A 287,131-nucleotide genomic window follows, 5' to 3' on the forward strand; every position below is an offset into this window, starting at 1 on the left:
ATGGTCTCTCCCGCCCTCTCTCGTTTGAACAGCAGCAGTGACAGGTGAACACGATCTCTTGGCCTCTGCTCCCACAGCCGAAGAGCCCGGAGTGAAAGCTCCGGCAGGGCATCTTCAGCACGCAGTCAGCTTTGCAACTGTGACACATATATTGCTCTCGCTCCGCACTTTCCTACCTCAAAGTCCAATTGAATCCAAAATCTCTGTGCCCTTTCTCTGCTGGGCAGAAGCAGAGAGAGTAGAGCAGGAACCTTTAGCCAATGCTAAAAGAGCAGAAGAGACAGTCCAGAAAGTTCCCACTGATCATCTTCAGCGCACAGCGAGCTTTGCAACTCTGCAACACACATTGCTGTCACTCCTCCCTTTTTGCCTGAAAGACCAGCTGAATCCACCATCTCTGTGCCCGCTCTCTGCTGAGCAGCAACAGAGAGAGTAGAGCAGGAATTTTTAGACCTGCCTAAAACAGCAGAAGAGCCTTGCAAAAAATCTCCTGCTTGATCATGTTTTGCACACAGTGAGCTTTAAACTGTGACACAAACATTGCTGTCACTCCTCACTTTATCTCCTGAAAGTGCATTTGAATCCAAAGTTTCTGGTGCGCTCTCTCGTTTGGAGAGGAGTTGTGACAGGGGAGGAGCAGCGCTTGGACTCTAATCCCACAGACGAAGGGCCAGCAGGGAAACTCCTGCAGGGCATCTTCAGCACACAGTGAGCTTTGCAATTCTGCAACACACATTGCTGTCACTCCTCCTTTTCTTGCCTGGAAGACCAATTGATTCCAACATCTCTGTGCCCACTCTCTGCTGAGCAGCAACAGAGAGCAGGAATGTTTAGACTGGGCTAAAACAGCAGAAGAGCCTTGCAAAAAAGCTCCTCCTGATCATGTTTAGCACACAGTGAGCTTTAAACTGTGACACAAACATTGCTGTCACTCTTCACTCTTTCTCCTAAAAGACCATTTCAATCCAAGAACTCCGTTGCCAGCACTCTGCTGAGCAGCAGAGTGAGCAGGAATGTCTGCAATCTGTAAGGCAGTGGAAGAGACAGGCCTGAAGGCTGCTCTTGTGCTTCTTCAACACACTGAGCTTTACAACTGTGACACACACACTGTTGTCACTCCTCATTGTAGCTCCTAAAAGTGCATTTGAATCCAGCGTTTCTGGTCTCCACTCTCGTTTCAAGAGCAGCAGAGGAAGGTGAGCACGAGCGCTTGGAATCCGCTCCCAGTTCCGAAGGGCAGGGAGGGAAAGTCCTTGCAGATCATCTTCAGCGCACAGTGAGCTTTGCAACTCTGAAACACACATTGCTGTCACTCCTCACTTCATCTCCTAATAATCCGTTTGAATCCATGGTCTCTCCCGCCCTCTCTCGTTTGAACAGCAGCAGTGACAGGTGAACACGATCTCTTGGCCTCTGCTCCCACAGCCGAAGAGCCCGGAGTGAAAGCTCCGGCAGGGCATCTTCAGCACGCAGTCAGCTTTGCAACTGTGACACATATATTGCTCTCGCTCCGCACTTTCCTACCTCAAAGTCCAATTGAATCCAAAATCTCTGTGCCCTTTCTCTGCTGGGCAGAAGCAGAGTAGAGCAGGAACCTTTAGCCAATGCTAAAAGAGCAGAAGAGACAGTCCAGAAAGTTCCCACTGATCATCTTCAGCGCACAGCGAGCTTTGCAACTCTGCAACACACATTGCTGTCACTCCTCCCTTTTTGCCTGAAAGACCAGCTGAATCCACCATCTCTGTGCCCGCTCTCTGCTGAGCAGCAACAGAGAGAGTAGAGCAGGAATTTTTAGACCTGCCTAAAACAGCAGAAGAGCCTTGAAAAAAATCTCCTGCTTGATCATGTTTTGCACACAGTGAGCTTTAAACTGTGACACAAACATTGCTGTCACTCCTCACTTTATCTCCTAAAAGTGCATTTGAATCCAAAGTTTCTGGTGCGCTCTCTCGTTTCGAGAGGAGTTGTGACAGGGGAGGAGCAGCGCTTGGACTCTAATCCCACAGACGAAGGGCCAGCAGGGAAACTCCTGCAGGGCATCTTCAGCACACAGTGAGCTTTGCAATTCTGCAACACACATTGCTGTAACTCCTCCTTTTCCTGCCTGGAAGACCAATTGATTCCAACATCTCTGTGCCCACTCTCTGCTGAGCAGCAACAGAGAGCAGGAATGTTTAGACTGGGCTAAAACAGCAGAAGAGCCTTGCAAAAAAGCTCCTCCTGATCATGTTTAGCACACAGTGAGCTTTAAACTGTGACACAAACATTGCTGTCACTCTTCACTCTTTCTCCTAAAAGACCATTTCAAACCAAGAACTCCGTTGCCAGCACTCTGCTGAGCAGCAGAGTGAGCAGGAATGTCTGCAATCTGTAAGGCAGTGGAAGAGACAGGCCTGAAGGCTGCTCTTGTGCTTCTTCAACACACTGAGCTTTACAACTGTGACACACACACTGTTGTCACTCCTCATTGTAGCTCCTAAAAGTGCATTTGAATCCAGCGTTTCTGGTCTCCACTCTCGTTTCCAGTGCAGCAGAGGCAGGTGAGCACGAGCGCTTGGAATCCGCTCCCAGTTCCGAAGGGCAGGGAGGGAAAGTCCTTGCAGATCATCTTCAGCGCACAGTGAGCTTTGCAACTCTGAAACACACATTGCTGTCACTCCTCACTTTATCTCCTAAAAGTGCATTTCAAGCCAACGTTTCTGGTGCGCTCTCTCGCTTCGAGAGCAGTTGTGACAGGGGAGGACGAGCGCTTGGATTCTAATTTCACAGCCGAAGGGCCAGCATGGAAACTACTGCTGGGCATCTTCAGCACACATTGAGATTCACAACTCTGAAACACATATTGCTGTCACCTCTCACTTTCCTACCTGAAAGTCCAATTGAATAATACATCTCCTGTGCTTGCTCTTTGTGAGCAGTAGCAGAATATAGCACTTACGTTTGGACTCTGCTGAAACAGCAGAAGAGACAGTCCAGAAAGTTCCCACTGATCATCTTCAGCACACAGTGAGCTTTGCAACTCTGCAACACACATTGCTGTCTCTTCTTTTCCTGCCTGAAAGACCAGCTGAATCCACCATCTCTGTGCCCGCTCTCTGCTGAGCAGCAACAGAGAGAGTAGAGCAGGAATGTTTAGCCTGGGCTAAAACAGCAGAAGAGCCTTGCAAAAAATCTCCTGCTTGATCATGTTTTGCACACAGTGAGCTTTAAACTGTGACACAAACATTGCTGTCACTCCTCACTTTATCTCCTAAAAGTGCATTTGAATCCAAAGTTTCTGGTGCGCTCTCACGTTTCGAGAGGAGTTGTGACAGGGGAGGAGCAGCGCTTGGACTCTAATCCCACAGACGAAGGGCCAGCAGGGAAACTCCTGCAGGGCATCTTCAGCACACAGTGAGCTTTGCAACTCTGCAAAACACATTGCTGTAACTCCTCCTTCTCCTGCCTGGAAGACCAATTGATTCCAACATCTCTGTGCCCACTCTCTGCTGAGCAGCAACAGAGAGAAGGAATGTTTAGACTGGGCTAAAACAGCAGAAGAGCCTAGCAAAAAAGCTCCTCCTGATCATGTTTAGCACACAGTGTGCTTTAAACTGTGACACAAACATTGCTGTCACTCTTCACTCTTTCTCCTAAAAGACCATTTCAATCCAAGAACTCCGTTGCCAGCACTCTGCTGAGCAGCAGAGTGAGCAGGGATGTCTGCAATCTGTAAGGCAGTGGAAGAGACAGGCTGAAGGCTGCTCTTGTGCTTCTTCAAAACACTGAGCTTTACAATTTTGACACACACACTGTTGTCACTCCTCATTGTAGCTCCTAAAAGTGCATTTGAATCCAGCGTTTCTGGTCTCCACTCTCGTTTCCAGTGCAGCAGAGGCAGGTGAGCACGAGCGCTTGGAATCCGCTCCCAGTTCCGAAGGGCAGGGAGGGAAAGTCCTTGCAGATCATCTTCAGCGCACAGTGAGCTTTGCAACTCTGAAACACACATTGCTGTCACTCCTCACTTTATCTCCTAAAAGTGCATTTCAAGCCAACGTTTCTGGTGCGCTCTCTCGCTTCGAGAGCAGTTGTGACAGGGGAGGACGAGCGCTTGGATTCTAATTTCACAGCCGAAGGGCCAGCATGGAAACTACTGCTGGGCATCTTCAGCACACATTGAGATTCGCAACTCTGAAACACATATTGCTGTCACCTCTCACTTTCCTACCTGAAAGTCCAATTGAATAATACATCTCCTGTGCTTGCTCTTTGTGAGCAGTAGCAGAATATAGCACTTACGTTTGGACTCTGCTGAAACAGCAGAAGAGACAGTCCAGAAAGTTCCCACTGATCATCTTCAGCACACAGTGAGCTTTGCAACTCTGCAACACACATTGCTGTCTCTTCTTTTCCTGCCTGAAAGACCAGCTGAATCCACCATCTCTGTGCCCGCTCTCTGCTGAGCAGCAACAGAGAGAGTAGAGCAGGAATGTTTAGCCTGGGCTAAAACAGCAGAAGAGCCTTGCAAAAAATCTCCTGCTTGATCATGTTTTGCACACAGTGAGCTTTAAACTGTGACACAAACATTGCTGTCACTCCTCACTTTATCTCCTAAAAGTGCATTTGAATCCAAAGTTTCTGGTGCGCTCTCACGTTTCGAGAGGAGTTGTGACAGGGAGGAGCAGCGCTTGGACTCTAATCCCACAGACGAAGGGCCAGCAGGGAAACTCCTGCAGGGCATCTTCAGCACACAGTGAGCTTTGCAACTCTGCAAAACACATTGCTGTAACTCCTCCTTCTCCTGCCTGGAAGACCAATTGATTCCAACATCTCTGTGCCCACTCTCTGCTGAGCAGCAACAGAGAGAAGGAATGTTTAGACTGGGCCAAAACAGCAGAAGAGCCTAGCAAAAAAGCTCCTCCTGATCATGTTTAGCACACAGTGTGCTTTAAACTGTGACACAAACATTGCTGTCACTCTTCACTCTTTCTCCTAAAAGACCATTTCAATCCAAGAACTCCATTGCCAGCACTCTGCTGAGCAGCAGAGTGAGCAGGGATGTCTGCAATCTGTAAGGCAGTGGAAGAGACAGGCTGAAGGCTGCTCTTGTGCTTCTTCAACACACTGAGCTTTACAACTTTGACACACACACTGTTGTCACTCCTCATTGTAGCTCCTAAAAGTGCATTTGAATCCAGCGTTTCTGGTCTCCACTCTCGTTTCCAGTGCACCAGAGGCAGGTGAGCACGAGCGCTTGGAATCCGCTCCCAGTTCCGAAGGGCAGGGAGGGAAAGTCCTTGCAGATCATCTTCAGCGCACAGTGAGCTTTGCAACTCTGAAACACACATTGCTGTCACTCCTCACTTTATCTCCTAAAAGTGCATTTCAAGCCAACGTTTCTGGTGCGCTCTCTCGCTTCGAGAGCAGTTGTGACAGGGGAGGACGAGCGCTTGGATTCTAATTTCACAGCCGAAGGGCCAGCATGGAAACTACTGCTGGGCATCTTCAGCACACATTGAGATTCGCAACTCTGAAACACATATTGCTGTCACCTCTCACTTTCCTACCTGAAAGTCCAATTGAATAATACATCTCCTGTGCTTGCTCTTTGTGAGCAGTAGCAGAATATAGCACTTACGTTTGGACTCTGCTGAAACAGCAGAAGAGACAGTCCAGAAAGTTCCCACTGATCATCTTCAGCACACAGTGAGCTTTGCAACTCTGCAACACACATTGCTGTCTCTTCTTTTCCTGCCTGAAAGACCAGCTGAATCCACCATCTCTGTGCCCGCTCTCTGCTGAGCAGCAACAGAGAGAGTAGAGCAGGAATGTTTAGCCTGGGCTAAAACAGCAGAAGAGCCTTGAAAAAAATCTCCTGCTTGATCATGTTTTGCACACAGTGAGCTTTAAACTGTGACACAAACATTGCTGTCACTCCTCACTTTATCTCCTAAAAGTGCATTTGAATCCAAAGTTTCTGGTGCGCTCTCACGTTTCGAGAGGAGTTGTGACAGGGGAGGAGCAGCGCTTGGACTCTAATCCCACAGACGAAGGGCCAGCAGGGAAACTCCTGCAGGGCATCTTCAGCACACAGTGAGCTTTGCAACTCTGCAAAACACATTGCTGTAACTCCTCCTTCTCCTGCCTGGAAGACCAATTGATTCCAACATCTCTGTGCCCACTCTCTGCTGAGCAGCAACAGAGAGAAGGAATGTTTAGACTGGGCTAAAACAGCAGAAGAGCCTAGCAAAAAAGCTCCTCCTGATCATGTTTAGCACACAGTGTGCTTTAAACTGTGACACAAACATTGCTGTCACTCTTCACTCTTTCTCCTAAAAGACCATTTCAATCCAAGAACTCCATTGCCAGCACTCTGCTGAGCAGCAGAGTGAGCAGGGATGTCTGCAATCTGTAAGGCAGTGGAAGAGACAGGCTGAAGGCTGCTCTTGTGCTTCTTCAACACACTGAGCTTTACAACTTTGACACACACACTGTTGTCACTCCTCATTGTAGCTCCTAAAAGTGCATTTGAATCCAGCGTTTCTGGTCTCCACTCTCGTTTCCAGTGCAGCAGAGGCAGGTGAGCACGAGCGCTTGGAATCCGCTCCCAGTTCCGAAGGGCAGGGAGGGAAAGTCCTTGCAGATCATCTTCAGCGCACAGTGAGCTTTGCAACTCTGAAACACACATTGCTGTCACTCCTCACTTTATCTCCTAAAAGTGCATTTCAAGCCAACGTTTCTGGTGCGCTCTCTCGCTTCGAGAGCAGTTGTGACAGGGGAGGACGAGCGCTTGGATTCTAATTTCACAGCCGAAGGGCCAGCATGGAAACTACTGCTGGGCATCTTCAGCACACATTGAGATTCGCAACTCTGAAACACATATTGCTGTCACCTCTCACTTTCCTACCTGAAAGTCCAATTGAATAATACATCTCCTGTGCTTGCTCTTTGTGAGCAGTAGCAGAATATAGCACTTACGTTTGGACTCTGCTGAAACAGCAGAAGAGACAGTCCAGAAAGTTCCCACTGATCATCTTCAGCACACAGTGAGCTTTGCAACTCTGCAACACACATTGCTGTCACTCCTCCCTTTCCTGCCTGAAAGACCAACTGAATTCACCATCTCTGTGCCCGCTCTCTGCTGAGCAACAACAGAGAGAGCAGAGCAGGAATGTTTAGACTGGGCTAAAACAGCAGAAGAGCCTTGCAAAAAATCTCCTGCTTGATAATGTTTTGCACTCAGAGAGCTTCAAACTGTGACACAAACATTGCTGTCACTCCTCACTTTATCTCCTAAAAGTGAATTTGAATGCAAAGTTTATGGTGCGCTCTCTCGTTTCGAGAGCAGATGTCGCAGGGGAGGACGAGCGTTTGGACTCTAATTTCACAGACGAATTGCCAGCATGGAAACTCCTGCAGGGCATCTTCAGCACCCAGTGAGCTTCGCAACTCTGAAACACATATTGCTGTCACCTCTCACTTTCCTACCTGAAAGTCCAATTGAATAATACATCTCCTGTGCTTGCTCTTTGTGAGCAGTAGCAGAATATAGCACTTACGTTTGGACTCTGAAGAAACAGCAGAAGAGACAGTCCAGAAAGTTCCCACTGATCATCTTCAGCGAACAGCGAGCTTTGCAACTCTGCAACACACATTGCTGTCACTTCTTTTCCTGCCTGAAAGACCAATTGATTCCAACATCTCTGTGCCCACTCTCTGCTGAGCAGCAACAGAGAGTTGAGCAGGAATGTTTAGCCTGGGCTAAAACAGCAGAAGAGCCTTGCAAAAAATCTCCTGCTTGATCATGTTTTGCACACAGTGAGCTTTAAACTGTGACACAAACATTGCTGTCACTCCTCACTTTATCTCCTAAAAGTGCATTTGAATCCAAAGTTTCTGGTGCGCTCTCACGTTTCGAGAGGAGTTGTGACAGGGGAGGAGCAGCGCTTGGACTCTAATCCCACAGACGAAGGGCCAGCAGGGAAACTCCTGCAGGGCATCTTCAGCACACAGTGAGCTTTGCAATTCTGCAACACACATTGCTGTAACTCCTTTTCCTGCCTGGAAGACCAATTGATTCCAACATCTCTGTGCCCACTCTCTGCTGAGCAGCAACAGAGAGAGTAGAGCAGGAATGTTTAGACTGGGCTAAAACAGCAGAAGAGCCTTGCAAAAAAGCTCCTCCTGATCATGTTTAGCACACAGTGAGCTTTAAACTGTGACACAAACATTGCTGTCACTCTTCACTCTTTCTCCTAAAAGACCATTTCAATCCAAGAACTCCGTTGCCAGCACTCTGCTGAGCAGCAGAGTGAGCAGGAATGTCTGCAATCTGTAAGGCAGTGGAAGAGACAGGCCTGAAGGCTGCTCTTGTGCTTCTTCAACACACTGAGCTTTACAACTGTGACACACACACTGTTGTCACTCCTCATTGTAGCTCCTAAAAGTGCATTTGAATCCAGCGTTTCTGGTCTCCACTCTCGTTTCCAGTGCAGCAGAGGCAGGTGAGCACGAGCGCTTGGAATCCGCTCCCAGTTCCGAAGGGCAGGGAGGGAAAGTCCTTGCAGATCATCTTCAGCGCACAGTGAGCTTTGCAACTCTGAAACACACATTGCTGTCACTCCTCACTTTATCTCCTAAAAGTGCATTTCAAGCCAACGTTTCTGGTGCGCTCTCTCGCTTCGAGAGCAGTTGTGACAGGGGAGGACGAGCGCTTGGATTCTAATTTCACAGCCGAAGGGCCAGCATGGAAACTACTGCTGGGCATCTTCAGCACACATTGAGATTCACAACTCTGAAACACATATTGCTGTCACCTCTCACTTTCCTACCTGAAAGTCCAATTGAATAATACATCTCCTGTGCTTGCTCTTTGTGAGCAGTAGCAGAATGTAGCACTTACGTTTGGACTCTGCTGAAACAGCAGAAGAGACAGTCCAGAAAGTTCCCACTGATCATCTTCAGCACACAGTGAGCTTTGCAACTCTGCAACACACATTGCTGTCTCATCTTTTCCTGCCTGAAAGACCAGCTGAATCCACCATCTCTGTGCCCGCTCTCTGCTGAGCAGCAACAGAGAGAGTAGAGCAGGAATGTTTAGCCTGGGCTAAAACAGCAGAAGAGCCTTGCAAAAAATCTCCTGCTTGATCATGTTTTGCACACAGTGAGCTTTAAACTGTGACACAAATATTGATGTCACTCCTCACTTTATCTCCTAAAAGTGCATTTGAATCCAAAGTTTCTGGTGCGCTCTCACGTTTCGAGAGGAGTTGTGACAGGGGAGGAGCAGCGCTTGGACTCTAATCCCACAGACGAAGGGCCAGCAGGGAAACTCCTGCAGGGCATCTTCAGCACACAGTGAGCTTTGCAATTCTGCAACACACATTGCTGTAACTCCTTTTCCTGCATGGAAGACCAATTGATTCCAACATCTCAGTGCCCACTCTCTGCTGAGCAGCAACAGAGAGAGTAGAGCAGGAATGTTTAGACTGGGCTAAAACAGCAGAAGAGCCTTGCAAAAAAGCTCCTCCTGATCATGTTTAGCACACAGTGAGCTTTAAACTGTGACACAAACATTGCTGTCACTCTTCACTCTTTCTCCTAAAACACCATTTCAATCCAAGAACTCCGTTGCCAGCACTCTGCTGAGCAGCAGAGTGAGCAGGAATGTCTGCAATCTGTAAGGCAGTGGAAGAGACAGGCCTGAAGGCTGCTCTTGTGCTTCTTCAACACACTGAGCTTTACAACTGTGACACACACACTGTTGGCACTCCTCATTGTAGCTCCTAAAAGTGCATTTGAATCCAGCGTTTCTGGTCTCCACTCTCGTTTCAAGAGCAGCAGAGGAAGGTGAGCACGAGCGCTTGGAATCCGCTCCCAGTTCCGAAGGGCAGGGAGGGAAAGTCCTTGCAGATCATCTTCAGCGCACAGTGAGCTTTGCAACTCTGAAACACACATTGCTGTCACTCCTCACTTCATCTCCTAATAATCCGTTTGAATCCATGGTCTCTCCCGCCCTCTCTCGTTTGAACAGCAGCAGTGACAGGTGAACACGATCTCTTGGCCTCTGCTCCCACAGCCGAAGAGCCCGGAGTGAAAGCTCCGGCAGGGCATCTTCAGCACGCAGTCAGCTTTGCAACTGTGACACATATATTGCTCTCGCTCCGCACTTTCCTACCTCAAAGTCCAATTGAATCCAAAATCTCTGTGCCCTTTCTCTGCTGGGCAGAAGCAGAGAGAGTAGAGCAGGAACCTTTAGCCAATGCTAAAAGAGCAGAAGAGACAGTCCAGAAAGTTCCCACTGATCATCTTCAGCGCACAGCGAGCTTTGCAACTCTGCAACACACATTGCTGTCACTCCTCCCTTTTTGCCTGAAAGACCAGCTGAATCCACCATCTCTGTGCCCGCTCTCTGCTGAGCAGCAACAGAGAGAGTAGAGCAGGAATTTTTAGACCTGCCTAAAACAGCAGAAGAGCCTTGAAAAAAATCTCCTGCTTGATCATGTTTTGCACACAGTGAGCTTTAAACTGTGACACAAACATTGCTGTCACTCCTCACTTTATCTCCTAAAAGTGCATTTGAATCCAAAGTTTCTGGTGCGCTCTCTCGTTTGGAGAGGAGTTGTGACAGGGGAGGAGCAGCGCTTGGACTCTAATCCCACAGACGAAGGGCCAGCAGGGAAACTCCTGCAGGGCATCTTCAGCACACAGTGAGCTTTGCAATTCTGCAACACACATTGCTGTAACTCCTTTTCCTGCATGGAAGACCAATTGATTCCAACATCTCAGTGCCCACTCTCTGCTGAGCAGCAACAGAGAGAGTAGAGCAGGAATGTTTAGACTGGGCTAAAACAGCAGAAGAGCCTTGCAAAAAAGCTCCTCCTGATCATGTTTAGCACACAGTGAGCTTTAAACTGTGACACAAACATTGCTGTCACTCTTCACTCTTTCTCCTAAAACACCATTTCAATCCAAGAACTCCGTTGCCAGCACTCTGCTGAGCAGCAGAGTGAGCAGGAATGTCTGCAATCTGTAAGGCAGTGGAAGAGACAGGCCTGAAGGCTGCTCTTGTGCTTCTTCAACACACTGAGCTTTACAACTGTGACACACACACTGTTGGCACTCCTCATTGTAGCTCCTAAAAGTGCATTTGAATCCAGCGTTTCTGGTCTCCACTCTCGTTTCAAGAGCAGCAGAGGAAGGTGAGCACGAGCGCTTGGAATCCGCTCCCAGTTCCGAAGGGCAGGGAGGGAAAGTCCTTGCAGATCATCTTCAGCGCACAGTGAGCTTTGCAACTCTGAAACACACATTGCTGTCACTCCTCACTTCATCTCCTAATAATCCGTTTGAATCCATGGTCTCTCCCGCCCTCTCTCGTTTGAACAGCAGCAGTGACAGGTGAACACGATCTCTTGGCCTCTGCTCCCACAGCCGAAGAGCCCGGAGTGAAAGCTCCGGCAGGGCATCTTCAGCACGCAGTCAGCTTTGCAACTGTGACACATATATTGCTCTCGCTCCGCACTTTCCTACCTCAAAGTCCAATTGAATCCAAAATCTCTGTGCCCTTTCTCTGCTGGGCAGAAGCAGAGAGAGTAGAGCAGGAACCTTTAGCCAATGCTAAAAGAGCAGAAGAGACAGTCCAGAAAGTTCCCACTGATCATCTTCAGCGCACAGCGAGCTTTGCAACTCTGCAACACACATTGCTGTCACTCCTCCCTTTTTGCCTGAAAGACCAGCTGAATCCACCATCTCTGTGCCCGCTCTCTGCTGAGCAGCAACAGAGAGAGTAGAGCAGGAATTTTTAGACCTGCCTAAAACAGCAGAAGAGCCTTGAAAAAAATCTCCTGCTTGATCATGTTTTGCACACAGTGAGCTTTAAACTGTGACACAAACATTGCTGTCACTCCTCACTTTATCTCCTAAAAGTGCATTTGAATCCAAAGTTTCTGGTGCGCTCTCTCGTTTGGAGAGGAGTTGTGACAGGGGAGGAGCAGCGCTTGGACTCTAATCCCACAGACGAAGGGCCAGCAGGGAAACTCCTGCAGGGCATCTTCAGCACACAGTGAGCTTTACAATTCTGAAACACACATTGCTGTCACTCCTCCTTTTCTTGCCTGAAAGACCAATTGATTCCAACATCTCTGTGCCCACTCTCTGCTGAGCAGCAACAGAGAGAGTAGAGCAGGAATGTTTAGACTGGGCTAAAACAGCAGAAGAGCCTTGCAAAAAAGCTCCTCCTGATCATGTTTAGCACACAGTGAGCTTTAAACTGTGACACAAACATTGCTGTCACTCTTCACTCTTTCTCCTAAAAGACCATTTCAATCCCAGAACTCCGTTGCCAGCACTCTGCTGAGCAGCAGAGTGAGCAGGGATGTCTGCAATCTGTAAGGCAGTGGAAGAGACAGGCCTGAAGGCTGCTCTTGTGCTTCTTCAACACACTGAGCTTTACAACTGTGACACACACACTGTTGTCACTCCTCATTGTAGCTCCTAAAAGTGCATTTGAATCCAGCGTTTCTGGTCTCCACTCTCGTTTCCAGTGCAGCAGAGGCAGGTGAGCACGAGCGCTTGGAATCCGCTCCCAGTTCCGAAGGGCAGGGAGGGAAAGTCCTTGCAGATCATCTTCAGCGCACAGTGAGCTTTGCAACTCTGAAACACACATTGCTGTCACTCCTCACTTTATCTCCTAAAAGTGCATTTCAAGCCAACGTTTCTGGTGCGCTCTCTCGCTTCGAGAGCAGTTGTGACAGGGGAGGACGAGCGCTTGGATTATAATTTCACAGCCGAAGGGCCAGCATGGAAACTACTGCTGGGCATCTTCAGCACACATTGAGATTCACAACTCTGAAACACATATTGCTGTCACCTCTCACTTTCCTACCTGAAAGTCCAATTGAATAATACATCTCCTGTGCTTGCTCTTTGTGAGCAGTAGCAGAATATAGCACTTACGTTTGGACTCTGCTGAAACAGCAGAAGAGACAGTCCAGAAAGTTCCCACTGATCATCTTCAGCACACAGTGAGCTTTGCAACTCTGCAACACACATTGCTGTCTCTTCTTTTCCTGCCTGAAAGACCAATTGATTCCAACACCTCTGTGCCCGCTCTCTGCTGAGCAGCAACAGAGAGAGTAGAGCAGGAATTTTTAGCCTGGGCTAAAACAGCAGAAGAGCCTTGCAAAAAATCTCCTGCTTGATCATGTTTTGCACACAGTGAGCTTTAAACTGTGACACAAACATTGCTGTCACTCCTCACTTTATCTCCTAAAAGTGCATTTGAATCCAAAGTTTCTGGTGCGCTCTCACGTTTCGAGAGGAGTTGTGACAGGGGAGGAGCAGCGCTTGGACTCTAATCCCACAGACGAAGGGCCAGCAGGGAAACTCCTGCAGGGCATCTTCAGCACACAGTGGGCTTTGCAACTCTGCAAAACACATTGCTGTAACTCCTCCTTCTCCTGCCTGGAAGACCAATTGATTCCAACATCTCTGTGCCCACTCTCTGCTGAGCAGCAACAGAGAGAGTAGAGCAGGAATGTTTAGCCTGGGCTAAAACAGCAGAAGAGCCTTGCAAAAAATCTCCTGCTTGATCATGTTTTGCACACAGTGAGCTTTAAACTGTGACACAAACATTGATGTCACTCCTCACTTTATCTCCTAAAAGTGCATTTGAATCCAAAGTTTCTGGTGCGCCCTCACGTTTCGAGAGGAGTTGTGACAGGGGAGGAGCAGCGCTTGGACTCTAATCCCACAGACGAAGGGCCAGCAGGGAAACTCCTGCAGGGCATCTTCAGCACACAGTGAGCTTTGCAATTCTGCAACACACATTGCTGTAACTCCTTTTCCTGCCTGGAAGACCAATTGATTCCAACATCTCTGTGCCCACTCTCTGCTGAGCAGCAACAGAGAGCAGGAATGTTTAGACTGGGCTAAAACAGCAGAAGAGCCTTGCAAAAAAGCTCCTCCTGATCATGTTTAGCACACAGTGAGCTTTAAACTGTGACACAAACATTGCTGTCACTCTTCACTCTTTCTCCTAAAAGACCATTTCAATCCAAGAACTCCGTTGCCAGCACTCTGCTGAGCAGCAGAGTGAGCAGGAATGTCTGCAATCTGTAAGGCAGTGGAAGAGACAGGCCTGAAGGCTGCTCTTGTGCTTCTTCAACACACTGAGCTTTACAACTGTGACACACACACTGTTGTCACTCCTCATTGTAGCTCCTAAAAGTGCATTTGAATCCAGCGTTTCTGGTCTCCACTCTCGTTTCAAGAGCAGCAGAGGAAGGTGAGCACGAGCGCTTGGAATCCGCTCCCAGTTCCGAAGGGCAGGGAGGGAAAGTCCTTGCAGATCATCTTCAGCGCACAGTGAGCTTTGCAACTCTGAAACACACATTGCTGTCACTCCTCACTTCATCTCCTAATAATCCGTTTGAATCCATGGTCTCTCCCGCCCTCTCTCGTTTGAACAGCAGCAGTGACAGGTGAACACGATCTCTTGGCCTCTGCTCCCACAGCCGAAGAGCCCGGAGTGAAAGCTCCGGCAGGGCATCTTCAGCACGCAGTCAGCTTTGCAACTGTGACACATATATTGCTCTCGCTCCGCACTTTCCTACCTCAAAGTCCAATTGAATCCAAAATCTCTGTGCCCTTTCTCTGCTGGGCAGAAGCAGAGAGAGTAGAGCAGGAACCTTTAGCCAATGCTAAAAGAGCAGAAGAGACAGTCCAGAAAGTTCCCACTGATCATCTTCAGCGCACAGCGAGCTTTGCAACTCTGCAACACACATTGCTGTCACTCCTCCCTTTTTGCCTGAAAGACCAGCTGAATCCACCATCTCTGTGCCCGCTCTCTGCTGAGCAGCAACAGAGAGAGTAGAGCAGGAATTTTTAGACCTGCCTAAAACAGCAGAAGAGCCTTGCAAAAAATCTCCTGCTTGATCATGTTTTGCACACAGTGAGCTTTAAACTGTGACACAAACATTGCTGTCACTCCTCACTTTATCTCCTAAAAGTGCATTTGAATCCAAAGTTTCTGGTGCGCTCTCTCGTTTGGAGAGGAGTTGTGACAGGGGAGGAGCAGCGCTTGGACTCTAATCCCACAGACGAAGGGCCAGCAGGGAAACTCCTGCAGGGCATCTTCAGCGCACAGTGAGCTTTACAATTCTGAAACACACATTGCTGTCACTCCTCCTTTTCTTGCCTGAAAGACCAATTGATTCCAACATCTCTGTGCCCACTCTCTGCTGAGCAGCAACAGAGAGAGTAGAGCAGGAATGTTTAGACTGGGCTAAAACAGCAGAAGAGCCTTGCAAAAAAGCTCCTCCTGATCATGTTTAGCACACAGTGAGCTTTAAACTGTGACACAAACATTGCTGTCACTCCTCACTTTATCTCCTAAAAGTGAATTTGAATGCAAAGTTTATGGTGCGCTCTCTCGTTTCGAGAGCAGATGTCGCAGGGGAGGACGAGCTTTTGGACTCTAATTTCACAGACGAATTGCCAGCATGGAAACTCCTGCAGGGCATCTTCAGCACCCAGTGAGCTTCGCAACTCTGAAACACATATTGCTGTCACCTCTCACTTTCCTACCTGAAAGTCCAATTGAATAATACATCTCCTGTGCTTGCTCTTTGTGAGCAGTAGCAGAATATAGCACTTACGTTTGGACTCTGAAGAAACAGCAGAAGAGACAGTCCAGAAAGTTCCCACTGATCATCTTCAGAGAACAGCGAGCTTTGCAACTCTGCAACACACATTGCTGTCACTTCTTTTCCTGCCTGAAAGACCAATTGATTCCAACACCTCTGTGCCCACTCTCTGCTGAGCAGCAACAGAGAGTTGAGCAGGAATGTTTAGCCTGGGCTAAAACAGCAGAAGAGCCTTGCAAAAAATCTCCTCCTGATCATGTTTAGCACACAGTGAGCTTTAAACTGTGACACAAACATTGCTGTCACTCTTCACTCTTTCTCCTAAAAGACCATTTCAATCCCAGAACTCCGTTGCCAGCACTCTGCTGAGCAGCAGAGTGAGCAGGGATGTCTGCAATCTGTAAGGCAGTGGAAGAGACAGGCCTGAAGGCTGCTCTTGTGCTTCTTCAACACACTGAGCTTTACAACTGTGACACACACACTGTTGTCACTCCTCATTGTAGCTCCTAAAAGTGCATTTGAATCCAGCGTTTCTGGTCTCCACTCTCGTTTCCAGTGCAGCAGAGGCAGGTGAGCACGAGCGCTTGGAATCCGCTCCCAGTTCCGAAGGGCAGGGAGGGAAAGTCCTTGCAGATCATCTTCAGCGCACAGTGAGCTTTGCAACTCTGAAACACACATTGCTGTCACTCCTCACTTTATCTCCTAAAAGTGCATTTCAAGCCAACGTTTCTGGTGCGCTCTCTCGCTTCGAGAGCAGTTGTGACAGGGGAGGACGAGCGCTTGGATTCTAATTTCACAGCCGAAGGGCCAGCATGGAAACTACTGCTGGGCATCTTCAGCACACATTGAGATTCACAACTCTGAAACACATATTGCTGTCACCTCTCACTTTCCTACCTGAAAGTCCAATTGAATAATACATCTCCTGTGCTTGCTCTTTGTGAGCAGTAGCAGAATATAGCACTTACGTTTGGACTCTGCTGAAACAGCAGAAGAGACAGTCCAGAAAGTTCCCACTGATCATCTTCAGCACACAGTGAGCTTTGCAACTCTGCAACACACATTGCTGTCTCTTCTTTTCCTGCCTGAAAGACCAATTGATTCCAACACCTCTGTGCCCGCTCTCTGCTGAGCAGCAACAGAGAGAGTAGAGCAGGAATTTTTAGCCTGGGCTAAAACAGCAGAAGAGCCTTGCAAAAAATCTCCTGCTTGATCATGTTTTGCACACAGTGAGCTTTAAACTGTGACACAAACATTGCTGTCACTCCTCACTTTATCTCCTAAAAGTGCATTTGAATCCAAAGTTTCTGGTGCGCTCTCACGTTTCGAGAGGAGTTGTGACAGGGGAGGAGCAGCGCTTGGACTCTAATCCCACAGACGAAGGGCCAGCAGGGAAACTCCTGCAGGGCATCTTCAGCACACAGTGAGCTTTGCAATTCTGCAACACACATTGCTGTAACTCCTTTTCCTGCCTGGAAGACCAATTGATTCCAACATCTCTGTGCCCACTCTCTGCTGAGCAGCAACAGAGAGCAGGAATGTTTAGACTGGGCTAAAACAGCAGAAGAGCCTTGCAAAAAAGCTCCTCCTGATCATGTTTAGCACACAGTGAGCTTTAAACTGTGACACAAACATTGCTGTCACTCTTCACTCTTTCTCCTAAAAGACCATTTCAATCCAAGAACTCCGTTGCCAGCACTCTGCTGAGCAGCAGAGTGAGCAGGAATGTCTGCAATCTGTAAGGCAGTGGAAGAGACAGGCCTGAAGGCTGCTCTTGTGCTTCTTCAACACACTGAGCTTTACAACTGTGACACACACACTGTTGGCACTCCTCATTGTAGCTCCTAAAAGTGCATTTGAATCCAGCGTTTCTGGTCTCCACTCTCGTTTCAAGAGCAGCAGAGGAAGGTGAGCACGAGCGCTTGGAATCCGCTCCCAGTTCCGAAGGGCAGGGAGGGAAAGTCCTTGCAGATCATCTTCAGCGCACAGTGAGCTTTGCAACTCTGAAACACACATTGCTGTCACTCCTCACTTCATCTCCTAATAATCCGTTTGAATCCATGGTCTCTCCCGCCCTCTCTCGTTTGAACAGCAGCAGTGACAGGTGAACACGATCTCTTGGCCTCTGCTCCCACAGCCGAAGAGCCCGGAGTGAAAGCTCCGGCAGGGCATCTTCAGCACGCAGTCAGCTTTGCAACTGTGACACATATATTGCTCTCGCTCCGCACTTTCCTACCTCAAAGTCCAATTGAATCCAAAATCTCTGTGCCCTTTCTCTGCTGGGCAGAAGCAGAGAGAGTAGAGCAGGAACCTTTAGCCAATGCTAAAAGAGCAGAAGAGACAGTCCAGAAAGTTCCCACTGATCATCTTCAGCGCACAGCGAGCTTTGCAACTCTGCAACACACATTGCTGTCACTCCTCCCTTTTTGCCTGAAAGACCAGCTGAATCCACCATCTCTGTGCCCGCTCTCTGCTGAGCAGCAACAGAGAGAGTAGAGCAGGAATTTTTAGACCTGCCTAAAACAGCAGAAGAGCCTTGCAAAAAATCTCCTGCTTGATCATGTTTTGCACACAGTGAGCTTTAAACTGTGACACAAACATTGCTGTCACTCCTCACTTTATCTCCTAAAAGTGCATTTGAATCCAAAGTTTCTGGTGCGCTCTCTCGTTTGGAGAGGAGTTGTGACAGGGGAGGAGCAGCGCTTGGACTCTAATCCCACAGACGAAGGGCCAGCAGGGAAACTCCTGCAGGGCATCTTCAGCGCACAGTGAGCTTTACAATTCTGAAACACACATTGCTGTCACTCCTCCTTTTCTTGCCTGAAAGACCAATTGATTCCAACATCTCTGTGCCCACTCTCTGCTGAGCAGCAACAGAGAGAGTAGAGCAGGAATGTTTAGACTGGGCTAAAACAGCAGAAGAGCCTTGCAAAAAAGCTCCTCCTGATCATGTTTAGCACACAGTGAGCTTTAAACTGTGACACAAACATTGCTGTCACTCCTCACTTTATCTCCTAAAAGTGAATTTGAATGCAAAGTTTATGGTGCGCTCTCTCGTTTCGAGAGCAGATGTCGCAGGGGAGGACGAGCTTTTGGACTCTAATTTCACAGACGAATTGCCAGCATGGAAACTCCTGCAGGGCATCTTCAGCACCCAGTGAGCTTCGCAACTCTGAAACACATATTGCTGTCACCTCTCACTTTCCTACCTGAAAGTCCAATTGAATAATACATCTCCTGTGCTTGCTCTTTGTGAGCAGTAGCAGAATATAGCACTTACGTTTGGACTCTGAAGAAACAGCAGAAGAGACAGTCCAGAAAGTTCCCACTGATCATCTTCAGAGAACAGCGAGCTTTGCAACTCTGCAACACACATTGCTGTCACTTCTTTTCCTGCCTGAAAGACCAATTGATTCCAACACCTCTGTGCCCACTCTCTGCTGAGCAGCAACAGAGAGTTGAGCAGGAATGTTTAGCCTGGGCTAAAACAGCAGAAGAGCCTTGCAAAAAATCTCCTCCTGATCATGTTTAGCACACAGTGAGCTTTAAACTGTGACACAAACATTGCTGTCACTCTTCACTCTTTCTCCTAAAAGACCATTTCAATCCCAGAACTCCGTTGCCAGCACTCTGCTGAGCAGCAGAGTGAGCAGGGATGTCTGCAATCTGTAAGGCAGTGGAAGAGACAGGCCTGAAGGCTGCTCTTGTGCTTCTTCAACACACTGAGCTTTACAACTGTGACACACACACTGTTGTCACTCCTCATTGTAGCTCCTAAAAGTGCATTTGAATCCAGCGTTTCTGGTCTCCACTCTCGTTTCCAGTGCAGCAGAGGCAGGTGAGCACGAGCGCTTGGAATCCGCTCCCAGTTCCGAAGGGCAGGGAGGGAAAGTCCTTGCAGATCATCTTCAGCGCACAGTGAGCTTTGCAACTCTGAAACACACATTGCTGTCACTCCTCACTTTATCTCCTAAAAGTGCATTTCAAGCCAACGTTTCTGGTGCGCTCTCTCGCTTCGAGAGCAGTTGTGACAGGGGAGGACGAGCGCTTGGATTCTAATTTCACAGCCGAAGGGCCAGCATGGAAACTACTGCTGGGCATCTTCAGCACACATTGAGATTCACAACTCTGAAACACATATTGCTGTCACCTCTCACTTTCCTACCTGAAAGTCCAATTGAATAATACATCTCCTGTGCTTGCTCTTTGTGAGCAGTAGCAGAATATAGCACTTACGTTTGGACTCTGCTGAAACAGCAGAAGAGACAGTCCAGAAAGTTCCCACTGATCATCTTCAGCACACAGTGAGCTTTGCAACTCTGCAACACACATTGCTGTCTCTTCTTTTCCTGCCTGAAAGACCAATTGATTCCAACACCTCTGTGCCCGCTCTCTGCTGAGCAGCAACAGAGAGAGTAGAGCAGGAATTTTTAGCCTGGGCTAAAACAGCAGAAGAGCCTTGCAAAAAATCTCCTGCTTGATCATGTTTTGCACACAGTGAGCTTTAAACTGTGACACAAACATTGATGTCACTCCTCACTTTATCTCCTAAAAGTGCATTTGAATCCAAAGTTTCTGGTGCGCCCTCACGTTTCGAGAGGAGTTGTGACAGGGGAGGAGCAGCGCTTGGACTCTAATCCCACAGACGAAGGGCCAGCAGGGAAACTCCTGCAGGGCATCTTCAGCACACAGTGAGCTTTGCAATTCTGCAACACACATTGCTGTAACTCCTTTTCCTGCCTGGAAGACCAATTGATTCCAACATCTCTGTGCCCACTCTCTGCTGAGCAGCAACAGAGAGCAGGAATGTTTAGACTGGGCTAAAACAGCAGAAGAGCCTTGCAAAAAAGCTCCTCCTGATCATGTTTAGCACACAGTGAGCTTTAAACTGTGACACAAACATTGCTGTCACTCTTCACTCTTTCTCCTAAAAGACCATTTCAATCCAAGAACTCCGTTGCCAGCACTCTGCTGAGCAGCAGAGTGAGCAGGAATGTCTGCAATCTGTAAGGCAGTGGAAGAGACAGGCCTGAAGGCTGCTCTTGTGCTTCTTCAACACACTGAGCTTTACAACTGTGACACACACACTGTTGTCACTCCTCATTGTAGCTCCTAAAAGTGCATTTGAATCCAGCGTTTCTGGTCTCCACTCTCGTTTCAAGAGCAGCAGAGGAAGGTGAGCACGAGCGCTTGGAATCCGCTCCCAGTTCCGAAGGGCAGGGAGGGAAAGTCCTTGCAGATCATCTTCAGCGCACAGTGAGCTTTGCAACTCTGAAACACACATTGCTGTCACTCCTCACTTCATCTCCTAATAATCCGTTTGAATCCATGGTCTCTCCCGCCCTCTCTCGTTTGAACAGCAGCAGTGACAGGTGAACACGATCTCTTGGCCTCTGCTCCCACAGCCGAAGAGCCCGGAGTGAAAGCTCCGGCAGGGCATCTTCAGCACGCAGTCAGCTTTGCAACTGTGACACATATATTGCTCTCGCTCCGCACTTTCCTACCTCAAAGTCCAATTGAATCCAAAATCTCTGTGCCCTTTCTCTGCTGGGCAGAAGCAGAGAGAGTAGAGCAGGAACCTTTAGCCAATGCTAAAAGAGCAGAAGAGACAGTCCAGAAAGTTCCCACTGATCATCTTCAGCGCACAGCGAGCTTTGCAACTCTGCAACACACATTGCTGTCACTCCTCCCTTTTTGCCTGAAAGACCAGCTGAATCCACCATCTCTGTGCCCGCTCTCTGCTGAGCAGCAACAGAGAGAGTAGAGCAGGAATTTTTAGACCTGCCTAAAACAGCAGAAGAGCCTTGAAAAAAATCTCCTGCTTGATCATGTTTTGCACACAGTGAGCTTTAAACTGTGACACAAACATTGCTGTCACTCCTCACTTTATCTCCTAAAAGTGCATTTGAATCCAAAGTTTCTGGTGCGCTCTCTCGTTTGGAGAGGAGTTGTGACAGGGGAGGAGCAGCGCTTGGACTCTAATCCCACAGACGAAGGGCCAGCAGGGAAACTCCTGCAGGGCATCTTCAGCGCACAGTGAGCTTTACAATTCTGAAACACACATTGCTGTCACTCCTCCTTTTCTTGCCTGAAAGACCAATTGATTCCAACATCTCTGTGCCCACTCTCTGCTGAGCAGCAACAGAGAGAGTAGAGCAGGAATGTTTAGACTGGGCTAAAACAGCAGAAGAGCCTTGCAAAAAAGCTCCTCCTGATCATGTTTAGCACACAGTGAGCTTTAAACTGTGACACAAACATTGCTGTCACTCCTCACTCTTTCTCCTAAAACACCATTTCAATCCAAGAACTCCGTTGCCAGCACTCTGCTGAGCAGCAGAGTGAGCAGGAATGTCTGCAATCTGTAAGGCAGTGGAAGAGACAGGCCTGAAGGCTGCTCTTGTGCTTCTTCAACACACTGAGCTTTACAACTGTGACACACACACTGTTGTCACTCCTCATTGTAGCTCCTAAAAGTGCATTTGAATCCAGCGTTTCTGGTCTCCACTCTCGTTTCAAGAGCAGCAGAGGAAGGTGAGCACGAGCGCTTGGAATCCGCTCCCAGTTCCGAAGGGCAGGGAGGGAAAGTCCTTGCAGATCATCTTCAGCGCACAGTGAGCTTTGCAACTCTGAAACACACATTGCTGTCACTCCTCACTTCATCTCCTAATAATCCGTTTGAATCCATGGTCTCTCCCGCCCTCTCTCGTTTGAACAGCAGCAGTGACAGGTGAACACGATCTCTTGGCCTCTGCTCCCACAGCCGAAGAGCCCGGAGTGAAAGCTCCGGCAGGGCATCTTCAGCACGCAGTCAGCTTTGCAACTGTGACACATATATTGCTCTCGCTCCGCACTTTCCTACCTCAAAGTCCAATTGAATCCAAAATCTCTGTGCCCTTTCTCTGCTGGGCAGAAGCAGAGAGAGTAGAGCAGGAACCTTTAGCCAATGCTAAAAGAGCAGAAGAGACAGTCCAGAAAGTTCCCACTGATCATCTTCAGCGCACAGCGAGCTTTGCAACTCTGCAACACACATTGCTGTCACTCCTCCCTTTTTGCCTGAAAGACCAGCTGAATCCACCATCTCTGTGCCCGCTCTCTGCTGAGCAGCAACAGAGAGAGTAGAGCAGGAATTTTTAGACCTGCCTAAAACAGCAGAAGAGCCTTGAAAAAAATCTCCTGCTTGATCATGTTTTGCACACAGTGAGCTTTAAACTGTGACACAAACATTGCTGTCACTCCTCACTTTATCTCCTAAAAGTGCATTTCAAGCCAACGTTTCTGGTGCGCTCTCTCGCTTCGAGAGCAGTTGTGACAGGGGAGGACGAGCGCTTGGATTCTAATTTCACAGCCGAAGGGCCAGCATGGAAACTACTGCTGGGCATCTTCAGCACACATTGAGATTCACAACTCTGAAACACATATTGCTGTCACCTCTCACTTTCCTACCTGAAAGTCCAATTGAATCCTACATCTCCTGTGCTTGCTCTTTGTGAGCAGTAGCAGAATATAGCACTTACGTTTGGACTCTGCTGAAACAGCAGAAGAGACAGTCCAGAAAGTTCCCACTGATCATCTTCAGCACACAGTGAGCTTTGCAACTCTGCAACACACATTGCTGTCTCTTCTTTTCCTGCCTGAAAGACCAATTGATTCCAACACCTCTATGCCCGCTCTCTGCTGAGCAGCAACAGAGAGAGTAGAGCAGGAATTTTTAGCCTGGGCTAAAACAGCAGAAGAGCCTTGCAAAAAATCTCCTGCTTGATCATGTTTTGCACACAGTGAGCTTTAAACTGTGACACAAACATTGCTGTCACTCCTCACTTTATCTCCTAAAAGTGCATTTGAATCCAAAGTTTCTGGTGCGCTCTCACGTTTCGAGAGGAGTTGTGACAGGGGAGGAGCAGCGCTTGGACTCTAATCCCACAGACGAAGGGCCAGCAGGGAAACTCCTGCAGGGCATCTTCAGCACACAGTGAGCTTTGCAATTCTGCAACACACATTGCTGTAACTCCTTTTCCTGCCTGGAAGACCAATTGATTCCAACATCTCTGTGCCCACTCTCTGCTGAGCAGCAACAGAGTGAGTAGAGCAGGAATGTTTAGACTGGGCTAAAACAGCAGAAGAGCCTTGCAAAAAAGCTCCTCCTGATCATGTTTAGCACACAGTGAGCTTTAAACTGTGACACAAACATTGCTGTCACTCTTCACTCTTTCTCCTAAAAGACCATTTCAATCCAAGAACTCCGTTGCCAGCACTCTGCTGAGCAGCAGAGTGAGCAGGGATGTCTGCAATCTGTAAGGCAGTGGAAGAGACAGGCCTGAAGGCTGCTCTTGTGCTTCTTCAACACACTGAGCTTTACAACTGTGACACACACACTGTTGTCACTCCTCATTGTAGCTCCTAAAAGTGCATTTGAATCCAGCGTTTCTGGTCTCCACTCTCGTTTCAAGAGCAGCAGAGGAAGGTGAGCACGAGCGCTTGGAATCCGCTCCCAGTTCCGAAGGGCAGGGAGGGAAAGTCCTTGCAGATCATCTTCAGCGCACAGTGAGCTTTGCAACTCTGAAACACACATTGCTGTCACTCCTCACTTCATCTCCTAATAATCCGTTTGAATCCATGGTCTCTCCCGCCCTCTCTCGTTTGAACAGCAGCAGTGACAGGTGAACACGATCTCTTGGCCTCTGCTCCCACAGCCGAAGAGCCCGGAGTGAAAGCTCCGGCAGGGCATCTTCAGCACGCAGTCAGCTTTGCAACTGTGACACATATATTGCTCTCGCTCCGCACTTTCCTACCTCAAAGTCCAATTGAATCCAAAATCTCTGTGCCCTTTCTCTGCTGGGCAGAAGCAGAGAGAGTAGAGCAGGAACCTTTAGCCAATGCTAAAAGAGCAGAAGAGACAGTCCAGAAAGTTCCCACTGATCATCTTCAGCGCACAGCGAGCTTTGCAACTCTGCAACACACATTGCTGTCACTCCTCCCTTTTTGCCTGAAAGACCAGCTGAATCCACCATCTCTGTGCCCGCTCTCTGCTGAGCAGCAACAGAGAGAGTAGAGCAGGAATTTTTAGACCTGCCTAAAACAGCAGAAGAGCCTTGAAAAAAATCTCCTGCTTGATCATGTTTTGCACACAGTGAGCTTTAAACTGTGACACAAACATTGCTGTCACTCCTCACTTTATCTCCTAAAAGTGCATTTGAATCCAAAGTTTCTGGTGCGCTCTCTCGTTTCGAGAGGAGTTGTGACAGGGGAGGAGCAGCGCTTGGACTCTAATCCCACAGATGAAGGGCCAGCAGGGAAACTCCTGCAGGGCATCTTCAGCGCACAGTGAGCTTTACAATTCTGAAACACACATTGCTGTCACTCCTCCTTTTCTTGCCTGAAAGACCAATTGATTCCAACATCTCTGTGCCCACTCTCTGCTGAGCAGCAACAGAGAGAGTAGAGCAGGAATGTTTAGACTGGGCTAAAACAGCAGAAGAGCCTTGCAAAAAAGCTCCTCCTGATCATGTTTAGCACACAGTGAGCTTTAAACTGTGACACAAACATTGCTGTCACTCTTCACTCTTTCTCCTAAAAGACCATTTCAATCCCAGAACTCCGTTGCCAGCACTCTGCTGAGCAGCAGACTGAGCAGGGATGTCTGCAATCTGTAAGGCAGTGGAAGAGACAGGCCTGAAGGCTGCTCTTGTGCTTCTTCAACACACTGAGCTTTACAACTTTGACACACACACTGTTGTCACTCCTCATTGTAGCTCCTAAAAGTGCATTTGAATCCAGCGTTTCTGGTCTCCACTCTCGTTTCCAGTGCAGCAGAGGCAGGTGAGCGCGAGCGCTTGGAATCCGCTCCCAGTTCCGAAGGGCAGGGAGGGAAAGTCCTTGCAGATCATCTTCAGCGCACAGTGAGCTTTGCAACTCTGAAACACACATTGCTGTCACTCCTCACTTTATCTCCTAAAAGTGCATTTCAAGCCAACGTTTCTGGTGCGCTCTCTCGCTTCGAGAGCAGTTGTGACAGGGGAGGACGAGCGCTTGGATTCTAATTTCACAGCCGAAGGGCCAGCATGGAAACTACTGCTGGGCATCTTCAGCACACATTGAGATTCACAACTCTGAAACACATATTGCTGTCACCTCTCACTTTCCTACCTGAAAGTCCAATTGAATAATACATCTCCTGTGCTTGCTCTTTGTGAGCAGTAGCAGAATATAGCACTTACGTTTGGACTCTGCTGAAACAGCAGAAGAGACAGTCCAGAAAGTTCCCACTGATCATCTTCAGCACACAGTGAGCTTTGCAACTCTGCAACACACATTGCTGTCTCTTCTTTTCCTGCCTGAAAGACCAATTGATTCCAACACCTCTATGCCCGCTCTCTGCTGAGCAGCAACAGAGAGAGTAGAGCAGGAATGTTTAGCCTGGGCTAAAACAGCAGAAGAGCCTTGCAAAAAATCTCCTGCTTGATCATGTTTTGCACACAGTGAGCTTTAAACTGTGACACAAACATTGCTGTCACTCCTCACTTTATCTCCTAAAAGTGCATTTGAATCCAAAGTTTCTGGTGCGCTCTCACGTTTCGAGAGGAGTTGTGACAGGGGAGGAGCAGCGCTTGGACTCTAATCCCACAGACGAAGGGCCAGCAGGGAAACTCCTGCAGGGCATCTTCAGCACACAGTGAGCTTTGCAATTCTGCAACACACATTGCTGTAACTCCTTTTCCTGCCTGGAAGACCAATTAATTCCAACATCTCTGTGCCCACTCTCTGCTGAGCAGCAACAGAGAGAAGGAATGTTTAGATTGGGCTAAAACAGCAGAAGAGCCTTGCAAAAAAGCTCCTCCTGATCATGTTTAGCACACAGTGAGCTTTAAACTGTGACACAAACATTGCTGTCACTCTTCACTCTTTCTCCTAAAAGACCATTTCAATCCAGGAACTCCGTTGCCAGCACTCTGCTGAGCAGCAGAGTGAGCAGGAATGTCTGCAATCTGTAAGGCAGTGGAAGAGACAGGCCTGAAGGCTGCTCTTGTGCTTCTTCAACACACTGAGCTTTACAACTGTGACACACACACTGTTGGCACTCCTCATTGTAGCTCCTAAAAGTGCATTTGAATCCAGCGTTTCTGGTCTCCACTCTCGTTTCAAGAGCAGCAGAGGAAGGTGAGCACGAGCGCTTGGAATCCGCTCCCAGTTCCGAAGGGCAGGGAGGGAAAGTCCTTGCAGATCATCTTCAGCGCACAGTGAGCTTTGCAACTCTGAAACACACATTGCTGTCACTCCTCACTTCATCTCCTAATAATCCGTTTGAATCCATGGTCTCTCCCGCCCTCTCTCGTTTGAACAGCAGCAGTGACAGGTGAACACGATCTCTTGGCCTCTGCTCCCACAGCCGAAGAGCCCGGAGTGAAAGCTCCGGCAGGGCATCTTCAGCACGCAGTCAGCTTTGCAACTGTGACACATATATTGCTCTCGCTCCGCACTTTCCTACCTCAAAGTCCAATTGAATCCAAAATCTCTGTGCCCTTTCTCTGCTGGGCAGAAGCAGAGAGAGTAGAGCAGGAACCTTTAGCCAATGCTAAAAGAGCAGAAGAGACAGTCCAGAAAGTTCCCACTGATCATCTTCAGCGCACAGCGAGCTTTGCAACTCTGCAACACACATTGCTGTCACTCCTCCCTTTTTGCCTGAAAGACCAGCTGAATCCACCATCTCTGTGCCCGCTCTCTGCTGAGCAGCAACAGAGAGAGTAGAGCAGGAATTTTTAGACCTGCCTAAAACAGCAGAAGAGCCTTGAAAAAAATCTCCTGCTTGATCATGTTTTGCACACAGTGAGCTTTAAACTGTGACACAAACATTGCTGTCACTCCTCACTTTATCCCCTAAAAGTGCATTTCAAGCCAACGTTTCTGGTGCGCTCTCTCGCTTCGAGAGCAGTTGTGACAGGGGAGGACGAGCGCTTGGATTCTAATTTCACAGCCGAAGGGCCAGCATGGAAACTACTGCTGGGCATCTTCAGCACACATTGAGATTCACAACTCTGAAACACATATTGCTGTCACCTCTCACTTTCCTACCTGAAAGTCCAATTGAATAATACATCTCCTGTGCTTGCTCTTTGTGAGCAGTAGCAGAATATAGCACTTACGTTTGGACTCTGCTGAAACAGCAGAAGAGACAGTCCAGAAAGTTCCCACTGATCATCTTCAGCACACAGTGAGCTTTGCAACTCTGCAACACACATTGCTGTCTCTTCTTTTCCTGCCTGAAAGACCAATTGATTCCAACACCTCTGTGCCCGCTCTCTGCTGAGCAGCAACAGAGAGAGTAGAGCAGGAATGTTTAGCCTGGGCTAAAACAGCAGAAGAGCCTTGCAAAAAATCTCCTGCTTGATCATGTTTTGCACACAGTGAGCTTTAAACTGTGACACAAACATTGCTGTCACTCCTCACTTTATCTCCTAAAAGTGCATTTGAATCCAAAGTTTCTGGTGCGCTCTCACGTTTCGCGAGGAGTTGTGACAGGGGAGGAGCAGCGCTTGGACTCTAATCCCACAGACGAAGGGCCAGCAGGGAAACTCCTGCAGGGCATCTTCAGCACACAGTGAGCTTTGCAATTCTGCAACACACATTGCTGTAACTCCTTTTCCTGCCTGGAAGACCAATTGATTCCAACATCTCTGTGCCCACTCTCTGCTGAGCAGCAACAGAGAGAAGGAATGTTTAGATTGGGCTAAAACAGCAGAAGAGCCTTGCAAAAAAGCTCCTCCTGATCATGTTTAGCACACAGTGAGCTTTAAACTGTGACACAAACATTGCTGTCACTCTTCACTCTTTCTCCTAAAAGACCATTTCAATCCAAGAACTCCGTTGCCAGCACTCTGCTGAGCAGCAGAGTGAGCAGGGATGTCTGCAATCTGTAAGGCAGTGGAAGAGACAGGCCTGAAGGCTGCTCTTGTGCTTCTTCAACACACTGAGCTTTACAACTTTGACACACACACTGTTGTCACTCCTCATTGTAGCACCTAAATGTGCATTTGAATCCAGCGTTTCTGGTCTCCACTCTCGTTTCCAGTGCAGCAGAGGCAGGTGAGCACGAGCGCTTGGAATCCGCTCCCAGTTCCGAAGGGCAGGGAGGGAAAGTCCTTGCAGATCATCTTCAGCGCACAGTGAGCTTTGCAACTCTGAAACACACATTGCTGTCACTCCTCACTTCATCTCCTAATAATCCGTTTGAATCCATGGTCTCTCCCGCCCTCTCTCGTTTGAACAGCAGCAGTGACAGGTGAACACGATCTCTTGGCCTCTGCTCCCACAGCCGAAGAGCCCGGAGTGAAAGCTCCGGCAGGGCATCTTCAGCACGCAGTCAGCTTTGCAACTGTGACACATATATTGCTCTCGCTCCGCACTTTCCTACCTCAAAGTCCAATTGAATCCAAAATCTCTGTGCCCTTTCTCTGCTGGGCAGAAGCAGAGAGAGTAGAGCAGGAACTTTTAGCCAATGCTAAAAGAGCAGAAGAGACAGTCCAGAAAGTTCCCACTGATCATCTTCAGCGCACAGCGAGCTTTGCAACTCTGCAACACACATTGCTGTCACTCCTCCCTTTTTGCCTGAAAGACCAGCTGAATCCACCAACTCTGTGCCCGCTCTCTGCTGAGCAGCAACAGAGAGAGTAGAGCAGGAATTTTTAGACCTGCCTAAAACAGCAGAAGAGCCTTGAAAAAAATCTCCTGCTTGATCATGTTTTGCACACAGTGATCTTTAAACTGTGACACAAACATTGCTGTCACTCCTCACTTTATCTCCTAAAAGTGCATTTCAAGCCAACGTTTCTGGTGCGCTCTCTCGCTTCGAGAGCAGTTGTGACAGGGGAGGACGAGCGCTTGGATTCTAATTTCACAGCCGAAGGGCCAGCATGGAAACTACTGCTGGGCATCTTCAGCACACATTGAGATTCACAACTCTGAAACACATATTGCTGTCACCTCTCACTTTCCTACCTGAAAGTCCAATTGAATAATACATCTCCTGTGCTTGCTCTTTGTGAGCAGTAGCAGAATATAGCACTTACGTTTGGACTCTGCTGAAACAGCAGAAGAGACAGTCCAGAAAGTTCCCACTGATCATCTTCAGCACACAGTGAGCTTTGCAACTCTGCAACACACATTGCTGTCTCTTCTTTTCCTGCCTGAAAGACCAATTGATTCCAACACCTCTGTGCCCGCTCTCTGCTGAGCAGCAACAGAGAGAGTAGAGCAGGAATGTTTAGCCTGGGCTAAAACAGCAGAAGAGCCTTGCAAAAAATCTCCTGCTTGATCATGTTTTGCACACAGTGAGCTTTAAACTGTGACACAAACATTGCTGTCACTCCTCACTTTATCTCCTAAAAGTGCATTTGAATCCAAAGTTTCTGGTGCGCTCTCACGTTTCGAGAGGAGTTGTGACAGGGGAGGAGCAGCGCTTGGACTCTAATCCCACAGACGAAGGGCCAGCAGGGAAACTCCTGCAGGGCATCTTCAGCACACAGTGAGCTTTGCAATTCTGCAACACACATTGCTGTAACTCCTTTTCCTGCCTGGAAGACCAATTGATTCCAACATCTCTGTGCCCACTCTCTGCTGAGCAGCAACAGAGAGAAGGAATGTTTAGATTGGGCTAAAACAGCAGAAGAGCCTTGCAAAAAAGCTCCTCCTGATCATGTTTAGCACACAGTGAGCTTTAAACTGTGACACAAACATTGCTGTCACTCTTCACTCTTTCTCCTAAAAGACCATTTCAATCCAAGAACTCCGTTGCCAGCACTCTGCTGAGCAGCAGAGTGAGCAGGGATGTCTGCAATCTGTAAGGCAGTGGAAGAGACAGGCCTGAAGGCTGCTCTTGTGCTTCTTCAACACACTGAGCTTTACAACTTTGACACACACACTGTTGTCACTCCTCATTGTAGCACCTAAATGTGCATTTGAATCCAGCGTTTCTGGTCTCCACTCTCGTTTCCAGTGCAGCAGAGGCAGGTGAGCACGAGCGCTTGGAATCCGCTCCCAGTTCCGAAGGGCAGGGAGGGAAAGTCCTTGCAGATCATCTTCAGCGCACAGTGAGCTTTGCAACTCTGAAACACACATTGCTGTCACTCCTCACTTCATCTCCTAATAATCCGTTTGAATCCATGGTCTCTCCCGCCCTCTCTCGTTTGAACAGCAGCAGTGACAGGTGAACACGATCTCTTGGCCTCTGCTCCCACAGCCGAAGAGCCCGGAGTGAAAGCTCCGGCAGGGCATCTTCAGCACGCAGTCAGCTTTGCAACTGTGACACATATATTGCTCTCGCTCCGCACTTTCCTACCTCAAAGTCCAATTGAATCCAAAATCTCTGTGCCCTTTCTCTGCTGGGCAGAAGCAGAGAGAGTAGAGCAGGAACTTTTAGCCAATGCTAAAAGAGCAGAAGAGACAGTCCAGAAAGTTCCCACTGATCATCTTCAGCGCACAGCGAGCTTTGCAACTCTGCAACACACATTGCTGTCACTCCTCCCTTTTTGCCTGAAAGACCAGCTGAATCCACCAACTCTGTGCCCGCTCTCTGCTGAGCAGCAACAGAGAGAGTAGAGCAGGAATTTTTAGACCTGCCTAAAACAGCAGAAGAGCCTTGAAAAAAATCTCCTGCTTGATCATGTTTTGCACACAGTGAGCTTTAAACTGTGACACAAACATTGCTGTCACTCCTCACTTTATCTCCTAAAAGTGCATTTCAAGCCAACGTTTCTGGTGCGCTCTCTCGCTTCGAGAGCAGTTGTGACAGGGGAGGACGAGCGCTTGGATTCTAATTTCACAGCCGAAGGGCCAGCATGGAAACTACTGCTGGGCATCTTCAGCACACATTGAGATTCACAACTCTGAAACACATATTGCTGTCACCTCTCACTTTCCTACCTGAAAGTCCAATTGAATAATACATCTCCTGTGCTTGCTCTTTGTGAGCAGTAGCAGAATGTAGCACTTACGTTTGGACTCTGCTGAAACAGCAGAAGAGACAGTCCAGAAAGTTCCCACTGATCATCTTCAGCACACAGTGAGCTTTGCAACTCTGCAACACACATTGCTGTCTCTTCTTTTCCTGCCTGAAAGACCAATTGATTCCAACACCTCTGTGCCCGCTCTCTGCTGAGCAGCAACAGAGAGAGTAGAGCAGGAATGTTTAGCCTGGGCTAAAACAGCAGAAGAGCCTTGCAAAAAATCTCCTGCTTGATCATGTTTTGCACACAGTGAGCTTTAAACTGTGACACAAACATTGCTGTCACTCCTCACTTTATCTCCTAAAAGTGCATTTGAATCCAAAGTTTCTGGTGCGCTCTCACGTTTCGAGAGGAGTTGTGACAGGGGAGGAGCAGCGCTTGGACTCTAATCCCACAGACGAAGGGCCAGCAGGGAAACTCCTGCAGGGCATCTTCAGCACACAGTGAGCTTTGCAATTCTGCAACACACATTGCTGTAACTCCTTTTCCTGCCTGGAAGACCAATTGATTCCAACATCTCTGTGCCCACTCTCTGCTGAGCAGCAACAGAGAGAAGGAATGTTTAGATTGGGCTAAAACAGCAGAAGAGCCTTGCAAAAAAGCTCCTCCTGATCATGTTTAGCACACAGTGAGCTTTAAACTGTGACACAAACATTGCTGTCACTCTTCACTCTTTCTCCTAAAAGACCATTTCAATCCAAGAACTCCGTTGCCAGCACTCTGCTGAGCAGCAGAGTGAGCAGGGATGTCTGCAATCTGTAAGGCAGTGGAAGAGACAGGCCTGAAGGCTGCTCTTGTGCTTCTTCAACACACTGAGCTTTACAACTGTGACACACACACTGTTGTCACTCCTCATTGTAGCTCCTAAAAGTGCATTTGAATCCAGCGTTTCTGGTCTCCACTCTCGTTTCAAGAGCAGCAGAGGAAGGTGAGCACGAGCGCTTGGAATCCGCTCCCAGTTCCGAAGGGCAGGGAGGGAAAGTCCTTGCAGATCATCTTCAGCGCACAGTGAGCTTTGCAACTCTGAAACACACATTGCTGTCACTCCTCACTTCATCTCCTAATAATCCGTTTGAATCCATGGTCTCTCCCGCCCTCTCTCGTTTGAACAGCAGCAGTGACAGGTGAACACGATCTCTTGGCCTCTGCTCCCACAGCCGAAGAGCCCGGAGTGAAAGCTCCGGCAGGGCATCTTCAGCACGCAGTCAGCTTTGCAACTGTGACACATATATTGCTCTCGCTCCGCACTTTCCTACCTCAAAGTCCAATTGAATCCAAAATCTCTGTGCCCTTTCTCTGCTGGGCAGAAGCAGAGAGAGTAGAGCAGGAACTTTTAGCCAATGCTAAAAGAGCAGAAGAGACAGTCCAGAAAGTTCCCACTGATCATCTTCAGCGCACAGCGAGCTTTGCAACTCTGCAACACACATTGCTGTCACTCCTCCCTTTTTGCCTGAAAGACCAGCTGAATCCACCAACTCTGTGCCCGCTCTCTGCTGAGCAGCAACAGAGAGAGTAGAGCAGGAATTTTTAGACCTGCCTAAAACAGCAGAAGAGCCTTGAAAAAAATCTCCTGCTTGATCATGTTTTGCACACAGTGAGCTTTAAACTGTGACACAAACATTGCTGTCACTCCTCACTTTATCTCCTAAAAGTGCATTTCAAGCCAACGTTTCTGGTGCGCTCTCTCGCTTCGAGAGCAGTTGTGACAGGGGAGGACGAGCGCTTGGATTCTAATTTCACAGCCGAAGGGCCAGCATGGAAACTACTGCTGGGCATCTTCAGCACACATTGAGATTCACAACTCTGAAACACATATTGCTGTCACCTCTCACTTTCCTACCTGAAAGTCCAATTGAATAATACATCTCCTGTGCTTGCTCTTTGTGAGCAGTAGCAGAATGTAGCACTTACGTTTGGACTCTGCTGAAACAGCAGAAGAGACAGTCCAGAAAGTTCCCACTGATCATCTTCAGCACACAGTGAGCTTTGCAACTCTGCAACACACATTGCTGTCTCTTCTTTTCCTGCCTGAAAGACCAATTGATTCCAACACCTCTGTGCCCGCTCTCTGCTGAGCAGCAACAGAGAGAGTAGAGCAGGAATGTTTAGCCTGGGCTAAAACAGCAGAAGAGCCTTGCAAAAAATCTCCTGCTTGATCATGTTTTGCACACAGTGAGCTTTAAACTGTGACACAAACATTGCTGTCACTCCTCACTTTATCTCCTAAAAGTGCATTTGAATCCAAAGTTTCTGGTGCGCTCTCACGTTTCGAGAGGAGTTGTGACAGGGGAGGAGCAGCGCTTGGACTCTAATCCCACAGACGAAGGGCCAGCAGGGAAACTCCTGCAGGGCATCTTCAGCACACAGTGAGCTTTGCAATTCTGCAACACACATTGCTGTAACTCCTTTTCCTGCCTGGAAGACCAATTGATTCCAACATCTCTGTGCCCACTCTCTGCTGAGCAGCAACAGAGAGAAGGAATGTTTAGATTGGGCTAAAACAGCAGAAGAGCCTTGCAAAAAAGCTCCTCCTGATCATGTTTAGCACACAGTGAGCTTTAAACTGTGACACAAACATTGCTGTCACTCTTCACTCTTTCTCCTAAAAGACCATTTCAATCCAAGAACTCCGTTGCCAGCACTCTGCTGAGCAGCAGAGTGAGCAGGGATGTCTGCAATCTGTAAGGCAGTGGAAGAGACAGGCCTGAAGGCTGCTCTTGTGCTTCTTCAACACACTGAGCTTTACAACTGTGACACACACACTGTTGTCACTCCTCATTGTAGCTCCTAAAAGTGCATTTGAATCCAGCGTTTCTGGTCTCCACTCTCGTTTCAAGAGCAGCAGAGGAAGGTGAGCACGAGCGCTTGGAATCCGCTCCCAGTTCCGAAGGGCAGGGAGGGAAAGTCCTTGCAGATCATCTTCAGCGCACAGTGAGCTTTGCAACTCTGAAACACACATTGCTGTCACTCCTCACTTCATCTCCTAATAATCCGTTTGAATCCATGGTCTCTCCCGCCCTCTCTCGTTTGAACAGCAGCAGTGACAGGTGAACACGATCTCTTGGCCTCTGCTCCCACAGCCGAAGAGCCCGGAGTGAAAGCTCCGGCAGGGCATCTTCAGCACGCAGTCAGCTTTGCAACTGTGACACATATATTGCTCTCGCTCCGCACTTTCCTACCTCAAAGTCCAATTGAATCCAAAATCTCTGTGCCCTTTCTCTGCTGGGCAGAAGCAGAGAGAGTAGAGCAGGAACCTTTAGCCAATGCTAAAAGAGCAGAAGAGACAGTCCAGAAAGTTCCCACTGATCATCTTCAGCGCACAGCGAGCTTTGCAACTCTGCAACACACATTGCTGTCACTCCTCCCTTTTTGCCTGAAAGACCAGCTGAATCGACCACCTCTGTGCCCGCTCTCTGCTGAGCAGCAACAGAGAGAGTAGAGCAGGAATTTTTAGACCTGCCTAAAACAGCAGAAGAGCCTTGAAAAAAATCTCCTGCTTGATCATGTTTTGCACACAGTGAGCTTTAAACTGTGACACAAACATTGCTGTCACTCCTCACTTTATCTCCTAAAAGTGCATTTCAAGCCAACGTTTCTGGTGCGCTCTCTCGCTTCGAGAGCAGTTGTGACAGGGGAGGACGAGCGCTTGGATTCTAATTTCACAGCCGAAGGGCCAGCATGGAAACTACTGCTGGGCATCTTCAGCACACATTGAGATTCACAACTCTGAAACACATATTGCTGTCACCTCTCACTTTCCTACCTGAAAGTCCAATTGAATAATACATCTCCTGTGCTTGCTCTTTGTGAGCAGTAGCAGAATGTAGCACTTACGTTTGGACTCTGCTGAAACAGCAGAAGAGACAGTCCAGAAAGTTCCCACTGATCATCTTCAGCACACAGTGAGCTTTGCAACTCTGCAACACACATTGCTGTCTCTTCTTTTCCTGCCTGAAAGACCAATTGATTCCAACACCTCTGTGCCCGCTCTCTGCTGAGCAGCAACAGAGAGAGTAGAGCAGGAATGTTTAGCCTGGGCTAAAACAGCAGAAGAGCCTTGCAAAAAATCTCCTGCTTGATCATGTTTTGCACACAGTGAGCTTTAAACTGTGACACAAACATTGCTGTCACTCCTCACTTTATCTCCTAAAAGTGCATTTGAATCCAAAGTTTCTGGTGCGCTCTCACGTTTCGCGAGGAGTTGTGACAGGGGAGGAGCAGCGCTTGGACTCTAATCCCACAGACGAAGGGCCAGCAGGGAAACTCCTGCAGGGCATCTTCAGCACACAGTGAGCTTTGCAATTCTGCAACACACATTGCTGTAACTCCTTTTCCTGCCTGGAAGACCAATTGATTCCAACATCTCTGTGCCCACTCTCTGCTGAGCAGCAACAGAGAGAAGGAATGTTTAGATTGGGCTAAAACAGCAGAAGAGCCTTGCAAAAAAGCTCCTCCTGATCATGTTTAGCACACAGTGAGCTTTAAACTGTGACACAAACATTGCTGTCACTCTTCACTCTTTCTCCTAAAAGACCATTTCAATCCAAGAACTCCGTTGCCAGCACTCTGCTGAGCAGCAGAGTGAGCAGGGATGTCTGCAATCTGTAAGGCAGTGGAAGAGACAGGCCTGAAGGCTGCTCTTGTGCTTCTTCAACACACTGAGCTTTACAACTGTGACACACACACTGTTGTCACTCCTCATTGTAGCTCCTAAAAGTGCATTTGAATCCAGCGTTTCTGGTCTCCACTCTCGTTTCAAGAGCAGCAGAGGAAGGTGAGCACGAGCGCTTGGAATCCGCTCCCAGTTCCGAAGGGCAGGGAGGGAAAGTCCTTGCAGATCATCTTCAGCGCACAGTGAGCTTTGCAACTCTGAAACACACATTGCTGTCACTCCTCACTTCATCTCCTAATAATCCGTTTGAATCCATGGTCTCTCCCGCCCTCTCTCGTTTGAACAGCAGCAGTGACAGGTGAACACGATCTCTTGGCCTCTGCTCCCACAGCCGAAGAGCCCGGAGTGAAAGCTCCGGCAGGGCATCTTCAGCACGCAGTCAGCTTTGCAACTGTGACACATATATTGCTCTCGCTCCGCACTTTCCTACCTCAAAGTCCAATTGAATCCAAAATCTCTGTGCCCTTTCTCTGCTGGGCAGAAGCAGAGAGAGTAGAGCAGGAACTTTTAGCCAATGCTAAAAGAGCAGAAGAGACAGTCCAGAAAGTTCCCACTGATCATCTTCAGCGCACAGCGAGCTTTGCAACTCTGCAACACACATTGCTGTCACTCCTCCCTTTTTGCCTGAAAGACCAGCTGAATCGACCACCTCTGTGCCCGCTCTCTGCTGAGCAGCAACAGAGAGAGTAGAGCAGGAATTTTTAGACCTGCCTAAAACAGCAGAAGAGCCTTGAAAAAAATCTCCTGCTTGATCATGTTTTGCACACAGTGAGCTTTAAACTGTGACACAAACATTGCTGTCACTCCTCACTTTATCTCCTAAAAGTGCATTTCAAGCCAACGTTTCTGGTGCGCTCTCTCGCTTCGAGAGCAGTTGTGACAGGGGAGGACGAGCGCTTGGATTCTAATTTCACAGCCGAAGGGCCAGCATGGAAACTACTGCTGGGCATCTTCAGCACACATTGAGATTCACAACTCTGAAACACATATTGCTGTCACCTCTCACTTTCCTACCTGAAAGTCCAATTGAATAATACATCTCCTGTGCTTGCTCTTTGTGAGCAGTAGCAGAATATAGCACTTACGTTTGGACTCTGCTGAAACAGCAGAAGAGACAGTCCAGAAAGTTCCCACTGATCATCTTCAGCACACAGTGAGCTTTGCAACTCTGCAACACACATTGCTGTCTCTTCTTTTCCTGCCTGAAAGACCAATTGATTCCAACACCTCTGTGCCCGCTCTCTGCTGAGCAGCAACAGAGAGAGTAGAGCAGGAATGTTTAGCCTGGGCTAAAACAGCAGAAGAGCCTTGCAAAAAATCTCCTGCTTGATCATGTTTTGCACACAGTGAGCTTTAAACTGTGACACAAACATTGCTGTCACTCCTCACTTTATCTCCTAAAAGTGCATTTGAATCCAAAGTTTCTGGTGCGCTCTCACGTTTCGAGAGGAGTTGTGACAGGGGAGGAGCAGCGCTTGGACTCTAATCCCACAGACGAAGGGCCAGCAGGGAAACTCCTGCAGGGCATCTTCAGCACACAGTGAGCTTTGCAATTCTGCAACACACATTGCTGTAACTCCTTTTCCTGCCTGGAAGACCAATTGATTCCAACATCTCTGTGCCCACTCTCTGCTGAGCAGCAACAGAGAGAAGGAATGTTTAGATTGGGCTAAAACAGCAGAAGAGCCTTGCAAAAAAGCTCCTCCTGATCATGTTTAGCACACAGTGAGCTTTAAACTGTGACACAAACATTGCTGTCACTCTTCACTCTTTCTCCTAAAAGACCATTTCAATCCAAGAACTCCGTTGCCAGCACTCTGCTGAGCAGCAGAGTGAGCAGGGATGTCTGCAATCTGTAAGGCAGTGGAAGAGACAGGCCTGAAGGCTGCTCTTGTGCTTCTTCAACACACTGAGCTTTACAACTTTGACACACACACTGTTGTCACTCCTCATTGTAGCACCTAAAAGTGCATTTGAATCCAGCGTTTCTGGTCTCCACTCTCGTTTCCAGTGCAGCAGAGGCAGGTGAGCACGAGCGCTTGGAATCCGCTCCCAGTTCCGAAGGGCAGGGAGGGAAAGTCCTTGCAGATCATCTTCAGCGCACAGTGAGCTTTGCAACTCTGAAACACACATTGCTGTCACTCCTCACTTCATCTCCTAATAATCCGTTTGAATCCATGGTCTCTCCCGCCCTCTCTCGTTTGAACAGCAGCAGTGACAGGTGAACACGATCTCTTGGCCTCTGCTCCCACAGCCGAAGAGCCCGGAGTGAAAGCTCCGGCAGGGCATCTTCAGCACGCAGTCAGCTTTGCAACTGTGACACATATATTGCTCTCGCTCCGCACTTTCCTACCTCAAAGTCCAATTGAATCCAAAATCTCTGTGCCCTTTCTCTGCTGGGCAGAAGCAGAGAGAGTAGAGCAGGAACTTTTAGCCAATGCTAAAAGAGCAGAAGAGACAGTCCAGAAAGTTCCCACTGATCATCTTCAGCGCACAGCGAGCTTTGCAACTCTGCAACACACATTGCTGTCACTCCTCCCTTTTTGCCTGAAAGACCAGCTGAATCGACCATCTCTGTGCCCGCTCTCTGCTGAGCAGCAACAGAGAGAGTAGAGCAGGAATTTTTAGACCTGCCTAAAACAGCAGAAGAGCCTTGAAAAAAATCTCCTGCTTGATCATGTTTTGCACACAGTGAGCTTTAAACTGTGACACAAACATTGCTGTCACTCCTCACTTTATCTCCTAAAAGTGCATTTCAAGCCAACGTTTCTGGTGCGCTCTCTCGCTTCGAGAGCAGTTGTGACAGGGGAGGACGAGCGCTTGGATTCTAATTTCACAGCCGAAGGGCCAGCATGGAAACTACTGCTGGGCATCTTCAGCACACATTGAGATTCACAACTCTGAAACACATATTGCTGTCACCTCTCACTTTCCTACCTGAAAGTCCAATTGAATAATACATCTCCTGTGCTTGCTCTTTGTGAGCAGTAGCAGAATATAGCACTTACGTTTGGACTCTGCTGAAACAGCAGAAGAGACAGTCCAGAAAGTTCCCACTGATCATCTTCAGCACACAGTGAGCTTTGCAACTCTGCAACACACATTGCTGTCTCTTCTTTTCCTGCCTGAAAGACCAATTGATTCCAACACCTCTGTGCCCGCTCTCTGCTGAGCAGCAACAGAGAGAGTAGAGCAGGAATGTTTAGCCTGGGCTAAAACAGCAGAAGAGCCTTGCAAAAAATCTCCTGCTTGATCATGTTTTGCACACAGTGAGCTTTAAACTGTGACACAAACATTGCTGTCACTCCTCACTTTATCTCCTAAAAGTGCATTTGAATCCAAAGTTTCTGGTGCGCTCTCACGTTTCGAGAGGAGTTGTGACAGGGGAGGAGCAGCGCTTGGACTCTAATCCCACAGACGAAGGGCCAGCAGGGAAACTCCTGCAGGGCATCTTCAGCACACAGTGAGCTTTGCAATTCTGCAACACACATTGCTGTAACTCCTTTTCCTGCCTGGAAGACCAATTGATTCCAACATCTCTGTGCCCACTCTCTGCTGAGCAGCAACAGAGAGAAGGAATGTTTAGATTGGGCTAAAACAGCAGAAGAGCCTTGCAAAAAAGCTCCTCCTGATCATGTTTAGCACACAGTGAGCTTTAAACTGTGACACAAACATTGCTGTCACTCTTCACTCTTTCTCCTAAAAGACCATTTCAATCCAAGAACTCCGTTGCCAGCACTCTGCTGAGCAGCAGAGTGAGCAGGGATGTCTGCAATCTGTAAGGCAGTGGAAGAGACAGGCCTGAAGGCTGCTCTTGTGCTTCTTCAACACACTGAGCTTTACAACTTTGACACACACACTGTTGTCACTCCTCATTGTAGCACCTAAAAGTGCATTTGAATCCAGCGTTTCTGGTCTCCACTCTCGTTTCCAGTGCAGCAGAGGCAGGTGAGCACGAGCGCTTGGAATCCGCTCCCAGTTCCGAAGGGCAGGGAGGGAAAGTCCTTGCAGATCATCTTCAGCGCACAGTGAGCTTTGCAACTCTGAAACACACATTGCTGTCACTCCTCACTTCATCTCCTAATAATCCGTTTGAATCCATGGTCTCTCCCGCCCTCTCTCGTTTGAACAGCAGCAGTGACAGGTGAACACGATCTCTTGGCCTCTGCTCCCACAGCCGAAGAGCCCGGAGTGAAAGCTCCGGCAGGGCATCTTCAGCACGCAGTCAGCTTTGCAACTGTGACACATATATTGCTCTCGCTCCGCACTTTCCTACCTCAAAGTCCAATTGAATCCAAAATCTCTGTGCCCTTTCTCTGCTGGGCAGAAGCAGAGAGAGTAGAGCAGGAACTTTTAGCCAATGCTAAAAGAGCAGAAGAGACAGTCCAGAAAGTTCCCACTGATCATCTTCAGCGCACAGCGAGCTTTGCAACTCTGCAACACACATTGCTGTCACTCCTCCCTTTTTGCCTGAAAGACCAGCTGAATCGACCATCTCTGTGCCCGCTCTCTGCTGAGCAGCAACAGAGAGAGTAGAGCAGGAATTTTTAGACCTGCCTAAAACAGCAGAAGAGCCTTGAAAAAAATCTCCTGCTTGATCATGTTTTGCACACAGTGAGCTTTAAACTGTGACACAAACATTGCTGTCACTCCTCACTTTATCTCCTAAAAGTGCATTTCAAGCCAACGTTTCTGGTGCGCTCTCTCGCTTCGAGAGCAGTTGTGACAGGGGAGGACGAGCGCTTGGATTCTAATTTCACAGCCGAAGGGCCAGCATGGAAACTACTGCTGGGCATCTTCAGCACACATTGAGATTCACAACTCTGAAACACATATTGCTGTCACCTCTCACTTTCCTACCTGAAAGTCCAATTGAATAATACATCTCCTGTGCTTGCTCTTTGTGAGCAGTAGCAGAATATAGCACTTACGTTTGGACTCTGCTGAAACAGCAGAAGAGACAGTCCAGAAAGTTCCCACTGATCATCTTCAGCACACAGTGAGCTTTGCAACTCTGCAACACACATTGCTGTCTCTTCTTTTCCTGCCTGAAAGACCAATTGATTCCAACACCTCTGTGCCCGCTCTCTGCTGAGCAGCAACAGAGAGAGTAGAGCAGGAATGTTTAGCCTGGGCTAAAACAGCAGAAGAGCCTTGCAAAAAATCTCCTGCTTGATCATGTTTTGCACACAGTGAGCTTTAAACTGTGACACAAACATTGCTGTCACTCCTCACTTTATCTCCTAAAAGTGCATTTGAATCCAAAGTTTCTGGTGCGCTCTCACGTTTCGAGAGGAGTTGTGACAGGGGAGGAGCAGCGCTTGGACTCTAATCCCACAGACGAAGGGCCAGCAGGGAAACTCCTGCAGGGCATCTTCAGCACACAGTGAGCTTTGCAATTCTGCAACACACATTGCTGTAACTCCTTTTCCTGCCTGGAAGACCAATTGATTCCAACATCTCTGTGCCCACTCTCTGCTGAGCAGCAACAGAGAGAAGGAATGTTTAGATTGGGCTAAAACAGCAGAAGAGCCTTGCAAAAAAGCTCCTCCTGATCATGTTTAGCACACAGTGAGCTTTAAACTGTGACACAAACATTGCTGTCACTCTTCACTCTTTCTCCTAAAAGACCATTTCAATCCAAGAACTCCGTTGCCAGCACTGAGTTGCTGAGGTGAGTAGCTTGCGAGAGGACGCCTGCAACACCGGAGCGGAGAGGGGAGAGATCAGCGTCCAGGAGCCTCACCTCAGAGCGACAAGAGCCACTGAGGAGGGAGCCTCAAGTCCTCAACAGGACTTGCCCAGGACTCGGAAGCTCAGCTCCCGCGAGGGGCTGACTCACAGGGGGCGGAGCCAGGAGGCTCGGTGTCAGATTCAAACCGGCCATCAAGGGCCACTCTCGATCAGTTGCTGAGGTGAGTAGCTTGCGAGAGGACGCCTGCAACACCGGAGCGGAGAGGGGAGAGATCAGCGTCCAGGAGCCTCACCTCAGAGCGACAAGAGCCACTGAGGAGGGAGCCTCAAGTCCTCAACAGGACTTGCCCAGGACTCGGAAGCTCAGCTCCCGCGAGGGGCTGACTCACAGGGGGCGGAGCCAGGAGGCTCGGTGTCAGATTCAAACCGGCCATCAAGGGCCACTCTCGATCAGTTGCTGAGGTGAGTAGCTTGCGAGAGGACGCCTGCAACACCGGAGCGGAGAGGGGAGAGATCAGCGTCCAGGAGCCTCACCTCAGAGCGACAAGAGCCACTGAGGAGGGAGCCTCAAGTCCTCAACAGGACTTGCCCAGGACTCGGAAGCTCAGCTCCCGCGAGGGGCTGACTCACAGGGGGCGGAGCCAGGAGGCTCGGTGTCAGATTCAAACCGGCCATCAAGGGCCACTCTCGATCAGTTGCTGAGGTGAGTAGCTTGCGAGAGGACGCCTGCAACACCGGAGCGGAGAGGGGAGAGATCAGCGTCCAGGAGCCTCACCTCAGAGCGACAAGAGCCACTGAGGAGGGAGCCTCAAGTCCTCAACAGGACTTGCCCAGGACTCGGAAGCTCAGCTCCCGCGAGGGGCTGACTCACAGGGGGCGGAGCCAGGAGGCTCGGTGTCAGATTCAAACCGGCCATCAAGGGCCACTCTCGATCAGTTGCTGAGGTGAGTAGCTTGCGAGAGGACGCCTGCAACACCGGAGCGGAGAGGGGAGAGATCAGCGTCCAGGAGCCTCACCTCAGAGCGACAAGAGCCACTGAGGAGGGAGCCTCAAGTCCTCAACAGGACTTGCCCAGGACTCGGAAGCTCAGCTCCCGCGAGGGGCTGACTCACAGGGGGCGGAGCCAGGAGGCTCGGTGTCAGATTCAAACCGGCCATCAAGGGCCACTCTCGATCAGTTGCTGAGGTGAGTAGCTTGCGAGAGGACGCCTGCAACACCGGAGCGGAGAGGGGAGAGATCAGCGTCCAGGAGCCTCACCTCAGAGCGACAAGAGCCACTGAGGAGGGAGCCTCAAGTCCTCAACAGGACTTGCCCAGGACTCGGAAGCTCAGCTCCCGCGAGGGGCTGACTCACAGGGGGCGGAGCCAGGAGGCTCGGTGTCAGATTCAAACCGGCCATCAAGGGCCACTCTCGATCAGTTGCTGAGGTGAGTAGCTTGCGAGAGGACGCCTGCAACACCGGAGCGGAGAGGGGAGAGATCAGCGTCCAGGAGCCTCACCTCAGAGCGACAAGAGCCACTGAGGAGGGAGCCTCAAGTCCTCAACAGGACTTGCCCAGGACTCGGAAGCTCAGCTCCCGCGAGGGGCTGACTCACAGGGGGCGGAGCCAAGAGGAGTGGCACCAGCTGGGAGTGGCTAAAAAACCTTCCCAGGGAGCGCGGCGACCAGGAGCGCGGCGAACAGAGCCGGCAAACAGAGAGCGTCGAGGCAGAGGGTCGAGGCAGTTTGCGCGGCAGTTCGCGCGGGCAGGCGAGCGGGCAGGCGAGCGGGCAGGGAAGCGTTCCATCCGCCTCATCGAGAGGACTCGCCTGGAGTACAGGAGGGGGAAGGAGTGCTGAGAGACGTAGACAGATTGATTGACCAGATAGATCATGGTTACAACACGATCGAAAGCTGTAGTGAGTACTAATGTGGGTATCCAGACTGAGCCTTCCTGCAGACATGCAGCTGTGCAGGTCTCTGGCTGCAGCGAATGCCTGAGCCTGGCACTTGTATTGGAGGGAGCCAGTGACACTGCTTGTGTTCGCTGTGAGCAAATAAATGACCTGCTCAGGCAGGTGGCTGAACTGAGGGAGGAGGTAGAAAGGTTGAGAGCCATTAGAGAGTGTGAAAGTGAAATAGATTGGTGGAACCACACCCTAAGGCAAGGGCAGAGGGAAGTGGTTCAACAAGATATGGATCCCCTTCCCTCCTACCATCAGACAGAAGGAGAGAGCTTAATGGACAAGGATGGATGGAGGGAGGTTCCTCCTCGGAGAGGTAAGCGAAAACCCTCACAATCCCTTCCTCCCTCCCAGTTGCCCTTGAATAACAGGTATGAGGTCTTGGAAATTCAGGGCCAGGTGAATGGAGATGGTGAGGCAAATCTATCTAGTGAGTCACCCAGGGCTAGTCACTCACCCACATGCCTCAGAACTTCCCCAACCAAGAAGAAAAGAAGAGTAATTGTGGTGGGTGACTCCCTTCTGAGGGGAACAGAAGGGCCCATTTGTCGACCGGATCCACCCCACAGGGAGGTCTGCTGCCTGCCTGGGGCTCGGATTAGAGATGTTAAAAAGAAGCTCTCTGAACTGGTGCAGCCGTCTGACTACTACCCACTGCTGGTTTTTCAGGTTGGCAGTGACGAAATTATTACGAGGAACGTAAGGGCAATGAAGAGAGACTACAGGGCCCTGGGACGGCTGGTTAAAGGGTCTGGAGCGCAAGTGGTGTTTGCCTCCATACCTGTTGCAAGCGAGGGTGAAGGGATATATAAGAAGACTCTGCAGGTTAATGTATGGCTACGTGACTGGTGCCAAAGGCAGGGGTTTGGGTTTTTCAGTCACGGGTTGCTGTATGGGACACCTGGTTTGCTGGTGACAGGCGGGATACACCAGTCCCAGAGAAAAAAAAGGGTTTTGGGGCAGGAGTTAGCAGGGCTTATTGACAGGGCTTTAAACTAGTTAGGAAGGGGGGAGGGGATTTAACTGGGCCTGTTGGGGACAAGCCCAAGAGGAACATGCTAGGGATTGAAGGGTGGCGGGCTAAGGAGGACTATCAATCTCTTGTTTCACTTGTGGGAAAGGATAGCTCTTTAGACCCTGTCCCGCAGGGGAAAAAGAGTACTAGGACTGGCTCCCTGAAATGCCTGTACACCAATGCACGCAGCATGGGGAATAAACAGGAGGAGTTAGAAGTCTGTGTGCGGGCTAAAGGTTATGATCTAGTGGCGATTACAGAGACATGGTGGGACAGTTCACATGACTGGAATGTGGTCATGGATGGCTATGTCCTTTTTAGGAAAGATAGGTCAGCGAAGCGAGGTGGTGGAGTTGCTCTTTACGTGAGAGAGCAACTAGAATGTATTGAGTTCTGTCCGGGGTCGGATGAGGAGCAAGTGGAATGTCTGTGGGTACGAATCAAGGGGCTGACTGGCACGGGTGATACAGTTGTGGGGGTCTATTACAGACCTCCTGATCAGCACGAAGGAGTTGATGAGGCTTTCTACAGGCAACTGGAAGTAGCCTCGCGACTACATGCCTTAGTCGTCGTGGGGGACTTTAATTACCCCGATATTTGCTGGAAGACTCACACAGCCAGTCATTCACAGTCTAGGAGGTTCCTCGAGTGCATTGATGATAATTTCTTAATGCAAATGGTGGACGTACCAACTAGGGGAGCAGCGCTGCTAGATTTAGTACTCGCCAACAAGGAGGGTTTGGTCGAAGTGGTGACGGTCAATGGCAGCCTTGGCTGCAGTGACCATGAGATGGTGGAGTTTAGGATCCTGTGTGGGAGGAATAGAATACCTAGCAAAGCCACAGTTCTGGATTTCCGAAGGGCCAACTTTGGCCTCTTCAGTCAACTGCTAAGGGAAGTCTCATGGGAAAGTGTACTAGGCGGTAAAGGGGCTCAAGATAGTTGGTTAGCATTCAAGGACCGCTTCTTCCAAGCTCAGGATCGGAGCGTCCCAATGAGTAGGAAGTCAAGTAAGGGATCTAGGAGACCGGCGTGGTTAAACAAGGAGCTGCTGGGCAAACTCAAGTGGAAAAGGAGAATCTATGGATTATGGAAGGAGGGGCTGGCCGCTTGGGAGGAATATAGGACAGTTGTTAGAGGATGTAGGGAGGCAATTAGGACAGCTAAGGCCTCCTTGGAACTCAATCTTGCTAGTCGGGTTAAAGACAATAGAAAGGGCTTCTTCAAATACATAGCAAATAAAACTAAAACAAGAGGCAATATAGGCCCACTGCTGAACGAAGTGGGTACCCTGGAGACAGAGGATATAAAGAAGGCAGAGGTGCTGAATGCCTTCTTTGCCTCTGTCTTTACTCCTGCAGACTCTCCCCGAGGGCCCCGGATTTCTATAGCCCCAGAAGGAGTCAGGACAAAGGAGGAGTTTGCTTTGGTAGATGAGGATTGGGTTAGGGATCAGCTATGCAAACTGGACATCTGTAAATCGATGGGTCTGGATGGAATGCACCCACGGGTGCTGAGGGAGCTGGCGGAGGTCATTGCTAGGCCACTTTCCATCATCTTTGGTAAGTCGTGGGAAACGGGCGAGGTGCCTGAGGATTGGCGGATGGCAAAGGTCACACCAATCTATAAGAAGGGCAAGAAGGAGGACCCGGGTAATTATAGACCGGTCAGCCTTACCTCCATCCCTGGAAAGATGATGGAACAACTTATTCTTGACTCCATCACTAGGCATATCAAGGATGAGGGGGTCATTAAGAACAGCCAACATGGTTTTATGAGGGGGAAGTCATGTATGACCAACCTTATAGCCTTCTATGAGGAAGTGACTAGGTGGAGGGATGATGGTAGAGCGGTAGATGTAGTTTTTCTTGATTTCAGTAAGGCATTTGATACTGTCTCCCACAGCATCCTCATAGATAAGCTGAGGAAGTGTGGGCTTGACGATCAAGTAGTGAGGTGGATCGAGAACTGGTTGAAAGGAAGAAGGCAGAGAGTTGTGGTCAATGGCGCAGAATCTAGCTGGAGGTCTGTGACTAGTGGAGTTCCTCAGGGGTCGGTGCTGGGACCGGTGCTGTTTAATATTTTCATCAATGACCTGGATGAGGGAACTGAGTGCACCCTCAGCAAGTTTGCTGATGACACAAAACTGGGAGGAGTGGCTGACACACCAGAGGACTGTGCTGCCATTCAGCGAGACCTGGACAGGCTGGAGAGTTGGGCGGGGAGAAACTGGATGAAATTTAACAAGGGCAAGTGTAGAGTCTTGCATCTGGGGAAGAACAACCCCATGTACCAGTACAGGTTGGGGGGTGACCTGCTGGAAAATAGTGAAGGGGAAAGGGACCTGGGGGTCCTGGTGGATAGGAGGATGACCATGAGCCAGCAATGTGCTCTTGTGGCCAAGAAGGCAAATGGCATCTTAGGGTGCATTAGAAAGGGAGTGGTTAGTAGGTCAAGAGAGGTTCTCCTCCCCCTCTACTCAGCCTTGGTGAGGCCGCATCTGGAATATTGCGTCCAGTTCTGGGCCCCTCTGTTCAAGAAGGACAGGGAATTGCTTGAAGGAGTCCAGCGCAGAGCCACAAAGATGATTAAGGGAGTGGAACATCTCCCTTATGAGGAGAGGCTGAGGGAGCTGGGTCTCTTTAGCTTGCAAAAGAGGAGACTGAGGGGTGACCTCATCAATGTTTACAAATATGTGAAGGGTAGGTGTCAGGATGATGGAGCTAGGCTTTTTTCAGTGATATCCAGTGATAGGACAAGGGGCAATGGGTGTAAACTGGAGCATAGGAAGTTCCACGTTAACATCAGGAAGAACTTCTTTACTGTAAGAGTGACAGAGCACTGGAACAGGCTGCCCAGGGGGGTTGTGGAGTCTCCTACACTGGAGATATTCAAGGCCCGCCTGGACAAGTTCCTGTGTGATGTACTGTAGGTTACCCTGCTCTTGCAGAGGGGTTGGACTAGATGATCTTTTTAGGTCCCTTCCAACCCTTGGGATTCTGTGATTCTGTGATTCTGTGAGCAGGGATGTCTGCAATCTGTAAGGCAGTGGAAGAGACAGGCCTGAAGGCTGCTCTTGTGCTTCTTCAACACACTGAGCTTTACAACTGTGACACACACACTGTTGTCACTCCTCATTGTAGCTCCTAAAAGTGCATTTGAATCCAGCGTTTCTGGTCTCCACTCTCGTTTCAAGAGCAGCAGAGGAAGGTGAGCACGAGCGCTTGGAATCCGCTCCCAGTTCCGAAGGGCAGGGAGGGAAAGTCCTTGCAGATCATCTTCAGCGCACAGTGAGCTTTGCAACTCTGAAACACACATTGCTGTCACTCCTCACTTCATCTCCTAATAATCCGTTTGAATCCATGGTCTCTCCCGCCCTCTCTCGTTTGAACAGCAGCAGTGACAGGTGAACACGATCTCTTGGCCTCTGCTCCCACAGCCGAAGAGCCCGGAGTGAAAGCTCCGGCAGGGCATCTTCAGCACGCAGTCAGCTTTGCAACTGTGACACATATATTGCTCTCGCTCCGCACTTTCCTACCTCAAAGTCCAATTGAATCCAAAATCTCTGTGCCCTTTCTCTGCTGGGCAGAAGCAGAGAGAGTAGAGCAGGAACTTTTAGCCAATGCTAAAAGAGCAGAAGAGACAGTCCAGAAAGTTCCCACTGATCATCTTCAGCGCACAGCGAGCTTTGCAACTCTGCAACACACATTGCTGTCACTCCTCCCTTTTTGCCTGAAAGACCAGCTGAATCGACCACCTCTGTGCCCGCTCTCTGCTGAGCAGCAACAGAGAGAGTAGAGCAGGAATTTTTAGACCTGCCTAAAACAGCAGAAGAGCCTTGAAAAAAATCTCCTGCTTGATCATGTTTTGCACACAGTGAGCTTTAAACTGTGACACAAACATTGCTGTCACTCCTCACTTTATCTCCTAAAAGTGCATTTCAAGCCAACGTTTCTGGTGCGCTCTCTCGCTTCGAGAGCAGTTGTGACAGGGGAGGACGAGCGCTTGGATTCTAATTTCACAGCCGAAGGGCCAGCATGGAAACTACTGCTGGGCATCTTCAGCACACATTGAGATTCACAACTCTGAAACACATATTGCTGTCACCTCTCACTTTCCTACCTGAAAGTCCAATTGAATAATACATCTCCTGTGCTTGCTCTTTGTGAGCAGTAGCAGAATATAGCACTTACGTTTGGACTCTGCTGAAACAGCAGAAGAGACAGTCCAGAAAGTTCCCACTGATCATCTTCAGCACACAGTGAGCTTTGCAACTCTGCAACACACATTGCTGTCTCTTCTTTTCCTGCCTGAAAGACCAATTGATTCCAACACCTCTGTGCCCGCTCTCTGCTGAGCAGCAACAGAGAGAGTAGAGCAGGAATGTTTAGCCTGGGCTAAAACAGCAGAAGAGCCTTGCAAAAAATCTCCTGCTTGATCATGTTTTGCACACAGTGAGCTTTAAACTGTGACACAAACATTGCTGTCACTCCTCACTTTATCTCCTAAAAGTGCATTTGAATCCAAAGTTTCTGGTGCGCTCTCACGTTTCGAGAGGAGTTGTGACAGGGGAGGAGCAGCGCTTGGACTCTAATCCCACAGACGAAGGGCCAGCAGGGAAACTCCTGCAGGGCATCTTCAGCACACAGTGAGCTTTGCAATTCTGCAACACACATTGCTGTAACTCCTTTTCCTGCCTGGAAGACCAATTGATTCCAACATCTCTGTGCCCACTCTCTGCTGAGCAGCAACAGAGAGAAGGAATGTTTAGATTGGGCTAAAACAGCAGAAGAGCCTTGCAAAAAAGCTCCTCCTGATCATGTTTAGCACACAGTGAGCTTTAAACTGTGACACAAACATTGCTGTCACTCTTCACTCTTTCTCCTAAAAGACCATTTCAATCCCAGAACTCCTTTGCCAGCACTCTGCTGAGCAGCAGAGTGAGCAGGGATGTCTGCAATCTGTAAGGCAGTGGAAGAGACAGGCCTGAAGGCTGCTCTTGTGCTTCTTCAACACACTGAGCTTTACAACTTTGACACACACACTGTTGTCACTCCTCATTGTAGCTCCTAAAAGTGCATTTGAATCCAGCGTTTCTGGTCTCCACTCTCGTTTCCAGTGCAGCAGAGGCAGGTGAGCACGAGCGCTTGGAATCCGCTCCCAGTTCCGAAGGGCAGGGAGGGAAAGTCCTTGCAGATCATCTTCAGCGCACAGTGAGCTTTGCAACTCTGAAACACACATTGCTGTCACTCCTCACTTTATCTCCTAAAAGTACATTTCTAGCCAACGTTTCTGGTGCGCTCTCTCGCTTCCAGAGCAGTTGTGACAGGGGAGGACGAGCGCTTGGATTCTAATTTCACAGCCGAAGGGCCAGCATGGAAACTACTGCTGGGCATCTTCAGCACACATTGAGATTCACAACTCTGAAACACATATTGCTGTCACCTCTCACTTTCCTACCTGAAAGTCCAATTGAATAATACATCTCCTGTGCTTGCTCTTTGTGAGCAGTAGCAGAATATAGCACTTACGTTTGGACTCTGCTGAAACAGCAGAAGAGACAGTCCAGAAAGTTCCCACTGATCATCTTCAGCACACAGTGAGCTTTGCAACTCTGCAACACACATTGCTGTCTCTTCTTTTCCTGCCTGAAAGACCAATTGATTCCAACACCTCTGTGCCCGCTCTCTGCTGAGCAGCAACAGAGAGAGTAGAGCAGGAATGTTTAGCCTGGGCTAAAACAGCAGAAGAGCCTTGAAAAAAATCTCCTGCTTGATCATGTTTTGCACACAGTGAGCTTTAAACTGGGACACAAACATTGCTGTCACTCCTCACTTTATCTCCTAAAAGTGCATTTGAATCCAAAGTTTCTGGTGCGCTCTCACGTTTCGAGAGGAGTTGTGACAGGGGAGGAGCAGCGCTTGGACTCTAATCCCACAGACGAAGGGCCAGCAGGGAAACTCCTGCAGGGCATCTTCAGCACACAGTGAGCTTTGCAATTCTGCAACACACATTGCTGTAACTCCTTTTCCTGCCTGGAAGACCAATTGATTCCAACATCTCTGTGCCCACTCTCTGCTGAGCAGCAACAGAGAGAAGGAATTTTTAGATTGGGCTAAAACAGCAGAAGAGCCTTGCAAAAAAGCTCCTCCTGATCATGTTTAGCACACAGTGAGCTTTAAACTGTGACACAAACATTGCTGTCACTCTTCACTCTTTCTCCTAAAAGACCATTTCAATCCAAGAACTCCGTTGCCAGCACTCTGCTGAGCAGCAGAGTGAGCAGGAATGTCTGCAATCTGTAAGGCAGTGGAAGAGACAGGCCTGAAGGCTGCTCTTGTGCTTCTTCAACACACTGAGCTTTACAACTGTGACACACACACTGTTGTCACTCCTCATTGTAGCTCCTAAAAGTGCATTTGAATCCAGCGTTTCTGGTCTCCACTCTCGTTTCAAGAGCAGCAGAGGCAGGTGAGCACGAGCGCTTGGAATCCGCTCCCAGTTCCGAAGGGCAGGGAGGGAAAGTCCTTGCAGATCATCTTCAGCGCACAGTGAGCTTTGCAACTCTGAAACACACATTGCTGTCACTCCTCACTTCATCTCCTAATAATCCGTTTGAATCCATGGTCTCTCCCGCCCTCTCTCGTTTGAACAGCAGCAGTGACAGGTGAACACGATCTCTTGGCCTCTGCTCCCACAGCCGAAGAGCCCGGAGTGAAAGCTCCGGCAGGGCATCTTCAGCACGCAGTCAGCTTTGCAACTGTGACACATATATTGCTCTCGCTCCGCACTTTCCTACCTCAAAGTCCAATTGAATCCAAAATCTCTGTGCCCTTTCTCTGCTGGGCAGAAGCAGAGAGAGTAGAGCAGGAACTTTTAGCCAATGCTAAAAGAGCAGAAGAGACAGTCCAGAAAGTTCCCACTGATCATCTTCAGCGCACAGCGAGCTTTGCAACTCTGCAACACACATTGCTGTCACTCCTCCCTTTTTGCCTGAAAGACCAGCTGAATCCACCATCTCTGTGCCCGCTCTCTGCTGAGCAGCAACAGAGAGAGTAGAGCAGGAATTTTTAGACCTGCCTAAAACAGCAGAAGAGCCTTGAAAAAAATCTCCTGCTTGATCATGTTTTGCACACAGTGAGCTTTAAACTGTGACACAAACATTGCTGTCACTCCTCACTTTATCTCCTAAAAGTGCATTTCAAGCCAACGTTTCTGGTGCGCTCTCTCGCTTCGAGAGCAGTTGTGACAGGGGAGGACGAGCGCTTGGATTCTAATTTCACAGCCGAAGGGCCAGCATGGAAACTACTGCTGGGCATCTTCAGCACACATTGAGATTCACAACTCTGAAACACATATTGCTGTCACCTCTCACTTTCCTACCTGAAAGTCCAATTGAATAATACATCTCCTGTGCTTGCTCTTTGTGAGCAGTAGCAGAATATAGCACTTACGTTTGGACTCTGCTGAAACAGCAGAAGAGACAGTCCAGAAAGTTCCCACTGATCATCTTCAGCACACAGTGAGCTTTGCAACTCTGCAACACACATTGCTGTCTCTTCTTTTCCTGCCTGAAAGACCAATTGATTCCAACACCTCTGTGCCCGCTCTCTGCTGAGCAGCAACAGAGAGAGTAGAGCAGGAATGTTTAGCCTGGGCTAAAACAGCAGAAGAGCCTTGCAAAAAATCTCCTGCTTGATCATGTTTTGCACACAGTGAGCTTTAAACTGTGACACAAGCATTGCTGTCACTCCTCACTTTATCTCCTAAAAGTGCATTTGAATCCAAAGTTTCTGGTGCGCTCTCACGTTTCGAGAGGAGTTGTGACAGGGGAGGAGCAGCGCTTGGACTCTAATCCCACAGACGAAGGGCCAGCAGGGAAACTCCTGCAGGGCATCTTCAGCACACAGTGAGCTTTGCAATTCTGCAACACACATTGCTGTAACTCCTTTTCCTGCCTGGAAGACCAATTGATTCCAACATCTCTGTGCCCACTCTCTGCTGAGCAGCAACAGAGAGAGTAGAGCAGGAATGTTTAGACTGGGCTAAAACAGCAGAAGAGCCTTGCAAAAAAGCTCCTCCTGATCATGTTTAGCACACAGTGAGCTTTAAACTGTGACACAAACATTGCTGTCACTCTTCACTCTTTCTCCAAAAAGACCATTTCAATCCAAGAACTCCGTTGCCAGCACTCTGCTGAGCAGCAGAGTGAGCAGGAATGTCTGCAATCTGTAAGGCAGTGGAAGAGACAGGCCTGAAGGCTGCTCTTGTGCTTCTTCAACACACTGAGCTTTACAACTGTGACACACACACTGTTGTCACTCCTCATTGTAGCTCCTAAAAGTGCATTTGAATCCAGCGTTTCTGGTCTCCACTCTCGTTTCAAGAGCAGCAGAGGAAGGTGAGCACGAGCGCTTGGAATCCGCTCCCAGTTCCGAAGGGCAGGGAGGGAAAGTCCTTGCAGATCATCTTCAGCGCACAGTGAGCTTTGCAACTCTGAAACACACATTGCTGTCACTCCTCACTTCATCTCCTAATAATCCGTTTGAATCCATGGTCTCTCCCGCCCTCTCTCGTTTGAACAGCAGCAGTGACAGGTGAACACGATCTCTTGGCCTCTGCTCCCACAGCCGAAGAGCCCGGAGTGAAAGCTCCGGCAGGGCATCTTCAGCACGCAGTCAGCTTTGCAACTGTGACACATATATTGCTCTCGCTCCGCACTTTCCTACCTCAAAGTCCAATTGAATCCAAAATCTCTGTGCCCTTTCTCTGCTGGGCAGAAGCAGAGAGAGTAGAGCAGGAACTTTTAGCCAATGCTAAAAGAGCAGAAGAGACAGTCCAGAAAGTTCCCACTGATCATCTTCAGCGCACAGCGAGCTTTGCAACTCTGCAACACACATTGCTGTCACTCCTCCCTTTTTGCCTGAAAGACCAGCTGAATCCACCATCTCTGTGCCCGCTCTCTGCTGAGCAGCAACAGAGAGAGTAGAGCAGGAATTTTTAGACCTGCCTAAAACAGCAGAAGAGCCTTGAAAAAAATCTCCTGCTTGATCATGTTTTGCACGCAGTGAGCTTTAAACTGTGACACAAACATTGCTGTCACTCCTCACTTTATCTCCTAAAAGTGCATTTCAAGCCAACGTTTCTGGTGCGCTCTCTCGCTTCGAGAGCAGTTGTGACAGGGGAGGACGAGCGCTTGGATTCTAATTTCACAGCCGAAGGGCCAGCATGGAAACTACTGCTGGGCATCTTCAGCACACATTGAGATTCACAACTCTGAAACACATATTGCTGTCACCTCTCACTTTCCTACCTGAAAGTCCAATTGAATAATACATCTCCTGTGCTTGCTCTTTGTGAGCAGTAGCAGAATATAGCACTTACGTTTGGACTCTGCTGAAACAGCAGAAGAGACAGTCCAGAAAGTTCCCACTGATCATCTTCAGCACACAGTGAGCTTTGCAACTCTGCAACACACATTGCTGTCTCTTCTTTTCCTGCCTGAAAGACCAATTGATTCCAACATCTCTGTGCCCACTCTCTGCTGAGCAGCAACAGAGAGAGTAGAGCAGGAATGTTTAGACTGGGCTAAAACAGCAGAAGAGCCTTGCAAAAAAGCTCCTCCTGATCATGTTTAGCACACAGTGAGCTTTAAACTGTGACACAAACATTGCTGTCACTCTTCACTCTTTCCCCTAAAAGACCATTTCAATCCCAGAACTCCGTTGCCAGCACTCTGCTGAGCAGCAGAGTGAGCAGGGATGTCTGCAATCTGTAAGGCAGTGGAAGAGACAGGCCTGAAGGCTGCTCTTGTGCTTCTTCAACACACTGAGCTTTACAACTTTGACACACACACTGTTGTCACTCCTCATTGTAGCTCCTAAAAGTGCATTTGAATCCAGCGTTTCTGGTCTCCACTCTCGTTTCCAGTGCAGCAGAGGCAGGTGAGCACGAGCGCTTGGAATCCGCTCCCAGTTCCGAAGGGCAGGGAGGGAAAGTCCTTGCAGATCATCTTCAGCGCACAGTGAGCTTTGCAACTCTGAAACACACATTGCTGTCACTCCTCACTTCATCTCCTAATAATCCGTTTGAATCCATGGTCTCTCCCGCCCTCTCTCGTTTGAACAGCAGCAGTGACAGGTGAACACGATCTCTTGGCCTCTGCTCCCACAGCCGAAGAGCCCGGAGTGAAAGCTCCGGCAGGGCATCTTCAGCACGCAGTCAGCTTTGCAACTGTGACACATATATTGCTCTCGCTCCGCACTTTCCTACCTCAAAGTCCAATTGAATCCAAAATCTCTGTGCCCTTTCTCTGCTGGGCAGAAGCAGAGAGAGTAGAGCAGGAACCTTTAGCCAATGCTAAAAGAGCAGAAGAGACAGTCCAGAAAGTTCCCACTGATCATCTTCAGCGCACAGCGAGCTTTGCAACTCTGCAACACACATTGCTGTCACTCCTCCCTTTTTGCCTGAAAGACCAGCTGAATCCACCATCTCTGTGCCCGCTCTCTGCTGAGCAGCAACAGAGAGAGTAGAGCAGGAATTTTTAGACCTGCCTAAAACAGCAGAAGAGCCTTGAAAAAAATCTCCTGCTTGATCATGTTTTGCACACAGTGAGCTTTAAACTGTGACACAAACATTGCTGTCACTCCTCACTTTATCTCCTAAAAGTGCATTTCAAGCCAACGTTTCTGGTGCGCTCTCTCGCTTCGAGAGCAGTTGTGACAGGGGAGGACGAGCGCTTGGATTCTAATTTCACAGCCGAAGGGCCAGCATGGAAACTACTGCTGGGCATCTTCAGCACACATTGAGATTCACAACTCTGAAACACATATTGCTGTCACCTCTCACTTTCCTACCTGAAAGTCCAATTGAATAATACATCTCCTGTGCTTGCTCTTTGTGAGCAGTAGCAGAATATAGCACTTACGTTTGGACTCTGCTGAAACAGCAGAAGAGACAGTCCAGAAAGTTCCCACTGATCATCTTCAGCACACAGTGAGCTTTGCAACTCTGCAACACACATTGCTGTCTCTTCTTTTCCTGCCTGAAAGACCAATTGATTCCAACACCTCTGTGCCCGCTCTCTGCTGAGCAGCAACAGAGAGAGTAGAGCAGGAATGTTTAGCCTGGGCTAAAACAGCAGAAGAGCCTTGCAAAAAATCTCCTGCCTGATCATGTTTTGCACACAGTGAGCTTTAAACTGTGACACAAACATTGCTGTCACTCCTCACTTTATCTCCTAAAAGTGCATTTGAATCCAAAGTTTCTGGTGCGCTCTCACGTTTCGAGAGGAGTTGTGACAGGGGAGGAGCAGCGCTTGGACTCTAATCCCACAGACGAAGGGCCAGCAGGGAAACTCCTGCAGGGCATCTTCAGCACACAGTGAGCTTTGCAATTCTGCAACACACATTGCTGTAACTCCTTTTCCTGACTGGAAGACCAATTGATTCCAACATCTCTGTGCCCACTCTCTGCTGAGCAGCAACAGAGAGAAGGAATGTTTAGATTGGGCTAAAACAGCAGAAGAGCCTTGCAAAAAATCTCCTGCTTGATCATGTTTAGCACACAGTGAGCTTTAAACTGTGACACAAACATTGCTGTCACTCTTCACTCTTTCTCCTAAAAGACCATTTCAATCCCAGAACTCCGTTGCCAGCACTCTGCTGAGCAGCAGAGTGAGCAGGGATGTCTGCAATCTGTAAGGCAGTGGAAGAGACAGGCCTGAAGGCTGCTCTTGTGCTTCTTCAACACACTGAGCTTTACAACTTTGACACACACACTGTTGTCACTCCTCATTGTAGCTCCTAAAAGTGCATTTGAATCCAGCGTTTCTGGTCTCCACTCTCGTTTCAAGAGCAGCAGAGGAAGGTGAGCACGAGCGCTTGGAATCCGCTCCCAGTTCCGAAGGGCAGGGAGGGAAAGTCCTTGCAGATCATCTTCAGCGCACAGTGAGCTTTGCAACTCTGAAACACACATTGCTGTCACTCCTCACTTCATCTCCTAATAATCCGTTTGAATCCATGGTCTCTCCCGCCCTCTCTCGTTTGAACAGCAGCAGTGACAGGTGAACACGATCTCTTGGCCTCTGCTCCCACAGCCGAAGAGCCCGGAGTGAAAGCTCCGGCAGGGCATCTTCAGCACGCAGTCAGCTTTGCAACTGTGACACATATATTGCTCTCGCTCCGCACTTTCCTACCTCAAAGTCCAATTGAATCCAAAATCTCTGTGCCCTTTCTCTGCTGGGCAGAAGCAGAGAGAGTAGAGCAGGAACTTTTAGCCAATGCTAAAAGAGCAGAAGAGACAGTCCAGAAAGTTCCCACTGATCATCTTCAGCGCACAGCGAGCTTTGCAACTCTGCAACACACATTGCTGTCACTCCTCCCTTTTTGCCTGAAAGACCAGCTGAATCCACCATCTCTGTGCCCGCTCTCTGCTGAGCAGCAACAGAGAGAGTAGAGCAGGAATTTTTAGACCTGCCTAAAACAGCAGAAGAGCCTTGAAAAAAATCTCCTGCTTGATCATGTTTTGCACACAGTGAGCTTTAAACTGTAACACAAACATTGCTGTCACTCCTCACTTTATCTCCTAAAAGTGCATTGCAAGCCAACGTTTCTGGTGCGCTCTCTCGCTTCGAGAGCAGTTGTGACAGGGGAGGACGAGCGCTTGGATTCTAATTTCACTAGCTGAAGGGCCAGCATGGAAACTACTGCTGGGCATCTTCAGCACACATTGAGATTCACAACTCTGAAACACATATTGCTGTCACCTCTCACTTTCCTACCTGAAAGTCCAATTGAATAATACATCTCCTGTGCTTGCTCTTTGTGAGCAGTAGCAGAATATAGCACTTACGTTTGGACTCTGCTGAAACAGCAGAAGAGACAGTCCAGAAAGTTCCCACTGATCATCTTCAGCACACAGTGAGCTTTGCAACTCTGCAACACACATTGCTGTCTCTTCTTTTCCTGCCTGAAAGACCAATTGATTCCAACACCTCTGTGCCCGCTCTCTGCTGAGCAGCAACAGAGAGAGTAGAGCAGGAATGTTTAGCCTGGGCTAAAACAGCAGAAGAGCCTTGCAAAAAATCTCCTGCTTGATCATGTTTTGCACACAGTGAGCTTTAAACTGTGACACAAACATTGATGTCACTCCTCACTTTATCTCCTAAAAGTGCATTTGAATCCAAAGTTTCTGGTGCGCTCTCACGTTTCGAGAGGAGTTGTGACAGGGGAGGAGCAGCGCTTGGACTCTAATCCCACAGACGAAGGGCCAGCAGGGAAACTCCTGCAGGGCATCTTCAGCACACAGTGAGCTTTGCAATTCTGCAACACACATTGCTGTAACTCCTTTTCCTGCCTGGAAGACCAATTGATTCCAACACCTCTGTGCCCACTCTCTGCTGAGCAGCAACAGAGAGAGTAGAGCAGGAATGTTTAGACTGGGCTAAAACAGCAGAAGAGCCTTGCAAAAAAGCTCCTCCTGATCATGTTTAGCACACAGTGAGCTTTAAACTGTGACACAAACATTGCTGTCACTCTTCACTCTTTCTCCTAAAAGACCATTTCAATCCAAGAACTCCGTTGCCAGCACTCTGCTGAGCAGCAGAGTGAGCAGGAATGTCTGCAATCTGTAAGGCAGTGGAAGAGACAGGCCTGAAGGCTGCTCTTGTGCTTCTTCAACACACTGAGCTTTACAACTGTGACACACACACTGTTGTCACTCCTCATTGTAGCTCCTAAAAGTGCATTTGAATCCAGCGTTTCTGGTCTCCACTCTCGTTTCAAGAGCAGCAGAGGAAGGTGAGCACGAGCGCTTGGAATCCGCTCCCAGTTCCGAAGGGCAGGGAGGGAAAGTCCTTGCAGATCATCTTCAGCGCACAGTGAGCTTTGCAACTCTGAAACACACATTGCTGTCACTCCTCACTTCATCTCCTAATAATCCGTTTGAATCCATGGTCTCTCCCGCCCTCTCTCGTTTGAACAGCAGCAGTGACAGGTGAACACGATCTCTTGGCCTCTGCTCCCACAGCCGAAGAGCCCGGAGTGAAAGCTCCGGCAGGGCATCTTCAGCACGCAGTCAGCTTTGCAACTGTGACACATATATTGCTCTCGCTCCGCACTTTCCTACCTCAAAGTCCAATTGAATCCAAAATCTCTGTGCCCTTTCTCTGCTGGGCAGAAGCAGAGAGAGTAGAGCAGGAACCTTTAGCCAATGCTAAAAGAGCAGAAGAGACAGTCCAGAAAGTTCCCACTGATCATCTTCAGCGCACAGCGAGCTTTGCAACTCTGCAACACACATTGCTGTCACTCCTCCCTTTTTGCCTGAAAGACCAGCTGAATCCACCATCTCTGTGCCCGCTCTCTGCTGAGCAGCAACAGAGAGAGTAGAGCAGGAATTTTTAGACCTGCCTAAAACAGCAGAAGAGCCTAGAAAAAAATCTCCTGCTTGATCATGTTTTGCACACAGTGAGCTTTAAACTGTGACACAAACATTGCTGTCACTCCTCACTTTATCTCCTAAAAGTGCATTTCAAGCCAACGTTTCTGGTGCGCTCTCTCGCTTCGAGAGCAGTTGTGACAGGGGAGGACGAGCGCTTGGATTCTAATTTCACAGCCGAAGGGCCAGCATGGAAACTACTGCTGGGCATCTTCAGCACACATTGAGATTCACAACTCTGAAACACATATTGCTGTCACCTCTCACTTTCCTACCTGAAAGTCCAATTGAATAATACATCTCCTGTGCTTGCTCTTTGTGAGCAGTAGCAGAATATAGCACTTACGTTTGGACTCTGCTGAAACAGCAGAAGAGACAGTCCAGAAAGTTCCCACTGATCATCTTCAGCACACAGTGAGCTTTGCAACTCTGCAACACACATTGCTGTCTCTTCTTTTCCTGCCTGAAAGACCAATTGATTCCAACACCTCTGTGCCCGCTCTCTGCTGAGCAGCAACAGAGAGAGTAGAGCAGGAATGTTTAGCCTGGGCTAAAACAGCAGAAGAGCCTTGCAAAAAATCTCCTGCCTGATCATGTTTTGCACACAGTGAGCTTTAAACTGTGACACAAACATTGCTGTCACTCCTCACTTTATCTCCTAAAAGTGCATTTGAATCCAAAGTTTCTGGTGCGCTCTCACGTTTCGAGAGGAGTTGTGACAGGGGAGGAGCAGCGCTTGGACTCTAATCCCACAGACGAAGGGCCAGCAGGGAAACTCCTGCAGGGCATCTTCAGCACACAGTGAGCTTTGCAATTCTGCAACACACATTGCTGTAACTCCTTTTCCTGACTGGAAGACCAATTGATTCCAACATCTCTGTGCCCACTCTCTGCTGAGCAGCAACAGAGAGAAGGAATGTTTAGATTGGGCTAAAACAGCAGAAGAGCCTTGCAAAAAATCTCCTGCTTGATCATGTTTAGCACACAGTGAGCTTTAAACTGTGACACAAACATTGCTGTCACTCTTCACTCTTTCTCCTAAAAGACCATTTCAATCCCAGAACTCCGTTGCCAGCACTCTGCTGAGCAGCAGAGTGAGCAGGGATGTCTGCAATCTGTAAGGCAGTGGAAGAGACAGGCCTGAAGGCTGCTCTTGTGCTTCTTCAACACACTGAGCTTTACAACTGTGACACACACACTGTTGTCACTCCTCATTGTAGCTCCTAAAAGTGCATTTGAATCCAGCGTTTCTGGTCTCCACTCTCGTTTCAAGAGCAGCAGAGGAAGGTGAGCACGAGCGCTTGGAATCCGCTCCCAGTTCCGAAGGGCAGGGAGGGAAAGTCCTTGCAGATCATCTTCAGCGCACAGTGAGCTTTGCAACTCTGAAACACACATTGCTGTCACTCCTCACTTCATCTCCTAATAATCCGTTTGAATCCATGGTCTCTCCCGCCCTCTCTCGTTTGAACAGCAGCAGTGACAGGTGAACACGATCTCTTGGCCTCTGCTCCCACAGCCGAAGAGCCCGGAGTGAAAGCTCCGGCAGGGCATCTTCAGCACGCAGTCAGCTTTGCAACTGTGACACATATATTGCTCTCGCTCCGCACTTTCCTACCTCAAAGTCCAATTGAATCCAAAATCTCTGTGCCCTTTCTCTGCTGGGCAGAAGCAGAGAGAGTAGAGCAGGAACTTTTAGCCAATGCTAAAAGAGCAGAAGAGACAGTCCAGAAAGTTCCCACTGATCATCTTCAGCGCACAGCGAGCTTTGCAACTCTGCAACACACATTGCTGTCACTCCTCCCTTTTTGCCTGAAAGACCAGCTGAATCCACCATCTCTGTGCCCGCTCTCTGCTGAGCAGCAACAGAGAGAGTAGAGCAGGAATTTTTAGACCTGCCTAAAACAGCAGAAGAGCCTTGAAAAAAATCTCCTGCTTGATCATGTTTTGCACACAGTGAGCTTTAAACTGTAACACAAACATTGCTGTCACTCCTCACTTTATCTCCTAAAAGTGCATTGCAAGCCAACGTTTCTGGTGCGCTCTCTCGCTTCGAGAGCAGTTGTGACAGGGGAGGACGAGCGCTTGGATTCTAATTTCACTAGCTGAAGGGCCAGCATGGAAACTACTGCTGGGCATCTTCAGCACACATTGAGATTCACAACTCTGAAACACATATTGCTGTCACCTCTCACTTTCCTACCTGAAAGTCCAATTGAATAATACATCTCCTGTGCTTGCTCTTTGTGAGCAGTAGCAGAATATAGCACTTACGTTTGGACTCTGCTGAAACAGCAGAAGAGACAGTCCAGAAAGTTCCCACTGATCATCTTCAGCACACAGTGAGCTTTGCAACTCTGCAACACACATTGCTGTCTCTTCTTTTCCTGCCTGAAAGACCAATTGATTCCAACACCTCTGTGCCCGCTCTCTGCTGAGCAGCAACAGAGAGAGTAGAGCAGGAATGTTTAGCCTGGGCTAAAACAGCAGAAGAGCCTTGCAAAAAATCTCCTGCTTGATCATGTTTTGCACACAGTGAGCTTTAAACTGTGACACAAACATTGCTGTCACTCCTCACTTTATCTCCTAAAAGTGCATTTGAATCCAAAGTTTCTGGTGCGCTCTCACGTTTCGAGAGGAGTTGTGACAGGGGAGGAGCAGCGCTTGGACTCTAATCCCACAGACGAAGGGCCAGCAGGGAAACTCCTGCAGGGCATCTTCAGCACACAGTGAGCTTTGCAATTCTGCAACACACATTGCTGTAACTCCTTTTCCTGCCTGGAAGACCAATTGATTCCAACACCTCTGTGCCCACTCTCTGCTGAGCAGCAACAGAGAGAGTAGAGCAGGAATGTTTAGACTGGGCTAAAACAGCAGAAGAGCCTTGCAAAAAAGCTCCTCCTGATCATGTTTAGCACACAGTGAGCTTTAAACTGTGACACAAACATTGCTGTCACTCTTCACTCTTTCTCCTAAAAGACCATTTCAATCCAAGAACTCCGTTGCCAGCACTCTGCTGAGCAGCAGAGTGAGCAGGAATGTCTGCAATCTGTAAGGCAGTGGAAGAGACAGGCCTGAAGGCTGCTCTTGTGCTTCTTCAACACACTGAGCTTTACAACTGTGACACACACACTGTTGTCACTCCTCATTGTAGCTCCTAAAAGTGCATTTGAATCCAGCGTTTCTGGTCTCCACTCTCGTTTCAAGAGCAGCAGAGGAAGGTGAGCACGAGCGCTTGGAATCCGCTCCCAGTTCCGAAGGGCAGGGAGGGAAAGTCCTTGCAGATCATCTTCAGCGCACAGTGAGCTTTGCAACTCTGAAACACACATTGCTGTCACTCCTCACTTCATCTCCTAATAATCCGTTTGAATCCATGGTCTCTCCCGCCCTCTCTCGTTTGAACAGCAGCAGTGACAGGTGAACACGATCTCTTGGCCTCTGCTCCCACAGCCGAAGAGCCCGGAGTGAAAGCTCCGGCAGGGCATCTTCAGCACGCAGTCAGCTTTGCAACTGTGACACATATATTGCTCTCGCTCCGCACTTTCCTACCTCAAAGTCCAATTGAATCCAAAATCTCTGTGCCCTTTCTCTGCTGGGCAGAAGCAGAGAGAGTAGAGCAGGAACTTTTAGCCAATGCTAAAAGAGCAGAAGAGACAGTCCAGAAAGTTCCCACTGATCATCTTCAGCGCACAGCGAGCTTTGCAACTCTGCAACACACATTGCTGTCACTCCTCCCTTTTTGCCTGAAAGACCAGCTGAATCCACCATCTCTGTGCCCGCTCTCTGCTGAGCAGCAACAGAGAGAGTAGAGCAGGAATTTTTAGACCTGCCTAAAACAGCAGAAGAGCCTTGAAAAAAATCTCCTGCTTGATCATGTTTTGCACACAGTGAGCTTTAAACTGTAACACAAACATTGCTGTCACTCCTCACTTTATCTCCTAAAAGTGCATTGCAAGCCAACGTTTCTGGTGCGCTCTCTCGCTTCGAGAGCAGTTGTGACAGGGGAGGACGAGCGCTTGGATTCTAATTTCACTAGCTGAAGGGCCAGCATGGAAACTACTGCTGGGCATCTTCAGCACACATTGAGATTCACAACTCTGAAACACATATTGCTGTCACCTCTCACTTTCCTACCTGAAAGTCCAATTGAATAATACATCTCCTGTGCTTGCTCTTTGTGAGCAGTAGCAGAATATAGCACTTACGTTTGGACTCTGCTGAAACAGCAGAAGAGACAGTCCAGAAAGTTCCCACTGATCATCTTCAGCACACAGTGAGCTTTGCAACTCTGCAACACACATTGCTGTCTCTTCTTTTCCTGCCTGAAAGACCAATTGATTCCAACACCTCTGTGCCCGCTCTCTGCTGAGCAGCAACAGAGAGAGTAGAGCAGGAATGTTTAGCCTGGGCTAAAACAGCAGAAGAGCCTTGCAAAAAATCTCCTGCTTGATCATGTTTTGCACACAGTGAGCTTTAAACTGTGACACAAACATTGCTGTCACTCCTCACTTTATCTCCTAAAAGTGCATTTGAATCCAAAGTTTCTGGTGCGCTCTCACGTTTCGCGAGGAGTTGTGACAGGGGAGGAGCAGCGCTTGGACTCTAATCCCACAGACGAAGGGCCAGCAGGGAAACTCCTGCAGGGCATCTTCAGCACACAGTGAGCTTTGCAATTCTGCAACACACATTGCTGTAACTCCTTTTCCTGCCTGGAAGACCAATTGATTCCAACATCTCTGTGCCCACTCTCTGCTGAGCAGCAACAGAGAGAGTAGAGCAGGAATGTTTAGACTGGGCTAAAACAGCAGAAGAGCCTTGCAAAAAAGCTCCTCCTGATCATGTTTAGCACACAGTGAGCTTTAAACTGTGACACAAACATTGCTGTCACTCTTCACTCTTTCTCCTAAAAGACCATTTCAATCCAAGAACTCCGTTGCCAGCACTCTGCTGAGCAGCAGAGTGAGCAGGAATGTCTGCAATCTGTAAGGCAGTGGAAGAGACAGGCCTGAAGGCTGCTCTTGTGCTTCTTCAACACACTGAGCTTTACAACTGTGACACACACACTGTTGTCACTCCTCATTGTAGCTCCTAAAAGTGCATTTGAATCCAGCGTTTCTGGTCTCCACTCTCGTTTCAAGAGCAGCAGAGGCAGGTGAGCACGAGCGCTTGGAATCCGCTCCCAGTTCCGAAGGGCAGGGAGGGAAAGTCCTTGCAGATCATCTTCAGCGCACAGTGAGCTTTGCAACTCTGAAACACACATTGCTGTCACTCCTCACTTCATCTCCTAATAATCCGTTTGAATCCATGGTCTCTCCCGCCCTCTCTCGTTTGAACAGCAGCAGTGACAGGTGAACACGATCTCTTGGCCTCTGCTCCCACAGCCGAAGAGCCCGGAGTGAAAGCTCCGGCAGGGCATCTTCAGCACGCAGTCAGCTTTGCAACTGTGACACATATATTGTTCTCGCTCCGCACTTTCCTACCTCAAAGTCCAATTGAATCCAAAATCTCTGTGCCCTTTCTCTGCTGGGCAGAAGCAGAGAGAGTAGAGCAGGAACTTTTAGCCAATGCTAAAAGAGCAGAAGAGACAGTCCAGAAAGTTCCCACTGATCATCTTCAGCGCACAGCGAGCTTTGCAACTCTGCAACACACATTGCTGTCACTCCTCCCTTTTTGCCTGAAAGACCAGCTGAATCGACCACCTCTGTGCCCGCTCTCTGCTGAGCAGCAACAGAGAGAGTAGAGCAGGAATTTTTAGACCTGCCTAAAACAGCAGAAGAGCCTTGAAAAAAATCTCCTGCTTGATCATGTTTTGCACACAGTGAGCTTTAAACTGTGACACAAACATTGCTGTCACTCCTCACTTTATCTCCTAAAAGTGCATTTCAAGCCAACGTTTCTGGTGCGCTCTCTCGCTTCGAGAGCAGTTGTGACAGGGGAGGACGAGCGCTTGGATTCTAATTTCACAGCCGAAGGGCCAGCATGGAAACTACTGCTGGGCATCTTCAGCACACATTGAGATTCACAACTCTGAAACAAATATTGCTGTCACCTCTCACTTTCCTACCTGAAAGTCCAATTGAATAATACATCTCCTGTGCTTGCTCTTTGTGAGCAGTAGCAGAATATAGCACTTACGTTTGGACTCTGCTGAAACAGCAGAAGAGACAGTCCAGAAAGTTCCCACTGATCATCTTCAGCACACAGTGAGCTTTGCAACTCTGCAACACACATTGCTGTCTCTTCTTTTCCTGCCTGAAAGACCAATTGATTCCAACACCTCTGTGCCCGCTCTCTGCTGAGCAGCAACAGAGAGAGTAGAGCAGGAATGTTTAGCCTGGGCTAAAACAGCAGAAGAGCCTTGCAAAAAATCTCCTGCTTGATCATGTTTTGCACACAGTGAGCTTTAAACTGTGACACAAACATTGCTGTCACTCCTCACTTTATCTCCTAAAAGTGCATTTGAATCCAAAGTTTCTGGTGCGCTCTCACGTTTCGCGAGGAGTTGTGACAGGGGAGGAGCAGCGCTTGGACTCTAATCCCACAGACGAAGGGCCAGCAGGGAAACTCCTGCAGGGCATCTTCAGCACACAGTGAGCTTTGCAATTCTGCAACACACATTGCTGTAACTCCTTTTCCTGCCTGGAAGACCAATTGATTCCAACACCTCTGTGCCCACTCTCTGCTGAGCAGCAACAGAGAGAGTAGAGCAGGAATGTTTAGACTGGGCTAAAACAGCAGAAGAGCCTTGCAAAAAAGCTCCTCCTGATCATGTTTAGCACACAGTGAGCTTTAAACTGTGACACAAACATTGCTGTCACTCTTCACTCTTTCTCCTAAAAGACCATTTCAATCCAAGAACTCCGTTGCCAGCACTCTGCTGAGCAGCAGAGTGAGCAGGAATGTCTGCAATCTGTAAGGCAGTGGAAGAGACAGGCCTGAAGGCTGCTCTTGTGCTTCTTCAACACACTGAGCTTTACAACTGTGACACACACACTGTTGTCACTCCTCATTGTAGCTCCTAAAAGTGCATTTGAATCCAGCGTTTCTGGTCTCCACTCTCGTTTCAAGAGCAGCAGAGGAAGGTGAGCACGAGCGCTTGGAATCCGCTCCCAGTTCCGAAGGGCAGGGAGGGAAAGTCCTTGCAGATCATCTTCAGCGCACAGTGAGCTTTGCAACTCTGAAACACACATTGCTGTCACTCCTCACTTCATCTCCTAATAATCCGTTTGAATCCATGGTCTCTCCCGCCCTCTCTCGTTTGAACAGCAGCAGTGACAGGTGAACACGATCTCTTGGCCTCTGCTCCCACAGCCGAAGAGCCCGGAGTGAAAGCTCCGGCAGGGCATCTTCAGCACGCAGTCAGCTTTGCAACTGTGACACATATATTGCTCTCGCTCCGCACTTTCCTACCTCAAAGTCCAATTGAATCCAAAATCTCTGTGCCCTTTCTCTGCTGGGCAGAAGCAGAGAGAGTAGAGCAGGAACTTTTAGCCAATGCTAAAAGAGCAGAAGAGACAGTCCAGAAAGTTCCCACTGATCATCTTCAGCGCACAGCGAGCTTTGCAACTCTGCAACACACATTGCTGTCACTCCTCCCTTTTTGCCTGAAAGACCAGCTGAATCCACCATCTCTGTGCCCGCTCTCTGCTGAGCAGCAACAGAGAGAGTAGAGCAGGAATTTTTAGACCTGCCTAAAACAGCAGAAGAGCCTTGAAAAAAATCTCCTGCTTGATCATGTTTTGCACACAGTGAGCTTTAAACTGTGACACAAACATTGCTGTCACTCCTCACTTTATCTCCTAAAAGTGCATTTCAAGCCAACGTTTCTGGTGCGCTCTCTCGCTTCGAGAGCAGTTGTGACAGGGGAGGACGAGCGCTTGGATTCTAATTTCACAGCCGAAGGGCCAGCATGGAAACTACTGCTGGGCATCTTCAGCACACATTGAGATTCACAACTCTGAAACAAATATTGCTGTCACCTCTCACTTTCCTACCTGAAAGTCCAATTGAATAATACATCTCCTGTGCTTGCTCTTTGTGAGCAGTAGCAGAATATAGCACTTACGTTTGGACTCTGCTGAAACAGCAGAAGAGACAGTCCAGAAAGTTCCCACTGATCATCTTCAGCACACAGTGAGCTTTGCAACTCTGCAACACACATTGCTGTCTCTTCTTTTCCTGCCTGAAAGACCAATTGATTCCAACACCTCTGTGCCCGCTCTCTGCTGAGCAGCAACAGAGAGAGTAGAGCAGGAATGTTTAGCCTGGGCTAAAACAGCAGAAGAGCCTTGCAAAAAATCTCCTGCTTGATCATGTTTTGCACACAGTGAGCTTTAAACTGTGACACAAACATTGCTGTCACTCCTCACTTTATCTCCTAAAAGTGCATTTGAATCCAAAGTTTCTGGTGCGCTCTCAAGTTTCGCGAGGAGTTGTGACAGGGGAGGAGCAGCGCTTGGACTCTAATCCCACAGACGAAGGGCCAGCAGGGAAACTCCTGCAGGGCATCTTCAGCACACAGTGAGCTTTGCAATTCTGCAACACACATTGCTGTAACTCCTTTTCCTGCCTGGAAGACCAATTGATTCCAACACCTCTGTGCCCACTCTCTGCTGAGCAGCAACAGAGAGAGTAGAGCAGGAATGTTTAGACTGGGCTAAAACAGCAGAAGAGCCTTGCAAAAAAGCTCCTCCTGATCATGTTTAGCACACAGTGAGCTTTAAACTGTGACACAAACATTGCTGTCACTCTTCACTCTTTCTCCTAAAAGACCATTTCAATCCAAGAACTCCGTTGCCAGCACTCTGCTGAGCAGCAGAGTGAGCAGGAATGTCTGCAATCTGTAAGGCAGTGGAAGAGACAGGCCTGAAGGCTGCTCTTGTGCTTCTTCAACACACTGAGCTTTACAACTGTGACACACACACTGTTGTCACTCCTCATTGTAGCTCCTAAAAGTGCATTTGAATCCAGCGTTTCTGGTCTCCACTCTCGTTTCAAGAGCAGCAGAGGAAGGTGAGCACGAGCGCTTGGAATCCGCTCCCAGTTCCGAAGGGCAGGGAGGGAAAGTCCTTGCAGATCATCTTCAGCGCACAGTGAGCTTTGCAACTCTGAAACACACATTGCTGTCACTCCTCACTTCATCTCCTAATAATCCGTTTGAATCCATGGTCTCTCCCGCCCTCTCTCGTTTGAACAGCAGCAGTGACAGGTGAACACGATCTCTTGGCCTCTGCTCCCACAGCCGAAGAGCCCGGAGTGAAAGCTCCGGCAGGGCATCTTCAGCACGCAGTCAGCTTTGCAACTGTGACACATATATTGCTCTCGCTCCGCACTTTCCTACCTCAAAGTCCAATTGAATCCAAAATCTCTGTGCCCTTTCTCTGCTGGGCAGAAGCAGAGAGAGTAGAGCAGGAACTTTTAGCCAATGCTAAAAGAGCAGAAGAGACAGTCCAGAAAGTTCCCACTGATCATCTTCAGCGCACAGCGAGCTTTGCAACTCTGCAACACACATTGCTGTCACTCCTCCCTTTTTGCCTGAAAGACCAGCTGAATCCACCATCTCTGTGCCCGCTCTCTGCTGAGCAGCAACAGAGAGAGTAGAGCAGGAATTTTTAGACCTGCCTAAAACAGCAGAAGAGCCTTGAAAAAAATCTCCTGCTTGATCATGTTTTGCACACAGTGAGCTTTAAACTGTGACACAAACATTGCTGTCACTCCTCACTTTATCTCCTAAAAGTGCATTTCAAGCCAACGTTTCTGGTGCGCTCTCTCGCTTCGAGAGCAGTTGTGACAGGGGAGGACGAGCGCTTGGATTCTAATTTCACAGCCGAAGGGCCAGCATGGAAACTACTGCTGGGCATCTTCAGCACACATTGAGATTCACAACTCTGAAACAAATATTGCTGTCACCTCTCACTTTCCTACCTGAAAGTCCAATTGAATAATACATCTCCTGTGCTTGCTCTTTGTGAGCAGTAGCAGAATATAGCACTTACGTTTGGACTCTGCTGAAACAGCAGAAGAGACAGTCCAGAAAGTTCCCACTGATCATCTTCAGCACACAGTGAGCTTTGCAACTCTGCAACACACATTGCTGTCTCTTCTTTTCCTGCCTGAAAGACCAATTGATTCCAACACCTCTGTGCCCGCTCTCTGCTGAGCAGCAACAGAGAGAGTAGAGCAGGAATGTTTAGCCTGGGCTAAAACAGCAGAAGAGCCTTGCAAAAAATCTCCTGCTTGATCATGTTTTGCACACAGTGAGCTTTAAACTGTGACACAAACATTGCTGTCACTCCTCACTTTATCTCCTAAAAGTGCATTTGAATCCAAAGTTTCTGGTGCGCTCTCACGTTTCGCGAGGAGTTGTGACAGGGGAGGAGCAGCGCTTGGACTCTAATCCCACAGACGAAGGGCCAGCAGGGAAACTCCTGCAGGGCATCTTCAGCACACAGTGAGCTTTGCAATTCTGCAACACACATTGCTGTAACTCCTTTTCCTGCCTGGAAGACCAATTGATTCCAACACCTCTGTGCCCACTCTCTGCTGAGCAGCAACAGAGAGAGTAGAGCAGGAATGTTTAGACTGGGCTAAAACAGCAGAAGAGCCTTGCAAAAAAGCTCCTCCTGATCATGTTTAGCACACAGTGAGCTTTAAACTGTGACACAAACATTGCTGTCACTCTTCACTCTTTCCCCTAAAAGACCATTTCAATCCAAGAACTCCGTTGCCAGCACTCTGCTGAGCAGCAGAGTGAGCAGGAATGTCTGCAATCTGTAAGGCAGTGGAAGAGACAGGCCTGAAGGCTGCTCTTGTGCTTCTTCAACACACTGAGCTTTACAACTTTGACACACACACTGTTGTCACTCCTCATTGTAGCTCCTAAAAGTGCATTTGAATCCAGCGTTTCTGGTCTCCACTCTCGTTTCAAGAGCAGCAGAGGAAGGTGAGCACGAGCGCTTGGAATCCGCTCCCAGTTCCGAAGGGCAGGGAGGGAAAGTCCTTGCAGATCATCTTCAGCGCACAGTGAGCTTTGCAACTCTGAAACACACATTGCTGTCACTCCTCACTTCATCTCCTAATAATCCGTTTGAATCCATGGTCTCTCCCGCCCTCTCTCGTTTGAACAGCAGCAGTGACAGGTGAACACGATCTCTTGGCCTCTGCTCCCACAGCCGAAGAGCCCGGAGTGAAAGCTCCGGCAGGGCATCTTCAGCACGCAGTCAGCTTTGCAACTGTGACACATATATTGCTCTCGCTCCGCACTTTCCTACCTCAAAGTCCAATTGAATCCAAAATCTCTGTGCCCTTTCTCTGCTGGGCAGAAGCAGAGAGAGTAGAGCAGGAACTTTTAGCCAATGCTAAAAGAGCAGAAGAGACAGTCCAGAAAGTTCCCACTGATCATCTTCAGCGCACAGCGAGCTTTGCAACTCTGCAACACACATTGCTGTCACTCCTCCCTTTTTGCCTGAAAGACCAGCTGAATCCACCATCTCTGTGCCCGCTCTCTGCTGAGCAGCAACAGAGAGAGTAGAGCAGGAATTTTTAGACCTGCCTAAAACAGCAGAAGAGCCTTGAAAAAAATCTCCTGCTTGATCATGTTTTGCACACAGTGAGCTTTAAACTGTGACACAAACATTGCTGTCACTCCTCACTTTATCTCCTAAAAGTGCATTTCAAGCCAACGTTTCTGGTGCGCTCTCTCGCTTCGAGAGCAGTTGTGACAGGGGAGGACGAGCGCTTGGATTCTAATTTCACAGCCGAAGGGCCAGCATGGAAACTACTGCTGGGCATCTTCAGCACACATTGAGATTCACAACTCTGAAACACATATTGCTGTCACCTCTCACTTTCCTACCTAAAAGTCCAATTGAATAATACATCTCCTGTGCTTGCTCTTTGTGAGCAGTAGCAGAATATAGCACTTACGTTTGGACTCTGCTGAAACAGCAGAAGAGACAGTCCAGAAAGTTCCCACTGATCATCTTCAGCACACAGTGAGCTTTGCAACTCTGCAACACACATTGCTGTCTCTTCTTTTCCTGCCTGAAAGACCAATTGATTCCAACACCTCTGTGCCCGCTCTCTGCTGAGCAGCAACAGAGAGAGTAGAGCAGGAATGTTTAGCCTGGGCTAAAACAGCAGAAGAGCCTTGCAAAAAATCTCCTGCTTGATCATGTTTTGCACACAGTGAGCTTTAAACTGTGACACAAACATTGCTGTCACTCCTCACTTTATCTCCTAAAAGTGCATTTGAATCCAAAGTTTCTGGTGCGCTCTCACGTTTCGCGAGGAGTTGTGACAGGGGAGGAGCAGCGCTTGGACTCTAATCCCACAGACGAAGGGCCAGCAGGGAAACTCCTGCAGGGCATCTTCAGCACACAGTGAGCTTTGCAATTCTGCAACACACATTGCTGTAACTCCTTTTCCTGCCTGGAAGACCAATTGATTCCAACACCTCTGTGCCCACTCTCTGCTGAGCAGCAACAGAGAGAGTAGAGCAGGAATGTTTAGACTGGGCTAAAACAGCAGAAGAGCCTTGCAAAAAAGCTCCTCCTGATCATGTTTAGCACACAGTGAGCTTTAAACTGTGACACAAACATTGCTGTCACTCTTCACTCTTTCCCCTAAAAGACCATTTCAATCCAAGAACTCCGTTGCCAGCACTCTGCTGAGCAGCAGAGTGAGCAGGAATGTCTGCAATCTGTAAGGCAGTGGAAGAGACAGGCCTGAAGGCTGCTCTTGTGCTTCTTCAACACACTGAGCTTTACAACTTTGACACACACACTGTTGTCACTCCTCATTGTAGCTCCTAAAAGTGCATTTGAATCCAGCGTTTCTGGTCTCCACTCTCGTTTCAAGAGCAGCAGAGGAAGGTGAGCACGAGCGCTTGGAATCCGCTCCCAGTTCCGAAGGGCAGGGAGGGAAAGTCCTTGCAGATCATCTTCAGCGCACAGTGAGCTTTGCAACTCTGAAACACACATTGCTGTCACTCCTCACTTCATCTCCTAATAATCCGTTTGAATCCATGGTCTCTCCCGCCCTCTCTCGTTTGAACAGCAGCAGTGACAGGTGAACACGATCTCTTGGCCTCTGCTCCCACAGCCGAAGAGCCCGGAGTGAAAGCTCCGGCAGGGCATCTTCAGCACGCAGTCAGCTTTGCAACTGTGACACATATATTGCTCTCGCTCCGCACTTTCCTACCTCAAAGTCCAATTGAATCCAAAATCTCTGTGCCCTTTCTCTGCTGGGCAGAAGCAGAGAGAGTAGAGCAGGAACTTTTAGCCAATGCTAAAAGAGCAGAAGAGACAGTCCAGAAAGTTCCCACTGATCATCTTCAGCGCACAGCGAGCTTTGCAACTCTGCAACACACATTGCTGTCACTCCTCCCTTTTTGCCTGAAAGACCAGCTGAATCCACCATCTCTGTGCCCGCTCTCTGCTGAGCAGCAACAGAGAGAGTAGAGCAGGAATTTTTAGACCTGCCTAAAACAGCAGAAGAGCCTTGAAAAAAATCTCCTGCTTGATCATGTTTTGCACACAGTGAGCTTTAAACTGTGACACAAACATTGCTGTCACTCCTCACTTTATCTCCTAAAAGTGCATTTCAAGCCAACGTTTCTGGTGCGCTCTCTCGCTTCGAGAGCAGTTGTGACAGGGGAGGACGAGCGCTTGGATTCTAATTTCACAGCCGAAGGGCCAGCATGGAAACTACTGCTGGGCATCTTCAGCACACATTGAGATTCACAACTCTGAAACACATATTGCTGTCACCTCTCACTTTCCTACCTGAAAGTCCAATTGAATAATACATCTCCTGTGCTTGCTCTTTGTGAGCAGTAGCAGAATATAGCACTTACGTTTGGACTCTGCTGAAACAGCAGAAGAGACAGTCCAGAAAGTTCCCACTGATCATCTTCAGCACACAGTGAGCTTTGCAACTCTGCAACACACATTGCTGTCTCTTCTTTTCCTGCCTGAAAGACCAATTGATTCCAACACCTCTGTGCCCGCTCTCTGCTGAGCAGCAACAGAGAGAGTAGAGCAGGAATGTTTAGCCTGGGCTAAAACAGCAGAAGAGCCTTGCAAAAAATCTCCTGCTTGATCATGTTTTGCACACAGTGAGCTTTAAACTGTGACACAAACATTGCTGTCACTCCTCACTTTATCTCCTAAAAGTGCATTTGAATCCAAAGTTTCTGGTGCGCTCTCACGTTTCGCGAGGAGTTGTGACAGGGGAGGAGCAGCGCTTGGACTCTAATCCCACAGACGAAGGGCCAGCAGGGAAACTCCTGCAGGGCATCTTCAGCACACAGTGAGCTTTGCAATTCTGCAACACACATTGCTGTAACTCCTTTTCCTGCCTGGAAGACCAATTGATTCCAACACCTCTGTGCCCACTCTCTGCTGAGCAGCAACAGAGAGAGTAGAGCAGGAATGTTTAGACTGGGCTAAAACAGCAGAAGAGCCTTGCAAAAAAGCTCCTCCTGATCATGTTTAGCACACAGTGAGCTTTAAACTGTGACACAAACATTGCTGTCACTCTTCACTCTTTCTCCTAAAAGACCATTTCAATCCAAGAACTCCGTTGCCAGCACTCTGCTGAGCAGCAGAGTGAGCAGGAATGTCTGCAATCTGTAAGGCAGTGGAAGAGACAGGCCTGAAGGCTGCTCTTGTGCTTCTTCAACACACTGAGCTTTACAACTGTGACACACACACTGTTGTCACTCCTCATTGTAGCTCCTAAAAGTGCATTTGAATCCAGCGTTTCTGGTCTCCACTCTCGTTTCAAGAGCAGCAGAGGCAGGTGAGCACGAGCGCTTGGAATCCGCTCCCAGTTCCGAAGGGCAGGGAGGGAAAGTCCTTGCAGATCATCTTCAGCGCACAGTGAGCTTTGCAACTCTGAAACACACATTGCTGTCACTCCTCACTTCATCTCCTAATAATCCGTTTGAATCCATGGTCTCTCCCGCCCTCTCTCGTTTGAACAGCAGCAGTGACAGGTGAACACGATCTCTTGGCCTCTGCTCCCACAGCCGAAGAGCCCGGAGTGAAAGCTCCGGCAGGGCATCTTCAGCACGCAGTCAGCTTTGCAACTGTGACACATATATTGTTCTCGCTCCGCACTTTCCTACCTCAAAGTCCAATTGAATCCAAAATCTCTGTGCCCTTTCTCTGCTGGGCAGAAGCAGAGAGAGTAGAGCAGGAACTTTTAGCCGATGCTAAAAGAGCAGAAGAGACAGTCCAGAAAGTTCCCACTGATCATCTTCAGCGCACAGCGAGCTTTGCAACTCTGCAACACACATTGCTGTCACTCCTCCCTTTTTGCCTGAAAGACCAGCTGAATCCACCATCTCTGTGCCCGCTCTCTGCTGAGCAGCAACAGAGAGAGTAGAGCAGGAATTTTTAGACCTGCCTAAAACAGCAGAAGAGCCTTGAAAAAAATCTCCTGCTTGATCATGTTTTGCACACAGTGAGCTTTAAACTGTGACACAAACATTGCTGTCACTCCTCACTTTATCTCCTAAAAGTGCATTTCAAGCCAACGTTTCTGGTGCGCTCTCTCGCTTCGAGAGCAGTTGTGACAGGGGAGGACGAGCGCTTGGATTCTAATTTCACAGCCGAAGGGCCAGCATGGAAACTACTGCTGGGCATCTTCAGCACACATTGAGATTCACAATTCTGAAACACATATTGCTGTCACCTCTCACTTTCCTACCTAAAAGTCCAATTGAATAATACATCTCCTGTGCTTGCTCTTTGTGAGCAGTAGCAGAATATAGCACTTACGTTTGGACTCTGCTGAAACAGCAGAAGAGACAGTCCAGAAAGTTCCCACTGATCATCTTCAGCACACAGTGAGCTTTGCAACTCTGCAACACACATTGCTGTCTCTTCTTTTCCTGCCTGAAAGACCAATTGATTCCAACACCTCTGTGCCCGCTCTCTGCTGAGCAGCAACAGAGAGAGTAGAGCAGGAATGTTTAGCCTGGGCTAAAACAGCAGAAGAGCCTTGCAAAAAATCTCCTGCTTGATCATGTTTTGCACACAGTGAGCTTTAAACTGTGACACAAACATTGCTGTCACTCCTCACTTTATCTCCTAAAAGTGCATTTGAATCCAAAGTTTCTGGTGCGCTCTCACGTTTCGCGAGGAGTTGTGACAGGGGAGGAGCAGCGCTTGGACTCTAATCCCACAGACGAAGGGCCAGCAGGGAAACTCCTGCAGGGCATCTTCAGCACACAGTGAGCTTTGCAATTCTGCAACACACATTGCTGTAACTCCTTTTCCTGCCTGGAAGACCAATTGATTCCAACATCTCTGTGCCCACTCTCTGCTGAGCAGCAACAGAGAGAAGGAATGTTTAGACTGGGCTAAAACAGCAGAAGAGCCTTGCAAAAAAGCTCCTCCTGATCATGTTTAGCACACAGTGAGCTTTAAACTGTGACACAAACATTGCTGTCACTCTTCACTCTTTCTCCTAAAAGACCATTTCAATCCAAGAACTCCGTTGCCAGCACTCTGCTGAGCAGCAGAGTGAGCAGGAATGTCTGCAATCTGTAAGGCAGTGGAAGAGACAGGCCTGAAGGCTGCTCTTGTGCTTCTTCAACACACTGAGCTTTACAACTTTGACACACACACTGTTGTCACTCCTCATTGTAGCTCCTAAAAGTGCATTTGAATCCAGCGTTTCTGGTCTCCACTCTCGTTTCAAGAGCAGCAGAGGAAGGTGAGCACGAGCGCTTGGAATCCGCTCCCAGTTCCGAAGGGCAGGGAGGGAAAGTCCTTGCAGATCATCTTCAGCGCACAGTGAGCTTTGCAACTCTGAAACACACATTGCTGTCACTCCTCACTTCATCTCCTAATAATCCGTTTGAATCCATGGTCTCTCCCGCCCTCTCTCGTTTGAACAGCAGCAGTGACAGGTGAACACGATCTCTTGGCCTCTGCTCCCACAGCCGAAGAGCCCGGAGTGAAAGCTCCGGCAGGGCATCTTCAGCACGCAGTCAGCTTTGCAACTGTGACACATATATTGCTCTCGCTCCGCACTTTCCTACCTCAAAGTCCAATTGAATCCAAAATCTCTGTGCCCTTTCTCTGCTGGGCAGAAGCAGAGAGAGTAGAGCAGGAACTTTTAGCCAATGCTAAAAGAGCAGAAGAGACAGTCCAGAAAGTTCCCACTGATCATCTTCAGCGCACAGCGAGCTTTGCAACTCTGCAACACACATTGCTGTCACTCCTCCCTTTTTGCCTGAAAGACCAGCTGAATCCACCATCTCTGTGCCCGCTCTCTGCTGAGCAGCAACAGAGAGAGTAGAGCAGGAATTTTTAGACCTGCCTAAAACAGCAGAAGAGCCTTGCAAAAAATCTCCTGCTTGATCATGTTTTGCACACAGTGAGCTTTAAACTGTGACACAAACATTGCTGTCACTCCTCACTTTATCTCCTAAAAGTGCATTTGAATCCAAAGTTTCTGGTGCGCTCTCTCGTTTCGATAGGAGTTGTGACAGGGGAGGAGCAGCGCTTGGACTCTAATCCCACAGACGAAGGGCCAGCAGGGAAACTCCTGCAGGGCATCTTCAGCACACAGTGAGCTTTGCAACTCTGCAACACACATTGCTGTCACTCCTCCCTTTTTGCCTGAAAGACCACCTGAATCCACCATCTCTGTGCCCGCTCTCTGCTGAGCAGCAACAGAGAGAGTAGAGCAGGAATGTTTAGCCTGGGCTAAAACAGCAGAAGAGCCTTGCAAAAAAGCTCCTCCTGATCATGTTTAGCACACAGTGAGCTTTAAACTGTGACACAAACATTGCTGTCACTCTTCACTCTTTCTCCTAAAAGACCATTTCAATCCCAAAACTCCGTTGCCAGCACTCTGCTGAGCAGCAGAGTGAGCAGGAATGTCTGCAATCTGTAAGGCAGTGGAAGAGACAGGCCTGAAGGCTGCTCTTGTGCTTCTTCAACACACTGAGCTTTACAACTGTGACACACACACTGTTGTCACTCCTCATTGTAGCTCCTAAAAGTGCATTTGAATCCAGCGTTTCTGGTCTCCACTCTCGTTTCCAGTGCACCAGAGGCAGGTGAGCACGAGCGCTTGGAATCCGCTCCCAGTTCCGAAGGGCAGGGAGGGAAAGTCCTTGCAGATCATCTTCAGCGCACAGTGAGCTTTGCAACTCTGAAACACACATTGCTGTCACTCCTCACTTTATCTCCTAAAAGTGCATTTCAAGCCAACGTTTCTGGCGCGCTCTCTCGCTTCGAGAGCAGTTGTGACAGGGGAGGACGAGCGCTTGGATTCTAATTTCACAGCCGAAGGGCCAGCATGGAAACTACTGCTGGGCATCTTCAGCACACATTGAGATTCACAACTCTGAAACACATATTGCTGTCACCTCTCACTTTCCTACCTGAAAGTCCAATTGAATAATACATCTCCTGTGCTTGCTCTTTGTGAGCAGTAGCAGAATATAGCACTTACGTTTGGACTCTGCTGAAACAGCAGAAGAGACAGTCCAGAAAGTTCCCACTGATCATCTTCAGCACACAGTGAGCTTTGCAACTCTGCAACACACATTGCTGTCTCTTCTTTTCCTGCCTGAAAGACCAATTGATTCCAACACCTCTGTGCCCGCTCTCTGCTGAGCAGCAACAGAGAGAGTAGAGCAGGAATGTTTAGCCTGGGCTAAAACAGCAGAAGAGCCTTGCAAAAAATCTCCTGCTTGATCATGTTTTGCACACAGTGAGCTTTAAACTGTGACACAAACATTGCTGTCACTCCTCACTTTATCTCCTAAAAGTGCATTTGAATCCAAAGTTTCTGGTGCGCTCTCACGTTTCGAGAGGAGTTGTGACAGGGGAGGAGCAGCGCTTGGACTCTAATCCCACAGACGAAGGGCCAGCAGGGAAACTCCTGCAGGGCATCTTCAGCACACAGTGAGCTTTGCAATTCTGCAACACACATTGCTGTAACTCCTTTTCCTGACTGGAAGACCAATTGATTCCAACATCTCTGTGCCCACTCTCTGCTGAGCAGCAACAGAGAGAAGGAATGTTTAGACTGGGCTAAAACAGCAGAAGAGCCTTGCAAAAAAGCTCCTCCTGATCATGTTTAGCACACAGTGAGCTTTAAACTGTGACACAAACATTGCTGTCACTCTTCACTCTTTCTCCTAAAAGACCATTTCAATCCAAGAACTCCGTTGCCAGCACTCTGCTGAGCAGCAGAGTGAGCAGGAATGTCTGCAATCTGTAAGGCAGTGGAAGAGACAGGCCTGAAGGCTGCTCTTGTGCTTCTTCAACACACTGAGCTTTACAACTGTGACACACACACTGTTGTCACTCCTCATTGTAGCTCCTAAAAGTGCATTTGAATCCAGCGTTTCTGGTCTCCACTCTCGTTTCAAGAGCAGCAGAGGAAGGTGAGCACGAGCGCTTGGAATCCGCTCCCAGTTCCGAAGGGCAGGGAGGGAAAGTCCTTGCAGATCATCTTCAGCGCACAGTGAGCTTTGCAACTCTGAAACACACATTGCTGTCACTCCTCACTTCATCTCCTAATAATCCGTTTGAATCCATGGTCTCTCCCGCCCTCTCTCGTTTGAACAGCAGCAGTGACAGGTGAACACGATCTCTTGGCCTCTGCTCCCACAGCCGAAGAGCCCGGAGTGAAAGCTCCGGCAGGGCATCTTCAGCACGCAGTCAGCTTTGCAACTGTGACACATATATTGCTCTCGCTCCGCACTTTCCTACCTCAAAGTCCAATTGAATCCAAAATCTCTGTGCCCTTTCTCTGCTGGGCAGAAGCAGAGAGAGTAGAGCAGGAACTTTTAGCCAATGCTAAAAGAGCAGAAGAGACAGTCCAGAAAGTTCCCACTGATCATCTTCAGCGCACAGCGAGCTTTGCAACTCTGCAACACACATTGCTGTCACTCCTCCCTTTTTGCCTGAAAGACCAGCTGAATCCACCATCTCTGTGCCCGCTCTCTGCTGAGCAGCAACAGAGAGAGTAGAGCAGGAATTTTTAGACCTGCCTAAAACAGCAGAAGAGCCTTGCAAAAAATCTCCTGCTTGATCATGTTTTGCACACAGTGAGCTTTAAACTGTGACACAAACATTGCTGTCACTCCTCACTTTATCTCCTAAAAGTGCATTTGAATCCAAAGTTTCTGGTGCGCTCTCTCGTTTCGATAGGAGTTGTGACAGGGGAGGAGCAGCGCTTGGACTCTAATCCCACAGACGTAGGGCCAGCAGGGAAACTCCTGCAGGGCATCTTCAGCACACAGTGAGCTTTGCAACTCTGCAACACACATTGCTGTCACTCCTCCCTTTTTGCCTGAAAGACCAGCTGAATCCACCATCTCTGTGCCCGCTCTCTGCTGAGCAGCAACAGAGAGAGTAGAGCAGGAATGTTTAGCCTGGGCTAAAACAGCAGAAGAGCCTTGCAAAAAAGCTCCTCCTGATCATGTTTAGCACACAGTGAGCTTTAAACTGTGACACAAACATTGCTGTCACTCTTCACTCTTTCTCCTAAAAGACCATTTCAATCCCAGAACTCCGTTGCCAGCACTCTGCTGAGCAGCAGAGTGAGCAGGAATGTCTGCAATCTGTAAGGCAGTGGAAGAGACAGGCCTGAAGGCTGCTCTTGTGCTTCTTCAACACACTGAGCTTTACAACTGTGACACACACACTGTTGTCACTCCTCATTGTAGCTCCTAAAAGTGCATTTGAATCCAGCGTTTCGGGTCTCCACTCTCGTTTCCAGTGCACCAGAGGCAGGTGAGCACGAGCGCTTGGAATCCGCTCCCAGTTCCGAAGGGCAGGGAGGGAAAGTCCTTGCAGATCATCTTCAGCGCACAGTGAGCTTTGCAACTCTGAAACACACATTGCTGTCACTCCTCACTTTATCTCCTAAAAGTGCATTTCAAGCCAACGTTTCTGGCGCGCTCTCTCGCTTCGAGAGCAGTTGTGACAGGGGAGGACGAGCGCTTGGATTCTAATTTCACAGCCGAAGGGCCAGCATGGAAACTACTGCTGGGCATCTTCAGCACACATTGAGATTCACAACTCTGAAACACATATTGCTGTCACCTCTCACTTTCCTACCTGAAAGTCCAATTGAATAATACATCTCCTGTGCTTGCTCTTTGTGAGCAGTAGCAGAATATAGCACTTACGTTTGGACTCTGCTGAAACAGCAGAAGAGACAGTCCAGAAAGTTCCCACTGATCATCTTCAGCACACAGTGAGCTTTGCAACTCTGCAACACACATTGCTGTCTCTTCTTTTCCTGCCTGAAAGACCAATTGATTCCAACACCTCTGTGCCCGCTCTCTGCTGAGCAGCAACAGAGAGAGTAGAGCAGGAATGTTTAGCCTGGGCTAAAACAGCAGAAGAGCCTTGCAAAAAATCTCCTGCTTGATCATGTTTTGCACACAGTGAGCTTTAAACTGTGACACAAACATTGCTGTCACTCCTCACTTTATCTCCTAAAAGTGCATTTGAATCCAAAGTTTCTGGTGCGCTCTCACGTTTCGAGAGGAGTTGTGACAGGGGAGGAGCAGCGCTTGGACTCTAATCCCACAGACGAAGGGCCAGCAGGGAAACTCCTGCAGGGCATCTTCAGCACACAGTGAGCTTTGCAATTCTGCAACACACATTGCTGTAACTCCTTTTCCTGACTGGAAGACCAATTGATTCCAACATCTCTGTGCCCACTCTCTGCTGAGCAGCAACAGAGAGAAGGAATGTTTAGACTGGGCTAAAACAGCAGAAGAGCCTTGCAAAAAAGCTCCTCCTGATCATGTTTAGCACACAGTGAGCTTTAAACTGTGACACAAACATTGCTGTCACTCTTCACTCTTTCTCCTAAAAGACCATTTCAATCCAAGAACTCCGTTGCCAGCACTCTGCTGAGCAGCAGAGTGAGCAGGAATGTCTGCAATCTGTAAGGCAGTGGAAGAGACAGGCCTGAAGGCTGCTCTTGTGCTTCTTCAACACACTGAGCTTTACAACTGTGACACACACACTGTTGTCACTCCTCATTGTAGCTCCTAAAAGTGCATTTGAATCCAGCGTTTCTGGTCTCCACTCTCGTTTCAAGAGCAGCAGAGGAAGGTGAGCACGAGCGCTTGGAATCCGCTCCCAGTTCCGAAGGGCAGGGAGGGAAAGTCCTTGCAGATCATCTTCAGCGCACAGTGAGCTTTGCAACTCTGAAACACACATTGCTGTCACTCCTCACTTCATCTCCTAATAATCCGTTTGAATCCATGGTCTCTCCCGCCCTCTCTCGTTTGAACAGCAGCAGTGACAGGTGAACACGATCTCTTGGCCTCTGCTCCCACAGCCGAAGAGCCCGGAGTGAAAGCTCCGGCAGGGCATCTTCAGCACGCAGTCAGCTTTGCAACTGTGACACATATATTGCTCTCGCTCCGCACTTTCCTACCTCAAAGTCCAATTGAATCCAAAATCTCTGTGCCCTTTCTCTGCTGGGCAGAAGCAGAGAGAGTAGAGCAGGAACTTTTAGCCAATGCTAAAAGAGCAGAAGAGACAGTCCAGAAAGTTCCCACTGATCATCTTCAGCGCACAGCGAGCTTTGCAACTCTGCAACACACATTGCTGTCACTCCTCCCTTTTTGCCTGAAAGACCAGCTGAATCCACCATCTCTGTGCCCGCTCTCTGCTGAGCAGCAACAGAGAGAGTAGAGCAGGAATGTTTAGACCTGCCTAAAACAGCAGAAGAGCCTTGAAAAAAATCTCCTGCTTGATCATGTTTTGCACACAGTGAGCTTTAAACAGTGACACAAACATTGCTGTCACTCCTCACTTTATCTCCTAAAAGTGCATTTCAAGCCAACGTTTCTGGTGCGCTCTCTCGCTTCGAGAGCAGTTGTGACAGGGGAGGACGAGCGCTTGGATTCTAATTTCACAGCCGAAGGGCCAGCAGGGAAACTCCAGCAGGGCATCTTCAGCGCACAGTGAGCTTTACAATTCTGAAACACACATTGCTGTCACTCCTCCTTTTCTTGCCTGAAAGACCAATTGATTCCAACATCTCTGTGCCCACTCTCTGCTGAGCAGCAACAGAGAGAGTAGAGCAGGAATGTTTAGACTGGGCTAAAACAGCAGAAGAGCCTTGCAAAAAAGCTCCTCCTGATCATGTTTAGCACACAGTGAGCTTTAAACTGTGACACAAACATTGCTGTCACTCTTCACTCTTTCTCCTAAAAGACCATTTCAATCCCAGAACTCCTTTGCCAGCACTCTGCTGAGCAGCAGAGTGAGCAGGGATGTCTGCAATCTGTAAGGCAGTGGAAGAGACAGGCCTGAAGGCTGCTCTTGTGCTTCTTCAACACACTGAGCTTTACAACTTTGACACACACACTGTTGTCACTCCTCATTGTAGCTCCTAAAAGTGCATTTGAATCCAGCGTTTCTGGTCTCCACTCTCGTTTCCAGTGCACCAGAGACAGGTGAGCACGAGCGCTTGGAATCCGCTCCCAGTTCCGAAGGGCAGGGAGGGAAAGTCCTTGCAGATCATCTTCAGCGCACAGTGAGCTTTGCAACTCTGAAACACACATTGCTGTCACTCCTCACTTTATCTCCTAAAAGTGCATTTCAAGCCAACGTTTCTGGTGCGCTCTCTCGCTTCGAGAGCAGTTGTGACAGGGGAGGACGAGCGCTTGGATTCTAATTTCACAGCCGAAGGGCCAGCATGGAAACTACTGCTGGGCATCTTCAGCACACATTGAGATTCACAACTCTGAAACACATATTGCTGTCACCTCTCACTTTCCTACCTGAAAGTCCAATTGAATAATACATCTCCTGTGCTTGCTCTTTGTGAGCAGTAGCAGAATATAGCACTTACGTTTGGACTCTGCTGAAACAGCAGAAGAGACAGTCCAGAAAGTTCCCACTGATCATCTTCAGCACACAGTGAGCTTTGCAACTCTGCAACACACATTGCTGTCTCTTCTTTTCCTGCCTGAAAGACCAATTGATTCCAACACCTCTGTGCCCGCTCTCTGCTGAGCAGCAACAGAGAGAGTAGAGCAGGAATGTTTAGCCTGGGCTAAAACAGCAGAAGAGCCTTGCAAAAAATCTCCTGCTTGATCATGTTTTGCACACAGTGAGCTTTAAACTGTGACACAAGCATTGCTGTCACTCCTCACTTTATCTCCTAAAAGTGCATTTGAATCCAAAGTTTCTGGTGCGCTCTCACGTTTCGAGAGGAGTTGTGACAGGGGAGGAGCAGCGCTTGGACTCTAATCCCACAGACGAAGGGCCAGCAGGGAAACTCCTGCAGGGCATCTTCAGCACACAGTGAGCTTTGCAATTCTGCAACACACATTGCTGTAACTCCTTTTCCTGCCTGGAAGACCAATTGATTCCAACATCTCTGTGCCCACTCTCTGCTGAGCAGCAACAGAGAGAAGGAATGTTTAGATTGGGCTAAAACAGCAGAAGAGCCTTGCAAAAAAGCTCCTCCTGATCATGTTTAGCACACAGTGAGCTTTAAACTGTGACACAAACATTGCTGTCACTCTTCACTCTTTCTCCTAAAAGACCATTTCAATCCAAGAACTCCGTTGCCAGCACTCTGCTGAGCAGCAGAGTGAGCAGGAATGTCTGCAATCTGTAAGGCAGTGGAAGAGACAGGCCTGAAGGCTGCTCTTGTGCTTCTTCAACACACTGAGCTTTACAACTGTGACACACACACTGTTGTCACTCCTCATTGTAGCTCCTAAAAGTGCATTTGAATCCAGCGTTTCTGGTCTCCACTCTCGTTTCAAGAGCAGCAGAGGCAGGTGAGCACGAGCGCTTGGAATCCGCTCCCAGTTCCGAAGGGCAGGGAGGGAAAGTCCTTGCAGATCATCTTCAGCGCACAGTGAGCTTTGCAACTCTGAAACACACATTGCTGTCACTCCTCACTTCATCTCCTAATAATCCGTTTGAATCCATGGTCTCTCCCGCCCTCTCTCGTTTGAACAGCAGCAGTGACAGGTGAACACGATCTCTTGGCCTCTGCTCCCACAGCCGAAGAGCCCGGAGTGAAAGCTCCGGCAGGGCTTCTTCAGCACGCAGTCAGCTTTGCAACTGTGACACATATATTGCTCTCGCTCCGCACTTTCCTACCTCAAAGTCCAATTGAATCCAAAATCTCTGTGCCCTTTCTCTGCTGGGCAGAAGCAGAGAGAGTAGAGCAGGAACTTTTAGCCAATGCTAAAAGAGCAGAAGAGACAGTCCAGAAAGTTCCCACTGATCATCTTCAGCGCACAGCGAGCTTTGCAACTCTGCAACACACATTGCTGTCACTCCTCCCTTTTTGCCTGAAAGACCAGCTGAATCCACCATCTCTGTGCCCGCTCTCTGCTGAGCAGCAACAGAGAGAGTAGAGCAGGAATTTTTAGACCTGCCTAAAACAGCAGAAGAGCCTTGAAAAAAATCTCCTGCTTGATCATGTTTTGCACACAGTGAGCTTTAAACTGTGACACAAACATTGCTGTCACTCCTCACTTTATCTCCTAAAAGTGCATTTAGAGCCAACGTTTCTGGTGCGCTCTCTCGCTTCGAGAGCAGTTGTGACAGGGGAGGACGAGCGCTTGGATTCTAATTTCACAGCCGAAGGGCCAGCAGGGAAAATCCTGCAGGGCATCTTCAGCGCACAGTGAGCTTTACAATTCTGAAACACACATTGCTGTCACTCCTCCTTTTCTTGCCTGAAAGACCAATTGATTCCAACATCTCTGTGCCCACTCTCTGCTGAGCAGCAACAGAGAGAGTAGAGCAGGAATGTTTAGACTGGGCTAAAACAGCAGAAGAGCCTTGCAAAAAAGCTCCTCCTGATCATGTTTAGCACACAGTGAGCTTTAAACTGTGACACAAACATTGCTGTCACTCTTCACTCTTTCTCCTAAAAGACCATTTCAATCCCAGAACTCCTTTGCCAGCACTCTGCTGAGCAGCAGAGTGAGCAGGGATGTCTGCAATCTGTATTGCAGTGGAAGAGACAGGCCTGAAGGCTGCTCTTGTGCTTCTTCAACACACTGAGCTTTACAACTTTGACACACACACTGTTGTCACTCCTCATTGTAGCTCCTAAAAGTGCATTTGAATCCAGCGTTTCTGGTCTCCACTCTCGTTTCCAGTGCACCAGAGGCAGGTGAGCACGAGCGCTTGGAATCCGCTCCCAGTTCCGAAGGGCAGGGAGGGAAAGTCCTTGCAGATCATCTTCAGCGCACAGTGAGCTTTGCAACTCTGAAACACACATTGCTGTCACTCTTCAGTTTATCTCCTAAAAGTGCATTTCAAGCCAACGTTTCTGGTGCGCTCTCTCGCTTCGAGAGCAGTTGTGACAGGGGAGGACGAGCGCTTGGATTCTAATTTCACAGCCGAAGGGCCAGCATGGAAACTACTGCTGGGCATCTTCAGCACACATTGAGATTCACAACTCTGAAACACATATTGCTGTCACCTCTCACTTTCCTACCTGAAAGTCCAATTGAATAATACATCTCCTGTGCTTGCTCTTTGTGAGCAGTAGCAGAATATAGCACTTACGTTTGGACTCTGCTGAAACAGCTGAAGAGACAGTCCAGAAAGTTCCCACTGATCATCTTCAGCACACAGTGAGCTTTGCAACTCTGCAACACACATTGCTGTCTCTTCTTTTCCTGCCTGAAAGACCAATTGATTCCAACACCTCTGTGCCCGCTCTCTGCTGAGCAGCAACAGAGAGAGTAGAGCAGGAATTTTTAGCCTGGGCTAAAACAGCAGAAGAGCCTTGCAAAAAATCTCCTGCTTGATCATGTTTTGCACACAGTGAGCTTTAAACTGTGACACAAACATTGCTGTCACTCCTCACTTTATCTCCTAAAAGTGCATTTGAATCCAAAGTTTCTGGTGCGCTCTCACGTTTCGAGAGGAGTTGTGACAGGGGAGGAGCAGCGCTTGGACTCTAATCCCACAGACGAAGGGCCAGCAGGGAAACTCCTGCAGGGCATCTTCAGCACACAGTGAGCTTTGCAATTCTGCAACACACATTGCTGTAACTCCTTTTCCTGCCTGGAAGACCAATTGATTCCAACATCTCTGTGCCCACTCTCTGCTGAGCAGCAACAGAGAGAGTAGAGCAGGAATGTTTAGACTGGGCTTAAACAGCAGAAGAGCCTTGCAAAAAAGCTCCTCCTGATCATGTTTAGCACACAGTGAGCTTTAAACTGTGACACAAACATTGCTGTCACTCTTCACTCTTTCTCCTAAAAGACCATTTCAATCCAAGAACTCCGTTGCCAGCACTCTGCTGAGCAGCAGAGTGAGCAGGAATGTCTGCAATCTGTAAGGCAGTGGAAGAGACAGGCCTGAAGGCTGCTCTTGTGCTTCTTCAACACACTGAGCTTTACAACTGTGACACACACACTGTTGTCACTCCTCATTGTAGCTCCTAAAAGTGCATTTGAATCCAGCGTTTCTGGTCTCCACTCTCGTTTCAAGAGCAGCAGAGGAAGGTGAGCACGAGCGCTTGGAATCCGCTCCCAGTTCCGAAGGGCAGGGAGGGAAAGTCCTTGCAGATCATCTTCAGCGCACAGTGAGCTTTGCAACTCTGAAACACACATTGCTGTCACTCCTCACTTCATCTCCTAATAATCCGTTTGAATCCATGGTCTCTCCCGCCCTCTCTCGTTTGAACAGCAGCAGTGACAGGTGAACACGATCTCTTGGCCTCTGCTCCCACAGCCGAAGAGCCCGGAGTGAAAGCTCCGGCAGGGCTTCTTCAGCACGCAGTCAGCTTTGCAACTGTGACACATATATTGCTCTCTCTCCGCACTTTCCTACCTCAAAGTCCAATTGAATCCAAAATCTCTGTGCCCTTTCTCTGCTGGGCAGAAGCAGAGAGAGTAGAGCAGGAACCTTTAGCCAATGCTAAAAGAGCAGAAGAGACAGTCTAGAAAGTTCCCACTGATCATTTTCAGCGCACAGCGAGCTTTGCAACTCTGCAACACACATTGCTGTCACTCCTCCCTTTTTGCCTGAAAGACCAGCTGAATCCACCATCTCTGTGCCCGCTCTCTGCTGAGCAGCAACAGAGAGAGTAGAGCAGGAATTTTTAGACCTGCCTAAAACAGCAGAAGAGCCTTGAAAAAAATCTCCTGCTTGATCATGTTTTGCACACAGTGAGCTTTAAACTGTGACACAAACATTGCTGTCACTCCTCACTTTATCTCCTAAAAGTGCATTTGAATCCAAAGTTTCTGGTGCGCTCTCTCGTTTCGAGAGGAGTTGTGACAGGGGAGGAGCAGCGCTTGGACTCTAATCCCACAGACGAAGGGCCAGCAGGGAAACTCCTGCAGGGCATCTTCAGCGCACAGTGAGCTTTACAATTCTGAAACACACATTGCTGTCACTCCTCCTTTTCTTGCCTGAAAGACCAATTGATTCCAACATCTCTGTGCCCACTCTCTGCTGAGCAGCAACAGAGAGAGTAGAGCAGGAATGTTTAGACTGGGCTAAAACAGCAGAAGAGCCTTGCAAAAAAGCTCCTCCTGATCATGTTTAGCACACAGTGAGCTTTAAACTGTGACACAAACATTGCTGTCACTCTTCACTCTTTCTCCTAAAAGACCATTTCAATCCAAGAACTCCGTTGCCAGCACTCTGCTGAGCAGCAGAGTGAGCAGGAATGTCTGCAATCTGTAAGGCAGTGGAAGAGACAGGCCTGAAGGCTGCTCTTGTGCTTCTTCAACACACTGAGCTTTACAACTTTGACACACACACTGTTGTCACTCCTCATTGTAGCTCCTAAAAGTGCATTTGAATCCAGCGTTTCTGGTCTCCACTCTCGTTTCCAGTGCACCAGAGGCAGGTGAGCACGAGCGCTTGGAATCCGCTCCCAGTTCCGAAGGGCAGGGAGGGAAAGTCCTTGCAGATCATCTTCAGCGCACAGTGAGCTTTGCAACACTGAAACACACATTGCTGTCACTCCTCACAAAAAATCTCACAAAATCTCCTGCTTGATCATGTTTTGCACACAGTGAGCTTTAAACTGTGACACAAACTTTGCTGTCACTCCTCACTTTATCTCCTAAAAGTGCATTTCAAGCCCACGTTTCTGGTGCGCTCTCTCGCTTCGAGAGCAGTTGTGACAGGGGAGGACGAGCGCTTGGATTCTAATTTCACAGCCGAAGGGCCAGCATGGAAACTACTGCTGGGCATCTTCAGCACACATTGAGATTCACAACTCTGAAACACATATTGCTGTCACCTCTCACTTTCCTACCTGAAAGTCCAATTGAATAATACATCTCCTGTGCTTGCTCTTTGTGAGCAGTAGCAGAATATAGCACTTACGTTTGGACTCTGCTGAAACAGCAGAAGAGACAGTCCAGAAAGTTCCCACTGATCATCTTCAGCACACAGTGAGCTTTGCAACTCTGCAACACACATTGCTGTCTCTTCTTTTCCTGCCTGAAAGACCAATTGATTCCAACACCTCTGTGCCCGCTCTCTGCTGAGCAGCAACAGAGAGAGTAGAGCAGGAATGTTTAGCCTGGGCTAAAACAGCAGAAGAGCCTTGCAAAAAATCTCCTGCTTGATCATGTTTTGCACACAGTGAGCTTTAAACTGTGACACAAGCATTGCTGTCACTCCTCACTTTATCTCCTAAAAGTGCATTTGAATCCAAAGTTTCTGGTGCGCTCTCACGTTTCGAGAGGAGTTGTGACAGGGGAGGAGCAGCGCTTGGACTCTAATCCCACAGACGAAGGGCCAGCAGGGAAACTCCTGCAGGGCATCTTCAGCACACAGTGAGCTTTGCAATTCTGCAACACACATTGCTGTAACTCCTTTTCCTGCCTGGAAGACCAATTGATTCCAACATCTCTGTGCCCACTCTCTGCTGAGCAGCAACAGAGAGAGTAGAGCAGGAATGTTTAGACTGGGCTAAAACAGCAGAAGAGCCTTGCAAAAAAGCTCCTCCTGATCATGTTTAGCACACAGTGAGCTTTAAACTGTGACACAAACATTGCTGTCACTCTTCACTCTTTCTCCTAAAAGACCATTTCAATCCAAGAACTCCGTTGCAAGCACTCTGCTGAGCAGAAGAGTGAGCAGGAATGTCTGCAATCTGTAAGGCAGTGGAAGAGACAGGCCTGAAGGCTGCTCTTGTGCTTCTTCAACACACTGAGCTTTACAACTTTGACACACACACTGTTGTCACTCCTCATTGTAGCTCCTAAAAGTGCATTTGAATCCAGCGTTTCTGGTCTCCACTCTCGTTTCAAGAGCAGCAGAGGAAGGTGAGCACGAGCGCTTGGAATCCGCTCCCAGTTCCGAAGGGCAGGGAGGGAAAGTCCTTGCAGATCATCTTCAGCGCACAGTGAGCTTTGCAACTCTGAAACACACATTGCTGTCACTCATCACTTCATCTCCTAATAATCCGTTTGAATCCATGGTCTCTCCCGCCCTCTCTCGTTTGAACAGCAGCAGTGACAGGTGAACACGATCTCTTGGCCTCTGCTCCCACAGCCGAAGAGCCCGGAGTGAAAGCTCCGGCAGGGCATCTTCAGCACGCAGTCAGCTTTGCAACTGTGACACATATATTGCTCTCGCTCCGCACTTTCCTACCTCAAAGTCCAATTGAATCCAAAATCTCTGTGCCCTTTCTCTGCTGGGCAGAAGCAGAGAGAGTAGAGCAGGAACCTTTAGCCAATGCTAAAAGAGCAGAAGAGACAGTCCAGAAAGTTCCCACTGATCATCTTCAGCGCACAGCGAGCTTTGCAACTCTGCAACACACATTGCTGTCACTCCTCCCTTTTTGCCTGAAAGACCAGCTGAATCCACCATCTCTGTGCCCGCTCTCTGCTGAGCAGCAACAGAGAGAGTAGAGCAGGAATGTTTAGACCTGCCTAAAACAGCAGAAGAGCCTTGAGAAAAATCTCCTGCTTGATCATGTTTTGCACACAGTGAGCTTTAAACTGTGACACAAACATTGCTGTCACTCCTCACTTTATCTCCTAAAAGTGCATTTCAAGCCAACGTTTCTGGTGCGCTCTCTCGCTTCGAGAGCAGTTGTGACAGGGGAGGACGAGCGCTTGGATTCTAATTTCACAGCCGAAGGGCCAGCATGGAAACTACTGCTGGGCATCTTCAGCACACATTGAGATTCACAACTCTGAAACACATATTGCTGTCACCTCTCACTTTCCTACCTGAAAGTCCAATTGAATAATACATCTCCTGTGCTTGCTCTTTGTGAGCAGTAGCAGAATATAGCACTTACGTTTGGACTCTGCTGAAACAGCAGAAGAGACAGTCCAGAAAGTTCCCACTGATCATCTTCAGCACACAGTGAGCTTTGCAACTCTGCAACACACATTGCTGTCTCTTCTTTTCCTGCCTGAAAGACCAATTGATTCCAACACCTCTGTGCCCGCTCTCTGCTGAGCAGCAACAGAGAGAGTAGAGCAGGAATGTTTAGCCTGGGCTAAAACAGCAGAAGAGCCTTGCAAAAAATCTCCTGCTTGATCATGTTTTGCACACAGTGAGCTTTAAACTGTGACACAAGCATTGCTGTCACTCCTCACTTTATCTCCTAAAAGTGCATTTGAATCCAAAGTTTCTGGTGCGCTTTCAAGTTTCGAGAGGAGTTGTGACAGGGGAGGAGCAGCGCTTGGACTCTAATCCCACAGACGAAGGGCCAGCAGGGAAACTCCTGCAGGGCATCTTCAGCACACAGTGAGCTTTGCAATTCTGCAACACACATTGCTGTAACTCCTTTTCCTGCCTGGAAGACCAATTGATTCCAACATCTATGTGCCCACTCTCTGCTGAGCAGCAACAGAGAGAGTAGAGCAGGAATGTTTAGACTGGGCTAAAACAGCAGAAGAGCCTTGCAAAAAAGCTCCTCCTGATCATGTTTAGCACACAGTGAGCTTTAAACTGTGACACAAACATTGCTGTCACTCCTCACTTTATCTCCTAAAAGTGCATTTGAATCCAAAGTTTCTGGTGCGCTCTCACGTTTCGCGAGGAGTTGTGACAGGGGAGGAGCAGCGCTTGGACTCTAATCCCACAGAGGAAGGGCCAGCAGGGAAACTCCTGCAGGGCATCTTCAGCACACAGTGAGCTTTGCAATTCTGCAACACACATTGCTGTAACTCCTTTTCCTGCCTGGAAGACCAATTGATTCCAACATCTCTGTGCCCACTCTCTGCTGAGCAGCAACAGAGAGAAGGAATGTTTAGATTGGGCTAAAACAGCAGAAGAGCCTTGCAAAAAAGCTCCTCCTGATCATGTTTAGCACACAGTGAGCTTTAAACTGTGACACAAACATTGCTGTCACTCTTCACTCTTTCTCCTAAAAGACCATTTCAATCCAAGAACTCCGTTGCCAGCACTCTGCTGAGCAGCAGAGTGAGCAGGAATGTCTGCAATCTGTAAGGCAGTGGAAGAGACAGGCCTGAAGGCTGCTCTTGTGCTTCTTCAACACACTGAGCTTTACAACTGTGACACACACACTGTTGTCACTCCTCATTGTAGCTCCTAAAAGTGCATTTGAATCCAGCGTTTCTGGTCTCCACTCTCGTTTCAAGAGCAGCAGAGGAAGGTGAGCACGAGCGCTTGGAATCCGCTCCCAGTTCCGAAGGGCAGGGAGGGAAAGTCCTTGCAGATCATCTTCAGCGCACAGTGAGCTTTGCAACTCTGAAACACACATTGCTGTCACTCCTCACTTCATCTCCTAATAATCCGTTTGAATCCATGGTCTCTCCCGCCCTCTCTCGTTTGAACAGCAGCAGTGACAGGTGAACACGATCTCTTGGCCTCTGCTCCCACAGCCGAAGAGCCCGGAGTGAAAGCTCCGGCAGGGCATCTTCAGCACGCAGTCAGCTTTGCAACTGTGACACATATATTGCTCTCGCTCCGCACTTTCCTACCTCAAAGTCCAATTGAATCCAAAATCTCTGTGCCCTTTCTCTGCTGGGCAGAAGCAGAGAGAGCAGAGCAGGAACTTTTAGCCAATGCTAAAAGAGCAGAAGAGACAGTCCAGAAAGTTCCCACTGATCATCTTCAGCGCACAGCGAGCTTTGCAACTCTGCAACACACATTGCTGTCACTCCTCCCTTTTTGCCTGAAAGACCAGCTGAATCCACCATCTCTGTGCCCGCTCTCTGCTGAGCAGCAACAGAGAGAGTAGAGCAGGAATTTTTAGACCTGCCTAAAACAGCAGAAGAGCCTTGAAAAAAATCTCCTGCTTGATCATGTTTTGCACTCAGTGAGCTTTAAACTGTGACACAAACATTGCTGTCACTCCTCACTTTATCTCCTAAAAGTGCATTTCAAGCCAACGTTTCTGGTGCGCTCTCTCGCTTCGAGAGCAGTTGTGACAGGGGAGGACGAGCGCTTGGATTCTAATTTCACAGCCGAAGGGCCAGCAGGGAAACTCCTGCAGGGCATCTTCAGCGCACAGTGAGCTTTACAATTCTGAAACGCACATTGCTGTCACTCCTCCTTTTCTTGCCTGAAAGACCAATTGATTCCAACATCTCTGTGCCCACTCTCTGCTGAGCAGCAACAGAGAGAGTAGAGCAGGAATGTTTAGACTGGCCTAAAACAGCAGAAGAGCCTTGCAAAAAAGCTCCTCCTGATCATGTTTAGCACACAGTGAGCTTTAAACTGTGACACAAACATTGCTGTCACTCTTCACTCTTTCTCCTAAAAGACCATTTCAATCCCAGAACTCCGTTGCCAGCACTCTGCTGAGCAGCAGAGTGAGCAGGAATGTCTGCAATCTGTAAGGCAGTGGAAGAGACAGGCCTGAAGGCTGCTCTTGTGCTTCTTCAACACACTGAGCTTTACAACTGTGACACACACACTGTTGTCACTCCTCATTGTAGCTCCTAAAAGTGCATTTGAATCCAGCGTTTCTGGTCTCCACTCTCGTTTCCAGTGCACCAGAGGCAGGTGAGCACGAGCGCTTGGAATCCGCTCCCAGTTCCGAAGGGCAGGGAGGGAAAGTCCTTGCAGATCATCTTCAGCGCACAGTGAGCTTTGCAACTCTGAAACACACATTGCTGTCACTCCTCACTTTATCTCCTAAAAGTGCATTTCAAGCCAACGTTTCTGGCGCGCTCTCTCGCTTCGAGAGCAGTTGTGACAGGGGAGGACGAGCGCTTGGATTCTAATTTCACAGCCGAAGGGCCAGCATGGAAACTACTGCTGGGCATCTTCAGCACACATTGAGATTCACAACTCTGAAACACATATTGCTGTCACCTCTCACTTTCCTACCTGAAAGTCCAATTGAATAATACATCTCCTGTGCTTGCTCTTTGTGAGCAGTAGCAGAATATAGCACTTACGTTTGGACTCTGCTGAAACAGCAGAAGAGACAGTCCAGAAAGTTCCCACTGATCATCTTCAGCACACAGTGAGCTTTGCAACTCTGCAACACACATTGCTGTCTCTTCTTTTCCTGCCTGAAAGACCAATTGATTCCAACACCTCTGTGCCCGCTCTCTGCTGAGCAGCAACAGAGAGAGTAGAGCAGGAATGTTTAGCCTGGGCTAAAACAGCAGAAGAGCCTTGCAAAAAATCTCCTGCTTGATCATGTTTTGCACACAGTGAGCTTTAAACTGTGACACAAACATTGCTGTCACTCCTCACTTTATCTCCTAAAAGTGCATTTGAATCCAAAGTTTCTGGTGCGCTCTCACGTTTCGAGAGGAGTTGTGACAGGGGAGGAGCAGCGCTTGGACTCTAATCCCACAGACGAAGGGCCAGCAGGGAAACTCCTGCAGGGCATCTTCAGCACACAGTGAGCTTTGCAATTCTGCAACACACATTGCTGTAACTCCTTTTCCTGCCTGGAAGACCAATTGATTCCAACATCTCTGTGCCCACTCTCTGCTGAGCAGCAACAGAGAGAGTAGAGCAGGAATGTTTAGACTGGGCTTAAACAGCAGAAGAGCCTTGCAAAAAAGCTCCTCCTGATCATGTTTAGCACACAGTGAGCTTTAAACTGTGACACAAACATTGCTGTCACTCTTCACTCTTTCTCCTAAAAGACCATTTCAATCCAAGAACTCCGTTGCCAGCACTCTGCTGAGCAGCAGAGTGAGCAGGAATGTCTGCAATCTGTAAGGCAGTGGAAGAGACAGGCCTGAAGGCTGCTCTTGTGCTTCTTCAACACACTGAGCTTTACAACTGTGACACACACACTGTTGTCACTCCTCATTGTAGCTCCTAAAAGTGCATTTGAATCCAGCGTTTCTGGTCTCCACTCTCGTTTCAAGAGCAGCAGAGGAAGGTGAGCACGAGCGCTTGGAATCCGCTCCCAGTTCCGAAGGGCAGGGAGGGAAAGTCCTTGCAGATCATCTTCAGCGCACAGTGAGCTTTGCAACTCTGAAACACACATTGCTGTCACTCCTCACTTCATCTCCTAATAATCCGTTTGAATCCATGGTCTCTCCCGCCCTCTCTCGTTTGAACAGCAGCAGTGACAGGTGAACACGATCTCTTGGCCTCTGCTCCCACAGCCGAAGAGCCCGGAGTGAAAGCTCCGGCAGGGCTTCTTCAGCACGCAGTCAGCTTTGCAACTGTGACACATATATTGCTTTCGCTCCGCACTTTCCTACCTCAAAGTCCAATTGAATCCAAAATCTCTGTGCCCTTTCTCTGCAGGGCAGAAGCAGAGAGAGTAGAGCAGGAACCTTTAGCCAATGCTAAAAGAGCAGAAGAGACAGTCTAGAAAGTTCCCACTGATCATTTTCAGCGCACAGCGAGCTTTGCAACTCTGCAACACACATTGCTGTCACTCCTCCCTTTTTGCCTGAAAGACCAGCTGAATCCACCATCTCTGTGCCCGCTCTCTGCTGAGCAGCAACAGAGAGAGTAGAGCAGGAATTTTTAGACCTGCCTAAAACAGCAGAAGAGCCTTGAAAAAAATCTCCTGCTTGATCATGTTTTGCACACAGTGAGCTTTAAACTGTGACACAAACATTGCTGTCACTCCTCACTTTATCTCCTAAAAGTGCATTTGAATCCAAAGTTTCTGGTGCGCTCTCTCGTTTCGAGAGGAGTTGTGACAGGGGAGGAGCAGCGCTTGGACTCTAATCCCACAGACGAAGGGCCAGCAGGGAAACTCCTGCAGGGCATCTTCAGCGCACAGTGAGCTTTACAATTCTGAAACACACATTGCTGTCACTCCTCCTTTTCTTGCCTGAAAGACCAATTGATTCCAACATCTCTGTGCCCACTCTCTGCTGAGCAGCAACAGAGAGAGTAGAGCAGGAATGTTTAGACTGGGCTAAAACAGCAGAAGAGCCTTGCAAAAAAGCTCCTCCTGATCATGTTTAGCACACAGTGAGCTTTAAACTGTGACACAAACATTGCTGTCACTCTTCACTCTTTCTCCTAAAAGACCATTTCAATCCCAGAACTCCGTTGCCATCACTCTGCTGAGCAGCAGAGTGAGCAGGGATGTCTGCAATCTGTAAGGCAGTGGAAGAGACAGGCCTGAAGGCTGCTCTTGTGCTTCTTCAACACACTGAGCTTTACAACTTTGACACACACACTGTTGTCACTCCTCATTGTAGCTCCTAAAAGTGCATTTGAATCCAGCGTTTCTGGTCTCCACTCTCGTTTCCAGTGCACCAGAGGCAGGTGAGCACGAGCGCTTGGAATCCGCTCCCAGTTCCGAAGGGCAGGGAGGGAAAGTCCTTGCAGATCATCTTCAGCGCACAGTGAGCTTTGCAACACTGAAACACACATTGCTGTCACTCCTCACAAAAAATCTCACAAAATCTCCTGCTTGATCATGTTTTGCACACAGTGAGCTTTAAACTGTGACACAAACATTGCTGTCACTCCTCACTTTATCTCCTAAAAGTGCATTTCAAGCCAACGTTTCTGGTGCGCTCTCTCGCTTCGAGAGCAGTTGTGACAGGGGAGGACGAGCGCTTGGATTCTAATTTCACAGCCGAAGGGCCAGCATGGAAACTACTGCTGGGCATCTTCAGCACACATTGAGATTCACAACTCTGAAACACATATTGCTGTCACCTCTCACTTTCCTACCTGAAAGTCCAATTGAATAATACATCTCCTGTGCTTGCTCTTTGTGAGCAGTAGCAGAATATAGCACTTACGTTTGGACTCTGCTGAAACAGCAGAAGAGACAGTCCAGAAAGTTCCCACTGATCATCTTCAGCACACAGTGAGCTTTGCAACTCTGCAACACACATTGCTGTCTCTTCTTTTCCTGCCTGAAAGACCAATTGATTCCAACACCTCTGTGCCCGCTCTCTGCTGAGCAGCAACAGAGAGAGTAGAGCAGGAATTTTTAGCCTGGGCTAAAACAGCAGAAGAGCCTTGCAAAAAATCTCCTGCTTGATCATGTTTTGCACACAGTGAGCTTTAAACTGTGACACAAACATTGCTGTCACTCCTCACTTTATCTCCTAAAAGTGCATTTGAATCCAAAGTTTCTGGTGCGCTCTCACGTTTCGAGAGGAGTTGTGACAGGGGAGGAGCAGCGCTTGGACTCTAATCCCACAGACGAAGGGCCAGCAGGGAAACTCCTGCAGGGCATCTTCAGCACACAGTGAGCTTTGCAATTCTGCAACACACATTGCTGTAACTCCTTTTCCTGCCTGGAAGACCAATTGATTCCAACATCTCTGTGCCCACTCTCTGCTGAGCAGCAACAGAGAGAAGGAATGTTTAGACTGGGCTAAAACAGCAGAAGAGCCTTGCAAAAAAGCTCCTCCTGATCATGTTTAGCACACAGTGAGCTTTAAACTGTGACACAAACATTGCTGTCACTCTTCACTCTTTCTCCTAAAAGACCATTTCAATCCAAGAACTCCGTTGCCAGCACTCTGCTGATCAGCAGAGTGAGCAGGAATGTCTGCAATCTGTAAGGCAGTGGAAGAGACAGGCCTGAAGGCTGCTCTTGTGCTTCTTCAACACACTGAGCTTTACAACTTTGACACACACACTGTTGTCACTCCTCATTGTAGCTCCTAAAAGTGCATTTGAATCCAGCGTTTCTGGTCTCCACTCTCGTTTCCAGTGCACCAGAGGCAGGTGAGCACGAGCGCTTGGAATCCGCTCCCAGTTCCGAAGGGCAGGGAGGGAAAGTCCTTGCAGATCATCTTCAGCGCACAGTGAGCTTTGCAGCTCTGAAACACACATTGCTGTCACTCCTCACTTTATCTCCTAAAAGTGCATTTCAAGCCAACGTTTCTGGTGCGCTCTCTCGCTTCGAGAGCAGTTGTGACAGGGGAGGACGAGCGCTTGGATTCTAATTTCACAGCCGAAGGGCCAGCATGGAAACTACTGCTGGGCATCTTCAGCACACATTGAGATTCACAACTCTGAAACACATATTGCTGTCACCTCTCACTTTCCTACCTGAAAGTCCAATTGAATAATACATCTCCTGTGCTTGCTCTTTGTGAGCAGTAGCAGAATATAGCACTTACGTTTGGACTCTGCTGAAACAGCAGAAGAGACAGTCCAGAAAGTTCCCACTGATCATCTTCAGCACACAGTGAGCTTTGCAACTCTGCAACACACATTGCTGTCTCTTCTTTTCCTGCCTGAAAGACCAATTGATTCCAACACCTCTGTGCCCGCTCTCTGCTGAGCAGCAACAGAGAGAGTAGAGCAGGAATGTTTAGCCTGGGCTAAAACAGCAGAAGAGCCTTGCAAAAAATCTCCTGCTTGATCATGTTTTGCACACTGTGAGCTTTAAACTGTGACACAAGCATTGCTGTCACTCCTCACTTTATCTCCTAAAAGTGCATTTGAATCCAAAGTTTCTGGTGCGCTTTCAAGTTTCGAGAGGAGTTGTGACAGGGGAGGAGCAGCGCTTGGACTCTAATCCCACAGACGAAGGGCCAGCAGGGAAACTCCTGCAGGGCATCTTCAGCACACAGTGAGCTTTGCAATTCTGCAACACACATTGCTGTAACTCCTTTTCCTGCCTGGAAGACCAATTGATTCCAACATCTCTGTGCCCACTCTCTGCTGAGCAGCAACAGAGAGAGTAGAGCAGGAATGTTTAGACTGGGCTAAAACAGCAGAAGAGCCTTGCAAAAAAGCTCCTCCTGATCATGTTTAGCACACAGTGAGCTTTAAACTGTGACACAAACATTGCTGTCACTCTTCACTCTTTCTCCTAAAAGACCATTTCAATCCAAGAACTCCGTTGCCAGCACTCTGCTGAGCAGAAGAGTGAGCAGGAATGTCTGCAATCTGTAAGGCAGTGGAAGAGACAGGCCTGAAGGCTGCTCTTGTGCTTCTTCAACACACTGAGCTTTACAACTTTGACACACACACTGTTGTCACTCCTCATTGTAGCTCCTAAAAGTGCATTTGAATCCAGCGTTTCTGGTCTCCACTCTCGTTTCAAGAGCAGCAGAGGAAGGTGAGCACGAGCGCTTGGAATCCGCTCCCAGTTCCGAAGGGCAGGGAGGGAAAGTCCTTGCAGATCATCTTCAGCGCACAGTGAGCTTTGCAACTCTGAAACACACATTGCTGTCACTCCTCACTTCATCTCCTAATAATCCGTTTGAATCCATGGTCTCTCCCGCCCTCTCTCGTTTGAACAGCAGCAGTGACAGGTGAACACGATCTCTTGGCCTCTGCTCCCACAGCCCAAGAGCCCGGAGTGAAAGCTCCGGCAGGGCATCTTCAGCACGCAGTCAGCTTTGCAACTGTGACACATATATTGCTCTCGCTCCGCACTTTCCTACCTCAAAGTCCAATTGAATCCAAAATCTCTGTGCCCTTTCTCTGCTGGGCAGAAGCAGAGAGAGTAGAGCAGGAACCTTTAGCCAATGCTAAAAGAGCAGAAGAGACAGTCCAGAAAGTTCCCACTGATCATCTTCAGCGCACAGCGAGCTTTGCAACTCTGCAACACACATTGCTGGCACTCCTCCCTTTTTGCCTGAAAGACCAGCTGAATCCACCATCTCTGTGCCCGCTCTCTGCTGAGCAGCAACAGAGAGAGTAGAGCAGGAATGTTTAGACCTGCCTAAAACAGCAGAAGAGCCTTGAAAAAAATCTCCTGCTTGATCATGTTTTGCACACAGTGAGCTTTAAACTGTGACACAAACATTGCTGTCACTCCTCACTTTATCTCCTAAAAGTGCATTTGAATCCAAAGTTTCTGGTGCGCTCTCTCGTTTCGATAGGAGTTGTGACAGGGGAGGAGCAGCGCTTGGACTCTAATCCCACAGACGAAGGGCCAGCAGGGAAACTCCTGCAGGGCATCTTCAGCACACAGTGAGCTTTACAATTCTGAAACACACATTGCTGTCACTCCTCCTTTTCTTGCCTGAAAGTCCAATTGATTCCAACATCACTGTGCCCACTCTCTGCTGAGCAGCAACTGAGAGAGTAGAGCAGGAATGTTTAGACTGGGCTAAAACAGCAGAAGAGCCTTGCAAAAAAGCTCCTCCTGATCATGTTTAGCACACAGTGAGCTTTAAACTGTGACACAAACATTGCTGTCACTCTTCACTCTTTCTCCTAAAAGACCATTTCAATCCAAGAACTCCGTTGCCAGCACTCTGCTGATCAGCAGAGTGAGCAGGAATGTCTGCAATCTGTAAGGCAGTGGAAGAGACAGGCCTGAAGGCTGCTCTTGTGCTTCTTCAACACACTGAGCTTTACAACTTTGACACACACACTGTTGTCACTCCTCATTGTAGCTCCTAAAAGTGCATTTGAATCCAGCATTTCTGGTCTCCACTCTCGTTTCCAGTGCACCAGAGGCAGGTGAGCACGAGCGCTTGGAATCCGCTCCCAGTTCCGAAGGGCAGGGAGGGAAAGTCCTTGCAGATCATCTTCAGCGCACAGTGAGCTTTGCAACTCTGAAACACACATTGCTGTCACTCCTCACTTTATCTCCTAAAAGTGCATTTCAAGCCAACGTTTCTGGTGCGCTCTCTCGCTTCGAGAGCAGTTGTGACAGGGGAGGACGAGCGCTTGGATTCTAATTTCACAGCCGAAGGGCCAGCATGGAAACTACTGCTGGGCATCTTCAGCACACATTGAGATTCACAACTCTGAAACACATATTGCTGTCACCTCTCACTTTCCTACCTGAAAGTCCAATTGAATAATACATCTCCTGTGCTTGCTCTTTGTGAGCAGTAGCAGAATATAGCACTTACGTTTGGACTCTGCTGAAACAGCAGAAGAGACAGTCCAGAAAGTTCCCACTGATCATCTTCAGCACACAGTGAGCTTTGCAACTCTGCAACACACATTGCTGTCTCTTCTTTTCCTGCCTGAAAGACCAATTGATTCCAACACCTCTGTGCCCGCTCTCTGCTGAGCAGCAACAGAGAGAGTAGAGCAGGAATGTTTAGCCTGGGCTAAAACAGCAGAAGAGCCTTGCAAAAAATCTCCTGCTTGATCATGTTTTGCACACAGTGAGCTTTAAACTGTGACACAAGCATTGCTGTCACTCCTCACTTTATCTCCTAAAAGTGCATTTGAATCCAAAGTTTCTGGTGCGCTCTCACGTTTCGAGAGGAGTTGTGACAGGGGAGGAGCAGCGCTTGGACTCTAATCCCACAGACGAAGGGCCAGCAGGGAAACTCCTGCAGGGCATCTTCAGCACACAGTGAGCTTTGCAATTCTGCAACACACATTGCTGTAACTCCTTTTCCTGCCTGGAAGACCAATTGATTCCAACATCTCTGTGCCCACTCTCTGCTGAGCAGCAACAGAGAGAGTAGAGCAGGAATGTTTAGACTGGGCTAAAACAGCAGAAGAGCCTTGCAAAAAAGCTCCTCCTGATCATGTTTAGCACACAGTGAGCTTTAAACTGTGACACAAACATTGCTGTCACTCTTCACTCTTTCTCCTAAAAGACCATTTCAATCCAAGAACTCCGTTGCCAGCACTCTGCTGAGCAGCAGAGTGAGCAGGAATGTCTGCAATCTGTAAGGCAGTGGAAGAGACAGGCCTGAAGGCTGCTCTTGTGCTTCTTCAACACACTGAGCTTTACAACTTTGACACACACACTGTTGTCACTCCTCATTGTAGCTCCTAAAAGTGCATTTGAATCCAGCGTTTCTGGTCTCCACTCTCGTTTCAAGAGCAGCAGAGGAAGGTGAGCACGAGCGCTTGGAATCCGCTCCCAGTTCCGAAGGGCAGGGAGGGAAAGTCCTTGCAGATCATCTTCAGCGCACAGTGAGCTTTGCAACTCTGAAACACACATTGCTGTCACTCCTCACTTCATCTCCTAATAATCCGTTTGAATCCATGGTCTCTCCCGCCCTCTCTCGTTTGAACAGCAGCAGTGACAGGTGAACACGATCTCTTGGCCTCTGCTCCCACAGCCCAAGAGCCCGGAGTGAAAGCTCCGGCAGGGCATCTTCAGCACGCAGTCAGCTTTGCAACTGTGACACATATATTGCTCTCGCTCCGCACTTTCCTACCTCAAAGTCCAATTGAATCCAAAATCTCTGTGCCCTTTCTCTGCTGGGCAGAAGCAGAGAGAGTAGAGCAGGAACCTTTAGCCAATGCTAAAAGAGCAGAAGAGACAGTCCAGAAAGTTCCCACTGATCATCTTCAGCGCACAGCGAGCTTTGCAACTCTGCAACACACATTGCTGTCACTCCTCCCTTTTTGCCTGAAAGACCAGCTGAATCCACCATCTCTGTGCCCGCTCTCTGCTGAGCAGCAACAGAGAGAGTAGAGCAGGAATGTTTAGACCTGCCTAAAACAGCAGAAGAGCCTTGAAAAAAATCTCCTGCTTGATCATGTTTTGCACACAGTGAGCTTTAAACTGTGACACAAACATTGCTGTCACTCCTCACTTTATCTCCTAAAAGTGCATTTGAATCCAAAGTTTCTGGTGCGCTCTCTCGTTTCGATAGGAGTTGTGACAGGGGAGGAGCAGCGCTTGGACTCTAATCCCACAGACGAAGGGCCAGCAGGGAAACTCCTGCAGGGCATCTTCAGCACACAGTGAGCTTTACAATTCTGAAACACACATTGCTGTCACTCCTCCTTTTCTTGCCTGAAAGTCCAATTGATTCCAACATCACTGTGCCCACTCTCTGCTGAGCAGCAACTGAGAGAGTAGAGCAGGAATGTTTAGACTGGGCTAAAACAGCAGAAGAGCCTTGCAAAAAAGCTCCTCCTGATCATGTTTAGCACACAGTGAGCTTTAAACTGTGACACAAACATTGCTGTCACTCTTCACTCTTTCTCCTAAAAGACCATTTCAATCCAAGAACTCCGTTGCCAGCACTCTGCTGATCAGCAGAGTGAGCAGGAATGTCTGCAATCTGTAAGGCAGTGGAAGAGACAGGCCTGAAGGCTGCTCTTGTGCTTCTTCAACACACTGAGCTTTACAACTTTGACACACACACTGTTGTCACTCCTCATTGTAGCTCCTAAAAGTGCATTTGAATCCAGCATTTCTGGTCTCCACTCTCGTTTCCAGTGCACCAGAGGCAGGTGAGCACGAGCGCTTGGAATCCGCTCCCAGTTCCGAAGGGCAGGGAGGGAAAGTCCTTGCAGATCATCTTCAGCGCACAGTGAGCTTTGCAACTCTGAAACACACATTGCTGTCACTCCTCACTTTATCTCCTAAAAGTGCATTTCAAGCCAACGTTTCTGGTGCGCTCTCTCGCTTCGAGAGCAGTTGTGACAGGGGAGGACGAGCGCTTGGATTCTAATTTCACAGCCGAAGGGCCAGCATGGAAACTACTGCTGGGCATCTTCAGCACACATTGAGATTCACAACTCTGAAACACATATTGCTGTCACCTCTCACTTTCCTACCTGAAAGTCCAATTGAATAATACATCTCCTGTGCTTGCTCTTTGTGAGCAGTAGCAGAATATAGCACTTACGTTTGGACTCTGCTGAAACAGCAGAAGAGACAGTCCAGAAAGTTCCCACTGATCATCTTCAGCACACAGTGAGCTTTGCAACTCTGCAACACACATTGCTGTCTCTTCTTTTCCTGCCTGAAAGACCAATTGATTCCAACACCTCTGTGCCCGCTCTCTGCTGAGCAGCAACAGAGAGAGTAGAGCAGGAATGTTTAGCCTGGGCTAAAACAGCAGAAGAGCCTTGCAAAAAATCTCCTGCTTGATCATGTTTTGCACACAGTGAGCTTTAAACTGTGACACAAGCATTGCTGTCACTCCTCACTTTATCTCCTAAAAGTGCATTTGAATCCAAAGTTTCTGGTGCGCTCTCACGTTTCGAGAGGAGTTGTGACAGGGGAGGAGCAGCGCTTGGACTCTAATCCCACAGACGAAGGGCCAGCAGGGAAACTCCTGCAGGGCATCTTCAGCACACAGTGAGCTTTGCAATTCTGCAACACACATTGCTGTAACTCCTTTTCCTGCCTGGAAGACCAATTGATTCCAACATCTCTGTGCCCACTCTCTGCTGAGCAGCAACAGAGAGAGTAGAGCAGGAATGTTTAGACTGGGCTAAAACAGCAGAAGAGCCTTGCAAAAAAGCTCCTCCTGATCATGTTTAGCACACAGTGAGCTTTAAACTGTGACACAAACATTGCTGTCACTCTTCACTCTTTCTCCTAAAAGACCATTTCAATCCAAGAACTCCGTTGCCAGCACTCTGCTGAGCAGCAGAGTGAGCAGGAATGTCTGCAATCTGTAAGGCAGTGGAAGAGACAGGCCTGAAGGCTGCTCTTGTGCTTCTTCAACACACTGAGCTTTACAACTTTGACACACACACTGTTGTCACTCCTCATTGTAGCTCCTAAAAGTGCATTTGAATCCAGCGTTTCTGGTCTCCACTCTCGTTTCAAGAGCAGCAGAGGAAGGTGAGCACGAGCGCTTGGAATCCGCTCCCAGTTCCGAAGGGCAGGGAGGGAAAGTCCTTGCAGATCATCTTCAGCGCACAGTGAGCTTTGCAACTCTGAAACACACATTGCTGTCACTCCTCACTTCATCTCCTAATAATCCGTTTGAATCCATGGTCTCTCCCGCCCTCTCTCGTTTGAACAGCAGCAGTGACAGGTGAACACGATCTCTTGGCCTCTGCTCCCACAGCCCAAGAGCCCGGAGTGAAAGCTCCGGCAGGGCATCTTCAGCACGCAGTCAGCTTTGCAACTGTGACACATATATTGCTCTCGCTCCGCACTTTCCTACCTCAAAGTCCAATTGAATCCAAAATCTCTGTGCCCTTTCTCTGCTGGGCAGAAGCAGAGAGAGTAGAGCAGGAACCTTTAGCCAATGCTAAAAGAGCAGAAGAGACAGTCCAGAAAGTTCCCACTGATCATCTTCAGCGCACAGCGAGCTTTGCAACTCTGCAACACACATTGCTGTCACTCCTCCCTTTTTGCCTGAAAGACCAGCTGAATCCACCATCTCTGTGCCCGCTCTCTGCTGAGCAGCAACAGAGAGAGTAGAGCAGGAATGTTTAGACCTGCCTAAAACAGCAGAAGAGCCTTGAAAAAAATCTCCTGCTTGATCATGTTTTGCACACAGTGAGCTTTAAACTGTGACACAAACATTGCTGTCACTCCTCACTTTATCTCCTAAAAGTGCATTTGAATCCAAAGTTTCTGGTGCGCTCTCTCGTTTCGATAGGAGTTGTGACAGGGGAGGAGCAGCGCTTGGACTCTAATCCCACAGACGAAGGGCCAGCAGGGAAACTCCTGCAGGGCATCTTCAGCACACAGTGAGCTTTACAATTCTGAAACACACATTGCTGTCACTCCTCCTTTTCTTGCCTGAAAGTCCAATTGATTCCAACATCACTGTGCCCACTCTCTGCTGAGCAGCAACTGAGAGAGTAGAGCAGGAATGTTTAGACTGGGCTAAAACAGCAGAAGAGCCTTGCAAAAAAGCTCCTCCTGATCATGTTTAGCACACAGTGAGCTTTAAACTGTGACACAAACATTGCTGTCACTCTTCACTCTTTCTCCTAAAAGACCATTTCAATCCAAGAACTCCGTTGCCAGCACTCTGCTGATCAGCAGAGTGAGCAGGAATGTCTGCAATCTGTAAGGCAGTGGAAGAGACAGGCCTGAAGGCTGCTCTTGTGCTTCTTCAACACACTGAGCTTTACAACTTTGACACACACACTGTTGTCACTCCTCATTGTAGCTCCTAAAAGTGCATTTGAATCCAGCATTTCTGGTCTCCACTCTCGTTTCCAGTGCACCAGAGGCAGGTGAGCACGAGCGCTTGGAATCCGCTCCCAGTTCCGAAGGGCAGGGAGGGAAAGTCCTTGCAGATCATCTTCAGCGCACAGTGAGCTTTGCAACTCTGAAACACACATTGCTGTCACTCCTCACTTTATCTCCTAAAAGTGCATTTCAAGCCAACGTTTCTGGTGCGCTCTCTCGCTTCGAGAGCAGTTGTGACAGGGGAGGACGAGCGCTTGGATTCTAATTTCACAGCCGAAGGGCCAGCATGGAAACTACTGCTGGGCATCTTCAGCACACATTGAGATTCACAACTCTGAAACACATATTGCTGTCACCTCTCACTTTCCTACCTGAAAGTCCAATTGAATAATACATCTCCTGTGCTTGCTCTTTGTGAGCAGTAGCAGAATATAGCACTTACGTTTGGACTCTGCTGAAACAGCAGAAGAGACAGTCCAGAAAGTTCCCACTGATCATCTTCAGCACACAGTGAGCTTTGCAACTCTGCAACACACATTGCTGTCTCTTCTTTTCCTGCCTGAAAGACCAATTGATTCCAACACCTCTGTGCCCGCTCTCTGCTGAGCAGCAACAGAGAGAGTAGAGCAGGAATGTTTAGCCTGGGCTAAAACAGCAGAAGAGCCTTGCAAAAAATCTCCTGCTTGATCATGTTTTGCACACAGTGAGCTTTAAACTGTGACACAAGCATTGCTGTCACTCCTCACTTTATCTCCTAAAAGTGCATTTGAATCCAAAGTTTCTGGTGCGCTCTCACGTTTCGAGAGGAGTTGTGACAGGGGAGGAGCAGCGCTTGGACTCTAATCCCACAGACGAAGGGCCAGCAGGGAAACTCCTGCAGGGCATCTTCAGCACACAGTGAGCTTTGCAATTCTGCAACACACATTGCTGTAACTCCTTTTCCTGCCTGGAAGACCAATTGATTCCAACATCTCTGTGCCCACTCTCTGCTGAGCAGCAACAGAGAGAGTAGAGCAGGAATGTTTAGACTGGGCTAAAACAGCAGAAGAGCCTTGCAAAAAAGCTCCTCCTGATCATGTTTAGCACACAGTGAGCTTTAAACTGTGACACAAACATTGCTGTCACTCTTCACTCTTTCTCCTAAAAGACCATTTCAATCCAAGAACTCCGTTGCCAGCACTCTGCTGAGCAGCAGAGTGGGCAGGAATGTCTGCAATCTGTAAGGCAGTGGAAGAGACAGGCCTGAAGGCTGCTCTTGTGCTTCTTCAACACACTGAGCTTTACAACTTTGACACACACACTGTTGTCACTCCTCATTGTAGCTCCTAAAAGTGCATTTGAATCCAGCGTTTCTGGTCTCCACTCTCGTTTCAAGAGCAGCAGAGGAAGGTGAGCACGAGCGCTTGGAATCCGCTCCCAGTTCCGAAGGGCAGGGAGGGAAAGTCCTTGCAGATCATCTTCAGCGCACAGTGAGCTTTGCAACTCTGAAACACACATTGCTGTCACTCCTCACTTCATCTCCTAATAATCCGTTTGAATCCATTGTCTCTCCCGCCCTCTCTCGTTTGAACAGCAGCAGTGACAGGTGAACACGATCTCTTGGCCTCTGCTCCCACAGCCGAAGAGCCCGGAGTGAAAGCTCCGGCAGGGCATCTTCAGCACGCAGTCAGCTTTGCAACTGTGACACATATATTGCTCTCGCTCCGCACTTTCCTACCTCAAAGTCCAATTGAATCCAAAATCTCTGTGCCCTTTCTCTGCTGGGCAGAAGCAGAGAGAGTAGAGCAGGAACTTTTAGCCAATGCTAAAAGAGCAGAAGAGACAGTCCAGAAAGTTCCCACTGATCATCTTCAGCGCACAGCGAGCTTTGCAACTCTGCAACACACATTGCTGTCACTCCTCCCTTTTTGCCTGAAAGACCAGCTGAATCCACCATCTCTGTGCCCGCTCTCTGCTGAGCAGCAACAGAGAGAGTAGAGCAGGAATTTTTAGACCTGCCTAAAACAGCAGAAGAGCCTTGCAAAAAATCTCCTGCTTGATCATGTTTTGCACACAGTGAGCTTTAAACTGTGACACAAACATTGCTGTCACTCCTCACTTTATCTCCTAAAAGTGCATTTGAATCCAAAGTTTCTGGTGCGCTCTCTCGTTTCGATAGGAGTTGTGACAGGGGAGGAGCAGCGCTTGGACTCTAATCCCACAGACGAAGGGCCAGCAGGGAAACTCCTGCAGGGCATCTTCAGCACACAGTGAGCTTTGCAACTCTGCAACACACATTGCTGTCACTCCTCCCTTTTTGCCTGAAAGACCAGCTGAATCCACCATCTCTGTGCCCGCTCTCTGCTGAGCAGCAACAGAGAGAGTAGAGCAGGAATGTTTAGCCTGGGCTAAAACAGCAGAAGAGCCTTGCAAAAAATCTCCTGCTTGATCATGTTTTGCACACAGTGAGCTTTAAACTGTGACACAAACATTGCTGTCACTCCTCACTTTATCTCCTAAAAGTGCATTTGAATCCAAAGTTACTGGTGCGCTCTCTCGTTTCGAGAGGAGTTGTGACAGGGGAGGAGCAGCGCTTGGACTCTAATCCCACAGACGAAGGGCCAGCAGGGAAACTCCTGCAGGGCATCTTCAGCGCACAGAGAGCTTTACAATTCTGAAACACACATTGCTGTCACTCCTCCTTTTCTTGCCTGAAAGACCAATTGATTCCAACATCTCTGTGCCCACTCTCTGCTGAGCAGCAACAGAGAGAGTAGAGCAGGAATGTTTAGACTGGGCTAAAACAGCAGAAGAGCCTTGCAAAAAAGCTCCTCCTGATCATGTTTAGCACACAGTGAGCTTTAAACTGTGACACAAACATTGCTGTCACTCTTCACTCTTTCTCCTAAAAGACCATTTCAATCCCAGAACTCCGTTGCCAGCACTCTGCTGAGCAGCAGAGTGAGCAGGGATGTCTGCAATCTGTAAGGCAGTGGAAGAGACAGGCCTGAAGGCTGCTCTTGTGCTTCTTCAACACACTGAGCTTTACAACTTTGACACACACACTGTTGTCACTCCTCATTGTAGCTCCTAAAAGTGCATTTGAATCCAGCGTTTCTGGTCTCCACTCTCGTTTCCAGTGCACCAGAGGCAGGTGAGCTCGAGCGCTTGGAATCCGCTCCCAGTTCCGAAGGGCAGGGAGGGAAAGTCCTTGCAGATCATCTTCAGCGCACAGTGAGCTTTGCAACTCTGAAACACACATTGCTGTCACTCCTCACTTTATCTCCTAAAAGTGCATTTCAAGCCAACGTTTCTGGTGCGCTCTCTCACTTTGAGAGCAGTTGTGACAGGGGAGGACGAGCGCTTGGATTCTAATTTCACAGCCGAAGGGCCAGCATGGAAACTACTGCTGGGCATCTTCAGCACACATTGAGATTCACAACTCTGAAACACATATTGCTGTCACCTCTCACTTTCCTACCTGAAAGTCCAATTGAATAATACATCTCCTGTGCTTGCTCTTTGTGAGCAGTAGCAGAATATAGCACTTACGTTTGGACTCTGCTGAAACAGCAGAAGAGACAGTCCAGAAAGTTCCCACTGATCATCTTCAGCACACAGTGAGCTTTGCAACTCTGCAACACACATTGCTGTCTCTTCTTTTCCTGCCTGAAAGACCAATTGATTCCAACACCTCTGTGCCCGCTCTCTGCTGAGCAGCAACAGAGAGAGTAGAGCAGGAATGTTTAGCCTGGGCTAAAACAGCAGAAGAGCCTTGAAAAAAATCTCCTGCTTGATCATGTTTTGCACACAGTGAGCTTTAAACTGTGACACAAACATTGCTGTCACTCCTCACTTTATCTCCTAAAAGTGCATTTGAATCCAAAGTTTCTGGTGCGCTCTCTCGTTTCGATAGGAGTTGTGACAGGGGAGGAGCAGCGCTTGGACTCTAATCCCACAGACGAAGGGCCAGCAGGGAAACTCCTGCAGGGCATCTTCAGCACACAGTGAGCTTTACAATTCTGAAACACACATTGCTGTCACTCCTCCTTTTCTTGCCTGAAAGTCCAATTGATTCCAACATCACTGTGCCCACTCTCTGCTGAGCAGCAACTGAGAGAGTAGAGCAGGAATGTTTAGACTGGGCTAAAACAGCAGAAGAGCCTTGCAAAAAAGCTCCTCCTGATCATGTTTAGCACACAGTGAGCTTTAAACTGTGACACAAACATTGCTGTCACTCTTCACTCTTTCTCCTAAAAGACCATTTCAATCCAAGAACTCCGTTGCCAGCACTCTGCTGAGCAGCAGAGTGAGCAGGAATGTCTGCAATCTGTAAGGCAGTGAAAGAGACAGGCCTGAAGGCTGCTCTTGTGCTTCTTCAACACACTGAGCTTTACAACTTTGACACACACACTGTTGTCACTCCTCATTGTAGCTCCTAAAAGTGCATTTGAATCCAGCGTTTCTGGTCTCCACTCTCGTTTCCAGTGCACCAGAGGCAGGTGAGCACGAGCGCTTGGAATCCGCTCCCAGTTCCGAAGGGCAGGGAGGGAAAGTCCTTGCAGATCATCTTCAGCGCACAGTGAGCTTTGCAACTCTGAAACACACATTGCTGTCACTCCTCACTTTATCTCCTAAAAGTGCATTTCAAGCCAACGTTTCTGGTGCGCTCTCTCGCTTCGAGAGCAGTTGTGACAGGGGAGGACGAGCGCTTGGATTCTAATTTCACAGCCGAAGGGCCAGCATGGAAACTACTGCTGGGCATCTTCAGCACACATTGAGATTCACAACTCTGAAACACATATTGCTGTCACCTCTCACTTTCCTACCTGAAAGTCCAATTGAATAATACATCTCCTGTGCTTGCTCTTTGTGAGCAGTAGCAGAATATAGCACTTACGTTTGGACTCTGCTGAAACAGCAGAAGAGACAGTCCAGAAAGTTCCCACTGATCATCTTCAGCACACAGTGAGCTTTGCAACTCTGCAACACACATTGCTGTCTCTTCTTTTCCTGCCTGAAAGACCAATTGATTCCAACACCTCTGTGCCCGCTCTCTGCTGAGCAGCAACAGAGAGAGTAGAGCAGGAATGTTTAGCCTGGGCTAAAACAGCAGAAGAGCCTTGCAAAAAATCTCCTGCTTGATCATGTTTTGCACACAGTGAGCTTTAAACTGTGACACAAGCATTGCTGTCACTCCTCACTTTATCTCCTAAAAGTGCATTTGAATCCAAAGTTTCTGGTGCGCTCTCACGTTTCGAGAGGAGTTGTGACAGGGGAGGAGCAGCGCTTGGACTCTAATCCCACAGACGAAGGGCCAGCAGGGAAACTCCTGCAGGGCATCTTCAGCACACAGTGAGCTTTGCAATTCTGCAACACACATTGCTGTAACTCCTTTTCCTGCCTGGAAGACCAATTGATTCCAACATCTCTGTGCCCACTCTCTGCTGAGCAGCAACAGAGAGAGTAGAGCAGGAATGTTTAGACTGGGCTAAAACAGCAGAAGAGCCTTGCAAAAAAGCTCCTCCTGATCATGTTTAGCACACAGTGAGCTTTAAACTGTGACACAAACATTGCTGTCACTCTTCACTCTTTCTCCTAAAAGACCATTTCAATCCAAGAACTCCGTTGCCAGCACTCTGCTGAGCAGCAGAGTGAGCAGGAATGTCTGCAATCTGTAAGGCAGTGGAAGAGACAGGCCTGAAGGCTGCTCTTGTGCTTCTTCAACACACTGAGCTTTACAACTTTGACACACACACTGTTGTCACTCCTCATTGTAGCTCCTAAAAGTGCATTTGAATCCAGCGTTTCTGGTCTCCACTCTCGTTTCAAGAGCAGCAGAGGAAGGTGAGCACGAGCGCTTGGAATCCGCTCCCAGTTCCGAAGGGCAGGGAGGGAAAGTCCTTGCAGATCATCTTCAGCGCACAGTGAGCTTTGCAACTCTGAAACACACATTGCTGTCACTCCTCACTTCATCTCCTAATAATCCGTTTGAATCCATGGTCTCTCCCGCCCTCTCTCGTTTGAACAGCAGCAGTGACAGGTGAACACGATCTCTTGGCCTCTGCTCCCACAGCCCAAGAGCCCGGAGTGAAAGCTCCGGCAGGGCATCTTCAGCACGCAGTCAGCTTTGCAACTGTGACACATATATTGCTCTCGCTCCGCACTTTCCTACCTCAAAGTCCAATTGAATCCAAAATCTCTGTGCCCTTTCTCTGCTGGGCAGAAGCAGAGAGAGTAGAGCAGGAACTTTTAGCCAATGCTAAAAGAGCAGAAGAGACAGTCCAGAAAGTTCCCACTGATCATCTTCAGCGCACAGCGAGCTTTGCAACTCTGCAACACACATTGCTGTCACTCCTCCCTTTTTGCCTGAAAGACCAGCTGAATCCACCATCTCTGTGCCCGCTCTCTGCTGAGCAGCAACAGAGAGAGTAGAGCAGGAATTTTTAGACCTGCCTAAAACAGCAGAAGAGCCTTGCAAAAAAGCTCCTCCTGATCATGTTTAGCACACAGTGAGCTTTAAACTGTGACACAAACATTGCTGTCACTCTTCACTCTTTCTCCTAAAAGACCATTTCAATCCCAGAACTCCGTTGCTAGCACTCTGATGAGCAGCAGAGTGATCAGGGATGTCTGCAATCTGTAAGGCAGTGGAAGAGACAGGCCTGAAGGCTGCTCTTGTGCTTCTTCAACACACTGAGCTTTACAACTTTGACACACACACTGTTGTCACTCCTCATTGTAGCTCCTAAAAGTGCATTTGAATCCAGCGTTTCTGGTCTCCACTCTCGTTTCCAGTGCACCAGAGGCAGGTGAGCACGAGCGCTTGGAATCCGCTCCCAGTTCCGAAGGGCAGGGAGGGAAAGTCCTTGCAGATCATCTTCAGCGCACAGTGAGCTTTGCAACTCTGAAACACACATTGCTGTCACTCCTCACTTTATCTCCTAAAAGTGCATTTCAAGCCAACGTTTCTGGTGCGCTCTCTCGCTTCGAGAGCAGTTGTGACAGGGGAGGACGAGCGCTTGGATTCTAATTTCACAGCCGAAGGGCCAGCATGGAAACTACTGCTGGGCATCTTCAGCACACATTGAGATTCACAACTCTGAAACACATATTGCTGTCACCTCTCACTTTCCTACCTGAAAGTCCAATTGAATAATACATCTCCTGTGCTTGCTCTTTGTGAGCAGTAGCAGAATATAGCACTTACGTTTGGACTCTGCTGAAACAGCAGAAGAGACAGTCCAGAAAGTTCCCACTGATCATCTTCAGCACACAGTGAGCTTTGCAACTCTGCAACACACATTGCTGTCTCTTCTTTTCCTGCCTGAAAGACCAATTGATTCCAACACCTCTGTGCCCGCTCTCTGCTGAGCAGCAACAGAGAGAGTAGAGCAGGAATGTTTAGCCTGGGCTAAAACAGCAGAAGAGCCTTGCAAAAAATCTCCTGCTTGATCATGTTTTGCACACAGTGAGCTTTAAACTGTGACACAAGCATTGCTGTCACTCCTCACTTTATCTCCTAAAAGTGCATTTGAATCCAAAGTTTCTGGTGCGCTTTCAAGTTTCGAGAGGAGTTGTGACAGGGGAGGAGCAGCGCTTGGACTCTAATCCCACAGACGAAGGGCCAGCAGGGAAACTCCTGCAGGGCATCTTCAGCACACAGTGAGCTTTGCAATTCTGCAACACACATTGCTGTAACTCCTTTTCCTGCCTGGAAGACCAATTGATTCCAACATCTCTGTGCCCACTCTCTGCTGAGCAGCAACAGAGAGAGTAGAGCAGGAATGTTTAGACTGGGCTAAAACAGCAGAAGAGCCTTGCAAAAAAGCTCCTCCTGATCATGTTTAGCACACAGTGAGCTTTAAACTGTGACACAAACATTGCTGTCACTCTTCACTCTTTCTCCTAAAAGACCATTTCAATCCAAGAACTCCGTTGCCAGCACTCTGCTGAGCAGAAGAGTGAGCAGGAATGTCTGCAATCTGTAAGGCAGTGGAAGAGACAGGCCTGAAGGCTGCTCTTGTGCTTCTTCAACACACTGAGCTTTACAACTTTGACACACACACTGTTGTCACTCCTCATTGTAGCTCCTAAAAGTGCATTTGAATCCAGCGTTTCTGGTCTCCACTCTCGTTTCAAGAGCAGCAGAGGAAGGTGAGCACGAGCGCTTGGAATCCGCTCCCAGTTCCGAAGGGCAGGGAGGGAAAGTCCTTGCAGATCATCTTCAGCGCACAGTGAGCTTTGCAACTCTGAAACACACATTGCTGTCACTCCTCACTTCATCTCCTAATAATCCGTTTGAATCCATGGTCTCTCCCGCCCTCTCTCGTTTGAACAGCAGCAGTGACAGGTGAACACGATCTCTTGGCCTCTGCTCCCACAGCCGAAGAGCCCGGAGTGAAAGCTCCGGCAGGGCATCTTCAGCACGCAGTCAGCTTTGCAACTGTGACACATATATTGCTCTCGCTCCGCACTTTCCTACCTCAAAGTCCAATTGAATCCAAAATCTCTGTGCCCTTTCTCTGCTGGGCAGAAGCAGAGAGAGTAGAGCAGGAACTTTTAGCCAATGCTAAAAGAGCAGAAGAGACAGTCCAGAAAGTTCCCACTGATCATCTTCAGCGCACAGCGAGCTTTGCAACTCTGCAACACACATTGCTGTCACTCCTCCCTTTTTGCCTGAAAGACCAGCTGAATCCACCATCTCTGTGCCCGCTCTCTGCTGAGCAGCAACAGAGAGAGTAGAGCAGGAATTTTTAGACCTGCCTAAAACAGCAGAAGAGCCTTGCAAAAAAGCTCCTCCTGATCATGTTTAGCACACTGTGAGCTTTAAACTGTGACACAAACATTGCTGTCACTCTTCACTCTTTCTCCTAAAAGACCATTTCAATCCCAGAACTCCGTTGCCAGCACTCTGCTGAGCAGCAGAGTGAGCAGGGATGTCTGCAATCTGTAAGGCAGTGGAAGAGACAGGCCTGAAGGCTGCTCTTGTGCTTCTTCAACACACTGAGCTTTACAACTTTGACACACACACTGTTGTCACTCCTCATTGTAGCTCCTAAAAGTGCATTTGAATCCAGCGTTTCTGGTCTCCACTCTCGTTTCCAGTGCACCAGAGGCAGGTGAGCACGAGCGCTTGGAATCCGCTCCCAGTTCCGAAGGGCAGGGAGGGAAAGTCCTTGCAGATCATCTTCAGCGCACAGTGAGCTTTGCAACTCTGAAACACACATTGCTGTCACTCCTCACTTTATCTCCTAAAAGTGCATTTCAAGCCAACGTTTCTGGTGCGCTCTCTCGCTTCGAGAGCAGTTGTGACAGGGGAGGACGAGCGCTTGGATTCTAATTTCACAGCCGAAGGGCCAGCATGGAAACTACTGCTGGGCATCTTCAGCACACATTGAGATTCACAACTCTGAAACACATATTGCTGTCACCTCTCACTTTCCTACCTGAAAGTCCAATTGAATAATACATCTCCTGTGCTTGCTCTTTGTGAGCAGTAGCAGAATATAGCACTTACGTTTGGACTCTGCTGAAACAGCAGAAGAGACAGTCCAGAAAGTTCCCACTGATCATCTTCAGCACACAGTGAGCTTTGCAACTCTGCAACACACATTGCTGTCTCTTCTTTTCCTGCCTGAAAGACCAATTGATTCCAACACCTCTGTGCCCGCTCTCTGCTGAGCAGCAACAGAGAGAGTAGAGCAGGAATGTTTAGCCTGGGCTAAAACAGCAGAAGAGCCTTGCAAAAAATCTCCTGCTTGATCATGTTTTGCACACAGTGAGCTTTAAACTGTGACACAAGCATTGCTGTCACTCCTCACTTTATCTCCTAAAAGTGCATTTGAATCCAAAGTTTCTGGTGCGCTTTCAAGTTTCGAGAGGAGTTGTGACAGGGGAGGAGCAGCGCTTGGACTCTAATCCCACAGACGAAGGGCCAGCAGGGAAACTCCTGCAGGGCATCTTCAGCACACAGTGAGCTTTGCAATTCTGCAACACACATTGCTGTAACTCCTTTTCCTGCCTGGAAGACCAATTGATTCCAACATCTCTGTGCCCACTCTCTGCTGAGCAGCAACAGAGAGAGTAGAGCAGGAATGTTTAGACTGGGCTAAAACAGCAGAAGAGCCTTGCAAAAAAGCTCCTCCTGATCATGTTTAGCACACAGTGAGCTTTAAACTGTGACACAAACATTGCTGTCACTCTTCACTCTTTCTCCTAAAAGACCATTTCAATCCAAGAACTCCGTTGCCAGCACTCTGCTGAGCAGAAGAGTGAGCAGGAATGTCTGCAATCTGTAAGGCAGTGGAAGAGACAGGCCTGAAGGCTGCTCTTGTGCTTCTTCAACACACTGAGCTTTACAACTTTGACACACACACTGTTGTCACTCCTCATTGTAGCTCCTAAAAGTGCATTTGAATCCAGCGTTTCTGGTCTCCACTCTCGTTTCAAGAGCAGCAGAGGAAGGTGAGCACGAGCGCTTGGAATCCGCTCCCAGTTCCGAAGGGCAGGGAGGGAAAGTCCTTGCAGATCATCTTCAGCGCACAGTGAGCTTTGCAACTCTGAAACACACATTGCTGTCACTCCTCACTTCATCTCCTAATAATCCGTTTGAATCCATGGTCTCTCCCGCCCTCTCTCGTTTGAACAGCAGCAGTGACAGGTGAACACGATCTCTTGGCCTCTGCTCCCACAGCCGAAGAGCCCGGAGTGAAAGCTCCGGCAGGGCATCTTCAGCACGCAGTCAGCTTTGCAACTGTGACACATATATTGCTCTCGCTCCGCACTTTCCTACCTCAAAGTCCAATTGAATCCAAAATCTCTGTGCCCTTTCTCTGCTGGGCAGAAGCAGAGAGAGTAGAGCAGGAACTTTTAGCCAATGCTAAAAGAGCAGAAGAGACAGTCCAGAAAGTTCCCACTGATCATCTTCAGCGCACAGCGAGCTTTGCAACTCTGCAACACACATTGCTGTCACTCCTCCCTTTTTGCCTGAAAGACCAGCTGAATCCACCATCTCTGTGCCCGCTCTCTGCTGAGCAGCAACAGAGAGAGTAGAGCAGGAATTTTTAGACCTGCCTAAAACAGCAGAAGAGCCTTGCAAAAAAGCTCCTCCTGATCATGTTTAGCACACTGTGAGCTTTAAACTGTGACACAAACATTGCTGTCACTCTTCACTCTTTCTCCTAAAAGACCATTTCAATCCCAGAACTCCGTTGCCAGCACTCTGCTGAGCAGCAGAGTGAGCAGGGATGTCTGCAATCTGTAAGGCAGTGGAAGAGACAGGCCTGAAGGCTGCTCTTGTGCTTCTTCAACACACTGAGCTTTACAACTTTGACACACACACTGTTGTCACTCCTCATTGTAGCTCCTAAAAGTGCATTTGAATCCAGCGTTTCTGGTCTCCACTCTCGTTTCCAGTGCACCAGAGGCAGGTGAGCACGAGCGCTTGGAATCCGCTCCCAGTTCCGAAGGGCAGGGAGGGAAAGTCCTTGCAGATCATCTTCAGCGCACAGTGAGCTTTGCAACTCTGAAACACACATTGCTGTCACTCCTCACTTTATCTCCTAAAAGTGCATTTCAAGCCAACGTTTCTGGTGCGCTCTCTCGCTTCGAGAGCAGTTGTGACAGGGGAGGACGAGCGCTTGGATTCTAATTTCACAGCCGAAGGGCCAGCATGGAAACTACTGCTGGGCATCTTCAGCACACATTGAGATTCACAACTCTGAAACACATATTGCTGTCACCTCTCACTTTCCTACCTGAAAGTCCAATTGAATAATACATCTCCTGTGCTTGCTCTTTGTGAGCAGTAGCAGAATATAGCACTTACGTTTGGACTCTGCTGAAACAGCAGAAGAGACAGTCCAGAAAGTTCCCACTGATCATCTTCAGCACACAGTGAGCTTTGCAACTCTGCAACACACATTGCTGTCTCTTCTTTTCCTGCCTGAAAGACCAATTGATTCCAACACCTCTGTGCCCGCTCTCTGCTGAGCAGCAACAGAGAGAGTAGAGCAGGAATGTTTAGCCTGGGCTAAAACAGCAGAAGAGCCTTGCAAAAAATCTCCTGCTTGATCATGTTTTGCACACAGTGAGCTTTAAACTGTGACACAAGCATTGCTGTCACTCCTCACTTTATCTCCTAAAAGTGCATTTGAATCCAAAGTTTCTGGTGCGCTTTCAAGTTTCGAGAGGAGTTGTGACAGGGGAGGAGCAGCGCTTGGACTCTAATCCCACAGACGAAGGGCCAGCAGGGAAACTCCTGCAGGGCATCTTCAGCACACAGTGAGCTTTGCAATTCTGCAACACACATTGCTGTAACTCCTTTTCCTGCCTGGAAGACCAATTGATTCCAACATCTCTGTGCCCACTCTCTGCTGAGCAGCAACAGAGAGAGTAGAGCAGGAATGTTTAGACTGGGCTAAAACAGCAGAAGAGCCTTGCAAAAAAGCTCCTCCTGATCATGTTTAGCACACAGTGAGCTTTAAACTGTGACACAAACATTGCTGTCACTCTTCACTCTTTCTCCTAAAAGACCATTTCAATCCAAGAACTCCGTTGCCAGCACTCTGCTGAGCAGCAGAGTGAGCAGGAATGTCTGCAATCTGTAAGGCAGTGGAAGAGACAGGCCTGAAGGCTGCTCTTGTGCTTCTTCAACACACTGAGCTTTACAACTTTGACACACACACTGTTGTCACTCCTCATTGTAGCTCCTAAAAGTGCATTTGAATCCAGCGTTTCTGGTCTCCACTCTCGTTTCAAGAGCAGCAGAGGAAGGTGAGCACGAGCGCTTGGAATCCGCTCCCAGTTCCGAAGGGCAGGGAGGGAAAGTCCTTGCAGATCATCTTCAGCGCACAGTGAGCTTTGCAACTCTGAAACACACATTGCTGTCACTCCTCACTTCATCTCCTAATAATCCGTTTGAATCCATGGTCTCTCCCGCCCTCTCTCGTTTGAACAGCAGCAGTGACAGGTGAACACGATCTCTTGGCCTCTGCTCCCACAGCCCAAGAGCCCGGAGTGAAAGCTCCGGCAGGGCATCTTCAGCACGCAGTCAGCTTTGCAACTGTGACACATATATTGCTCTCGCTCCGCACTTTCCTACCTCAAAGTCCAATTGAATCCAAAATCTCTGTGCCCTTTCTCTGCTGGGCAGAAGCAGAGAGAGTAGAGCAGGAACCTTTAGCCAATGCTAAAAGAGCAGAAGAGACAGTCCAGAAAGTTCCCACTGATCATCTTCAGCGCACAGCGAGCTTTGCAACTCTGCAACACACATTGCTGTCACTCCTCCCTTTTTGCCTGAAAGACCAGCTGAATCCACCATCTCTGTGCCCGCTCTCTGCTGAGCAGCAACAGAGAGAGTAGAGCAGGAATGTTTAGACCTGCCTAAAACAGCAGAAGAGCCTTGAAAAAAATCTCCTGCTTGATCATGTTTTGCACACAGTGAGCTTTAAACTGTGACACAAACATTGCTGTCACTCCTCACTTTATCTCCTAAAAGTGCATTTGAATCCAAAGTTTCTGGTGCGCTCTCTCGTTTCGATAGGAGTTGTGACAGGGGAGGAGCAGCGCTTGGACTCTAATCCCACAGACGAAGGGCCAGCAGGGAAACTCCTGCAGGGCATCTTCAGCACACAGTGAGCTTTACAATTCTGAAACACACATTGCTGTCACTCCTCCTTTTCTTGCCTGAAAGTCCAATTGATTCCAACATCACTGTGCCCACTCTCTGCTGAGCAGCAACAGAGAGAGTAGAGCAGGAATTTTTAGACCTGCCTAAAACAGCAGAAGAGCCTTGCAAAAAAGCTCCTCCTGATCATGTTTAGCACACTGTGAGCTTTAAACTGTGACACAAACATTGCTGTCACTCTTCACTCTTTCTCCTAAAAGACCATTTCAATCCCAGAACTCCGTTGCCAGCACTCTGCTGAGCAGCAGAGTGAGCAGGGATGTCTGCAATCTGTAAGGCAGTGGAAGAGACAGGCCTGAAGGCTGCTCTTGTGCTTCTTCAACACACTGAGCTTTACAACTTTGACACACACACTGTTGTCACTCCTCATTGTAGCTCCTAAAAGTGCATTTGAATCCAGCGTTTCTGGTCTCCACTCTCGTTTCCAGTGCACCAGAGGCAGGTGAGCACGAGCGCTTGGAATCCGCTCCCAGTTCCGAAGGGCAGGGAGGGAAAGTCCTTGCAGATCATCTTCAGCGCACAGTGAGCTTTGCAACTCTGAAACACACATTGCTGTCACTCCTCACTTTATCTCCTAAAAGTGCATTTCAAGCCAACGTTTCTGGTGCGCTCTCTCGCTTCGAGAGCAGTTGTGACAGGGGAGGACGAGCGCTTGGATTCTAATTTCACAGCCGAAGGGCCAGCATGGAAACTACTGCTGGGCATCTTCAGCACACATTGAGATTCACAACTCTGAAACACATATTGCTGTCACCTCTCACTTTCCTACCTGAAAGTCCAATTGAATAATACATCTCCTGTGCTTGCTCTTTGTGAGCAGTAGCAGAATATAGCACTTACGTTTGGACTCTGCTGAAACAGCAGAAGAGACAGTCCAGAAAGTTCCCACTGATCATCTTCAGCACACAGTGAGCTTTGCAACTCTGCAACACACATTGCTGTCTCTTCTTTTCCTGCCTGAAAGACCAATTGATTCCAACACCTCTGTGCCCGCTCTCTGCTGAGCAGCAACAGAGAGAGTAGAGCAGGAATGTTTAGCCTGGGCTAAAACAGCAGAAGAGCCTTGCAAAAAATCTCCTGCTTGATCATGTTTTGCACACAGTGAGCTTTAAACTGTGACACAAGCATTGCTGTCACTCCTCACTTTATCTCCTAAAAGTGCATTTGAATCCAAAGTTTCTGGTGCGCTTTCAAGTTTCGAGAGGAGTTGTGACAGGGGAGGAGCAGCGCTTGGACTCTAATCCCACAGACGAAGGGCCAGCAGGGAAACTCCTGCAGGGCATCTTCAGCACACAGTGAGCTTTGCAATTCTGCAACACACATTGCTGTAACTCCTTTTCCTGCCTGGAAGACCAATTGATTCCAACATCTCTGTGCCCACTCTCTGCTGAGCAGCAACAGAGAGAGTAGAGCAGGAATGTTTAGACTGGGCTAAAACAGCAGAAGAGCCTTGCAAAAAAGCTCCTCCTGATCATGTTTAGCACACAGTGAGCTTTAAACTGTGACACAAACATTGCTGTCACTCTTCACTCTTTCTCCTAAAAGACCATTTCAATCCAAGAACTCCGTTGCCAGCACTCTGCTGAGCAGCAGAGTGAGCAGGAATGTCTGCAATCTGTAAGGCAGTGGAAGAGACAGGCCTGAAGGCTGCTCTTGTGCTTCTTCAACACACTGAGCTTTACAACTTTGACACACACACTGTTGTCACTCCTCATTGTAGCTCCTAAAAGTGCATTTGAATCCAGCGTTTCTGGTCTCCACTCTCGTTTCAAGAGCAGCAGAGGAAGGTGAGCACGAGCGCTTGGAATCCGCTCCCAGTTCCGAAGGGCAGGGAGGGAAAGTCCTTGCAGATCATCTTCAGCGCACAGTGAGCTTTGCAACTCTGAAACACACATTGCTGTCACTCCTCACTTCATCTCCTAATAATCCGTTTGAATCCATGGTCTCTCCCGCCCTCTCTCGTTTGAACAGCAGCAGTGACAGGTGAACACGATCTCTTGGCCTCTGCTCCCACAGCCCAAGAGCCCGGAGTGAAAGCTCCGGCAGGGCATCTTCAGCACGCAGTCAGCTTTGCAACTGTGACACATATATTGCTCTCGCTCCGCACTTTCCTACCTCAAAGTCCAATTGAATCCAAAATCTCTGTGCCCTTTCTCTGCTGGGCAGAAGCAGAGAGAGTAGAGCAGGAACCTTTAGCCAATGCTAAAAGAGCAGAAGAGACAGTCCAGAAAGTTCCCACTGATCATCTTCAGCGCACAGCGAGCTTTGCAACTCTGCAACACACATTGCTGTCACTCCTCCCTTTTTGCCTGAAAGACCAGCTGAATCCACCATCTCTGTGCCCGCTCTCTGCTGAGCAGCAACAGAGAGAGTAGAGCAGGAATGTTTAGACCTGCCTAAAACAGCAGAAGAGCCTTGAAAAAAATCTCCTGCTTGATCATGTTTTGCACACAGTGAGCTTTAAACTGTGACACAAACATTGCTGTCACTCCTCACTTTATCTCCTAAAAGTGCATTTGAATCCAAAGTTTCTGGTGCGCTCTCTCGTTTCGATAGGAGTTGTGACAGGGGAGGAGCAGCGCTTGGACTCTAATCCCACAGACGAAGGGCCAGCAGGGAAACTCCTGCAGGGCATCTTCAGCACACAGTGAGCTTTACAATTCTGAAACACACATTGCTGTCACTCCTCCTTTTCTTGCCTGAAAGTCCAATTGATTCCAACATCACTGTGCCCACTCTCTGCTGAGCAGCAACTGAAGAGAGTAGAGCAGGAATGTTTAGACTGGGCTAAAACAGCAGAAGAGCCTTGCAAAAAAGCTCCTCCTGATCATGTTTAGCACACAGTGAGCTTTAAACTGTGACACAAACATTGCTGTCACTCTTCACTCTTTCTCCTAAAAGACCATTTCAATCCAAGAACTCCGTTGCCAGCACTCTGCTGATCAGCAGAGTGAGCAGGAATGTCTGCAATCTGTAAGGCAGTGGAAGAGACAGGCCTGAAGGCTGCTCTTGTGCTTCTTCAACACACTGAGCTTTACAACTTTGACACACACACTGTTGTCACTCCTCATTGTAGCTCCTAAAAGTGCATTTGAATCCAGCATTTCTGGTCTCCACTCTCGTTTCCAGTGCACCAGAGGCAGGTGAGCACGAGCGCTTGGAATCCGCTCCCAGTTCCGAAGGGCAGGGAGGGAAAGTCCTTGCAGATCATCTTCAGCGCACAGTGAGCTTTGCAACTCTGAAACACACATTGCTGTCACTCCTCACTTTATCTCCTAAAAGTGCATTTCAAGCCAACGTTTCTGGTGCGCTCTCTCGCTTCGAGAGCAGTTGTGACAGGGGAGGACGAGCGCTTGGATTCTAATTTCACAGCCGAAGGGCCAGCATGGAAACTACTGCTGGGCATCTTCAGCACACATTGAGATTCACAACTCTGAAACACATATTGCTGTCACCTCTCACTTTCCTACCTGAAAGTCCAATTGAATAATACATCTCCTGTGCTTGCTCTTTGTGAGCAGTAGCAGAATATAGCACTTACGTTTGGACTCTGCTGAAACAGCAGAAGAGACAGTCCAGAAAGTTCCCACTGATCATCTTCAGCACACAGTGAGCTTTGCAACTCTGCAACACACATTGCTGTCTCTTCTTTTCCTGCCTGAAAGACCAATTGATTCCAACACCTCTGTGCCCGCTCTCTGCTGAGCAGCAACAGAGAGAGTAGAGCAGGAATGTTTAGCCTGGGCTAAAACAGCAGAAGAGCCTTGCAAAAAATCTCCTGCTTGATCATGTTTTGCACACAGTGAGCTTTAAACTGTGACACAAGCATTGCTGTCACTCCTCACTTTATCTCCTAAAAGTGCATTTGAATCCAAAGTTTCTGGTGCGCTCTCACGTTTCGAGAGGAGTTGTGACAGGGGAGGAGCAGCGCTTGGACTCTAATCCCACAGACGAAGGGCCAGCAGGGAAACTCCTGCAGGGCATCTTCAGCACACAGTGAGCTTTGCAATTCTGCAACACACATTGCTGTAACTCCTTTTCCTGCCTGGAAGACCAATTGATTCCAACATCTCTGTGCCCACTCTCTGCTGAGCAGCAACAGAGAGAGTAGAGCAGGAATGTTTAGACTGGGCTAAAACAGCAGAAGAGCCTTGCAAAAAAGCTCCTCCTGATCATGTTTAGCACACAGTGAGCTTTAAACTGTGACACAAACATTGCTGTCACTCTTCACTCTTTCTCCTAAAAGACCATTTCAATCCAAGAACTCCGTTGCCAGCACTCTGCTGAGCAGCAGAGTGAGCAGGAATGTCTGCAATCTGTAAGGCAGTGGAAGAGACAGGCCTGAAGGCTGCTCTTGTGCTTCTTCAACACACTGAGCTTTACAACTTTGACACACACACTGTTGTCACTCCTCATTGTAGCTCCTAAAAGTGCATTTGAATCCAGCGTTTCTGGTCTCCACTCTCGTTTCAAGAGCAGCAGAGGAAGGTGAGCACGAGCGCTTGGAATCCGCTCCCAGTTCCGAAGGGCAGGGAGGGAAAGTCCTTGCAGATCATCTTCAGCGCACAGTGAGCTTTGCAACTCTGAAACACACATTGCTGTCACTCCTCACTTCATCTCCTAATAATCCGTTTGAATCCATGGTCTCTCCCGCCCTCTCTCGTTTGAACAGCAGCAGTGACAGGTGAACACGATCTCTTGGCCTCTGCTCCCACAGCCGAAGAGCCCGGAGTGAAAGCTCCGGCAGGGCATCTTCAGCACGCAGTCAGCTTTGCAACTGTGACACATATATTGCTCTCGCTCCGCACTTTCCTACCTCAAAGTCCAATTGAATCCAAAATCTCTGTGCCCTTTCTCTGCTGGGCAGAAGCAGAGAGAGTAGAGCAGGAACTTTTAGCCAATGCTAAAAGAGCAGAAGAGACAGTCCAGAAAGTTCCCACTGATCATCTTCAGCGCACAGCGAGCTTTGCAACTCTGCAACACACATTGCTGTCACTCCTCCCTTTTTGCCTGAAAGACCAGCTGAATCCACCATCTCTGTGCCCGCTCTCTGCTGAGCAGCAACAGAGAGAGTAGAGCAGGAATGTTTAGCCTGGGCTAAAACAGCAGAAGAGCCTTGCAAAAAATCTCCTGCTTGATCATGTTTTGCACACAGTGAGCTTTAAACTGTGACACAAACATTGCTGTCACTCCTCACTTTATCTCCTAAAAGTGCATTTGAATCCAAAGTTACTGGTGCGCTCTCTCGTTTCGAGAGGAGTTGTGACAGGGGAGGAGCAGCGCTTGGACTCTAATCCCACAGACGAAGGGCCAGCAGGGAAACTCCTGCAGGGCATCTTCAGCGCACAGAGAGCTTTACAATTCTGAAACACACATTGCTGTCACTCCTCCTTTTCTTGCCTGAAAGACCAATTGATTCCAACATCTCTGTGCCCACTCTCTGCTGAGCAGCAACAGAGAGAGTAGAGCAGGAATGTTTAGACTGGGCTAAAACAGCAGAAGAGCCTTGCAAAAAAGCTCCTCCTGATCATGTTTAGCACACAGTGAGCTTTAAACTGTGACACAAACATTGCTGTCACTCTTCACTCTTTCTCCTAAAAGACCATTTCAATCCCAGAACTCCGTTGCCAGCACTCTGCTGAGCAGCAGAGTGAGCAGGGATGTCTGCAATCTGTAAGGCAGTGGAAGAGACAGGCCTGAAGGCTGCTCTTGTGCTTCTTCAACACACTGAGCTTTACAACTTTGACACACACACTGTTGTCACTCCTCATTGTAGCTCCTAAAAGTGCATTTGAATCCAGCGTTTCTGGTCTCCACTCTCGTTTCCAGTGCACCAGAGGCAGGTGAGCTCGAGCGCTTGGAATCCGCTCCCAGTTCCGAAGGGCAGGGAGGGAAAGTCCTTGCAGATCATCTTCAGCGCACAGTGAGCTTTGCAACTCTGAAACACACATTGCTGTCACTCCTCACTTCATCTCCTAATAATCCGTTTGAATCCATGGTCTCTCCCGCCCTCTCTCGTTTGAACAGCAGCAGTGACAGGTGAACACGATCTCTTGGCCTCTGCTCCCACAGCCGAAGAGCCCGGAGTGAAAGCACCGGCAGGGCATCTTCAGCACGCAGTCAGCTTTGCAACTGTGACACATATATTGCTCTCGCTCCGCACTTTCCTACCTCAAAGTCCAATTGAATCCAAAATCTCTGTGCCCTTTCTCTGCTGGGCAGAAGCAGAGAGAGTAGAGCAGGAACTTTTAGCCAATGCTAAAAGAGCAGAAGAGACAGTCCAGAAAGTTCCCACTGATCATCTTCAGCGCACAGCGAGCTTTGCAACTCTGCAACACACATTGCTGTCACTCCTCCCTTTTTGCCTGAAAGACCAGCTGAATCCACCATCTCTGTGCCCGCTCTCTGCTGAGCAGCAACAGAGAGAGTAGAGCAGGAATTTTTAGACCTGCCTAAAACAGCAGAAGAGCCTTGAAAAAAATCTCCTGCTTGATCATGTTTTGCACACAGTGAGCTTTAAACTGTGACACAAACATTGCTGTCACTCCTCACTTTATCTCCTAAAAGTGCATTTCAAGCCAACGTTTCTGGTGCGCTCTCTCGCTTCGAGAGCAGTTGTGACAGGGGAGGACGAGCGCTTGGATTCTAATTTCACAGCCGAAGGGCCAGCATGGAAACTACTGCTGGGCATCTTCAGCACACATTGAGATTCACAACTCTGAAACACATATTGCTGTCACCTCTCACTTTCCTACCTGAAAGTCCAATTGAATAATACATCTCCTGTGCTTGCTCTTTGTGAGCAGTAGCAGAATATAGCACTTACGTTTGGACTCTGCTGAAACAGCAGAAGAGACAGTCCAGAAAGTTCCCACTGATCATCTTCAGCACACAGTGAGCTTTGCAACTCTGCAACACACATTGCTGTCTCTTCTTTTCCTGCCTGAAAGACCAATTGATTCCAACACCTCTGTGCCCGCTCTCTGCTGAGCAGCAACAGAGAGAGTAGAGCAGGAATGTTTAGACCTGGGCTAAAACAGCAGAAGAGCCTTGCAAAAAATCTCCTGCTTGATCATGTTTTGCACACAGTGAGCTTTAAACTGTGACACAAACATTGCTGTCACTCCTCACTTTATCTCCTAAAAGTGCATTTGAATCTAAAGTTTCTGGTGCGCTCTCACGTTTCGAGAGGAGTTGTGACAGGGGAGGAGCAGCGCTTGGACTCTAATCCCACAGACGAAGGGCCAGCAGGGAAACTCCTGCAGGGCATCTTCAGCACACAGTGAGCTTTGCAATTCTGCAACACACATTGCTGTAACTCCTTTTCCTGCCTGGAAGACCAATTGATTCCAACATCTCTGTGCCCACTCTCTGCTGAGCAGCAACAGAGAGAAGGAATGTTTAGATTGGGCTAAAACAGCAGAAGAGCCTTGCAAAAAAGCTCCTCCTGATCATGTTTAGCACACAGTGAGCTTTAAACTGTGACACAAACATTGCTGTCACTCTTCACTCTTTCTCCTAAAAGACCATTTCAATCCAAGAACTCCGTTGCCAGCACTCTGCTGAGCAGCAGAGTGAGCAGGAATGTCTGCAATCTGTAAGGCAGTGGAAGAGACAGGCCTGAAGGCTGCTCTTGTGCTTCTTCAACACACTGAGCTTTACAACTGTGACACACACACTGTTGTCACTCCTCATTGTAGCTCTAAAATGTGCATTTGAATCCAGCGTTTCTGGTCTCCACTCTCGTTTCAAGAGCAGCAGAGGAAGGTGAGCACGAGCGCTTGGAATCCGCTCCCAGTTCCGAAGGGCAGGGAGGGAAAGTCCTTGCAGATCATCTTCAGCGCACAGTGAGCTTTGCAACTCTGAAATACACATTGCTGTCACTCCTCACTTCATCTCCTAATAATCCGTTTGAATCCATGGTCTCTCCCGCCCTCTCTCGTTTGAACAGCAGCAGTGACAGGTGAACACGATCTCTTGGCCTCTGCTCCCACAGCCGAAGAGCCCGGAGTGAAAGCTCCGGCAGGGCATCTTCAGCACGCAGTCAGCTTTGCAACTGTGACACATATATTGCTCTCGCTCCGCACTTTCCTACCTCAAAGTCCAATTGAATCCAAAATCTCTGTGCCCTTTCTCTGCTGGGCAGAAGCAGAGAGAGTAGAGCAGGAACTTTTAGCCAATGCTAAAAGAGCAGAAGAGACAGTCCAGAAAGTTCCCACTGATCATCTTCAGCGCACAGCGAGCTTTGCAACTCTGCAACACACATTGCTGTCACTCCTCCCTTTTTGCCTGAAAGACCAGCTGAATCCACCATCTCTGTGCCCGCTCTCTGCTGAGCAGCAACAGAGAGAGTAGAGCAGGAATTTTTAGACCTGCCTAAAACAGCAGAAGAGCCTTGAAAAAAATCTCCTGCTTGATCATGTTTTGCACACAGTGAGCTTTAAACTGTGACACAAACATTGCTGTCACTCCTCACTTTATCTCCTAAAAGTGCATTTCAAGCCAACGTTTCTGGTGCGCTCTCTCGCTTCGAGAGCAGTTGTGACAGGGGAGGACGAGCGCTTGGATTCTAATTTCACAGCCGAAGGGCCAGCATGGAAACTACTGCTGGGCATCTTCAGCACACATTGAGATTCACAACTCTGAAACACATATTGCTGTCACCTCTCACTTTCCTACCTGAAAGTCCAATTGAATAATACATCTCCTGTGCTTGCTCTTTGTGAGCAGTAGCAGAATATAGCACTTACGTTTGGACTCTGCTGAAACAGCAGAAGAGACAGTCCAGAAAGTTCCCACTGATCATCTTCAGCACACAGTGAGCTTTGCAACTCTGCAACACACATTGCTGTCTCTTCTTTTCCTGCCTGAAAGACCAATTGATTCCAACACCTCTGTGCCCGCTCTCTGCTGAGCAGCAACAGAGAGAGTAGAGCAGGAATGTTTAGACCTGCCTAAAACAGCAGAAGAGCCTTGCAAAAAATCTCCTGCTTGATCATGTTTTGCACACAGTGAGCTTTAAACTGTGACACAAACATTGCTGTCACTCCTCACTTTATCTCCTAAAAGTGCATTTGAATCTAAAGTTTCTGGTGCGCTCTCACGTTTCGAGAGGAGTTGTGACAGGGGAGGAGCAGCGCTTGGACTCTAATCCCACAGACGAAGGGCCAGCAGGGAAACTCCTGCAGGGCATCTTCAGCACACAGTGAGCTTTGCAATTCTGCAACACACATTGCTGTAACTCCTTTTCCTGCCTGGAAGACCAATTGATTCCAACATCTCTGTGCCCACTCTCTGCTGAGCAGCAACAGAGAGAAGGAATGTTTAGATTGGGCTAAAACAGCAGAAGAGCCTTGCAAAAAAGCTCCTCCTGATCATGTTTAGCACACAGTGAGCTTTAAACTGTGACACAAACATTGCTGTCACTCTTCACTCTTTCTCCTAAAAGACCATTTCAATCCAAGAACTCCGTTGCCAGCACTCTGCTGAGCAGCAGAGTGAGCAGGAATGTCTGCAATCTGTAAGGCAGTGGAAGAGACAGGCCTGAAGGCTGCTCTTGTGCTTCTTCAACACACTGAGCTTTACAACTGTGACACACACACTGTTGTCACTCCTCATTGTAGCTCCTAAAAGTGCATTTGAATCCAGCGTTTCTGGTCTCCACTCTCGTTTCAAGAGTAGCAGAGGAAGGTGAGCACGAGCGCTTGGAATCCGCTCCCAGTTCCGTAGGGCAGGGAGGGAAAGTCCTTGCAGATCATCTTCAGCGCACAGTGAGCTTTGCAACTCTGAAACACACATTGCTGTCACTCCTCACTTCATCTCCTAATAATCCGTTTGAATCCATGGTCTCTCCCGCCCTCTCTCGTTTGAACAGCAGCAGTGACAGGTGAACACGATCTCTTGGCCTCTGCTCCCACAGCCGAAGAGCCCGGAGTGAAAGCTCCGGCAGGGCATCTTCAGCACGCAGTCAGCTTTGCAACTGTGACACATATATTGCTCTCGCTCCGCACTTTCCTACCTCAAAGTCCAATTGAATAAAAAATCTCTGTGCCCTTTCTCTACTGGGCAGACGCAGAGAGAGTAGAGCAGGAACCTTTAGCCAATGCTAAAAGAGCAGAAGAGACAGTCCAGAAAGTTCCCACTGATCATCTTCAGCGCACAGCGAGCTTTGCAACTCTGCAACACACATTGCTGTCACTCCTCCCTTTTTGCCTGAAAGACCAGCTGAATCCACCATCTCTGTGCCCGCTCTCTGCTGAGCAGCAACAGAGAGAGTAGAGCAGGAATTTTTAGACCTGCCTAAAACAGCAGAAGAGCCTTGAAAAAAATCTCCTGCTTGATCATGTTTTGCACACAGTGAGCTTTAAACTGTGACACAAACATTGCTGTCACTCCTCACTTTATCTCCTAAAAGTGCATTTCAAGCCAACGTTTCTGGTGCGCTCTCTCGCTTCGAGAGCAGTTGTGACAAGGGAGGACGAGCGCTTGGATTCTAATTTCACAGCCGAAGGGCCAGCATGGAAACTACTGCTGGGCATCTTCAGCACACATTGAGATTCACAACTCTGAAACACATATTGCTGTCACCTCTCACTTTCCTACCTGAAAGTCCAATTGAATAATACATCTCCTGTGCTTGCTCTTTGTGAGCAGTAGCAGAATATAGCACTTACGTTTGGACTCTGCTGAAACAGCAGAAGAGACAGTCCAGAAAGTTCCCACTGATCATCTTCAGCACACAGTGAGCTTTGCAACTCTGCAACACACATTGCTGTCTCTTCTTTTCCTGCCTGAAAGACCAATTGATTCCAACACCTCTGTGCCCGCTCTCTGCTGAGCAGCAACAGAGAGAGTAGAGCAGGAATGTTTAGACCTGCCTAAAACAGCAGAAGAGCCTTGCAAAAAATCTCCTGCTTGATCATGTTTTGCACACAGTGAGCTTTAAACTGTGACACAAACATTGCTGTCACTCCTCACTTTATCTCCTAAAAGTGCATTTGAATCTAAAGTTTCTGGTGCGCTCTCACGTTTCGAGAGGAGTTGTGACAGGGGAGGAGCAGCGCTTGGACTCTAATCCCACAGACGAAGGGCCAGCAGGGAAACTCCTGCAGGGCATCTTCAGCACACAGTGAGCTTTGCAATTCTGCAACACACATTGCTGTAACTCCTTTTCCTGCCTGGAAGACCAATTGATTCCAACATCTCTGTGCCCACTCTCTGCTGAGCAGCAACAGAGAGAAGGAATGTTTAGATTGGGCTAAAACAGCAGAAGAGCCTTGCAAAAAAGCTCCTCCTGATCATGTTTAGCACACAGTGAGCTTTAAACTGTGACACAAACATTGCTGTCACTCTTCACTCTTTCTCCTAAAAGACCATTTCAATCCAAGAACTCCGTTGCCAGCACTCTGCTGAGCAGCAGAGTGAGCAGGAATGTCTGCAATCTGTAAGGCAGTGGAAGAGACAGGCCTGAAGGCTGCTCTTGTGCTTCTTCAACACACTGAGCTTTACAACTGTGACACACACACTGTTGTCACTCCTCATTGTAGCTCCTAAAAGTGCATTTGAATCCAGCGTTTCTGGTCTCCACTCTCGTTTCAAGAGTAGCAGAGGAAGGTGAGCACGAGCGCTTGGAATCCGCTCCCAGTTCCGTAGGGCAGGGAGGGAAAGTCCTTGCAGATCATCTTCAGCGCACAGTGAGCTTTGCAACTCTGAAACACACATTGCTGTCACTCCTCACTTCATCTCCTAATAATCCGTTTGAATCCATGGTCTCTCCCGCCCTCTCTCGTTTGAACAGCAGCAGTGACAGGTGAACACGATCTCTTGGCCTCTGCTCCCACAGCCGAAGAGCCCGGAGTGAAAGCTCCGGCAGGGCATCTTCAGCACGCAGTCAGCTTTGCAACTGTGACACATATATTGCTCTCGCTCCGCACTTTCCTACCTCAAAGTCCAATTGAATAAAAAATCTCTGTGCCCTTTCTCTACTGGGCAGACGCAGAGAGAGTAGAGCAGGAACCTTTAGCCAATGCTAAAAGAGCAGAAGAGACAGTCCAGAAAGTTCCCACTGATCATCTTCAGCGCACAGCGAGCTTTGCAACTCTGCAACACACATTGCTGTCACTCCTCCCTTTTTGCCTGAAAGACCAGCTGAATCCACCATCTCTGTGCCCGCTCTCTGCTGAGCAGCAACAGAGAGAGTAGAGCAGGAATTTTTAGACCTGCCTAAAACAGCAGAAGAGCCTTGAAAAAAATCTCCTGCTTGATCATGTTTTGCACACAGTGAGCTTTAAACTGTGACACAAACATTGCTGTCACTCCTCACTTTATCTCCTAAAAGTGCATTTGAATCCAAAGTTTCTGGTGCGCTCTCTCGTTTGGAGAGGAGTTGTGACAGGGGAGGAGCAGCGCTTGGACTCTAATCCCACAGACGAAGGGCCAGCAGGGAAACTCCTGCAGGGCATCTTCAGCACACAGTGAGCTTTGCAATTCTGCAACACACATTGCTGTAACTCCTTTTCCTGCCTGGAAGACCAATTGATTCCAACATCTCTGTGCCCACTCTCTGCTGAGCAGCAACAGAGAGAGTAGAGCAGGAATGTTTAGACTGGGCTAAAACAGCAGAAGAGCCTTGAAAAAAATCTCCTGCTTGATCATGTTTTGCACACAGTGAGCTTTAAACTGTGACACAAACATTGCTGTCACTCCTCACTTTATCTCCTAAAAGTGCATTTCAAGCCAACGTTTCTGGTGCGCTCTCTCGCTTCGAGAGCAGTTGTGACAAGGGAGGACGAGCGCTTGGATTCTAATTTCACAGCCGAAGGGCCAGCATGGAAACTACTGCTGGGCATCTTCAGCACACATTGAGATTCACAACTCTGAAACACATATTGCTGTCACCTCTCACTTTCCTACCTGAAAGTCCAATTGAATAATACATCTCCTGTGCTTGCTCTTTGTGAGCAGTAGCAGAATATAGCACTTACGTTTGGACTCTGCTGAAACAGCAGAAGAGACAGTCCAGAAAGTTCCCACTGATCATCTTCAGCACACAGTGAGCTTTGCAACTCTGCAACACACATTGCTGTCTCTTCTTTTCCTGCCTGAAAGACCAATTGATTCCAACACCTCTGTGCCCGCTCTCTGCTGAGCAGCAACAGAGAGAGTAGAGCAGGAATGTTTAGACCTGCCTAAAACAGCAGAAGAGCCTTGCAAAAAATCTCCTGCTTGATCATGTTTTGCACACAGTGAGCTTTAAACTGTGACACAAACATTGCTGTCACTCCTCACTTTATCTCCTAAAAGTGCATTTGAATCCAAAGTTTCTGGTGCGCTCTCACGTTTCGAGAGGAGTTGTGACAGGGGAGGAGCAGCGCTTGGACTCTAATCCCACAGACGAAGGGCCAGCAGGGAAACTCCTGCAGGGCATCTTCAGCACACAGTGAGCTTTGCAATTCTGCAACACACATTGCTGTAACTCCTTTTCCTGCCTGGAAGACCAATTGATTCCAACATCTCTGTGCCCACTCTCTGCTGAGCAGCAACAGAGAGAAGGAATGTTTAGATTGGGCTAAAACAGCAGAAGAGCCTTGCAAAAAAGCTCCTCCTGATCATGTTTAGCACACAGTGAGCTTTAAACTGTGACACAAACATTGCTGTCACTCTTCACTCTTTCTCCTAAAAGACCATTTCAATCCAAGAACTCCGTTGCCAGCACTCTGCTGAGCAGCAGAGTGAGCAGGAATGTCTGCAATCTGTAAGGCAGTGGAAGAGACAGGCCTGAAGGCTGCTCTTGTGCTTCTTCAACACACTGAGCTTTACAACTGTGACACACACACTGTTGTCACTCCTCATTGTAGCTCCTAAAAGTGCATTTGAATCCAGCGTTTCTGGTCTCCACTCTCGTTTCAAGAGCAGCAGAGGAAGGTGAGCACGAGCGCTTGGAATCCGCTCCCAGTTCCGAAGGGCAGGGAGGGAAAGTCCTTGCAGATCATCTTCAGCGCACAGTGAGCTTTGCAACTCTGAAACACACATTGCTGTCACTCCTCACTTCATCTCCTAATAATCCGTTTGAATCCATGGTCTCTCCCGCCCTCTCTCGTTTGAACAGCAGCAGTGACAGGTGAACACGATCTCTTGGCCTCTGCTCCCACAGCCGAAGAGCCCGGAGTGAAAGCTCCGGCAGGGCATCTTCAGCACGCAGTCAGCTTTGCAACTGTGACACATATATTGCTCTCGCTCCGCACTTTCCTACCTCAAAGTCCAATTGAATCCAAAATCTCTGTGCCCTTTCTCTGCTGGGCAGAAGCAGAGAGAGTAGAGCAGGAACCTTTAGCCAATGCTAAAAGAGCAGAAGAGACAGTCCAGAAAGTTCCCACTGATCATCTTCAGCGCACAGCGAGCTTTGCAACTCTGCAACACACATTGCTGTCACTCCTCCCTTTTTGCCTGAAAGACCAGCTGAATCCACCATCTCTGTGCCCGCTCTCTGCTGAGCAGCAACAGAGAGAGTAGAGCAGGAATTTTTAGACCTGCCTAAAACAGCAGAAGAGCCTTGAAAAAAATCTCCTGCTTGATCATGTTTTGCACACAGTGAGCTTTAAACTGTGACACAAACATTGCTGTCACTCCTCACTTTATCTCCTAAAAGTGCATTTGAATCCAAAGTTTCTGGTGCGCTCTCTCGTTTCGAGAGGAGTTGTGACAGGGGAGGAGCAGCGCTTGGACTCTAATCCCACAGATGAAGGGCCAGCAGGGAAACTCCTGCAGGGCATCTTCAGCACACAGTGAGCTTTGCAATTCTGCAACACACATTGCTGTCACTCCTCCTTTTCTTGCCTGGAAGACCAATTGATTCCAACATCTCTGTGCCCACTCTCTGCTGAGCAGCAACAGAGAGAGTAGAGCAGGAATGTTTAGACTGGGCTAAAACAGCAGAAGAGCCTTGCAAAAAAACTCCTGCTTTTCATGTTTAGCGCACAGTGAGCATTAAACTGAGACACAAACATTGCTGTCATTCACTTTATCTCCTAAAAGTGCATTTGAAACCATCGTTTCTGGTGCGCTCTCTCGTTTCGAGAGGAGTTGTGACAGGGGAGGACGAGCGCTTGGACTCTAATGGCACAGCCGAAGGGCGTGCAGGGAAACTCCTGCTGGGCATCTTCAGCACACAGTGAGCTTTGCAACTCTGAAACACATATAGCTGTCACCTCTCACTTTCCTACCTGAAAGTCCAATTGAATCATACATCTCCACTGCTTGCTTCTTGTGAGCAGTAGCAGAATATAGCACTTACGTTTGGACTCTGCTGAAACAGCAGAAGAGACAGTCCAGAAAGTTCCCACTGATCATCTTCAGCGCACAGCGAGCTTTGCAACTCTGCAGCACACATTGCTGTGTCTCCTCCCTTTCCTGCCTGAAAGACCAACTGATTCCACAATCTCTGAGCCCGCACTCTATTGAGCAGCAACAGGGAGTATATAGCAGGAATGTTTAGACTTTGCTAAAACAGCAGAAGAGCCTTGCAAAAAAGCTCCTGCTTTTATGTTCAGCGCACAGTGAGCATTAAAATGCGACACAAACATTGCTGTCATTCACTTTATCTCCTAAAAGTGCATTTGAAACCATCGTTTCTGGTGCGCTCTCTCGTTTCGAGAGGAGTTGTGACAGGGGGGGACGAGCGCTTGGACTCTAATCCCACAGCCGAAGGGCTAGCAGGGAGACTCCTGCTGGGCATCTTCAGAACACAGTGAGCTTTGCAACTCTGAATAACATATAGCTGTCACCTCTCACTTTCCTACCTGAAAGTCCAATTGATTCCTTCTTCTCCTGTGCTTGCTCTTTGTGAGCAGTAGCAGAATATAGCACTTATGTTCAGATTCTGCCGAAACAGCAGAAGAGACAGTCCAGAAAGTTACCACTGATCATCTTCAGCGCACAGCGAGCTTTGCAGCTCTGCAGCACACATTGCTGTCACACCTCCCTTTCCTGCCTGAAAGACCAATTGATTCCACCATCTCTGTGCCCGCTCTCTGCTTAGCAGCAACACGGAGTGTATAGCAGGAATGTTTAGACTGGGCTAAAACAGCAGAAGAGCCTTGCAAAAAAGCTCCTGCTGATCATGTTTAGCACACACTGAACTTTGAAGCTGTGACACAAACATTGCTGTCACTCCTCACTTTATCTCCTAAAAGTGCATTTGAGTCCAACGTTTTTGGTGCTCTCTCTCGTTTCAAGAGCAGATGTGACAGGGGAGGACGAGCGCTTGGACTCTAATCCCACAGCCGAAGGGCGTGCAGGGAAAGTCCTGCTGGGCATCCTCAGCACACAGTGAGCTTTGCAACTCTGAAACACATATAGCTGTCACCTCTCACTGTCCTACCTGAATGTCCAATTGAATCCTTCTTCTCCTGTGCTTGCTCTTTGTGAGCAGTAGCAGAATATAGCACTTAGGTTCAGATTCTGCCGAAACAGCAAAAGAGACAGTCCAGAAAGTTAACACTGATCATCTTCAGCGCACAGCGAGCTTTTCAGCTCTGCAGCACACATTGCTGTCACTCCTCCCTTTCCTGCCTGAAAGACCAATTGATTCCACCGTCTCTGAGCCCGCACTCTATTGAGCAGCAACAGGGAGAGTATAGCAGGAATGTTTAGACTAGGCTAAAACAGCAGAAGAGCCTTGCAAAAAAGCTCCAGCTTTTCATGTTTAGCGCACAGTGAGCTTTGAGGCTGTGACACAAACATTGCTGTCACCTCTCACTTTCCTACCTGAAAGTCCAATTGAATCCTACTTCCCCTGAGCTTTGCTCCTTGTGAGCAGTAGCAGAATATAGCCCATTCGTTTGCACTCTGCTGAAGCAGCAGAAGAGACAGTCCTGAAAGTTACCACTGATCATCTTCAGCGCACAGCGAGCTTTGCAACTCTGCAGCACACATTGCTGTGTCTCCTCCCTTTCCTGCCTGAAAGACCAACTGATTCCACCATCTCTGAGCCCGCACTCTATTGAGCAGCAACAGGGAGTATATAGCAGGAATGTTTAGACTTTGCTAAAACAGCAGAAGAGCCTTGCAAAAAAGCTCCTGCTTTTATGTTCAGCGCACAGTGAGCATTAAAATGCGACACAAACATTGCTGTCATTCACTTTATCTCCTAAAAGTGCATTTGAAACCATCGTTTCTGGTGCGCTCTCTCGTTTCGAGAGGAGTTGTGACGGGGGGGACGAGCGCTTGGACTCTAATCCCACAGCCGAAGGGCTAGCAGGGAGACTCCTGCTGGGCATCTTCAGAACACAGTGAGCTTTGCAACTCTGAATAACATATAGCTGTCACCTCTCACTTTCCTACCTGAAAGTCCAATTGATTCCTTCTTCTCCTGTGCTTGCTCTTTGTGAGCAGTAGCAGAATATAGCACTTATGTTCAGATTCTGCCGAAACAGCAGAAGAGACAGTCCAGAAAGTTACCACTGATCATCTTCAGCGCACAGCGAGCTTTGCAGCTCTGCAGCACACATTGCTGTCACACCTCCCTTTCCTGCCTGAAAGACCAATTGATTCCACCATCTCTGTGCCCGCTCTCTGCTTAGCAGCAACACGGAGTGTATAGCAGGAATGTTTAGACTGGGCTAAAACAGCAGAAGAGCCTTGCAAAAAAGCTCCTGCTGATCATGTTTAGCACACACTGAACTTTGAAGCTGTGACACAAACATTGCTGTCACTCCTCACTTTATCTCCTAAAAGTGCATTTGAGTCCAACGTTTTTGGTGCTCTCTCTCGTTTCAAGAGCAGATGTGACAGGGGAGGACGAGCGCTTGGACTCTAATCCCACAGCCGAAGGGCGTGCAGGGAAAGTCCTGCTGGGCATCCTCAGCACACAGTGAGCTTTGCAACTCTGAAAAACATATAGCTGTCACCTCTCACTGTCCTACCTGAATGTCCAATTGAATCCTTCTTCTCCTGTGCTTGCTCTTTGTGAGCAGTAGCAGAATATAGCACTTAGGTTCAGATTCTGCCGAAACAGCAAAAGAGACAGTCCAGAAAGTTAACACTGATCATCTTCAGCGCACAGCGAGCTTTTCAGCTCTGCAGCACACATTGCTGTCACTCCTCCCTTTCCTGCCTGAAAGACCAATTGATTCCACCGTCTCTGAGCCCGCACTCTATTGAGCAGCAACAGGGAGAGTATAGAGGAATGTTTAGACTAGGCTAAAACAGCAGAAGAGCCTTGCAAAAAAGCTCCAGCTTTTCATGTTTAGCGCACAGTGAGCTTTGAGGCTGTGACACAAACATTGCTGTCACCTCTCACTTTCCTACCTGAAAGTCCAATTGAATCCTACTTCCCCTGTGCTTTGCTCCTTGTGAGCAGTAGCAGAATATAGCCCATACGTTTGCACTCTGCTGAAACAGCAGAAGAGACAGTCCTGAAAGTTCCCACTGATCATCTTCAGCGCACAGCGAGCTTTGCAGCTCTGCAGCACATATTGCTGTCACTCCTCCCTTTCGTGCCTGAAAGACCAATTGATTCCACCATCTCTGTGCCCGCACTCTTTTGAGCAGCAACAGGGAGTGTATAGCAGGAATGTTTAGACTGGGCTAAAACAGCAGAAGAGCCTTGCAAAAAAACTCCTGCTTTTCATGTTTAGCGCACAGTGAGCATTAAACTGAGACACAAACATTGCTGTCATTCACTTTATCTCCTAAAAGTGCATTTGAAACCATCGTTTCTGGTGCGCTCTCTCGTTTCGAGAGGAGTTGTGACAGGGGAGGACGAGCGCTTGGACTCTAATCCCACAGCCGAAGGGAGTGCAGGGAAACTTCTGCTGGGCATCTTCAGCACACAGTGAGCTTTGCAACTCTGAAACACATATAGCTGTCACCTCTCACTTTCCTACCTGAAAGTCCAATTGAATCATACATCTCCAGTGCTTGCTCCTTGTGAGCAGTAGCAGAATATAGCACTTACGTTTGGACTCTGCTGAAACAGCAGAAGAGACAGTCCAGAAAGTTACCACTGATCATCTTCAGCGCACAGCGAGCAATGCAACTCTGCAACTCACATTGCTGTCACTCCTCCCTTTCCTGCCTGAAAGACCAATTGATTCCACCATCTCTGTGCCCGCTCTCTGCTTAGCAGCAACACGGAGTGTATAGCAGGAATGTTTAGACTGGGCTAAAACAGCAGAAGAGCCTTGCAAAAAAGCTCCTGCTTTTCATGTTCAGCGCACAGTGAGCATTAAAATGCGACACAAACATTGCTATCATTCACTTTATCTCCTAAAAGTGCATTTGAAACCATCGTTTCTGGTGCGCTCTCTCGTTTCGAGAGGAGTAGTGACAGGGGGGGACGAGCGCTTGGGCTCTAATCCCACAGCCGAAGGGCTAGCAGGGAGACTCCTGCTGGGCATCTTCAGCACACAGTGAGCTTTGCAACTCTGAAACACATATAGCTGTCACCTCTCACTTTCCTATCTGAAAGTCCAATTGATTCCTTCTTCTCCTGTGCTTGCTCTTTGTGAGCAGTAGCAGAATATAGCACTTATGTTCAGATTCTGCCGAAACAGCAGAAGAGACAGTCCAGAAAGTTACCACTGATCATCTTAAGCGCACAGCGAGCTTTGCAGCTCTGCAGCACACATTGCTGTCACACCTCCCTTTCCTGCCTGAAAGACCAATTGATTCCACCATCTCTGTGCCCGCTCTCTGCTTAGCAGCAACACGGAGTGTATAGCAGGAATGTTTAGACTGGGCTAAAACAGCAGAAGAGCCTTGCAAAAAAGCTCCTGCTGATCATGTTTAGCACACAGTGAGCTTTGAAGCTGTGACACAAACATTGCTGTCACTCCTCACTTTATCTCCTAAAAGTGCATTTGAGTCCAACGTTTTTGGTGCTCTCTCTCGTTTCAAGAGCAGATGTGACAGGGGAGGACGAGCGCTTGGACTCTAATCCCACAGCCGAAGGGAGTGCAGGGAAAGTCCTGCTGGGCATCCTCAGCACACAGTGAGCTTTGCAACTCTGAAACACATATAGCTGTCACCTCTCACTGTCCTACCTGAAAGTCCAATTGAATCATACATCTCCAGTGCTTGCTCCTTGTGAGCAGTAGCAGAATATAGCACTTACGTTTGCACTCTGCTGAAACAACAGAAGACACAGTCCAGAAAGTTCCCACTGATCATCTTCAAAGCACAGCGAGCTTTGCAACTGTGCAACACACATTGCTGTCACTCCTCCCTTTCCTGCATGAATGACCAGCTGAAACCACCATCTCTGTGCCCGCTCTCTGCTTAGCAGCAACACGGAGAGTATAGCAGGAATGTTTACACTGGGCTAAAACAGCAGAAGAGCCTTGCAAAAAAGCTCCTGCTGATCATGTTTAGCACACAGTGAGCTTTGAAGCTGTGACACAAACATTGCTGTCACTCCTCACTTTATCTCCTAAAAGTGCATTTGAGTCCAACGTTTTTGGTGCCCTCTCTCGTTTCAAGAGCAGATGTGACAGGGGAGGACGAGCGCTTGGACTCTAATCCCACAGCCGAAGGGCGTGCAGGGAAAGTCCTGCTGGGCATCCTCAGCACACAGTGAGCTTTGCAACTCTGAAACACATATAGCTGTCACCTCTCACTGTCCTACCTGAAAGTCCAATTGAATCATACATCTCCAGTGCTTGCTCCTTGTGAGCAGTAGCAGAATATAGCACTTACGTTTGCACTCTGCTGAAACAGCAGAAGACACAGTCCAGAAAGTTCCCACTGATCATCTTCAAAGCATAGCGAGCTTTGCAACTGTGCAACACACATTGCTGTCACTCCTCCCTTTCCTGCATGAATGACCAGCTGAAACCACCATCTCTGTGCCCGCTCTCTGCTTAGCAGCAACACGGAGAGTATAGCAGGAATGTTTAGACTAGGCTAAAACAGCAGAAGAGCCTTGCAAAAAAGCTCCAGCTTTTCATGTTTAGCACACAGTGAGCTTTACACTGCGACACAAACATTGCTGCCACTCACTTTATCTCCTAAAAGTGCTTTTGAATCTATCGTTTCTGGGGCGCTCTCTCGTTTCGAGAGGAGTTGTGACAGGGGAGGACGGGCGCTTGGACTCTAATCGCACAGCCGAAGGGAGTGCAGGGAAAGTCCTGCTGTGCATCTTCAGCACACAGTGAGCTTTGCAACTCTGAAACACATATAGCTGTCACCTCTGACTTTCCTAGTTGAAAGTCCAATTGAATCCTACATCTCCTGTGCTTGCTCCTTGTGAGCAGTAGCAGAATATAGCAATTACGTTTGCACTCTGCTGAAACAGCAGAAGACACAGTCCAGAAAGTTCCCACTGATCATCTTCAGCGCACAGCGAGTTTGCAACTCTGCAGCACACATTGCTGTCACTCCTCCCTTTCCTGCCTGAAAGACCAACTGATTCCACCATCTCTGAGCCCGCACTCTTTTGAGCAGCAACAGGGAGTGTATAGCAGGAATGTTTAGACTGGGCTAAAACAGCAGAAGAGCCTTGCAAAAAAACTCCTGCTTTTCATGTTTAGCGCACAGTGAGCATTAAACTGAGACACAAACATTGCTGTCATTCACTTTATCTCCTAAAAGTGCATTTGAAACCATCGTTTCTGGTGCGCTCTCTCGTTTCGAGAGGAGTTGTGACAGGGGAGGACGAGCGCTTGGACTCTAATGGCACAGCCGAAGGGCGTGCAGGGAAAATCCTGCTGGGCATCTTCAGCACACAGTGAGCTTTGCAACTCTGAAACACATATAGCTGTCACCTCTCACTTTCCTACCTGAAAGTCCAATTGAATCATACATCTCCAGTGCTTGCTCCTTGTGAGCAGTAGCAGAATATAGCACTTACGTTTGGACTCTGCTGAAACAGCAGAAGAGACAGTCCAGAAAGTTCCCACTGATCATCTTCAGCGCACAGCGAGCTTTGCAACTCTGCAGCACACATTGCTGTGTCTCCTCCCTTTCCTGCCTGAAAGACCAACTGATTCCACCATCTCTGAGCCCGCACACTTTTGAGCAGCAACAGGGAGTGTATAGCAGGAATGTTTAGACTTTGCTAAAACAGCAGAAGAGCCTTGCAAAAAAGCTCCTGCTTTTATGTTCAGCGCACAGTGAGCATTAAAATGCGACACAAACATTGCTGTCATTCACTTTATCTCCTAAAAGTGCATTTGAAACCATCGTTTCTGGTGCGCTCTCTCGTTTCGAGAGGAGTTGTGACAGGGGGGGACGAGCGCTTGGACTCTAATCCCACAGCCGAAGGGCTAGCAGGGAGACTCCTGCTGGGCATCTTCAGAACACAGTGAGCTTTGCAACTGAATAACATATAGCTGTCACCTCTCACTTTCCTACCTGAAAGTTCAATTGATTCCTTCTTCTCCTGTGCTTGCTCTTTGTGAGCAGTAGCAGAATATAGCACTTATGTTCAGATTCTGCCGAAACAGCAGAAGAGACAGTCCAGAAAGTTACCACTGATCATCTTCAGCGCACAGCGAGCTTTGCAGCTCTGCAGCACACATTGCTGTCACACCTCCCTTTCCTGCCTGAAAGACCAATTGATTCCACCATCTCTGTGCCCGCTCTCTGCTTAGCAGCAACACGGAGTGTATAGCAGGAATGTTTAGACTGGGCTAAAACAGCAGAAGAGCCTTGCAAAAAAGCTCCTGCTGATCATGTTTAGCACACAGTGAGCTTTGAAGCTGTGACACAAACATTGCTGTCACTCCTCACTTTATCTCCTAAAAGTGCATTTGAGTCCAACGTTTTTGGTGCTCTCTCTCGTTTCAAGAGCAGATGTGACAGGGGAGGACGAGCGCTTGGACTCTAATCCCACAGCCGAAGGGCGTGCAGGGAAAGTCCTGCTGGGCATCCTCAGCACACAGTGAGCTTTGCAACTCTGAAACACATATAGCTGTCACCTCTCACTGTCCTACCTGAAAGTCCAATTGAATCATACATCTCTAGTGCTTGCTCCTTGTGAGCTGTAGCAGAATATAGCACTTACGTTTGCACTCTGCTGAAACAGCAGAAGACACAGTCCAGAAAGTTCCCACTGATCATCTTCAAAGCATAGCGAGCTTTGCAACTGTGCAACACACATTGCTGTCACTCCTCCCTTTCCTGCATGAATGACCAGCTGAAACCACCATCTCTGTGCCCGCTCTCTGCTTAGCAGCAACACGGAGAGTATAGCAGGAATGTTTACACTGGGCTAAAACAGCAGAAGAGCCTTGCAAAAAAGCTCCTGCTGATCATGTTTAGCACACAGTGAGCTTTGAAGCTGTGACACAAACATTGCTGTCACTCCTCACTTTATCTCCTAAAAGTGCATTTGAGTCCAACGTTTTTGGTGCCCTCTCTCGTTTCAAGAGCAGATGTGACAGAGGAGGACGTGCGCTTGGACTCTAATCCCACAGCCGAAGGGCTAGCAGGGAGACTCCTGCTGGGCATCTTCAGCACACAGTGAGCTTTGCAACTCTGAAACACATATAGCTGTCACCTCTCACTTTCCTACCTGAAAGTCCAATTGAATCCTTCTTCTCCTGTGCTTGCTCTTTGTGAGCAGTAGCAGAATATAGCACTTAGGTTCAGATTCTGCCGAAACAGCAAAAGAGACAGTCCAGAAAGTTAACACTGATCATCTTCAGCGCACAGCGAGCTTTTCAGCTCTGCAGCACACATTGCTGTCACTCCTCCCTTTCCTGCCTGAAAGACCAATTGATTCCACCGTCTCTGAGCCCGCACTCTATTGAGCAGCAACAGGGAGAGTATAGCAGGAATGTTTAGACTAGGCTAAAACAGCAGAAGAGCCTTGCAAAAAAGCTCCAGCTTTTCATGTTTAGCGCACAGTGATCTTTGAGGCTGTGACACAAACATTGCTGTCACCTCTCACTTTCCTACCTGAAAGTCCAATTGAATCCTACTTCCCCTGTGCTTTGCTCCTTGTGAGCAGTAGCAGAATATAGCCCATACGTTTGCACTCTGCTGAAACAGCAGAAGAGACAGTCCTGAAAGTTCCCACTGATCATCTTCAGCGCACAGCGAGCATTGCAACTCTGCAACTCACATTGCTGTCACTCCTCCCTTTCCTGCCTGAAAGACCAATTGATTCCACCATCTCTGTGCCCGCTCTCTGATTAGCAGCAACACGGAGTGTATAGCAGGAATGTTTAGACTGGGCTAAAACAGCAGAAGAGCCTTGCAAAAAAGCTCCTGCTTTTCATGTTCAGCGCACAGTGAGCATTAAAATGCGACACAAACATTGCTATCATTCACTTTATCTCCTAAAAGTGCATTTGAAACCATCGTTTCTGGTGCGCTCTCTCGTTTCGAGAGGAGTAGTGACAGGGGGGGACGAGCGCTTGGACTCTAATCCCACAGCCGAAGGGCTAGCAGGGAGACTCCTGCTGGGTATCTTCAGCACACAGTGAGCTTTGCAACTCTGAAACACATATAGCTGTCACCTCTCACTGTCCTACCTGAAAGTCCAATTGAATCATACATCTCCAGTGCTTGCTCCTTGTGAGCAGTAGCAGAATATAGCACTTACGTTTGCACTCTGCTGAAACAACAGAAGACACAGTCCAGAAAGTTCCCACTGATCATCTTCAAAGCACAGCGAGCTTTGCAACTGTGCAACACACATTGCTGTCACTCCTCCCTTTCCTGCATGAATGACCAGCTGAAACCACCATCTCTGTGCCCGCTCTCTGCTTAGCAGCAACACGGAGAGTATAGCAGGAATGTTTACACTGGGCTAAAACAGCAGAAGAGCCTTGCAAAAAAGCTCCTGCTGATCATGTTTAGCACACAGTGAGCTTTGAAGCTGTGACACAAACATTGCTGTCACTCCTCACTTTATCTCCTAAAAGTGCATTTGAGTCCAACGTTTTTGGTGCCCTCTCTCGTTTCAAGAGCAGATGTGACAGGGGAGGACGAGCGCTTGGACTCTAATCCCACAGCCGAAGGGCGTGCAGGGAAAGTCCTGCTGGGCATCCTCAGCACACAGTGAGCTTTGCAACTCTGAAACACATATAGCTGTCACCTCTCACTGTCCTACCTGAAAGTCCAATTGAATCATACATCTCCAGTGCTTGCTCCTTGTGAGCAGTAGCAGAATATAGCACTTACGTTTGCACTCTGCTGAAACAGCAGAAGACACAGTCCAGAAAGTTCCCACTGATCATCTTCAAAGCATAGCGAGCTTTGCAACTGTGCAACACACATTGCTGTCACTCCTCCCTTTCCTGCATGAATGACCAGCTGAAACCACCATCTCTGTGCCCGCTCTCTGCTTAGCAGCAACACGGAGAGTATAGCAGGAATGTTTAGACTAGGCTAAAACAGCAGAAGAGCCTTGCAAAAAAGCTCCAGCTTTTCATGTTTAGCGCACAGTGAGCTTTACACTGCGACACAAACATTGCTGCCACTCACTTTATCTCCTAAAAGTGCTTTTGAATCTATCGTTTCTGGGGCGCTCTCTCGTTTCGAGAGGAGTTGTGACAGGGGAGGACGGGCGCTTGGACTCTAATCGCACAGCCGAAGGGAGTGCAGGGAAAGTCCTGCTGTGCATCTTCAGCACACAGTGAGCTTTGCAACTCTGAAACACATATAGCTGTCACCTCTGACTTTCCTAGTTGAAAGTCCAATTGAATCCTACATCTCCTGTGCTTGCTCCTTGTGAGCAGTAGCAGAATATAGCAATTACGTTTGCACTCTGCTGAAACAGCAGAAGACACAGTCCAGAAAGTTCCCACTGATCATCTTCAGCGCACAGCGAGTTTGCAACTCTGCAGCACACATTGCTGTCACTCCTCCCTTTCCTGCCTGAAAGACCAACTGATTCCACCATCTCTGAGCCCGCACTCTTTTGAGCAGCAACAGGGAGTGTATAGCAGGAATGTTTAGACTGGGCTAAAACAGCAGAAGAGCCTTGCAAAAAAACTCCTGCTTTTCATGTTTAGCGCACAGTGAGCATTAAACTGAGACACAAACATTGCTGTCATTCACTTTATCTCCTAAAAGTGCATTTGAAACCATCGTTTCTGGTGCGCTCTCTCGTTTCGAGAGGAGTTGTGACAGGGGAGGACGAGCGCTTGGACTCTAATGGCACAGCCGAAGGGCGTGCAGGGAAAATCCTGCTGGGCATCTTCAGCACACAGTGAGCTTTGCAACTCTGAAACACATATAGCTGTCACCTCTCACTTTCCTACCTGAAAGTCCAATTGAATCATACATCTCCAGTGCTTGCTCCTTGTGAGCAGTAGCAGAATATAGCACTTACGTTTGGACTCTGCTGAAACAGCAGAAGAGACAGTCCAGAAAGTTCCCACTGATCATCTTCAGCGCACAGCGAGCTTTGCAACTCTGCAGCACACATTGCTGTGTCTCCTCCCTTTCCTGCCTGAAAGACCAACTGATTCCACCATCTCTGAGCCCGCACACTTTTGAGCAGCAACAGGGAGTGTATAGCAGGAATGTTTAGACTTTGCTAAAACAGCAGAAGAGCCTTGCAAAAAAGCTCCTGCTTTTATGTTCAGCGCACAGTGAGCATTAAAATGCGACACAAACATTGCTGTCATTCACTTTATCTCCTAAAAGTGCATTTGAAACCATCGTTTCTGGTGCGCTCTCTCGTTTCGAGAGGAGTTGTGACAGGGGGGGACGAGCGCTTGGACTCTAATCCCACAGCCGAAGGGCTAGCAGGGAGACTCCTGCTGGGCATCTTCAGAACACAGTGAGCTTTGCAACTGAATAACATATAGCTGTCACCTCTCACTTTCCTACCTGAAAGTTCAATTGATTCCTTCTTCTCCTGTGCTTGCTCTTTGTGAGCAGTAGCAGAATATAGCACTTATGTTCAGATTCTGCCGAAACAGCAGAAGAGACAGTCCAGAAAGTTACCACTGATCATCTTCAGCGCACAGCGAGCTTTGCAGCTCTGCAGCACACATTGCTGTCACACCTCCCTTTCCTGCCTGAAAGACCAATTGATTCCACCATCTCTGTGCCCGCTCTCTGCTTAGCAGCAACACGGAGTGTATAGCAGGAATGTTTAGACTGGGCTAAAACAGCAGAAGAGCCTTGCAAAAAAGCTCCTGCTGATCATGTTTAGCACACAGTGAGCTTTGAAGCTGTGACACAAACATTGCTGTCACTCCTCACTTTATCTCCTAAAAGTGCATTTGAGTCCAACGTTTTTGGTGCTCTCTCTCGTTTCAAGAGCAGATGTGACAGGGGAGGACGAGCGCTTGGACTCTAATCCCACAGCCGAAGGGCGTGCAGGGAAAGTCCTGCTGGGCATCCTCAGCACACAGTGAGCTTTGCAACTCTGAAACACATATAGCTGTCACCTCTCACTGTCCTACCTGAAAGTCCAATTGAATCATACATCTCTAGTGCTTGCTCCTTGTGAGCTGTAGCAGAATATAGCACTTACGTTTGCACTCTGCTGAAACAGCAGAAGACACAGTCCAGAAAGTTCCCACTGATCATCTTCAAAGCATAGCGAGCTTTGCAACTGTGCAACACACATTGCTGTCACTCCTCCCTTTCCTGCATGAATGACCAGCTGAAACCACCATCTCTGTGCCCGCTCTCTGCTTAGCAGCAACACGGAGAGTATAGCAGGAATGTTTACACTGGGCTAAAACAGCAGAAGAGCCTTGCAAAAAAGCTCCTGCTGATCATGTTTAGCACACAGTGAGCTTTGAAGCTGTGACACAAACATTGCTGTCACTCCTCACTTTATCTCCTAAAAGTGCATTTGAGTCCAACGTTTTTGGTGCCCTCTCTCGTTTCAAGAGCAGATGTGACAGAGGAGGACGAGCGCTTGGACTCTAATCCCACAGCCGAAGGGCTAGCAGGGAGACTCCTGCTGGGCATCTTCAGCACACAGTGAGCTTTGCAACTCTGAAACACATATAGCTGTCACCTCTCACTTTCCTACCTGAAAGTCCAATTGAATCCTTCTTCTCCTGTGCTTGCTCTTTGTGAGCAGTAGCAGAATATAGCACTTAGGTTCAGATTCTGCCGAAACAGCAAAAGAGACAGTCCAGAAAGTTAACACTGATCATCTTCAGCGCACAGCGAGCTTTTCAGCTCTGCAGCACACATTGCTGTCACTCCTCCCTTTCCTGCCTGAAAGACCAATTGATTCCACCGTCTCTGAGCCCGCACTCTATTGAGCAGCAACAGGGAGAGTATAGCAGGAATGTTTAGACTAGGCTAAAACAGCAGAAGAGCCTTGCAAAAAAGCTCCAGCTTTTCATGTTTAGCGCACAGTGATCTTTGAGGCTGTGACACAAACATTGCTGTCACCTCTCACTTTCCTACCTGAAAGTCCAATTGAATCCTACTTCCCCTGTGCTTTGCTCCTTGTGAGCAGTAGCAGAATATAGCCCATACGTTTGCACTCTGCTGAAACAGCAGAAGAGACAGTCCTGAAAGTTCCCACTGATCATCTTCAGCGCACAGCGAGCATTGCAACTCTGCAACTCACATTGCTGTCACTCCTCCCTTTCCTGCCTGAAAGACCAATTGATTCCACCATCTCTGTGCCCGCTCTCTGATTAGCAGCAACACGGAGTGTATAGCAGGAATGTTTAGACTGGGCTAAAACAGCAGAAGAGCCTTGCAAAAAAGCTCCTGCTTTTCATGTTCAGCGCACAGTGAGCATTAAAATGCGACACAAACATTGCTATCATTCACTTTATCTCCTAAAAGTGCATTTGAAACCATCGTTTCTGGTGCGCTCTCTCGTTTCGAGAGGAGTAGTGACAGGGGGGGACGAGCGCTTGGACTCTAATCCCACAGCCGAAGGGCTAGCAGGGAGACTCCTGCTGGGTATCTTCAGCACACAGTGAGCTTTGCAACTCTGAAACACATATAGCTGTCACCTCTCACTTTCCTACCTGAAAGTCCAATTGATTCCTTCTTCTCCTGTGCTTGCTCTTTGTGAGCAGTAGCAGAATATAGCACTTATGTTCAGATTCTGCCGAAACAGCAGAAGAGACAGTCCAGAAAGTTACCACTGATCATCTTCAGCGCACAGCGAGCTTTGCAGCTCTGCAGCACACATTGCTGTCAAACCTCCCTTTCCTGCCTGAAAGACCAATTGATTCCACCATCTCTGTGCCCGCTCTCTGCTTAGCAGCAACACGGAGAGTATAGCAGTAATATTTACACTGGGCTAAAACAGCAGAAGAGCCTTGCAAAAAAGCTCCTATTGATCATGTTTAGCACACAGTGAGCTTTGAGGCTGTGACACAAACATTGCTGTCACTCCTCACTTTATCTCCTAAAAGTGCATTTGAGTCCAACGTTTTTGGTGCTCTCTCTCGTTTCAAGAGCAGATGTGACAGGGGAGGACGAGCGCTTGGACTCTAATCCCACAGCCGAAGGGCTAGCAGGGAGACTCCTGCTGGGCATCTTCAGCACACAGTGAGCTTTGCAACTCTGAAACACATATAGCTGTCACCTCTCACTTTCCTACCTGAAAGTCCAATTGAATCCTTCTTCTCCTGTGCTTGCTCTTTGTGAGCAGTAGCAGAATATAGCACTTAGGTTCAGATTCTGCCGAAACAGCAAAAGAGACAGTCCAGAAAGTTAACACTGATCATCTTCACCGCGCAGCGAGTTTGCAACTCTGCAGCAAACATTGCTGTCACTCCTCCCTTTCCTGCCTGAAAGACCAACTGATTCCATCATCTCTGAGCCCGCACACTTTTGAGCAGCAACAGGGAGTGTATAGCAGGAATGTTTACACTGGGCTAAAACAGCAGAAGAGCCTTGCAAAAAAACTCCTGCTTTTCATGTTTAGCGCACAGTGAGCATTAAACTGAGACACAAACATTGCTGTCATTCACTTTATCTCCTAAAAGTGCATTTGAAACCATCGTTTCTGGTGCGCTCTCTCGTTTCGAGAGGAGTTGTGACAGGGGAGGACGAGCGCTTGGACTCTAATGGCACAGCCGAAGGGCGTGCAGGGAAACTCCTGCTGGGCATCTTCAGCACACAGTGAGCTTTGCAACTCTGAAACACATATAGCTGTCACCTCTCACTTTCCTACCTGAAAGTCCAATTGAATCATACATCTCCAGTGCTTGCTCCTTGTGAGCAGTAGCAGAATATAGCACTTACGTTTGGACTCTGCTGAAACAGCAGAAGAGACAGTCCAGAAAGTTACCACTGATCATCTTCAGCGCACAGCGAGCATTGCAACTCTTCAACACACATTGCTGTCACTCCTCCTTTTCCTGCATGAATGACCAGCTGAAACCACCATCTCTGTGCCCGCTCTCTGCTTAGGAGCAACACGGAGAGTATAGCAGGAATGTTTACACTGGGCTAAAACAGCAGAAGAGCCTTGCAAAAAAGCTCCTACTGATCATGTTTAGCACACAGTGAGCTTTGAGGCTGTGACACAAACATTGCTGTCACTCCTCACTTTATATCCTAAAAGAGCATTTGAGTCCAAAGTTTTTGGTGCCCTCTCTCGTTTCAAGAGCAGATGTGACAGGGGAGGACGAGCGCTTGGACTGTAATCGCACAGCCGAAGGGCGTGCAGGGAAAGTCCTGCTGGGCATCTTCAGCACACAGTGAGCTTTGCAACTCTGAAACACATATAGCTGTCACCTCTCACTTTCCTACCTGAAAGTCCAATTGAATCCTACATCTCCTGTGCTTGCTCCTTGTGAGCAGTAGCAGAATATAGCACTTACGTTTGCACTCTGCTGAAACAGCAGAAGACACAGTCCAGAAAGTTCCCACTGATCATCTTCAGCGCACAGCGAGTTTGCAACTCTGCAGCAAACATTGCTGTCACTCCTCCCTTTCCTGCCTGAAAGACCAACTGATTCCACCATCTCTGAGCCCGCACACTTTTGAGCAGCAACAGGGAGTGTATAGCAGGAATGTTTAGACTGGGCTAAAACAGCAGAAGAGCCTTGCAAAAAAACTCCTGCTTTTCATGTTTAGCGCACAGTAAGCATTAAACTGAGACACAAACATTGCTGTCATTCACTTTATCTCCTAAAAGTGCATTTGAAACCATCGTTTCTGGTGCGCTCTCTCGTTTCGAGAGGAGTTGTGACAGGGGAGGACGAGCGCTTGGACTCTAATGGCACAGCCGAAGGGCGTGCAGGGAAACTCCTGCTGGGCATCTTCAGCACACAGTGAGCTTTGCAACTCTGAAACACATATAGCTGTCACCTCTGACTTTCCTAGTTGAAAGTCCAATTGAATCATACATCTCCAGTGCTTGCTCCTTGTGAGCAGTAGCAGAATATAGCACTTACGTTTGGACTCTGCTGAAACAGCAGAAGAGACAGTCCAGAAAGTTACCACTGATCATCTTCAGCGCACAGCGAGCATTGCAACTCTTCAACACACATTGCTGTCACTCCTCCCTTTCCTGCATGAATGACCAGCTGAAACCACCATCTCTGTGCCCGCTCTCTGCTTAGCAGCAACAGGGAGAGTATAGCAGGAATGTTTACACTGGGCTAAAACAGCAGAAGAGCCTTGCAAAAAAACTCCTACTGATCATTTTTAGCACACAGTGAGCTTTGAGGCTGTGACACAAACATTGCTGTCACTCCTCACTTTATATCCTAAAAGAGCATTTGAGTCCAACGTTTTTGGTGCCCTCTCTCGTTTCAAGAGCAGATGTGACAGGGGAGGACGAGCGCTTGGACTCTAATCCCACAGCCGAAGGGCCAGCAGGAAAACTCCTGCTGGGCATCTTCAGCACACAGTGAGCTTTGCAACTCGGAAACACACATTGCTGTCACCTCTCACTTTCCTACCTGAAAGTCCAATTGAATCCTACTTCTCCTGTGCTTTGCTCCTTGTGAGCAGTAGCAGAATATAGCCCATACGTTTGCACTCTGCTGAAACAGCAGAAGAGACAGTCCTGAAAGTTCCCACTGATCATCTTCAGGGCACAGCGAGCTTTGCAACTCTGCAGCACACATTGCTGTGTCTCCTCCCTTTCCTGCCTGAAAGACCAACTGATTCCACCATCTCTGAGCCCGCACTCTATTGAGCAGCAACAGGGAGTGTATAGCAGGAATGTTTAGACTTTGCTAAAACAGCAGAAGAGCCTTGCAAAAAAGCTCCTGCTTTTCATGTTCAGCGCACAGTGAGCATTAAAATGCGACACAAACATTGCTGTCATTCACTTTATCTCCTAAAAGTGCATTTGAAACCATCGTTTCTGGTGCGCTCTCTCGTTTCGAGAGGAGTTGTGACAGGGGGGGAGGAGCGCTTGGACTCTAATCCCACAGCCGAAGGGCTAGCAGGGAGACTCCTGCTGGGCATCTTCAGCACACAGTGAGCTTTGCAACTCTGAAACATATATAGCTGTCACCTCTCACTTTCCTACCTGAAAGTCCAATTGATTCCTTCTTCTCCTGTGCTTGCTCTTTGTGAGCAGTAGCAGAATATAGCACTTATGTTCAGATTCTGCCGAAACAGCAGAAGAGACAGTCCAGAAAGTTACCACTGATCATCTTCAGCGCACAGCGAGCTTTGCAGCTCTGCAGCACACATTGCTGTCACACCTCCCTTTCCTGCCTGAAAGACCAATTGATTCCACCATCTCTGTGCCCGCTCTCTGCTTAGCAGCAACACGGAGTGTATAGCAGGAATGTTTAGACTGGGCTAAAACAGCAGAAGAGCCTTGCAAAAAAGCTCCTGCTGATCATGTTTAGCACACACTGAACTTTGAAGCTGTGACACAAACATTGCTGTCACTCCTCACTTTATCTCCTAAAAGTGCATTTGAGTCCAACGTTTTTGGTGCTCTCTCTCGTTTCAAGAGCAGATGTGACAGGGGAGGACGAGCGCTTGGACTCTAATCCCACAGCCGAAGGGCGTGCAGGGAAAGTCCTGCTGGGCATCCTCAGCACACAGTGAGCTTTGCAACTCTGAAACACATATAGCTGTCACCTCTCACTGTCCTACCTGAAAGTCCAATTGAATCATACATCTCTAGTGCTTGCTCCTTGTGAGCTGTAGCAGAATATAGCACTTACGTTTGCACTCTGCTGAAACAGCAGAAGACACAGTCCAGAAAGTTCCCACTGATCATCTTCAAAGCATAGCGAGCTTTGCAACTGTGCAACACACATTGCTGTCACTCCTCCCTTTCCTGCATGAATGACCAGCTGAAACCACCATCTCTGTGCCCGCTCTCTGCTTAGCAGCAACACGGAGAGTATAGCAGGAATGTTTACACTGGGCTAAAACAGCAGAAGAGCCTTGCAAAAAAGCTCCTGCTGATCATGTTTAGCACACAGTGAGCTTTGAAGCTGTGACACAAACATTGCTGTCACTCCTCACTTTATCTCCTAAAAGTGCATTTGAGTCCAACGTTTTTGGTGCCCTCTCTCGTTTCAAGAGCAGATGTGACAGAGGAGGACGAGCGCTTGGACTCTAATCCCACAGCCGAAGGGCTAGCAGGGAGACTCCTGCTGGGCATCTTCAGCACACAGTGAGCTTTGCAACTCTGAAACACATATAGCTGTCACCTCTCACTTTCCTACCTGAAAGTCCAATTGAATCCTTCTTCTCCTGTGCTTGCTCTTTGTGAGCAGTAGCAGAATATAGCACTTAGGTTCAGATTCTGCCGAAACAGCAAAAGAGACAGTCCAGAAAGTTAACACTGATCATCTTCAGCGCACAGCGAGCTTTTCAGCTCTGCAGCACACATTGCTGTCACTCCTCCCTTTCCTGCCTGAAAGACCAATTGATTCCACCGTCTCTGAGCCCGCACTCTATTGAGCAGCAACAGGGAGAGTATAGCAGGAATGTTTAGACTAGGCTAAAACAGCAGAAGAGCCTTGCAAAAAAGCTCCAGCTTTTCATGTTTAGCGCACAGTGATCTTTGAGGCTGTGACACAAACATTGCTGTCACCTCTCACTTTCCTACCTGAAAGTCCAATTGAATCCTACTTCCCCTGTGCTTTGCTCCTTGTGAGCAGTAGCAGAATATAGCCCATACGTTTGCACTCTGCTGAAACAGCAGAAGAGACAGTCCTGAAAGTTCCCACTGATCATCTTCAGCGCACAGCGAGCATTGCAACTCTGCAACTCACATTGCTGTCACTCCTCCCTTTCCTGCCTGAAAGACCAATTGATTCCACCATCTCTGTGCCCGCTCTCTGATTAGCAGCAACACGGAGTGTATAGCAGGAATGTTTAGACTGGGCTAAAACAGCAGAAGAGCCTTGCAAAAAAGCTCCTGCTTTTCATGTTCAGCGCACAGTGAGCATTAAAATGCGACACAAACATTGCTATCATTCACTTTATCTCCTAAAAGTGCATTTGAAACCATCGTTTCTGGTGCGCTCTCTCGTTTCGAGAGGAGTAGTGACAGGGGGGGACGAGCGCTTGGACTCTAATCCCACAGCCGAAGGGCTAGCAGGGAGACTCCTGCTGGGTATCTTCAGCACACAGTGAGCTTTGCAACTCTGAAACACATATAGCTGTCACCTCTCACTTTCCTACCTGAAAGTCCAATTGATTCCTTCTTCTCCTGTGCTTGCTCTTTGTGAGCAGTAGCAGAATATAGCACTTATGTTCAGATTCTGCCGAAACAGCAGAAGAGACAGTCCAGAAAGTTACCACTGATCATCTTCAGCGCACAGCGAGCTTTGCAGCTCTGCAGCACACATTGCTGTCAAACCTCCCTTTCCTGCCTGAAAGACCAATTGATTCCACCATCTCTGTGCCCGCTCTCTGCTTAGCAGCAACACGGAGAGTATAGCAGTAATATTTACACTGGGCTAAAACAGCAGAAGAGCCTTGCAAAAAAGCTCCTATTGATCATGTTTAGCACAAAGTGAGCTTTGAGGCTGTGACACAAACATTGCTGTCACTCCTCACTTTATCTCCTAAAAGTGCATTTGAGTCCAACGTTTTTGGTGCTCTCTCTCGTTTCAAGAGCAGATGTGACAGGGGAGGACGAGCGCTTGGACTCTAATCCCACAGCCGAAGGGCTAGCAGGGAGACTCCTGCTGGGCATCTTCAGCACACAGTGAGCTTTGCAACTCTGAAACACATATAGCTGTCACCTCTCACTTTCCTACCTGAAAGTCCAATTGAATCCTTCTTCTCCTGTGCTTGCTCTTTGTGAGCAGTAGCAGAATATAGCACTTAGGTTCAGATTCTGCCGAAACAGCAAAAGAGACAGTCCAGAAAGTTAACACTGATCATCTTCACCGCGCAGCGAGTTTGCAACTCTGCAGCAAACATTGCTGTCACTCCTCCCTTTCCTGCCTGAAAGACCAACTGATTCCATCATCTCTGAGCCCGCACACTTTTGAGCAGCAACAGGGAGTGTATAGCAGGAATGTTTACACTGGGCTAAAACAGCAGAAGAGCCTTGCAAAAAAACTCCTGCTTTTCATGTTTAGCGCACAGTGAGCATTAAACTGAGACACAAACATTGCTGTCATTCACTTTATCTCCTAAAAGTGCATTTGAAACCATCGTTTCTGGTGCGCTCTCTCGTTTCGAGAGGAGTTGTGACAGGGGAGGACGAGCGCTTGGACTCTAATGGCACAGCCGAAGGGCGTGCAGGGAAACTCCTGCTGGGCATCTTCAGCACACAGTGAGCTTTGCAACTCTGAAACACATATAGCTGTCACCTCTCACTTTCCTACCTGAAAGTCCAATTGAATCATACATCTCCAGTGCTTGCTCCTTGTGAGCAGTAGCAGAATATAGCACTTACGTTTGGACTCTGCTGAAACAGCAGAAGAGACAGTCCAGAAAGTTACCACTGATCATCTTCAGCGCACAGCGAGCATTGCAACTCTTCAACACACATTGCTGTCACTCCTCCCTTTCCTGCATGAATGACCAGCTGAAACCACCATCTCTGTGCCCGCTCTCTGCTTAGGAGCAACACGGAGAGTATAGCAGGAATGTTTACACTGGGCTAAAACAGCAGAAGAGCCTTGCAAAAAAGCTCCTACTGATCATGTTTAGCACACAGTGAGCTTTGAGGCTGTGACACAAACATTGCTGTCACTCCTCACTTTATATCCTAAAAGAGCATTTGAGTCCAAAGTTTTTGGTGCCCTCTCTCGTTTCAAGAGCAGATGTGACAGGGGAGGACGAGCGCTTGGACTGTAATCGCACAGCCGAAGGGCGTGCAGGGAAAGTCCTGCTGGGCATCTTCAGCACACAGTGAGCTTTGCAACTCTGAAACACATATAGCTGTCACCTCTCACTTTCCTACCTGAAAGTCCAATTGAATCCTACATCTCCTGTGCTTGCTCCTTGTGAGCAGTAGCAGAATATAGCACTTACGTTTGCACTCTGCTGAAACAGCAGAAGACACAGTCCAGAAAGTTCCCACTGATCATCTTCAGCGCACAGCGAGTTTGCAACTCTGCAGCAAACATTGCTGTCACTCCTCCCTTTCCTGCCTGAAAGACCAACTGATTCCACCATCTCTGAGCCCGCACACTTTTGAGCAGCAACAGGGAGTGTATAGCAGGAATGTTTAGACTGGGCTAAAACAGCAGAAGAGCCTTGCAAAAAAACTCCTGCTTTTCATGTTTAGCGCACAGTAAGCATTAAACTGAGACACAAACATTGCTGTCATTCACTTTATCTCCTAAAAGTGCATTTGAAACCATCGTTTCTGGTGCGCTCTCTCGTTTCGAGAGGAGTTGTGACAGGGGAGGACGAGCGCTTGGACTCTAATGGCACAGCCGAAGGGCGTGCAGGGAAACTCCTGCTGGGCATCTTCAGCACACAGTGAGCTTTGCAACTCTGAAACACATATAGCTGTCACCTCTGACTTTCCTAGTTGAAAGTCCAATTGAATCATACATCTCCAGTGCTTGCTCCTTGTGAGCAGTAGCAGAATATAGCACTTACGTTTGGACTCTGCTGAAACAGCAGAAGAGACAGTCCAGAAAGTTACCACTGATCATCTTCAGCGCACAGCGAGCATTGCAACTCTTCAACACACATTGCTGTCACTCCTCCCTTTCCTGCATGAATGACCAGCTGAAACCACCATCTCTGTGCCCGCTCTCTGCTTAGCAGCAACAGGGAGAGTATAGCAGGAATGTTTACACTGGGCTAAAACAGCAGAAGAGCCTTGCAAAAAAACTCCTACTGATCATTTTTAGCACACAGTGAGCTTTGAGGCTGTGACACAAACATTGCTGTCACTCCTCACTTTATATCCTAAAAGAGCATTTGAGTCCAACGTTTTTGGTGCCCTCTCTCGTTTCAAGAGCAGATGTGACAGGGGAGGACGAGCGCTTGGACTCTAATCCCACAGCCGAAGGGCCAGCAGGAAAACTCCTGCTGGGCATCTTCAGCACACAGTGAGCTTTGCAACTCGGAAACACACATTGCTGTCACCTCTCACTTTCCTACCTGAAAGTCCAATTGAATCCTACTTCTCCTGTGCTTTGCTCCTTGTGAGCAGTAGCAGAATATAGCCCATACGTTTGCACTCTGCTGAAACAGCAGAAGAGACAGTCCTGAAAGTTCCCACTGATCATCTTCAGGGCACAGCGAGCTTTGCAACTCTGCAGCACACATTGCTGTGTCTCCTCCCTTTCCTGCCTGAAAGACCAACTGATTCCACCATCTCTGAGCCCGCACTCTATTGAGCAGCAACAGGGAGTGTATAGCAGGAATGTTTAGACTTTGCTAAAACAGCAGAAGAGCCTTGCAAAAAAGCTCCTGCTTTTCATGTTCAGCGCACAGTGAGCATTAAAATGCGACACAAACATTGCTGTCATTCACTTTATCTCCTAAAAGTGCATTTGAAACCATCGTTTCTGGTGCGCTCTCTCGTTTCGAGAGGAGTTGTGACGGGGGGGAGGAGCGCTTGGACTCTAATCCCACAGCCGAAGGGCTAGCAGGGAGACTCCTGCTGGGCATCTTCAGCACACAGTGAGCTTTGCAACTCTGAAACATATATAGCTGTCACCTCTCACTTTCCTACCTGAAAGTCCAATTGATTCCTTCTTCTCCTGTGCTTGCTCTTTGTGAGCAGTAGCAGAATATAGCACTTATGTTCAGATTCTGCCGAAACAGCAGAAGAGACAGTCCAGAAAGTTACCACTGATCATCTTCAGCGCACAGCGAGCTTTGCAGCTCTGCAGCACACATTGCTGTCACACCTCCCTTTCCTGCCTGAAAGACCAATTGATTCCACCATCTCTGTGCCCGCTCTCTGCTTAGCAGCAACACGGAGTGTATAGCAGGAATGTTTAGACTGGGCTAAAACAGCAGAAGAGCCTTGCAAAAAAGCTCCTGCTGATCATGTTTAGCACACACTGAACTTTGAAGCTGTGACACAAACATTGCTGTCACTCCTCACTTTATCTCCTAAAAGTGCATTTGAGTCCAACGTTTTTGGTGCTCTCTCTCGTTTCAAGAGCAGATGTGACAGGGGAGGACGAGCGCTTGGACTCTAATCCCACAGCCGAAGGGAGTGCAGGGGAAGTCCTGCTGGGCATCCTCAGCACACAGTGAGCTTTGCAACTCTGAAACACATATAGCTGTCACCTCTCACTGTCCTACCTGAAAGTCCAATTGAATCATACATCTCCAGTGCTTGCTCCTTGTGAGCAGTAGCAGAATATAGCACTTACGTTTGCACTCTGCTGAAACAGCAGAAGACACAGTCCAGAAAGTTCCCACTGATCATCTTCAAAGCACAGCGAGCTTTGCAACTGTGCAACACACATTGCTGTCACTCCTCCCTTTCCTGCATGAATGACCAGCTGAAACCACCATCTCTGTGCCCGCTCTCTGCTTAGCAGCAACACGGAGAGTATAGCAGGAATGTTTACACTGGGCTAAAACAGCAGAAGAGCCTTGCAAAAAAGCTCCTGCTGATCATGTTTAGCACACAGTGAGCTTTGAAGCTGTGACACAAACATTGCTGTCACTCCTCACTTTATCTCCTAAAAGTGCATTTGAGTCCAACGTTTTTGGTGCCCTCTCTCGTTTCAAGAGCAGATGTGACAGGGGAGGACGAGCGCTTGGACTCTAATCCCACAGCCGAAGGGCTAGCAGGGAGACTCCTGCTGGGCATCTTCAGCACACAGTGAGCTTTGCAACTCTGAAACACATATAGCTGTCACCTTTCACTTTCCTACCTGAAAGTCCAATTGAATCCTTCTTCTCCTGTGCTTGCTCTTTGTGAGCAGTAGCAGAATATAGCACTTAGGTTCAGATTCTGCCGAAACAGCAAAAGAGACAGTCCAGAAAGTTAACACTGATCATCTTCAGCGCACAGCGAGCTTTTCAGCTCTGCAGCACACATTGCTGTCAATCCTCCCTTTCCTGCCTGAAAGACCAATTGATTCCACCGTCTCTGAGCCCGCACTCTATTGAGCAGCAACAGGGAGAGTATAGCAGGAATGTTTAGACTAGGCTAAAACAGCAGAAGAGCCTTGCAAAAAAGCTCCAGCTTTTCATGTTTAGCGCACAGTGAGCTTTGAGGCTGTGACACAAACATTGCTGTCACCTCTCACTTTACTACCTGAAAGTCCAATTGAATCCTACTTCCCCTGTGCTTTGCTCCTTGTGAGCAGTAGCAGAATATAGCCCATACGTTTGCACTCTGCTGAAACAGCAGAAGAGACAGTCCTGAAAGTTCCCACTGATCATCTTCAGCGCACAGCGAGCTTTGCAGCTCTGCAGCACATATTGCTGTCACTCCTCCCTTTCGTGCCTGAAAGACCAATTGATTCCACCATCTCTGTGCCCGCACTCTATTGAGCAGCAACAGGGAGAGTATAGCAGGAATGTTTAGACTAGGCTAAAACAGCAGAAGAGCCTTGCAAAAAAGCTCCAGCTTTTCATGCTTAGCGCACAGTGAGCTTTACACTGCGACACAAACATTGCTGCCACTCACTTTATCTCCTAAAAGTGCTTTTGAATCTATCGTTTCTGGGGCTCTCTCTCGTTTCGAGAGGAGTTGTGACAGGGGAGGACGGGCGCTTGGACTCTAATCGCACAGCCGAAGGGAGTGCAGGGAAAGTCCTGCTGGGCATCCTCAGCAGACAGTGAGCTTTGCAACTCTGAAACACATATAGCTGTCACCTCTCACTTTCCTACCTGAAAGTCCAATTGAATCATACATCTCCAGTGCTTGCTCCTTGTGAGCAGTAGCAGAATATAGCACTTACGTTTGGACTCTGCTGAAACAGCAGAAGAGACAGTCCAGAAAGTTACCACTGATCATCTTCAGCGCACAGCGAGCATTGCAACTCTTCAACACACATTGCTGTCACTCCTCCCTTTCCTGCATGTATGACCAGCTGAAACCACCATCTCTGTGCCCGCTCTCTGCTTAGCAGCAAAACGGAGAGTATAGCAGGAATGTTTACACTGGGCTAAAACAGCAGAAGAGCCTTGCAAAAAAGCTCCTGCTGATCATGTTTAGCACACAGTGAGCTTTGAAGCTGTGACACAAACATTGCTGTCACTCCTCACTTTATCTCCTAAAAGTGCATTTGAGTCCAACGTTTTTGGTGCCCTCTCTCGTTTCGAGAGCAGATGTGACAGGGGAGGACGAGCGCTTGGACTCTAATTGCACAGCCGAAGGGCGTGCAGGGAAAGTCCTGCTGGGCATCTTCAGCACACAGTGAGCTTTGCAACTCTGAAACACATATAGCTGTCACCTCTCACTTTCCTACCTGAAAGTCCAATTGAATCCTACATCTCCTGTGCTTGCTCCTTGTGAGCAGTAGCAGAATATAGCACTTACGTTTGCACTCTGCTGAAACAGCAGAAGACACAGTCCAGAAAGTTCCCACTGATCATCTTCAGCGCACAGCGAGTTTGCAACTCTGCAGCAAACATTGCTGTCACTCCTCCCTTTCCTGCCTGAAAGACCAACTGATTCCACCATCTCTGAGCCCGCACACTTTTGAGCAGCAACAGGGAGTGTATAGCAGGAATGTTTAGACTGGGCTAAAACAGCAGAAGAGCCTTGCAAAAAAACTCCTGCTTTTCATGTTTAGCGCACAGTGAGCATTAAACTGAGACACAAACATTGCTGTCATTCACTTTATCTCCTAAAAGTGCATTTGAAACCATCGTTTCTGGTGCGCTCTCTCGTTTCGAGAGGAGTTGTGACAGGGGAGGACGAGCGCTTGGACTCTAATGGCACAGCCGAAGGGCGTGCAGGGAAACTCCTGCTGGGCATCTTCAGCACACAGTGAGCTTTGCAACTCTGAAACACATATAGCTGTCACCTCTCACTTTCCTACCTGAAAGTCCAATTGAATCATACATCTCCAGTGCTTGCTCCTTGTGAGCAGTAGCAGAATATAGCACTTACGTTTGGACTCTGCTGAAACAGCAGAAGAGACAGTCCAGAAAGTTACCACTGATCATCTTCAGCGCACAGCGAGCATTGCAACTCTTCAACACACATTGCTGTCACTCCTCCCTTTCCTGCATGAATGACCAGCTGAAACCACCATCTCTGTGCCCGCTCTCTGCTTAGCAGCAACACGGAGAGTATAGCAGGAATGTTTAGACTGGGCTAAAACAGCAGAAGAGCCTTGCAAAAAAGCTCCTACTGATCATGTTTAGCACACAGTGAGCTTTGAGGCTGTGACACAAACATTGCTGTCACTCCTCACTTTATATCCTAAAAGAGCATTTGAGTCCAACGTTTTTGGTGCCCTCTCTCGTTTCAAGAGCAGATGTGACAGGGGAGGACGAGCGCTTGGACTCTAATCCCACAGCCGAAGGGCCAGCAGGAAAACTCCTGCTGGGCATCTTCAGCACACAGTGAGCTTTGCAACTCGGAAACACACATTGCTGTCACCTCTCACTTTCCTACCTGAAAGTCCAATTGAATCCTACTTCTCCTGTGCTTTGCTCCTTGTGAGCAGTAGCAGAATATAGCCCATACGTTTGCACTCTGCTGAAACAGCAGAAGAGACAGTCCTGAAAGTTCCCACTGATCATCTTCAGGGCACAGCGAGCTTTGCAACTCTGCAGCACACATTGCTGTGTCTCCTCCCTTTCCTGCCTGAAAGACCAACTGATTCCACCATCTCTGAGCCCGCACTCTATTGAGCAGCAACAGGGAGTGTATAGCAGGAATGTTTAGACTTTGCTAAAACAGCAGAAGAGCCTTGCAAAAAAGCTCCTGCTTTTCATGTTCAGCGCACAGTGAGCATTAAAATGCGACACAAACATTGCTGTCATTCACTTTATCTCCTAAAAGTGCATTTGAAACCATCGTTTCTGGTGCGCTCTCTCGTTTCGAGAGGAGTTGTGACAGGGGGGGAGGAGCGCTTGGACTCTAATCCCACAGCCGAAGGGCTAGCAGGGAGACTCCTGCTGGGCATCTTCAGCACACAGTGAGCTTTGCAACTCTGAAACATATATAGCTGTCACCTCTCACTTTCCTACCTGAAAGTCCAATTGATTCCTTCTTCTCCTGTGCTTGCTCTTTGTGAGCAGTAGCAGAATATAGCACTTATGTTCAGATTCTGCCGAAACAGCAGAAGAGACAGTCCAGAAAGTTACCACTGATCATCTTCAGCGCACAGCGAGCTTTGCAGCTCTGCAGCACACATTGCTGTCACACCTCCCTTTCCTGCCTGAAAGACCAATTGATTCCACCATCTCTGTGCCCGCTCTCTGCTTAGCAGCAACACGGAGTGTATAGCAGGAATGTTTAGACTGGGCTAAAACAGCAGAAGAGCCTTGCAAAAAAGCTCCTGCTGATCATGTTTAGCACACACTGAACTTTGAAGCTGTGACACAAACATTGCTGTCACTCCTCACTTTATCTCCTAAAAGTGCATTTGAGTCCAACGTTTTTGGTGCTCTCTCTCGTTTCAAGAGCAGATGTGACAGGGGAGGACGAGCGCTTGGACTCTAATCCCACAGCCGAAGGGCGTGCAGGGAAAGTCCTGCTGGGCATCCTCAGCACACAGTGAGCTTTGCAACTCTGAAACACATATAGCTGTCACCTCTCACTGTCCTACCTGAAAGTCCAATTGAATCATACATCTCTAGTGCTTGCTCCTTGTGAGCTGTAGCAGAATATAGCACTTACGTTTGCACTCTGCTGAAACAGCAGAAGACACAGTCCAGAAAGTTCCCACTGATCATCTTCAAAGCATAGCGAGCTTTGCAACTGTGCAACACACATTGCTGTCACTCCTCCCTTTCCTGCATGAATGACCAGCTGAAACCACCATCTCTGTGCCCGCTCTCTGCTTAGCAGCAACACGGAGAGTATAGCAGGAATGTTTACACTGGGCTAAAACAGCAGAAGAGCCTTGCAAAAAAGCTCCTGCTGATCATGTTTAGCACACAGTGAGCTTTGAAGCTGTGACACAAACATTGCTGTCACTCCTCACTTTATCTCCTAAAAGTGCATTTGAGTCCAACGTTTTTGGTGCCCTCTCTCGTTTCAAGAGCAGATGTGACAGAGGAGGACGAGCGCTTGGACTCTAATCCCACAGCCGAAGGGCTAGCAGGGAGACTCCTGCTGGGCATCTTCAGCACACAGTGAGCTTTGCAACTCTGAAACACATATAGCTGTCACCTCTCACTTTCCTACCTGAAAGTCCAATTGAATCCTTCTTCTCCTGTGCTTGCTCTTTGTGAGCAGTAGCAGAATATAGCACTTAGGTTCAGATTCTGCCGAAACAGCAAAAGAGACAGTCCAGAAAGTTAACACTGATCATCTTCAGCGCACAGCGAGCTTTTCAGCTCTGCAGCACACATTGCTGTCACTCCTCCCTTTCCTGCCTGAAAGACCAATTGATTCCACCGTCTCTGAGCCCGCACTCTATTGAGCAGCAACAGGGAGAGTATAGCAGGAATGTTTAGACTAGGCTAAAACAGCAGAAGAGCCTTGCAAAAAAGCTCCAGCTTTTCATGTTTAGCGCACAGTGATCTTTGAGGCTGTGACACAAACATTGCTGTCACCTCTCACTTTCCTACCTGAAAGTCCAATTGAATCCTACTTCCCCTGTGCTTTGCTCCTTGTGAGCAGTAGCAGAATATAGCCCATACGTTTGCACTCTGCTGAAACAGCAGAAGAGACAGTCCTGAAAGTTCCCACTGATCATCTTCAGCGCACAGCGAGCATTGCAACTCTGCAACTCACATTGCTGTCACTCCTCCCTTTCCTGCCTGAAAGACCAATTGATTCCACCATCTCTGTGCCCGCTCTCTGATTAGCAGCAACACGGAGTGTATAGCAGGAATGTTTAGACTGGGCTAAAACAGCAGAAGAGCCTTGCAAAAAAGCTCCTGCTTTTCATGTTCAGCGCACAGTGAGCATTAAAATGCGACACAAACATTGCTATCATTCACTTTATCTCCTAAAAGTGCATTTGAAACCATCGTTTCTGGTGCGCTCTCTCGTTTCGAGAGGAGTAGTGACAGGGGGGGACGAGCGCTTGGACTCTAATCCCACAGCCGAAGGGCTAGCAGGGAGACTCCTGCTGGGTATCTTCAGCACACAGTGAGCTTTGCAACTCTGAAACACATATAGCTGTCACCTCTCACTTTCCTACCTGAAAGTCCAATTGATTCCTTCTTCTCCTGTGCTTGCTCTTTGTGAGCAGTAGCAGAATATAGCACTTATGTTCAGATTCTGCCGAAACAGCAGAAGAGACAGTCCAGAAAGTTACCACTGATCATCTTCAGCGCACAGCGAGCTTTGCAGCTCTGCAGCACACATTGCTGTCAAACCTCCCTTTCCTGCCTGAAAGACCAATTGATTCCACCATCTCTGTGCCCGCTCTCTGCTTAGCAGCAACACGGAGAGTATAGCAGTAATATTTACACTGGGCTAAAACAGCAGAAGAGCCTTGCAAAAAAGCTCCTATTGATCATGTTTAGCACACAGTGAGCTTTGAGGCTGTGACACAAACATTGCTGTCACTCCTCACTTTATCTCCTAAAAGTGCATTTGAGTCCAACGTTTTTGGTGCTCTCTCTCGTTTCAAGAGCAGATGTGACAGGGGAGGACGAGCGCTTGGACTCTAATCCCACAGCCGAAGGGCTAGCAGGGAGACTCCTGCTGGGCATCTTCAGCACACAGTGAGCTTTGCAACTCTGAAACACATATAGCTGTCACCTCTCACTTTCCTACCTGAAAGTCCAATTGAATCCTTCTTCTCCTGTGCTTGCTCTTTGTGAGCAGTAGCAGAATATAGCACTTAGGTTCAGATTCTGCCGAAACAGCAAAAGAGACAGTCCAGAAAGTTAACACTGATCATCTTCACCGCGCAGCGAGTTTGCAACTCTGCAGCAAACATTGCTGTCACTCCTCCCTTTCCTGCCTGAAAGACCAACTGATTCCATCATCTCTGAGCCCGCACACTTTTGAGCAGCAACAGGGAGTGTATAGCAGGAATGTTTACACTGGGCTAAAACAGCAGAAGAGCCTTGCAAAAAAACTCCTGCTTTTCATGTTTAGCGCACAGTGAGCATTAAACTGAGACACAAACATTGCTGTCATTCACTTTATCTCCTAAAAGTGCATTTGAAACCATCGTTTCTGGTGCGCTCTCTCGTTTCGAGAGGAGTTGTGACAGGGGAGGACGAGCGCTTGGACTCTAATGGCACAGCCGAAGGGCGTGCAGGGAAACTCCTGCTGGGCATCTTCAGCACACAGTGAGCTTTGCAACTCTGAAACACATATAGCTGTCACCTCTCACTTTCCTACCTGAAAGTCCAATTGAATCATACATCTCCAGTGCTTGCTCCTTGTGAGCAGTAGCAGAATATAGCACTTACGTTTGGACTCTGCTGAAACAGCAGAAGAGACAGTCCAGAAAGTTACCACTGATCATCTTCAGCGCACAGCGAGCATTGCAACTCTTCAACACACATTGCTGTCACTCCTCCCTTTCCTGCATGAATGACCAGCTGAAACCACCATCTCTGTGCCCGCTCTCTGCTTAGGAGCAACACGGAGAGTATAGCAGGAATGTTTACACTGGGCTAAAACAGCAGAAGAGCCTTGCAAAAAAGCTCCTACTGATCATGTTTAGCACACAGTGAGCTTTGAGGCTGTGACACAAACATTGCTGTCACTCCTCACTTTATATCCTAAAAGAGCATTTGAGTCCAAAGTTTTTGGTGCCCTCTCTCGTTTCAAGAGCAGATGTGACAGGGGAGGACGAGCGCTTGGACTGTAATCGCACAGCCGAAGGGCGTGCAGGGAAAGTCCTGCTGGGCATCTTCAGCACACAGTGAGCTTTGCAACTCTGAAACACATATAGCTGTCACCTCTCACTTTCCTACCTGAAAGTCCAATTGAATCCTACATCTCCTGTGCTTGCTCCTTGTGAGCAGTAGCAGAATATAGCACTTACGTTTGCACTCTGCTGAAACAGCAGAAGACACAGTCCAGAAAGTTCCCACTGATCATCTTCAGCGCACAGCGAGTTTGCAACTCTGCAGCAAACATTGCTGTCACTCCTCCCTTTCCTGCCTGAAAGACCAACTGATTCCACCATCTCTGAGCCCGCACACTTTTGAGCAGCAACAGGGAGTGTATAGCAGGAATGTTTAGACTGGGCTAAAACAGCAGAAGAGCCTTGCAAAAAAACTCCTGCTTTTCATGTTTAGCGCACAGTAAGCATTAAACTGAGACACAAACATTGCTGTCATTCACTTTATCTCCTAAAAGTGCATTTGAAACCATCGTTTCTGGTGCGCTCTCTCGTTTCGAGAGGAGTTGTGACAGGGGAGGACGAGCGCTTGGACTCTAATGGCACAGCCGAAGGGCGTGCAGGGAAACTCCTGCTGGGCATCTTCAGCACACAGTGAGCTTTGCAACTCTGAAACACATATAGCTGTCACCTCTGACTTTCCTAGTTGAAAGTCCAATTGAATCATACATCTCCAGTGCTTGCTCCTTGTGAGCAGTAGCAGAATATAGCACTTACGTTTGGACTCTGCTGAAACAGCAGAAGAGACAGTCCAGAAAGTTACCACTGATCATCTTCAGCGCACAGCGAGCATTGCAACTCTTCAACACACATTGCTGTCACTCCTCCCTTTCCTGCATGAATGACCAGCTGAAACCACCATCTCTGTGCCCGCTCTCTGCTTAGCAGCAACAGGGAGAGTATAGCAGGAATGTTTACACTGGGCTAAAACAGCAGAAGAGCCATGCAAAAAAACTCCTACTGATCATTTTTAGCACACAGTGAGCTTTGAGGCTGTGACACAAACATTGCTGTCACTCCTCACTTTATATCCTAAAAGAGCATTTGAGTCCAACGTTTTTGGTGCCCTCTCTCGTTTCAAGAGCAGATGTGACAGGGGAGGACGAGCGCTTGGACTCTAATCCCACAGCCGAAGGGCCAGCAGGAAAACTCCTGCTGGGCATCTTCAGCACACAGTGAGCTTTGCAACTCGGAAACACACATTGCTGTCACCTCTCACTTTCCTACCTGAAAGTCCAATTGAATCCTACTTCTCCTGTGCTTTGCTCCTTGTGAGCAGTAGCAGAATATAGCCCATACGTTTGCACTCTGCTGAAACAGCAGAAGAGACAGTCCTGAAAGTTCCCACTGATCATCTTCAGGGCACAGCGAGCTTTGCAACTCTGCAGCACACATTGCTGTGTCTCCTCCCTTTCCTGCCTGAAAGACTAACTGATTCCACCATCTCTGAGCCCGCACTCTATTGAGCAGCAACAGGGAGTGTATAGCAGGAATGTTTAGACTTTGCTAAAACAGCAGAAGAGCCTTGCAAAAAAGCTCCTGCTTTTCATGTTCAGCGCACAGTGAGCATTAAAATGCGACACAAACATTGCTGTCATTCACTTTATCTCCTAAAAGTGCATTTGAAACCATCGTTTCTGGTGCGCTCTCTCGTTTCGAGAGGAGTTGTGACGGGGGGGAGGAGCGCTTGGACTCTAATCCCACAGCCGAAGGGCTAGCAGGGAGACTCCTGCTGGGCATCTTCAGCACACAGTGAGCTTTGCAACTCTGAAACATATATAGCTGTCACCTCTCACTTTCCTACCTGAAAGTCCAATTGATTCCTTCTTCTCCTGTGCTTGCTCTTTGTGAGCAGTAGCAGAATATAGCACTTATGTTCAGATTCTGCCGAAACAGCAGAAGAGACAGTCCAGAAAGTTACCACTGATCATCTTCAGCGCACAGCGAGCTTTGCAGCTCTGCAGCACACATTGCTGTCACACCTCCCTTTCCTGCCTGAAAGACCAATTGATTCCACCATCTCTGTGCCCGCTCTCTGCTTAGCAGCAACACGGAGTGTATAGCAGGAATGTTTAGACTGGGCTAAAACAGCAGAAGAGCCTTGCAAAAAAGCTCCTGCTGATCATGTTTAGCACACACTGAACTTTGAAGCTGTGACACAAACATTGCTGTCACTCCTCACTTTATCTCCTAAAAGTGCATTTGAGTCCAACGTTTTTGGTGCTCTCTCTCGTTTCAAGAGCAGATGTGACAGGGGAGGACGAGCGCTTGGACTCTAATCCCACAGCCGAAGGGAGTGCAGGGGAAGTCCTGCTGGGCATCCTCAGCACACAGTGAGCTTTGCAACTCTGAAACACATATAGCTGTCACCTCTCACTGTCCTACCTGAAAGTCCAATTGAATCATACATCTCCAGTGCTTGCTCCTTGTGAGCAGTAGCAGAATATAGCACTTACGTTTGCACTCTGCTGAAACAGCAGAAGACACAGTCCAGAAAGTTCCCACTGATCATCTTCAAAGCACAGCGAGCTTTGCAACTGTGCAACACACATTGCTGTCACTCCTCCCTTTCCTGCATGAATGACCAGCTGAAACCACCATCTCTGTGCCCGCTCTCTGCTTAGCAGCAACACGGAGAGTATAGCAGGAATGTTTACACTGGGCTAAAACAGCAGAAGAGCCTTGCAAAAAAGCTCCTGCTGATCATGTTTAGCACACAGTGAGCTTTGAAGCTGTGACACAAACATTGCTGTCACTCCTCACTTTATCTCCTAAAAGTGCATTTGAGTCCAACGTTTTTGGTGCCCTCTCTCGTTTCAAGAGCAGATGTGACAGGGGAGGAGGAGCGCTTGGACTCTAATCCCACAGCCGAAGGGCTAGCAGGGAGACTCCTGCTGGGCATCTTCAGCACACAGTGAGCTTTGCAACTCTGAAACACATATAGCTGTCACCTTTCACTTTCCTACCTGAAAGTCCAATTGAATCCTTCTTCTCCTGTGCTTGCTCTTTGTGAGCAGTAGCAGAATATAGCACTTAGGTTCAGATTCTGCCGAAACAGCAAAAGAGACAGTCCAGAAAGTTAACACTGATCATCTTCAGCGCACAGCGAGCTTTTCAGCTCTGCAGCACACATTGCTGTCAATCCTCCCTTTCCTGCCTGAAAGACCAATTGATTCCACCGTCTCTGAGCCCGCACTCTATTGAGCAGCAACAGGGAGAGTATAGCAGGAATGTTTAGACTAGGCTAAAACAGCAGAAGAGCCTTGCAAAAAAGCTCCAGCTTTTCATGTTTAGCGCACAGTGAGCTTTGAGGCTGTGACACAAACATTGCTGTCACCTCTCACTTTACTACCTGAAAGTCCAATTGAATCCTACTTCCCCTGTGCTTTGCTCCTTGTGAGCAGTAGCAGAATATAGCCCATACGTTTGCACTCTGCTGAAACAGCAGAAGAGACAGTCCTGAAAGTTCCCACTGATCATCTTCAGCGCACAGCGAGCTTTGCAGCTCTGCAGCACATATTGCTGTCACTCCTCCCTTTCGTGCCTGAAAGACCAATTGATTCCACCATCTCTGTGCCCGCACTCTATTGAGCAGCAACAGGGAGAGTATAGCAGGAATGTTTAGACTAGGCTAAAACAGCAGAAGAGCCTTGCAAAAAAGCTCCAGCTTTTCATGTTTAGCGCACAGTGAGCTTTACACTGCGACACAAACATTGCTGCCACTCACTTTATCTCCTAAAAGTGCTTTTGAATCTATCGTTTCTGGGGCTCTCTCTCGTTTCGAGAGGAGTTGTGACAGGGGAGGACGGGCGCTTGGACTCTAATCGCACAGCCGAAGGGAGTGCAGGGAAAGTCCTGCTGGGCATCCTCAGCAGACAGTGAGCTTTGCAACTCTGAAACACATATAGCTGTCACCTCTCACTTTCCTACCTGAAAGTCCAATTGAATCATACATCTCCAGTGCTTGCTCCTTGTGAGCAGTAGCAGAATATAGCACTTACGTTTGGACTCTGCTGAAACAGCAGAAGAGACAGTCCAGAAAGTTACCACTGATCATCTTCAGCGCACAGCGAGCATTGCAACTCTTCAACACACATTGCTGTCACTCCTCCCTTTCCTGCATGTATGACCAGCTGAAACCACCATCTCTGTGCCCGCTCTCTGCTTAGCAGCAAAACGGAGAGTATAGCAGGAATGTTTACACTGGGCTAAAACAGCAGAAGAGCCTTGCAAAAAAGCTCCTGCTGATCATGTTTAGCACACAGTGAGCTTTGAAGCTGTGACACAAACATTGCTGTCACTCCTCACTTTATCTCCTAAAAGTGCATTTGAGTCCAACGTTTTTGGTGCCCTCTCTCGTTTCGAGAGCAGATGTGACAGGGGAGGACGAGCGCTTGGACTCTAATTGCACAGCCGAAGGGCGTGCAGGGAAAGTCCTGCTGGGCATCTTCAGCACACAGTGAGCTTTGCAACTCTGAAACACATATAGCTGTCACCTCTCACTTTCCTACCTGAAAGTCCAATTGAATCCTACATCTCCTGTGCTTGCTCCTTGTGAGCAGTAGCAGAATATAGCACTTACGTTTGCACTCTGCTGAAACAGCAGAAGACACAGTCCAGAAAGTTCCCACTGATCATCTTCAGCGCACAGCGAGTTTGCAACTCTGCAGCAAACATTGCTGTCACTCCTCCCTTTCCTGCCTGAAAGACCAACTGATTCCACCATCTCTGAGCCCGCACACTTTTGAGCAGCAACAGGGAGTGTATAGCAGGAATGTTTAGACTGGGCTAAAACAGCAGAAGAGCCTTGCAAAAAAACTCCTGCTTTTCATGTTTAGCGCACAGTGAGCATTAAACTGAGACACAAACATTGCTGTCATTCACTTTATCTCCTAAAAGTGCATTTGAAACCATCGTTTCTGGTGCGCTCTCTCGTTTCGAGAGGAGTTGTGACAGGGGAGGACGAGCGCTTGGACTCTAATGGCACAGCCGAAGGGCGTGCAGGGAAACTCCTGCTGGGCATCTTCAGCACACAGTGAGCTTTGCAACTCTGAAACACATATAGCTGTCACCTCTCACTTTCCTACCTGAAAGTCCAATTGAATCATACATCTCCAGTGCTTGCTCCTTGTGAGCAGTAGCAGAATATAGCACTTACGTTTGGACTCTGCTGAAACAGCAGAAGAGACAGTCCAGAAAGTTACCACTGATCATCTTCAGCGCACAGCGAGCATTGCAACTCTTCAACACACATTGCTGTCACTCCTCCCTTTCCTGCATGAATGACCAGCTGAAACCACCATCTCTGTGCCCGCTCTCTGCTTAGGAGCAACACGGAGAGTATAGCAGGAATGTTTACACTGGGCTAAAACAGCAGAAGAGCCTTGCAAAAAAGCTCCTACTGATCATGTTTAGCACACAGTGAGCTTTGAGGCTGTGACACAAACATTGCTGTCACTCCTCACTTTATATCCTAAAAGAGCATTTGAGTCCAAAGTTTTTGGTGCCCTCTCTCGTTTCAAGAGCAGATGTGACAGGGGAGGACGAGCGCTTGGACTGTAATCGCACAGCCGAAGGGCGTGCAGGGAAAGTCCTGCTGGGCATCTTCAGCACACAGTGAGCTTTGCAACTCTGAAACACATATAGCTGTCACCTCTCACTTTCCTACCTGAAAGTCCAATTGAATCCTACATCTCCTGTGCTTGCTCCTTGTGAGCAGTAGCAGAATATAGCACTTACGTTTGCACTCTGCTGAAACAGCAGAAGACACAGTCCAGAAAGTTCCCACTGATCATCTTCAGCGCACAGCGAGTTTGCAACTCTGCAGCAAACATTGCTGTCACTCCTCCCTTTCCTGCCTGAAAGACCAACTGATTCCACCATCTCTGAGCCCGCACACTTTTGAGCAGCAACAGGGAGTGTATAGCAGGAATGTTTAGACTGGGCTAAAACAGCAGAAGAGCCTTGCAAAAAAACTCCTGCTTTTCATGTTTAGCGCACAGTAAGCATTAAACTGAGACACAAACATTGCTGTCATTCACTTTATCTCCTAAAAGTGCATTTGAAACCATCGTTTCTGGTGCGCTCTCTCGTTTCGAGAGGAGTTGTGACAGGGGAGGACGAGCGCTTGGACTCTAATGGCACAGCCGAAGGGCGTGCAGGGAAACTCCTGCTGGGCATCTTCAGCACACAGTGAGCTTTGCAACTCTGAAACACATATAGCTGTCACCTCTGACTTTCCTAGTTGAAAGTCCAATTGAATCATACATCTCCAGTGCTTGCTCCTTGTGAGCAGTAGCAGAATATAGCACTTACGTTTGGACTCTGCTGAAACAGCAGAAGAGACAGTCCAGAAAGTTACCACTGATCATCTTCAGCGCACAGCGAGCATTGCAACTCTTCAACACACATTGCTGTCACTCCTCCCTTTCCTGCATGAATGACCAGCTGAAACCACCATCTCTGTGCCCGCTCTCTGCTTAGCAGCAACAGGGAGAGTATAGCAGGAATGTTTACACTGGGCTAAAACAGCAGAAGAGCCTTGCAAAAAAACTCCTACTGATCATTTTTAGCACACAGTGAGCTTTGAGGCTGTGACACAAACATTGCTGTCACTCCTCACTTTATATCCTAAAAGAGCATTTGAGTCCAACGTTTTTGGTGCCCTCTCTCGTTTCAAGAGCAGATGTGACAGGGGAGGACGAGCGCTTGGACTCTAATCCCACAGCCGAAGGGCCAGCAGGAAAACTCCTGCTGGGCATCTTCAGCACACAGTGAGCTTTGCAACTCGGAAACACACATTGCTGTCACCTCTCACTTTCCTACCTGAAAGTCCAATTGAATCCTACTTCTCCTGTGCTTTGCTCCTTGTGAGCAGTAGCAGAATATAGCCCATACGTTTGCACTCTGCTGAAACAGCAGAAGAGACAGTCCTGAAAGTTCCCACTGATCATCTTCAGGGCACAGCGAGCTTTGCAACTCTGCAGCACACATTGCTGTGTCTCCTCCCTTTCCTGCCTGAAAGACTAACTGATTCCACCATCTCTGAGCCCGCACTCTATTGAGCAGCAACAGGGAGTGTATAGCAGGAATGTTTAGACTTTGCTAAAACAGCAGAAGAGCCTTGCAAAAAAGCTCCTGCTTTTCATGTTCAGCGCACAGTGAGCATTAAAATGCGACACAAACATTGCTGTCATTCACTTTATCTCCTAAAAGTGCATTTGAAACCATCGTTTCTGGTGCGCTCTCTCGTTTCGAGAGGAGTTGTGACGGGGGGGAGGAGCGCTTGGACTCTAATCCCACAGCCGAAGGGCTAGCAGGGAGACTCCTGCTGGGCATCTTCAGCACACAGTGAGCTTTGCAACTCTGAAACATATATAGCTGTCACCTCTCACTTTCCTACCTGAAAGTCCAATTGATTCCTTCTTCTCCTGTGCTTGCTCTTTGTGAGCAGTAGCAGAATATAGCACTTATGTTCAGATTCTGCCGAAACAGCAGAAGAGACAGTCCAGAAAGTTACCACTGATCATCTTCAGCGCACAGCGAGCTTTGCAGCTCTGCAGCACACATTGCTGTCACACCTCCCTTTCCTGCCTGAAAGACCAATTGATTCCACCATCTCTGTGCCCGCTCTCTGCTTAGCAGCAACACGGAGTGTATAGCAGGAATGTTTAGACTGGGCTAAAACAGCAGAAGAGCCTTGCAAAAAAGCTCCTGCTGATCATGTTTAGCACACACTGAACTTTGAAGCTGTGACACAAACATTGCTGTCACTCCTCACTTTATCTCCTAAAAGTGCATTTGAGTCCAACGTTTTTGGTGCTCTCTCTCGTTTCAAGAGCAGATGTGACAGGGGAGGACGAGCGCTTGGACTCTAATCCCACAGCCGAAGGGAGTGCAGGGGAAGTCCTGCTGGGCATCCTCAGCACACAGTGAGCTTTGCAACTCTGAAACACATATAGCTGTCACCTCTCACTGTCCTACCTGAAAGTCCAATTGAATCATACATCTCCAGTGCTTGCTCCTTGTGAGCAGTAGCAGAATATAGCACTTACGTTTGCACTCTGCTGAAACAGCAGAAGACACAGTCCAGAAAGTTCCCACTGATCATCTTCAAAGCACAGCGAGCTTTGCAACTGTGCAACACACATTGCTGTCACTCCTCCCTTTCCTGCATGAATGACCAGCTGAAACCACCATCTCTGTGCCCGCTCTCTGCTTAGCAGCAACACGGAGAGTATAGCAGGAATGTTTACACTGGGCTAAAACAGCAGAAGAGCCTTGCAAAAAAGCTCCTGCTGATCATGTTTAGCACACAGTGAGCTTTGAAGCTGTGACACAAACATTGCTGTCACTCCTCACTTTATCTCCTAAAAGTGCATTTGAGTCCAACGTTTTTGGTGCCCTCTCTCGTTTCAAGAGCAGATGTGACAGGGGAGGAGGAGCGCTTGGACTCTAATCCCACAGCCGAAGGGCTAGCAGGGAGACTCCTGCTGGGCATCTTCAGCACACAGTGAGCTTTGCAACTCTGAAACACATATAGCTGTCACCTTTCACTTTCCTACCTGAAAGTCCAATTGAATCCTTCTTCTCCTGTGCTTGCTCTTTGTGAGCAGTAGCAGAATATAGCACTTAGGTTCAGATTCTGCCGAAACAGCAAAAGAGACAGTCCAGAAAGTTAACACTGATCATCTTCAGCGCACAGCGAGCTTTTCAGCTCTGCAGCACACATTGCTGTCAATCCTCCCTTTCCTGCCTGAAAGACCAATTGATTCCACCGTCTCTGAGCCCGCACTCTATTGAGCAGCAACAGGGAGAGTATAGCAGGAATGTTTAGACTAGGCTAAAACAGCAGAAGAGCCTTGCAAAAAAGCTCCAGCTTTTCATGTTTAGCGCACAGTGAGCTTTGAGGCTGTGACACAAACATTGCTGTCACCTCTCACTTTACTACCTGAAAGTCCAATTGAATCCTACTTCCCCTGTGCTTTGCTCCTTGTGAGCAGTAGCAGAATATAGCCCATACGTTTGCACTCTGCTGAAACAGCAGAAGAGACAGTCCTGAAAGTTCCCACTGATCATCTTCAGCGCACAGCGAGCTTTGCAGCTCTGCAGCACATATTGCTGTCACTCCTCCCTTTCGTGCCTGAAAGACCAATTGATTCCACCATCTCTGTGCCCGCACTCTATTGAGCAGCAACAGGGAGAGTATAGCAGGAATGTTTAGACTAGGCTAAAACAGCAGAAGAGCCTTGCAAAAAAGCTCCAGCTTTTCATGTTTAGCGCACAGTGAGCTTTACACTGCGACACAAACATTGCTGCCACTCACTTTATCTCCTAAAAGTGCTTTTGAATCTATCGTTTCTGGGGCTCTCTCTCGTTTCGAGAGGAGTTGTGACAGGGGAGGACGGGCGCTTGGACTCTAATCGCACAGCCGAAGGGAGTGCAGGGAAAGTCCTGCTGGGCATCCTCAGCAGACAGTGAGCTTTGCAACTCTGAAACACATATAGCTGTCACCTCTCACTTTCCTACCTGAAAGTCCAATTGAATCATACATCTCCAGTGCTTGCTCCTTGTGAGCAGTAGCAGAATATAGCACTTACGTTTGGACTCTGCTGAAACAGCAGAAGAGACAGTCCAGAAAGTTACCACTGATCATCTTCAGCGCACAGCGAGCATTGCAACTCTTCAACACACATTGCTGTCACTCCTCCCTTTCCTGCATGTATGACCAGCTGAAACCACCATCTCTGTGCCCGCTCTCTGCTTAGCAGCAAAACGGAGAGTATAGCAGGAATGTTTACACTGGGCTAAAACAGCAGAAGAGCCTTGCAAAAAAGCTCCTGCTGATCATGTTTAGCACACAGTGAGCTTTGAAGCTGTGACACAAACATTGCTGTCACTCCTCACTTTATCTCCTAAAAGTGCATTTGAGTCCAACGTTTTTGGTGCCCTCTCTCGTTTCGAGAGCAGATGTGACAGGGGAGGACGAGCGCTTGGACACTAATTGCACAGCCGAAGGGCGTGCAGGGAAAGTCCTGCTGGGCATCTTCAGCACACAGTGAGCTTTGCAACTCTGAAACACATATAGCTGTCACCTCTCACTTTCCTACCTGAAAGTCCAATTGAATCCTACATCTCCTGTGCTTGCTCCTTGTGAGCAGTAGCAGAATATAGCACTTACGTTTGCACTCTGCTGAAACAGCAGAAGACACAGTCCAGAAAGTTCCCACTGATCATCTTCAGCGCACAGCGAGTTTGCAACTCTGCAGCAAACATTGCTGTCACTCCTCCCTTTCCTGCCTGAAAGACCAACTGATTCCACCATCTCTGAGCCCGCACACTTTTGAGCAGCAACAGGGAGTGTATAGCAGGAATGTTTAGACTGGGCTAAAACAGCAGAAGAGCCTTGCAAAAAAACTCCTGCTTTTCATGTTTAGCGCACAGTGAGCATTAAACTGAGACACAAACATTGCTGTCATTCACTTTATCTCCTAAAAGTGCATTTGAAACCATCGTTTCTGGTGCGCTCTCTCGTTTCGAGAGGAGTTGTGACAGGGGAGGACGAGCGCTTGGACTCTAATGGCACAGCCGAAGGGCGTGCAGGGAAACTCCTGCTGGGCATCTTCAGCACACAGTGAGCTTTGCAACTCTGAAACACATATAGCTGTCACCTCTCACTTTCCTACCTGAAAGTCCAATTGAATCATACATCTCCAGTGCTTGCTCCTTGTGAGCAGTAGCAGAATATAGCACTTACGTTTGGACTCTGCTGAAACAGCAGAAGAGACAGTCCAGAAAGTTACCACTGATCATCTTCAGCGCACAGCGAGCATTGCAACTCTTCAACACACATTGCTGTCACTCCTCCCTTTCCTGCATGAATGACCAGCTGAAACCACCATCTCTGTGCCCGCTCTCTGCTTAGCAGCAACACGGAGAGTATAGCAGGAATGTTTAGACTGGGCTAAAACAGCAGAAGAGCCTTGCAAAAAAGCTCCTACTGATCATGTTTAGCACACAGTGAGCTTTGAGGCTGTGACACAAACATTGCTGTCACTCCTCACTTTATATCCTAAAAGAGCATTTGAGTCCAACGTTTTTGGTGCCCTCTCTCGTTTCAAGAGCAGATGTGACAGGGGAGGACGAGCGCTTGGACTCTAATCGCACAGCCGAAGGGCGTGCAGGGAAAGTCCTGCTGGGCATCTTCAGCACACAGTGAGCTTTGCAACTCTGAAACACATATAGCTGTCACCTCTCACTTTCCTACCTGAAAGTCCAATTGAATCATACATCTCCAGTGCTTGCTCCTTGTGAGCAGTAGCAGAATATAGCACTTACGTTTGCACTCTGCTGAAACAGCAGAAGACACAGTCCAGAAAGTTCCCACTGATCATCTTCAGCGCACAGCGAGTTTGCAACTCTGCAGCAAACATTGCTGTCACTCCTCCCTTTCCTGCCTGAAAGACCAACTGATTCCACCATCTCTGAGCCCGCACACTTTTGAGCAGCAACAGGGAGTGTATAGCAGGAATGTTTAGACTGGGCTAAAACAGCAGAAGAGCCTTGCAAAAAAACTCCTGCTTTTCATGTTTAGCGCACAGTGAGCATTAAACTGAGACACAAACATTGCTGTCATTCACTTTATCTCCTAAAAGTGCATTTGAAACCATCGTTTCTGGTGCGCTCTCTCGTTTCGAGAGGAGTTGTGACAGGGGAGGACGAGCGCTTGGGCTCTAATGGCACAGCCGAAGGGCGTGCAGGGAAAATCCTGCTGGGCATCTTCAGCACACAGTGAGCTTTGCAACTCTGAAACACATATAGCTGTCACCTCTGACTTTCCTAGTCGAAAGTCCAATTGAATCATACATCTCCAGTGCTTGCTCCTTGTGAGCAGTAGCAGAATATAGCACTTACGTTTGGACTCTGCTGAAACAGCAGAAGAGACAGTCCAGAAAGTTACCACTGATCATCTTCAGCGCACAGCGAGCATTGCAACTCTTCAACACACATTGCTGTCACTCCTCCCTTTCCTGCATGAATGACCAGCTGAAACCACCATCTCTGTGCCCGCTCTCTGCTTAGCAGCAACACGGAGAGTATAGCAGGAATGTTTACACTGGGCTAAAACAGCAGAAGAGCCTTGCAAAAAAACTCCTACTGATCATTTTTAGCACACAGTGAGCTTTGAGGCTGTGACACAAACATTGCTGTCACTCCTCACTTTATATCCTAAAAGAGCATTTGAGTCCAACGTTTTTGGTGCCCTCTCTCGTTTCAAGAGCAGATGTGACAGGGGAGGACGAGCGCTTGGACTCTAATCCCACAGCCGAAGGGCCAGCAGGAAAACTCCTGCTGGGCATCTTCAGCACACAGTGAGCTTTGCAACTCGGAAACACACATTGCTGTCACCTCTCACTTTCCTACCTGAAAGTCCAATTGAATCCTACTTCTCCTGTGCTTTGCTCCTTGTGAGCAGTAGCAGAATATAGCCCATACGTTTGCACTCTGCTGAAACAGCAGAAGAGACAGTCCTGAAAGTTCCCACTGATCATCTTCAGGGCACAGCGAGCTTTGCAACTCTGCAGCACACATTGCTGTGTCTCCTCCCTTTCCTGCCTGAAAGACCAACTGATTCCACCATCTCTGAGCCCGCACTCTATTGAGCAGCAACAGGGAGTGTATAGCAGGAATGTTTAGACTTTGCTAAAACAGCAGAAGAGCCTTGCAAAAAAGCTCCTGCTTTTCATGTTCAGCGCACAGTGAGCATTAAAATGCGACACAAACATTGCTGTCATTCACTTTATCTCCTAAAAGTGCATTTGAAACCATCGTTTCTGGTGCGCTCTCTCGTTTCGAGAGGAGTTGTGACAGGGGGGGAGGAGCGCTTGGACTCTAATCCCACAGCCGAAGGGCTAGCAGGAAGACTCCTGCTGGGCATCTTCAGCACACAGTGAGCTTTGCAACTCTGAAACATATATAGCTGTCACCTCTCACTTTACTACCTGAAAGTCCAATTGATTCCTTCTTCTCCTGTGCTTGCTCTTTGTGAGCAGTAGCAGAATATAGCACTTATGTTCAGATTCTGCCGAAACAGCAGAAGAGACAGTCCAGAAAGTTACCACTGATCATCTTCAGCGCACAGCGAGCTTTGCAGCTCTGCAGCACACATTGCTGTCACACCTCCCTTTCCTGCCTGAAAGACCAATTGATTCCACCATCTCTGTACCCGCTCTCTGCTTAGCAGCAACACGGAGAGTATAGCAGTAATATTTACACTGGGCTAAAACAGCAGAAGAGCCTTGCAAAAAAGCTCCTATTGATCATGTTTAGCACACAGTGAGCTTTGAGGCTGTGACACAAACATTGCTGTCACTCCTCACTTTATCTCCTAAAAGTGCATTTGAGTCCAACGTTTTTGGTGCTCTCTCTCGTTTCAAGAGCAGATGTGACAGGGGAGGACGAGCGCTTGGACTCTAATCCCACAGCCGAAGGGCGTGCAGGGAGACTCCTGCTGGGCATCTTCAGCACACAGTGAGCTTTGCAACTCTGAAACACATATAGCTGTCACCTCTCACTTTCCTACCTGAAAGTCCAATTGAATCCTTCTTCTCCTGTGCTTGCTCTTTGTGAGCAGTAGCAGAATATAGCACTTATGTTCAGATTCTGCCGAAACAGCAGAAGAGACAGTCCAGAAAGTTAACACTGATCATCTTCACCGCGCAGCGAGTTTGCAACTCTGCAGCAAACATTGCTGTCACTCCTCCCTTTCCTGCCTGAAAGACCGACTGATTCCACCATCTCTGAGCCCGCACACTTTTGAGCAGCAACAGGGAGTGTATAGCAGGAATGTTTAGACTGGGCTAAAACAGCAGAAGAGCCTTGCAAAAAAACTCCTGCTTTTCATGTTTAGCGCACAGTGAGCATTAAACTGAGACACAAACATTGCTGTCATTCACTTTATCTCCTAAAAGTGCATTTGAAACCATCGTTTCTGGTGCGCTCTCTCGTTTCGAGAGGAGTTGTGACAGGGGAGGACGAGCGCTTGGACTCTAATGGCACAGCCGAAGGGCGTGCAGGGAAACTCCTGCTGGGCATCTTCAGCACACAGTGAGCTTTGCAACTCTGAAACACATATAGCTGTCACCTCTCACTTTCCTACCTGAAAGTCCAATTGAATCATACATCTCCAGTGCTTGCTCCTTGTGAGCAGTAGCAGAATATAGCACTTACGTTTGGACTCTGCTGAAACAGCAGAAGAGACAGTCCAGAAAGTTACCACTGATCATCTTCAGCGCACAGCGAGCATTGCAACTCTTCAACACACATTGCTGTCACTCCTCCCTTTCCTGCATGAATGACCAGCTGAAACCACCATCTCTGTGCCCGCTCTCTGCTTAGCAGCAACACGGAGAGTATAGCAGGAATGTTTACACTGAGCTAAAACAGCAGAAGAGCCTTGCAAAAAAGCTCCTACTGATCATGTTTAGCACACAGTGAGCTTTGAGGCTGTGACACAAACATTGCTGTCACTCCTCACTTTATATCCTAAAAGAGCATTTGAGTCCAAAGTTTTTGGTGCCCTCTCTCGTTTCAAGAGCAGATGTGACAGGGGAGGACGAGCGCTTGGACTCTAATCGCACAGCCGAAGGGCGTGCAGGGAAAGTCCTGCTGGGCATCTTCAGCACACAGTGAGCTTTGCAACTCTGAAACACATATAGCTGTCACCTCTCACTTTCCTACCTGAAAGTCCAATTGAATCCTACATCTCCTGTGCTTGCTCCTTGTGAGCAGTAGCAGAATATAGCACTTACGTTTGCACTCTGCTGAAACAGCAGAAGACACAGTCCAGAAAGTTCCCACTGATCATCTTCAGCGCACACCGAGTTTGCAACTCTGCAGCAAACATTGCTGTCACTCCTCCCTTTCCTGCCTGAAAGACCAACTGATTCCACCATCTCTGAGCCCGCACACTTTTGAGCAGCAACAGGGAGTGTATAGCAGGAATGTTTAGACTGGGCTAAAACAGCAGAAGAGCCTTGCAAAAAAACTCCTGCTTTTCATGTTTAGCGCACAGTAAGCATTAAACTGAGACACAAACATTGCTGTCATTCACTTTATCTCCTAAAAGTGCATTTGAAACCATCGTTTCTGGTGCGCTCTCTCGTTTCGAGAGGAGTTGTGACAGGGGAGGACGAGCGCTTGGACTCTAATGGCACAGCCGAAGGGCGTGCAGGGAAAATCCTGCTGGGCATCTTCAGCACACAGTGAGCTTTGCAACTCTGAAACACATATAGCTGTCACCTCTGACTTTCCTAGTCGAAAGTCCAATTGAATCATACATCTCCAGTGCTTGCTCCTTGTGAGCAGTAGCAGAATATAGCACTTACGTTTGGACTCTGCTGAAACAGCAGAAGAGACAGTCCAGAAAGTTACCACTGATCATCTTCAGCGCACAGCGAGCATTGCAACTCTTCAACACACATTGCTGTCACTCCTCCCTTTCCTGCATGAATGACCAGCTGAAACCACCATCTCTGTGCCCGCTCTCTGCTTAGCAGCAACACGGAGAGTATAGCAGGAATGTTTACACTGGGCTAAAACAGCAGAAGAGCCTTGCAAAAAAACTCCTGCTTTTCATGTTCAGCGCACAGTGAGCATTAAAATGCGACACAAACATTGCTGTCATTCACTTTATCTCCTAAAAGTGCATTTGAAACCATCGTTTCTGGTGCGCTCTCTCGTTTCGAGAGGAGTTGTGACAGGGGGGGGAGGAGCGCTTGGACTCTAATCCCACAGCCGAAGGGCTAGCAGGGAGACTCCTGCTGGGCATCTTCAGCACACAGTGAGCTTTGCAACTCTGAAACATATATAGCTGTCACCTCTCACTTTACTACCTGAAAGTCCAATTGATTCCTTCTTCTCCTGTGCTTGCTCTTTGTGAGCAGTAGCAGAATATAGCACTTATGTTCAGATTCTGCCGAAACAGCAGAAGAGACAGTCCAGAAAGTTACCACTGATCATCTTCAGCGCACAGCGAGCTTTGCAGCTCTGCAGCACACATTGCGGTCACACCTCCCTTTCCTGCCTGAAAGACCAATTGATTCCACCATCTCTGTACCCGCTCTCTGCTTAGCAGCAACACGGAGAGTATAGCAGTAATATTTACACTGGGCTAAAACAGCAGAAGAGCCTTGCAAAAAAGCTCCTATTGATCATGTTTAGCACACAGTGAGCTTTGAGGCTGTGACACAAACATTGCTGTCACTCCTCACTTTATCTCCTAAAAGTGCATTTGAGTCCAACGTTTTTGGTGCTCTCTCTCGTTTCAAGAGCAGATGTGACAGGGGAGGACGAGCGCTTGGACTCTAATCCCACAGCCGAAGGGCGTGCAGGGAAAGTCCTGCTGGGCATCCTCAGCACACAGTGAGCTTTGCAACTCTGAAACACATATAGCTGTCACCTCTCACTTTCCTACCTGAAAGTCCAATTGAATCCTTCTTCTCCTGTGCTTGCTCTTTGTGAGCAGTAGCAGAATATAGCACTTATGTTCAGATTCTGCCGAAACAGCAGAAGAGACAGTCCAGAAAGTTAACACTGATCATCTTCACCGCGCAGCGAGCTTTGCAGCTCTGCAGCACACATTGCTGTCACTCTTCCCTTTCCTGCCTGAAAGACCAATTGATTCCACCGTCTCTGAGCCCGCACTCTATTGAGCAGCAACAGGGAGAGTATAGCAGGAATGTTTAGACTAGGCTAAAACAGCAGAAGAGGCTTGCAAAAAAGCTCCAGCTTTTCATGTTTAGCGCACAGTGAGTTTTGAGGCTGTGACACAAACATTGCTGTCACCTCTCACTTTCCTACCTGAAAGTCCAATTGCATCCTACTTCTCCTGTGTTTTGCTCCTTGTGAGCAGTAGCAGAATATAGCCCATACGTTTGCACTCTGCTGAAACAGCAGAAGACACAGTCCAGAAAGTTCCCACTGATCATCTTCAGCGCACAGCGAGCTTTGCAGCTCTGCAGCACACATTGCTGTCACTCCTCCCTTTTCTGCCTGAAAGACCAACTGATTCCACCGTCTCTGAGCCCGCACTCTATTGAGCAGCAACAGGGAGAGTATAGCAGGAATGTTTAGAGTAGGCTAAAACAGCAGAAGAGCCTTGCAAAAAAACTCCAGCTATTCATGTTTAGCGCACAGTGAGCTTTACACTGCGACACAAACATTGCTGCCACTCACTTTATCTCCTAAAAGTGCTTTTGAATCTATCGTTTCTGGAGCGCTCTCTCGTTTCGAGAGGAGTTGTGACAGGGGAGGACGAGCGCTTGGACTCTAATGGCACAGCCGAAGGGCGTGCAGGGAAAATCCTGCTGGGCATCTTCAGCACACAGTGAGCTTTGCAACTCTGAAACACATATAGCTGTCACCTCTCACTTTCCTACCTGAAAGTTCAATTGAATCATACATCTCCAGTGCTTGCTCCTTGTGAGCAGTAGCAGAATATAGCACTTACGTTTGGACTCTGCTGAAACAGCAGAAGAGACAGTCCAGAAAGTTACCACTGATCATCTTCAGCGCACAGCGAGCATTGCAACTCTCAACTCACATTGCTGTCACTCCTCCCTTTCCTGCATGAATGACCAGCTGAAACCACCATCTCTGTGCCCGCTCTCTGCTTAGCAGCAACACGGAGAGTATAGCAGGAATGTTTACACTCGGCTAAAACAGCAGAAGAGCCTTGCAAAAAAGCTCCTACTGATCATGTTTAGCACACAGTGAGCTTTGAGGCTGTGACACAAACATTGCTGTCACTCCTCACTTTATATCCTAAAAGAGCATTTGAGTCCAACGTTTTTGGTGCCCTCTCTCGTTTCAAGAGCAGATGTGACAGGGGAGGAGGAGCGCTTGGACTCTAATCCCACAGCCGAAGGGCGTGCAGGGAAAATCCTGCTGGGCATCTTCAGCACACAGTGAGCTTTGCAACTCGGAAACACACATTGCTGTCACCTCTCACTTTCCTACCTGAAAGTCCAATTGAATCCTACTTCTCCTGTGCTTTGCTCGTTGTGAGCAGTAGCAGAATATAGCCCATACGTTTGCACTCTGCTGAAACAGCAGACGAGACAGTCCAGAAAGTTACCACTGATCATCTTCAGCGCACAGCGAGCATTGCAACTCTGCAACACACATTGCTGTCACTCCTCCCTTTCCTGCCTGAATGACCAACTGAATCCACCATCTCTGTGCCCGCTCTCTGATGAGCAGCAACAGGGAGAGTATAGCCGGAATGTTTAGACTGTGATAAAACAGCAGAAGAGCCTTGCAAAAAAGCTCCTGCTGATCATGATTAGCACACAGTGAGCTTTGAGGCTGTGACACAAACATTGCTGTCACTCCTCACTTCATCTCCTAAAAGTGCATTTGAGTCCAAAGTTTTTGGTACCCTCTCTCGTTTCAAGAGCAGATGTGACAGGGGAGGAGGAGCGCTTGGACTCTAATCCCACAGCCGAAGGGCGTGCAGGGAAACTCCTGCTGGGCATCCTCAGCACACAGTGAGCTTTGCAACTCGGAAACACATATAGCTGTCACCTCTCACTTTCCTACCTGAAAGTCCAATTGAATCCTACGTCTCCTGTGCTTGCTCCTTGTGAGCAGTAGCAGAATATAGCACTTACGTTTGCACTCTGCTGAAACAGCAGAAGACACAGTCCAGAAAGTTCCCACTGATCATCTTCAGCGCACAGCGAGCTTTGCAACTGTGCAACACACATTGCTGTCACTCCTCCCTTTCCTGCATGAATGACCAGCTGAAACCACCATCTCTGTGCCCGCTCTCTGCTTAGCAGCAACACGGAGAGTATAGCAGGAATGTTTACACTGGGCTAAAACAGCAGAAGAGCCTTGCAAAAAAGCTCCTACTGATCATGTTTAGCACACAGTGAGCTTTGAGGCTGTGACACAAACATTGCTGTCACTCCTCACTTTATCTCCTAAAAGTGCATTTGAGTCCAACGTTTTTGGTGCCCTCACTCGTTTCAAGAGCAGATGTGACAGGGGAGGACGAGCGCTTGGACTCTAATCCCACAGCCGAAGGGCGTGCAGGGAAAATCCTGCTGGGCATCTTCAGCACACAGTGAGCTTTGCAACTCTGAAACACATATAGCTGTCACCTCTCACTTTCCTACCTGAAAGTCCAATTGAATCCTTCTTCTGTGCTTGCTCTTTGTGAGCAGTAGCAGAATATAGCACTTACGTTCAGATTCTGCTGAAACAGCAGAAGAGACAGTCCAGAAAGTTAACACTGATCATCTTCACCGCGCAGCGAGCTTTGCAGCTCTGCAGCACACATTGCTGTCACTCCTCCCTTTCCTGCCTGAAAGACCAATTGATTCCACCGTCTCTGAGCCCGCACTCTATTGAGCAGCAACAGGGAGAGTATAGCAGGAATGTTTAGACTAGGCTAAAACAGCAGAAGAGCCTTGCAAAAAAGCTCCTGCTTTTCATGTTCAGCGCACAGTGAGCATTAAAATGCGACACAAACATTGCTGTCATTCACATTATCTCCTAAAAGTGCATTTGAAACCATCGTTTCTGGTGCGCTGTCTCGTTTCGAGAGGAGTTGTGACAGGGGTGGACGAGCGCTTGGACTCTAATCCCACAGCCGAAGGGCTAGCAGGGAGACTCCTGCTGGGCATCTTCAGCACACAGTGAGCTTTGCAACTCTGAAACACATATAGCTGTCACCTCTCACTTTCCTACCTGAAAGTCCAATTGATTCCTTCTTCTCCTGTGCTTGCTCTTTGTGAGCAGTAGCAGAATATAGCACTTATGTTCAGATTATGCCGAAACAGCAGAAGAGACATTCCAGAATGTTACCACTGATCATCTTCAGCGCACAGCGAGCTTTGCAGCTCTGCAGCACACATTGCTGTCACACCTCCCTTTCCTGCCTGAAAGACCAATTGATTCCACCATCTCTGTGCCCGCTCTATGCTTAGCAGCAACACGGAGAGTATAGCAGGAATGTTTACACTGGGCTAAAACAGCAGAAGAGCCTTGCAAAAAAGCTCCTGCTGATCATGTTTAGCACACACTGAACTATGAAGCTGTGACACAAACATTGCTGTCACTCCTCACTTCATCTCCTAAAAGTGCATTTGAGTCCAAGTTTTTTGGTGCCCTCTCTCGTTTCAAGAGCAGATGTGACAGGGGAGGACGAGAGCTTGGACTCTAATCGCACAGCCGAAGGGCGTGCAGGGAAACTCCTGCTGGGCATCCTCAGCACACAGTGAGCTTTGCAACTCGGAAACACACATTGCTGTCACCTCTCACTTTCCTACCTGAAAGTCCAATTGAATCCTACGTCTCCTGTGCTTGCTCCTTGTGAGCAGTAGCAGAATATAGCACTTACGTTTGCACTCTGCTGAAACAGCAGAAGACACAGTCCAGAAAGTTCCCACTGATCATCTTCAGCGCACAGCGAGCTTTGCAACTGTGCAACACACATTGCTGTCACTCCTCCCTTTCCTGCATGAATGACCAGCTGAAACCACCATCTCTGTGCCCGCTCTCTGCTTAGCAGCAACACGGAGAGTATAGCAGGAATGTTTACACTGGGCTAAAACAGCAGAAGAGCCTTGCAAAAAAGCTCCTGCTGATCATGTTTAGCACACAGTGAGCTTTGAAGCTGTGACACAAACATTGCTGTCACTCCTCACTTTATCTCCTAAAAGTGCATTTGACTCCAACGTTTTTGGTGCCCTCTCTCGTTTCAAGAGCAGATGTGACAGGGGAGGACGAGCGCTTGGACTCTAATCCCACAGCCGAAGGGCTAGAAGGGAGACTCCTGCTGGGCATCTTCAGCACACAGTGAGCTTTGCAACTCTGAAACACATATAGCTGTCACCTCTCACTTTCCTACCTGAAAGTCCAATTGAATCCTTCTTCTCCTGTGCTTGCTCTTTGTGAGCAGTAGCAGAATATAGCACTTAGGTTCAGATTCTGCCGAAACAGCAAAAGAGACAGTCCAGAAAGTTAACACTGATCATCTTCAGCGCACAGCGAGCTTTTCAGCTCTGCAGCACACATTGCTGTCACTCGTCCCTTTCCTGCCTGAAAGACCAATTGATTCCACCGTCTCTGAGCCCGCACTCTATTGAGCAGCAACAGGGAGAGTATAGCAGGAATGTTTAGACTAGGCTAAAACAGCAGAAGAGCCTTGCAAAAAAGCTCCAGCTTTTCATGTTTAGCGCACAGTGAGCTTTGAGGCTGTGACACAAACATTGCTGTCACCTCTCACTTTCCTACCTGAAGGTCCAATTGCATCCTACTTCTCCTGTGTTTTGCTCCTTGTGAGCAGTAGCAGAATATAGCCCATACGTTTGCACTCTGCTGAAACAGCAGAAGAGACAGTCCTGAAAGTTCCCACTGATCATCTTCAGCGCACAGCGAGCTTTGCAGCTCTGCAGCACATATTGCTGTCACTCCTCCCTTTCGTGCCTGAAAGACCAATTGATTCCACCATCTCTGTGCCCGCACTCTATTGAGCAGCAACAGGGAGAGTATAGCAGGAATGTTTAGACTAGGCTAAAACAGCAGAAGAGCCTTGCAAAAAAGCTCCAGCTTTTCATGTTTAGCGCACAGTGAGCTTTACACTGCGACACAAACATTGCTGCCACTCACTTTATCTCCTAAAAGTGCTTTTGAATCTATCGTTTATGGGGCGCTCTCTCGTTTCGAGAGGAGTTGTGACAGGGGAGGACGGGCGCTTGGACTCTAATCGCACAGCCGAAGGGAGTGCAGGGAAAGTCCTGCTGTGCATCTTCAGCACACAGTGAGCTTTGCAACTCTGAAACACATATAGCTGTCACCTCTGACTTTCCTAGTTGAAAGTCCAATTGAATCATACATCTCCAGTGCTTGCTCCTTGTGAGCAGAAGCAGAATATACCACTTACGTTTGGACTCTGCTGAAACAGCAGAAGAGACAGTCCTGAAAGTTACCACTGATCATCTTCAGCGCACAGCGAGCTTTGCAACTCTGCAACACACATTACTGTCACTCCTCCCTTTCCTGCCTGAATGACCAACTGAATCCACCATCTCTGTGCCCGCTCTCTGATGAGCAGCAACAGGGAGAGTATAGCAGGAATGTTTTGACTGTGCAAAAACAGCAGAAGAGCCTTGCAAAAAAGCTCCTGCTGATCATGATTAGCACACAGTGAGCTTTGAGGCTGTGACACAAACATTGCTGTCACTCCTCACTTTATCTCCTAAAAGTGCATTTGAGTCCAACGTTTTTGGTGCCCTCTCTCGTTTCAAGAGCAGATGTGACAGGGGAGGACGAGCGCTTGGACTCTAATCCCACAGCCGAAGGGCGTGCAGGGAAACTCCTGCTGGGCATCTTCAGCACACAGTGAGCTTTGCAACCCGGAAAAACACATTGCTGTCACCTCTCACTTTCCTACCTGAAAGTCCAATTGAATCCTACTTCTCCTGTGCTTTGCTCCTTGTGAGCAGTAGCAGAATATAGCCCATACGTTTGCACTCTGCTGAAACAGCAGAAGAGACAGTCCTGAATGTTCCCACTGATCATCTTCAGCGCACAGCGAGTTTGCAACTCTGCAGCACACATTGCTGTCACTCCTCCCTTTCCTGCCTGAAAGACCAACTTATTCCACCATCTCTGAGCCCGCACTCTATTGAGCAGCAACAGGGAGTGTAAAGCAGGAATGTTTACACTGGGCTAAAACAGCAGAAGAGCCTTGCAAAGAAGCTCCTGCTTTTCATGTTCAGCGCACAGTGAGCATTAAACTGAGACACAAACATTGCTGTCATTCACTTTATCTCCTAAAAGTGCATTTGAGCCCATCGTTTGTGGTGCGCTTTCTCGTTTCGAGAGGAGTTGTGATAGGGGAGGACGAGCGCTTGGACTCTAATCGCACAGCCGAAGGGCGTGCAGGGAAAGTCCTGCTGGGCATCTTCAGCACACAGTGAGCTTTGCAACTCGGAAACACATATAGCTGTCACCTCTCACTTTCCTACCTGAAAGTCCAATTGAATCCTACATCTCCTGTGCTTGCTCCTTGTGAGCAGTAGCAGAATATAGCACTTACGTTTGCACTCTGCTGAAACAGCAGAAGACACAGTCCAGAAAGTTCCCACTGATCATCTTCAGCGCACAGCGAGTTTGCAACTCTGCAGCAAACATTGCTGTCACTCCTCCCTTTCCTGCCTGAAAGACCAACTGATTCCACCATCTCTGAGCCCGCACTCTTTTGAGCAGCAACAGGGAGTGTATAGCAGGAATGTTTAGACTGGGCTAAAACAGCAGAAGGGCCTTGCAAAAAAACTCCTGCTTTTCATGTTTAGCGCACAGTGAGCATTAAACTGAGACACAAACATTGCTGTCATTCAGTTTATCTCCTAAAAGTGCATTTGAAACCATCGTTTCTGGTGCGCTCTCTCGTTTCGAGAGGAGTTGTGACAGGGGAGGACGAGCGCTTGGACTCTAATGGCACAGCCGAAGGGCGTGCAGGGAAACTCCTGCTGGGCATCTTCAGCACACAGTGAGCTTTGCAACTCTGAAACACATATAGCTGTCACCTCTGACTTTCCTAGTTGAAAGTCCAATTGAATCATACATCTCCAGTGCTTGCTCCTTGTGAGCAGTAGCAGAATATAGCACTTACGTTTGGACTCTGCTGAAACAGCAGAAGAGACAGTCCAGAAAGTTACCACTGATCATCTTCAGCGCACAGCGAGCATTGCAACTCTTCAACACACATTGCAGGTCACTCCTCCCTTTCCTGCATGAATGACCAGCTGAAACCACCATCTCTGTGCCCGCTCTCTGCTTAGCAGCCACACGGAGAGTATAGCAGTAATGTTTACACTGGGCTAAAACAGCAGAAGAGCCTTGCAAAAAAGCTCCTACTGATCATGTTTAGCACACAGTGAGTTTGAGGCTGTGACACAAACATTGCTGTCACTCCTCACTTTATATCCTAAAAGAGCATTTGAGTCCAGCGTTTTTGGTGCCCTCTCTCGTTTCAAGAGCAGATGTGACAGGGGAGGACGAGCGCTTGGACTCTAATCCCACAGCCGAAGGGACAGCAGGAAAACTCCTGCTGGGCATCTTCAGCACACAGTGAGCTTTGCAACTCGGAAACACACATTGCTGTCACCTCTCACTTTCCTACCTGAAAGTCCAATTGAATCCTACTTCTCCTGTGCTTTGCTCCTTGTGAGCAGTAGCAGAATATAGCCCATACGTTTGCACTCTGCTGAAACAGCAGAAGAGACAGTCCTGAAAGTTCCCACTGATCATCTTCAGGGCACAGCGAGCTTTGCAACTCTGCAGCACACATTGCTGTGTCTCCTCCCTTTCCTGCCTGAAAGACCAACTGATTCCACCATCTCTGAGCCCGCACTCTATTGAGCAGCAACAGGGAGTGTATAGCAGGAATGTTTAGACTTTGCTAAAACAGCAGAAGAGCCTTGCAAAAAAGCTCCTGCTTTTCATGTTCAGCGCACAGTGAGCATTAAAATGCGACACAAACATTGCTGTCATTCACTTTATCTCCTAAAAGTGCATTTGAAACCATCGTTTCTGGTGCGCTCTCTCGTTTCGAGAGGAGTTGTGACGGGGGGGACGAGCGCTTGGACTCTAATCCCACAGCCGAAGGGCTAGCAGAGAGACTCCTGCTGGGCATCTTCAGCACACAGTGAGCTTTGCAACTCTGAAACACATATAGCTGTCACCTCTTACTTTACTACCTGAAAGTCCAATTGATTCCTTCTTCTCCTGTGCTTGCTCTTTGTGAGCAGTAGCAGAATATAGCACTTATGTTCAGATTCTGCCGAAACAGCAGAAGACACAGTCCAGAAAGTTCCCACTGATCATCTTCAGCGCACAGCGAACTTTGCAACTGTGCAACACACATTGCTGTCACTCCTCCCTTTCCTGCATGAATGACCAGCTGAAACCACCATCTCTGTGCCCGCTCTCTGCTTAGCAGCCACACGGAGAGTATAGCAGTAATGTTTACACTGGGCTAAAACAGCAGAAGAGCCTTGCAAAAAAGCTCCTGCTGATCATGTTTAGCACACAGTGAGCTTTGGAGCTGTGACACAAACATTGCTGTCACTCCTCACTTTATCTCCTAAAAGTGCATTTGAGTCCAACGTTTTTGGTGCCCTCTCTCGTTTCAAGAGCAGATGTGACAGGGGAGGACGAGCGCTTGGACTCTAATCCCACAGCCGAAGGGCGTGCAGGGAGACTCCTGCTGGGCATCTTCAGCACACAGTGAGCTTTTCAACCCTGAAAAACATATAGCTGTCACCTCTCACTTTTCTACCTGAAAGTCCAATTGAATCCTACTTCTCCTGTGCTTTGCTCCTTGTGAGCAGTAGCAGAATATAGCCCATACGTTTGCACTCTGCTGAAACAGCAGAAGAGACAGTCCTGAATGTTCCCACTGATCATCTTCAGCGCACAGCGAGTTTGCAACTCTGCAGCACACATTGCTGTCACTCCTCCCTTTCCTGCCTGAAAGACCAACTTATTCCACCATCTCTGAGCCCGCACTCTATTGAGCAGCAACAGGGAGTGTAAAGCAGGAATGTTTACACTGGGCTAAAACAGCAGAAGAGCCTTGCAAAGAAGCTCCTGCTTTTCATGTTCAGCGCACAGTGAGCATTAAACTGAGACACAAACATTGCTGTCATTCACTTTATCTCCTAAAAGTGCATTTGAGCCCATCGTTTGTGGTGCGCTTTCTCGTTTCGAGAGGAGTTGTGATAGGGGAGGACGAGCGCTTGGACTCTAATCGCACAGCCGAAGGGCGTGCAGGGAAAGTCCTGCTGGGCATCTTCAGCACACAGTGAGCTTTGCAACTCTGAAACACATATAGCTGTCACCTCTCACTTTCCTACCTGAAAGTCCAATTGAATCCTACATCTCCTGTGCTTGCTCCTTGTGAGCAGTAGCAGAATATAGCACTTACGTTTGCACTCTGCTGAAACAGCAGAAGACACAGTCCAGAAAGTTCCCACTGATCATCTTCAGCGCACAGTGAGTTTGCAAATCTGCAGCAAACATTGCTGTCACTCCTCCCTTTCCTGCCTGAAAGACCAACTGATTCCACCATCTCTGAGCCCGCACTCTTTTGAGCAGCAACAGGGAGTGTATAGCAGGAATGTTTAGACTGGGCTAAAACAGCAGAAGGGCCTTGCAAAAAAACTCCTGCTTTTCATGTTTAGCGCACAGTGAGCATTAAACTGAGACACAAACATTGCTGTCATTCAGTTTATCTCCTAAAAGTGCATTTGAAACCATCGTTTCTGGTGCGCTCTCTCGTTTCGAGAGGAGTTGTGACAGGGGAGGACGAGCGCTTGGACTCTAATGGCACAGCCGAAGGGCGTGCAGGGAAACTCCTGCTGGGCATCTTCAGCACACAGTGAGCTTTGCAACTCTGAAACACATATAGCTGTCACCTCTCACTTTCCTACCTGAAAGTCCAATTGAATCCTTCTTCTCCTGTGCTTGCTCTTTGTGAGCAGTAGCAGAATATAGCACTTATGTTCAGATTCTGCCGAAACAGCAGAAGAGACAGTCCAGAAAGTTACCACTGATCATCTTCAGCGCACAGCGAGCTTTGCAGCTCTGCAGCACACATTGCTGTCACACCTCCCTTTCCTGCCTGAAAGACCAATTGATTCCACCATCTCTGTACCCGCTCTCTGCTTAGCAGCAACACGGAGAGTATAGCAGTAATATTTACACTGGGCTAAAACAGCAGAAGAGCCTTGCAAAAAAGCTCCTATTGATCATGTTTAGCACACAGTGAGCTTTGAGGCTGTGACACAAACATTGCTGTCACTCCTCACTTTATCTCCTAGAAGTGCATTTGAGTCCAACGTTTTTGGTGCTCTCTCTCGTTTCAAGAGCAGATGTGACAGGGGAGGACGAGCGCTTGGACTCTAATCCCACAGCCGAAGGGCGTGCAGGGAAAGTCCTGCTGGGCATCCTCAGCACACAGTGAGCTTTGCAACTCTGAAACACATATAGCTGTCACCTCTCACTTTCCTACCTGAAAGTCCAATTGAATCCTTCTTCTCCTGTGCTTGCTCTTTGTGAGCAGTAGCAGAATATAGCACTTATGTTCAGATTCTGCCGAAACAGCAGAAGAGACAGTCCAGAAAGTTAACACTGATCATCTTCACCGCGCAGCGAGCTTTGCAGCTCTGCAGCACACATTGCTGTCACTCTTCCCTTTCCTGCCTGAAAGACCAATTGATTCCACCGTCTCTGAGCCCGCACTCTATTGAGCAGCAACAGGGAGAGTATAGCAGGAATGTTTAGACTAGGCTAAAACAGCAGAAGAGGCTTGCAAAAAAGCTCCAGCTTTTCATGTTTAGCGCACAGTGAGTTTTGAGGCTGTGACACAAACATTGCTGTCACCTCTCACTTTCCTACCTGAAAGTCCAATTGCATCCTACTTCTCCTGTGTTTTGCTCCTTGTGAGCAGTAGCAGAATATAGCCCATACGTTTGCACTCTGCTGAAACAGCAGAAGACACAGTCCAGAAAGTTCCCACTGATCATCTTCAGCGCACAGCGAGCTTTGCAGCTCTGCAGCACACATTGCTGTCACTCCTCCCTTTTCTGCCTGAAAGACCAACTGATTCCACCGTCTCTGAGCCCGCACTCTATTGAGCAGCAACAGGGAGAGTATAGCAGGAATGTTTAGAGTAGGCTAAAACAGCAAGAGACCCTTGCAAAAAAGCTCCAGCTATTCATGTTTAGCGCACAGTGAGCTTTACACTGCGACACAAACATTGCTGCCACTCACTTTATCTCCTAAAAGTGCTTTTGAATCTATCGTTTCTGGAGCGCTCTCTCGTTTCGAGAGGAGTTGTGACAGGGGAGGACGAGCGCTTGGACTCTAATGGCACAGCCGAAGGGCGTGCAGGGAAAATCCTGCTGGGCATCTTCAGCACACAGTGAGCTTTGCAACTCTGAAACACATATAGCTGTCACCTCTCACTTTCCTACCTGCAAGTCCAATTGAATCATACATCTCCAGTGCTTGCTCCTTGTGAGCAGTAGCAGAATATAGCACTTACGTTTGGACTCTGCTGAAACAGCAGAAGAGACAGTCCAGAAAGTTACCACTGATCATCTTCAGCGCACAGCGAGCATTGCAACTCTCAACTCACATTGCTGTCACTCCTCCCTTTCCTGCATGAATGACCAGCTGAAACCACCATCTCTGTGCCCGCTCTCTGCTTAGCAGCAACACGGAGAGTATAGCAGGAATGTTTACACTCGGCTAAAACAGCAGAAGAGCCTTGCAAAAAAGCTCCTACTGATCATGTTTAGCACACAGTGAGCTTTGAGGCTGTGACACAAACATTGCTGTCACTCCTCACTTTATATCCTAAAAGAGCATTTGAGTCCAACGTTTTTGGTGCCCTCTCTCGTTTCAAGAGCAGATGTGACAGGGGAGGACGAGCGCTTGGACTCTAATCCCACAGCCGAAGGGCGTGCAGGGAAAATCCTGCTGGGCATCTTCAGCACACAGTGAGCTTTGCAACTCGGAAACACACATTGCTGTCACCTCTCACTTTCCTACCTGAAAGTCCAATTGAATCCTACTTCTCCTGTGCTTTGCTCGTTGTGAGCAGTAGCAGAATATAGCCCATACGTTTGCACTCTGCTGAAACAGCAGAAGAGACAGTCCTGAAAGTTACCACTGATCATCTTCAGCGCACAGCGAGCATTGCAACTCTGCAACACACATTGCTGTCACTCCTCCCTTTCCTGCCTGAATGACCAACTGAATCCACCATCTCTGTGCCCGCTCTCTGATGAGCAGCAACAGGGAGAGTATAGCCGGAATGTTTAGACTGTGATAAAAAAGCAGAAGAGCCTTGCAAAAAAGCTCCTGCTGATCATGATTAGCACACAGTGAGCTTTGAGGCTGTGACACAAACATTGTTGTCACTCCTCACTTCATCTCCTAAAAGTGCATTTGAGTCCAAAGTTTTTGGTACCCTCTCTCGTTTCAAGAGCAGATGTGACAGGGGAGGAGGAGCGCTTGGACTCTAATCCCACAGCCGAAGGGCGTGCAGGGAAACTCCTGCTGGGCATCCTCAGCACACAGTGAGCTTTGCAACTCGGAAACACATATAGCTGTCACCTCTCACTTTCCTACCTGAAAGTCCAATTGAATCCTACGTCTCCTGTGCTTGCTCCTTGTGAGCAGTAGCAGAATATAGCACTTACGTTTGCACTCTGCTGAAACAGCAGAAGACACAGTCCAGAAAGTTCCCACTGATCATCTTCAGCGCACAGCGAGCTTTGCAACTGTGCAACACACATTGCTGTCACTCCTCCCTTTCCTGCATGAATGACCAGCTGAAACCACCATCTCTGTGCCCGCTCTCTGCTTAGCAGCAACACGGAGAGTATAGCAGGAATGTTTACACTGGGCTAAAACAGCAGAAGAGCCTTGCAAAAAAGCTCCTACTGATCATGTTTAGCACACAGTGAGCTTTGAGGCTGTGACACAAACATTGCTGTCACTCCTCACTTTATCTCCTAAAAGTGCATTTGAGTCCAACGTTTTTGGTGCCCTCACTCGTTTCAAGAGCAGATGTGAGAGGGGAGGACGAGCGCTTGGACTCTAATCCCACAGCCGAAGGGCGTGCAGGGAAAATCCTGCTGGGCATCTTCAGCACACAGTGAGCTTTGCAACTCTGAAACACATATAGCTGTCACCTCTCACTTTCCTACCTGAAAGTCCAATTGAATCCTTCTTCTGTGCTTGCTCTTTGTGAGCAGTAGCAGAATATAGCACTTACGTTCAGATTCTGCTGAAACAGCAGAAGAGACAGTCCAGAAAGTTAACACTGATCATCTTCACCGCGCAGCGAGCTTTGCAGCTCTGCAGCACACATTGCTGTCACTCCTCCCTTTCCTGCATGAATGACCAGCTGAAACCACCATCTCTGTGCCCGCTCTCTGCTTAGCAGCAACACGGAGAGTATAGCAGGAATGTTTACACTCGGCTAAAACAGCAGAAGAGCCTTGCAAAAAAGCTCCTACTGATCATGTTTAGCACACAGTGAGCTTTGAGGCTGTGACACAAACATTGCTGTCACTCCTCACTTTATATCCTAAAAGAGCATTTGAGTCCAACGTTTTTGGTGCCCTCTCTCGTTTCAAGAGCAGATGTGACAGGGGAGGAGGAGCGCTTGGACTCTAATCCCACAGCCGAAGGGCGTGCAGGGAAAATCCTGCTGGGCATCTTCAGCACACAGTGAGCTTTGCAACTCGGAAACACACATTGCTGTCACCTCTCACTTTCCTACCTGAAAGTCCAATTGAATCCTACTTCTCCTGTGCTTTGCTCGTTGTGAGCAGTAGCAGAATATAGCCCATACGTTTGCACTCTGCTGAAACAGCAGACGAGACAGTCCAGAAAGTTACCACTGATCATCTTCAGCGCACAGCGAGCATTGCAACTCTGCAACACACATTGCTGTCACTCCTCCCTTTCCTGCCTGAATGACCAACTGAATCCACCATCTCTGTGCCCGCTCTCTGATGAGCAGCAACAGGGAGAGTATAGCCGGAATGTTTAGACTGTGATAAAACAGCAGAAGAGCCTTGCAAAAAAGCTCCTGCTGATCATGATTAGCACACAGTGAGCTTTGAGGCTGTGACACAAACATTGCTGTCACTCCTCACTTCATCTCCTAAAAGTGCATTTGAGTCCAAAGTTTTTGGTACCCTCTCTCGTTTCAAGAGCAGATGTGACAGGGGAGGAGGAGCGCTTGGACTCTAATCCCACAGCCGAAGGGCGTGCAGGGAAACTCCTGCTGGGCATCCTCAGCACACAGTGAGCTTTGCAACTCGGAAACACATATAGCTGTCACCTCTCACTTTCCTACCTGAAAGTCCAATTGAATCCTACGTCTCCTGTGCTTGCTCCTTGTGAGCAGTAGCAGAATATAGCACTTACGTTTGCACTCTGCTGAAACAGCAGAAGACACAGTCCAGAAAGTTCCCACTGATCATCTTCAGCGCACAGCGAGCTTTGCAACTGTGCAACACACATTGCTGTCACTCCTCCCTTTCCTGCATGAATGACCAGCTGAAACCACCATCTCTGTGCCCGCTCTCTGCTTAGCAGCAACACGGAGAGTATAGCAGGAATGTTTACACTGGGCTAAAACAGCAGAAGAGCCTTGCAAAAAAGCTCCTACTGATCATGTTTAGCACACAGTGAGCTTTGAGGCTGTGACACAAACATTGCTGTCACTCCTCACTTTATCTCCTAAAAGTGCATTTGAGTCCAACGTTTTTGGTGCCCTCACTCGTTTCAAGAGCAGATGTGACAGGGGAGGACGAGCGCTTGGACTCTAATCCCACAGCCGAAGGGCGTGCAGGGAAAATCCTGCTGGGCATCTTCAGCACACAGTGAGCTTTGCAACTCTGAAACACATATAGCTGTCACCTCTCACTTTCCTACCTGAAAGTCCAATTGAATCCTTCTTCTGTGCTTGCTCTTTGTGAGCAGTAGCAGAATATAGCACTTACGTTCAGATTCTGCTGAAACAGCAGAAGAGACAGTCCAGAAAGTTAACACTGATCATCTTCACCGCGCAGCGAGCTTTGCAGCTCTGCAGCACACATTGCTGTCACTCCTCCCTTTCCTGCCTGAAAGACCAATAAATTCCACCGTCTCTGAGCCCGCACTCTATTGAGCAGCAACAGGGAGAGTATAGCAGGAATGTTTAGACTAGGCTAAAACAGCAGAAGAGCCTTGCAAAAAAGCTCCAGCTTTTCATGTTTAGCGCACAGTGAGCTTTGAGGCTGTGACACAAACATTGCTGTCACCTCTCACTTTCCTACCTGAAGGTCCAATTGCATCCTACTTCTCCTGTGTTTTGCTCCTTGTGAGCAGTAGCAGAATATAGCCCATACGTTTGCACTCTGCTGAAACAGCAGAAGAGACAGTCCTGAAAGTTCCCACTGATCATCTTCAGCGCACAGCGAGCTTTGCAGCTCTGCAGCACATATTGCTGTCACTACTCCCTTTCGTGCCTGAAAGACCAATTGATTCCACCATCTCTGTGCCCGCACTCTATTGAGCAGCAACAGGTAGAGTATAGCAGGAATGTTTAGACTAGGCTAAAACAGCAGAAGAGCCTTGCAAAAAAGCTCCAGCTTTTCATGTTTAGCGCACAGTGAGCTTTACACTGCGACACAAACATTGCTGCCACTCACTTTATCTCCTAAAAGTGCTTTTGAATCTATCGTTTATGGGGCGCTCTCTCGTTTCGAGAGGAGTTGTGACAGGGGAGGACGGGCGCTTGGACTCTAATCGCACAGCCGAAGGGAGTGCAGGGAAAGTCCTGCTGTGCATCTTCAGCACACAGTGAGCTTTGCAACTCTGAAACACATATAGCTGTCACCTCTGACTTTCCTAGTTGAAAGTCCAATTGAATCATACATCTCCAGTGCTTGCTCCTTGTGAGCAGTAGCAGAATATACCACTTACGTTTGGACTCTGCTGAAACAGCAGAAGAGACAGTCCTGAAAGTTACCACTGATCATCTTCAGCGCACAGCGAGCTTTGCAACTCTGCAACACACATTACTGTCACTCCTCCCTTTCCTGCCTGAATGACCAACTGAATCCACCATCTCTGTGCCCGCTCTCTGATGAGCAGCAACAGGGAGAGTATAGCAGGAATGTTTTGACTGTGCAAAAACAGCAGAAGAGCCTTGCAAAAAAGCTCCTGCTGATCATGATTAGCACACAGTGAGCTTTGAGGCTGTGACACAAACATTGCTGTCACTCCTCACTTTATCTCCTAAAAGTGCATTTGAGTCCAACGTTTTTGGTGCCCTCTCTCGTTTCAAGAGCAGATGTGACAGGGGAGGACGAGCGCTTGGACTCTAATCCCACAGCCGAAGGGCGTGCAGGGAAACTCCTGCTGGGCATCTTCAGCACACAGTGAGCTTTGCAACCCGGAAAAACACATTGCTGTCACCTCTCACTTTCCTACCTGAAAGTCCAATTGAATCCTACTTCTCCTGTGCTTTGCTCCTTGTGAGCAGTAGCAGAATATAGCCCATACGTTTGCACTCTGCTGAAACAGCAGAAGAGACAGTCCTGAATGTTCCCACTGATCATCTTCAGCGCACAGCGAGTTTGCAACTCTGCAGCACACATTGCTGTCACTCCTCCCTTTCCTGCCTGAAAGACCAACTTATTCCACCATCTCTGAGCCCGCACTCTATTGAGCAGCAACAGGGAGTGTAAAGCAGGAATGTTTACACTGGGCTAAAACAGCAGAAGAGCCTTGCAAAGAAGCTCCTGCTTTTCATGTTCAGCGCACAGTGAGCATTAAACTGAGACACAAACATTGCTGTCATTCACTTTATCTCCTAAAAGTGCATTTGAGCCCATCGTTTGTGGTGCGCTTTCTCGTTTCGAGAGGAGTTGTGATAGGGGAGGACGAGCGCTTGGACTCTAATCGCACAGCCGAAGGGCGTGCAGGGAAAGTCCTGCTGGGCATCTTCAGCACACAGTGAGCTTTGCAACTCTGAAACACATATAGCTGTCACCTCTCACTTTCCTACCTGAAAGTCCAATTGAATCCTACATCTCCTGTGCTTGCTCCTTGTGAGCAGTAGCAGAATATAGCACTTACGTTTGCACTCTGCTGAAACAGCAGAAGACACAGTCCAGAAAGTTCCCACTGATCATCTTCAGCGCACAGCGAGTTTGCAACTCTGCAGCAAACATTGCTGTCACTCCTCCCTTTCCTGCCTGAAAGACCAACTGATTCCACCATCTCTGAGCCCGCACTCTTTTGAGCAGCAACAGGGAGTGTATAGCAGGAATGTTTAGACTGGGCTAAAACAGCAGAAGGGCCTTGCAAAAAAACTCCTGCTTTTCATGTTTAGCGCACAGTGAGCATTAAACTGAGACACAAACATTGCTGTCATTCAGTTTATCTCCTAAAAGTGCATTTGAAACCATCGTTTCTGGTGCGCTCTCTCGTTTCGAGAGGAGTTGTGACAGGGGAGGACGAGCGCTTGGACTCTAATGGCACAGCCGAAGGGCGTGCAGGGAAACTCCTGCTGGGCATCTTCAGCACACAGTGAGCTTTGCAACTCTGAAACACATATAGCTGTCACCTCTGACTTTCCTAGTTGAAAGTCCAATTGAATCATACATCTCCAGTGCTTGCTCCTTGTGAGCAGTAGCAGAATATAGCACTTACGTTTGGACTCTGCTGAAACAGCAGAAGAGACAGTCCAGAAAGTTACCACTGATCATCTTCAGCGCACAGCGAGCATTGCAACTCTTCAACACACATTGCAGGTCACTCCTCCCTTTCCTGCATGAATGACCAGCTGAAACCACCATCTCTGTGCCCGCTCTCTGCTTAGCAGCCACACGGAGAGTATAGCAGTAATGTTTACACTGGGCTAAAACAGCAGAAGAGCCTTGCAAAAAAGCTCCTACTGATCATGTTTAGCACACAGTGAGTTTGAGGCTGTGACACAAACATTGCTGTCACTCCTCACTTTATATCCTAAAAGAGCATTTGAGTCCAGCGTTTTTGGTGCCCTCTCTCGTTTCAAGAGCAGATGTGACAGGGGAGGACGAGCGCTTGGACTCTAATCCCACAGCCGAAGGGACAGCAGGAAAACTCCTGCTGGGCATCTTCAGCACACAGTGAGCTTTGCAACTCGGAAACACACATTGCTGTCACCTCTCACTTTCCTACCTGAAAGTCCAATTGAATCCTACTTCTCCTGTGCTTTGCTCCTTGTGAGCAGTAGCAGAATATAGCCCATACGTTTGCACTCTGCTGAAACAGCAGAAGAGACAGTCCTGAAAGTTCCCACTGATCATCTTCAGGGCACAGCGAGCTTTGCAACTCTGCAGCACACATTGCTGTGTCTCCTCCCTTTCCTGCCTGAAAGACCAACTGATTCCACCATCTCTGAGCCCGCACTCTATTGAGCAGCAACAGGGAGTGTATAGCAGGAATGTTTAGACTTTGCTAAAACAGCAGAAGAGCCTTGCAAAAAAGCTCCTGCTTTTCATGTTCAGCGCACAGTGAGCATTAAAATGCGACACAAACATTGCTGTCATTCACTTTATCTCCTAAAAGTGCATTTGAAACCATCGTTTCTGGTGCGCTCTCTCGTTTCGAGAGGAGTTGTGACGGGGGGGACGAGCGCTTGGACTCTAATCCCACAGCCGAAGGGCTAGCAGAGAGACTCCTGCTGGGCATCTTCAGCACACAGTGAGCTTTGCAACTCTGAAACACATATAGCTGTCACCTCTTACTTTACTACCTGAAAGTCCAATTGATTCCTTCTTCTCCTGTGCTTGCTCTTTGTGAGCAGTAGCAGAATATAGCACTTATGTTCAGATTCTGCCGAAACAGCAGAAGACACAGTCCAGAAAGTTCCCACTGATCATCTTCAGCGCACAGCGAACTTTGCAACTGTACAACACACATTGCTGTCACTCCTCCCTTTCCTGCATGAATGACCAGCTGAAACCACCATCTCTGTGCCCGCTCTCTGCTTAGCAGCCACACGGAGAGTATAGCAGTAATGTTTACACTGGGCTAAAACAGCAGAAGAGCCTTGCAAAAAAGCTCCTGCTGATCATGTTTAGCACACAGTGAGCTTTGGAGCTGTGACACAAACATTGCTGTCACTCCTCACTTTATCTCCTAAAAGTGCATTTGAGTCCAACGTTTTTGGTGCCCTCTCTCGTTTCAAGAGCAGATGTGACAGGGGAGGACGAGCGCTTGGACTCTAATCCCACAGCCGAAGGGCGTGCAGGGAGACTCCTGCTGGGCATCTTCAGCACACAGTGAGCTTTTCAACCCTGAAACACATATAGCTGTCACCTCTCACTTTTCTACCTGAAAGTCCAATTGAATCCTACTTCTCCTGTGCTTTGCTCCTTGTGAGCAGTAGCAGAATATAGCCCATACGTTTGCACTCTGCTGAAACAGCAGAAGAGACAGTCCTGAATGTTCCCACTGATCATCTTCAGCGCACAGCGAGTTTGCAACTCTGCAGCACACATTGCTGTCACTCCTCCCTTTCCTGCCTGAAAGACCAACTTATTCCACCATCTCTGAGCCCGCACTCTATTGAGCAGCAACAGGGAGTGTAAAGCAGGAATGTTTACACTGGGCTAAAACAGCAGAAGAGCCTTGCAAAGAAGCTCCTGCTTTTCATGTTCAGCGCACAGTGAGCATTAAACTGAGACACAAACATTGCTGTCATTCACTTTATCTCCTAAAAGTGCATTTGAGCCCATCGTTTGTGGTGCGCTTTCTCGTTTCGAGAGGAGTTGTGATAGGGGAGGACGAGCGCTTGGACTCTAATCGCACAGCCGAAGGGCGTGCAGGGAAACTCCTGCTGGGCATCTTCAGCACACAGTGAGCTTTGCAACTCTGAAACACATATAGCTGTCACCTCTCACTTTCCTACCTGAAAGTCCAATTGAATCATACATCTCCAGTGCTTGCTCCTTGTGAGCAGTAGCAGAATATAGCACTTACGTTTGGACTCTGCTGAAACAGCAGAAGAGACAGTCCAGAAAGTTACCACTGATCATCTTCAGCGCACAGCGAGCATTGCAACTCTTCAACACACATTGCAGGTCACTCCTCCCTTTCCTGCATGAATGACCAGCTGAAACCACCATCTCTGTGCCCGCTCTCTGCTTAGCAGCCACACGGAGAGTATAGCAGTAATGTTTACACTGGGCTAAAACAGCAGAAGAGCCTTGCAAAAAAGCTCCTACTGATCATGTTTAGCACACAGTGAGTTTGAGGCTGTGACACAAACATTGCTGTCACTCCTCACTTTATATCCTAAAAGAGCATTTGAGTCCAGCGTTTTTGGTGCCCTCTCTCGTTTCAAGAGCAGATGTGACAGGGGAGGACGAGCGCTTGGACTCTAATCCCACAGCCGAAGGGACAGCAGGAAAACTCCTGCTGGGCATCTTCAGCACACAGTGAGCTTTGCAACTCGGAAACACACATTGCTGTCACCTCTCACTTTCCTACCTGAAAGTCCAATTGAATCCTACTTCTCCTGTGCTTTGCTCCTTGTGAGCAGTAGCAGAATATAGCCCATACGTTTGCACTCTGCTGAAACAGCAGAAGAGACAGTCCTGAAAGTTCCCACTGATCATCTTCAGGGCACAGCGAGCTTTGCAACTCTGCAGCACACATTGCTGTGTCTCCTCCCTTTCCTGCCTGAAAGACCAACTGATTCCACCATCTCTGAGCCCGCACTCTATTGAGCAGCAACAGGGAGTGTATAGCAGGAATGTTTAGACTTTGCTAAAACAGCAGAAGAGCCTTGCAAAAAAGCTCCTGCTTTTCATGTTCAGCGCACAGTGAGCATTAAAATGCGACACAAACATTGCTGTCATTCACTTTATCTCCTAAAAGTGCATTTGAAACCATCGTTTCTGGTGCGCTCTCTCGTTTCGAGAGGAGTTGTGACGGGGGGGACGAGCGCTTGGACTCTAATCCCACAGCCGAAGGGCTAGCAGAGAGACTCCTGCTGGGCATCTTCAGCACACAGTGAGCTTTGCAACTCTGAAACACATATAGCTGTCACCTCTTACTTTACTACCTGAAAGTCCAATTGATTCCTTCTTCTCCTGTGCTTGCTCTTTGTGAGCAGTAGCAGAATATAGCACTTATGTTCAGATTCTGCCGAAACAGCAGAAGACACAGTCCAGAAAGTTCCCACTGATCATCTTCAGCGCACAGCGAACTTTGCAACTGTGCAACACACATTGCTGTCACTCCTCCCTTTCCTGCATGAATGACCAGCTGAAACCACCATCTCTGTGCCCGCTCTCTGCTTAGCAGCCACACGGAGAGTATAGCAGTAATGTTTACACTGGGCTAAAACAGCAGAAGAGCCTTGCAAAAAAGCTCCTGCTGATCATGTTTAGCACACAGTGAGCTTTGGAGCTGTGACACAAACATTGCTGTCACTCCTCACTTTATCTCCTAAAAGTGCATTTGAGTCCAACGTTTTTGGTGCCCTCTCTCGTTTCAAGAGCAGATGTGACAGGGGAGGACGAGCGCTTGGACTCTAATCCCACAGCCGAAGGGCGTGCAGGGAGACTCCTGCTGGGCATCTTCAGCACACAGTGAGCTTTTCAACCCTGAAACACATATAGCTGTCACCTCTCACTTTTCTACCTGAAAGTCCAATTGAATCCTTCTTCTCCTGTGCTTGCTCTTTGTGAGCAGTAGCAGAATATAGCACTTAGGTTCAGATTCTGCCGAAACAGCAAAAGAGACAGTCCAGAAAGTTAACACTGATCATCTTCAGCGCACAGCGAGCTTTGCAGCTCTGCAGCACACATTGCTGTCACTCCTCCCTTTCCTGCATGAATGACCAGCTGAAACCACCATCTCTGTGCCCGCTCTCTGCTTAGCAGCCACACGGAGAGTATAGCAGTAATGTTTACACTGGGCTAAAACAGCAGAAGAGCCTTGCAAAAAAGCTCCTACTGATCATGTTTAGCACACAGTGAGTTTGAGGCTGTGACACAAACATTGCTGTCACTCCTCACTTTATATCCTAAAAGAGCATTTGAGTCCAGCGTTTTTGGTGCCCTCTCTCGTTTCAAGAGCAGATGTGACAGGGGAGGACGAGCGCTTGGACTCTAATCCCACAGCCGAAGGGACAGCAGGAAAACTCCTGCTGGGCATCTTCAGCACACAGTGAGCTTTGCAACTCGGAAACACACATTGCTGTCACCTCTCACTTTCCTACCTGAAAGTCCAATTGAATCCTACTTCTCCTGTGCTTTGCTCCTTGTGAGCAGTAGCAGAATATAGCCCATACGTTTGCACTCTGCTGAAACAGCAGAAGAGACAGTCCTGAAAGTTCCCACTGATCATCTTCAGGGCACAGCGAGCTTTGCAACTCTGCAGCACACATTGCTGTGTCTCCTCCCTTTCCTGCCTGAAAGACCAACTGATTCCACCATCTCTGAGCCCGCACTCTATTGAGCAGCAACAGGGAGTGTATAGCAGGAATGTTTAGACTTTGCTAAAACAGCAGAAGAGCCTTGCAAAAAAGCTCCTGCTTTTCATGTTCAGCGCACAGTGAGCATTAAAATGCGACACAAACATTGCTGTCATTCACTTTATCTCCTAAAAGTGCATTTGAAACCATCGTTTCTGGTGCGCTCTCTCGTTTCGAGAGGAGTTGTGACGGGGGGGACGAGCGCTTGGACTCTAATCCCACAGCCGAAGGGCTAGCAGAGAGACTCCTGCTGGGCATCTTCAGCACACAGTGAGCTTTGCAACTCTGAAACACATATAGCTGTCACCTCTTACTTTACTACCTGAAAGTCCAATTGATTCCTTCTTCTCCTGTGCTTGCTCTTTGTGAGCAGTAGCAGAATATAGCACTTATGTTCAGATTCTGCCGAAACAGCAGAAGACACAGTCCAGAAAGTTCCCACTGATCATCTTCAGCGCACAGCGAACTTTGCAACTGTGCAACACACATTGCTGTCACTCCTCCCTTTCCTGCATGAATGACCAGCTGAAACCACCATCTCTGTGCCCGCTCTCTGCTTAGCAGCCACACGGAGAGTATAGCAGTAATGTTTACACTGGGCTAAAACAGCAGAAGAGCCTTGCAAAAAAGCTCCTGCTGATCATGTTTAGCACACAGTGAGCTTTGGAGCTGTGACACAAACATTGCTGTCACTCCTCACTTTATCTCCTAAAAGTGCATTTGAGTCCAACGTTTTTGGTGCCCTCTCTCGTTTCAAGAGCAGATGTGACAGGGGAGGACGAGCGCTTGGACTCTAATCCCACAGCCGAAGGGCGTGCAGGGAGACTCCTGCTGGGCATCTTCAGCACACAGTGAGCTTTTCAACCCTGAAACACATATAGCTGTCACCTCTCACTTTTCTACCTGAAAGTCCAATTGAATCCTTCTTCTCCTGTGCTTGCTCTTTGTGAGCAGTAGCAGAATATAGCACTTAGGTTCAGATTCTGCCGAAACAGCAAAAGAGACAGTCCAGAAAGTTAACACTGATCATCTTCAGCGCACAGCGAGCTTTGCAGCTCTGCAGCACACATTGCTGTCACTCCTCCCTTTCCTGCATGAATGACCAGCTGAAACCACCATCTCTGTGCCCGCTCTCTGCTTAGCAGCCACACGGAGAGTATAGCAGTAATGTTTACACTGGGCTAAAACAGCAGAAGAGCCTTGCAAAAAAGCTCCTACTGATCATGTTTAGCACACAGTGAGTTTGAGGCTGTGACACAAACATTGCTGTCACTCCTCACTTTATATCCTAAAAGAGCATTTGAGTCCAGCGTTTTTGGTGCCCTCTCTCGTTTCAAGAGCAGATGTGACAGGGGAGGACGAGCGCTTGGACTCTAATCCCACAGCCGAAGGGACAGCAGGAAAACTCCTGCTGGGCATCTTCAGCACACAGTGAGCTTTGCAACTCGGAAACACACATTGCTGTCACCTCTCACTTTCCTACCTGAAAGTCCAATTGAATCCTACTTCTCCTGTGCTTTGCTCCTTGTGAGCAGTAGCAGAATATAGCCCATACGTTTGCACTCTGCTGAAACAGCAGAAGAGACAGTCCTGAAAGTTCCCACTGATCATCTTCAGGGCACAGCGAGCTTTGCAACTCTGCAGCACACATTGCTGTGTCTCCTCCCTTTCCTGCCTGAAAGACCAACTGATTCCACCATCTCTGAGCCCGCACTCTATTGAGCAGCAACAGGGAGTGTATAGCAGGAATGTTTAGACTTTGCTAAAACAGCAGAAGAGCCTTGCAAAAAAGCTCCTGCTTTTCATGTTCAGCGCACAGTGAGCATTAAAATGCGACACAAACATTGCTGTCATTCACTTTATCTCCTAAAAGTGCATTTGAAACCATCGTTTCTGGTGCGCTCTCTCGTTTCGAGAGGAGTTGTGACGGGGGGGACGAGCGCTTGGACTCTAATCCCACAGCCGAAGGGCTAGCAGAGAGACTCCTGCTGGGCATCTTCAGCACACAGTGAGCTTTGCAACTCTGAAACACATATAGCTGTCACCTCTTACTTTACTACCTGAAAGTCCAATTGATTCCTTCTTCTCCTGTGCTTGCTCTTTGTGAGCAGTAGCAGAATATAGCACTTATGTTCAGATTCTGCCGAAACAGCAGAAGACACAGTCCAGAAAGTTCCCACTGATCATCTTCAGCGCACAGCGAACTTTGCAACTGTGCAACACACATTGCTGTCACTCCTCCCTTTCCTGCATGAATGACCAGCTGAAACCACCATCTCTGTGCCCGCTCTCTGCTTAGCAGCCACACGGAGAGTATAGCAGTAATGTTTACACTGGGCTAAAACAGCAGAAGAGCCTTGCAAAAAAGCTCCTGCTGATCATGTTTAGCACACAGTGAGCTTTGGAGCTGTGACACAAACATTGCTGTCACTCCTCACTTTATCTCCTAAAAGTGCATTTGAGTCCAACGTTTTTGGTGCCCTCTCTCGTTTCAAGAGCAGATGTGACAGGGGAGGACGAGCGCTTGGACTCTAATCCCACAGCCGAAGGGCGTGCAGGGAGACTCCTGCTGGGCATCTTCAGCACACAGTGAGCTTTTCAACCCTGAAACACATATAGCTGTCACCTCTCACTTTTCTACCTGAAAGTCCAATTGAATCCTTCTTCTCCTGTGCTTGCTCTTTGTGAGCAGTAGCAGAATATAGCACTTAGGTTCAGATTCTGCCGAAACAGCAAAAGAGACAGTCCAGAAAGTTAACACTGATCATCTTCAGCGCACAGCGAGCTTTGCAGCTCTGCAGCACACATTGCTGTCACTCCTCCCTTTCCTGCATGAATGACCAATTGATTCCACCATCTCTGTGCCCGCACTCTATTGAGCAGTAACAGGGAGAGTATAGCAGGAATGTTTAGACTGGGCTAAAACAGCAGAAGAGCCTTGCAAAAAAACTCCTGCTTTTCATGTTTAGCGCACAGTGAGCATTAAACTGAGACACAAACATTGCTGTCATTTACTTTATCTCCTAAAAGTGCATTTGAACCCATCGTTTCTGGTGCGCTCTCTCGTTTCGAGAGGAGTTGTGACAGGGGAGGACGAGCGCTTGGACTCTAATCCCACAGCAGAAGGGCGTGCAGGGAAACTCCTGCTGGGCATCTTCAGCACACAGTGAGCTTTGCAACTCGGAAACACATATAGCTGTCACCTCTCACTTTCCTACCTGAAAGTCCAATTGAATCCTACGTCTCCTGTGCTTGCTCCTTGTGAGCAGTAGCAGAATATAGCACTTACGTTTGCACTCTGCTGAAACAGCAGAAGACACAGTCCAGAAAGTTCCCACTGATCATCTTCAGCGCACAGCGAGCTTTGCAACTGTGCAACACACATTGCTGTCACTCCTCCCTTTCCTGCATGAATGACCAGCTGAAACCACCATCTCTGTGCCCGCTCTCTGCTTAGCAGCAACACGGAGAGTATAGCAGGAATGTTTAGACTGTGATAAAACAGCAGAAGAGCCTTGCAAAAAAGCTCCTGCTGATCATGATTAGCACACAGTGAGCTTTGAGGCTGTGACACAAACATTGCTGTCACTCCTCACTTCATCTCCTAAAAGTGCATTTGAGTCCAAAGTTTTTGGTACCCTCTCTCGTTTCAAGAGCAGATGTGACAGGGGAGGAGGAGCGCTTGGACTCTAATCCCACAGCCGAAGGGCGTGCAGGGAAACTCCTGCTGGGCATTTTCAGCACACAGTGAGCTTTGCAACTCGGAAACACATATAGCTGTCACCTCTCACTTTCCTACCTGAAAGTCCAATTGAATCCTACGTCTCCTGTGCTTGCTCCTTGTGAGCTGTAGCAGAATATAGCACTTACGTTTGCACTCTGCTGAAACAGCAGAAGACACAGTCCAGAAAGTTCCCACTGATCATCTTCAGCGCACAGCGAGCTTTGCAACTGTGCAACACACATTGCTGTCACTCCTCCCTTTCCTGCATGAATGACCAGCTGAAACCACCATCTCTGTGCCCGCTCTCTGCTTAGCAGCCACACGGAGAGTATAGCAGTAATGTTTACACTGGGCTAAAACAGCAGAAGAGCCTTGCAAAAAAGCTCCTGCTGATCATGTTTAGCACACAGTGAGCTTTGGAGCTGTGACACAAACATTGCTGTCACTCCTCACTTTATCTCCTAAAAGTGCATTTGAGTCCAACGTTTTTGGTGCCCTCTCTCGTTTCAAGAGCAGATGTGACAGGGGAGGACGAGCGCTTGGACTCTAATCCCACAGCCGAAGGGCGTGCAGGGAGACTCCTGCTGGGCATCTTCAGCACACAGTGAGCTTTTCAACCCTGAAACACATATAGCTGTCACCTCTCACTTTTCTACCTGAAAGTCCAATTGAATCCTTCTTCTCCTGTGCTTGCTCTTTGTGAGCAGTAGCAGAATATAGCACTTAGGTTCAGATTCTGCCGAAACAGCAAAAGAGACAGTCCAGAAAGTTAACACTGATCATCTTCAGCGCACAGCGAGCTTTGCAGCTCTGCAGCACACATTGCTGTCACTCCTCCCTTTCCTGCATGAATGACCAGCTGAAACCACCATCTCTGTGCCCGCTCTCTGCTTAGCAGCCACACGGAGAGTATAGCAGTAATGTTTACACTGGGCTAAAACAGCAGAAGAGCCTTGCAAAAAAGCTCCTACTGATCATGTTTAGCACACAGTGAGTTTGAGGCTGTGACACAAACATTGCTGTCACTCCTCACTTTATATCCTAAAAGAGCATTTGAGTCCAGCGTTTTTGGTGCCCTCTCTCGTTTCAAGAGCAGATGTGACAGGGGAGGACGAGCGCTTGGACTCTAATCCCACAGCCGAAGGGACAGCAGGAAAACTCCTGCTGGGCATCTTCAGCACACAGTGAGCTTTGCAACTCGGAAACACACATTGCTGTCACCTCTCACTTTCCTACCTGAAAGTCCAATTGAATCCTACTTCTCCTGTGCTTTGCTCCTTGTGAGCAGTAGCAGAATATAGCCCATACGTTTGCACTCTGCTGAAACAGCAGAAGAGACAGTCCTGAAAGTTCCCACTGATCATCTTCAGGGCACAGCGAGCTTTGCAACTCTGCAGCACACATTGCTGTGTCTCCTCCCTTTCCTGCCTGAAAGACCAACTGATTCCACCATCTCTGAGCCCGCACTCTATTGAGCAGCAACAGGGAGTGTATAGCAGGAATGTTTAGACTTTGCTAAAACAGCAGAAGAGCCTTGCAAAAAAGCTCCTGCTTTTCATGTTCAGCGCACAGTGAGCATTAAAATGCGACACAAACATTGCTGTCATTCACTTTATCTCCTAAAAGTGCATTTGAAACCATCGTTTCTGGTGCGCTCTCTCGTTTCGAGAGGAGTTGTGACGGGGGGGACGAGCGCTTGGACTCTAATCCCACAGCCGAAGGGCTAGCAGAGAGACTCCTGCTGGGCATCTTCAGCACACAGTGAGCTTTGCAACTCTGAAACACATATAGCTGTCACCTCTTACTTTACTACCTGAAAGTCCAATTGATTCCTTCTTCTCCTGTGCTTGCTCTTTGTGAGCAGTAGCAGAATATAGCACTTATGTTCAGATTCTGCCGAAACAGCAGAAGACACAGTCCAGAAAGTTCCCACTGATCATCTTCAGCGCACAGCGAACTTTGCAACTGTGCAACACACATTGCTGTCACTCCTCCCTTTCCTGCATGAATGACCAGCTGAAACCACCATCTCTGTGCCCGCTCTCTGCTTAGCAGCCACACGGAGAGTATAGCAGTAATGTTTACACTGGGCTAAAACAGCAGAAGAGCCTTGCAAAAAAGCTCCTGCTGATCATGTTTAGCACACAGTGAGCTTTGGAGCTGTGACACAAACATTGCTGTCACTCCTCACTTTATCTCCTAAAAGTGCATTTGAGTCCAACGTTTTTGGTGCCCTCTCTCGTTTCAAGAGCAGATGTGACAGGGGAGGACGAGCGCTTGGACTCTAATCCCACAGCCGAAGGGCGTGCAGGGAGACTCCTGCTGGGCATCTTCAGCACACAGTGAGCTTTTCAACCCTGAAACACATATAGCTGTCACCTCTCACTTTTCTACCTGAAAGTCCAATTGAATCCTTCTTCTCCTGTGCTTGCTCTTTGTGAGCAGTAGCAGAATATAGCACTTAGGTTCAGATTCTGCCGAAACAGCAAAAGAGACAGTCCAGAAAGTTAACACTGATCATCTTCAGCGCACAGCGAGCTTTGCAGCTCTGCAGCACACATTGCTGTCACTCCTCCCTTTCCTGCATGAATGACCAATTGATTCCACCATCTCTGTGCCCGCACTCTATTGAGCAGTAACAGGGAGAGTATAGCAGGAATGTTTAGACTGGGCTAAAACAGCAGAAGAGCCTTGCAAAAAAACTCCTGCTTTTCATGTTTAGCGCACAGTGAGCATTAAACTGAGACACAAACATTGCTGTCATTTACTTTATCTCCTAAAAGTGCATTTGAACCCATCGTTTCTGGTGCGCTCTCTCGTTTCGAGAGGAGTTGTGACAGGGGAGGACGAGCGCTTGGACTCTAATCCCACAGCAGAAGGGCGTGCAGGGAAACTCCTGCTGGGCATCTTCAGCACACAGTGAGCTTTGCAACTCGGAAACACATATAGCTGTCACCTCTCACTTTCCTACCTGAAAGTCCAATTGAATCCTACGTCTCCTGTGCTTGCTCCTTGTGAGCAGTAGCAGAATATAGCACTTACGTTTGCACTCTGCTGAAACAGCAGAAGACACAGTCCAGAAAGTTCCCACTGATCATCTTCAGCGCACAGCGAGCTTTGCAACTGTGCAACACACATTGCTGTCACTCCTCCCTTTCCTGCATGAATGACCAGCTGAAACCACCATCTCTGTGCCCGCTCTCTGCTTAGCAGCAACACGGAGAGTATAGCAGGAATGTTTAGACTGTGATAAAACAGCAGAAGAGCCTTGCAAAAAAGCTCCTGCTGATCATGATTAGCACACAGTGAGCTTTGAGGCTGTGACACAAACATTGCTGTCACTCCTCACTTCATCTCCTAAAAGTGCATTTGAGTCCAAAGTTTTTGGTACCCTCTCTCGTTTCAAGAGCAGATGTGACAGGGGAGGAGGAGCGCTTGGACTCTAATCCCACAGCCGAAGGGCGTGCAGGGAAACTCCTGCTGGGCATTTTCAGCACACAGTGAGCTTTGCAACTCGGAAACACATATAGCTGTCACCTCTCACTTTCCTACCTGAAAGTCCAATTGAATCCTACGTCTCCTGTGCTTGCTCCTTGTGAGCTGTAGCAGAATATAGCACTTACGTTTGCACTCTGCTGAAACAGCAGAAGACACAGTCCAGAAAGTTCCCACTGATCATCTTCAGCGCACAGCGAGCTTTGCAACTGTGCAACACACATTGCTGTCACTCCTCCCTTTCCTGCATGAATGACCAGCTGAAACCACCATCTCTGTGCCCGCTCTCTGCTTAGCAGCAACACGGAGAGTATAGCAGGAATGTTTACACTGGGCTAAAACAGCAGAAGAGCCTTGCAAAAAAGCTCCTACTGATCATGTTTAGCACACAGTGAGCTTTGAGGCTGTGACACAAACATTGCTGTCACTCCTCACTTTATATCCTAAAAGTGCATTTGAGTCCAACGTTTTTGGTGCCCTCTCTCGTTTCAAGAGCAGATGTGACAGGGGAGGACGAGCGCTTGGACTCTAATCCCACAGCCGAAGGGCGTGCAGGGAAAATCCTGCTGGGCATCTTCAGCACACAGTGAGCTTTGCAACTCTGAAACACACATTGTTGTCACCTCTAACTTTCCTACCTGAAAGTCCAATTGAATCCTACTTCTCTTGTGCTTTGCTCCTTGTGAGCAGTAGCAGAATATAGCCCATACGTTTGCACTCTGCTGAAACAGCAGACGAGACAGTCCAGAAAGTTACCACTGATCATCTTCAGCGCACAGCGAGCATTGCAACTCTGCAACACACATTGCTGTCACTCCTCCCATTCCTGCCTGAATGACCAACTAAATCCACCATCTCTGTGCCCGCTCTCTGATGAGCAGCAACAGGGAGAGTATAGCCGGAATGTTTAGACTGTGATAAAACAGCAGAAGAGCCTTGCAAAAAAGCTCCTGCTGATCATGATTAGCACACAGTGAGCTTTGAGGCTGTGACACAAACATTGCTGTCACTCCTCACTTCATCTCCTAAAAGTGCATTTGAGTCCAAAGTTTTTGGTACCCTCTCTCGTTTCTAGAGCAGATGTGACAGGGGAGGAGGAGCGCTTGGACTCTAATCCCACAGCCGAAGAGCGTGCAGGGAAAGTCCTGCTGGGCATCTTCAGCACACAGTGAGCTTTGCAACTCTGAAACACATATAGCTGTCACCTCTGACTTTCCTAGTTGAAAGTCCAATTGAATCATACATCTCCAGTGCTTGCTCCTTGTGAGCAGTAGCAGAATATAGCACTTACGTTTGGACTCTGCTGAAACAGCAGAAGAGACAGTCCAGAAAGTTCCCACTGATCATCTTCAGCGCACAGCGAGCTTTTCAACTCTGCAACACACATTGCTGTCAGTCCTCCCTTTCCTGCCTGAATGACAACTGAATCCACCATCTCTGTGCCCGCTCTCTGATGAGCAGCAACAGGGAGAGTATAGCAGGAATGTTTAGACTGTGCAAAAACAGCAGAAGAGCCTTGCAAAAAAGCTCCTGCTGATCATGATTAGCACACAGTGAGCTTTGAGGCTGTGACACAAACATTGCTGTCACTCCTCACTTTATCTCCTAAAAGTGCATTTGAGTCCAACGTTTTTGGTGCCCTCTGATGTTTCAAGAGCAGATGTGCCAGGGGAGGACGAGCGCTTGGACTCTAATCCCACAGCCGAAGGGCGTGCAGGGAAACTCCTGCTGGGCATCTTCAGCACACAGTGAGCTTTGCAACTCGGAAAGACACATTGCTGTCACCTCTCACTTTCCTACCTGAAAGTCCAATTGAATCCTACTTCTCCTGTGCTTGCTCCTTGCGAGCAGTAGATAAAGTGAGTGGCAGCAATGTTTGTGTCGCAGTGTAAAGCTCACTGTGCGCTAAACATGAAAAGCAGGAGCTTTTTTGCAAGGCTCCTCTGCTGTTTTAGCCTAGTCTAAACATTCCTGCTATACTCTCCCTGTTGCTGCTCAGCAGAGAGTGGGCACAGAGATGGTGGAATCAATTGGTCTTTCAGGCAAAAAGGGAGGAGTGACAGCAATGTGTGTTGCAGAGTTGCAAAGCTCGCTGTGCGCTGAAGATGATCAGTGGGAACTTTCTGGACTGTCTGTTCTGCTCTTTTAGCATTGGTAAAGGTTCCTGCTCTACTCTCTCTGCTTCTGCCCAGCAGAGAAAGGGCACAGAGATTTTGGATTCAATTGGACTTTGAGGTAGGAAAGTGCGGAGCGAGAGCAATATATGTGTCACAGTTGCAAAGCTGACTGCGTGCTGAAGATGCCCTGCCGGAGCTTTCACTCCGGGCTCTTCGGCTGTGGGAGCAGAGGCCAATAGATCGTGTTCACCTGTCACTGCTGCTGTTCAAACGAGAGAGGGCGGGAGAGACCATGGATTCAAACGGATTATTAGGAGATGAAGTGAGGAGTGACAGCAATGTGTGTTTCAGAGTTGCAAAGCTCACTGTGCGCTGAAGATGATCTGCAAGGACTTTCCCTCCCTGCCCTTCGGAACTGGGAGCGGATTCCAAGTGCTCGTGCTCACCTTCCTCTGCTGCTCTTGAAACGAGAGTGGAGACCAGAAACGCTGGATTCAAATGCACTTTTAGGAGCTACAATGAGGAGTGACAACAGTGTGTGTGTCAAAGTTGTAAAGCTCAGTGTGTTGAAGAAGCACAAGAGCAGCCTTCAGGCCTGTCTCTTCCACTGCCTTACAGATTGCAGACATTCCTGCTCACTCTGCTGCTCAGCAGAGTGCTGGCAACGGAGTTCTTGGATTGAAATGGTCTTTTAGGAGAAAGAGTGAAGAGTGACAGCAATGTTTGTGTCACAGTTTAAAGCTCACTGTGTGCTAAACATGATCAGGAGGAGCTTTTTTGCAAGGCTCTTCTGCTGTTTTAGCCCAGTCTAAACATTCCTTCTCTCTGTTGCTGCTCAGCAGAGAGGGGGCACAGAGATGTTGGAATCAATTGGTCTTTCAGGCAGGAAAAGGAGGAGTGACAGCAATGTGTGTTGCAGAATTGCAAAGCTCACTGTGTGCTGAAGGTGCCCTGCAGGAGTTTCCCTGCTGGCCCTTCGTCTGTGGGATTAGAGTCCAAGCGCCCCTCCTCCCCTGTCACAACTCCTCTCGAAACGAGAGAGCGCACCAGAAACTTTGGACTCAAATGCACTTTTAGGAGATAAAGTGAGGAGTGACAGCAATGTTTGTGTCACAGTTTAAAGATCACTGTGTGCTAAACATGATCAAGCAGGAGATTTTTTGCAAGGCTCTTCTGCTGTTTTAGCCCAGGCTAAACATTCCTGCTCTACTCTCTCTGTTGCTGCTCAGCAGAGAGCGGGCACAGAGGTGTTGGAATCAATTGGTCTTTCAGGCAGGAAAAGAAGTGACAGCAATGTGTGTTGCAGAGTTGCAAAGCTCGCTGTGCGCTGAAGATGATCAGTGGGAACTTTCTGGACTGTCTCTTCTGCTGTTTCAGTAGAGTCCAAACGTAAGTGCTATATTCTGCTACTGCTCACAAAGAGCAAGCACAGGAGATGTAGGATTCAATTGGACTTTCAGGTAGGAAAGTGAGAGGTCACAGCAATATGTGTTTCAGAGTTGCGAATCTCAATGTGTGCTGAAGATGCCCAGCAGGAGTTTCCATGCTGGCCGTTCGGCTGTGAAATTAGAATCCAAGCGCTCGTCCTCCCCTGTCACAACTGCTCTCGAAGCGAGAGAGCGCACCAGAAACGTTGGCTTCAAATGCACTTTTAGGAGATAAAGTGAGGCGTGACAGCAATGTTTGTGTCACAGTTTAAAGATCACTGTGTGCTAAACATGATTAGCAGGAGCTTTTTTTGCAATGCTCTTCTGCTGTTTTAGCCCAGTCTAAACATTCCTGCTCTATTCTCTCTGTTGCTGCTCAGCAGAGAGTGGGCACAGAGATGTTGGAATCAATTGGTCTTCCAGGCAGGAAAAGGAGGAGTTACAGCAATGTGTTTTGCAGAGTTGCAAAGCTCACTGTGTGCTGAAGATGCCCTGCAGGAGTTTCCCTGCTGGCCCTTCGTCTGTGGGATTAGAGTCCAAGCGCTCCTCCTCCCCTGTCACAACTCCTCTCGAAACGAGAGAGAGCACCAGAAACTTTGGATTCAAATGCACTTTTAGGAGATAAAGTGAGGAGTGACAGCAATGTTTGTGTCACAGTTTCAAAGCTCACTGTGTGCTAAACATGATTAGCAGGAGCTTTTTTGCAAGGCTCTTCTGCTGTTTTAGCCCAGGCTAAACATTCCTGCTCTTCTCTCTCTGTTGCTGCTCAGCAGAGAGTGGGCACAGAGATGTTGGAATCAATTGGTCTTTCAGGCAAAAAGGGAGGAGTGACAGCAATGTGTGTTGCAGAGTTGCAAAGCTCGCTGTGCGCTGAAGATGATCAGTGGGAACTTTCTGGACTGTCTCTTCTGCTCTTTTAGCATTGGCTAAAGGTTCCTGCTCTACTCTCTCTGCTTCTGCCCAGCAGAGAAAGGGCACAGAGATTTTGGATTCAATTGGACTTTGAGGTAGGAAAGTGCGGAGCGAGAGCAATATATGTGTCACAGTTGCAAAGCTGACTGCGTGCTGAAGATGCCCTGCCGGAGCTTTCACTCCGGGCTCTTCGGCTGTGGGAGCAGAGGCCAAGAGATCGTGTTCACCTGTCACTGCTGCTGTTCAAACGAGAGAGGGCGGGAGAGACCATGGATTCAAACGGATTATTAGGAGATGAAGTGAGGAGTGACAGCAATGTGTGTTTCAGAGTTGCAAAGCTCACTGTGCGCTGAAGATGATCTGCAAGGACTTTCCCTCCCTGCCCTTCGGAACTGGGAGCGGATTCCAAGCGCTCGTGCTCACCTTCCTCTGCTGCTCTTGAAACGAGAGTGGAGACCAGAAACGCTGGATTCAAATGCACTTTTAGGAGCTACAATGAGGAGTGACAACAGTGTGTGTGTCAAAGTTGTAAAGCTCAGTGTGTTGAAGAAGCACAAGAGCAGCCTTCAGGCCTGTCTCTTCCACTGCCTTACAGATTGCAGACATTCCTGCTCACTCTGCTGCTCAGCAGAGTGCTGGCAACGGAGTTCTTGGATTGAAATGGTCTTTTAGGAGAAAGAGTGAAGAGTGACAGCAATGTTTGTGTCACAGTTTAAAGCTCACTGTGTGCTAAACATGATCAGGAGGAGCTTTTCTGCAAGGCTCTTCTGCTGTTTTAGCCCAGTCTAAACATTCCTTCTCTCTGTTGCTGCTCAGCAGAGAGGGGGCACAGAGATGTTGGAATCAATTGGTCTTTCAGGCAGGAAAAGGAGGAGTGACAGCAATGTGTGTTGCAGAATTGCAAAGCTCACTGTGTGCTGAAGGTGCCCTGCAGGAGTTTCCCTGCTGGCCCTTCGTCTGTGGGATTAGAGTCCAAGCGCCCCTCCTCCCCTGTCACAACTCCTCTCGAAACGAGAGAGCGCACCAGAAACTTTGGACTCAAATGCACTTTTAGGAGATAAAGTGAGGAGTGACAGCAATGTTTGTGTCACAGTTTAAAGATCACTGTGTGCTAAACATGATCAAGCAGGAGATTTTTTGCAAGGCTCTTCTGCTGTTTTAGCCCAGGCTAAACATTCCTGCTCTACTCTCTCTGTTGCTGCTCAGCAGAGAGCGGGCACAGAGGTGTTGGAATCAATTGGTCTTTCAGGCAGGAAAAGAAGTGACAGCAATGTGTGTTGCAGAGTTGCAAAGCTCGCTGTGCGCTGAAGATGATCAGTGGGAACTTTCTGGACTGTCTCTTCTGCTGTTTGAGCAGAGTCCAAACGTAAGTGCTATATTCTGCTACTGCTCACAAAGAGCAAGCACAGGAGATGTAGGATTCAATTGGACTTTCAGGTAGTAAAGTGAGAGGTCACAGCAATATGTGTTTCAGAGTTGCTAATCTCAATGTGTGCTGAAGATGCCCAGCAGGAGTTTCCATGCTGGCCGTTCGGCTGTGAAATTAGAATCCAAGCGCTCGTCCTCCCCTGTCACAACTGCTCTCGAAGCGAGAGAGCGCACCAGAAACGTTGGCTTCAAATGCACTTTTAGGAGATAAAGTGAGGCGTGACAGCAATGTTTGTGTCACAGTTTAAAGATCACTGTGTGCTAAACATGATTAGCAGGAGCTTTTTTTGCAATGCTCTTCTGCTGTTTTAGCCCAGTCTAAACATTCCTGCTCTACTCTCTCTGTTGCTGCTCAGCAGAGAGTGGGCACAGAGATGTTGGAATCAATTGGTCTTCCAGGCAGGAAAAGGAGGAGTTACAGCAATGTGTTTTGCAGAGTTGCAAAGCTCACTGTGTGCTGAAGATGCCCTGCAGGAGTTTCCCTGCTGGCCCTTCGTCTGTGGGATTAGAGTCCAAGCGCTCCTCCTCCCCTGTCACAACTCCTCTCGAAACGAGAGAGAGCACCAGAAACTTTGGATTCAAATGCACTTTTAGGAGATAAAGTGAGGAGTGACAGCAATGTTTGTGTCACAGTTTCAAAGCTCACTGTGTGCTAAACATGATTAGCAGGAGCTTTTTTGCAAGGCTCTTCTGCTGTTTTAGCCCAGGCTAAACATTCCTGCTCTACTCTCTCTGTTGCTGCTCAGCAGAGAGTGGGCACAGAGATGTTGGAATCAATTGGTCTTTCAGGCAAAAAGGGAGGAGTGACAGCAATGTGTGTTGCAGAGTTGCAAAGCTCGCTGTGCGCTGAAGATGATCAGTGGGAACTTTCTGGACTGTCTCTTCTGCTCTTTTAGCATTGGCTAAAGGTTCCTGCTCTACTCTCTCTGCTTCTGCCCAGCAGAGAAAGGGCACAGAGATTTTGGATTCAATTGGACTTTGAGGTAGGAAAGTGCGGAGCGAGAGCAATATATGTGTCACAGTTGCAAAGCTGACTGCGTGCTGAAGATGCCCTGCCGGAGCTTTCACTCCGGGCTCTTCGGCTGTGGGAGCAGAGGCCAAGAGATCGTGTTCACCTGTCACTGCTGCTGTTCAAACGAGAGAGGGCGGGAGAGACCATGGATTCAAACGGATTATTAGGAGATGAAGTGAGGAGTGACAGCAATGTGTGTTTCAGAGTTGCAAAGCTCACTGTGCGCTGAAGATGATCTGCAAGGACTTTCCCTCCCTGCCCTTCGGAACTGGGAGCGGATTCCAAGCGCTCGTGCTCACCTTCCTCTGCTGCTCTTGAAACGAGAGTGGAGACCAGAAACGCTGGATTCAAATGCACTTTTAGGAGCTACAATGAGGAGTGACAACAGTGTGTGTGTCAAAGTTGTAAAGCTCAGTGTGTTGAAGAAGCACAAGAGCAGCCTTCAGGCCTGTCTCTTCCACTGCCTTACAGATTGCAGACATTCCTGCTCACTCTGCTGCTCAGCAGAGTGCTGGCAACGGAGTTCTTGGATTGAAATGGTCTTTTAGGAGAAAGAGTGAAGAGTGACAGCAATGTTTGTGTCACAGTTTAAAGCTCACTGTGTGCTAAACATGATCAGGAGGAGCTTTTCTGCAAGGCTCTTCTGCTGTTTTAGCCCAGTCTAAACATTCCTTCTCTCTGTTGCTGCTCAGCAGAGAGGGGGCACAGAGATGTTGGAATCAATTGGTCTTTCAGGCAGGAAAAGGAGGAGTGACAGCAATGTGTGTTGCAGAATTGCAAAGCTCACTGTGTGCTGAAGGTGCCCTGCAGGAGTTTCCCTGCTGGCACTTCGTCTGTGGGATTAGAGTCCAAGCGCCCCTCCTCCCCTGTCACAACTCCTCTCGAAACGAGAGAGCGCACCAGAAACTTTGGACTCAAATGCACTTTTAGGAGATAAAGTGAGGAGTGACAGCAATGTTTGTGTCACAGTTTAAAGATCACTGTGTGCTAAACATGATCAAGCAGGAGATTTTTTGCAAGGCTCTTCTGCTGTTTTAGCCCAGGCTAAACATTCCTGCTCTACTCTCTCTGTTGCTGCTCAGCAGAGAGCGGGCACAGAGGTGTTGGAATCAATTGGTCTTTCAGGCAGGAAAAGAAGTGACAGCAATGTGTGTTGCAGAGTTGCAAAGCTCGCTGTGCGCTGAAGATGATCAGTGGGAACTTTCTGGACTGTCTCTTCTGCTGTTTGAGCAGAGTCCAAACGTAAGTGCTATATTCTGCTACTGCTCACAAAGAGCAAGCACAGGAGATGTAGGATTCAATTGGACTTTCAGGTAGTAAAGTGAGAGGTCACAGCAATATGTGTTTCAGAGTTGCGAATCTCAATGTGTGCTGAAGATGCCCAGCAGGAGTTTCCATGCTGGCCGTTCGGCTGTGAAATTAGAATCCAAGCGCTCGTCCTCCCCTGTCACAACTGCTCTCGAAGCGAGAGAGCGCACCAGAAACGTTGGCTTCAAATGCACTTTTAGGAGATAAAGTGAGGCGTGACAGCAATGTTTGTGTCACAGTTTAAAGATCACTGTGTGCTAAACATGATTAGCAGGAGCTTTTTTTGCAATGCTCTTCTGCTGTTTTAGCCCAGTCTAAACATTCCTGCTCTACTCTCTCTGTTGCTGCTCAGCAGAGAGTGGGCACAGAGATGTTGGAATCAATTGGTCTTCCAGGCAGGAAAAGGAGGAGTTACAGCAATGTGTTTTGCAGAGTTGCAAAGCTCACTGTGTGCTGAAGATGCCCTGCAGGAGTTTCCCTGCTGGCCCTTCGTCTGTGGGATTAGAGTCCAAGCGCTCCTCCTCCCCTGTCACAACTCCTCTCGAAACGAGAGAGAGCACCAGAAACTTTGGATTCAAATGCACTTTTAGGAGATAAAGTGAGGAGTGACAGCAATGTTTGTGTCACAGTTTCAAAGCTCACTGTGTGCTAAACATGATTAGCAGGAGCTTTTTTGCAAGGCTCTTCTGCTGTTTTAGCCCAGGCTAAACATTCCTGCTCTACTCTCTCTGTTGCTGCTCAGCAGAGAGTGGGCACAGAGATGTTGGAATCAATTGGTCTTTCAGGCAAAAAGGGAGGAGTGACAGCAATGTGTGTTGCAGAGTTGCAAAGCTCGCTGTGCGCTGAAGATGATCAGTGGGAACTTTCTGGACTGTCTCTTCTGCTCTTTTAGCATTGGCTAAAGGTTCCTGCTCTACTCTCTCTGCTTCTGCCCAGCAGAGAAAGGGCACAGAGATTTTGGATTCAATTGGACTTTGAGGTAGGAAAGTGCGGAGCGAGAGCAATATATGTGTCACAGTTGCAAAGCTGACTGCGTGCTGAAGATGCCCTGCCGGAGCTTTCACTCCGGGCTCTTCGGCTGTGGGAGCAGAGGCCAAGAGATCGTGTTCACCTGTCACTGCTGCTGTTCAAACGAGAGAGGGCGGGAGAGACCATGGATTCAAACGGATTATTAGGAGATGAAGTGAGGAGTGACAGCAATGTGTGTTTCAGAGTTGCAAAGCTCACTGTGCGCTGAAGATGATCTGCAAGGACTTTCCCTCCCTGCCCTTCGGAACTGGGAGCGGATTCCAAGCGCTCGTGCTCACCTTCCTCTGCTGCTCTTGAAACGAGAGTGGAGACCAGAAACGCTGGATTCAAATGCACTTTTAGGAGCTACAATGAGGAGTGACAACAGTGTGTGTGTCAAAGTTGTAAAGCTCAGTGTGTTGAAGAAGCACAAGAGCAGCCTTCAGGCCTGTCTCTTCCACTGCCTTACAGATTGCAGACATTCCTGCTCACTCTGCTGCTCAGCAGAGTGCTGGCAACGGAGTTCTTGGATTGAAATGGTCTTTTAGGAGAAAGAGTGAAGAGTGACAGCAATGTTTGTGTCACAGTTTAAAGCTCACTGTGTGCTAAACATGATCAGGAGGAGCTTTTCTGCAAGGCTCTTCTGCTGTTTTAGCCCAGTCTAAACATTCCTTCTCTCTGTTGCTGCTCAGCAGAGAGGGGGCACAGAGATGTTGGAATCAATTGGTCTTTCAGGCAGGAAAAGGAGGAGTGACAGCAATGTGTGTTGCAGAATTGCAAAGCTCACTGTGTGCTGAAGGTGCCCTGCAGGAGTTTCCCTGCTGGCCCTTCGTCTGTGGGATTAGAGTCCAAGCGCCCCTCCTCCCCTGTCACAACTCCTCTCGAAACGAGAGAGCGCACCAGAAACTTTGGACTCAAATGCACTTTTAGGAGATAAAGTGAGGAGTGACAGCAATGTTTGTGTCACAGTTTAAAGATCACTGTGTGCTAAACATGATCAAGCAGGAGATTTTTTGCAAGGCTCTTCTGCTGTTTTAGCCCAGGCTAAACATTCCTGCTCTACTCTCTCTGTTGCTGCTCAGCAGAGAGCGGGCACAGAGGTGTTGGAATCAATTGGTCTTTCAGGCAGGAAAAGAAGTGACAGCAATGTGTGTTGCAGAGTTGCAAAGCTCGCTGTGCGCTGAAGATGATCAGTGGGAACTTTCTGGACTGTCTCTTCTGCTGTTTGAGCAGAGTCCAAACGTAAGTGCTATATTCTGCTACTGCTCACAAAGAGCAAGCACAGGAGATGTAGGATTCAATTGGACTTTCAGGTAGTAAAGTGAGAGGTCACAGCAATATGTGTTTCAGAGTTGCGAATCTCAATGTGTGCTGAAGATGCCCAGCAGGAGTTTCCATGCTGGCCGTTCGGCTGTGAAATTAGAATCCAAGCGCTCGTCCTCCCCTGTCACAACTGCTCTCGAAGCGAGAGAGCGCACCAGAAACGTTGGCTTCAAATGCACTTTTAGGAGATAAAGTGAGGCGTGACAGCAATGTTTGTGTCACAGTTTAAAGATCACTGTGTGCTAAACATGATTAGCAGGAGCTTTTTTTGCAATGCTCTTCTGCTGTTTTAGCCCAGTCTAAACATTCCTGCTCTACTCTCTCTGTTGCTGCTCAGCAGAGAGTGGGCACAGAGATGTTGGAATCAATTGGTCTTCCAAGCAGGAAAAGGAGGAGTTACAGCAATGTGTTTTGCAGAGTTGCAAAGCTCACTGTGTGCTGAAGATGCCCTGCAGGAGTTTCCCTGCTGGCCCTTCGTCTGTGGGATTAGAGTCCAAGCGCTCCTCCTCCCCTGTCACAACTCCTCTCGAAACGAGAGAGAGCACCAGAAACTTTGGATTCAAATGCACTTTTAGGAGATAAAGTGAGGAGTGACAGCAATGTTTGTGTCACAGTTTCAAAGCTCACTGTGTGCTAAACATGATTAGCAGGAGCTTTTTTGCAAGGCTCTTCTGCTGTTTTAGCCCAGGCTAAACATTCCTGCTCTACTCTCTCTGTTGCTGCTCAGCAGAGAGTGGGCACAGAGATGATGGAATCAATTGGTCTTTCAGGCAAAAAGGGAGGAGTGACAGCAATGTGTGTTGCAGAGTTGCAAAGCTCGCTGTGCGCTGAAGATGATCAGTGGGAACTTTCTGGACTGTCTCTTCTGCTCTTTTAGCATTGGCTAAAGGTTCCTGCTCTACTCTCTCTGCTTCTGCCCAGCAGAGAAAGGGCACAGAGATTTTGGATTCAATTGGACTTTGAGGTAGGAAAGTGCGGAGCGAGAGCAATATTTGTGTCACAGTTGCAAAGCTGACTGCGTGCTGAAGATGCCCTGCCGGAGCTTTCACTCCGGGCTCTTCGGCTGTGGGAGCAGAGGCCAAGAGATCGTGTTCACCTGTCACTGCTGCTGTTCAAACGAGAGAGGGCGGGAGAGACCATGGATTCAAACGGATTATTAGGAGATGAAGTGAGGAGTGACAGCAATGTGTGTTTCAGAGTTGCAAAGCTCACTGTGCGCTGAAGATGATCTGCAAGGACTTTCCCTCCCTGCCCTTCGGAACTGGGAGCGGATTCCAAGCGCTCGTGCTCACCTTCCTCTGCTGCTCTTGAAACGAGAGTGGAGACCAGAAACGCTGGATTCAAATGCACTTTTAGGAGCTACAATGAGGAGTGACAACAGTGTGTGTGTCAAAGTTGTAAAGCTCAGTGTGTTGAAGAAGCACAAGAGCAGCCTTCAGGCCTGTCTCTTCCACTGCCTTACAGATTGCAGACATTCCTGCTCACTCTGCTGCTCAGCAGAGTGCTGGCAACGGAGTTCTTGGATTGAAATGGTCTTTTAGGAGAAAGAGTGAAGAGTGACAGCAATGTTTGTGTCACAGTTTAAAGCTCACTGTGTGCTAAACATGATCAGGAGGAGCTTTTCTGCAAGGCTCTTCTGCTGTTTTAGCCCAGTCTAAACATTCCTTCTCTCTGTTGCTGCTCAGCAGAGAGGGGGCACAGAGATGTTGGAATCAATTGGTCTTTCAGGCAGGAAAAGGAGGAGTGACAGCAATGTGTGTTGCAGAATTGCAAAGCTCACTGTGTGCTGAAGGTGCCCTGCAGGAGTTTCCCTGCTGGCCCTTCGTCTGTGGGATTAGAGTCCAAGCGCCCCTCCTCCCCTGTCACAACTCCTCTCGAAACGAGAGAGCGCACCAGAAACTTTGGACTCAAATGCACTTTTAGGAGATAAAGTGAGGAGTGACAGCAATGTTTGTGTCACAGTTTAAAGATCACTGTGTGCTAAACATGATCAAGCAGGAGATTTTTTGCAAGGCTCTTCTGCTGTTTTAGCCCAGGCTAAACATTCCTGCTCTACTCTCTCTGTTGCTGCTCAGCAGAGAGCGGGCACAGAGGTGTTGGAATCAATTGGTCTTTCAGGCAGGAAAAGAAGTGACAGCAATGTGTGTTGCAGAGTTGCAAAGCTCGCTGTGCGCTGAAGATGATCAGTGGGAACTTTCTGGACTGTCTCTTCTGCTGTTTGAGCAGAGTCCAAACGTAAGTGCTATATTCTGCTACTGCTCACAAAGAGCAAGCACAGGAGATGTAGGATTCAATTGGACTTTCAGGTAGGAAAGTGAGAGGTCACAGCAATATGTGTTTCAGAGTTGCGAATCTCAATGTGTGCTGAAGATGCCCAGCAGGAGTTTCCATGCTGGCCCTTCGGCTGTGAAATTAGAATCCAAGCGCTCGTCCTCCCCTGTCACAACTGCTCTCGAAGCGAGAGAGCGCACCAGAAACGTTGGCTTCAAATGCACTTTTAGGAGATAAAGTGAGGCGTGACAGCAATGTTTGTGTCACAGTTTAAAGATCACTGTGTGCTAAACATGATTAGCAGGAGCTTTTTTTGCAATGCTCTTCTGCTGTTTTAGCCCAGTCTAAACATTCCTGCTCTACTCTCTCTGTTGCTGCTCAGCAGAGAGTGGGCACAGAGATGTTGGAATCAATTGGTCTTCCAAGCAGGAAAAGGAGGAGTTACAGCAATGTGTTTTGCAGAGTTGCAAAGCTCACTGTGTGCTGAAGATGCCCTGCAGGAGTTTCCCTGCTGGCCCTTCGTCTGTGGGATTAGTGTCCAAGCGCTCCTCCTCCCCTGTCACAACTCCTCTCGAAACGAGAGAGAGCACCAGAAACTTTGGATTCAAATGCACTTTTAGGAGATAAAGTGAGGAGTGACAGCAATGTTTGTGTCACAGTTTCAAAGCTCACTGTGTGCTAAACATGATTAGCAGGAGCTTTTTTGCAAGGCTCTTCTGCTGTTTTAGCCCAGGCTAAACATTCCTGCTCTACTCTCTCTGTTGCTGCTCAGCAGAGAGTGGGCACAGAGATGTTGGAATCAATTGGTCTTTCAGGCAAAAAGGGAGGAGTGACAGCAATGTGTGTTGCAGAGTTGCAAAGCTCGCTGTGCGCTGAAGATGATCAGTGGGAACTTTCTGGACTGTCTCTTCTGCTCTTTTAGCATTGGCTAAAGGTTCCTGCTCTACTCTCTCTGCTTCTGCCCAGCAGAGAAAGGGCACAGAGATTTTGGATTCAATTGGACTTTGAGGTAGGAAAGTGCGGAGCGAGAGCAATATTTGTGTCACAGTTGCAAAGCTGACTGCGTGCTGAAGATGCCCTGCCGGAGCTTTCACTCCGGGCTCTTCGGCTGTGGGAGCAGAGGCCAAGAGATCGTGTTCACCTGTCACTGCTGCTGTTCAAACGAGAGAGGGCGGGAGAGACCATGGATTCAAACGGATTATTAGGAGATGAAGTGAGGAGTGACAGCAATGTGTGTTTCAGAGTTGCAAAGCTCACTGTGCGCTGAAGATGATCTGCAAGGACTTTCCCTCCCTGCCCTTCGGAACTGGGAGCGGATTCCAAGCGCTCGTGCTCACCTTCCTCTGCTGCTCTTGAAACGAGAGTGGAGACCAGAAACGCTGGATTCAAATGCACTTTTAGGAGCTACAATGAGGAGTGACAACAGTGTGTGTGTCAAAGTTGTAAAGCTCAGTGTGTTGAAGAAGCACAAGAGCAGCCTTCAGGCCTGTCTCTTCCACTGCCTTACAGATTGCAGACATTCCTGCTCACTCTGCTGCTCAGCAGAGTGCTGGCAACGGAGTTCTTGGATTGAAATGGTCTTTTAGGAGAAAGAGTGAAGAGTGACAGCAATGTTTGTGTCACAGTTTAAAGCTCACTGTGTGCTAAACATGATCAGGAGGAGCTTTTCTGCAAGGCTCTTCTGCTGTTTTAGCCCAGTCTAAACATTCCTTCTCTCTGTTGCTGCTCAGCAGAGAGGGGGCACAGAGATGTTGGAATCAATTGGTCTTTCAGGCAGGAAAAGGAGGAGTGACAGCAATGTGTGTTGCAGAATTGCAAAGCTCACTGTGTGCTGAAGGTGCCCTGCAGGAGTTTCCCTGCTGGCCCTTCGTCTGTGGGATTAGAGTCCAAGCGCCCCTCCTCCCCTGTCACAACTCCTCTCGAAACGAGAGAGCGCACCAGAAACTTTGGACTCAAATGCACTTTTAGGAGATAAAGTGAGGAGTGACAGCAATGTTTGTGTCACAGTTTAAAGATCACTGTGTGCTAAACATGATCAAGCAGGAGATTTTTTGCAAGGCTCTTCTGCTGTTTTAGCCCAGGCTAAACATTCCTGCTCTACTCTCTCTGTTGCTGCTCAGCAGAGAGCGGGCACAGAGGTGTTGGAATCAATTGGTCTTTCAGGCAGGAAAAGAAGTGACAGCAATGTGTGTTGCAGAGTTGCAAAGCTCGCTGTGCGCTGAAGATGATCAGTGGGAACTTTCTGGACTGTCTCTTCTGCTGTTTGAGCAGAGTCCAAACGTAAGTGCTATATTCTGCTACTGCTCACAAAGAGCAAGCACAGGAGATGTAGGATTCAATTGGACTTTCAGGTAGGAAAGTGAGAGGTCACAGCAATATGTGTTTCAGAGTTGCGAATCTCAATGTGTGCTGAAGATGCCCAGCAGGAGTTTCCATGCTGGCCCTTCGGCTGTGAAATTAGAATCCAAGCGCTCGTCCTCCCCTGTCACAACTGCTCTCGAAGCGAGAGAGCGCACCAGAAACGTTGGCTTCAAATGCACTTTTAGGAGATAAAGTGAGGCGTGACAGCAATGTTTGTGTCACAGTTTAAAGATCACTGTGTGCTAAACATGATTAGCAGGAGCTTTTTTTGCAATGCTCTTCTGCTGTTTTAGCCCAGTCTAAACATTCCTGCTCTACTCTCTCTGTTGCTGCTCAGCAGAGAGTGGGCACAGAGATGTTGGAATCAATTGGTCTTCCAGGCAGGAAAAGGAGGAGTTACAGCAATGTGTTTTGCAGAGTTGCAAAGCTCACTGTGTGCTGAAGATGCCCTGCAGGAGTTTCCCTGCTGGCCCTTCGTCTGTGGGATTAGAGTCCAAGCGCTCCTCCTCCCCTGTCACAACTCCTCTCGAAACGAGAGAGAGCACCAGAAACTTTGGATTCAAATGCACTTTTAGGAGATAAAGTGAGGAGTGACAGCAATGTTTGTGTCACAGTTTCAAAGCTCACTGTGTGCTAAACATGATTAGCAGGAGTTTTTTTGCAAGGCTCTTCTGCTGTTTTAGCCCAGGCTAAACATTCCTGCTCTACTCTCTCTGTTGCTGCTCAGCAGAGAGTGGGCACAGAGATGTTGGAATCAATTGGTCTTTCAGGCAAAAAGGGAGGAGTGACAGCAATGTGTGTTGCAGAGTTGTAAAGCTCGCTGTGCGCTGAAGATGATCAGTGGGAACTTTCTGGACTGTCTCTTCTGCTCTTTTAGCATTGGCTAAAGGTTCCTGCTCTACTCTCTCTGCTTCTGCCCAGCAGAGAAAGGGCACAGAGATTTTGGATTCAATTGGACTTTGAGGTAGGAAAGTGCGGAGCGAGAGCAATATTTGTGTCACAGTTGCAAAGCTGACTGCGTGCTGAAGATGCCCTGCCGGAGCTTTCACTCCGGGCTCTTCGGCTGTGGGAGCAGAGGCCAAGAGATCGTGTTCACCTGTCACTGCTGCTGTTCAAACGAGAGAGGGCGGGAGAGACCATGGATTCAAACGGATTATTAGGAGATGAAGTGAGGAGTGACAGCAATGTGTGTTTCAGAGTTGCAAAGCTCACTGTGCGCTGAAGATGATCTGCAAGGACTTTCCCTCCCTGCCCTTCGGAACTGGGAGCGGATTCCAAGCGCTCGTGCTCACCTTCCTCTGCTGCTCTTGAAACGAGAGTGGAGACCAGAAACGCTGGATTCAAATGCACTTTTAGGAGCTACAATGAGGAGTGACAACAGTGTGTGTGTCAAAGTTGTAAAGCTCAGTGTGTTGAAGAAGCACAAGAGCAGCCTTCAGGCCTGTCTCTTCCACTGCCTTACAGATTGCAGACATTCCTGCTCACTCTGCTGCTCAGCAGAGTGCTGGCAACGGAGTTCTTGGATTGAAATGGTCTTTTAGGAGAAAGAGTGAAGAGTGACAGCAATGTTTGTGTCACAGTTTAAAGCTCACTGTGTGCTAAACATGATCAGGAGGAGCTTTTCTGCAAGGCTCTTCTGCTGTTTTAGCCCAGTCTAAACATTCCTTCTCTCTGTTGCTGCTCAGCAGAGAGGGGGCACAGAGATGTTGGAATCAATTGGTCTTTCAGGCAGGAAAAGGAGGAGTGACAGCAATGTGTGTTGCAGAATTGCAAAGCTCACTGTGTGCTGAAGGTGACCTGCAGGAGTTTCCCTGCTGGCCCTTCGTCTGTGGGATTAGAGTCCAAGCGCCCCTCCTCCCCTGTCACAACTCCTCTCGAAACGAGAGAGCGCACCAGAAACATTGGATTCAAATGCACTTTTAGGAGATAAAGTGAGGAGTGACAGCAATGTTTGTGTCACAGTTTAAAGCTCACTGTGTGCAAAACATGATCAAGCAGGAGCTTTTTTGCAAGGCTCTTCTGCTGTTTTAGCCCAGGCTAAACATTCCTGCTCTACTCTCTCTGTTGCTGCTCAGCAGAGAGTGGGCACAGAGATGTTGGAATCAATTGGTCTTTCAGGCAGGAAAAGAAGTGACAGCAATGTGTGTTGCAGAGTTGCAAAGCTCGCTGTGCGCTGAAGATGATCAGTGGGAACTTTCTGGACTGTCTCTTCTGCTGTTTCAGCAGAGTCCAAACGTAAGTGCTATATTCTGCTACTGCTCACAAAGAGCAAGCACAGGAGATGTAGGATTCAATTGGACTTTCAGGTAGGAAAGTGAGAGGTCACAGCAATATGTGTTTCAGAGTTGCGAATCTCAATGTGTGCTGAAGATGCCCTGCAGGAGTTTCCATGCTGGCCCTTCGGCTGTGAAATTAGAATCCAAGCGCTCGTCCTCCCCTGTCACAACTGCTCTCGAAGCGAGAGAGCGCACCAGAAACGTTGGCTTCAAATGCACTTTTAGGAGATAAAGTGAGGCGTGACAGCAATGTTTGTGTCACAGTTTAAAGATCACTGTGTGCTAAACATGATTAGCAGGAGCTTTTTTTGCAATGCTCTTCTGCTGTTTTAGCCCAGTCTAAACATTCCTGCTCTACTCTCTCTGTTGCTGCTCAGCAGAGAGTGGGCACAGAGATGTTGGAATCAATTGGTCTTCCAGGCAGGAAAAGGAGGAGTTACAGCAATGTGTTTTGCAGAGTTGCAAAGCTCACTGTGTGCTGAAGATGCCCTGCAGGAGTTTCCCTGCTGGCCCTTCGTCTGTGGGATTAGAGTCCAAGCGCTCCTCCTCCCCTGTCACAACTCCTCTCGAAACGAGAGAGAGCACCAGAAACTTTGGATTCAAATGCACTTTTAGGAGATAAAGTGAGGAGTGACAGCAATGTTTGTGTCACAGTTTCAAAGCTCACTGTGTGCTAAACATGATTAGCAGGAGCTTTTTTGCAAGGCTCTTCTGCTGTTTTAGCCCAGGCTAAACATTCCTGCTCTACTCTCTCTGTTGCTGCTCAGCAGAGAGTGGGCACAGAGATGTTGGAATCAATTGGTCTTTCAGGCAAAAAGGGAGGAGTGACAGCAATGTGTGTTGCAGAGTTGCAAAGCTCGCTGTGCGCTGAAGATGATCAGTGGGAACTTTCTGGACTGTCTCTTCTGCTCTTTTAGCATTGGCTAAAGGTTCCTGCTCTACTCTCTCTGCTTCTGCCCAGCAGAGAAAGGGCACAGAGATTTTGGATTCAATAGGACTTTGAGGTAGGAAAGTGCGGAGCGAGAGCAATATATGTGTCACAGTTGCAAAGCTGACTGCGTGCTGAAGATGCCCTGCCGGAGCTTTCACTCCGGGCTCTTCGGCTGTGGGAGCAGAGGCCAAGAGATCGTGTTCACCTGTCACTGCTGCTGTTCAAACGAGAGAGGGCGGGAGAGACCATGGATTCAAACGGATTATTAGGAGATGAAGTGAGGAGTGACAGCAATGTGTGTTTCAGAGTTGCAAAGCTCACTGTGCGCTGAAGATGATCTGCAAGGACTTTCCCTCCCTGCCCTTCGGAACTGGGAGCGGATTCCAAGCGCTCGTGCTCACCTTCCTCTGCTGCTCTTGAAACGAGAGTGGAGACCAGAAACGCTGGATTCAAATGCACTTTTAGGAGCTACAATGAGGAGTGACAACAGTGTGTGTGTCAAAGTTGTAAAGCTCAGTGTGTTGAAGAAGCACAAGAGCAGCCTTCAGGCCTGTCTCTTCCACTGCCTTACAGATTGCAGACATTCCTGCTCACTCTGCTGCTCAGCAGAGTGCTGGCAACGGAGTTCTTGGATTGAAATGGTCTTTTAGGAGAAAGAGTGAAGAGTGACAGCAATGTTTGTGTCACAGTTTAAAGCTCACTGTGTGCTAAACATGATCAGGAGGAGCTTTTCTGCAAGGCTCTTCTGCTGTTTTAGCCCAGTCTAAACATTCCTTCTCTCTGTTGCTGCTCAGCAGAGAGGGGGCACAGAGATGTTGGAATCAATTGGTCTTTCAGGCAGGAAAAGGAGGAGTGACAGCAATGTGTGTTGCAGAATTGCAAAGCTCACTGTGTGCTGAAGGTGCCCTGCAGGAGTTTCCCTGCTGGCCCTTCGTCTGTGGGATTAGAGTCCAAGCGCCCCTCCTCCCCTGTCACAACTCCTCTCGAAACGAGAGAGCGCACCAGAAACATTGGATTCAAATGCACTTTTAGGAGATAAAGTGAGGAGTGACAGCAATGTTTGTGTCACAGTTTAAAGCTCACTGTGTGCAAAACATGATCAAGCAGGAGCTTTTTTGCAAGGCTCTTCTGCTGTTTTAGCCCAGGCTAAACATTCCTGCTCTACTCTCTCTGTTGCTGCTCAGCAGAGAGTGGGCACAGAGATGTTGGAATCAATTGGTCTTTCAGGCAGGAAAAGAAGTGACAGCAATGTGTGTTGCAGAGTTGCAAAGCTCGCTGTGCGCTGAAGATGATCAGTGGGAACTTTCTGGACTGTCTCTTCTGCTGTTTCAGCAGAGTCCAAACGTAAGTGCTATATTCTGCTACTGCTCACAAAGAGCAAGCACAGGAGATGTAGGATTCAATTGGACTTTCAGGTAGGAAAGTGAGAGGTCACAGCAATATGTGTTTCAGAGTTGCGAATCTCAATGTGTGCTGAAGATGCCCAGCAGGAGTTTCCATGCTGGCCCTTCGGCTGTGAAATTAGAATCCAAGCGCTCGTCCTCCCCTGTCACAACTGCTCTCGAAGCGAGAGAGCGCACCAGAAACGTTGGCTTCAAATGCACTTTTAGGAGATAAAGTGAGGCGTGACAGCAATGTTTGTGTCACAGTTTAAAGATCACTGTGTGCTAAACATGATTAGCAGGAGCTTTTTTTGCAATGCTCTTCTGCTGTTTTAGCCCAGTCTAAACATTCCTGTTCTACTCTCTCTGTTGCTGCTCAGCAGAGAGTGGGCACAGAGATGTTGGAATCAATTGGTCTTCCAGGCAGGAAAAGGAGGAGTTACAGCAATGTGTTTTGCAGAGTTGCAAAGCTCACTGTGTGCTGAAGATGCCCTGCAGGAGTTTCCCTGCTGGCCCTTCGTCTGTGGGATTAGAGTCCAAGCGCTCCTCCTCCCCTGTCACAACTCCTCTCGAAACGAGAGAGAGCACCAGAAACTTTGGATTCAAATGCACTTTTAGGAGATAAAGTGAGGAGTGACAGCAATGTTTGTGTCACAGTTTCAAAGCTCACTGTGTGCTAAACATGATTAGCAGGAGCTTTTTTGCAAGGCTCTTCTGCTGTTTTAGCCCAGGCTAAACATTCCTGCTCTACTCTCTCTGTTGCTGCTCAGCAGAGAGTGGGCACAGAGATGTTGGAATCAATTGGTCTTTCAGGCAAAAAGGGAGGAGTGACAGCAATGTGTGTTGCAGAGTTGCAAAGCTCGCTGTGCGCTGAAGATGATCAGTGGGAACTTTCTGGACTGTCTCTTCTGCTCTTTTAGCATTGGCTAAAGGTTCCTGCTCTACTCTCTCTGCTTCTGCCCAGCAGAGAAAGGGCACAGAGATTTTGGATTCAATAGGACTTTGAGGTAGGAAAGTGCGGAGCGAGAGCAATATATGTGTCACAGTTGCAAAGCTGACTGCGTGCTGAAGATGCCCTGCCGGAGCTTTCACTCCGGGCTCTTCGGCTGTGGGAGCAGAGGCCAAGAGATCGTGTTCACCTGTCACTGCTGCTGTTCAAACGAGAGAGGGCGGGAGAGACCATGGATTCAAACGGATTATTAGGAGATGAAGTGAGGAGTGACAGCAATGTGTGTTTCAGAGTTGCAAAGCTCACTGTGCGCTGAAGATGATCTGCAAGGACTTTCCCTCCCTGCCCTTCGGAACTGGGAGCGGATTCCAAGCGCTCGTGCTCACCTTCCTCTGCTGCTCTTGAAACGAGAGTGGAGACCAGAAACGCTGGATTCAAATGCACTTTTAGGAGCTACAATGAGGAGTGACAACAGTGTGTGTGTCAAAGTTGTAAAGCTCAGTGTGTTGAAGAAGCACAAGAGCAGCCTTCAGGCCTGTCTCTTCCACTGCCTTACAGATTGCAGACATTCCTGCTCACTCTGCTGCTCAGCAGAGTGCTGGCAACGGAGTTCTTGGATTGAAATGGTCTTTTAGGAGAAAGAGTGAAGAGTGACAGCAATGTTTGTGTCACAGTTTAAAGCTCACTGTGTGCTAAACATGATCAGGAGGAGCTTTTTTGCAAGGCTCTTCTGCTGTTTTAGCCCAGTCTAAACATTCCTTCTCTCTGTTGCTGCTCAGCAGAGAGGGGGCACAGAGATGTTGGAATCAATTGGTCTTTCAGGCAGGAAAAGGAGGAGTGACAGCAATGTGTGTTGCAGAATTGCAAAGCTCACTGTGTGCTGAAGGTGCCCTGCAGGAGTTTCCCTGCTGGCCCTTCGTCTGTGGGATTAGAGTCCAAGCGCCCCTCCTCCCCTGTCACAACTCCTCTCGAAACGAGAGAGCGCACCAGAAACATTGGATTCAAATGCACTTTTAGGAGATAAAGTGAGGAGTGACAGCAATGTTTGTGTCACAGTTTAAAGCTCACTGTGTGCAAAACATGATCAAGCAGGAGCTTTTTTGCAAGGCTCTTCTGCTGTTTTAGCCCAGGCTAAACATTCCTGCTCTACTCTCTCTGTTGCTGCTCAGCAGAGAGTGGGCACAGAGATGTTGGAATCAATTGGTCTTTCAGGCAGGAAAAGAAGTGACAGCAATGTGTGTTGCAGAGTTGCAAAGCTCGCTGTGCGCTGAAGATGATCAGTGGGAACTTTCTGGACTGTCTCTTCTGCTGTTTCAGCAGAGTCCAAACGTAAGTGCTATATTCTGCTACTGCTCACAAAGAGCAAGCACAGGAGATGTAGGATTCAATTGGACTTTCAGGTAGTAAAGTGAGAGGTCACAGCAATATGTGTTTCAGAGTTGCGAATCTCAATGTGTGCTGAAGATGCCCAGCAGGAGTTTCCATGCTGGCCGTTCGGCTGTGAAATTAGAATCCAAGCGCTCGTCCTCCCCTGTCACAACTGCTCTCGAAGCGAGAGAGCGCACCAGAAACGTTGGCTTCAAATGCACTTTTAGGAGATAAAGTGAGGCGTGACAGCAATGTTTGTGTCACAGTTTAAAGATCACTGTGTGCTAAACATGATTAGCAGGAGCTTTTTTTGCAATGCTCTTCTGCTGTTTTAGCCCAGTCTAAACATTCCTGCTCTACTCTCTCTGTTGCTGCTCAGCAGAGAGTGGGCACAGAGATGTTGGAATCAATTGGTCTTCCAGGCAGGAAAAGGAGGAGTTACAGCAATGTGTTTTGCAGAGTTGCAAAGCTCACTGTGTGCTGAAGATGCCCTGCAGGAGTTTCCCTGCTGGCCCTTCGTCTGTGGGATTAGAGTCCAAGCGCTCCTCCTCCCCTGTCACAACTCCTCTCGAAACGAGAGAGAGCACCAGAAACTTTGGATTCAAATGCACTTTTAGGAGATAAAGTGAGGAGTGACAGCAATGTTTGTGTCACAGTTTCAAAGCTCACTGTGTGCTAAACATGATTAGCAGGAGCTTTTTTGCAAGGCTCTTCTGCTGTTTTAGCCCAGGCTAAACATTCCTGCTCTACTCTCTCTGTTGCTGCTCAGCAGAGAGTGGGCACAGAGATGTTGGAATCAATTGGTCTTTCAGGCAAAAAGGGAGGAGTGACAGCAATGTGTGTTGCAGAGTTGTAAAGCTCGCTGTGCGCTGAAGATGATCAGTGGGAACTTTCTGGACTGTCTCTTCTGCTCTTTTAGCATTGGCTAAAGGTTCCTGCTCTACTCTCTCTGCTTCTGCCCAGCAGAGAAAGGGCACAGAGATTTTGGATTCAATTGGACTTTGAGGTAGGAAAGTGCGGAGCGAGAGCAATATATGTGTCACAGTTGCAAAGCTGACTGCGTGCTGAAGATGCCCTGCCGGAGCTTTCACTCCGGGCTCTTCGGCTGTGGGAGCAGAGGCCAAGAGATCGTGTTCACCTGTCACTGCTGCTGTTCAAACGAGAGAGGGCGGGAGAGACCATGGATTCAAACGGATTATTAGGAGATGAAGTGAGGAGTGACAGCAATGTGTGTTTCAGAGTTGCAAAGCTCACTGTGCGCTGAAGATGATCTGCAAGGACTTTCCCTCCCTGCCCTTCGGAACTGGGAGCGGATTCCAAGCGCTCGTGCTCACCTTCCTCTGCTGCTCTTGAAACGAGAGTGGAGACCAGAAACGCTGGATTCAAATGCACTTTTAGGAGCTACAATGAGGAGTGACAACAGTGTGTGTGTCAAAGTTGTAAAGCTCAGTGTGTTGAAGAAGCACAAGAGCAGCCTTCAGGCCTGTCTCTTCCACTGCCTTACAGATTGCAGACATTCCTGCTCACTCTGCTGCTCAGCAGAGTGCTGGCAACGGAGTTCTTGGATTGAAATGGTCTTTTAGGAGAAAGAGTGAAGAGTGACAGCAATGTTTGTGTCACAGTTTAAAGCTCACTGTGTGCTAAACATGATCAGGAGGAGCTTTTTTGCAAGGCTCTTCTGCTGTTTTAGCCCAGTCTAAACATTCCTTCTCTCTGTTGCTGCTCAGCAGAGAGGGGGCACAGAGATGTTGGAATCAATTGGTCTTTCAGGCAGGAAAAGGAGGAGTGACAGCAATGTGTGTTGCAGAATTGCAAAGCTCACTGTGTGCTGAAGGTGCCCTGCAGGAGTTTCCCTGCTGGCCCTTCGTCTGTGGGATTAGAGTCCAAGCGCCCCTCCTCCCCTGTCACAACTCCTCTCGAAACGAGAGAGCGCACCAGAAACTTTGGACTCAAATGCACTTTTAGGAGATAAAGTGAGGAGTGACAGCAATGTTTGTGTCACAGTTTAAAGATCACTGTGTGCTAAACATGATCAAGCAGGAGATTTTTTGCAAGGCTCTTCTGCTGTTTTAGCCCAGGCTAAACATTCCAGCTCTACTCTCTCTGTTGCTGCTCAGCAGAGAGCGGGCACAGAGGTGTTGGAATCAATTGGTCTTTCAGGCAGGAAAAGAAGTGACAGCAATGTGTGTTGCAGAGTTGCAAAGCTCGCTGTGCGCTGAAGATGATCAGTGGGAACTTTCTGGACTGTCTCTTCTGCTGTTTGAGCAGAGTCCAAACGTAAGTGCTATATTCTGCTACTGCTCACAAAGAGCAAGCACAGGAGATGTAGGATTCAATTGGACTTTCAGGTAGTAAAGTGAGAGGTCACAGCAATATGTGTTTCAGAGTTGCGAATCTCAATGTGTGCTGAAGATGCCCAGCAGGAGTTTCCATGCTGGCCGTTCGGCTGTGAAATTAGAATCCAAGCGCTCGTCCTCCCCTGTCACAACTGCTCTCGAAGCGAGAGAGCGCACCAGAAACGTTGGCTTCAAATGCACTTTTAGGAGATAAAGTGAGGCGTGACAGCAATGTTTGTGTCACAGTTTAAAGATCACTGTGTGCTAAACATGATTAGCAGGAGCTTTTTTTGCAATGCTCTTCTGCTGTTTTAGCCCAGTCTAAACATTCCTGCTCTACTCTCTCTGTTGCTGCTCAGCAGAGAGTGGGCACAGAGATGTTGGAATCAATTGGTCTTCCAGGCAGGAAAAGGAGGAGTTACAGCAATGTGTTTTGCAGAGTTGCAAAGCTCACTGTGTGCTGAAGATGCCCTGCAGGAGTTTCCCTGCTGGCCCTTCGTCTGTGGGATTAGAGTCCAAGCGCTCCTCCTCCCCTGTCACAACTCCTCTCGAAACGAGAGAGAGCACCAGAAACTTTGGATTCAAATGCACTTTTAGGAGATAAAGTGAGGAGTGACAGCAATGTTTGTGTCACAGTTTCAAAGCTCACTGTGTGCTAAACATGATTAGCAGGAGCTTTTTTGCATGGCTCTTCTGCTGTTTTAGCCCAGGCTAAACATTCCTGCTCTACTCTCTCTGTTGCTGCTCAGCAGAGAGTGGGCACAGAGATGTTGGAATCAATTGGTCTTTCAGGCAAAAAGGGAGGAGTGACAGCAATGTGTGTTGCAGAGTTGCAAAGCTCGCTGTGCGCTGAAGATGATCAGTGGGAACTTTCTGGACTGTCTCTTCTGCTCTTTTAGCATTGGCTAAAGGTTCCTGCTCTACTCTCTCTGCTTCTGCCCAGCAGAGAAAGGGCACAGAGATTTTGGATTCAATTGGACTTTGAGGTAGGAAAGTGCGGAGCGAGAGCAATATATGTGTCACAGTTGCAAAGCTGACTGCGTGCTGAAGATGCCCTGCCGGAGCTTTCACTCCGGGCTCTTCGGCTGTGGGAGCAGAGGCCAAGAGATCGTGTTCACCTGTCACTGCTGCTGTTCAAACGAGAGAGGGCGGGAGAGACCATGGATTCAAACGGATTATTAGGAGATGAAGTGAGGAGTGACAGCAATGTGTGTTTCAGAGTTGCAAAGCTCACTGTGCGCTGAAGATGATCTGCAAGGACTTTCCCTCCCTGCCCTTCGGAACTGGGAGCGGATTCCAAGCGCTCGTGCTCACCTTCCTCTGCTGCTCTTGAAACGAGAGTGGAGACCAGAAACGCTGGATTCAAATGCACTTTTAGGAGCTACAATGAGGAGTGACAACAGTGTGTGTGTCAAAGTTGTAAAGCTCAGTGTGTTGAAGAAGCACAAGAGCAGCCTTCAGGCCTGTCTCTTCCACTGCCTTACAGATTGCAGACATTCCTGCTCACTCTGCTGCTCAGCAGAGTGCTGGCAACGGAGTTCTTGGATTGAAATGGTCTTTTAGGAGAAAGAGTGAAGAGTGACAGCAATGTTTGTGTCACAGTTTAAAGCTCACTGTGTGCTAAACATGATCAGGAGGAGCTTTTCTGCAAGGCTCTTCTGCTGTTTTAGCCCAGTCTAAACATTCCTTCTCTCTGTTGCTGCTCAGCAGAGAGGGGGCACAGAGATGTTGGAATCAATTGGTCTTTCAGGCAGGAAAAGGAGGAGTGACAGCAATGTGTGTTGCAGAATTGCAAAGCTCACTGTGTGCTGAAGGTGCCCTGCAGGAGTTTCCCTGCTGGCCCTTCGTCTGTGGGATTAGAGTCCAAGCGCCCCTCCTCCCCTGTCACAACTCCTCTCGAAACGAGAGAGCGCACCAGAAACTTTGGACTCAAATGCACTTTTAGGAGATAAAGTGAGGAGTGACAGCAATGTTTGTGTCACAGTTTAAAGATCACTGTGTGCTAAACATGATCAAGCAGGAGATTTTTTGCAAGGCTCTTCTGCTGTTTTAGCCCAGGCTAAACATTCCTGCTCTACTCTCTCTGTTGCTGCTCAGCAGAGAGCGGGCACAGAGGTGTTGGAATCAATTGGTCTTTCAGGCAGGAAAAGAAGTGACAGCAATGTGTGTTGCAGAGTTGCAAAGCTCGCTGTGCGCTGAAGATGATCAGTGGGAACTTTCTGGACTGTCTCTTCTGCTGTTTGAGCAGAGTCCAAACGTAAGTGCTATATTCTGCTACTGCTCACAAAGAGCAAGCACAGGAGATGTAGGATTCAATTGGACTTTCAGGTAGTAAAGTGAGAGGTCACAGCAATATGTGTTTCAGAGTTGCGAATCTCAATGTGTGCTGAAGATGCCCAGCAGGAGTTTCCATGCTGGCCGTTCGGCTGTGAAATTAGAATCCAAGCGCTCGTCCTCCCCTGTCACAACTGCTCTCGAAGCGAGAGAGCGCACCAGAAACGTTGGCTTCAAATGCACTTTTAGGAGATAAAGTGAGGCGTGACAGCAATGTTTGTGTCACAGTTTAAAGATCACTGTGTGCTAAACATGATTAGCAGGAGCTTTTTTTGCAATGCTCTTCTGCTGTTTTAGCCCAGTCTAAACATTCCTGCTCTACTCTCTCTGTTGCTGCTCAGCAGAGAGTGGGCACAGAGATGTTGGAATCAATTGGTCTTCCAAGCAGGAAAAGGAGGAGTTACAGCAATGTGTTTTGCAGAGTTGCAAAGCTCACTGTGTGCTGAAGATGCCCTGCAGGAGTTTCCCTGCTGGCCCTTCGTCTGTGGGATTAGAGTCCAAGCGCTCCTCCTCCCCTGTCACAACTCCTCTCGAAACGAGAGAGAGCACCAGAAACTTTGGATTCAAATGCACTTTTAGGAGATAAAGTGAGGAGTGACAGCAATGTTTGTGTCACAGTTTCAAAGCTCACTGTGTGCTAAACATGATTAGCAGGAGCTTTTTTGCAAGGCTCTTCTGCTGTTTTAGCCCAGGCTAAACATTCCTGCTCTACTCTCTCTGTTGCTGCTCAGCAGAGAGTGGGCACAGAGATGATGGAATCAATTGGTCTTTCAGGCAAAAAGGGAGGAGTGACAGCAATGTGTGTTGCAGAGTTGCAAAGCTCGCTGTGCGCTGAAGATGATCAGTGGGAACTTTCTGGACTGTCTCTTCTGCTCTTTTAGCATTGGCTAAAGGTTCCTGCTCTACTCTCTCTGCTTCTGCCCAGCAGAGAAAGGGCACAGAGATTTTGGATTCAATTGGACTTTGAGGTAGGAAAGTGCGGAGCGAGAGCAATATTTGTGTCACAGTTGCAAAGCTGACTGCGTGCTGAAGATGCCCTGCCGGAGCTTTCACTCCGGGCTCTTCGGCTGTGGGAGCAGAGGCCAAGAGATCGTGTTCACCTGTCACTGCTGCTGTTCAAACGAGAGAGGGCGGGAGAGACCATGGATTCAAACGGATTATTAGGAGATGAAGTGAGGAGTGACAGCAATGTGTGTTTCAGAGTTGCAAAGCTCACTGTGCGCTGAAGATGATCTGCAAGGACTTTCCCTCCCTGCCCTTCGGAACTGGGAGCGGATTCCAAGCGCTCGTGCTCACCTTCCTCTGCTGCTCTTGAAACGAGAGTGGAGACCAGAAACGCTGGATTCAAATGCACTTTTAGGAGCTACAATGAGGAGTGACAACAGTGTGTGTGTCAAAGTTGTAAAGCTCAGTGTGTTGAAGAAGCACAAGAGCAGCCTTCAGGCCTGTCTCTTCCACTGCCTTACAGATTGCAGACATTCCTGCTCACTCTGCTGCTCAGCAGAGTGCTGGCAACGGAGTTCTTGGATTGAAATGGTCTTTTAGGAGAAAGAGTGAAGAGTGACAGCAATGTTTGTGTCACAGTTTAAAGCTCACTGTGTGCTAAACATGATCAGGAGGAGCTTTTCTGCAAGGCTCTTCTGCTGTTTTAGCCCAGTCTAAACATTCCTTCTCTCTGTTGCTGCTCAGCAGAGAGGGGGCACAGAGATGTTGGAATCAATTGGTCTTTCAGGCAGGAAAAGGAGGAGTGACAGCAATGTGTGTTGCAGAATTGCAAAGCTCACTGTGTGCTGAAGGTGCCCTGCAGGAGTTTCCCTGCTGGCCCTTCGTCTGTGGGATTAGAGTCCAAGCGCCCCTCCTCCCCTGTCACAACTCCTCTCGAAACGAGAGAGCGCACCAGAAACTTTGGACTCAAATGCACTTTTAGGAGATAAAGTGAGGAGTGACAGCAATGTTTGTGTCACAGTTTAAAGATCACTGTGTGCTAAACATGATCAAGCAGGAGATTTTTTGCAAGGCTCTTCTGCTGTTTTAGCCCAGGCTAAACATTCCTGCTCTACTCTCTCTGTTGCTGCTCAGCAGAGAGCGGGCACAGAGGTGTTGGAATCAATTGGTCTTTCAGGCAGGAAAAGAAGTGACAGCAATGTGTGTTGCAGAGTTGCAAAGCTCGCTGTGCGCTGAAGATGATCAGTGGGAACTTTCTGGACTGTCTCTTCTGCTGTTTGAGCAGAGTCCAAACGTAAGTGCTATATTCTGCTACTGCTCACAAAGAGCAAGCACAGGAGATGTAGGATTCAATTGGACTTTCAGGTAGGAAAGTGAGAGGTCACAGCAATATGTGTTTCAGAGTTGCGAATCTCAATGTGTGCTGAAGATGCCCAGCAGGAGTTTCCATGCTGGCCCTTCGGCTGTGAAATTAGAATCCAAGCGCTCGTCCTCCCCTGTCACAACTGCTCTCGAAGCGAGAGAGCGCACCAGAAACGTTGGCTTCAAATGCACTTTTAGGAGATAAAGTGAGGCGTGACAGCAATGTTTGTGTCACAGTTTAAAGATCACTGTGTGCTAAACATGATTAGCAGGAGCTTTTTTTGCAATGCTCTTCTGCTGTTTTAGCCCAGTCTAAACATTCCTGCTCTACTCTCTCTGTTGCTGCTCAGCAGAGAGTGGGCACAGAGATGTTGGAATCAATTGGTCTTCCAAGCAGGAAAAGGAGGAGTTACAGCAATGTGTTTTGCAGAGTTGCAAAGCTCACTGTGTGCTGAAGATGCCCTGCAGGAGTTTCCCTGCTGGCCCTTCGTCTGTGGGATTAGTGTCCAAGCGCTCCTCCTCCCCTGTCACAACTCCTCTCGAAACGAGAGAGAGCACCAGAAACTTTGGATTCAAATGCACTTTTAGGAGATAAAGTGAGGAGTGACAGCAATGTTTGTGTCACAGTTTCAAAGCTCACTGTGTGCTAAACATGATTAGCAGGAGCTTTTTTGCAAGGCTCTTCTGCTGTTTTAGCCCAGGCTAAACATTCCTGCTCTACTCTCTCTGTTGCTGCTCAGCAGAGAGTGGGCACAGAGATGTTGGAATCAATTGGTCTTTCAGGCAAAAAGGGAGGAGTGACAGCAATGTGTGTTGCAGAGTTGCAAAGCTCGCTGTGCGCTGAAGATGATCAGTGGGAACTTTCTGGACTGTCTCTTCTGCTCTTTTAGCATTGGCTAAAGGTTCCTGCTCTACTCTCTCTGCTTCTGCCCAGCAGAGAAAGGGCACAGAGATTTTGGATTCAATTGGACTTTGAGGTAGGAAAGTGCGGAGCGAGAGCAATATTTGTGTCACAGTTGCAAAGCTGACTGCGTGCTGAAGATGCCCTGCCGGAGCTTTCACTCCGGGCTCTTCGGCTGTGGGAGCAGAGGCCAAGAGATCGTGTTCACCTGTCACTGCTGCTGTTCAAACGAGAGAGGGCGGGAGAGACCATGGATTCAAACGGATTATTAGGAGATGAAGTGAGGAGTGACAGCAATGTGTGTTTCAGAGTTGCAAAGCTCACTGTGCGCTGAAGATGATCTGCAAGGACTTTCCCTCCCTGCCCTTCGGAACTGGGAGCGGATTCCAAGCGCTCGTGCTCACCTTCCTCTGCTGCTCTTGAAACGAGAGTGGAGACCAGAAACGCTGGATTCAAATGCACTTTTAGGAGCTACAATGAGGAGTGACAACAGTGTGTGTGTCAAAGTTGTAAAGCTCAGTGTGTTGAAGAAGCACAAGAGCAGCCTTCAGGCCTGTCTCTTCCACTGCCTTACAGATTGCAGACATTCCTGCTCACTCTGCTGCTCAGCAGAGTGCTGGCAACGGAGTTCTTGGATTGAAATGGTCTTTTAGGAGAAAGAGTGAAGAGTGACAGCAATGTTTGTGTCACAGTTTAAAGCTCACTGTGTGCTAAACATGATCAGGAGGAGCTTTTCTGCAAGGCTCTTCTGCTGTTTTAGCCCAGTCTAAACATTCCTTCTCTCTGTTGCTGCTCAGCAGAGAGGGGGCACAGAGATGTTGGAATCAATTGGTCTTTCAGGCAGGAAAAGGAGGAGTGACAGCAATGTGTGTTGCAGAATTGCAAAGCTCACTGTGTGCTGAAGGTGCCCTGCAGGAGTTTCCCTGCTGGCCCTTCGTCTGTGGGATTAGAGTCCAAGCGCCCCTCCTCCCCTGTCACAACTCCTCTCGAAACGAGAGAGCGCACCAGAAACTTTGGACTCAAATGCACTTTTAGGAGATAAAGTGAGGAGTGACAGCAATGTTTGTGTCACAGTTTAAAGATCACTGTGTGCTAAACATGATCAAGCAGGAGATTTTTTGCAAGGCTCTTCTGCTGTTTTAGCCCAGGCTAAACATTCCTGCTCTACTCTCTCTGTTGCTGCTCAGCAGAGAGCGGGCACAGAGGTGTTGGAATCAATTGGTCTTTCAGGCAGGAAAAGAAGTGACAGCAATGTGTGTTGCAGAGTTGCAAAGCTCGCTGTGCGCTGAAGATGATCAGTGGGAACTTTCTGGACTGTCTCTTCTGCTGTTTGAGCAGAGTCCAAACGTAAGTGCTATATTCTGCTACTGCTCACAAAGAGCAAGCACAGGAGATGTAGGATTCAATTGGACTTTCAGGTAGGAAAGTGAGAGGTCACAGCAATATGTGTTTCAGAGTTGCGAATCTCAATGTGTGCTGAAGATGCCCAGCAGGAGTTTCCATGCTGGCCCTTCGGCTGTGAAATTAGAATCCAAGCGCTCGTCCTCCCCTGTCACAACTGCTCTCGAAGCGAGAGAGCGCACCAGAAACGTTGGCTTCAAATGCACTTTTAGGAGATAAAGTGAGGCGTGACAGCAATGTTTGTGTCACAGTTTAAAGATCACTGTGTGCTAAACATGATTAGCAGGAGCTTTTTTTGCAATGCTCTTCTGCTGTTTTAGCCCAGTCTAAACATTCCTGCTCTACTCTCTCTGTTGCTGCTCAGCAGAGAGTGGGCACAGAGATGTTGGAATCAATTGGTCTTCCAGGCAGGAAAAGGAGGAGTTACAGCAATGTGTTTTGCAGAGTTGCAAAGCTCACTGTGTGCTGAAGATGCCCTGCAGGAGTTTCCCTGCTGGCCCTTCGTCTGTGGGATTAGAGTCCAAGCGCTCCTCCTCCCCTGTCACAACTCCTCTCGAAACGAGAGAGAGCACCAGAAACTTTGGATTCAAATGCACTTTTAGGAGATAAAGTGAGGAGTGACAGCAATGTTTGTGTCACAGTTTCAAAGCTCACTGTGTGCTAAACATGATTAGCAGGAGTTTTTTTGCAAGGCTCTTCTGCTGTTTTAGCCCAGGCTAAACATTCCTGCTCTACTCTCTCTGTTGCTGCTCAGCAGAGAGTGGGCACAGAGATGTTGGAATCAATTGGTCTTTCAGGCAAAAAGGGAGGAGTGACAGCAATGTGTGTTGCAGAGTTGTAAAGCTCGCTGTGCGCTGAAGATGATCAGTGGGAACTTTCTGGACTGTCTCTTCTGCTCTTTTAGCATTGGCTAAAGGTTCCTGCTCTACTCTCTCTGCTTCTGCCCAGCAGAGAAAGGGCACAGAGATTTTGGATTCAATTGGACTTTGAGGTAGGAAAGTGCGGAGCGAGAGCAATATATGTGTCACAGTTGCAAAGCTGACTGCGTGCTGAAGATGCCCTGCCGGAGCTTTCACTCCGGGCTCTTCGGCTGTGGGAGCAGAGGCCAAGAGATCGTGTTCACCTGTCACTGCTGCTGTTCAAACGAGAGAGGGCGGGAGAGACCATGGATTCAAACGGATTATTAGGAGATGAAGTGAGGAGTGACAGCAATGTGTGTTTCAGAGTTGCAAAGCTCACTGTGCGCTGAAGATGATCTGCAAGGACTTTCCCTCCCTGCCCTTCGGAACTGGGAGCGGATTCCAAGCGCTCGTGCTCACCTTCCTCTGCTGCTCTTGAAACGAGAGTGGAGACCAGAAACGCTGGATTCAAATGCACTTTTAGGAGCTACAATGAGGAGTGACAACAGTGTGTGTGTCAAAGTTGTAAAGCTCAGTGTGTTGAAGAAGCACAAGAGCAGCCTTCAGGCCTGTCTCTTCCACTGCCTTACAGATTGCAGACATTCCTGCTCACTCTGCTGCTCAGCAGAGTGCTGGCAACGGAGTTCTTGGATTGAAATGGTCTTTTAGGAGAAAGAGTGAAGAGTGACAGCAATGTTTGTGTCACAGTTTAAAGCTCACTGTGTGCTAAACATGATCAGGAGGAGCTTTTCTGCAAGGCTCTTCTGCTGTTTTAGCCCAGTCTAAACATTCCTTCTCTCTGTTGCTGCTCAGCAGAGAGGGGGCACAGAGATGTTGGAATCAATTGGTCTTTCAGGCAGGAAAAGGAGGAGTGACAGCAATGTGTGTTGCAGAATTGCAAAGCTCACTGTGTGCTGAAGGTGACCTGCAGGAGTTTCCCTGCTGGCCCTTCGTCTGTGGGATTAGAGTCCAAGCGCCCCTCCTCCCCTGTCACAACTCCTCTCGAAACGAGAGAGCGCACCAGAAACATTGGATTCAAATGCACTTTTAGGAGATAAAGTGAGGAGTGACAGCAATGTTTGTGTCACAGTTTAAAGCTCACTGTGTGCAAAACATGATCAAGCAGGAGCTTTTTTGCAAGGCTCTTCTGCTGTTTTAGCCCAGGCTAAACATTCCTGCTCTACTCTCTCTGTTGCTGCTCAGCAGAGAGTGGGCACAGAGATGTTGGAATCAATTGGTCTTTCAGGCAGGAAAAGAAGTGACAGCAATGTGTGTTGCAGAGTTGCAAAGCTCGCTGTGCGCTGAAGATGATCAGTGGGAACTTTCTGGACTGTCTCTTCTGCTGTTTCAGCAGAGTCCAAACGTAAGTGCTATATTCTGCTACTGCTCACAAAGAGCAAGCACAGGAGATGTAGGATTCAATTGGACTTTCAGGTAGGAAAGTGAGAGGTCACAGCAATATGTGTTTCAGAGTTGCGAATCTCAATGTGTGCTGAAGATGCCCTGCAGGAGTTTCCATGCTGGCCCTTCGGCTGTGAAATTAGAATCCAAGCGCTCGTCCTCCCCTGTCACAACTGCTCTCGAAGCGAGAGAGCGCACCAGAAACGTTGGCTTCAAATGCACTTTTAGGAGATAAAGTGAGGCGTGACAGCAATGTTTGTGTCACAGTTTAAAGATCACTGTGTGCTAAACATGATTAGCAGGAGCTTTTTTTGCAATGCTCTTCTGCTGTTTTAGCCCAGTCTAAACATTCCTGCTCTACTCTCTCTGTTGCTGCTCAGCAGAGAGTGGGCACAGAGATGTTGGAATCAATTGGTCTTCCAGGCAGGAAAAGGAGGAGTTACAGCAATGTGTTTTGCAGAGTTGCAAAGCTCACTGTGTGCTGAAGATGCCCTGCAGGAGTTTCCCTGCTGGCCCTTCGTCTGTGGGATTAGAGTCCAAGCGCTCCTCCTCCCCTGTCACAACTCCTCTCGAAACGAGAGAGAGCACCAGAAACTTTGGATTCAAATGCACTTTTAGGAGATAAAGTGAGGAGTGACAGCAATGTTTGTGTCACAGTTTCAAAGCTCACTGTGTGCTAAACATGATTAGCAGGAGCTTTTTTGCAAGGCTCTTCTGCTGTTTTAGCCCAGGCTAAACATTCCTGCTCTACTCTCTCTGTTGCTGCTCAGCAGAGAGTGGGCACAGAGATGTTGGAATCAATTGGTCTTTCAGGCAAAAAGGGAGGAGTGACAGCAATGTGTGTTGCAGAGTTGCAAAGCTCGCTGTGCGCTGAAGATGATCAGTGGGAACTTTCTGGACTGTCTCTTCTGCTCTTTTAGCATTGGCTAAAGGTTCCTGCTCTACTCTCTCTGCTTCTGCCCAGCAGAGAAAGGGCACAGAGATTTTGGATTCAATAGGACTTTGAGGTAGGAAAGTGCGGAGCGAGAGCAATATATGTGTCACAGTTGCAAAGCTGACTGCGTGCTGAAGATGCCCTGCCGGAGCTTTCACTCCGGGCTCTTCGGCTGTGGGAGCAGAGGCCAAGAGATCGTGTTCACCTGTCACTGCTGCTGTTCAAACGAGAGAGGGCGGGAGAGACCATGGATTCAAACGGATTATTAGGAGATGAAGTGAGGAGTGACAGCAATGTGTGTTTCAGAGTTGCAAAGCTCACTGTGCGCTGAAGATGATCTGCAAGGACTTTCCCTCCCTGCCCTTCGGAACTGGGAGCGGATTCCAAGCGCTCGTGCTCACCTTCCTCTGCTGCTCTTGAAACGAGAGTGGAGACCAGAAACGCTGGATTCAAATGCACTTTTAGGAGCTACAATGAGGAGTGACAACAGTGTGTGTGTCAAAGTTGTAAAGCTCAGTGTGTTGAAGAAGCACAAGAGCAGCCTTCAGGCCTGTCTCTTCCACTGCCTTACAGATTGCAGACATTCCTGCTCACTCTGCTGCTCAGCAGAGTGCTGGCAACGGAGTTCTTGGATTGAAATGGTCTTTTAGGAGAAAGAGTGAAGAGTGACAGCAATGTTTGTGTCACAGTTTAAAGCTCACTGTGTGCTAAACATGATCAGGAGGAGCTTTTCTGCAAGGCTCTTCTGCTGTTTTAGCCCAGTCTAAACATTCCTTCTCTCTGTTGCTGCTCAGCAGAGAGGGGGCACAGAGATGTTGGAATCAATTGGTCTTTCAGGCAGGAAAAGGAGGAGTGACAGCAATGTGTGTTGCAGAATTGCAAAGCTCACTGTGTGCTGAAGGTGCCCTGCAGGAGTTTCCCTGCTGGCCCTTCGTCTGTGGGATTAGAGTCCAAGCGCCCCTCCTCCCCTGTCACAACTCCTCTCGAAACGAGAGAGCGCACCAGAAACATTGGATTCAAATGCACTTTTAGGAGATAAAGTGAGGAGTGACAGCAATGTTTGTGTCACAGTTTAAAGCTCACTGTGTGCAAAACATGATCAAGCAGGAGCTTTTTTGCAAGGCTCTTCTGCTGTTTTAGCCCAGGCTAAACATTCCTGCTCTACTCTCTCTGTTGCTGCTCAGCAGAGAGTGGGCACAGAGATGTTGGAATCAATTGGTCTTTCAGGCAGGAAAAGAAGTGACAGCAATGTGTGTTGCAGAGTTGCAAAGCTCGCTGTGCGCTGAAGATGATCAGTGGGAACTTTCTGGACTGTCTCTTCTGCTGTTTCAGCAGAGTCCAAACGTAAGTGCTATATTCTGCTACTGCTCACAAAGAGCAAGCACAGGAGATGTAGGATTCAATTGGACTTTCAGGTAGGAAAGTGAGAGGTCACAGCAATATGTGTTTCAGAGTTGCGAATCTCAATGTGTGCTGAAGATGCCCAGCAGGAGTTTCCATGCTGGCCCTTCGGCTGTGAAATTAGAATCCAAGCGCTCGTCCTCCCCTGTCACAACTGCTCTCGAAGCGAGAGAGCGCACCAGAAACGTTGGCTTCAAATGCACTTTTAGGAGATAAAGTGAGGCGTGACAGCAATGTTTGTGTCACAGTTTAAAGATCACTGTGTGCTAAACATGATTAGCAGGAGCTTTTTTTGCAATGCTCTTCTGCTGTTTTAGCCCAGTCTAAACATTCCTGTTCTACTCTCTCTGTTGCTGCTCAGCAGAGAGTGGGCACAGAGATGTTGGAATCAATTGGTCTTCCAGGCAGGAAAAGGAGGAGTTACAGCAATGTGTTTTGCAGAGTTGCAAAGCTCACTGTGTGCTGAAGATGCCCTGCAGGAGTTTCCCTGCTGGCCCTTCGTCTGTGGGATTAGAGTCCAAGCGCTCCTCCTCCCCTGTCACAACTCCTCTCGAAACGAGAGAGAGCACCAGAAACTTTGGATTCAAATGCACTTTTAGGAGATAAAGTGAGGAGTGACAGCAATGTTTGTGTCACAGTTTCAAAGCTCACTGTGTGCTAAACATGATTAGCAGGAGCTTTTTTGCAAGGCTCTTCTGCTGTTTTAGCCCAGGCTAAACATTCCTGCTCTACTCTCTCTGTTGCTGCTCAGCAGAGAGTGGGCACAGAGATGTTGGAATCAATTGGTCTTTCAGGCAAAAAGGGAGGAGTGACAGCAATGTGTGTTGCAGAGTTGCAAAGCTCGCTGTGCGCTGAAGATGATCAGTGGGAACTTTCTGGACTGTCTCTTCTGCTCTTTTAGCATTGGCTAAAGGTTCCTGCTCTACTCTCTCTGCTTCTGCCCAGCAGAGAAAGGGCACAGAGATTTTGGATTCAATAGGACTTTGAGGTAGGAAAGTGCGGAGCGAGAGCAATATATGTGTCACAGTTGCAAAGCTGACTGCGTGCTGAAGATGCCCTGCCGGAGCTTTCACTCCGGGCTCTTCGGCTGTGGGAGCAGAGGCCAAGAGATCGTGTTCACCTGTCACTGCTGCTGTTCAAACGAGAGAGGGCGGGAGAGACCATGGATTCAAACGGATTATTAGGAGATGAAGTGAGGAGTGACAGCAATGTGTGTTTCAGAGTTGCAAAGCTCACTGTGCGCTGAAGATGATCTGCAAGGACTTTCCCTCCCTGCCCTTCGGAACTGGGAGCGGATTCCAAGCGCTCGTGCTCACCTTCCTCTGCTGCTCTTGAAACGAGAGTGGAGACCAGAAACGCTGGATTCAAATGCACTTTTAGGAGCTACAATGAGGAGTGACAACAGTGTGTGTGTCAAAGTTGTAAAGCTCAGTGTGTTGAAGAAGCACAAGAGCAGCCTTCAGGCCTGTCTCTTCCACTGCCTTACAGATTGCAGACATTCCTGCTCACTCTGCTGCTCAGCAGAGTGCTGGCAACGGAGTTCTTGGATTGAAATGGTCTTTTAGGAGAAAGAGTGAAGAGTGACAGCAATGTTTGTGTCACAGTTTAAAGCTCACTGTGTGCTAAACATGATCAGGAGGAGCTTTTTTGCAAGGCTCTTCTGCTGTTTTAGCCCAGTCTAAACATTCCTTCTCTCTGTTGCTGCTCAGCAGAGAGGGGGCACAGAGATGTTGGAATCAATTGGTCTTTCAGGCAGGAAAAGGAGGAGTGACAGCAATGTGTGTTGCAGAATTGCAAAGCTCACTGTGTGCTGAAGGTGCCCTGCAGGAGTTTCCCTGCTGGCCCTTCGTCTGTGGGATTAGAGTCCAAGCGCCCCTCCTCCCCTGTCACAACTCCTCTCGAAACGAGAGAGCGCACCAGAAACATTGGATTCAAATGCACTTTTAGGAGATAAAGTGAGGAGTGACAGCAATGTTTGTGTCACAGTTTAAAGCTCACTGTGTGCAAAACATGATCAAGCAGGAGCTTTTTTGCAAGGCTCTTCTGCTGTTTTAGCCCAGGCTAAACATTCCTGCTCTACTCTCTCTGTTGCTGCTCAGCAGAGAGTGGGCACAGAGATGTTGGAATCAATTGGTCTTTCAGGCAGGAAAAGAAGTGACAGCAATGTGTGTTGCAGAGTTGCAAAGCTCGCTGTGCGCTGAAGATGATCAGTGGGAACTTTCTGGACTGTCTCTTCTGCTGTTTCAGCAGAGTCCAAACGTAAGTGCTATATTCTGCTACTGCTCACAAAGAGCAAGCACAGGAGATGTAGGATTCAATTGGACTTTCAGGTAGTAAAGTGAGAGGTCACAGCAATATGTGTTTCAGAGTTGCGAATCTCAATGTGTGCTGAAGATGCCCAGCAGGAGTTTCCATGCTGGCCGTTCGGCTGTGAAATTAGAATCCAAGCGCTCGTCCTCCCCTGTCACAACTGCTCTCGAAGCGAGAGAGCGCACCAGAAACGTTGGCTTCAAATGCACTTTTAGGAGATAAAGTGAGGCGTGACAGCAATGTTTGTGTCACAGTTTAAAGATCACTGTGTGCTAAACATGATTAGCAGGAGCTTTTTTTGCAATGCTCTTCTGCTGTTTTAGCCCAGTCTAAACATTCCTGCTCTACTCTCTCTGTTGCTGCTCAGCAGAGAGTGGGCACAGAGATGTTGGAATCAATTGGTCTTCCAGGCAGGAAAAGGAGGAGTTACAGCAATGTGTTTTGCAGAGTTGCAAAGCTCACTGTGTGCTGAAGATGCCCTGCAGGAGTTTCCCTGCTGGCCCTTCGTCTGTGGGATTAGAGTCCAAGCGCTCCTCCTCCCCTGTCACAACTCCTCTCGAAACGAGAGAGAGCACCAGAAACTTTGGATTCAAATGCACTTTTAGGAGATAAAGTGAGGAGTGACAGCAATGTTTGTGTCACAGTTTCAAAGCTCACTGTGTGCTAAACATGATTAGCAGGAGCTTTTTTGCAAGGCTCTTCTGCTGTTTTAGCCCAGGCTAAACATTCCTGCTCTACTCTCTCTGTTGCTGCTCAGCAGAGAGTGGGCACAGAGATGTTGGAATCAATTGGTCTTTCAGGCAAAAAGGGAGGAGTGACAGCAATGTGTGTTGCAGAGTTGTAAAGCTCGCTGTGCGCTGAAGATGATCAGTGGGAACTTTCTGGACTGTCTCTTCTGCTCTTTTAGCATTGGCTAAAGGTTCCTGCTCTACTCTCTCTGCTTCTGCCCAGCAGAGAAAGGGCACAGAGATTTTGGATTCAATTGGACTTTGAGGTAGGAAAGTGCGGAGCGAGAGCAATATATGTGTCACAGTTGCAAAGCTGACTGCGTGCTGAAGATGCCCTGCCGGAGCTTTCACTCCGGGCTCTTCGGCTGTGGGAGCAGAGGCCAAGAGATCGTGTTCACCTGTCACTGCTGCTGTTCAAACGAGAGAGGGCGGGAGAGACCATGGATTCAAACGGATTATTAGGAGATGAAGTGAGGAGTGACAGCAATGTGTGTTTCAGAGTTGCAAAGCTCACTGTGCGCTGAAGATGATCTGCAAGGACTTTCCCTCCCTGCCCTTCGGAACTGGGAGCGGATTCCAAGCGCTCGTGCTCACCTTCCTCTGCTGCTCTTGAAACGAGAGTGGAGACCAGAAACGCTGGATTCAAATGCACTTTTAGGAGCTACAATGAGGAGTGACAACAGTGTGTGTGTCAAAGTTGTAAAGCTCAGTGTGTTGAAGAAGCACAAGAGCAGCCTTCAGGCCTGTCTCTTCCACTGCCTTACAGATTGCAGACATTCCTGCTCACTCTGCTGCTCAGCAGAGTGCTGGCAACGGAGTTCTTGGATTGAAATGGTCTTTTAGGAGAAAGAGTGAAGAGTGACAGCAATGTTTGTGTCACAGTTTAAAGCTCACTGTGTGCTAAACATGATCAGGAGGAGCTTTTTTGCAAGGCTCTTCTGCTGTTTTAGCCCAGTCTAAACATTCCTTCTCTCTGTTGCTGCTCAGCAGAGAGGGGGCACAGAGATGTTGGAATCAATTGGTCTTTCAGGCAGGAAAAGGAGGAGTGACAGCAATGTGTGTTGCAGAATTGCAAAGCTCACTGTGTGCTGAAGGTGCCCTGCAGGAGTTTCCCTGCTGGCCCTTCGTCTGTGGGATTAGAGTCCAAGCGCCCCTCCTCCCCTGTCACAACTCCTCTCGAAACGAGAGAGCGCACCAGAAACTTTGGACTCAAATGCACTTTTAGGAGATAAAGTGAGGAGTGACAGCAATGTTTGTGTCACAGTTTAAAGATCACTGTGTGCTAAACATGATCAAGCAGGAGATTTTTTGCAAGGCTCTTCTGCTGTTTTAGCCCAGGCTAAACATTCCAGCTCTACTCTCTCTGTTGCTGCTCAGCAGAGAGCGGGCACAGAGGTGTTGGAATCAATTGGTCTTTCAGGCAGGAAAAGAAGTGACAGCAATGTGTGTTGCAGAGTTGCAAAGCTCGCTGTGCGCTGAAGATGATCAGTGGGAACTTTCTGGACTGTCTCTTCTGCTGTTTGAGCAGAGTCCAAACGTAAGTGCTATATTCTGCTACTGCTCACAAAGAGCAAGCACAGGAGATGTAGGATTCAATTGGACTTTCAGGTAGTAAAGTGAGAGGTCACAGCAATATGTGTTTCAGAGTTGCGAATCTCAATGTGTGCTGAAGATGCCCAGCAGGAGTTTCCATGCTGGCCGTTCGGCTGTGAAATTAGAATCCAAGCGCTCGTCCTCCCCTGTCACAACTGCTCTCGAAGCGAGAGAGCGCACCAGAAACGTTGGCTTCAAATGCACTTTTAGGAGATAAAGTGAGGCGTGACAGCAATGTTTGTGTCACAGTTTAAAGATCACTGTGTGCTAAACATGATTAGCAGGAGCTTTTTTTGCAATGCTCTTCTGCTGTTTTAGCCCAGTCTAAACATTCCTGCTCTACTCTCTCTGTTGCTGCTCAGCAGAGAGTGGGCACAGAGATGTTGGAATCAATTGGTCTTCCAGGCAGGAAAAGGAGGAGTTACAGCAATGTGTTTTGCAGAGTTGCAAAGCTCACTGTGTGCTGAAGATGCCCTGCAGGAGTTTCCCTGCTGGCCCTTCGTCTGTGGGATTAGAGTCCAAGCGCTCCTCCTCCCCTGTCACAACTCCTCTCGAAACGAGAGAGAGCACCAGAAACTTTGGATTCAAATGCACTTTTAGGAGATAAAGTGAGGAGTGACAGCAATGTTTGTGTCACAGTTTCAAAGCTCACTGTGTGCTAAACATGATTAGCAGGAGCTTTTTTGCATGGCTCTTCTGCTGTTTTAGCCCAGGCTAAACATTCCTGCTCTACTCTCTCTGTTGCTGCTCAGCAGAGAGTGGGCACAGAGATGTTGGAATCAATTGGTCTTTCAGGCAAAAAGGGAGGAGTGACAGCAATGTGTGTTGCAGAGTTGCAAAGCTCGCTGTGCGCTGAAGATGATCAGTGGGAACTTTCTGGACTGTCTCTTCTGCTCTTTTAGCATTGGCTAAAGGTTCCTGCTCTACTCTCTCTGCTTCTGCCCAGCAGAGAAAGGGCACAGAGATTTTGGATTCAATTGGACTTTGAGGTAGGAAAGTGCGGAGCGAGAGCAATATATGTGTCACAGTTGCAAAGCTGACTGCGTGCTGAAGATGCCCTGCCGGAGCTTTCACTCCGGGCTCTTCGGCTGTGGGAGCAGAGGCCAAGAGATCGTGTTCACCTGTCACTGCTGCTGTTCAAACGAGAGAGGGCGGGAGAGACCATGGATTCAAACGGATTATTAGGAGATGAAGTGAGGAGTGACAGCAATGTGTGTTTCAGAGTTGCAAAGCTCACTGTGCGCTGAAGATGATCTGCAAGGACTTTCCCTCCCTGCCCTTCGGAACTGGGAGCGGATTCCAAGCGCTCGTGCTCACCTTCCTCTGCTGCTCTTGAAACGAGAGTGGAGACCAGAAACGCTGGATTCAAATGCACTTTTAGGAGCTACAATGAGGAGTGACAACAGTGTGTGTGTCAAAGTTGTAAAGCTCAGTGTGTTGAAGAAGCACAAGAGCAGCCTTCAGGCCTGTCTCTTCCACTGCCTTACAGATTGCAGACATTCCTGCTCACTCTGCTGCTCAGCAGAGTGCTGGCAACGGAGTTCTTGGATTGAAATGGTCTTTTAGGAGAAAGAGTGAAGAGTGACAGCAATGTTTGTGTCACAGTTTAAAGCTCACTGTGTGCTAAACATGATCAGGAGGAGCTTTTTTGCAAGGCTCTTCTGCTGTTTTAGCCCAGTCTAAACATTCCTTCTCTCTGTTGCTGCTCAGCAGAGAGGGGGCACAGAGATGTTGGAATCAATTGGTCTTTCAGGCAGGAAAAGGAGGAGTGACAGCAATGTGTGTTGCAGAATTGCAAAGCTCACTGTGTGCTGAAGGTGCCCTGCAGGAGTTTCCCTGCTGGCCCTTCGTCTGTGGGATTAGAGTCCAAGCGCCCCTCCTCCCCTGTCACAACTCCTCTCGAAACGAGAGAGCGCACCAGAAACTTTGGACTCAAATGCACTTTTAGGAGATAAAGTGAGGAGTGACAGCAATGTTTGTGTCACAGTTTAAAGATCACTGTGTGCTAAACATGATCAAGCAGGAGATTTTTTGCAAGGCTCTTCTGCTGTTTTAGCCCAGGCTAAACATTCCTGCTCTACTCTCTCTGTTGCTGCTCAGCAGAGAGCGGGCACAGAGGTGTTGGAATCAATTGGTCTTTCAGGCAGGAAAAGAAGTGACAGCAATGTGTGTTGCAGAGTTGCAAAGCTCGCTGTGCGCTGAAGATGATCAGTGGGAACTTTCTGGACTGTCTCTTCTGCTGTTTGAGCAGAGTCCAAACGTAAGTGCTATATTCTGCTACTGCTCACAAAGAGCAAGCACAGGAGATGTAGGATTCAATTGGACTTTCAGGTAGTAAAGTGAGAGGTCACAGCAATATGTGTTTCAGAGTTGCGAATCTCAATGTGTGCTGAAGATGCCCAGCAGGAGTTTCCATGCTGGCCGTTCGGCTGTGAAATTAGAATCCAAGCGCTCGTCCTCCCCTGTCACAACTGCTCTCGAAGCGAGAGAGCGCACCAGAAACGTTGGCTTCAAATGCACTTTTAGGAGATAAAGTGAGGCGTGACAGCAATGTTTGTGTCACAGTTTAAAGATCACTGTGTGCTAAACATGATTAGCAGGAGCTTTTTTTGCAATGCTCTTCTGCTGTTTTAGCCCAGTCTAAACATTCCTGCTCTACTCTCTCTGTTGCTGCTCAGCAGAGAGTGGGCACAGAGATGTTGGAATCAATTGGTCTTCCAGGCAGGAAAAGGAGGAGTTACAGCAATGTGTTTTGCAGAGTTGCAAAGCTCACTGTGTGCTGAAGATGCCCTGCAGGAGTTTCCCTGCTGGCCCTTCGTCTGTGGGATTAGAGTCCAAGCGCTCCTCCTCCCCTGTCACAACTCCTCTCGAAACGAGAGAGAGCACCAGAAACTTTGGATTCAAATGCACTTTTAGGAGATAAAGTGAGGAGTGACAGCAATGTTTGTGTCACAGTTTCAAAGCTCACTGTGTGCTAAACATGATTAGCAGGAGCTTTTTTGCATGGCTCTTCTGCTGTTTTAGCCCAGGCTAAACATTCCTGCTCTACTCTCTCTGTTGCTGCTCAGCAGAGAGTGGGCACAGAGATGTTGGAATCAATTGGTCTTTCAGGCAAAAAGGGAGGAGTGACAGCAATGTGTGTTGCAGAGTTGCAAAGCTCGCTGTGCGCTGAAGATGATCAGTGGGAACTTTCTGGACTGTCTCTTCTGCTCTTTTAGCATTGGCTAAAGGTTCCTGCTCTACTCTCTCTGCTTCTGCCCAGCAGAGAAAGGGCACAGAGATTTTGGATTCAATTGGACTTTGAGGTAGGAAAGTGCGGAGCGAGAGCAATATATGTGTCACAGTTGCAAAGCTGACTGCGTGCTGAAGATGCCCTGCCGGAGCTTTCACTCCGGGCTCTTCGGCTGTGGGAGCAGAGGCCAAGAGATCGTGTTCACCTGTCACTGCTGCTGTTCAAACGAGAGAGGGCGGGAGAGACCATGGATTCAAACGGATTATTAGGAGATGAAGTGAGGAGTGACAGCAATGTGTGTTTCAGAGTTGCAAAGCTCACTGTGCGCTGAAGATGATCTGCAAGGACTTTCCCTCCCTGCCCTTCGGAACTGGGAGCGGATTCCAAGCGCTCGTGCTCACCTTCCTCTGCTGCTCTTGAAACGAGAGTGGAGACCAGAAACGCTGGATTCAAATGCACTTTTAGGAGCTACAATGAGGAGTGACAACAGTGTGTGTGTCAAAGTTGTAAAGCTCAGTGTGTTGAAGAAGCACAAGAGCAGCCTTCAGGCCTGTCTCTTCCACTGCCTTACAGATTGCAGACATTCCTGCTCACTCTGCTGCTCAGCAGAGTGCTGGCAACGGAGTTCTTGGATTGAAATGGTCTTTTAGGAGAAAGAGTGAAGAGTGACAGCAATGTTTGTGTCACAGTTTAAAGCTCACTGTGTGCTAAACATGATCAGGAGGAGCTTTTTTGCAAGGCTCTTCTGCTGTTTTAGCCCAGTCTAAACATTCCTTCTCTCTGTTGCTGCTCAGCAGAGAGGGGGCACAGAGATGTTGGAATCAATTGGTCTTTCAGGCAGGAAAAGGAGGAGTGACAGCAATGTGTGTTGCAGAATTGCAAAGCTCACTGTGTGCTGAAGGTGCCCTGCAGGAGTTTCCCTGCTGGCCCTTCGTCTGTGGGATTAGAGTCCAAGCGCCCCTCCTCCCCTGTCACAACTCCTCTCGAAACGAGAGAGCGCACCAGAAACTTTGGACTCAAATGCACTTTTAGGAGATAAAGTGAGGAGTGACAGCAATGTTTGTGTCACAGTTTAAAGATCACTGTGTGCTAAACATGATAAAGCAGGAGATTTTTTGCAAGGCTCTTCTGCTGTTTTAGCCCAGGCTAAACATTCCTGCTCTACTCTCTCTGTTGCTGCTCAGCAGAGAGCGGGCACAGAGGTGTTGGAATCAATTGGTCTTTCAGGCAGGAAAAGAAGTGACAGCAATGTGTGTTGCAGAGTTGCAAAGCTCGCTGTGCGCTGAAGATGATCAGTGGGAACTTTCGGGACTGTCTCTTCTGCTGTTTCAGTAGAGTCCAAACGTAAGTGCTATATTCTGCTACTGCTCACAAAGAGCAAGCACAGGAGATGTAGGATTCAATTGGACTTTCAGGTAGGAAAGTGAGAGGTCACAGCAATATGTGTTTCAGAGTTGCGAATCTCAATGTGTGCTGAAGATGCCCAGCAGGAGTTTCCATGCTGGCCGTTCGGCTGTGAAATTAGAATCCAAGCGCTCGTCCTCCCCTGTCACAACTGCTCTCGAAGCGAGAGAGCGCACCAGAAACGTTGGCTTCAAATGCACTTTTAGGAGATAAAGTGAGGCGTGACAGCAATGTTTGTGTCACAGTTTAAAGATCACTGTGTGCTAAACATGATTAGCAGGAGCTTTTTTTGCAATGCTCTTCTGCTGTTTTAGCCCAGTCTAAACATTCCTGCTCTACTCTCTCTGTTGCTGCTCAGCAGAGAGTGGGCACAGAGATGTTGGAATCAATTGGTCTTCCAGGCAGGAAAAGGAGGAGTTACAGCAATGTGTTTTGCAGAGTTGCAAAGCTCACTGTGTGCTGAAGATGCCCTGCAGGAGTTTCCCTGCTGGCCCTTCGTCTGTGGGATTAGAGTCCAAGCGCTCCTCCTCCCCTGTCACAACTCCTCTCGAAACGAGAGAGAGCACCAGAAACTTTGGATTCAAATGCACTTTTAGGAGATAAAGTGAGGAGTGACAGCAATGCTTGTGTCACAGTTTCAAAGCTCACTGTGTGCTAAACATGATTAGCAGGAGCTTTTTTGCAAGGCTCTTCTGCTGTTTTAGCCCAGGCTAAACATTCCTGCTCTTCTCTCTCTGTTGCTGCTCAGCAGAGAGTGGGCACAGAGATGTTGGAATCAATTGGTCTTTCAGGCAAAAAGGGAGGAGTGACAGCAATGTGTGTTGCAGAGTTGCAAAGCTCGCTGTGCGCTGAAGATGATCAGTGGGAACTTTCTGGACTGTCTCTTCTGCTCTTTTAGCATTGGCTAAAGGTTCCTGCTCTACTCTCTCTGCTTCTGCCCAGCAGAGAAAGGGCACAGAGATTTTGGATTCAATTGGACTTTGAGGTAGGAAAGTGCGGAGCGAGAGCAATATATGTGTCACAGTTGCAAAGCTGACTGCGTGCTGAAGATGCCCTGCCGGAGCTTTCACTCCGGGCTCTTCGGCTGTGGGAGCAGAGGCCAAGAGATCGTGTTCACCTGTCACTGCTGCTGTTCAAACGAGAGAGGGCGGGAGAGACCATGGATTCAAACGGATTATTAGGAGATGAAGTGAGGAGTGACAGCAATGTGTGTTTCAGAGTTGCAAAGCTCACTGTGCGCTGAAGATGATCTGCAAGGACTTTCCCTCCCTGCCCTTCGGAACTGGGAGCGGATTCCAAGCGCTCGTGCTCACCTTCCTCTGCTGCTCTTGAAACGAGAGTGGAGACCAGAAACGCTGGATTCAAATGCACTTTTAGGAGCTACAATGAGGAGTGACAACAGTGTGTGTGTCAAAGTTGTAAAGCTCAGTGTGTTGAAGAAGCACAAGAGCAGCCTTCAGGCCTGTCTCTTCCACTGCCTTACAGATTGCAGACATTCCTGCTCACTCTGCTGCTCAGCAGAGTGCTGGCAACGGAGTTCTTGGATTGAAATGGTCTTTTAGGAGAAAGAGTGAAGAGTGACAGCAATGTTTGTGTCACAGTTTAAAGCTCACTGTGTGCTAAACATGATCAGGAGGAGCTTTTCTGCAAGGCTCTTCTGCTGTTTTAGCCCAGTCTAAACATTCCTTCTCTCTGTTGCTGCTCAGCAGAGAGGGGGCACAGAGATGTTGGAATCAATTGGTCTTTCAGGCAGGAAAAGGAGGAGTGACAGCAATGTGTGTTGCAGAATTGCAAAGCTCACTGTGTGCTGAAGGTGCCCTGCAGGAGTTTCCCTGCTGGCCCTTCGTCTGTGGGATTAGAGTCCAAGCGCCCCTCCTCCCCTGTCACAACTCCTCTCGAAACGAGAGAGCGCACCAGAAACATTGGATTCAAATGCACTTTTAGGAGATAAAGTGAGGAGTGACAGCAATGTTTGTGTCACAGTTTAAAGCTCACTGTGTGCAAAACATGATCAAGCAGGAGCTTTTTTGCAAGGCTCTTCTGCTGTTTTAGCCCAGGCTAAACATTCCTGCTCTACTCTCTCTGTTGCTGCTCAGCAGAGAGTGGGCACAGATATGTTGGAATCAATTGGTCTTTCAGGCAGGAAAAGAAGTGACAGCAATGTGTGTTGCAGAGTTGCAAAGCTCGCTGTGCGCTGAAGATGATCAGTGGGAACTTTCTGGACTGTCTCTTCTGCTGTTTCAGCAGAGTCCAAACGTAAGTGCTATATTCTGCTACTGCTCACAAAGAGCAAGCACAGGAGATGTAGGATTCAATTGGACTTTCAGGTAGTAAAGTGAGAGGTCACAGCAATATGTGTTTCAGAGTTGCGAATCTCAATGTGTGCTGAAGATGCCCAGCAGGAGTTTCCATGCTGGCCCTTCGGCTGTGAAATTAGAATCCAAGCGCTCGTCCTCCCCTGTCACAACTGCTCTCGAAGCGAGAGAGCGCACCAGAAACGTTGGCTTCAAATGCACTTTTAGGAGATAAAGTGAGGAGTGACAGCAATGTTTGTGTCACAGTTTAAAGATCACTGTGTGCTAAACATGATTAGCAGGAGCTTTTTTTGCAATGCTCTTCTGCTGTTTTAGCCCAGTCTAAACATTCCTGCTCTACTCTCTCTGTTGCTACTCAGCAGAGAGTGGGCACAGAGATGTTGGAATCAATTGGTCTTCCAGGCAGGAAAAGGAGGAGTTACAGCAATGTGTTTTGCAGAGTTGCAAAGCTCACTGTGTGCTGAAGATGCCCTGCAGGAGTTTCCCTGCTGGCCCTTCGTCTGTGGGATTAGAGTCCAAGCGCTCCTCCTCCCCTGTCACAACTCCTCTCGAAACGAGAGAGAGCACCAGAAACTTTGGATTCAAATGCACTTTTAGGAGATAAAGTGAGGAGTGACAGCAATGTTTGTGTCACAGTTTCAAAGCTCACTGTGTGCTAAACATGATTAGCAGGAGCTTTTTTGCAAGGCTCTTCTGCTGTTTTAGCCCAGGCTAAACATTCCTGCTCTACTCTCTCTGTTGCTGCTCAGCAGAGAGTGGGCACAGAGATGTTGGAATCAATTGGTCTTCCAGGCAGGAAAAGGAGGAGTTACAGCAATGTGTTTTGCAGAGTTGCAAAGCTCACTGTGTGCTGAAGATGCCCTGCAGGAGTTTCCCTGCTGGCCCTTCGTCTGTGGGATTAGAGTCCAAGCGCTCCTCCTCCCCTGTCACAACTCCTCTCGAAACGAGAGAGAGCACCAGAAACTTTGGATTCAAATGCACTTTTAGGAGATAAAGTGAGGAGTGACAGCAATGTTTGTGTCACAGTTTCAAAGCTCACTGTGTGCTAAACATGATTAGCAGGAGCTTTTTTGCATGGCTCTTCTGCTGTTTTAGCCCAGGCTAAACATTCCTGCTCTACTCTCTCTGTTGCTGCTCAGCAGAGAGTGGGCACAGAGATGTTGGAATCAATTGGTCTTTCAGGCAAAAAGGGAGGAGTGACAGCAATGTGTGTTGCAGAGTTGCAAAGCTCGCTGTGCGCTGAAGATGATCAGTGGGAACTTTCTGGACTGTCTCTTCTGCTCTTTTAGCATTGGCTAAAGGTTCCTGCTCTACTCTCTCTGCTTCTGCCCAGCAGAGAAAGGGCACAGAGATTTTGGATTCAATTGGACTTTGAGGTAGGAAAGTGCGGAGCGAGAGCAATATATGTGTCACAGTTGCAAAGCTGACTGCGTGCTGAAGATGCCCTGCCGGAGCTTTCACTCCGGGCTCTTCGGCTGTGGGAGCAGAGGCCAAGAGATCGTGTTCACCTGTCACTGCTGCTGTTCAAACGAGAGAGGGCGGGAGAGACCATGGATTCAAACGGATTATTAGGAGATGAAGTGAGGAGTGACAGCAATGTGTGTTTCAGAGTTGCAAAGCTCACTGTGCGCTGAAGATGATCTGCAAGGACTTTCCCTCCCTGCCCTTCGGAACTGGGAGCGGATTCCAAGCGCTCGTGCTCACCTTCCTCTGCTGCTCTTGAAACGAGAGTGGAGACCAGAAACGCTGGATTCAAATGCACTTTTAGGAGCTACAATGAGGAGTGACAACAGTGTGTGTGTCAAAGTTGTAAAGCTCAGTGTGTTGAAGAAGCACAAGAGCAGCCTTCAGGCCTGTCTCTTCCACTGCCTTACAGATTGCAGACATTCCTGCTCACTCTGCTGCTCAGCAGAGTGCTGGCAACGGAGTTCTTGGATTGAAATGGTCTTTTAGGAGAAAGAGTGAAGAGTGACAGCAATGTTTGTGTCACAGTTTAAAGCTCACTGTGTGCTAAACATGATCAGGAGGAGCTTTTTTGCAAGGCTCTTCTGCTGTTTTAGCCCAGTCTAAACATTCCTTCTCTCTGTTGCTGCTCAGCAGAGAGGGGGCACAGAGATGTTGGAATCAATTGGTCTTTCAGGCAGGAAAAGGAGGAGTGACAGCAATGTGTGTTGCAGAATTGCAAAGCTCACTGTGTGCTGAAGGTGCCCTGCAGGAGTTTCCCTGCTGGCCCTTCGTCTGTGGGATTAGAGTCCAAGCGCCCCTCCTCCCCTGTCACAACTCCTCTCGAAACGAGAGAGCGCACCAGAAACTTTGGACTCAAATGCACTTTTAGGAGATAAAGTGAGGAGTGACAGCAATGTTTGTGTCACAGTTTAAAGATCACTGTGTGCTAAACATGATCAAGCAGGAGATTTTTTGCAAGGCTCTTCTGCTGTTTTAGCCCAGGCTAAACATTCCTGCTCTACTCTCTCTGTTGCTGCTCAGCAGAGAGCGGGCACAGAGGTGTTGGAATCAATTGGTCTTTCAGGCAGGAAAAGAAGTGACAGCAATGTGTGTTGCAGAGTTGCAAAGCTCGCTGTGCGCTGAAGATGATCAGTGGGAACTTTCTGGACTGTCTCTTCTGCTGTTTGAGCAGAGTCCAAACGTAAGTGCTATATTCTGCTACTGCTCACAAAGAGCAAGCACAGGAGATGTAGGATTCAATTGGACTTTCAGGTAGTAAAGTGAGAGGTCACAGCAATATGTGTTTCAGAGTTGCGAATCTCAATGTGTGCTGAAGATGCCCAGCAGGAGTTTCCATGCTGGCCGTTCGGCTGTGAAATTAGAATCCAAGCGCTCGTCCTCCCCTGTCACAACTGCTCTCGAAGCGAGAGAGCGCACCAGAAACGTTGGCTTCAAATGCACTTTTAGGAGATAAAGTGAGGCGTGACAGCAATGTTTGTGTCACAGTTTAAAGATCACTGTGTGCTAAACATGATTAGCAGGAGCTTTTTTTGCAATGCTCTTCTGCTGTTTTAGCCCAGTCTAAACATTCCTGCTCTACTCTCTCTGTTGCTGCTCAGCAGAGAGTGGGCACAGAGATGTTGGAATCAATTGGTCTTCCAGGCAGGAAAAGGAGGAGTTACAGCAATGTGTTTTGCAGAGTTGCAAAGCTCACTGTGTGCTGAAGATGCCCTGCAGGAGTTTCCCTGCTGGCCCTTCGTCTGTGGGATTAGAGTCCAAGCGCTCCTCCTCCCCTGTCACAACTCCTCTCGAAACGAGAGAGAGCACCAGAAACTTTGGATTCAAATGCACTTTTAGGAGATAAAGTGAGGAGTGACAGCAATGTTTGTGTCACAGTTTCAAAGCTCACTGTGTGCTAAACATGATTAGCAGGAGCTTTTTTGCATGGCTCTTCTGCTGTTTTAGCCCAGGCTAAACATTCCTGCTCTACTCTCTCTGTTGCTGCTCAGCAGAGAGTGGGCACAGAGATGTTGGAATCAATTGGTCTTTCAGGCAAAAAGGGAGGAGTGACAGCAATGTGTGTTGCAGAGTTGCAAAGCTCGCTGTGCGCTGAAGATGATCAGTGGGAACTTTCTGGACTGTCTCTTCTGCTCTTTTAGCATTGGCTAAAGGTTCCTGCTCTACTCTCTCTGCTTCTGCCCAGCAGAGAAAGGGCACAGAGATTTTGGATTCAATTGGACTTTGAGGTAGGAAAGTGCGGAGCGAGAGCAATATATGTGTCACAGTTGCAAAGCTGACTGCGTGCTGAAGATGCCCTGCCGGAGCTTTCACTCCGGGCTCTTCGGCTGTGGGAGCAGAGGCCAAGAGATCGTGTTCACCTGTCACTGCTGCTGTTCAAACGAGAGAGGGCGGGAGAGACCATGGATTCAAACGGATTATTAGGAGATGAAGTGAGGAGTGACAGCAATGTGTGTTTCAGAGTTGCAAAGCTCACTGTGCGCTGAAGATGATCTGCAAGGACTTTCCCTCCCTGCCCTTCGGAACTGGGAGCGGATTCCAAGCGCTCGTGCTCACCTTCCTCTGCTGCTCTTGAAACGAGAGTGGAGACCAGAAACGCTGGATTCAAATGCACTTTTAGGAGCTACAATGAGGAGTGACAACAGTGTGTGTGTCAAAGTTGTAAAGCTCAGTGTGTTGAAGAAGCACAAGAGCAGCCTTCAGGCCTGTCTCTTCCACTGCCTTACAGATTGCAGACATTCCTGCTCACTCTGCTGCTCAGCAGAGTGCTGGCAACGGAGTTCTTGGATTGAAATGGTCTTTTAGGAGAAAGAGTGAAGAGTGACAGCAATGTTTGTGTCACAGTTTAAAGCTCACTGTGTGCTAAACATGATCAGGAGGAGCTTTTTTGCAAGGCTCTTCTGCTGTTTTAGCCCAGTCTAAACATTCCTTCTCTCTGTTGCTGCTCAGCAGAGAGGGGGCACAGAGATGTTGGAATCAATTGGTCTTTCAGGCAGGAAAAGGAGGAGTGACAGCAATGTGTGTTGCAGAATTGCAAAGCTCACTGTGTGCTGAAGGTGCCCTGCAGGAGTTTCCCTGCTGGCCCTTCGTCTGTGGGATTAGAGTCCAAGCGCCCCTCCTCCCCTGTCACAACTCCTCTCGAAACGAGAGAGCGCACCAGAAACTTTGGACTCAAATGCACTTTTAGGAGATAAAGTGAGGAGTGACAGCAATGTTTGTGTCACAGTTTAAAGATCACTGTGTGCTAAACATGATAAAGCAGGAGATTTTTTGCAAGGCTCTTCTGCTGTTTTAGCCCAGGCTAAACATTCCTGCTCTACTCTCTCTGTTGCTGCTCAGCAGAGAGCGGGCACAGAGGTGTTGGAATCAATTGGTCTTTCAGGCAGGAAAAGAAGTGACAGCAATGTGTGTTGCAGAGTTGCAAAGCTCGCTGTGCGCTGAAGATGATCAGTGGGAACTTTCGGGACTGTCTCTTCTGCTGTTTCAGTAGAGTCCAAACGTAAGTGCTATATTCTGCTACTGCTCACAAAGAGCAAGCACAGGAGATGTAGGATTCAATTGGACTTTCAGGTAGGAAAGTGAGAGGTCACAGCAATATGTGTTTCAGAGTTGCGAATCTCAATGTGTGCTGAAGATGCCCAGCAGGAGTTTCCATGCTGGCCGTTCGGCTGTGAAATTAGAATCCAAGCGCTCGTCCTCCCCTGTCACAACTGCTCTCGAAGCGAGAGAGCGCACCAGAAACGTTGGCTTCAAATGCACTTTTAGGAGATAAAGTGAGGCGTGACAGCAATGTTTGTGTCACAGTTTAAAGATCACTGTGTGCTAAACATGATTAGCAGGAGCTTTTTTTGCAATGCTCTTCTGCTGTTTTAGCCCAGTCTAAACATTCCTGCTCTACTCTCTCTGTTGCTGCTCAGCAGAGAGTGGGCACAGAGATGTTGGAATCAATTGGTCTTCCAGGCAGGAAAAGGAGGAGTTACAGCAATGTGTTTTGCAGAGTTGCAAAGCTCACTGTGTGCTGAAGATGCCCTGCAGGAGTTTCCCTGCTGGCCCTTCGTCTGTGGGATTAGAGTCCAAGCGCTCCTCCTCCCCTGTCACAACTCCTCTCGAAACGAGAGAGAGCACCAGAAACTTTGGATTCAAATGCACTTTTAGGAGATAAAGTGAGGAGTGACAGCAATGCTTGTGTCACAGTTTCAAAGCTCACTGTGTGCTAAACATGATTAGCAGGAGCTTTTTTGCAAGGCTCTTCTGCTGTTTTAGCCCAGGCTAAACATTCCTGCTCTTCTCTCTCTGTTGCTGCTCAGCAGAGAGTGGGCACAGAGATGTTGGAATCAATTGGTCTTTCAGGCAAAAAGGGAGGAGTGACAGCAATGTGTGTTGCAGAGTTGCAAAGCTCGCTGTGCGCTGAAGATGATCAGTGGGAACTTTCTGGACTGTCTCTTCTGCTCTTTTAGCATTGGCTAAAGGTTCCTGCTCTACTCTCTCTGCTTCTGCCCAGCAGAGAAAGGGCACAGAGATTTTGGATTCAATTGGACTTTGAGGTAGGAAAGTGCGGAGCGAGAGCAATATATGTGTCACAGTTGCAAAGCTGACTGCGTGCTGAAGATGCCCTGCCGGAGCTTTCACTCCGGGCTCTTCGGCTGTGGGAGCAGAGGCCAAGAGATCGTGTTCACCTGTCACTGCTGCTGTTCAAACGAGAGAGGGCGGGAGAGACCATGGATTCAAACGGATTATTAGGAGATGAAGTGAGGAGTGACAGCAATGTGTGTTTCAGAGTTGCAAAGCTCACTGTGCGCTGAAGATGATCTGCAAGGACTTTCCCTCCCTGCCCTTCGGAACTGGGAGCGGATTCCAAGCGCTCGTGCTCACCTTCCTCTGCTGCTCTTGAAACGAGAGTGGAGACCAGAAACGCTGGATTCAAATGCACTTTTAGGAGCTACAATGAGGAGTGACAACAGTGTGTGTGTCAAAGTTGTAAAGCTCAGTGTGTTGAAGAAGCACAAGAGCAGCCTTCAGGCCTGTCTCTTCCACTGCCTTACAGATTGCAGACATTCCTGCTCACTCTGCTGCTCAGCAGAGTGCTGGCAACGGAGTTCTTGGATTGAAATGGTCTTTTAGGAGAAAGAGTGAAGAGTGACAGCAATGTTTGTGTCACAGTTTAAAGCTCACTGTGTGCTAAACATGATCAGGAGGAGCTTTTCTGCAAGGCTCTTCTGCTGTTTTAGCCCAGTCTAAACATTCCTTCTCTCTGTTGCTGCTCAGCAGAGAGGGGGCACAGAGATGTTGGAATCAATTGGTCTTTCAGGCAGGAAAAGGAGGAGTGACAGCAATGTGTGTTGCAGAATTGCAAAGCTCACTGTGTGCTGAAGGTGCCCTGCAGGAGTTTCCCTGCTGGCCCTTCGTCTGTGGGATTAGAGTCCAAGCGCCCCTCCTCCCCTGTCACAACTCCTCTCGAAACGAGAGAGCGCACCAGAAACATTGGATTCAAATGCACTTTTAGGAGATAAAGTGAGGAGTGACAGCAATGTTTGTGTCACAGTTTAAAGCTCACTGTGTGCAAAACATGATCAAGCAGGAGCTTTTTTGCAAGGCTCTTCTGCTGTTTTAGCCCAGGCTAAACATTCCTGCTCTACTCTCTCTGTTGCTGCTCAGCAGAGAGTGGGCACAGATATGTTGGAATCAATTGGTCTTTCAGGCAGGAAAAGAAGTGACAGCAATGTGTGTTGCAGAGTTGCAAAGCTCGCTGTGCGCTGAAGATGATCAGTGGGAACTTTCTGGACTGTCTCTTCTGCTGTTTCAGCAGAGTCCAAACGTAAGTGCTATATTCTGCTACTGCTCACAAAGAGCAAGCACAGGAGATGTAGGATTCAATTGGACTTTCAGGTAGTAAAGTGAGAGGTCACAGCAATATGTGTTTCAGAGTTGCGAATCTCAATGTGTGCTGAAGATGCCCAGCAGGAGTTTCCATGCTGGCCCTTCGGCTGTGAAATTAGAATCCAAGCGCTCGTCCTCCCCTGTCACAACTGCTCTCGAAGCGAGAGAGCGCACCAGAAACGTTGGCTTCAAATGCACTTTTAGGAGATAAAGTGAGGAGTGACAGCAATGTTTGTGTCACAGTTTAAAGATCACTGTGTGCTAAACATGATTAGCAGGAGCTTTTTTTGCAATGCTCTTCTGCTGTTTTAGCCCAGTCTAAACATTCCTGCTCTACTCTCTCTGTTGCTACTCAGCAGAGAGTGGGCACAGAGATGTTGGAATCAATTGGTCTTCCAGGCAGGAAAAGGAGGAGTTACAGCAATGTGTTTTGCAGAGTTGCAAAGCTCACTGTGTGCTGAAGATGCCCTGCAGGAGTTTCCCTGCTGGCCCTTCGTCTGTGGGATTAGAGTCCAAGCGCTCCTCCTCCCCTGTCACAACTCCTCTCGAAACGAGAGAGAGCACCAGAAACTTTGGATTCAAATGCACTTTTAGGAGATAAAGTGAGGAGTGACAGCAATGTTTGTGTCACAGTTTCAAAGCTCACTGTGTGCTAAACATGATTAGCAGGAGCTTTTTTGCAAGGCTCTTCTGCTGTTTTAGCCCAGGCTAAACATTCCTGCTCTACTCTCTCTGTTGCTGCTCAGCAGAGAGTGGGCACAGAGATGTTGGAATCAATTGGTCTTTCAGGCAAAAAGGGAGGAGTGACAGCAATGTGTGTTGCAGAGTTGCAAAGCTCGCTGTGCGCTGAAGATGATCAGTGGGAACTTTCTGGACTGTCTCTTCTGCTCTTTTAGCATTGGCTAAAGGTTCCTGCTCTACTCTCTCTGCTTCTGCCCAGCAGAGAAAGGGCACAGAGATTTTGGATTCAATTGGACTTTGAGGTAGGAAAGTGCGGAGCGAGAGCAATATATGTGTCACAGTTGCAAAGCTGACTGCGTGCTGAAGATGCCCTGCCGGAGCTTTCACTCCGGGCTCTTCGGCTGTGGGAGCAGAGGCCAAGAGATCGTGTTCACCTGTCACTGCTGCTGTTCAAACGAGAGAGGGCGGGAGAGACCATGGATTCAAACGGATTATTAGGAGATGAAGTGAGGAGTGACAGCAATGTGTGTTTCAGAGTTGCAAAGCTCACTGTGCGCTGAAGATGATCTGCAAGGACTTTCCCTCCCTGCCCTTCGGAACTGGGAGCGGATTCCAAGCGCTCGTGCTCACCTTCCTCTGCTGCTCTTGAAACGAGAGTGGAGACCAGAAACGCTGGATTCAAATGCACTTTTAGGAGCTACAATGAGGAGTGACAACAGTGTGTGTGTCAAAGTTGTAAAGCTCAGTGTGTTGAAGAAGCACAAGAGCAGCCTTCAGGCCTGTCTCTTCCACTGCCTTACAGATTGCAGACATTCCTGCTCACTCTGCTGCTCAGCAGAGTGCTGGCAACGGAGTTCTTGGATTGAAATGGTCTTTTAGGAGAAAGAGTGAAGAGTGACAGCAATGTTTGTGTCACAGTTTAAAGCTCACTGTGTGCTAAACATGATCAGGAGGAGCTTTTTTGCAAGGCTCTTCTGCTGTTTTAGCCCAGTCTAAACATTCCTTCTCTCTGTTGCTGCTCAGCAGAGAGGGGGCACAGAGATGTTGGAATCAATTGGTCTTTCAGGCAGGAAAAGGAGGAGTGACAGCAATGTGTGTTGCAGAATTGCAAAGCTCACTGTGTGCTGAAGGTGCCCTGCAGGAGTTTCCCTGCTGGCCCTTCGTCTGTGGGATTAGAGTCCAAGCGCCCCTCCTCCCCTGTCACAACTCCTCTCGAAACGAGAGAGCGCACCAGAAACTTTGGACTCAAATGCACTTTTAGGAGATAAAGTGAGGAGTGACAGCAATGTTTGTGTCACAGTTTAAAGATCACTGTGTGCTAAACATGATAAAGCAGGAGATTTTTTGCAAGGCTCTTCTGCTGTTTTAGCCCAGGCTAAACATTCCTGCTCTACTCTCTCTGTTGCTGCTCAGCAGAGAGCGGGCACAGAGGTGTTGGAATCAATTGGTCTTTCAGGCAGGAAAAGAAGTGACAGCAATGTGTGTTGCAGAGTTGCAAAGCTCGCTGTGCGCTGAAGATGATCAGTGGGAACTTTCTGGACTGTCTCTTCTGCTGTTTCAGCAGAGTCCAAACGTAAGTGCTATATTCTGCTACTGCTCACAAAGAGCAAGCACAGGAGATGTAGGATTCAATTGGACTTTCAGGTAGTAAAGTGAGAGGTCACAGCAATATGTGTTTCAGAGTTGCGAATCTCAATGTGTGCTGAAGATGCCCAGCAGGAGTTTCCATGCTGGCCCTTCGGCTGTGAAATTAGAATCCAAGCGCTCGTCCTCCCCTGTCACAACTGCTCTCGAAGCGAGAGAGCGCACCAGAAACGTTGGCTTCAAATGCACTTTTAGGAGATAAAGTGAGGCGTGACAGCAATGTTTGTGTCACAGTTTAAAGATCACTGTGTGCTAAACATGATTAGCAGGAGCTTTTTTTGCAATGCTCTTCTGCTGTTTTAGCCCAGTCTAAACATTCCTGCTCTACTCTCTCTGTTGCTGCTCAGCAGAGAGTGGGCACAGAGATGTTGGAATCAATTGGTCTTCCAGGCAGGAAAAGGAGGAGTTACAGCAATGTGTTTTGCAGAGTTGCAAAGCTCACTGTGTGCTGAAGATGCCCTGCAGGAGTTTCCCTGCTGGCCCTTCGTCTGTGGGATTAGAGTCCAAGCGCTCCTCCTCCCCTGTCACAACTCCTCTCGAAACGAGAGAGAGCACCAGAAACTTTGGATTCAAATGCACTTTTAGGAGATAAAGTGAGGAGTGACAGCAATGTTTGTGTCACAGTTTCAAAGCTCACTGTGTGCTAAACATGATTAGCAGGAGCTTTTTTGCAAGGCTCTTCTGCTGTTTTAGCCCAGGCTAAACATTCCTGCTCTACTCTCTCTGTTGCTGCTCAGCAGAGAGTGGGCACAGAGATGTTGGAATCAATTGGTCTTTCAGGCAAAAAGGGAGGAGTGACAGCAATGTGTGTTGCAGAGTTGCAAAGCTCGCTGTGCGCTGAAGATGATCAGTGGGAACTTTCTGGACTGTCTCTTCTGCTCTTTTAGCATTGGCTAAAGGTTCCTGCTCTACTCTCTCTGCTTCTGCCCAGCAGAGAAAGGGCACAGAGATTTTGGATTCAATTGGACTTTGAGGTAGGAAAGTGCGGAGCGAGAGCAATATATGTGTCACAGTTGCAAAGCTGACTGCGTGCTGAAGATGCCCTGCCGGAGCTTTCACTCCGGGCTCTTCGGCTGTGGGAGCAGAGGCCAAGAGATCGTGTTCACCTGTCACTGCTGCTGTTCAAACGAGAGAGGGCGGGAGAGACCATGGATTCAAACGGATTATTAGGAGATGAAGTGAGGAGTGACAGCAATGTGTGTTTCAGAGTTGCAAAGCTCACTGTGCGCTGAAGATGATCTGCAAGGACTTTCCCTCCCTGCCCTTCGGAACTGGGAGCGGATTCCAAGCGCTCGTGCTCACCTTCCTCTGCTGCTCTTGAAACGAGAGTGGAGACCAGAAACGCTGGATTCAAATGCACTTTTAGGAGCTACAATGAGGAGTGACAACAGTGTGTGTGTCAAAGTTGTAAAGCTCAGTGTGTTGAAGAAGCACAAGAGCAGCCTTCAGGCCTGTCTCTTCCACTGCCTTACAGATTGCAGACATTCCTGCTCACTCTGCTGCTCAGCAGAGTGCTGGCAACGGAGTTCTTGGATTGAAATGGTCTTTTAGGAGAAAGAGTGAAGAGTGACAGCAATGTTTGTGTCACAGTTTAAAGCTCACTGTGTGCTAAACATGATCAGGAGGAGCTTTTTTGCAAGGCTCTTCTGCTGTTTTAGCCCAGTCTAAACATTCCTTCTCTCTGTTGCTGCTCAGCAGAGAGGGGGCACAGAGATGTTGGAATCAATTGGTCTTTCAGGCAGGAAAAGGAGGAGTGACAGCAATGTGTGTTGCAGAATTGCAAAGCTCACTGTGTGCTGAAGGTGCCCTGCAGGAGTTTCCCTGCTGGCCCTTCGTCTGTGGGATTAGAGTCCAAGCGCCCCTCCTCCCCTGTCACAACTCCTCTCGAAACGAGAGAGCGCACCAGAAACTTTGGACTCAAATGCACTTTTAGGAGATAAAGTGAGGAGTGACAGCAATGTTTGTGTCACAGTTTAAAGATCACTGTGTGCTAAACATGATAAAGCAGGAGATTTTTTGCAAGGCTCTTCTGCTGTTTTAGCCCAGGCTAAACATTCCTGCTCTACTCTCTCTGTTGCTGCTCAGCAGAGAGCGGGCACAGAGGTGTTGGAATCAATTGGTCTTTCAGGCAGGAAAAGAAGTGACAGCAATGTGTGTTGCAGAGTTGCAAAGCTCGCTGTGCGCTGAAGATGATCAGTGGGAACTTTCGGGACTGTCTCTTCTGCTGTTTCAGTAGAGTCCAAACGTAAGTGCTATATTCTGCTACTGCTCACAAAGAGCAAGCACAGGAGATGTAGGATTCAATTGGACTTTCAGGTAGGAAAGTGAGAGGTCACAGCAATATGTGTTTCAGAGTTGCGAATCTCAATGTGTGCTGAAGATGCCCAGCAGGAGTTTCCATGCTGGCCGTTCGGCTGTGAAATTAGAATCCAAGCGCTCGTCCTCCCCTGTCACAACTGCTCTCGAAGCGAGAGAGCGCACCAGAAACGTTGGCTTCAAATGCACTTTTAGGAGATAAAGTGAGGAGTGACAGCAATGTTTGTGTCACAGTTTAAAGATCACTGTGTGCTAAACATGATTAGCAGGAGCTTTTTTTGCAATGCTCTTCTGCTGTTTTAGCCCAGTCTAAACATTCCTGCTCTATTCTCTCTGTTGCTGCTCAGCAGAGAGTGGGCACAGAGATGTTGGAATCAATTGGTCTTCCAGGCAGGAAAAGGAGGAGTTACAGCAATGTGTTTTGCAGAGTTGCAAAGCTCACTGTGTGCTGAAGATGCCCTGCAGGAGTTTCCCTGCTGGCCCTTCGTCTGTGGGATTAGAGTCCAAGCGCTCCTCCTCCCCTGTCACAACTCCTCTCGAAACGAGAGAGAGCACCAGAAACTTTGGATTCAAATGCACTTTTAGGAGATAAAGTGAGGAGTGACAGCAATGCTTGTGTCACAGTTTCAAAGCTCACTGTGTGCTAAACATGATTAGCAGGAGCTTTTTTGCAAGGCTCTTCTGCTGTTTTAGCCCAGGCTAAACATTCCTGCTCTTCTCTCTCTGTTGCTGCTCAGCAGAGAGTGGGCACAGAGATGTTGGAATCAATTGGTCTTTCAGGCAAAAAGGGAGGAGTGACAGCAATGTGTGTTGCAGAGTTGCAAAGCTCGCTGTGCGCTGAAGATGATCAGTGGGAACTTTCTGGACTGTCTCTTCTGCTCTTTTAGCATTGGCTAAAGGTTCCTGCTCTACTCTCTCTGCTTCTGCCCAGCAGAGAAAGGGCACAGAGATTTTGGATTCAATTGGACTTTGAGGTAGGAAAGTGCGGAGCGAGAGCAATATATGTGTCACAGTTGCAAAGCTGACTGCGTGCTGAAGATGCCCTGCCGGAGCTTTCACTCCGGGCTCTTCGGCTGTGGGAGCAGAGGCCAAGAGATCGTGTTCACCTGTCACTGCTGCTGTTCAAACGAGAGAGGGCGGGAGAGACCATGGATTCAAACGGATTATTAGGAGATGAAGTGAGGAGTGACAGCAATGTGTGTTTCAGAGTTGCAAAGCTCACTGTGCGCTGAAGATGATCTGCAAGGACTTTCCCTCCCTGCCCTTCGGAACTGGGAGCGGATTCCAAGCGCTCGTGCTCACCTTCCTCTGCTGCTCTTGAAACGAGAGTGGAGACCAGAAACGCTGGATTCAAATGCACTTTTAGGAGCTACAATGAGGAGTGACAACAGTGTGTGTGTCAAAGTTGTAAAGCTCAGTGTGTTGAAGAAGCACAAGAGCAGCCTTCAGGCCTGTCTCTTCCACTGCCTTACAGATTGCAGACATTCCTGCTCACTCTGCTGCTCAGCAGAGTGCTGGCAACGGAGTTCTTGGATTGAAATGGTCTTTTAGGAGAAAGAGTGAAGAGTGACAGCAATGTTTGTGTCACAGTTTAAAGCTCACTGTGTGCTAAACATGATCAGGAGGAGCTTTTCTGCAAGGCTCTTCTGCTGTTTTAGCCCAGTCTAAACATTCCTTCTCTCTGTTGCTGCTCAGCAGAGAGGGGGCACAGAGATGTTGGAATCAATTGGTCTTTCAGGCAGGAAAAGGAGGAGTGACAGCAATGTGTGTTGCAGAATTGCAAAGCTCACTGTGTGCTGAAGGTGCCCTGCAGGAGTTTCCCTGCTGGCCCTTCGTCTGTGGGATTAGAGTCCAAGCGCCCCTCCTCCCCTGTCACAACTCCTCTCGAAACGAGAGAGCGCACCAGAAACATTGGATTCAAATGCACTTTTAGGAGATAAAGTGAGGAGTGACAGCAATGTTTGTGTCACAGTTTAAAGCTCACTGTGTGCAAAACATGATCAAGCAGGAGCTTTTTTGCAAGGCTCTTCTGCTGTTTTAGCCCAGGCTAAACATTCCTGCTCTACTCTCTCTGTTGCTGCTCAGCAGAGAGTGGGCACAGATATGTTGGAATCAATTGGTCTTTCAGGCAGGAAAAGAAGTGACAGCAATGTGTGTTGCAGAGTTGCAAAGCTCGCTGTGCGCTGAAGATGATCAGTGGGAACTTTCTGGACTGTCTCTTCTGCTGTTTCAGCAGAGTCCAAACGTAAGTGCTATATTCTGCTACTGCTCACAAAGAGCAAGCACAGGAGATGTAGGATTCAATTGGACTTTCAGGTAGTAAAGTGAGAGGTCACAGCAATATGTGTTTCAGAGTTGCGAATCTCAATGTGTGCTGAAGATGCCCAGCAGGAGTTTCCATGCTGGCCCTTCGGCTGTGAAATTAGAATCCAAGCGCTCGTCCTCCCCTGTCACAACTGCTCTCGAAGCGAGAGAGCGCACCAGAAACGTTGGCTTCAAATGCACTTTTAGGAGATAAAGTGAGGAGTGACAGCAATGTTTGTGTCACAGTTTAAAGATCACTGTGTGCTAAACATGATTAGCAGGAGCTTTTTTTGCAATGCTCTTCTGCTGTTTTAGCCCAGTCTAAACATTCCTGCTCTACTCTCTCTGTTGCTACTCAGCAGAGAGTGGGCACAGAGATGTTGGAATCAATTGGTCTTCCAGGCAGGAAAAGGAGGAGTTACAGCAATGTGTTTTGCAGAGTTGCAAAGCTCACTGTGTGCTGAAGATGCCCTGCAGGAGTTTCCCTGCTGGCCCTTCGTCTGTGGGATTAGAGTCCAAGCGCTCCTCCTCCCCTGTCACAACTCCTCTCGAAACGAGAGAGAGCACCAGAAACTTTGGATTCAAATGCACTTTTAGGAGATAAAGTGAGGAGTGACAGCAATGTTTGTGTCACAGTTTCAAAGCTCACTGTGTGCTAAACATGATTAGCAGGAGCTTTTTTGCAAGGCTCTTCTGCTGTTTTAGCCCAGGCTAAACATTCCTGCTCTACTCTCTCTGTTGCTGCTCAGCAGAGAGTGGGCACAGAGATGTTGGAATCAATTGGTCTTTCAGGCAAAAAGGGAGGAGTGACAGCAATGTGTGTTGCAGAGTTGCAAAGCTCGCTGTGCGCTGAAGATGATCAGTGGGAACTTTCTGGACTGTCTCTTCTGCTCTTTTAGCATTGGCTAAAGGTTCCTGCTCTACTCTCTCTGCTTCTGCCCAGCAGAGAAAGGGCACAGAGATTTTGGATTCAATTGGACTTTGAGGTAGGAAAGTGCGGAGCGAGAGCAATATATGTGTCACAGTTGCAAAGCTGACTGCGTGCTGAAGATGCCCTGCCGGAGCTTTCACTCCGGGCTCTTCGGCTGTGGGAGCAGAGGCCAAGAGATCGTGTTCACCTGTCACTGCTGCTGTTCAAACGAGAGAGGGCGGGAGAGACCATGGATTCAAACGGATTATTAGGAGATGAAGTGAGGAGTGACAGCAATGTGTGTTTCAGAGTTGCAAAGCTCACTGTGCGCTGAAGATGATCTGCAAGGACTTTCCCTCCCTGCCCTTCGGAACTGGGAGCGGATTCCAAGCGCTCGTGCTCACCTTCCTCTGCTGCTCTTGAAACGAGAGTGGAGACCAGAAACGCTGGATTCAAATGCACTTTTAGGAGCTACAATGAGGAGTGACAACAGTGTGTGTGTCAAAGTTGTAAAGCTCAGTGTGTTGAAGAAGCACAAGAGCAGCCTTCAGGCCTGTCTCTTCCACTGCCTTACAGATTGCAGACATTCCTGCTCACTCTGCTGCTCAGCAGAGTGCTGGCAACGGAGTTCTTGGATTGAAATGGTCTTTTAGGAGAAAGAGTGAAGAGTGACAGCAATGTTTGTGTCACAGTTTAAAGCTCACTGTGTGCTAAACATGATCAGGAGGAGCTTTTTTGCAAGGCTCTTCTGCTGTTTTAGCCCAGTCTAAACATTCGTTCTCTCTGTTGCTGCTCAGCAGAGAGGGGGCACAGAGATGTTGGAATCAATTGGTCTTTCAGGCAGGAAAAGGAGGAGTGACAGCAATGTGTGTTGCAGAATTGCAAAGCTCACTGTGTGCTGAAGGTGCCCTGCAGGAGTTTCCCTGCTGGCCCTTCGTCTGTGGGATTAGAGTCCAAGCGCCCCTCCTCCCCTGTCACAACTCCTCTCGAAACGAGAGAGCGCACCAGAAACTTTGGACTCAAATGCACTTTTAGGAGATAAAGTGAGGAGTGACAGCAATGTTTGTGTCACAGTTTAAAGATCACTGTGTGCTAAACATGATTAGCAGGAGCTTTTTTTGCAATGCTCTTCTGCTGTTTTAGCCCAGTCTAAACATTCCTGCTCTATTCTCTCTGTTGCTGCTCAGCAGAGAGTGGGCACAGAGATGTTGGAATCAATTGGTCTTCCAGGCAGGAAAAGGAGGAGTTACAGCAATGTGTTTTGCAGAGTTGCAAAGCTCACTGTGTGCTGAAGATGCCCTGCAGGAGTTTCCCTGCTGGCCCTTCGTCTGTGGGATTAGAGTCCAAGCGCTCCTCCTCCCCTGTCACAACTCCTCTCGAAACGAGAGAGAGCACCAGAAACTTTGGATTCAAATGCACTTTTAGGAGATAAAGTGAGGAGTGACAGCAATGCTTGTGTCACAGTTTCAAAGCTCACTGTGTGCTAAACATGATTAGCAGGAGCTTTTTTGCAAGGCTCTTCTGCTGTTTTAGCCCAGGCTAAACATTCCTGCTCTTCTCTCTCTGTTGCTGCTCAGCAGAGAGTGGGCACAGAGATGTTGGAATCAATTGGTCTTTCAGGCAAAAAGGGAGGAGTGACAGCAATGTGTGTTGCAGAGTTGCAAAGCTCGCTGTGCGCTGAAGATGATCAGTGGGAACTTTCTGGACTGTCTCTTCTGCTCTTTTAGCATTGGCTAAAGGTTCCTGCTCTACTCTCTCTGCTTCTGCCCAGCAGAGAAAGGGCACAGAGATTTTGGATTCAATTGGACTTTGAGGTAGGAAAGTGCGGAGCGAGAGCAATATATGTGTCACAGTTGCAAAGCTGACTGCGTGCTGAAGATGCCCTGCCGGAGCTTTCACTCCGGGCTCTTCGGCTGTGGGAGCAGAGGCCAAGAGATCGTGTTCACCTGTCACTGCTGCTGTTCAAACGAGAGAGGGCGGGAGAGACCATGGATTCAAACGGATTATTAGGAGATGAAGTGAGGAGTGACAGCAATGTGTGTTTCAGAGTTGCAAAGCTCACTGTGCGCTGAAGATGATCTGCAAGGACTTTCCCTCCCTGCCCTTCGGAACTGGGAGCGGATTCCAAGCGCTCGTGCTCACCTTCCTCTGCTGCTCTTGAAACGAGAGTGGAGACCAGAAACGCTGGATTCAAATGCACTTTTAGGAGCTACAATGAGGAGTGACAACAGTGTGTGTGTCAAAGTTGTAAAGCTCAGTGTGTTGAAGAAGCACAAGAGCAGCCTTCAGGCCTGTCTCTTCCACTGCCTTACAGATTGCAGACATTCCTGCTCACTCTGCTGCTCAGCAGAGTGCTGGCAACGGAGTTCTTGGATTGAAATGGTCTTTTAGGAGAAAGAGTGAAGAGTGACAGCAATGTTTGTGTCACAGTTTAAAGCTCACTGTGTGCTAAACATGATCAGGAGGAGCTTTTCTGCAAGGCTCTTCTGCTGTTTTAGCCCAGTCTAAACATTCCTTCTCTCTGTTGCTGCTCAGCAGAGAGGGGGCACAGAGATGTTGAATCAATTGGTCTTTCAGGCAGGAAAAGGAGGAGTGACAGCAATGTGCGTTGCAGAATTGCAAAGCTCGCTGTGTGCTGAAGGTGCCCAGCAGGAGTTTCCCTGCTGGCCCTTCGTCTGTGGGATTAGAGTCCAAGCGCCCCTCCTCCCCTGTCACAACTCCTCTCGAAACGAGAGAGCGCACCAGAAACTTTGGATTCAAATGCACTTTTAGGAGATAAAGTGAGGAGTGACAGCAATGTTTGTGTCACAGTTTAAAGCTCACTGTGTGCAAAACATGATGAAGCAGGAGATTTTTTGCAAGGCTCTTCTGCTGTTTTAGCCCAGGCTAAACATTCCTGCTCTACTCTCTCTGTTGCTGCTCAGCAGAGAGTGGGCACAGAGATGTTGGAATCAATTGGTCTTTCAGGCAGGAAAAGAAGTGACAGCAATGTGTGTTGCAGAGTTGCAAAGCTCGCTGTGCGCTGAAGATGATCAGTGGGAACTTTCTGGACTGTCTCTTCTGCTGTTTCAGCAGAGTCCAAACGTAAGTGCTATATTCTGCTACTGCTCACAAAGAGCAAGCACAGGAGATGTAGGATTCAATTGGACTTTCAAGTAGTAAAGTGAGAGGTCACAGCAATATGTGTTTCCGAGTTGCGAATCTCAATGTGTGCTGAAGATGCCCAGCAGGAGTTTCCATGCTGGCCCTTCGGCTGTGAAATTAGAATCCAAGCGCTCGTCCTCCCCTGTCACAACTGCTCTCGAAGCGAGAGAGCGCACCAGAAACGTTGGCTTCAAATGCACTTTTAGGACATAAAGCGAGGAGTGACAGCAATGTTTGTGTCACAGTTTAAAGATCACTGTGTGCTAAACATGATTAGCAGGAGCTTTTTTTGCAATGCTCTTCTGCTGTTTTAGACCAGGCTAAACATTCCTGCTCTACTCTCTCTGTTGCTGCTCAGCAGAGAGTGGGCACAGAGATGTTGGAATCAATTGGTCTTTCAGGCAAAAAGGGAGGAGTGTCAGCAATGTGTGTTGCAGAGTTGCAAAGCTCGCTGTGCGCTGAAGATGATCAGTGGGAACTTTCTGGACTGTCTCTTCTGCTCTTTTAGCATTGGCTAAAGGTTCCTGCTCTACTCTCTCTGCTTCTGCCCAGCAGAGAAAGGGCACAGAGATTTTGGATTCAATTGGAAATTTGAGGTAGGAAAGTGCGGAGCGAGAGCAATATATGTGTCACAGTTGCAAAGCTGACTGCGTGCTGAAGATGCCCTGCCGGAGCTTTCACTCCGGGCTCTTCGGCTGTGGGAGCAGAGGCCAAGAGATCGTGTTCACCTGTCACTGCTGCTGTTCAAACGAGAGAGGGCGGGAGAGACCATGGATTCAAACGGATTATTAGGAGATGAAGTGAGGAGTGACAGCAATGTGTGTTTCAGAGTTGCAAAGCTCACTGTGCGCTGAAGATGATCTGCAAGGACTTTCCCTCCCTGCCCTTCGGAACTGGGAGCGGATTCCAAGCGCTCGTGCTCACCTTCCTCTGCTGCTCTTGAAACGAGAGTGGAGACCAGAAACGCTGGATTCAAATGCACTTTTAGGAGCTACAATGAGGAGTGACTCTCCTCATTGGAGAGGGAGGAGCAGCGCTTGGGCTCTAATCCCACAGACGAAGGGCCAGCAGGGAAACTCCTGATGGGCATCTTCAGCACACAGTGAGCTTTGCAATTCTGCAACACACATTGCTGTCACTCCTCCTTTTCCTGCCTGAAAGACCAATTGATTCCAACATCTCTGTGCCCCCTCTCTGCTGAGCAGCAACAGAGAGAAGGAATGTTTAGACTGGGCTAAAACAGCAGAAGAGCCTTGCAAAAAAGCTCCTCCTGATCATGTTTAGCACACAGTGAGCTTTAAACTGTGACACAAACATTGCTGTCACTCTTCACTCTTTCTCCTAAAAGACCATTTCAATCCAAGAACTCCGTTGCCAGCACTCTGCTGAGCAGCAGAGTGAGCAGGAATGTCTGCAATCTGTAAGGCAGTGGAAGAGACAGGCCTGAAGGCTGCTCTTGTGCTTCTTCAACACACTGAGCTTTACAACTTTGACACACACACTGTTGTCACTCCTCATTGTAGCTCCTAAAAGTGCATTTGAATCCAGCGTTTCTGGTCTCCACTCTCGTTTCAAGAGCAGCAGAGGAAGGTGAGCACGAGCGCTTGGAATCCGCTCCCAGTTCCGAAGGGCAGGGAGGGAAAGTCCTTGCAGATCATCTTCAGCGCACAGTGAGCTTTGCAACTCTGAAACACACATTGCTGTCACTCCTCACTTCATCTCCTAATAATCCGTTTGAATCCATGGTCTCTCCCGCCCTCTCTCGTTTGAACAGCAGCAGTGACAGGTGAACACGATCTCTTGGCCTCTGCTCCCACAGCCGAAGAGCCCGGAGTGAAAGCTCCGGCAGGGCATCTTCAGCACGCAGTCAGCTTTGCAACTGTGACACATATATTGCTCTCGCTCCGCACTTTCCTACCTCAAAGTCTAATTGAATCCAAAATCTCTGCGCCCTTTCTCTGCTGGGCAGAAGCAGAGAGAGTAGAGCAGGAACCTTTAGCCAATGCTAAAAGAGCAGAAGAGACAGTCCAGAAAGTTCCCACTGATCATCTTCAGCGCACAGCGAGCTTTGCAACTCTGCAACACACATTGCTGTCACTCCTCCCTTTTTGCCTGAAAGACCAATTGATTCCAACACCTCTGTGCCCACTCTCTGCTGAGCAGCAACAGAGAGAGTAGAGCAGGAATTTTTAGACCTGCCTAAAACAGCAGAAGAGCCTTGAAAAAAATCTCCTGCTTGATCATGTTTTGCACTCAGTGAGCTTTAAACTGTGACACAAACATTGCTGTCACTCCTCACTTTATCTCCTAAAAGTGCATTTGAATCCAACGTTTCTGGTGCGCTCTCTCGTTTCGAGAGGAGTTGTGACAGGGGTGGACGAGCGCTTGGATTCTAATCTCACAGCCGAAGGGCCAGCATGGAAACTCCTGCTGGGCATCTTCAGCACACATTGAGATTCGCAACTCTGAAACACACATTGCTGTCACCTCTCACTTTCCTACCTGAAAGTCCAATTGAATAATACATCTCCTGTGCTTGCTCTTTGTGAGCAGTAGCAGAATATAGCACTTACGTTTGGACTCTGCTGAAACAGCAGAAGAGACAGTCCAGAAAGTTCCCACTGATCATCTTCAGCACACATTGAGCTTTGCAACTCTGCAACACACATTGCTGTCACTTCTTTTCCTGCCTGAAAGACCAATTGATTCCAACATCTCTGTGCCCACTCTCTGCTGAGCAGCAACAGAGAGAGTAGAGCAGGAATGTTTAGCCTGGGCTAAAACAGCAGAAGAGCCTTGCAAAAAAGCTCCTGCTAATCATGTTTAGCACACAGTGATCTTTAAACTGTGACACAAACATTGCTGTCACTCCTCACTATATCTCCTAAAAGTGCATTTGAATCCAACGTTTCTGGTGCGCTCTCTCGTTTCGAGAGGAGTTGTGACAGGGGTGGACGAGCGCTTGGATTCTAATTTCACAGCCGAAGGGCCAGCATGGAAACTCCTGCTGGGCATCTTCAGCACACATCGAGATTCGCAACTCTGAAACACATATAGCTGTCACCTCTCACTTTCCTACCTGAAAGTCCAATTGAATAATACATCTCCTGTGCTTGCTCTTTGTGAGCAGTAGCAGAATATAGCACTTACGTTTGGACTCTGCTGAAACAGCAGAAGAGACAGTCCAGAAAGTTCCCACTGATCATCTTCAGCACGCAGTGAGCTTTGCAACTCTGCCACACACATTGCTGTCACTTCTTTTCCTGCCTGAAAGACCAATTGATTCCAACATCTCTGTGCCCACTCTCTGCTGAGCAGCAACAGAGAGAGTAGAGCAGGAATGTTTAGCCTGGGCTAAAACTGCAGAAGAGCCTTGCAAAAAATCTCCTGCTTGATCATGTTCCAGCATGATCAGCATCCATCACATCACAAGACCGGTCTGACAACCTCATCCACTCATTACATGTGTCACAAAATTGTCATTTTTGCATTAAATATTAGCTCATTTTTAAGACTGCAATTGCATCAGCATTTTCACATGGGGTCAGTTGTAAAACCTGGCTCAAGGTTTTCTTCAAAATGGTTAAGTGTTATTTTGGGGGTGGGGAAAGTTTGTACACAATGAAAAAAACAGCTCTATGCAAGCTTCAAATAAGACTTTTCTTGTCCTGCAGACTAAAATTTTTGGAGTTTAAAATACTGCCATTTCTTGGAATAGCACCTGGAATAAGGTTTAACCACCTGAACAAGCTTTACTTGAAAAAAAAAGGCAGTTTATTAGTTCTGTTCTTCAGAGGAATATAAGTCCTGTATTATCAGCATCAGGGATTATTTAAAAATGGGGAAAGCAAATTAAAATCTAATTCTGTTCTTACCATTTCCTGACCTCTTGCACTTTTCCTATCCTGGAGTGCAAGATGTTGCAAAAGACTGGAGTGATGGGACATACAATGGGATGGGGTCTCCACACCAGGTGGGGAACATGCCTTCAAGTGGCTTCACTGCCTCTGACAACAGACTTGCAGCTTCCATTTCTGCTTGTTTTCACTTCCTTGTCTGCACATGCTGGGGAGGAATCTGGGAGTTCCCAGAGCCAGAGAAAAAGGGTTTTCATTTTTCCCCCCTCACCTCAAATTAGCCTTTGCATGAATTACAACTTTTTTCATTGCATTTTATAAAATACTTTCCATAAAATAGAAGAGAAAATCCAAGCTCTTGTTATTTAAATATAGCCATTGAGCATAAGGAAAACCGAGCACTACGAAGGGACTTGGCAAATTAACTCATTCCTATAAGACCTGTCGTTATCAGACACAGCATCATTAAATATAAGAAGCCTAACACCAAACTTTAGCAGGAGAATAATTAATACCCAGCTCCTGGCACACTTTCCCTGGTGCTTCTGTTTTACCCTGTACTTTCTGATATGGCCAAATCATGCAAATTACAACCATTCATAAACTTGTTGTGGTTTAAGCCCAGGCTGTAGCTCAGAACCATGCAGCCGCACGCTCACTCCCCCACTTTTTCCTCCCCTTGCTCCCAGACAGATGGGGAGGAGAATTGAAAGAATGTGATTCCCACGGGTTGAGATAAGAACAGTCCAGTAACTAAGGTATAATACAAGGTTACCTTAACGCTTGCTGTGTAATGCCAGCCCAGTTTCATTATCAATGATTCTAATGTATTGCAAGTCATTACCATGAAGTACAGTGAAACAAGAACCATAGCCCAAGGCCCACCAGGTGATAAACACTAAAACAGCAAATACTGGCTGCAAGTAAGGTATGACATGCTGAAACTCTGATATCAAGAGCAAAAACTCTGAGAGCAAATAAATCAACATTGTGATGAGTGACACAATACTAAAAGTACTGAATGACCAGCTGAATCCACCATCTCTGTGCCCGCTCTCTGCTGAGCAGCAACAGAGAGAGTAGAGCAGGAATGTTTAGACTGGGCTAAAACAGCAGAAGAGCCTTGCAAAAAAGCTCCTGCTTGATCATGTTTTGCACACAGTGAGCTTTAAACTGTGACACAAACATTGCTGTCACTCCTCACTTTATCTCCTAAAAGTGCATTTGAAACCATCGTTTCTGGTGCGCTCTCTCGTTTCGAGAGGAGTTGTGACAGGGGAGGACGAGCGCTTGGACTCTAATCCCACAGCCGAAGGGCGAGCAGGGAAACTCCTGCTGGGCATCTTCAGCACACAGTGAGCTTTGCAACTCTGAAACACACATTGCTGTCACCTCTCACTTTCCTACCTGAAAGTCCAATTGAATCCTACATCTCCTGTGCTTTGCTCCTTGTGAGCAGTAGCTGAATATAGCACTTACGTTTCACATTGCGGGTAGTGTGTGACATGGCGTGGGAACTGCTTCAAAGAAGCAAAGGAGCCAAGGAGGATTTGCGGATAGAGATAATAAAGGAATACACTGAGGCAGATAAATTAACACACCCAAAACAAGAAAAACAAGAAACCTGTAGGAGGAAATTTAATAAAAAGGAGATTTTATGTTGACAAACTTCCTTAAAGCAAAATTAAACCAGCAATAAACTTGACCCCTTAAGAGTGGAAGTTCTTCTGTTGTTTTGGTTTTTTTATAAAATAAGAAGTTGCTAATATTTCATCTGCTGTACAAAAGCTGTGAAATAAAGAGGACTTTTCAGAATGTGCTAGCCCATCCTGAGTTTGCTGGAGACGTATTTAAGGTGTCAGAGATCAGTGGCACAGGTTTTATAGAAGAGTGACTTTGTAGATCTTCAGCAAAAGCATGCAGCCCTGATTACCAGACTTTGAAATATAACAGAGGGATTTTTGTACAGATACCTTTAAGTGGATTTTTTCCTAAGTATTTACTGAATTTGCAAGCTTTGATCTTATCTCAGAATTCCATCCCCTGCACTAGGGATTGTTGGCACAGGGTATGATGGTGATTAAAAGATCTCTCTGCACCACGTGGGGCAAAGTAAATAAGAAATGACAGTGCCTCTTGCCCGAGACTCGTTCCTAACTTGGCTAACTTGTCCTTCAGACACTGTACTGGGGCCACAGTTAAATTTCCCTGACGTTGTCATGAAGAGATCTGCCAGCATCTTGTCCCTGAAAGTCTGCTCAGTCAAGATTTACTGGATCAAAATTTTGCCTGTTGCATTATTTGATTTAAATATATGGTTTGGAGAGATGTCCTGGATCTGGGTTAGCCGGAAGAACATTCAGCATAATCCATTTACCCACCGTGAGCACCAGGAGCCATGGCAGTGGCGTTGGCCATCAAAGAGCCAAGTGGCAGCCAGTTCGGATGTAGCTGACGAAGCAGGGAGCAGGGGAAGGTTATCAGGGTGACGGACAGTGCCTCAGAGAGTGGAAACAGGCAGGATGACAAGTTATTTGAGAAAAAGTAGTCTTTCTTTGTATTTAGAGCTCTTTACAACACTTCCTTTTGGAAATGATTCCCTGCCTGCCCTTTTCAGCCAGGGCTTTAAGCACTGAAATGACAAATCTCGAGGAACCTGTCCAGCTCTCCCAGAAAATCCGTGAGTTGCAATCACTTGTCACTGTGTTCTTCAGAGTTAGACCTCATTGCCAGCAGTGGCAGAGACATGCACAGGTTACAGAAGAAGCCTTGGTGGGTCAGGATGCATTTGTCCATTGCTGCCACTGAGCAGAGCATTAGAACTTCTTTATAGGTACTCTATGCATTGTACCAGGGTCTTTGCACAATTTAAAGCAAAGTTTGAACAGATTATCATCCACGGCCCCTCCAGACCTTTGAAAACGATTTTGTGCCTGGAACGGCATCAAGTTTTGAATCTTGTCGCCTCTAGAGCAGTCAACAGTATTACCACAAAAATAAGTAATCAAAATAAAAGAACAGAGATTTGTGCACACTAAATGCCATAAACAAATTTCCAGGATGTGGCAAACACATTTCAAATTAAATACAATAAACAAATTTCTAGGCTGTGGCAATCTACATGCGCAAAACCTAGAAGCATAACTACACATTGGGAACATGAGTGCTTTCTCCTCTTTGGACTAGATTTCTGGATCGCTTGGTCAATGTTTCCAAGAGACAGGTTTCTGTAAGGTCTTATCTGCTCTAACTCGCCCAGGAAAAGCACGGGCTCCACGACAAGACGTAAGCAGCATATTATGACCTTGCAAAGGAACTATGACCAGGATTGTTCAGTGCTTGTCCTGGTTTTGAGCAGCAGCAGTCATTTTTCTCCTTCTTAGGAGCTAGTACAGTGCTGTGTTTTGATCTTTTGGCCTTGGAGCAGTGGTGATAACGCCGATGTTTTCAGTTGCTGCTCGAATGTTTGGTCTGGCCAAGGACTTTCTGAGCCTCATGCTCTGCCAGGGAGGAGGGGAGGCTGGGAGGAAGCAGAGACAGGACACCTGACCCAAGCTAGCCAAAGAGGTATTCCATACCACAGCACGTCATGCCCAGGATGTAACTTGGAGTTACCCGGAAGGGTGGGGACGGCAGGGTTGGAGGAGGTATCGGTCGGTGCTTGGCTGGGGGGAGTGGGGTGAGTTATTGGTCGGCTGGTGTTGAGGTGTTGTATTCTTTCCTCTTGTTATTTCCTTTAGCACCATTATTACTGGTGGTAGCAGCAGTGATTTGTGTTATACCTTAGTTACTGAACTGTTCTTATCTCAACCCGTGGGAGTTGCATTCTTTTCGATTCTCCTCTCCGTCCCTCCAGGAGCAGGGGGAGGGCAAGAAGTGGGGGGAGTGAGTGGACGAGGTTTGTGGTTGGGTTTAAACCACGACAGTTCTTTTTGGCGCCCAACGTGGGGCACAAAGGGTTGAGATAACGACGGAGATGATCAGATTAATAGTCGTCACAGTGCTGATTTATTGGCTCTCAAAGTTGTTTCTCTTGCTCTCAGCGCTTCAGAATGTAGTACATTACATAGAGCCGGTATTCCCTGTGTTCGTGTTTATCAAGTGTGGGGCTTGGGCTAAGGTTTTTGTTTCACTGTACTTTATGGCAATGGCTTGTAATACGGGTGGGCTCCAGCAGCAGGGAGAGATGGACGTGGCCGTGGACTTGTACCTGGCCGTCCCGCTGCTCTTCACCGTCCTGGCCCTTGTCCTCGCCTCCGTCTTCGTGAGGCTGCGGGGAGCTGAGGGGGAGCGGCCCCGGGAGCCGGCGGCGGCCGAAGCGGCCCGGGAGAGCGGCCCCGGGGACCAGGCGGCGGCGGGAGCGGGGCCGGAGCCCGGGAGGAAGGCGGCTGCTGAGCAGCGGGAGGAGGCGGCCGAGGAGCCGAGCCCCGCGGAGGAGCCGAGCCCAGCGGAGGAGCCCAGCCCCGCAGCGGCCGAGAGCGTCCCCCGGCAGCCGCCCGCCGAGCCCCAGGAGGATGCAGGAGCCCAGGCAGCATTTCCCAGCACGGCAGAGGAGGAAGAGCTGCACCCGGGAAAAGAGAAGCTGGTGGTGGGAGAGCCGGCAAGCACGGCAGCTACACCAGCCCCAGGGACAAGTACAGCAGCATCGTTGGAGAGTTCTGAAGGGTTTGAATGGCCTGTGGGTACCCTTGGGACCTGCCTGCTGATTGTGATGGGGATCAGCATGTTGGCACACACACAGAGGGTGTTCTACCCACGGCCATTTTGTCTGATCTCAGAAGTCAAGCAGAGTCGGGTTTGCTTCTTGTCTGGGGTTAGACAACAATATGGGAGGAACAAGAGATATTCCCCAAGGCTGGACAGCCATGAGTGGCAGAGTGTGTGGGACAGTATGAGCGAGTATCTGGTCCACTGGGCCCCTCCAGTGCTTTGGAAGCGTCGGAGATGGAAGGCGGCTCTATGGAGTCCCCAGCAACAAGCTGCAGAAACTGCTGAAGGGGACAGTGAATTATTTCGAGCCTGGTGGGCCATGACACTTCAGGCCATCAGGGCAGAGATGCAACATAGAGATGGACTCATGATCGAGGGGTGGACTTAGCAATGGGCACTATTGCCCAGGTTATTCACGAGTGTGAACACTGCACACAGCCTCTCCTGCTCTGAGAGACTGTAACAAGAGATGGAGCCTGACATCATGGACCGAATGGACTCAGCAGCTTTATAGGTCCATGCACTAAGAAATGATGTTTTTCTCTGTGTATATGTAGATGTATATATATATGTAAGAGTGATGGCATATTGAAGATGTGGGATCTGAGCATGACGTGAATGGTATGGAATAAGGGGTGGATAATGTCCTGGTTTTGAGCAGCAGCAGTCATTTTTCTCCTTCTTAGGAGCTAGTACAGTGCTGTGTTTTGATCTTTTGGCCTTGGAGCAGTGGTGATAACGCCGATGTTTTCAGTTGCTGCTCGAATGTTTGGTCTGGCCAAGGACTTTCTGAGCCTCATGCTCTGCCAGGGAGGAGGGGAGGCTGGGAGGAAGCAGAGACAGGACACCTGACCCAAGCTAGCCAAAGAGGTATTCCATACCACAGCACGTCATGCCCAGGATGTAACTTGGAGTTACCCG

Source organism: Lathamus discolor, chromosome W (genome assembly GCF_037157495.1).
Source record: "Lathamus discolor isolate bLatDis1 chromosome W, bLatDis1.hap1, whole genome shotgun sequence".
NCBI lineage: Eukaryota > Metazoa > Chordata > Aves > Psittaciformes > Psittacidae > Lathamus > Lathamus discolor.